Source organism: Platichthys flesus, chromosome 9 (assembly GCF_949316205.1).
Source record: "Platichthys flesus chromosome 9, fPlaFle2.1, whole genome shotgun sequence".
In the NCBI taxonomy this organism is placed as follows: Eukaryota; Metazoa; Chordata; class Actinopteri; order Pleuronectiformes; family Pleuronectidae; genus Platichthys; species Platichthys flesus.
Window position 1 is genome coordinate 11,090,313 of NC_084953.1, and position 266,349 is coordinate 11,356,661.

The 266,349-nt window shown below is 40.9% G+C and overlaps 3 protein-coding genes across 4 annotated transcripts; all 3 read right to left on the reverse strand.

Annotated features, from left to right (window-relative positions):
• Positions 1-24,314: 24,314 nt before the first annotated feature.
• Positions 24,315-28,227, reverse strand: ptger3 (prostaglandin E receptor 3 (subtype EP3)). The gene is made up of 2 exons (XM_062394771.1): positions 27,292-28,227; positions 24,315-26,144 (listed from the first exon to the last, which is right to left on the reverse strand). The coding sequence occupies exons 1-2, from the start codon at positions 28,180-28,182 to the stop codon at positions 25,818-25,820; spliced, it is 1,218 nt and encodes a 405-aa protein (XP_062250755.1). The 5' UTR covers positions 28,183-28,227; the 3' UTR covers positions 24,315-25,817.
• Positions 28,228-31,399: 3,172 nt separating this feature from the next.
• On the reverse strand, positions 31,400-36,391 carry zranb2 (zinc finger, RAN-binding domain containing 2). The gene is made up of 10 exons (XM_062395564.1): positions 36,237-36,391; positions 35,512-35,564; positions 35,309-35,417; positions 34,596-34,678; positions 34,432-34,508; positions 34,076-34,222; positions 33,836-33,990; positions 33,271-33,330; positions 32,601-32,750; positions 31,400-32,382 (listed from the first exon to the last, which is right to left on the reverse strand). The coding sequence occupies exons 1-10, from the start codon at positions 36,308-36,310 to the stop codon at positions 32,325-32,327; spliced, it is 966 nt and encodes a 321-aa protein (XP_062251548.1). The 5' UTR covers positions 36,311-36,391; the 3' UTR covers positions 31,400-32,324.
• Positions 36,392-101,282: 64,891 nt separating this feature from the next.
• Positions 101,283-225,813, reverse strand: negr1 (neuronal growth regulator 1). 2 transcript variants are annotated; one of them, XM_062395595.1, is made up of 8 exons: positions 225,476-225,813; positions 189,045-189,283; positions 168,111-168,236; positions 153,872-154,003; positions 140,917-141,037; positions 138,760-138,908; positions 129,455-129,496; positions 101,283-101,669 (listed from the first exon to the last, which is right to left on the reverse strand). In XM_062395595.1, exons 1-8 carry the CDS (start codon positions 225,643-225,645, stop codon positions 101,572-101,574), a joined length of 1,077 nt encoding a protein of 358 aa, XP_062251579.1. In that variant the 5' UTR covers positions 225,646-225,813; the 3' UTR covers positions 101,283-101,571. The 2 variants fall into 2 exon arrangements, with proteins under 2 accessions (XP_062251579.1, XP_062251580.1); XM_062395596.1 differs by lacking the exon at positions 129,455-129,496.
• Between the last annotated feature and the right edge of the window lie 40,536 nt (positions 225,814-266,349).

Sequence of the window (266,349 nt, forward strand, 5' to 3'; positions counted from 1 at the left end):
AATGTGCAACAAGAAAAGTACCAAAATGGAGCAGGATACATTAGGGCTTTGTATCCCACCGACAATGTGTCTGTAATAGCCATTATGTTGTAATCAGTGAGGACACTCAAGCTGTGTTTCTGCTCTTAGGAAATCACCTGCAGTTATTTTTCTTTATTTTATTATTATTATGGACCGTAACTGGTAAATGGACTGAATTTCGACAGCACTTCAGAGACTATTCAACCACTTAAAAGTGCTTCGAGCCACATTCACACATAAACATTTATTCATCGGTTCTATACGCAGCGCTCTTTCTGTCCCCGCCTTGACTGCTCTCCAAAAGTGAATCTAAAGCACCTAAATTGCACCCTTGTGGTTGGCCTCCTCCTAGTTAGTGGATGGGACATGCAAAAAAGTCAGTCATTTACACAATATTTTTTCCCAAAAATATTCTTATCTTATGTATTTCCTATGACAATGATGCTCAATTGCTTGTTTTTGGGGTGAAACATCACGATTGACTGACTCATGATGGGTCCATCATGTATATCCACTGGATCGTGCTTTCCAGTCCATGATTGCTGCTGCGTGGACTCTGGCTCCAAAAAGCTCAACATGGCAGTGTTTATATCTGCAAACATTTTGCCTTTGTTTCTGGATAGTGGGAGGAAGACGAGACGCATCGTCTATCTTCATTGACAGTCTTCGGTCTTGGCCAAAGCTGCAGACATTACTGCTTTATTCAGGTTAGGGTAAAGATAATGCCAACAAAGGATTATCTTTAATAACTCTAACATACCCATGAGAAGTATGCTTTAACTACAGCAACTACAATAACTTTGTGACAGATCAACAATTGATAACCTACAACTGAGTACAGTTGAAACAGTAAAATATACATGTGTGAGGGATTAAAATAAAAATGGTGTGAAGTTATTCTCTCCAGTCCTCCAAAGCACATCACCTCTGTCACATACTCTTTTAAAGGTTATATTTTTCTCATACTGACAAGTCTCTGACAGCATCATTACGTCCACGTGCCGCTTGATTTCACTTCTTTAGAAAAAAAACGAATCTTCTCACAGTGGAGCCATTCAGCCACAGTTTGGCATCTGGCTTGATTGCTGGCTGACAGTACAATTCGGATTCATGCATGAATGACACTTGGTAAATAACTTGGACTCACTCATCTGGACACAAACAAGTCATTAAAGCCCGATTGTGATGCACAGCTGAACGTAAACACGTGAAACCTCAGGAAACCAGAGAGGGGAAAGGTTTCAAATCCCAGTTAAAATGATCTCGAGGGATTGAATTCTATTAAAGTCAAAGATAGGCCAAGAATGGATATGTTGTTTTATTAGATTTGATATTTTGACATATTTTGTAAAATTGTTGACATTTTAATAACTGAATAGAGCAGTATAGATTCCTTTGTATGGAGTATAAAGGGAAGGGGAAATGCCTATGAATGAGTAACAACAATAAGGCCAAAGGTTGTTATTATTATTCATTATTATTTTATTTATTTTGTATATTATATATATAATAAAATAATAAACAGAGGTTCTGACATCATGACCATAACACTGTAACATAAACTTTGCTGGATGAGTGGTTCCTCAGTTTCAAAGCAGAGACCCCACTTTAGAAATGATGTTCTTCAGACCAAGAACCTCAGCACATTCTGAAATAATTTCCTGCTTTTGATCAATAAGTCTGTTAATGCTTGAGTTGTTTTTTCTTATTAAGCAATAAAAGTTGTTATCGTCTGCAGCATCAAAAAGCATCTTGCTTTATGCATTTCATCATTGTACTTCCCAAAACTGTCTTCTCTGACAGTACTTACACAGTACCAGTAAATGAGAAGTGAGTAATACTTGTTTTCTTGACTCACAAGTCATTAGGAATGATTTGACCAAATAATCCCCTGCGAGTGTTTCTGAACTGGCACCTGTTTTCAACTCAGTGAACTGAGCTCGCATTTAAAATTCATTCCAACAATCTGCACCGAAATGAATCAGCAGACTCTGTTCCTCTCGGTTTAATGACAGCAGAGGTAAATTCAGCAATAGAATCTCCCGGGAGCCATTATACCCTCCTGGCAGGGGTAAAAAGCGATGAGACTTGTGGGCCTCCAACTTTGCAGCAGGCTGCGAGGACATATAACCCTCAAGCTTGATATGTGATTGTTGCATCTTGTACCAAAAGGAGCAGAGATGCAGGCTTTCTGTGGTCAGCACATCTCAAGACAAAATTCTCCCATTTGCAGAAAAGCAAGATGCGCTACATCCTCACCCTTCCTGACTTCCTGTGATCATCAAGTTGGACGATTTGTTGCGTGTAATTTAATTTGGCCTTGTAAATGCGGGAATTGTCAATTCTGGGCTCCTGTAGAAACATGGAGGTGCAATATGGTGGACACCAGATGAGGAACCACTACCTGAGAATGGTATATAGTGCTTATTTCAAGGCTACCTGAGTTTAAAGTGATTATACACAGATATATAATTATTGATATTATATTCCAATTCTGTCAATATATCAATCTAAAACCAACATACTTGACCTTTAACTTGAAAAACAAACCCAAGGAAAATCTACAAAATGACTAAAGCTCAAGTGAAAATTAAAACTAATGAAGTCCACAATGTCAGGGCAATCATGCTCGTTACCCAAAATATAATATTCAGTTATTCCACTGCAAGATATAATATGGCTTTTATTGCATTTGGTTGGAGCAGTGACGACAATCTGTTATTGAGTTATTTCTTCCGTACGATAAACAGTTCATCAGCTGTAAATTCTCCACAACAGTACCGCTCTTTGTTTTGCTGCCACACACTTGAGCGTTTATATTCATAAAGACTGAGCCCTCTGTTTAATTGTGCCTGTCCCACATTGTGACCTCAGTGACCTCGTTTTCTTTTTTTGGGGGGACGGACGGGCACACGCAACCTTAACTTGACCTTACTTGTTCTGACCTCGGCTTGTGAGTCTTGGAACGTTTTTATCAATCCCTGCATTTTTCCACCTTGTGATAATGAAAGCATGTAAATAGTCTCGCTGTTAAACAAACTTAATTTTTTTTTTTTTAACCTTGAAATAAAGAGTTGTATTGTTTTTTATTGCACCAAACAAATACAGATGAGTGAGGAAAATGTAGCTTGAAATATAGTGTAAATATTCGCAGAGATGGACAACAAGTGACGAGAATGAGAGGAGCAGTTTGACGATGAGAATATTTTTTGTTTCATTCGTTTCCACTTGGAAGGTTAGTTCTGTTTTTAAACACAAACATATTGAGTGGAGAGTTTCTTTTGAATCATTAGAGTAACTTCAAAGACTGCATCATAATTTTGAGATATTCGGCCTCATGCAAGAACTTTTTTATACCTTTATCTTAAATCATTTTGAACTGTTTCAGGTCAGATATAACGTACTCTCTTGGCTCGCTTGTTTCAGCCTGATTCATACCATCTGTTCATAATGTGCACGTTCATTACCATAATCAATGCCCCTAAACTGCAGCGTAAGGTTGTTGTGGGAGTGGGGGATAAGTTCAATTTACATACAATTGTTATGATTCAGTACCTTTTCAATGTCTGTATGAAGTAAATAACTGACTGTCAAATCAAATAAAGTACAACAGTAGTTCAACAATGTTATTATTAATTTTCAAACTGAACAGAAGTTTACTCTAATAATAAAATAATAACAAGTGAAGAAGAGTACCAACTTACTGATACATGATGAACCAGACAATATTCATTTATATACACTTGTGAAAATGAGGTCGCAAGTTGTTTCCCTGTAATCTACATGTTTTTCTTCTTCACTTCATAGTGGTGGGCAAACAGCGCTGTGATGCATTATTGATACCAACTGGAACCGAGTGTGGATCAGGGGCAGACTGACGTGGAACAGTGTGTTGGAGTGGAGAAGGGTCCACAACTGATTGTTAGGTCTATGCTCTGTGACCGACTCACATTCATCCCTTGGGTTGATGACCCAACTGTGTCTTCTCAAGAAATCCTCCCCAAAACATGTGCTCCAGTCAGAGACGAGGGAATGTCAACACAGACATGTCAGCTGAGCATCACTACACCCAGAAATTGGACAGGATCTTGAGGAGAAACCTTGTAGGGTGTCGGGATTGGCCGCAGACATTAAACACTCAAAAACCCACATGCACTTGGAATTCACAAAATACAAAGACAAGCTCTGCCGCACTTTGTGCATCCTCAACACTCCACTCTGCTCCATGTCCATGCAAGGAAATGCTTGATATGTGTGTCTGTGTGTGTGTGCGTGTGTGTCAGTGATTGGTCACTGTCCTCGAGGTCAGAGCAAACACACACACAGCAGTAGGAGAGTTGTTACTTAACTGCAGAGAGGTCTTGTCTGAGTGTGTCCTTCCCACACGTGTTACTGTGACGGGGTGACAACATGACTGGACTGGTGAATCACCTGAAATCCTCTGTCTGACAGCAGGTAATCCAAGAATCCCCGCCACCTCTTCTGAAGTCAAACACAGACAACGCACAGAGACGTTTCAGTGGGTCGGCTGGATTAACGCCAGATATGGGATTAGCTGTGGCTGTTGCTTATATTTAGGCTGCTCGAACAAAAACAGACCAAAAATAGAACATTTCTCTCGAACTGACAAACGCAGCAGCCTATTGGCTTTTTGTGTCACACTTACATAACCACACAGAGAACGAGAAAGAAGTGTCACTAGTTAGATTAAATGTTGGGTTTGTATGTGAAGAATCCTAAAGTTTAACCCACAGTTGAGGGGGTTGCTCCTATTAGCTCCGAGTAGCTTGTTATTGTATTAATAAACTTCCTCCATACACCGCAAGAGATGTATGATAACACTTCTGCAGGCTGGACAGTTTACACTAATCTCAAATATTACACAACATTCAGGTACTTTAGTATTTCCACTTTATGCTACTATAAATTTTCACTCATGACACATTTCAGAGGGAACTGTTGTATTTTATATGAGGCAGGGGGACAAGATGTCCTCACAGGCTGGACAACAATAATTTGGCATGATCAAAAATTGTGAAATGCTATGTAGGAAAAATGCCAACTTTCTAAAACAACTCAGACTCACTGTCAAGCGCTACAGTGCATTTAGCAGCAGGCAAGACTCCCTGATGTGATGTAACGTGACACAATGTTAAATGAACTGTTTCTGCTGAAATTCAACACTTTCTGCTGGTTCTTTCTTCTGTTAACTCCTCAACTTTCCCTTCTCAAGAAGCTAAGTGTAGTTTCGGGAACAAATTTGACCTGCAAGTTGCCCTATAAGCACCAGCAGTATTTAACTTTAAAATTATTTTCAGTCTAAGATAGTGCACCTGCCCTTTTAGGGGTGAACCTGGTCTGAGTTGGTTCAGCTTACAAACCTGGCAGGAGGCAGGTCCACCAGAATTTATTGAAAGCGTAAGAATAAGGGGCAGGCCGACAGGAAACAGAGAGGCCAACTCAAAACTGTTCAGGAAAAAAACAGGCAGGATAAGGAACTTGACGCTGACACAGACTAAACAGATCACTCGACAAAGAACTGAAGACCTGACTTACGTACAAACTGAACTGAAGACAAACTAGAGACACAGGACAAACAGGTGAGACATATCAAGGCAACAAACACAACTGGAAGAAAACACACAAAATCAGGAAACACAGAACTAAAACAGAAAATCATGACAAAAACTTAGCTTTTCCAGTTTGAAGCAGACACATGAAAGTATAATATTTCTTTGCAGACTACACACAACGCCTTGTTCTTTAAATAGTTTATTTCACAATTAATTGATTGGTCTTTTTGATCCAGCTCGGGACATAAGTGGTCTTTTCTTATAAAGTCGAACCAGTTTTTCAGCCCGAGAGCAAACAAAAAAATATTGAGGGGAAATCCGGCACCAGCTCCAACCGGGCTTCGAAAGTGGTTTCAGAAAATCAAACTAACATCACGCCTGATTTGAGTTTTGGCAAAAATTTGGTTCCGAAGTTAAAAATGTTAACTGATTTTTTCTGGTGCATTCTTGCCCCGATACAGATTTTGATTAAAGTTGTCTAATAAGCGGCACTTTGTTGTTCAGCCACCGTGTCTTGTTAAAAAATCAAAGCTTGAAGACCGGAAGCTAAACAGCAGCACATTGTCAAAGCTGCTGTTGAGTGAGTAAATTCTTTGTAGTGCTCTGGGTAATTTCCTCTTTCTAGTAGTTACCGCATTTCACACTGAAGCATTTGGCCACACTTAACACTGTCACCGCCCAACAGAAACATATTGATAGTCATGTGATTCTTGGAATGAGCAGCATTGTTTCATCAGAACAAAGAGCGAGCATCCTGCTACTAAGTCACAGCAGGAACACTGGAAGCATTAGGCTCCCATCACAGTCACTGTGCTGAAGAGGGGAAATTAGTGATTGAGATGAATTCCTTCAGGCTGAAAGGATGATGAGGGACATTTATCATGAATCCTCTGACATGCAGCGCTGAGGCCTGCGAGATCCTCCAAAGACAAAATGAGTTATTTCCATCTTCTTCTTCAACATAATCATTTTAATAACATTAACAGCGTCAGTGTGATATTAATGTTGTCAGTGTTTTCATGTTGCGATGCTGTCAAAAAGGATTTGAGATCATGGGAGGAGAAAGCTATTTGAAGATGGATGTTTGCATCATGTAAACCCTCTCCCTTCCCAGAGTGATTTTTGGAATAATCTAATCAACATTACAGGTTGTTATAGTCACAGTTATTGATGGTGTCATAGTCTCGTCTTGAAAAAAAATGATTGTTGATGGTTGCTTATGGCTTTGTATGTTTGTGTGTGAATATCTGAATTCATGTTACCTCTGTAGGACGTGATGAGGACTGTAGTCTGGTCCAAATGAGGCTAAATAGAACTACTGTAGTCCTGGTCAAAGCAAGGTTGTGTGTGTGTGTGTGTGTGTGTGTGTGTGTGTGAGAGAGAGAGAGAGTCGACTTGGGCCACATTTTAGTCCCTAATTAATTTCCTCTTGTTCATTTTCTCCCTCATTGGTTCATGCTCACTGTGTCAGGATGTTGTTGTTGTTGTGGGTCAGCCGGAGCAATGAGCCCAGCAGGAACTGTTCCTGTTTGCACACTTTCACTAAAATCTCCCCTGAATCCCCCAGAGCTCTGGATTGTTGTGAACATTTCATTCCTTCTTTCTACCACTTCAATTTCATAATTTGTTCTTCATCATCTGTTTTTAGGGTTTTGTGATGGCAAGAGCTCAACCAATCGATAAGCAAACAATAAATCAATCTTACTTTAAAACGCCAAACATTCTTTAGTTCCAGCTTTTAAATTATCTGAGGATATGTAAGCTGAATATATTTAGCGTCATAGTTTTTTCGGAGCACTTAGATTTAATCACCTTGGGATTCAGGAAATTATTAATAAATGATTGACAGATTAATATTGCCCCTCGTCATGTCACAAGTTTTGCTCTCTACCAACGGTTGTTTATAGGAACTAGAAGCTGAGGCACTTCAGCCTCCTTTGTTTACAATTTCCATCACTTGGGTATTAAGATTCAAACCCTTTGTGTCACATCGCCCTCGAAGGCAACAAACTGAATTGAGTTGATTTGTTTACCTTCACAGATCTTTCCTTGAAAAATAGTCGTCACTGGTGAGAACTGATTAAAATGGAGGAAGACTGAGCCTGTGACAGATCTGTGGCATCCTATTCTTTCTGCTGATTACTGTTAATTATGTTAAATATTCATTATGTTCTATATTATCACCACCAACCTGCTGCAATCATTTTTAATGTTCTGATGTTCTGCAATTTTCAGTTTAGTATTTATTTAAAATATAATGAAATGCTTATTTATATTGTCTGCATTTATATTATAAATTATTGTTTTTTCTAAGGTGAAGATGGGTTTTACTACAGTAATAAAACAAGTTCCAGTGTTTCATTGAATCCAACCTTTGGCCAAGTTCTTAAACGTATTTCCGTTCTTGGTAATAGAAGATAAATTATTGAAGAAGCTTTTGATTAAATGGCTAATTAAAAAACACAGAGACAAGAGCCATTAATCCATAAACCACAAACCATCACAGCTGTAGTGAAATTAAAAGGCTCGTCCTATATTTCAGGACCTGACACAACCTGTGTTGCTGTGAGACGGCTCATCTGAAGCTGCCGTACTCTATACACACAGCTTCTCCGGAGAATAACATCATCAAGTGATTGATTTACAGCCGCTGCTTAATTAACAACGTCCTTAACAAGCTTCTCAGTGGTCGACAGTGTTAACTTAATAACACTTCTCACTTTGATACATAGAAAGTACAAAAAAACTGTGTAAGATTCCATCTTACTCAACTACAAAGGGTGAAACAAGTGATGAACACATCTGTCTTTGCATTTCATTTCTTTTACTGAACTGAGATTTGATAATGGCAATGTCTAATTTTGATTCCACTGATGTTCTTGGTAACATAATTTCCGTAGCTCTGACGACAGCTCGATTAAATGTCAGAATCGTTCCCTGTACATTCGGAACCAGCTGAGGTGACAATCAGTGAACACATATATATGTGTGTGTGTGTTTTTGTGTGTGTTAGTACATTGCGTGTGCAGCATCTGCTGTTTCCATGCAGTCATTGATCCATAGCGGATCTACATTTTTCTGTAAGGCCACTGTTCTGGTTTATAATGTCGATAGTCTTTTCTTTTTATTTATTCCTGTTGGCTTTTGTATGTTCAAATATTTATATAAAAAGTGTTTGATGAAGTAAGTGGGATTTATCGTATTGTTTTTTGCAGTGGTATCGAATAGGGTATAGAGAATCATGGAAATTTCATGGTGTCGGTGTTGACTATTACATTTTTGAACCCTCGGCACACCACCTGTTCAGCACCAAACAGACAAACACAGTTAGCGACTGTAACGGTGAACATAGTGGAGCATTTATCAGCCAAAGAGACACACAATTCCCAGGACTTTGCGGAGACCAGAGTGGAGACTAAAACCAACCAATACAAGGGTGAATAATGGACACATTCATCAGGTGGGAACAAATGATAACATCGCTCTGTATCTGGTGCATTCGTGATGAGCAACTGCTTGCTAACAAGTTTGTAAGACACTGCTGCTCACTGATGCCTTTTAAATTCTTTCAGAAAAATAAAATCGCGCTCGGTGGAAAAGAGGCAGCACGCCGAGGTTTTCCTTTTAACGGTCACCCTATGTGTCCATGAGAGCTGCAGAGGCAATGATCCTGCTCCCTGCCTCCCCCTCCTCAGATGGAGGATAACTGAATACAGGAACGATCGATAAGTTAATATCTTTGAGTTTGCTCTTAGGTTGTCCAAGAGAGCTGTATTATTGGGTCTGGTGGTTGGTGAATCCTTTCACTGAGTGTGAGTGAGTGTTTAGGGTCTTTATACAAATCTCCTCTTAAAGTGTGTCCTTTTACACCAGCAGCGTCAGCATACAATCTCAAACAAAACTTTAAATTGTTGCCGTTGCTATAACAAAAGACAGGATGATCCTTGTGGACAAACTCCAGCTTCTGTCTCAACCTGATCTAACTCCTCAAGTTCAGCTCATCCTTGTGCCGTCCACTTCGTTGCCAAAACTGAACAGATGCCTCAGGCGTGGTTTTCAACATTATTGCCTTTGTTTTTTTTCCACAGTTGATTGTTTTGTATCGTACGAACAATGAACCTCCTGCTGTCGCACTTCTAACTTCAAACACACATAGGACGAACAGAGGGCCATTCAGTGGTCGGAAAATGTAATTTACTGCTAAATTCATTAACTTCTAAATCCCAGGGGAGAACAAGGAGCAGTGTTGTTGTTATTCCGGCTCAACAAGGATGTTTTTCTTCTGCTGAGACTGTATTAGTAATATTGGAAAACCCATTACGTCTTGAGGAAAACTGAATTATAGATGCAGGGTGGTCGATATTTTATGTAAAACAAACTGTCATTACTTTGAAGAAAACACCGGTCAATAGGTTATTGCAAGAATGAACAAACCACAGAGCATAAATCAGCTGCTCTGCGATCTGACCACTTTATTTCGCTTCACTCCATGTATATATTCCTGGTGTATTAACATTTCATCACTGTCGTGTCCAACACAAGTAAGTAATGTATTGATTGGTGGTGATGTAATTCTGTCCGTTGTCTAATCTGCTGACCAATGCCTTGGTCAAGATCAACAGCTTCTGGCCATGTTAGCCACACTGACCACAATACAACAACTACAACAAAAGCCAAACGTTTCTCTAGCGCAAGCCTCAGTTTACAATGTCAACTAGTACAATGAAAGAAAACATTATATTGGTGTTATTGTGTGGGTGATTAACTGCTCTCGAAAAATCCCTCAATTTGATGGAGAGATTAGTGCAGTCCCATTATCAGGGAAATTAAAACACAATTTATTAAACATGTTTTTTGTACCTACGAGACTTTACATTTTACCTCCACTATTTGCTGATATACAGCCTGTATCTAGTACTGTTGTTGTTGTCCTATTATAATGCCATCTTACACAGTGGACATGTGAATTATCGCAAAGGTAAATGTGGTAAGCATGATGTAAAAACTGAGAGGGTGTCAGGAAGGACAAGTCATCTGTTAGGACAGGGACACATCTACACTTTTGGACTTCAAGTTTACATTACATTTATGTTAAAATAAATTAGGAAATAAAAGGTTTATCATTAAGATACATGTATGACACTTGTCTGTTTCGTTTTAACCATAAAAACGCCCCAGTATAACTTCAGCCTCAATAATAACTTTCTCAGTCAGGAGTGCAGATCGGTAGTGTTGTGTAACAAACCACACAACATTAATTTATTGACAGATAACATCTAAAAGTTTACATGACCATGATGTACACCCCCCTCTTTATCTGTAGGATATTACAATATCCTGCCCATTATGTATATCCATGTTCCCCCAAAAAAGTAAATAAAAATGTTACTTCATCAGTCATAATGAAAACAAGACCAACAAAACTCAAGCAACCCTGAGACCTTTGGACAGCACACACACACACACACACACACACACACACACACACACACACACACACACACACACACACACACACACACACACACACACACACACACACACACACACACACACACACACACACACACACACACACACACACACACACACACACACACACAGGATATGGTCGGATGACATGACGCATGATTTATATATATAAACTCACACAGCCAAGCAGGTAACCTAGCAACTAATTAGATGAAATTGGGGCAAATTCTGATTTGTCCAAAGCCAAAACACAAGCTGTTCATGCAGCGGAGTGTGTTTATGGACACCCTGCGACAGCAAACTTCAGCAGCCGCGACCATAATATAATAACAACAGCTACTTCCAGGCCAAAAGGGTCACTCTTCCACCCAGACAGTCCAGAAATCCTCCCTCGGTTGACAGCTAGGACCACCGAAGTGTTTCTGTTATCATCAATGTTTGTCTGTCATCGTGGAGCAGATCTTGGTTCATGGGCAGATCCAGAATTTGGTATTTGCTCTCTTCAACATGGCCAGATAGGGAATGAGCCTTGGTATGCACTGTCCGAGCTCTCTTCTAGTTGACTAAATGAACTGAATGACACACACAAGCAGCGGATCAAATCTTCTTCAAAATAATGGATATCTTGTTAATTAAATCTCTCATTTCATTTGAATAACGTTGCTATTAACAGTTTTCCCTGATGTTTAATCACGTTGCAGTGCCTTTCCTTCACAGATTTCACCAACCAACTGCATTCTAATTGGGTGTTTATCAGAATGGCTAAGTGTTTCATTTGTTGTTCTGTGATAAGAAACAAATCTGAGACTGCAGCGTAGCCATCAGCGAGGATGCAGAGCACGGTGCCATTACAAAGATGTCTGCGGATTGATTTCGCCTTTTACTGCTCAGGCGGCTGGAGGATGCAAAGCTCATCACATCCTTTCCAAAGCCATTTACAAGGCCCACATGACTTTGCAGCTTCATGAAAACCATCATATTCGTGTGACTATTGTTAAGACATCAGATTGAAGAGGAGGGACATGCTGAGGGGTTTTGTTGTGGGAGCAGAGCTGGAGGAACCAAGATGGCAAAACAAACCTTAGCCAAACTCAACAATTAAAGCTGTGATATTTGTCTCACAATGGTACCGTCTTTATAGCAGTGTGTTCCTGGAGAATATGGCTGCAGTCAAAATTCAGTCATGATTAGACTATAACTTCACTATCTTCTACTGTATCTGTGTATAACAGCCCACAGAGACCACTTACCCCCGACGTTTATACGTTTACACTCTTTTGTTACCTTCATGTGCAAACAGCACTGTCTACACCAGGCTCCACTTCTACAGGTCCTTGAACACGTTGCACTCTTTTATGTTTATATTCGCTTAAGAACTGCTCCATCATGAAAATGCTAATGTGGTTCAGCGAGGGCTATTGACTACCGAGGTAAATCCATGCATCAGTCAAAGAGAAGTCCCTCATTATTGAAGGTTTGGTCATTAACATACAGTCGCTGCCTCACTAAATGGTGAACCACACTTATGCTAGAGTAGTGTTCATGAATTTGCTTGTAATAGCTTGTACATTTGTTGTGGTTTTGGCCCATTCAGACTCTACTCAGCAAATACTGAATAGATTGAAATTCTAAATAGTTATTCATGGTGTCCAGAGTATCAACCCTACACGCTATGGTGATCCCCTGATTTGTCTGTAGCACCACCATTGTTTTAGAAACTTAAGAATATATATGTCTCCTCTAAGAATTATTCCTAAATCCCCTCATCACCACAATGTGTGTGGTTTGAAGTGGAAAAAAGTAAATCACGGAAGAGCTTCTGCAAGACTGGGCACAAGAAAAACCTCCTCTGTCTAATCCACCCAATCCCCTGCTGCTCTGTTATATAGTGGCTCGATTATCAGTCGTAAAGTATGCTTGGCAGTTTGCAGAGGGAAACTCATCCAGCTGTATAAGTGTGAAGCAGGGGACGCACATTCGCACAGACATCCCTTAGGTAATTAAAAGTTTAAAACAGTTTGTGCCAGATTTCATAAAAATGGGTTTCTTTAGCAGCTCTGTGATATTTTTTCCCCCCTGTCCATGGGTTTGCTAGTTGGTTTAGCCGTTTTCAGACATGAGCATCGGGTAAAATCGGGAAAATTGTCTATATGGAGTTTTTCCATAGGCTACATTCAGAACAGCAACAAATCCTCTGCATTACTCAGGCGAGGGTGGGAGCAGCCGGGTGCAGCAGCCACTGGCAGGAGGTGAAGTATTAACTCCACTGAGAGAAATAACACAAAGTTGGAACTTATTTTAAAAAGCACACAACTTTAGTGTGCCCTATTTGTATTGTTCACAATCTTGGCTTTAATATAGTGTTACATGCGGCAAGAAACATTATTGTTGTTATACCTGTAACCTGCGAGAGAAGTAATATTTCCCTGAGAATCTAGACCTCTGATACTGGGTGAATATCTTAAATATCAATCTCTCCATATCTGGAGGTTCTCTCAAATGTGTACATTTACTTAATACAAATTTCCTTTTAACAGTAAACCAATTCACAACATAAACATACCATACCACTAATTACAACCAAAACCACAAGTATTAACAATAATAATGGAAATGTTCATACAATGAAATTAAATGTATATACTCTGAAATGTGTCAGTGACTTGTTCTTGTTACTACTTTGAAATTGCAAGTCTATTTATTTGATTTCCCTTATCATGTATCATGAACGTATCGCTAAGCTTAGCTTAGCTTCAAGGCTGCCAATCACCATGACAGCCATGAGCAGCTAAACAGCTCATTAACTAGCATTACTGACATTCACATCACATCACAACACAACATCCTGACTAGTTTTTGCTCCATGAATTCCTGAAACCAAGAGAAAGCTAGGATTCATGCTAATCAGCTAAATTGAGCAGCTAACTCACCTGGGTCATCTTTATCAGTCAGAAGAACACAGAGTCTCATTTGATTTGATTGTCATTGGTTTATAATTTGTTCTTGTTGTTGTTCTTCTTGAATTTATTGTTGCTCTTCTTCTTCTTCTTCTTCTTCTTCTTCTTCTTCTTCTTCTTCTTCTTCGCACACTGTCAGCACCACTTGTTGTACAAACTGTTATTTTTCTTCTTTGCTTTTCTGTGTGGCGCTTATCTGTCACGTGATCTTATCTGTCACGTGATCTTATCTGTCACGTGATCTTATCTGTCACGTGATCTGCAGCAATTTTTGCAGAGTAGCACCTGTGAGAGTTTGCAGGTGATGCGTTTAAGGGACGTAGGGAAGCTATGTAACTACCAAGCGCATTTAGGTGATGCATTTATGGAACATCTGTAAATGGGTACACTACAGAAAATATCCTCTTAACACCATTATTGTTATTTTATTTTACAGTAAAAATAGATTCGGGGCTGTTGAGAAAACTTTTCTGCAGGCCTAGGAGCCCCCCCCCCCCCCCCCCCCAAAAGATAAACCTAATGTGGCTCTCGCTGCAACACTTGTTTGAATTGAAGGGGACTGTTGGGCCTTGGTGCAGGTAGTATGTGCTCAACTGAAAAAAGATTATCGATTTTGATATTTTAATTTAGGAGGAGACAAGCAGCTTCACTAGGTGACAAGGGCAATCAGGGCCTTTAGAGTCAGCAGAGTGACAGTGTTTACTTTACACTAATTATATTAGCCACCGAGCTGACGAGTGACACAGAGAGAGCAGATGAAACCCTTCTGAGACAGGTCGTCTTCTTTCAGCTGTGTTTGGTGTTGCTGTTATCTTGATGGCAAATGACAGAAGGTCATAAAAACGCTTTATAAACAAGCTAATGAAAAAGACAAACAGCCTTGAGAGCCTGACCTTGCAAGTTGCCCTCTCTCATGACTCTGAATCCACACGCACATGTACACACACACAAACACAAACACACACACACCGAGGAGGTGTGTGTTTACCTTCCTGAACAAAATGAAAGATGAAAAATGTATTATTACCACATTACGTGGAGATTCTTTCTAAACAGATTGCGATAATAAACAATAGCTTCCTTTGCATAATTGATTCTCTATTGATTTATTACCACTCGTAATTTTTATGGTGTCTATTTATAGGGTACAGGGATTTAATCGTCGGCATGAGAATAGACACGAACAAGGTTTACACTCCGCTGTTTAATCAGTCACAGCATTGACTTGCCAAGTTGCTAATGATGAAGGCTTGGATGAAATATATCCATTGCACCAGGCCGTCCAAGTAAGTGCCATAACATTTGCTTGTCCTCACAAACCTCAAAAACGTAATACATTGTCTTAGAACAATAATCTTTGTCTCTGCAACATATTGGATTTTTAAAACGTTTCTTTGCAAACTTCTCTAATTATTTGACCTTTTCTGTTTTGGAAGACATTCACACAAGGGTTCAACTCTTGGGTGCATCGTGTCAAAAAGCAGACTAATTGCCACTGCAGTGAAAGAGAAGTAGAACTGTGTAAAGATGCATCAGACTCCACAGGACCATGGAAAAGAGTCAGATGTAATGAGCCACTGTATAATCAATACCTGAGGTGAATGCCACAGGCAGCTACAATGGCCAAAATCAAAGTTGGCACTCAACACCGCTGTTTACTGCTTCATGCACAGATTGTGCAGCTTAAAGGCATATTGACATTTGTTCTCTTTTTCTAAGACTTCTTGTTTGTAAGTGCTACTGATTTAAAAAGGTTTTATAATGGACGCTAAATTGATTCCACGGACACTTATTCATCCTGGAAAGAAGTAAGTCTCCTTAAATGTATCAGTGGAAACTGAATAATCATATCCTTCAGCATCACTGGAGCTATAGAGCGGCTGATGAAAGGAGAAAGCTCAATCATAGATTAATGTTTTTGTTTGCAGGAACTGCAATCAGTGAGATTGATTTATGGCTTAATTTGTTTGTGCTTGGACAGCGGAGAGGAACAGTGGCAGACTGCAGCATAGAAACTAATAGGGGTCCATAGAAGACTGACCAAAATTCTCTGTGTTAATAAAAAAATATAAATCAGGCGACAGGTTGATAGAAAAACAGTGCAGAGATGAAGTGGTGAATATTAACGAAGGGATCTGTGCCTGACAGTGGTGAGTTGATTTAAATGAGGTGAAAGGATCTACAGCATTTGTGAATGGGTACCTTGGTGCAAATGCTCCCACTGGAAACCACATCTTATGATTGGTAAACATATCTTTCCATTTCACCATCATTGTCATTCAGCAGGAGCGTTCCAGCAGCCACAGCACATGCATGCACACGCATACACCAGCGTCATATACCAACCTGACTGGGACCCTAATGCATTTGTTGGCTGAGGTCATACAACCATACCTCGTCTGCAGCCATCGGATTGATTGCTTTTCAGGGATGTGCTCGCTGCCGGATGCTCTCTGCAGGCAGCAGGCGACCTTTTGACTCCTGCTGGTTGTTTACCTTACCTGAAGATAATGTGTCGACACACAAAGCAGCACAGCAATGTTTATGCCTTATTCCCTTTGCATGCAATCTGCCGACAAAGACCTTGTCCATACATTCAAAGCAAACATTAAAAGCGTCAGTGACGTAGAGTGGAGGCATCCATCATCAGCTCGATTAATTTGGTTAAAGACATGCCTCCGCTCTGCCGTGAGAGGCCCGGGAGGAGCAATTATGTCATTTAGAGTAAATGGGGATGTATCTCTCTTAGCTTAATGGGTCTATGGAAGGATGGCATTAAAAAAACAGTAAGGGAAGCGCCACACCAACCGATTTTTCAAGACCAGAAGTCCAAGTCCAAACTTTACAAAAAGTTAGTCAGGAATCTGAATAGAACAAACATGAATCGGTGCTACCTTGCCATCCAGATGTTTTGCTGCTGGATTTTTTGAGATTATCTTTTACCTAAGAACAGTTAGGTTGTCATGGATAAAAGTCGTCCCTGATGTGAGTTTAATAAAATGAGAATATTTGAGTGACTGTGTGAATGGGTGAATATGAACTGTGTCCTAAAATACGTTGACTGGCCATGAATACTAGAAAAGCACTTCAACGTCAATTTACTTTTTTATCATCTTTTTGGAAAATCTTAAATTAGTTTTTTTTGTCTTTCTTTCACATTGTGCGATTGGATATAGGTGAGATTTCGTGAATATTTCTAGGATCTTGACTTAAAAAAGAACCCAGATATGATTAGAGTGTTTAAAGTCGAGTTTTATGAATGTGTATTACTTGGTGCAGATCCAATTTAAAAATCCAGATCTATTGAATTTGAATGTGGTTTTATAAGGGGACTGTTGGACCATGACAGAGGTATTAACTCTGATTGCAACTCTGGTCTTGTTTTTATTGTTCGTATACATTTTACATTAACATCAATATGTTGCACTGTACATCATGACGCGGACTGTGCCCTCCTCATAAAACAACATATACCCTGGGCCTATTGGTCTTAACAGTGATGAATAATGGGACGATAAAGCTTTTAATGGGCCCACTAGAATTTATCAGATGCAGACGTTGGCCTTACTCAGCAATAAAACGGTGGGCAGAACCTGAAGCCTGCTGATTTGCTCTGTTCATGATTTATTGAATTATAGTCTAAAAATCAGTCACAGATGTCATCTTAAAAGCGGCGGACAGGTCCTTCGGCTGTTATTTATGGAGGGTATATTGAACAAGCAAGTGTGGTTGAAGCATCTTTAAATCTTCATTGTTTGGTCCGATCACACCTCGACGCTGAGACACCGTTTAGTACTGTTTGCTACTGAGCAGATGAAACATCATATTTATCAAGAGTTACCAGATTAAAGTCATACCATGCAGAGTATAATTTTCTCATATAACATGAAACGGACTTCTTTGACTCATCAACCTGGCATGAGAGTTACTGATAGTAATATGCAGTTAGAATGGGTGGCGTGATGGTGGTGCAGTGGTTTCACCTCACAGCAAGACGGTTCCCAGCTTGAGTACTGGATCGGCTGAGGTCTTCGTGTCAGCGTCCCCGGCTTCATCCCACGGTCCAGAAACATGCAGATTTGGGTTAGGTTCATATAAGTTGGCCCCGACTCTCTCAGGATAATTGGTATAGACATGGATGAATAGTGTTAGAGCCTTTTTTCCTCCTAATGAGAGATTTTGACATTTAAGCGAATGCTGCTGCACCTGAACACTGTCATATTCTTTACTGGTACCTTGTTAAACTGGAATTGGGGACTGGAGACTTTTTTATAGGACTATTAGTGTCACTCTGAACTTGATGAGTTCTGCTGACAAAATGCTGAAGTGTAGAAGGCCAACAACATCTAATAAATAAGGATGCAGTCTTTAAAAGTCTTTACTGATAGGTGCACATATCTGACCTTTACCAAAATCAAGAATAGAACCACTGAACCCCCTTTGAAGACATTGCACAAGATCAAGAAACAGTTGGTTCATACATGTGCAGCACTGACACCAACAGTATTTAAACCACTCACCAGTGAATCACATCATTACTCTTGGTTGAAGGCCTTTATCATGTCTTCAAAACTTTGAATATGAGTTACAACACCAACAGGATGTTAAATAATGTCTGAAATGCTGCACTGGACATTTAGATGTGTTTGCTTCTTCCACATTTTTGAGGATTTTTACACTATTGGATCATTTTGAAAATAAAAATGTAAATCAATTGTTAATGTGATTAATGTGAGTCTTTTTCCTTTTAACCTGTATTGCACAATTCAAAGTGTATAGACTTTGAAAATGTGGAGACACATTGGGAGTTTCAGGGCAATGACCACCCACAGATTCAATCATTAAAACACTGTATACCCACCATACTTGATTAGTATGATAGTGAAGATGCATTAATAATTAATAACAAAATGCTTTAGCAGCCACAAAGGCCCAACACACATTGAAAAAGTATCCACATATCCTTTAATAGCATACTGCTACATCACATAATCCCTAAATAATATAGTGAATCAAAAGTGTAATGCATATTGAGGTGATGCAAGTCATGTAGATGATAAAAACATATGACAAGGACACTTTAAAAGATAGGAAGAGTATATGTCTGTTTGCTCACCATGTCAATATGTTACGTAACCCTGTCTCTGATGGACATATATCAACATTTCTGAGCACAAAGACACCGAAGGTTGCATATTGGACATCATGCCTCGCCCTCAACACAAAGAACAGAAACTGTGTGAGAGAGCAAAATCAGCCCTCATCTGTGAATCATGTCTCAGAGTTTGGAGTTTTTGTTTAACATTCAAGAGCAGAGGCGTAATGTGAACAAAAGATAAGAAGAAAGTATTTATCTCTATTCATCAGTGATGCTTGGCTGGGGGACAAATCTGTTTTCATGCACATGTGCCACCATCAGATGCTCTTTGAGACACATGCTGCTGGTTCCACCTGATAGTTTGGTTCTTCTTCCCTATAACAGGTTGGAATTATTTAGAATATAGGACAAGATGGTGAATCTCCCTCGTATGTTGGAAGGTTTTCTGCACCTGTTAAGCTACAAACTACCAGTAGATGTTAGCAGGTGTAAGCGGCCATTAGCGGATGTCAGGGACGTAACTAAAATTATCCACAATAGCGTCATCAAGTGTTTTGGTCTTGTGATCAACGATACAGGCCGAACTTGAGTGTATGCTGAGGCTAAAGGTAAATCTGACTGGCTACTGGTTTGCATGGCAGTACTATGTACTACTTGTACGGTCATGTGGCCCACTCAGTAGATCAGACATCATTACCTTTATGTCTTTTAACACTATACACTCAGAACATAGGGCAAGATGGAGAATATTCCTTGTGTGTTCTACCGCACTAATTAATGGCTACCACCAGTTGATGTTAGCGGATGTTAATGACCAACAGGGGATGTTAGGGACAAGTCTTCAGTTTTGAACCTTAGCGTCATCAATTTAAACCTGATGTGTAACGTTTTTAATTGTATCTATTTTATGGCTTTTGAAACAAATCCTATGAGAACAGATTTTAAATACTGATCATCTCTATCTTGTTTGTGAACTTTACTTGATACGACTGAGAAACTAAAGAGATGTTAACCATTGTTTTCTGTTAATTGTTCAGTTACTTTTATAAATAGAATTTTATGTATATTCATACACAAAATGAGATCAAGCCCAACAATTGTTTTCTTCCATATTGTCCAATGATGTTTATAACATTTTGAATTGAATCGGACTAAATCCATCATCCTTGGAGCTGCTGCAGAAATGAGCATGGCTTCTATTGTTGATATAATTTATACGTTTATTCTATCACATAAAGTTAAAGATGACTGAAAAATGGCAACAATATAATCACAACATAAAAAAGAAAATGCCAATGAAGCCGCTACAGATGAGTATCCATTTTAATTGCTCTTTCAAAGATAATGAATGAATTGTATGGGAACAGATAAATGGATATGTTTCAAACAGTAATCTTTTAAATGGACATTTTTCAAAGAACCCATTTCACGGAAACATCCCTATTGAATCTAACAGGCTTTTTCAGAAGAGAAGTGGATGGAGGGAATTTTTTTGCAGCGGTCATACTGGATTTACAGAAACCATTTGACACAGTAGATCACAGCATTTTAGTAATCAAATTAGGAGCCATGGGTTTTAGTGAAATGACCCTGAATTCGGTTCATTCATACCAATCATATCCTACTCAACTGGTTAATGTTAATGACAAAGTCAAGAATCATGGGATGTGGGATGCCACAGGGTAGTATACTGGGCCCTTTATTTTGTTTTCTATTCTATAGGCCTATAAATGATTAAAAGCAACCTCCTCCTGCAACAAAAAGGATGGTAGCACGTAAAACTAGAGGTTACATATTTGGCTATTATTTATCTTAGTCTCAAAAAGTAGAATTAGATGATTATCAGATAATAAAGTATCCCAAAAATTGGGAAAGTCTGAAGCCATTTTTGAGGAGTGTGTGTGTGTTAATATATAATTTTTCATATATATGCTGAAGCTCTATTCAATAACAACACCTTAAAAAACACTTTCATCAAGATATCGCTCAATAACAAATTTCTCAAAAATATGGTACCAAATTCAAAATATTCTCATAGGTTAAGACACAATAATAGCTTTTTTGTGAGAGATAACTTGACACATTTCATTTATTGATTCGATAGCCTATTGGACAAAAATGCATGTTTGTGTGTGTGTGTGTGTGTTTGTGTGTGTGTGTGTGTTTGTGTGTGTGTGTGTGTGTGTGTGTGTGTGTGTGTGTGCGTTTGTGTGTGTGTGTGGGTTAGAGATACAGGCCGACTGATAAAACATTTGGTACTGTTGCAGAATGACGCTCAGGCAGAATGACTCCTCTGCTCCTGTTTCTGTAGAAGCAGATGAGTCAGGGCAGATGAAAGAACCACAGCCTCATCTTCAAACTCTGGCTAGTGAGGAAGAGGACTCTTTAGCCGACTAGCCAGCAGAGCTTTACATATAATTATCACATTTAAAACCCTAATAAATAAAGAGTGTGTGATGGGATAGACCAACAACGGGAGTTAAAAGTGCAACAAGAGCACAACATAGAGGGAAAGAGGTTAGATGATGTTATGGAAGATAAATGTTATCAGAGCATTAAATCCTATGATTACACTTTGGTAAGTAATAAATCACAATATCATTTTGATTGATGTTCAACTGTTTGCTGCATTGAACATAGGCCTGTAGGTGGCATCCAGCAATGGTTCAGTTATCCATCACAGTGAAACAGTATTAAAACAGTGAATAAGCTTATAAGTTTACGTCTCAAATAAAACAAAAAACAAGATTGTGACCTCATCACATGAGGGATGTAATAGATGTGCTTTGATTTTGGTTGAAATATGCTGATTGCGTCCCTTTTGCAGGGGAAAGAGGAAGTGAACAGGAGGAGAGAGCAGAGGAGGAGTGAGAGTGACGGATGAAATATCTGCTGGAGAGGTGAACAGGAGGAGAGAGACAGAACAGACACAGAGTTAATGCAGTTTGCCATCGTTAAAACCATGGACTGTAAGTATACAGATGTAAACACGACAGCTTCCCAAAAGTGGAGCCAACACGCATCTGGTGGCACACCGCCTCCCCCATGTTAGCAGATGGGACATGGACCAATCTAAAAATACTGATGAAATACATATTTAATAAATGTTTTTTTTGTCTTTTTAGGTAGTTCTTGTTTCAGTTCTGGATACTGGGAGGAAGGGGGGAAGCGTTGTTTATCTTTTTAGATATAGTCATCACATCATTTTCAAAACAAAACAAAGCATTAGCGATATACAAACAAACACATGCTGTTTTATTTATGTGAAGCATCTTCTTTTTTCTCAGGGTTTTACTGCGGCTGCTGAAAATAGATGTTCTAACACAGTCGTGCTCATTTTGGTCATTTTCATTTGTTCTATGTAGTTTGTTTAAATGTCATAGACGTCTCCACACCATACCAGAAGCTTTTTGATAGAGCAGAGTGTCTTATGATGTATCTTTATTTTACTCTGAAAGATTCCTAACACACCCCTGCACAGATCCAGATCAATTAAGCCTGTGAGAAAACCCAACCTGACGTGTTGTGTTTTTTCTTAAAGCGGCATGGACCGTAATAGTCATCATGTTTAAAGCAGATAGAAAATTATTTATGAAGCCAAACATGAATTATCATCACTTTTTTTAATCAGTAAACTGGAGTTTACAGATATTTGCATCTCATCACGGTGTAGCAGCCCTGCAGTTTAAATGAACATCTATATTTCATGAGTGTAAACTCTTCAGCATAATTAAAGAAAATCTTTTCCTGTAAACATTATGTACATGATTCTGCTGGGTCCATTCAAGTTAGATTGAAATGTTAAAATTATTATTCTTCAATTTTCCTTCCCACCATGTGGCTCGGGCTCGGGCTGGCTGTAACTCCCTGGAAAATTCACAAACACATATAGGGCCAAGTAGCCTTCAGGGGATATTCCTCTGTGTAATTATTTTTCCTCGACTGACGAGCAGGAAGCAGCGTCTCACAATCCTGGATGGAGGACGGAGATAATTACGCCACAGATTCAAGTGAGCAGAGTGAATCGTAAACACGACATATCCCACAGCAAATTACGAATAAATGCAGTCATTGTTTTGAACGCATGAATCAAACCCCTGATGTCACTGACTGAAGTGTACATTAACCGTAGCACCACAGGAACATGTGCTTCGGGTCAATACTCGTAATGCAGCACCACAGGCCCAATTAGTGGAACATTCATTACAGTGAACGCTGCCCATGTTATTCTGACGGCACTTACGACGTTAATGACAGTGATTAACTGGAGCGGAATACATTAGTGTTTTCACGTTTTAACAATCAAGGTACCATATGTAAATGTCTCTATACATTCACGGCTCCTATGAACTCCAAAATTAGGAATAATGGAAAATAATTTGTTTCTATGCAATGCAAATTTGGTTTGACCTCTGACAAGGTTGTGTTTTCACCATACATTTTTTGGTGAAGATCCATATAAGCAGGCTCAATGAGTGGATCCTTTTTTTCTTTTCGACATAAATAATTCATGGTTGTTGATGGGGAAACAAAAACAGGCATTTTCAGGATACTTATGTTTATGCACGTGTGTAATTTGTGAATTTAAATGTGATTTCATATGGGGCGGTGTGGCCTAGGAGTAGAGTGGAGAGTCGTCCTCCAACAAGAAAGTTGGCTGTTCAATCCTCACTCTTCCCCATCTGAATGCCGAAGTGTCCTTGGGCAAGATACTGAACCCCTAAATGGCCCCTCATAGATGTTGAATGCACTAATTGTAAGATGCTTTGGATATAAGCGTCTGCCAAATGACATGTCATTTCATAAAGAGTCTTTAGCGCTGCTGCAGAGTTACGCACTCTATTGAATACAATTGGTTCTTTGTGTTTGTGTGTTTACTCACCGACTAAGGTTACACCTTGAGACTTATACTAAGGCAGACCGGCTTCACAATCAATAGAACTCCACTCTCATGCTAGCAGATCAACAGCTACATAGAAATGGAAAATGTTCATCTTCCACAAGGCTACTGCAGATAACAACTTCCTAGGGTCATTATCACTGAGCATGTGTTTCTCACATTTGAAAGCAAAGGCAGGACCAAGGCGAGTGGACATTATCTAATAATGTTTACTGCTGAGCAGAGAAGGCCGAGTGCTTGTGATGAGAGAAATTGTCCAAAAGCCTGAAGGTTACAGTCCATACACCAACGAGATGGTGTTATACAAGACCCCATCGAAAATGTTTACACCACCGTAAAAAGAAATAGATTCCAGCGCTCTTTGTCAATTACATTTAGTCAGCTGGGAGACAAGCACCTCATTAGAACATGCCTTGATTTCATCTGAGACCTCTGAGACATTGCACTGAACACATGAAAGGAAATGATCATTCAGCATCAACGCAACAAGAACAGTTGGGGAGATGAGAGAGAAATAAAAGATGGAATATCAAAGGACACATTAAAAACGTCCAAATTAATCACCATCAGATTAAAAGCATGAGGCGAATTTATATAGCTGGTTTAAACTTTCTGTAGCTGCAGCTACAACCCTCTGCACAGGCAGAACTATTTTAATGTGACCACAATCCATTGTTAAGAGGTTTCTAAAACCACAAAAAACTGTGTTCAGCAGCTTCAAACATGCCAAAAAAGCTTTTTAATCTTTTTATAGTTTGTACTGTTTTGAGTTTTGGACAGTTTGGACATGACCTTTAGATTTCCATTATATTTTCTGCTGGTCATCATTTTATCCAAACAGCACCTATTCCTCCACTTATTTTGACATGACTGGTCATAAGACTCCAGCAATTATGTTTCTTTTTTCTTTCCAGGAAAGATTTGGCTGGTGAGATTTGACCCCTTGTCAGGACGTGTTACAGATCATGAACGCGTCTAAAACACATGGCGACAAATGAGAAGCTTCACATTTCAGAGTCCCAGCTGGTTGCCTAGGAACACCGTGTACAGTGTATTATAAAATTTACAACAGCCGACTCCCGACTGGAACCATCACCAGCATTTTGCTCAGAAACAACTTGACCTCACACGACAGCAACACTCTTAATAAATACTTAAAATAAACAGTTGGCTCCAGTTTTTTTTTCTTCTTCTGAATGTCCAGCGATAACATTTCATGTAAGATACAACAAAGCTATTTACAACTTCATGTGAGCAATTTACACAGTTTTTTTTCAATTTACAGACATTCACAACAGCCATTGATTTGTCCTTAAATTGGCTCATGGCTTCAAGTTGTTGAAAGCAGTGACTCAGATCACAGACTAAAAAAAAGGCAGGATGAGATGCACCGCTTCCATATAAGTCAGTTTAAAGTCACACATATTCAGCGGCTGCACGTGGGAGATGTTATCAAAACAGAAAAGTAGCAAAGAGAGAATTCCTGGCAGCCGCGCCGGAGCCGAATGCAAGAAGTGACACGGTCATGCGTCCACATGCTGGTTAGGTGACTTTGAATGGAATGTGTTGAAAGCAAAACAAATGCACCCAGAGCTGAGTAGAATGCTTCTCATTGACAATGCATTAGAGGGACTACTCTTGTCTCCCGTTGCACAATATCCTTCTGTGTCAAAATATTCCTTTTTTTTTTACTTTCTCACACCTCTTCCAAGACAGTCCTGCGTCCACATTCACATCCGTCTAATCTGTCCTGGCTTCACGGCCTCACCAGAGCATCTCTGACGTCAAAGGTCGTCTCAGCCACTTTGTGCTCTATGAAGGTTGCTGCTGTCCTGGCTCTGCTTGTTGAGCGCGTCCAGTGCATTCCGATTCTCCTTGCGATCCTCCAGGGAGCAGTTGGACACGGCGTTGGCCACGATGCAGAACTTGCGGAGGAGGATCTCCCTGAGGAGCAGATAGACCCACGGGTCAAGGATCTGGTTGAGGGAGGCCAGGCGGATCGCCGTCAGGAAGAAGTTGCAGTCCAAGCTGACGTCCCGGCTAGAGGAGTTGGTGGATATCCCCACTTTGGAGTTGCAATCGTGGGAGGAGACCTGGGTGGAGATCATCCTCAGCATCAGTACCTGAGGGGAGAAGGAGAGGCAGGCACGGGTTTGTACCAATCTGTAGGACTCGGACAAACGGCCTTAAATGGCTTAAACTGAGAGAGTTAGTAGAAATGGTGTTATTCAGGGACAATCTTATAGGAGAAAAACATGTCCTCACTGCGAGTACCGCCTCTGTGCTGTCACTGCAACCACAGAGCCGTATCTTCTATTAATATCATTCTTTGGAACTATTAAATGTGTGCCTGACAGGGCATGACCTCATAGCACACTGAGCAGACCCCCCAAACAGGACTCGGCTAAGTGGATTGCTCCGTAATGGCAGCAGCATTTCAAAGGAAGTACACGTGACAGCTAACTGTGGCTTTGTGTGTTCGGAGCAGAGAGAGGGAAAAGTAAATAATTTACAAGCATGAACGCTAAATTTATTTTGTATTAAATCAGTTCAGTTACATCAAGCCATGAATGTGTACAGCAGCTACGCGTTTACAGGGATGATACAGTTACACAGCATTTTGTGGTAATATTCCTGACGATTAGCTGCACCATTTTAATCTAATAGCCGTGATTAGCATGGTGATTTGTTTGGTACTCTAACAGCAAGAGCTGCTATAATGGTCTGGTCTTACTTAGCTCATAATGCTTTTTACTGCTTTTAGAAGCACTTTCAATTTGCTTATGTGAGGTTTTATTTAAACCTGCATTACAGGAAGTTTTTATTGTAAAAAAAAAAAATGTTGGAGCTACATTCATGTTTTTTATTGACAATAAATATCCTGCTCAAATCTACAACTTGGTGAAATAACAGTTTGTCTAACACTTCTTGATCATTGTCAGCACATTTTTCTAAACACCGTGATATGATTACAGTGATAGTTTTGTTGTTATGAAGTGGTACTGCTATCATTGTACCAACATTACATTTATAAATACTTATGGCCATTATAACAACCAGTCTGACTGAGCTTAAATATGACTAAACAGTTCCTGGTCCCTCTCTTCTCTCCTCACTTCTCTTCAACCCTTCAATTTTTCTTAGCTCTTCCCAAACCAGTTGAGTCAGATGTCTTCACACACTGGTTCAGTCTGGTTGGGTTTCTCTATAATATGTAGTGCCTTGCATGCTTTTGTATCGGCTGCAGTGCATTGCCTATTAATAACGTACCAGTAAAGGGGACCAGCACACGAGAAGGACGCACATAATCCCTAACAGCTGAATGACGGTCTCCGTGGTGAGTCGCTCCCACTGTTTGGAGGACTGGGACGTGCCGGACTTGGTTTTGCACCGGACAATCAAGCCCCGGATCGTCACCACGTTACAGGACAGGGTCACCAGCAGAGAGAAAATCCCCAGCACCGCGAAAGTGATGGCGAAGAACATGTTGCCTGGGACCTCTCTGTCTCCGATGCTGATAAAGCACCAGGTGCCCGGCCACTGACGCGTATACTCCCCGACCCCCACGATGGGCAGCAGCGCAAAGAGCAGCACCAGGAACCAGATGGCAGCCAGGGTCTGCTTAGTCACACTTGTCCTCATATGGCTGGAGTACCAGTGTGGGTTCGTTATCGCCATGGCCCTCTCAATCGCCATGGCACTGGCCAAGAAGAGCGCGCACAGGCCAAAAGTTGTCATGCACACGCCGAAAAAGGCGCAAAGTTTGCCCGATGAGTCGATGCGCTCCCAGCTCAGGTCAGCTCTGTAAACTGATATGACTATTGGGCTCGTCAGCAGCTGTCCAAACAGATCAGTGAGCGCCAGAGATCCAATGCAAAGCAGGAACGACCTTTTCCTTTTGTTCTCCTTCTTTATATAGGAGACGTAGACCAGGATGAGAGCCAGAGAGTTGCCCACCATGCCGGTGATCATCATGGTGATAGGGAAACCCACTGATACGGATCCACAGCTGGAGTTCTTGGTGACATTGTCTTCGCGCAATGTCTTGGAGATGTTGGCGCTCAGCATATCTGCAGCCGATGTTTGCAAGCCCTCCACAGAGTCACAACCGTCCGCAGTCATCCTTTGGGGAAGGATAAACCTACACATAGCAGTGAGCATCGCGTGTGTGTCTCCAGCATCCTCTCACGCTCCACACTGCTCCGGCTGAACGCACTGTTTGGAGGCGCGTCGGCTTCTTTACGCGCTGGAGGCGGGACTTTACGCAGAGAAGCACCCGGAGGCAGCACACAGCTGAGGGTGTGTGTGGTTTAAATAGATTTAACAAATCATTATCATGACTCCTGGAACCTTAAAGCGATGTTTGCCTTACGATGAACCCAGTATATTAACTATGGCTGCAGCACCTCAGTGGAACAAGGTGCCTGACACGCACCTGCTGCCCACACGATACCATCAACATATCAGAAGTGAACCACAGATGAGATAAGGAACAAGTAACATGCTGTGGTCCTGGAAACATAACCCTTAACCATCTGATCACAGATAAACTATTGTAGGCTCCAATAAAAGTGAGATATTGGCTATTAAATCAAATACATTCGGCTAATGGAGATTTTTAGAGCAACTTCACATTAAAGGAGATTGAATTGTGCATAATTTTATTTGAGGAATATGTTTGATAATGGTTTTGAAGTGTATCTCCTTTTATTAATATGTTCCGTGCCTGTGCATTTATTATTTTAAATGAATTAGGCTCAAATTTCAGAGAAATGAGAATGGCATTGAGACTTGCAGGGGTGGCAGGGATATAAAGCCCACAGTATCCAATTAGTCCATATTAACTTGGAAAAGCCCCCAATTGTCCTCAAAAACGACACATTATCGTGGAACATGAGTTAAGAATCAAATTTGAATTTCTAATGGTGGCATTAGAAATCCATGAGATGGTTTTATTTCTGCATATTTAGATATCGTTTTTTCAGCCAATCAGTCTGTAATGTGGCCATAGTAAGCCATTACAGATTATGTGGTACTTTACATTTTTAACTAAAACGTTCAGAAAGACTGCCTTTCTTTATTAATCAGTTTAAAGTATTACTATGCATGGCAACTTAACACTGAATGTTGTGGGAAGGTTCAGTTGTATTTATTTTTTACTAGTTTAACTCCCTGGGGCTGATTTCAGAAATAAGGAAGTGAACAGAAATTATATCAAGGTTATAGTTTTCTTAAAAATTTGGATTTCAGAAACATACACAGACAGATGCTTATCACCCTTTGTGCCACTTAGATCCAGGATATCCAGTGTTTATACAGTGATGCTGATTAAAATGCAAAAGTAAATTTCTCTGAGCTTCAAACTTCGGTCTCTCGGGTGCTGCTATTCACATGAACTGCCACTGTGCTGCTGACTGAAGTGGCTTTCTGATTGGGGCTCACAGCGCGTGAGGATAGGGCTTTTTAATCTGTTGCCTTATGTGCGGCCTTCATGTGACCGAGCAGAACCTTTGACAGTCTGCAAGATGAGCAAGCATGTTTGTAGTTGCAGGCAGTTATGGTTAACACAGCATGAGTTTGGATGCAGCCTGGGCTGAGGACTGGTTTCCTGCAGCAGAGAACAAAGTGGTCCATTACTAACCGTGTGTGCTCTCCCTGCTTCGCTGCAGAGTCTGTTACTGACACTGCACTGAACTAAGAGAGCAGGGCAGCTGCTGGTGGTGGAGAGGGACACCCTGCTGCGCTCACTTACACTCACACACTGAGGCGAGAGCTTGTTCTTAATAATACATTAATCCGTGTAGCACTTCTCAATACAAGTTACAGAATAAACAAATGTATAGCAAAGGTGCCGATAATAAAAGCAATAAACATCACATGATAAAAACGATTTGGTAAAGATGTGTCCCTGGAAGTGAGATACGACAGGTAATCAATTCTAATCCTCTCTGGTAGATTCTTCCTACTTCTGATTGGTTTCTTCTAGTCACAACTTTTCATTTATAAAGGTATGGAATTAGATTTTACAAAACTGATAGAGCAATGCATTTTTATGGGCTGAAGCTTCATTCGATTACACAGACATAATCATTTAACCTCCAATCCAGACTTGATATAATTGTACGGTTGTTCCTTTCTGAGTGATTTTTTACCATCTGCAGTGAACTTTGAAACGATGTTGAATTTGCATACCATCTCGTTTAAATGACCCCTGTAAACCAGCTACAGTGCATTTGCTTTATGAATAAACCAGTGCATTCAGCCCAGCGTACCCAGGGTAGCAAAGTGCCACCTGTTGACCAAACAGAGAATGACAACACTAAATGAGGAGAATTGCCCGGTTCATCTGTTCAGTTCATGGCCTACCTTTGTATTTTCTCTTTAGTTATTATTTTCAAGATTGACAGGATTATCCAAATTTTAGAATGTAAGTAGTTTTGTTTAGGAGAATTACAGAAATAACCCCCCTACCAACCACTTTAAGCTCTTTCAAAAAATATTTACGATTTGTGTTGTGAAACATTTGAGGGCATTTACTGCATCGAAACAATAAAACTGGTCTATTTGCACTTGTACAAACATGATGCTCAACTGTCTCTTTGTAGAACCTTCGCTTCATTGGAAAATTACAACAAATTGCTCCTGCACTTGAAATTTTTTCAACAAATCAGCAAATTCATGTTTGCACAAATGGTTCTCTAAAATATGAAACAGAATTTAGTCATTTCCCAATAGATTGGATCCCAGAGGTCTGGTATGGTTTAGGTGGACAAAACAAATACTTATACATATATATATATATATATATTCCTTTCCCAAAATAAAGGTTTTGCAGAACTTTAAGAGTTTTAGTCTTTCAGACATCAAATATTTATTCATTGTTCAAACCCAGAAGTAATAAATCTCCTTTGGGATCACAGGGATCCTTAGTCTCTGCCACAATTTCCGAGCGGCTTGGGGCCGATGACGTTGGGGCCTCCTGCCCAAAACAATGGGTGTGTGAAAAATAAGACTTTAAAAGATGTCAGTAAATTATATATCACTGTAATGTCCTAATATTATATATATACATATAGATAAACTCCATATTGACAGTTTCCTTGACTGATAAAAATGCATTAATGTAAACAAATGTACTAGCCTAATAGTTTTAATATATATAGATTCAACAACTGACCATTAAAAGAACAATCCGTTAGAGTGCACCTTCATAAACCTCTATTAGATTACTCTGTTAATATCTCGGTCAAACCAATGTCCTCATAACAATTGATGCAAATATTCGAGGATCAATTATAAAGTCATATTTAACAAACATCAACAGTGCTCAACATCAAATACTATCCTTACCTTTGTCAAATAAAAGACAAACATTAAACAATGGCGACAGGATTTTATTTACACGTGTACACTCTAGTTGATTCACCAGTAAAAAGACTGTAATGGCATTCTACTATTATGGGACAAAAGGGTTGTTACTGTTATAACTTTTTGCACTGAAGGACAAAAATCTGTCTTAATTTGAATTAGTTTCAAAGGTGAAAAAAGAAGAGGGATAACTGAGTTGTTAAGTAGGCCTCAACTGTGTTAAGCAAAATAAAATAAAAATGTCATTCATGCATCCGTACGTACACATGAAGCATTTTTTTCATGGACCGAAAATGTGGGACTTCCTCCATTTACACAAACCAAGAAATATCAAAAAGGAAAATACTTACCTTGAAAACACCAAAACAAAATTTGCATATATCAAGAAAATCAAACAAACGGGCCAAATGTCATTGCTACGTCTCATTTTCTAACTTGGTGCTAAAGGACTTTATACTTGATTCTTTAAAAAATAAAAATTTGACTGCATGTAATGACAAAACAAAGAAAGAACCGACTTTTAAAAAACACAATCTCAGAGGTTTCCCGCACCAAAAAATAATAATCATAATTTCATTTCCCCCCACAGTTGAGTAGAATAAAATGACCTGCCATTAGGATATTGCGCATTTAAATGGGATACAGCCTCTTCACAGTTTATCTAATTTTCTTATAGGACCAAACAGTTTGGTTTATTGGACACCTATAGTTACACTTGTCACAGGTTGGGGGTGTATATGGTTTTGAAAAGGAGCATGGTGGATAGCGGAGAGAATTCACGTGGCCGCCATTCTCTTTTAAGGGAAATAAGACTTTGGGAGGTTGTGTGAAAATGAACAGCATACTCAATGAATGTGGTTGTTTTCTTTTTCCTTACAACACAACATGCACTTGTACTAAGGTTCCTTTTGTCGTTTTGAAAGGCTGCAATAAAGTTATGCCTTTTTTGAACTGGAGCCAGAATGTGAGGATCCGGAGGACTGGCCACGGCACCTGCAATCACACAAACATCATGGGAAGAAGAACAAGGTCAGCGGGCGACTCAGTTATTGATGATTCAGTTGTGCAATCAAAAATTCAGATAAAAATTAAAAATAAATATATATTTAACAGGGCAAAATGTGAACATATTTCTGTGAAATGTAACTCTTATAAGCGAGCCGAGAGACAATAATAATCAGTGCCAGTGTGGTATTCCGCAGAACCCAAACCTTTCGGACGAACGTGATCTAGAGCGCCTGCGTTTCCTCCCTGCAGATGAGGACCTGGAGCGGCTGCGCTTCTGTGTCCTCTCGGGTGAGGAGGAGGGCGAGCGGGACCTCTTCCGCGGAGAAGAGCCCTTTCCAGACCTGGAGCTGGATCTTTTGGAGGAATAAACCAAGCACTGAGGTCAGTAAGGTCCAGACAAGAGCATCACCAGGATGGGCATTTATCAAGCTTCTCTGAACAAGATCACTGACGTATGCTTCGGGGAAAGAAATCGACCCTGAACGGTGTATTTCTCACTGATTCAAGTAAATATTTAGCTTTAAACATTGAAGAGATTTAGAACACCACTGCAGAGAGATGCTTGATGAAGACCCCAGAGTCTATTCAGCCTTCTGAGCCTTTTTAACTTTCAAAATGAAACAAAAGCTGCAGTACTTCAATTGTGGCCTAACTGACACCAGGAGCAGAACCACATCAAGTGATTGAAACCCATAAAAGTTTGACTCGTGACCAAAATAAAAATCAGCTGATTGAAGAAGAGTCCCACTGTGTGGAGTAATCACACTGCAGTCTGTGTTCAAACTTTAACTAGTGGATAGGAGTTTTCTGGAGCTTACAGCCCCACACATACATACACTCTCTAAGGGAGAGAGTGCATGCCACCTCATTCACCTGGAGTGGGACCTGGAGCGAGATCCAGATCTGGAGCTGGATGAGCTTCTAGAGCCAGATCTGAAACACAAAAAGACAAAATCTTTCCAATATTTTCAAAACAGAATCGCAGCTACATAAGTAGTTAATGTAGCAATTCACAGGCCAACTATTTAACTTTACTTAAGTTTTTTTGACAGTAACTAGTCTCACTCAAACATATTCCAATGACAAACCATATATATCTGTGGGTTGACTGCAGTAATAGAAAGATAACAAATATGACCAAATCTAACTGAAACAGGTGAACCAATAAATAAACAATGCAAAAGAAAAACATTGTGCTTCTTGGATCAACACTACAAATAAACAAGTCCTTCCATCTTAAAACCCAACACAATAAATATAATTAAAAACAATCACTCATCTAATAGCGGGGGGGGGGGGGGGGGGGGGGTTCAGAGGAAGGTACAACAACACGTCAGCAGAACAGGACATTCAATTGATGTTGATCAGTGAATCAGAGGGAAGATTGAACTGATACTGACATTTTGCCCGGAGTTACCCTTGACCTGTACCCTTTTACCTGGACCTCGACCGTGAACTGGAGCTGGAGGAGCGGGACGACGAGCCCGAGTGGGACGAGCCCGAGCGGCTGCTCTTTTTCTTGGCTGGCTTCTCTTCTTCATCGCTGGCGACCAGGTCGTACTTTGACAGGTCTCCGTCTTCATCATCATCATCCTGTTGACAGAAGGGGGTTTAATACAACATCCATATTTGTTATTGTTTTGATTTGTGCTCTCGAATATCCAGCCTTCATTCTTACATCCAGTTTGTACTTGGACAGGTCGCCCTCTTCCTCTTCGTCATCATCTTCTTCATCCTCGTCTTCTTCACGTTTTGCAACTACTACTTTCTTTTCAACTTCTTTAGAGGAAGATGTTCCGCGAAACTTTTTCTTTTTCCGACCAAACTGCAGAAGAAGGCCCAACAGATTCCACATCAGTAAATGCTACACCTGACACATAGGCAACGATGACTACTTGCTGGTTTTTGTAATGGAAACCAAGTGTCTCTTTTCAACATATGCTAACTCATCAGAACAAGATTACGTTATGGCTGAAGTGTCTCAATGATCAAACATTACATCTGATAAATGATTCAGCACAATCATAATCTCACCTCGTCATATTCACCATCAGATTCCTCACGTTCAATGTATTCTACATTCTCCCTTTCATTGAACCCTCCACCATAACCTGTGAGCAGATGAGAGAAAATAAGAAGTCAGGAACTGATATTCCAAAGGAGAAAGAAACGGGCGAACAGAAAACGTGTCACGTTACCTGTTCTCTCTTCGAGCTTGGCATATTTAGGTGTGTTACACATGTTGCACTCTGACCGTCTAGCCCAGTTCACGTTGCCACATCTTTATGAAACAAAGTGAGGGAAAAAAAACACAATTAATATTTGATGTCAAAGTAAAAATGCTTAACTTATGAAATATATGCTTACCAAACCTCCTTAAGATGTTATGTTGTTATTACTGTATGTGTTTGTTGTCAGTTTGAATCTTATCTTATTTGTTTGAGAGTAAAACTATACAAAAACAACACATCAACACATTTTAAACTAGTTGGAAGGAAGTGGTATGGGTCAGAGAGAACTCAATGTTGGGGGCGATTTTTCCAGCGATGGGGCATTTAACATTTTCACCCCTGTCCCATGAAATAATTCATAGAATAAATAAATCAGGAACATTTCGGGAAGGATATCTATGTGTGTGTGTACATTTTGGTGCAGCTTGAATTAAAGAGGATTGCTGGAAGTTGTGTGTGATTTCTGGGTGCCAGTCAAGTTATCATGAACCTTACCTGAGAACAAAAACGTCATGTACTACAAACCCAATGATCAACTACACGATTTAGCGGTTAGTTTCTAATTTGTGTTTAAATGCAATGAATGTCTGAGACTTTACATCCGATATGACACCGATGTGATGGGTGTTTGAATGTGACGCCTCATAGGGCCTTCACTGAATGTTACCATGAATACATACGTTTTGCATTGCCAGTCGTTTGCACTGAAGAGGCCTCTGCTCTTCTCGGCCAGGGTTTTCCCAATCTCCGTTCCACCAGCTTTCATCATCTTTGCCTCTGTGCTTTTCTCTGTTGTGACACAAAACAACGTGTGTTAGTAATGGCAGCTTTTCCTGGGAGAAGGTATTCTGAAAGACATATGGATAAAGCATAACGGACTCACCGACGCCACATCTGTTGCAGCTTGTTCTTCTGGCAAAATTCACATTACCACACCTGCACACACACAGACGATAGGGAGCATGTTACGAGATCATTCCAGCATAAAAATTGACATGTTACAATAAACGTACGCCAGTGGATCTGTGATGTTTTAACTATTGTATTGACGTGTCACAGCAGTAGTGAGTTGTGTGTTTTAGTATGTGAATTGGGGGGAGGGCTGATCTCTGGCCTCTGCAGCTGGCGTGTCCGTCAGTTGTGACGGTTTGAACGCAGATCACTCGCAACGTGATACGTCTCACTCCACGTTCAAGTTGCAGTCGTGACAACTCACCTCCTACTACAGTGAAACCAGCACCCACACCCGATCTGACCTCAGCCCACACAAGCTAACGACAGCTAGCATTGCTATACAGAAAGTACGCGCGTCTTCGCAACTTAAATTGACCCTCAAGTGGCATGAAAACATGACGCGTGTCCCCCACTCTCTGGTGCACAGTCGATACGTGGCGTGTATCCTGCTCGTGGTGTTGTTATCGAGCAGGGAACTAAGAGGTGAAGGCCACTGTTAGCCAGTGTGCTTAGCTAGCTAGCGTCAGACAAATGCTAAGAGGCCCGAGCTAGCCACCGTTAGCTTGCTAGCACGGTGGACAAATCAATTTCCACCTGAACTAAAGCACCTAGCCTGAAAATGTTTGTTTTTTCCCACGCGTGAGGGGCACGTACTTTTTGTCAGGACAGATCCAGTCTCCGTCGCTGACCCGAAAGCTCTTCCCCGACATGTTGCTGTCTGTTAACATTGGAGCGCTGGATGTGTCCGTGTGAGATCCGTGTGTTCAGTCCACCTCTCTGCGCTGCTGCGTTCACGTGCTCCCAAGTACCTCCGGCAACTCACCGTTCTGTGCACGGACATTTGGGAAAACATTGACTGTGGTGTTTACAGTGCAAATCGAATGTGGCCAAGAGTTGTGTTTTTGACGCTAATAACACAGTTATTACCTTGTACGTGACTTCAAACGACCAGGTTGTATAATACAAATATATTCCTGGAGGTGTTTGAATGCAACACTGACAAAGGACGTAGCTGTTTTGTTGAGAAAAGTTCAGAAGACACATTAAGTTTTTTAATCTAAATACTTAACTGATGGTGTTACACTCACGGGTAGTAGTTTATTCAGTCAATAAAAGATGAGAATTAGTCACAATAATGCAAGTATCCACTACAATGCACTATAATCTACAATAATATGTAAATAAACCTAGTCTTACACACCAGTGGTCCATGCATCAAGTATAATTCATCTGCATCTACACATGCGATATTGACAAATGTAACTTTAAAGGTCCAGTGTGTAAGATTTATGTGAAAGGGATCCATCGACAGACATTTAATTAAAAATAATCCTAGTGATGTTTTGACGACTGTGTTTCATCTAAATTATACAAATTGTTTTTGTATTTCCCCTAGAATGGGCCTTTATATTGAAATACTTTATATTCACATCAGGAGGGTCCTCTCTATGTGGGCTGCCATGTTTCTTGTGGTAGCCCAGACTGGACTAACTAATAACCCTTTGAGTTTTTATAAAAACTGAAGGTTACCACAGGTTCTATTTCATGTCTGGAAGAGGAAGGTGATGTGAGGGGTGTTCTGCTGCAACATGCAACTTCAACAATTATGTCACTATATTTACACACTGCAACTTGATAGGTTCAATGTGTTGAACCTTGAGTGACATCTAGTGGTGAAGTTACATGGGCCTTGTATTTCAAAACAAAATCAATATATCGTTTTGAGTTTGTATTTCACTCACTAAACTGAAGTACATGTTGATATGAGAAAATGTATAATTTGTTGAGTTAACATTTACATGTCTGAAGTGTGATGTTTGTATTGTGGTGGACTAAACAGAACAAGACATCGTGCTGAGTTTGCTGAATTCATATTTCCTTTTATCTTAGATTTGGATATTTTTAGTTTTTATTATATTCTATATATATATTTGATAAACACTCTAAGGAACACGATTTAATCATTTGTGAGTGAACCTTACAAATGTAAGGTGAGTGTAATGTAATTTATCGTTAGAAATGAGTTCCACTTGAAAGCAACAGTTTTTAAGCATTCGATAATGTTTGAAATTCATTCATTTCTATCATTCCTGTGGATTAAACTTTGTGTCTCCCTATATATTGAATAATAGGCTCAGCCGCTTGTACAAACAGGGAATGTGGCCTGAAGATGTATGGTTAACTTTGGGGTTTAAAAAGGAAAAGCTGCCTGAGTATTTGTTGATTTAAACAGTCAAAACTATAACGTTAAATACTATCATATGAAAGATATCGAGGCAGAGACAGTGGATGTCTGGGTAACATTTTAGCTCCAGATCCATTAACCCGCAAGGTCTCCTCTTAATAAATTACGACTCATAATTTAGTCATCTGAAATAAATCCTCAACTGATCCTGATTGTTCCATCTTCTCCAATGTCAACTGTGGCCACTAGATGGCAGATGGAGTTAACGTTTAACACTGCACATGTTCATAGACCCTCCTGTTTTATTTTGGTCCCTGTCCTCTGATCGCAGCCTCACAATCATTCTGCTTGTTCCTCCTGATCAGGGCTGTGCGAGGCTGAAGTGTAGGAAAACAGGCAGGGTGTGTGCTCACATGTGCTTCTCTGCATTTCACACTTAGGATGTGCTATATTGTTTATCAAAAGCAGACCGTCGAATAATAATCTATCAACTTAATGCAGTAGTAAACATGATTAAATACAGATTCACATTAATTAGTTTAGCAGATTCTGCTCTTCATTCTATGTCTCAAAGAAACATCTCAGACACTGCTACCGTGTATTTACAATGTGTATCAATATTTATGGATGAATTAAAATTCCCTCTGCATATACCACCAAGCATTGAGGACATTTGCTATAGGTGTTGTATATATAGGTAAAGGAAGGTTAGCTAGATTGTTACCTTGAACATGGATACAACAGTTTTTGGTTTTGCTTCATGGCGCAAAAATGAAACACAAAAAACAATTGAGAGTAAAAATGTTGATTCTTACAGGTCCAGCTAAATATCATTCATTTATTTGGTAGGTGGTAGTAAAATGACACTTGTTCAACTATAAAGATTTTGGCAATATTAATACACATATCTGGACGCCCTGTTATGGTTATAAAAATATAAAATACTCTTGTTGTGCTTAAATTGAAGTGTTGGTGAAATATCCACTGGTTGGACGTGTCTGCCTGTAGCATAAATATCAGTAATGCACCAATCTCTCAAGGAATAGCTTAAAATAAGCATGAAGTAGCTTTAATTCTAATAACTTTAAATGACAAATGTACAATAACCATAAATAATAAATAACAAATCCGCAGTAAACTAACTTACTAAAATGGACAAGAGGGAGGAAGTCCCCTCGTGATTCTCCAGAGGTCTGTGCTGAAATAATATGAGAAACATGATCGCAATTTACAAACCACTGTTAATAAGTTATGTGCAAAAAGCTTGACCTATTTGAAGTTCAGAGCCGGTTCATTATTTGGGTCCTTGACATCTCACACGATCCAAACAGTAAATATTATCAACAGTTTTTCCTGAAGAACTATCGATCAAATCTGACTCAGGTCAATAACAGAGTCAGTAGAGTGACACAAAACAACATTACAACATGAGAAAATGTCTCCACTCTAAGTATCTGGGCAGCAAACATGCAGGACGTTCACCCTGCAGTCTGTTTTAAGTAAACACCATTAATGAAGAAGAAGGAGCAAAGGTGCAGTTACTCCTCGTGCATTTAAACTTAATAACTGCTGCACTTAAGTAGACGCCGGAGCTTATGCTGCTCCAGAATTGCCCTTGTCCACCCAATCTGCTGTCAGGTCAAAGTCAGGGACCCTTGGAGGTCCCTGCCACAGCTGGTCCGTGACCCCAGGGCCACACCAGCAGCCATTTTAGTGTTTCAGCTGGACTCATTTACTTCTGTTTCCCTTGCTCTCTGTTCCTGTTTTGTGACGGCGCTGAAGTGACATTGCCGAGGCTTGTTCCTCACGTCTCGGACGAGATGGGTCCTATTTAATTGAGTAGACCGGAGATAGACTGAACAAGATCATTTTTAATCGTACATCGTTTTAATCACCGTGTATCTGTTCGAGAGGCATGGACTTGATTTATGAGCTGCACGCAAGGTTTATTAGGACGAAGGGCCGGCAAAGATATGGTATCAGAGGCGAGAGAGGAACATTTTTATGATCCAGACTCCTTCCGTTTAAAGGAAACGACTCTTGGACTCGTCAGTATAATATAGAGTGTTATTCTCAGAGGGCAGAAGTTTGACTCTGCATCAAAACAGCGGCCTCTACCCACAACGTTTGTAATTTGTGATGATAAGGAATCCTCTCTGTTCTGTTGGAGTTCTACTTCATCAAAGTCATATCACATGAAGGAAGCCTCTCTTCTCACAGACAGCGCGGGGACCCTCTCGACTCGTGGGTCTCAGCTGAGGGTGTATACCCTCCGCTCGCTTTCGGCGGCGCACATAGGAGAGAATGAGAGGAGATATGAAGTAAATAAAGCTATGAATAACTAATAGGGACACATTACCAGTGCCGTTGCATGTTTGTTTGCAGCACAGAGTTGCATGAAAGATTCAGAGAGGAGTCAAGGCAATTAAATAGCACTTAGGTAAACAACCTCCAATTACATTAAAGCGGCTTTACTGGCAGTAATGCTCTCTTAACTTTACTGTGTCCCTTTCTGGCCGATGTACAACCCGCCATCTGATTAGGTCCTGGGTCAATAAAACTACTCACAGAGATTTGTCATGGGTTCCAATGAGGCTTTGGCGAGGCCGACGCTGTTTTCTAGCCCAGTGGGTGGTCACGGATGAGGGCTCGTGCACAGCGGAGTCTCTGACAGGGACAGGCAGCCATGTATGTGGGTTTTGGAAAAACCTGCTGCAAGCCACCAGAGCCTTCCAATGCTGACAGATGGCAGGGAGCTGTTCCCTGTGAAAAGAGGAGCAGGGTGAGGGCGAAAGGGTCGGAGGCATGGTGGACGCTGGCACGCTCCACCCACTGCTCTTATCTCGGTGTCATGATTCAGCATTAATCGAGGGGGCAACGTGACTTTCCCCTTGCGCCAAACAAAAGTCAACTCCAGGGCTGTTAGATGGATGTGGCCGCACCTTCGTCAGAGGAGAGTGGAGCGGCGTCAGAGAGGTGGCCCTGTGTTCACACCTCAGAGGCAATAGGTGAAGTGTGAGGTGCCGGGCGAACCCCATCAAAAATATATAACGCAGTCTAGTGGACAGTGAAACAAACAGCTGGAGCAGGGAGACTGGGTGCCGCATTGTGCTGTATCCTCTGCCCCTTATCACTAAAGCACATTACATGTTTGAGGCTGCCCTTTGCTATCCACTCTCACTAAAAAGCAGGCTACAGTTTGCAATATTTGAAAGTGATAATTCTACTGTTTGGCAGTAATAAAATGCAAGATGGAGCAAGTTCTACTAGGTCATCAGTTCTGATTTTGTAAGTGTATTAAAGCATTTTTCAAACTTGAGCAATTTATATTAATGCACTAGGGCAGCATGGTGGTCTTTCTGTTTGCATGTTCTCCACTCGTCTGTATGAGGGGTCTCCCGCTACCAAGGCATCCTCCAATAGTCCAGAGACATTAGAGGTTCGAAAGTGAATTAGATGATGAATGTTAGTGTGAAGGGTTGTTTGTCTCTTTGTTTCCCTGGCGACCTTTTCAGGCTGTCCCCCGCCTCTTGCACCATGTCAGCTGGGACTGACTCCAGCTCCCCCTGCCACCATTAAGCAGTGTGGATAATGGATGGATATTAATACACTTTTATCTATTTTCCAGGAACTAAAGGGACGAATCATTTTGTTACATTTTTTTTTCTTATGTAGGTTAACATAAAAATTACTGGACAGACAACATAACGATTTGGTGGCAGGATGCAGTGTGTGTCAGGGAAGAACCCTTTAAGTTTTGCTGCAGATCCAGGGATTTTTATTCACTGTTATTATACTGTGAGATAGTGTGTTTGACATTTCCCAGGAATTAATTCATAGATCTTGGCACAATAAGGGGACTGATCTGTATGAGAGCGTACACCTTGATGCAGCTTTTTTGAATTTAAGGGGATTGATGCCTTGATGTAGGTATGCATTCAACTTGCTCCATTCTAGTTCTTTTTTAAGTCGGGTAAAAATCCTCTGGAGAAAATAGCTATTTCAAAACCGTGTTCTTGTAACAGAAGCCTGTTTTCGACAACCATCATACCTCGGGCTTGCAGGTGATCTCGAGCTGTCCTGCCTGACAATACCGATGTGTCAAGTTCGGCAGATCTTGACAGGCCAGAGAATTGGAGGAGTGATGTTAGCACTGGGTCTGAGACCGGACGATTGTTCCTAAAAATAGAATCAGGGAATTTCACAGATAAAGTGTTCACAGGGCGAGAGGTGATCTCGCTTGATGATGCCCACAGTGTGTCGGCGCAAAAATGCAATATCCAAACCCCTGCTTCCATTAAGGCGAGGCCAGGAGGACAATCTTCCAATGTCATTTCTCTGCTGGTTTTGTCAGCTCTGTTGAGGACACTCTTGTTTAATTGCTGTGCATCACTTTTGGGAACCACTCTGAAAAGGAGAGAAATCAATGTCCTTCATGCTCCAACTCCAGGCTGAAGAAAGCAAGTATCACTCTCTCCCTGCTCCACTTTGTGTCTCTGAGAAAAGTGTTGACAGAAACCAGACACCACTTGCAATATTTTAAACAGTGTACCAGAGAGTAATTAGTAATATTTAAGCCAAAGCTGTTTATTTGATAGAAATAGACGGACCAGCCTTTAATCAATTATGAAACATAATTCATTAAACACTCTTTACATTTTGATATTGCTTGATGTCTCTGATGACATTTCACACACCACATGGCGCTCTGTCTTTTGGAGGTTGTGTATTCTTGAGGCGGAGGAGAGAGATAGGTAGAGTGAGGGGGGAAAGTGACAGATGGACGGAGAAAGCGAAGAGGAGACGGGTTCACAGTAAACAATAGACTCTAATTAAGTGACCTGACTTCAATCTGAGGCATTTTGTCTGGAAAATTGTTTTTTGTGATTTGACGCAATTCAACCGTGTATTTGATCCCGCAATTCTCCTCCAGTTACCTCTAACCTCCCTCCACACAATGATCGGTGATTCACTCCAAGTTTCCCGTTGCCACCTCGCCGCTGGGCTGACAGCTACCGAGGAGGTAATCTGATTTCCATGTAACAATGGCTAATTCAGGAAAATAGGAAGCAGCTTCGGCGCAGCTTCAGCCGATGCGTCATCTGGCTCTGCTGCTGGCAGTGACACAGTCCTGGCAGTGGGGTGATTAATGTGATAGGTGGAATTTGTCTCGTTATGTTGACACCGGCTAATAAATGCCTTGTAAACAGCCAGTCGCAGCTGTTAATGCATCATCATAATCCAGGATTAGGAGGTGCCAGGCATGGCCAATAAAAGCAATTAGGCACTGACAAAATTAATTCGCCCATACTCTGACTTTCCTGCGCCCTGACCGTTCACAGGGAAACCGAAGCGTCTCGCGTGATTCCTCACAGGGTCGCCGGGGGATAAGCACGGCGAGAAACTCCTCATTAAATGAAAAATATCCGACTCAAATTGTGCTAACTACAATGCGTCACTTGTGGGAATATCAGCTGCAAGTTAGATTGAAAAGAGAACAGCTATCCTGCTTTCTGTCTCCGATCTGGAATCCTGACATTTTCAGCTTGGTGGGGAGAATATCAAAAGCAGTCTCAAAGGGTAAAGCTCCTTTTCCGCTGGTCAAAAAAAGCTATTAATATCTCTCTATGGTGTGCAATGGGAATGGATACAATTTGCATTCACTCTAGGGTCAAATAACACAGACATTGGTCTTTATCGGCTCTGGCTCGGATCTGCAGTGATGGAAACAAGACACACAGGGTGAATGTGCAGAAGGTGACTGAGGGCCTCTGTTCTCTGAGCGTTTGTGGCGTCAAACATGGCACCAGCAAAGAAAACAGGACAGCAAACCCCTCTACTGGCAACGTGAAATGTGTAAATTACCTGCAAATAAAATGAAAAACCTGCCAATTTTGGTGTGAAAGTGTGGAAATTGTCACATTCAGATGAAACCCATCATGCAAGGGTAGTACTTCATTTTTACATCCCGATCTCCCCCGGAGGAAAGACAAGACAGGTGACTTTTAAATGCAACTGGTCGTTAGGGAGGTCACCAGGACAGCCATTAACTTCCTGTCACTCATCTCTGTCACGCCTCATTGGGGAAAGTTGGGATGCATTTCTCTTCTTTTACTCAACCGGCTTATTTTTAGCAGCTGCGACTTTGCTGGGATGTTTTTCTAAAGATTTTTTAAAAGGCCCCACTCCCCCTGTGCCCACTCAGCCCGTCCTATTAGCAGAGTGATGGTCAATTGAGATGATCAATTTGCATAATGGAGCATTAAATTGTGCCCATCACAGGCTCCTCTCAGCAGCTTGCTCCCATGGAGGGCTCACTGAAAATGGCAATTGCTCTTGAAGGGGTGACATGTATCTTGCTTGCTGGAGTATCGTTTCACCAGGCTGGCTGAAGCATTTGCCCGGTTAATGCGGCGCCAGTCACTGAATAATGTAGGCTCTTATCCATGAGTAATCTGTCGCGCCATGGAGATGTGCGTGCTACAGGAGGAACAAGACGAATGAGAGAGAATGTAAAAAATTAAAGGAGAGTCAGAGATTTTTCATCCACTTCTTCTATTGCATTACCTCATTCCCTTCAGTTAAAAAACCCCAGTTTGATATCACTCTTGTACAAAAATAAATGAATAACGGCAGCATTTTCTTCAAAGTGACCAAAATACTTCCATCCCCCATCGTCATCCATTCCCATTATCTTCCCACTGTTGTTAATCGCAGCGCTCCTCCTCCTCGCAGGGACCAGTGGTCTTCACTTGGACACAGAGCACATCATTTTGATTAACACCCACCAAGGAAATCTAAGACCGTTATCTTACGCAGATTAGCCGAGCTTTTTAGAAGTATGTCAACGCCTGAGGAACTGTGACAAATTGCATCCAAGGAGCTGCTTGGATCTGAGGCCGGCGGGCAGTGATTGATGTGTGTGCCGTGTGAGTGGCAGGGAGGAATGAGATAAAGCCGTCGCACACTTCCTCTTCCACGAGCTGCCTTTGTCTGAGGGGTTTTCTCGAGGGAGGGCGCTGTCCACAGAACAATATGGAGGGAGCTCCTTTGATGTGCCGCTTTTGTTTTTCGGGCCACTTTTTAAGAGTCCGTTTGGCATGGTGAGATTTGGCGGCTGGCGGCTAGTGCAACCCTGACGTAATCAGATGTTTGTGCAGCCTCGAACACATTTCAGACAATGTTACAGTTATTCTAAATAAAATATATTTTTCCCAACACATTCTTTTTCATTACAACCTCTCTCTGTGGAAATAGCACTGGGCCTACTTGTGATTTGCAGATGTTATGAATAATGACAGAAAAACTTGAATTCCCATGAGTGAGCGCTACCTTGTCCTGCCACAAGCGGCCTGCTGGGCTGCTGGCAGCCTATCAGCTGCAGCCTGACAGGTAAGTGACATTAAAGAACTCAGGGATGCTGAGGTAGTTGTGAGGCGATGGTCTGATATGTTCCTATGAAGCTTTTGTCACATCGTTATTGGATGAAAAGGGTGTGTGAAGTGTAATTTGGCAGTTTGACTGCTGGAGGTTTGTGTTCTCACAGGAACCATCCAGGGGCAGTTTAATTAAAAAAAATTAACAAATAAATTGCTCTCCAGAGTGACACATTGAGACTTATTTCCACCTTTGACTGACACAGTGCGAGTGAGAGGGAAACAATGTGAACGGAATTATATTTTTGAAGGTAGAAGCAGATGACACGTTTGCTTGATTGGATGTGTCACCCTGTATTTTAAATTTTAAATGATGAAAAGAAATCCCATGAGGCAGAGTGAGATTCCAAATTTGGCTTTAGTTATAAACCGATCTTGTTCAGGAAACATGGATGTGTATGCCTGTACATGTGCATGCTCCGGCATGTGTTTGTTTGGACTGTAGGTGGCTCCCTTCGAATCTGCCCATATGCGTCTCTGTGGGGGAGCAGGCAGGCCTGTGAGGATCTGTCGTGTACGAGTCTGTGTTTAGAGCAGCCTGGTTGGTGGGGGGATTAATTGGTGAGACTCTGCATGCATGAGTACGATCTAATTTACCTCCATCAGCTGATACACAACAGTAAAGGTTCCTGATCGGGCAGTGATGAAACGCATCTGAAGGTCTCATTCCCATTGAGTGTCTGGTCTGGTTAGTACACGTGCAACCTGGCGCCTCTACTCAAGGCTGTCACTGAACCCAGAGCGAAAACATCCTGCTATCTGACTGGAATCTAACACTTTATTCATTCCATTTTAAATGTCACGGCCGAAAGACAACAAGGCTGAGTATTTGCTCCACGACGCTCCAGATCCATGCCATTAGCATAAATGGAGAATCAATTATTTCAGCCCTGATGGAGCTGATTATGCAGAGACAATAAAGGCAGGAGGAAGGAGTCATAATTACAAGATGACCTATGTCGCCTTTCCAGCATCACCAGTGTGCCAGCACCGGGCTGGTGTTTCATGGGTGAGCCGGTAATTACCTGCTAAGAACCGCTGGAAAGTGGGGAAGCACATTTTGCACTTCTCTTTGAATGCAGCCCACTTCCACTGAAACACGGATGAACTCTGTAATTGCCACAACCATGTGACTGCACCAACTCACATTCCCACTCTCAACACACATGGGAGAGCACGGAACTCATCAGATGCAGGCACAGCAAAAAATGTTGACTCTTCATTTTTGCATTAGACGTCAAGGTTTGAACGGTGTGTCGGAGTCGTCGTGCTGCGCTGCCCATCTGATGATAATATCCAGAGCGGCGCTCGGCGGGCTGAGGCATACAATTCAAATGACTCTATCTCCTGAGGCAGAGGTGCTGTGATGTGCCAGCCACTCAGCAGCACAGCCCACAACCAGCTACTGCACAGAAGTGGGGCTTACCACTTCCATGTCAAGGCTGTCGGAATGAAGGGGGGGGTAACAGCGAGGCAGATATAGAGTGAGTGAGGGCGATATGTGTGTGAAAGCGAAGGAGGAGGATGGGGAGGGTTAGTGGGGAAGCAGCTACAACAAGGTTTACCTCCAGTGTAGCTGCTGAATAAAAAAAAAAGCTGCTCATCAAATCTAATCTTTGCTGGATGCCAGCGGGAATGTCAGAGATAATATCAAGAGCCACAAATGACTCTATGCTAAATCTGAATCGTGCCCCCATCTTTTATACTGATCCGGTCCAGAAGCGCCCTCTGAGCAATTAACCCCTTTTTCAATAGTTAGCCTCCAGCCCCTACCTCCCCCCCACACACGTATGAATCTGTGATTTCTAACAGGATAGGACTTTCAAGCAGAATCAGACAGTTTGCATTGAGTTGCACGGCCTGCAGGAGTCACAGCCAGAACAACACGGGGTAGCCCACCGAGCTACGATTGAGGGATATTAGCAAATGCGTTGGAAGATGTTATGAATTATTTACATCGCAGGCAACACAGCATCCTCTGGTGAGGACAACTTTAAAGGCTCTCCTCTTCCTGCTCTCGTAATAGCGTTGGCTAGATTTGCGCGAGCGAGCAACGTGTGTATCAGTCAGAGCAGGAATCAGTGTGAGATCAGACACCACTTCATCATCTCTACTCTGCCGTCCCACAGCTTGCTTTGAAGTGCCTGGCTGCGGAGAATAATGAGGATGCAAGGTCATTTGGGATGACTTGGGCACCAGCCCACACACACACACAGACAGACACACACACGCACACACTTGCACACACAGAAAACACCTCTGATATCGCCACAGAAAATCCAGAGAAAAATAGCTTGAAGAGGAAGCAGCAGAAGTAAGCCCGGCGGAGAAGTGAGGGTCTTGTGGCGGAAGAGAAAAAGAGAGCAAGATATGATGTAGAGATAGTTTCAGAGAACAGGTAGAGTCAGATGAAATGTGCTCTACTGTAACTGGTATTTGTCAAAGACACGCTCGGAGAAACTAGAAATACATGGAAACATAGTGATCAAAGAGCTGAGCAACCGTTAGTGACTCTTAAAAGGCGGGTTGACGCTTTAAGAACAAATTGGGTTGCAGTGTAACCGCATCAATGTTGGTGGAGCGAATAAATAACATCCTTCAGGACGGAGACAGAGTGAATTCTTCTGTTTTTTCACCTTGTGTAATGCAACTGGTGTAGGTTGTGCGGAAATAAAGGTGGCATGCTTGTTTTCTTGATGGACACGGGGATAAATATGGCCTAATGGTGCATCGTCCAATTATTCGAAACTGAATTCTCTTGTCCAAGCCCCCGAAATTCTCAGCAAATCACGCTGCATTGCTGCCACCTTTAGAGACAGCTGGGCACAATTGTGTCTGGCAGATGTCAAGGCATCCTGGCAGAGCAACACAAATCGGGGACAGCGGGACTCGAGCAACAGACGGGACCCTTTAAGTCCGTGCCACCACAAGAGGACAGTGTTGATGTGTCAGCACAGAGAGCCACTTTGTTTATTAATACTGATGTCCCCACCTTTTGTGGAACTTCAGTCATACTTGACTTAAACATGACACGTTTTAGATGAAAAGGTAAGTGGGGATATGTTTTCGTCATGATTGGTAAATTGGGTTATTAAGTAGTTGAGAGGCCTCTTATTTCACAGTCTATCAGAGGGTGAGGGGTGTGTGTGTGGAATATAGTGAGGGGCTATATGGCCAGCTATTTCACTCTCTGATAACCTCTGTTGAAATGAGAGTTTTGGGGATTGAGATAACAGCCGATTATCGCTCTGTGTTATTGTGATAAGCGTGCGAAGAAAACTACACAGAGACACAGGCCATAGCCAATTATGAATATGAAAACCTATTCATTGAGTCGAGCCCTATTATTTTCAGACTTTAACAGGCTGACACGATAGATAGCCGATCCTCTGCTGTTTCCCAGATGACTCCCTGTCATGGTGATACAGAAACAGGTTCAGTCGACGTCCGCAGGTGTGGTGAATCATAAATATGGATGTCTAATCACTCAGGAAACTCTATTAGGCTCCCAATCCCTGAAAACATCCAGTCATATTCACACTCAATCATGCTCAGTGAATGTCCATGAGGGTATATATAAATAGAGATCTCTCTCTCTCTCTCTTTCTCTCTCTATTTTACAGTGCACATTTATGTTTCCGACACGCATTTATTTGATATTTGTGGATGAGGTTTATTATCAATAAGAACATTTAAATACAGTTATTTCTCCCTATATTTCTCAGTTACATTGCTACAGAAACAAGTTTGTGTTTTTGAGTGTGAATAATCACCAGTGTGGACGCCTGTGCCCCACTTACGTGCTACATATTCACTTTATGCAGAAGCGTGCACAAGTTCCAGGCTCACAAGACATATCCATCATGTAATACCATGAGGAAGGTGTCGGATCGGCCCGAAATTAACTCTACAGCACGGCAAAGAACGTGAACCCAAACAAACACTCCCTGTGTCGTAAACAACTAAACAAGAGGAGCAAGTATCTGTGAAGCAGATGGGGAGGTCCCCACAGAGCCCGGATCTCAACATCAGGGAGTCAGTCTGGGAAGAGACAGAAGAACCTGAGGAAGAACAACTGCAGCAGATTCTCCAACAACCTTAGTGGCTCCCTGACTCCATTCTTGCATTGTATTGTGGAAAGATAATGCATATTAACAGCTAAATCCCAAATAGAGCATTGTCGGTTTGCATGCAGATTTGTGCAAACATGTATAGAAACAGTGGTCTCATATTTTTCATAAAAAATTGGAATAAATGTAGAACATACAAATGAGAGCCAATTTCTACTTCCTTTCATTTCCATTATAAACAGATAGAGATTTGACTCTATCCGACCTCTACAGCTTTATTATGACTACACTTTGGTTTCCAACCAGCCTCAGTAAGACACTGTGCTCTCCCTAAATCAACATCCACTCACATGAATCATCTTGAGATGAAATGTAAGGACTGAAGAGATATCTGCTACCATCTCCACTGAGGTAGGACGTCTTCCAGTGCTGCTCTGTAACCTCTGCATAATGTCTCCAATCCACTTTCCACCGGAGCTTCCAGATACTTGTCTCTTCATCACAGAGCACGTTCCCAAGAATGCATGATGACCCCGAGTGGGTCCTCAGCATGGAGAATGTGTGTGTGTGTGTGTGTGTGTGTGTGTGTGTGAGAGAGCGAGAACTCTGTGATATTTCTAAGTTGAAGCTGCTGCTGGTATTTGCTCTTGTGTTATATTTGACATTTCAGTGTCTATTTTATTCCCCGAATTCATTTGCAGAATGAGATTTAATCAATTCAGTGTCAAATTAAATTAGTTACAAACAGACTCTTCCCTGGAGACTTTAAAAACAGTTATGTATATAGCAGATTTTCGTTTGTAGATAGATAGATAGATTACTTTATTCATCCCCGAAGGGAAATTAAGTCGTCATAGCAGTCAGAAATATTACATGTGAAATACTGACTTTAGGTAATTTAGGTTTTCAGTGACATTAAGGTAAATACAATGTACAATCTCAAATTGTAAGGAGGTGTGATTTCCTGGGGCTTTTATTTTGTTGTTGTAGGTTTGAAAGACTCTTGCTCCCCCTGAAACTCACAATAGTGTCTGTTGATGCTGTTTTGCTTTCACTTCTTGGTTCCCTGCTGTGTGCGCCCGCTCTCATTCAAACCCTGTTCCAGACTGTGAGCTGTAGACCGGCGTGGTTTCTAGATGTCTGATCTCCCACCATCCCACCTACTCACCTGAGTTTCACCATTTAATCTACACTCCAGGCTGTTGCCATACGCAAGGAACGGTTTCCCACCAACAAGCTCCCTGTGTTGTTTGAGGACTTGTTATCTCACCTAACTTAACTTGTGATTAATTTGTGCTCGGATCATCTAGTACCTGCCGCGCTCAGCCAGTCTCAGTGTCACATGCCCGGACTCCTGTCTGCCTCTTTAGTCCCCTTCCCACTGGTCAGAAAAACCCATTAACACCCGCTAACATCTGGCTATTGTCTGCAATGGGAATGGGTTCAATTCACTCCAAGGGGAAATGACTCTGTAGTAGACACAGGTTTTTATCACCATTCTTTTTAAACTTGACATCTAATTTCTTACTTTTCTTCTTTGCTATTTTGGCAGTATAGACGTTTAGAGCATCAAACTTCCATAAATGATCACAAACTTTTGCATACATATTGTTTTTAAGTGAGAACAATGTGCAACTGCAGATCATTGTTTTCTTTGCATGCTATAAGGTGCAACACTGTCAAGACAGTGCGGTGAGAGAGTTTCACGGTTTCTGGCATGTTTGGGACATCGAACATGACTCACTGGGGGGAAAAAACCTAATTGCAAACTCCTCCACTGGCCATCAATTCCCTTATTTTTAAACGTTAACCTGTTAATTTAGGTGTAAAATAGGTATTTGTCAGCACATTCTTTAATCTGGATTTGGACTCTGAATCCTGGACTTGGCCGAAACCCTCACATTCAAGAACTATGGACTCTGACATCATTCATTCACTTCATTCATTGTTTGTGCGTTACAACTTTTATATCAAAACATATCAACCTGCCTTGTCTCTGTTGTCTCCTGTCCATAGAGTCAAACCATTTCTTCAAGTCATGACCAATAGGTGTTTTCTGATTTCTTTGCTGGCCAGTCAGTTTGGGAAACATCATATTATATGCTCCTTTGTTTGTGTAAATGTAAGAGATGAGTATGTGATGTGTTTTTCTCTGGCTTATCATTGTGTGTGTGTGTGTGTGATTTTGAGTGTGTATGTGTGGTGGCGCAGAGCAACCCATGTGTCTGTCATCTTGGCCCGGGTCCAGGAAGCTACATCCAAACATTCGCAGCTGTTGCTTCTGTCCTCTGTGGCAATCCTGACACACTTTCATTCTGAAATACCGACTCACAATTAATTCAGATTCCATTATGTGCTAACTCCATATCATGTTGGTTATACAGGGGAAGAGCGGGAAGCGCTGAACGTCAGAGGAATGGTCTCCTCACATCTCCGCTTCATTACGATGCCTTTGATGAGTTCATCACGTCAGGGTTGGCTAATGAGTTTGTAAGGCGGGTGTCTGCTCCGCTCGGGGTTTGCTGACGGCAATAAAAAACCTGCGAGTCGTCTGCAGTGACGCCTCAGATGTGGATTGTCAGGGACTGACAGCACAGCACGAGAGAGAAGCCCTGCTCAATGCACTGTTTGTTATCAACGAATCAATCTGAGCCGGATCAATAATTTAGCATCAGCCTTTCAATTGGTCTGATGGCTGCTTGCATATGTGTCTGTCATGTACCATCTCTCAGTTTGTTATTGTTTACCGTGAGGGTTGATTTTTACATTTAAAAATGGCATGTTCAAGTTACCTGGTTATCAAATGTTCTGGTTTTATTCGCCTGTCTATATTCTCTATTGAATAGGGATGTTTCTGACTTTGTTCATCTGAAATATGTTGAGGGAGTCGCTGGGCTTGGTCACTTTGACACATTTCAATCTGGGACATTTGATTGCGGCGTACACCGAGCCTTTCCCAGTGAAATAATCCAGGATTATCCTGTGGCAATGCTTATCCCACCACATCTCTGGAATTGATTTCCCCAAGACATCAACAGACACATGGCCACAGACTGCACAGACCGCAGTGTCTCTCATCTGTGATGCCATTTTTGTCCATATGTGAAGGAGATCTCAGAGGGTTGGTTTGTGCCAGGACAGCCCCTGATGATTTTCCCTGTCTTTCATGACCAGAGGCAATGGGCAGTGGCGGCGCGCCAGTCGCCATGGCATATCATTACGTCCATGTGTGAGACCTCGGAGGGTTGTCTGCCAAAGGGCACTCGCTGTGGGTGGTGGGTATCTTAATCACAAAGCCTGACTGCTAATCCAACTTCTGCCAGCATCCCTCAAACACTGGACCGGCCATGACAGTGCCAGTCGGTACCCACGTCGCTAGGCAGAGCTCAGATGTGTTTTGTTGGCTTTGACTTTATTATTTCATTGATCGTGGGCTTCACAGACGCCGCTGGTTTAAGCCTGTAAAGCCTGTAAAAAAGATAACATTTGTAAATTCCACCAATTTATTACGTCTGCCAGGGAGGTTATGTTTTCACCCACGTTGGTTTGTTTGTCAGACAGAGTACTCAAAACAACTTAGTGGAGTTTTATGAAACTCAGTGGAAGGATACAGAATGGGTCAGAAAAAAGAACTCATTCAATTTTGGTGGGAATCCGGATAAGGAAAGAGATCTAGGATTGTTTTGTCTTTATCATTGTGACGTCTGGCGTTTTTCAACATGTTCACTGTTATCCCAGAGAATAATTCATGGATCTCAATGAAAAAAAATCTGGCACTTGTAGGGAACAGATTGATTTAATTTAATGGGACTGTTAGTTAGATCCTAGTTTCTGTGACATTCTGTCATATATTTTTTCCTCAAATGACATAAAAAAAACTCTTTATATGTATTGGAAACTATTAAGGTTAACATGGTACATCAACACTGAACTGGAAATATTTCATGTTTTCTAAGCCCCTACAATTACTTTTTTTAACTAGTTATGAAAAGATATATCTTATATAAATAAAGATAATCTGAAATGAAATACCAGAGAGCTGTCTGTTGGAAGTTTGGTAGCATTAGAAAAAATACTTGGAACATCAAGTGTAGTAGCATCATGGCAATAAAACAATGTCAAGTATGTGTTTTTTGATTTATTAAAGGGGTCAAGGTCTGCAGGACCTGAAACAGAACATCAGAGTTAATGGACTGAAACTCAAATATACAGAGCTACCTGATGGTAAATGTCTGTGTCACACAGTATGTGATTATGTGCACTCTATCTATCTATCTATCTATCTATCTATCTATCTATCTATCTATCTATCTATCTATCTATCTATCTATCTATCTATCTATCTATCTATCTATCTATCTATCTATCTGTCCGTCCGTCTATCTTTCCATCTACTGTATCTGTCTGTCTGAGTAGGAGAATGTGCTTTTAAATATCAAACAGAAAGCCTCAACCTTTCCATGTGGCCTGGTTAGGGCAAACAGACGGACCGACTGTTTGTACTGCCCACAGAATGACAAGTCAGAGTCAAGTGACCAGTGGGAACAGATGGATCGGGTTTAGAGGGGGGCCTGATGAACTCTTCGTCCCTCACAGTGTTACATCGCCCTGGCAGCCCTGTGGCATTGGATCAATGTGCGTCATCACCTCCATGTGGACATCAAGGGGGTTTCGATGTGGGCGTGAGTCCATCTGATTCCCTAGCGTACTAAATGCCTGACCTGTATTGGTTCTGTCTCTGTGATTGGTGTTGTCTGCTGCCTGTCGTGAACCCGTTTTGCGACGGGTCTCTTTACAATCACACTGAGAGTATCAGGCCTCGCCGCCTGACACAAATGAGCTCTGGAGCCCAGCCCAGTAGCGGATGATGCAGGCTATCCACAGGCCATCAATGAGCAGCTCTCGTTCCAGCATCTCCTCCTTCCGTGCTTTACATTTCCCCCCCTCCCTTCCTCTCTCCTGCAACCTCCTCCCTCCGAGTCTCCAAGGCGTGCTGCACCTGTACCGACACCAAAAATACCCAGGGATGCCAGGAACCCTGCAATCTGTCACCACCGGGGCCTCGCTGACATCTTTAATCAGAAAGTGATGGGATCACAGGTATAAACAATATTTACCCCCTCCACACTCAATTCTTACCCAGGAGTGTGATTTGTGGGGATCTTTGTTGTGAGCGTGGTGCAAACCGAGGGGTGACAAAAACAAGAGCTTTTTGTCTCTGCACGACAAGCAGTAGAAACGGCTTTGTGGGCACCGAGACAGAAACACATCAAAGGATACATGTGATGGAGTCCAATTATTGGAGTGTCGGGATTAGAGGCCAATATGTAAAACACACTTTGCACTTCTCCATCCTTTCAGGCTTCCCTAATCTCAACACAGAGGGGGATAATGATGTTCCTCCAGCGTAAGAAGAAAAGTTTTTAATAGGTAGTGTCGTGAAAGTAAAAGAACAAATACAGAATATTAGTAGATTTGAGGAAAAAAAGTAGGAGCTTTTACACTTCATCAGCCTCCAACATTGTTCGTACAAATATTAAAGATTGCATTGGAAAGCTGGTGAGGAATGTTTTCTTCACACCAAACATACCGTATCTGTTTCTGCCAAAAAGTTTGTTACAACCCTTTTGGCACTTTTTAAAAATGTGTGCTGAAGGCACATTTCCCTGGCCCTCGCTATAAAACAGTTATTTTGTATCATGGGATGCTGCAGCCTCGGGAAAAATAACAAAGAATCTCTAGAGCGGATGATTCTAAATAAATCCCAAATGGAAAATGCATATTTTTTATGCCTCGCCAATGCTAATGGTTAATTAATGCAAGAATGAACAGTATAAATGTCCTATGTGGTCGGTGTCAGGATCCAGCTGAGGAGGAGACCCACACAAAGGCAGATGTTGCCCTCGGGCAAATTATCTACAATAAGATTTCTCTCTCCAGCCCGCCTTATCACGGACAATAGGAAGTAAAATTATAAAGTCATCTCGAGATCTGTGAGAGGAACAGTGTGCACCTTCATTAGAGCGGCTGTGGGCTGTGGAAGCAGACAGGTGAACAGAGCAAGTAATCAAATGAGAAGTTCAAAAATCCACCAGCCCCACCAGAGAGATAAGCTGCGCTCCTCACTCGAACTTAGCTGCTGTATAATTAAGGGTTATGGAGTGTCTCTCATCTCCCTATTTTCTATTGCTCTTTGTCAGAGGCAGCCTATATAGTCGGCTGTGGCTGTGTCCCATTTCCCAGATAAAAAATGCCTGGCTAAGGGAATGGCTGCCATCCCCTCTATGGTTGAATAATGGTGTGATGCCCTTGCTGCGGCTGCTGGAGCCCCAGGGGGATTATGTTTCAGCAGTAACCTGCCAGAGTAAAGGTTGTGGCAGTAATTAAAACCAAATATTTAAGAGTTGGCCAGCAGTCCAGCACTGAATTTTCAGATCAATGTGGGCCAGGCCCAAGGACCTTGTTCCCTGCCCAGGGCTCTGTGTGCCCCACAGAGAAAGTCAAACAGATTGAGTCGGCTCAGTTGCTGGCTAACTCACTGCTCCTGTCCAGACCTGGGTTCTTCCTCTCACTGTTTAGTAAAGAGAGAGACATTATACACTGAGAGCACTGAGCACTGGGTTTGTTCGTGTGTTCATTTCTGAAAAAGAGCATTCTGCGTCAAATGGGCTCATCCAAGCGGCAGCAGCAGGATTTCTGCATGGGTCTCTTACTCCTGATGCACCTGGCCTGAGGACAAATGCTCGATGGAACCACTTTAACACTAACAACACCTGATTCATGCACCGTGCACACATGGAATTGGAAAGGTGCATGTGTGTTATGAGATGAGATAAGATAATCCTTTATTCACCTCACAGTAAGAAAATGTGCAATATTACAGCAGCAGGAGGACATGGAAAAATTGAAATGAATGCAGACACAATATAACTTTACTGAGGACTTGTCCACATCAGACAAAACTAGAACCCTGATCGTAGAAGGGTCAGCCCTGGTCCGGGTCTCAGTCAACACCCTTACTGAGCAATGACACTGACACTTTACATGATCTTAATGCTAGCTCGATGATCATAACATAACAATCACACTTTCCTGTTCAGGACACATAACATTGCCCGCTTTCAAGATATCAGGGAATATCCATGCAGCCAAACAGAAGTACATGTGAAATAAACCAGATGAACACATACCACGTGCTCTTATTGCATAAACCTGATTTGATTGGCTAAAAGCAGCAGTTGAGCATTTGTTTAAGCTGGATTTTAATCGCTGCTGTTGAAAAGTTGAGCTAATATGTATACATCATCTGAATACATATTTTTTATTCACTCACATTTTTGAAAGGCGTGAATAATCTCAGTACATCTGGTTGAAAAAGTCAACATATGAAACATGATGATTGTGCTCAGATTTTAAAGTTAGCTTTAAGCTTTTTCATAAAGTGTAATTCCAGAGTCGTTTCACAGAAGAAGCCTGGTGGAAAGGTCAGGGGCGGTCGTCATAGACGGGGCTCACATGGGTTAATAATTCAAATATGGAGGTAAAGCTGCTCATTATTGATAATGTTGCGCTTGTTTTTAAACAGAAATAAGAGAAATAGATAAGGAGCATTTTAAGTTCCAGTCCTGCTTATACCTCAGAAATAACAGAAATAAGAGAAATAGATAAGGAGCATTTTAAGTTCCAGTCCTGCTTATACCTCCAGTTGCTGTGGGACACTGGTGGAAGACGGTTGAAGAAATTGTGAGCTGCAGCCGCCTCCACAGATTCTGACAGGGGGGGGGGCTTTTAAAAAAGCCAGGATGAAACTTAGTAGGTGTATCCAACATCACTGCACGGCTCTGCAGGGGTGCTTTACTATAGAGCCTCGTATCGCTGCCTTCTTACATTGTTAACAGTTCTAGTTATTAATAGAATTACAGAGCATAGAAACGATTAAAGCCAACTTTAAAATGGGCTTAATTGTCCCATGTAATGATGATTATTGGGGGAAACATCCTGTGAAAGTTAAGGAGCTTTGGGGTCTCGCTAATCTAATTCTCTCTGGCCCCTTTGACTTGGGTTTGTCTTTTGATCCACTCACCTCACAGACAAACACAATTCAGAAACCAAAAATCACGGGACGACTGCCAACCGCGCTCGCTGGCAGCCGTCTCCTGGAGGCAGTTAGTGGGCTGGTGGATAACACTCTTTGGGGAGCATTACATACTCGCCGCAATTTCTCCAAGATGCTTCCCTCAGGCCAAAAACTTACTGAGAAATGTTTTTACACCCTCTGCATTCACATATCTCAACAGCAACAAGAGAAAAAAGGCATAAACACCTGAGCTCTGAAAGCATTAAAGGGCTCAGTTGTACATTTTCAGTAGGTTTGTCTTACTCATTTTTATTTTGTTTATCCCCTCGCTGGGTGCCGAGGTTTTGATGTCAGTGAAACAAACATGGCCGGTGTTCTCATTTTTACAGGCACGCCTGCAGATTGAGTTTGAGTGTGGAGTCCTGCGCTGTTGGAAGGAGAAATTCTGTTGTTGCAGCGGGGAGGATTGATGTTTGTGCGGACTTTGGAGAGAGAATGTAAACAATTAGACTTTCTTTGTTGTAAGGGAGCTTTTGAGTCCCGGCTTCAAAGACTTCCCACTAAAGGAAATGCACACGCAGGCAGAAAGTTGAAACATGACGTCTTAAATGCACATTCTAAGAGCGAGAAGTAGTCCATGTTTGAAATTTGCTTATCAGCATCACAACACAATGAGTTTTTTCTTCCTGCAAAGTCTTTTGATAGAAGTTCCAATAAATGTTAAATGTTTGAAAACATATTAATAGAAGCAAAATAGTAATAGAGTTGAATCTATTGTTTTGTACGCAGGGAGACTGGGTTGTATCTGTCCAGCCCAGTTTTAATCAGCCTGGAATCAGTGAGTTTACATTTCAGGAAATTTAAGCATGTAGAATTTGCATTTGACTTCTCATGGATTTTAGGTGTGTTAAAAGATAATTATTTGCAGTAAACCTTGGTGTTAATGAAAAAATGTTTGCCGATAATCACATTGATTGAGTTTTTGACTTAGTCACTAACAATTCTTGACACAGTTTGCAGCAACAGTGAAATAAGGGGTTTCAAGTTCGTCACCACCACAGCTGCAGCCTTTGATAGGGTTGATAGACAGGCCGACAGTAACTAAATTAAAGTTGATTCTAACACATATACTCTTTGTAGACACCTGACTCTCACACCATAGCTTCTGTCAGAAAACGTATCGCTTATTATAGGTGGTTGAGGAAAATCAATCTGGCAATAAATAAGTGAAACATTCAGAGATTAATGTTACACAAATACAATTATCTTTACAGTCTCATGATTTTGCCTTTACCCAGTGTATTGATTACACTTAAGAACTGTTTAATATTCTTTGGAGCATTTACTGTTAAGAAAGCTATTTTTTATTTTATTTTGTATACATGTTCAGCGTTTGCAGGCTGGACACTTCATCTCTGTCCATAAAACTCACCACCAGGGATTCGGGACAACGAGAGTAGCAACCAGTGTTCTAACCCCTCCACCGCCTTGCTGCCACACATCGAAGCCTATATTTAGGAGGAGAGAGGCTGGCAGGGAAAACTTCACATTGTTTTATATTTCCAGTCCAGGTCAGCAGTTCTCCACCTTTGCTGAATGCACTTTGGGCAAACCACGGCTTCCTCTGAGACGTATAAATGTTTGCCAAATCGGTTTTGAGGGCAACCGAAAAGGTCCTGTCTTCGGCTTCCTCCCACACCAGAGCTTCTGCTGGTTTGGCTGCAGAGACTGGACGGCAGCTTCTGGATCAGATTTACACAAGTAAAACGTGTTCATTCAATGCAAAGACAAAGACATGATACTACAGGCAAACAACTTGAATCCCTTCAACTTGCAGGACTTTAACCTCCTGTCTGTGGTTTCTGTGACAAGCTCCCATTGGCTAAGGTTTGGGAAAGATTGAACCATTTTGGTTAAATGTTGATTTACATTTTTGTGATTCTGGTCTTCTGGTTGTCATTTTTCTGTATTAAGCTAGACCCCAATCCTCTGCTAACATTAACCAGGTGTGATGAAACTACATCAGTCATAATGGCTGAACATTGCAAGCTCAGACATTTTGCTGGAAAATAAATGACGTACATTGTCTCTGAACATTTTACGAAGCTACAGCATCAACATTTGTTTACCTGCCAGATGAGTTAATTAGCCATGTTGACTCATTATGTTAATAGGACACATAACGCAGCCTGCATTACATTCTCTCCCTTCAAACTGTATCGGCTGTTCTATAGTTCTGTCACTGTACACGGAACACAAACTAATCAGCAACACATTCCCACGTTTTCTTTGACCTTTTTTTGTTCTTCCTTATACTGGCTATGCTGTACATATGGTATCATTTCTTACTGAAGTGTGACTCCACTTACTCAGAAACAGTCTGGGGTCAGTTTATCACATTATTTTAAATATAGACAACTATACGTTATAGTTGTCTCTTCGCTGTGATCAGTCATTTATATGTGGACACAGTAGACTTTCTTTTCGGGACAACCCAAATACATGATTGGGAGGAGTCCGAGTGACCTGATTTAATTTCGTCTAATGGGAACAGTGGTGTGAATAGGCTCTCTGAGGGGCAGTGAAAGAGGGCAGCTCTTCTATTGGTCTGACACAAAGGTTTGTTTTCGGGCCACGGTCACATGAGAGCAGCGACACAGTTGACCATGGAGATCGGGGGGGGAACTGGTCCAGCCAGAGGGGCACAAAGTGCAGGAGTGAGAGTTGTAGCGAGCGGCTACTGAGGTGACCTAGGGCAAAAAGAAGGAAAGGTGTTAAGTGTCCCAGTGAAGCACATATAACAGTGTATTCTGTTTAAATCTGTGTTGTCAACCTCACCAGTTACCACCTTGATCCCAGTGAATATGTTTCGCGGAATTTATGATTAAAACTGTGTTTCAGGCTCAAAACATTGTGTACTGTGTGAGGCCAATTTTTTTTACATGACATTATTAACAAAATCTGGGTCACTGTCATAGATATGGGACAATTAATTGGTTTGATTTCAGGTCTCCAACCCAGATCTGAAACATGCATTGCTATTCCTCTGGGCCGACACCTAATAGAAAATAAAATAACCACTGTGGGTTGAGATGCACTCCAGGCTTAGAGGGACAACACAGCAGTGAGTTCACACAACAAGCAACGTGATAGACTCTCACTGGAGGTTCATTACTTTGTTGTTTACTTGTGCAGAAACTTTATAGTGAAATGTTTTTGGCAACGTCCAATTAGCAACTGGAGTCCCTGCACATCCTGCCTGTTGCATGTCATTTAAAGCTTGTGATTAGCACTGGAGCCTGTAATTACAATATCGATTGTCAATTAGCCTGTCAATATTTCTGCTAATGATGTTTTTAAAAGTGCGGCTGATGGATGACCAAATATTGGAGGATTGAGGTTTGTGATTAGAATGAACCTGAGGGATCTTCATTTCCAGGATGAGTGGCTGCTGTGACAAATAATCCAAATCTTTTTTATCTCAAGAGGTGAATCGTGGTGACACATCTGTTAAATATAAAATCTTACCCTGAATATGAGTATAAAAGCAATAAACAATTTATGTTAGTGGCCAATTATAAACGTTTAGACGAGATAAAGTTAAATTCATATGCTAACTACAAAAGATTGATTCACTTAATAACACCACACATTAATAAGTAGGATCGGTCAGAGTAATAATATTCAGGCTGTATTTTTATATTTACATAATATTCTTATATAATCTGTGTACTGTACAACAATAGAACATAAAACATGTCTCTAGATATTCTATATTTGGCTTTGTGCAATTGTGTGGCCACAGTTCATCCTGTTTCCCAGCAGAATATATTACTGCGTGCAAATGAAGTGAAAGTTTTATTGCTAATTGCTAACTCTGTTTATGTTGATTGTGTCCTCGCTCCCTCAACTGATTGCCGCTATCTTCTATTAGAAAATAATAAGGGTTGTGAGTTGTGGGGTGGTGTGGGGGGGGCAAAGGGGGAGATAGAAGGCCAAGTGTCTTGTGAATGCAGAGGAAAGCAGCAACTCTAAACGATGCGCGGGTGTAAGTCTAGGAAAGAGTTTATCGGCAGCTTATGTTACGCATGGACAGTAATATGAAAAGAGCATAATTTGAAAAATGTCTGAGGCAGGAGCATGGAGTGAACACAACAGACTAATGGCACATGTTGAAATGAAATGGCTTTAGATTGCCCGCTGTCAGACTTAAAAGCTTTATATAATATCACAAGATTACAGCATTAATAAAAGACTTTGTTTTCCTTTAAGCAAATCGGTGAACTGCCAAATGTTTCTTTTACCTATGCATTGTTCTCATGTGATGCCCACTGTGTCTTTGTAGCCAAATACGCACTTTCCACTCATTTCATTACTGAACGGCAGCTGAAAAACTTTAAAGAAATTATTATAGAAACTCCTTGAATTACTCCGGTAGCAGCTTTGATGACTTTTCATATGTTGATCCGTAATCTCACTTTATTCAAAACTGTCAAAGATTCACAAAATATTTTCAAAAGATGTGCAGAAATCCTTCAAATAAAGCTGTCACATAGGTTGTCGGCATAGAAAATAACCTCCGTACAGGGACTTCCCGGGAAACAAGCAAATGTATTTCAGATCAGACATATTCACCATAAAAACGTATCTTTTTTTAGATGTTTTGATTTCTGTGCAGCCTGTTGATAACCTACAATAAACACAAAGCCCTGGTGTACGTGGTGTTATCCCCGCGTGGAGGTGAAGGCTGATGACTGACAGAGGAAAGGGACTCAAATACACGACTCAAGGCAAAAAAGTCAGCCTCAAATATCAAAGTCTTCACTGAGGCAAACACATTCAGTGCACAGGAGATCAGGCAACCAGGGAAACCATGTCAGGAAGGGCTCCAGAGAGAGAAGGGGTCCAAAAAAAAATTACGAAACAAAGTCAAAAGTACTGATGAGCTTTCACACAGGGCTCACAGCGGCTGGAACGCTGTCACAGGGAAGAAAGACGAACTGGCACAGAAGAGGAAGAGAGGAGCACACGGGGTAAACACACCAGGAGCGGGGAGGTAATGGCACAGGTGCAAGACATTAGGATGGCGGAGACGTTTCAGAGCGGTGGGAGTCACACGAGGTGTCTGAATCTAGAGGGGGACATGACACCAAAATGAAACTGGAAACTAGGAGTGAGAGAAATACAGAGAGCCGCTGGACAAGACAAATTCAATTACAAAAGGTCTTCAGTCAAACAAAATGAGGGGCAAGGATTGGACACATCAACCGTCATATTTCCTAACCCACATTACCCATTACCCCCAGAATTAATAGATTTTCATAGTCAAAAAAGAAAATTTCTGCGGTTGACCAATCAGGATGTGAAAATTGTCAGGCCAAGTATTGTCTCTTTATTGGAAACCCAAAACAGTATCTGTCAATGTAGAATCAGTTTTTCTACATCATTGAGCTACGTTACCAATGACAGCTTTTTATCAGAGGTCGAGGTCGTCCTGCTCGTCCACACAGTTTGCACTTTTGCGTGGTCGAAGACTTCAAACCTTTCTCTTTGATAGCTCTGCTGTTTGTTTGTTGAGTGCACCGAGCACTCCATTATGTTTTCTACTGTTGCCTGAATAGTTCATTCCTTCTCCAAGGCCAAACAGTCCTCTAATGAAAGAACATTTAAATTCCTTGGACCGTGGTTTTTCTTTAGATCTGCACCATATCTCATATAACACTTGAAAATATCAGCCCCCAACACATGCCAGATTTATTTTATTCATCTAGATAAATTAATTATTCCACTAAATCCACCCCCTGATCCAGAGCCACACCAGAATTGAATGGATTCTTTCTTCGTTCATACCCCACCCCTCCACAAAATGTCACGGAAATTGGTCTAGTAGTTTCTACCTTACCTTGCGAACAAACAAGCAAATAAATGCAGAGGAAAACATAACCTCCTTCATTTTATCAGCTACATCAGGCCCATTTAAATGGGTTCCCCAGATTTTTAAATTATCAAATATAAAAAAATATTGATAGTTCAGGTGAATACATGACTTATTACTTCCTTAGAGATGTAATCCAATCCATATTAATTAAACATTTAAGAAATACTCAATTCAAACTAACTGCTTTCCATCTTGCATTAGTCCAGAGTCGGAACTAACCTGAGAGACTAAAAAATCATGTTTTAAATAATGTGCTCTGGTCGCCACAAAGGTTTCTGTTGGAAAGCATGTTTCATTCATGAACTGCAATTCATAAACACTGTAGCCAATTGTCTTTTATCAAATCTAATCACCTACATTTTTGTAAGAAAGACACAAACAGCATTGAAATGGGCTGACAAGCAAACAAGGCGGACCAAGACACCCTAACCCTAACTCACCACATTTCACCACAATGTGTTTTCAGTAGGGCTAACCGGCTCTGAAAAGCATGCTGGCATCAGTTCATAAGTCCGGGGGCACATGACAGAGGTGGTTTGGACAATTTGGATCCAGTTCTCAAGTGGAACCAGTTCTTGAACCCCATCCCCAGCGTTTATGAGGCAACATTAAACGTGTCTTGAGGCCGTTGTGGAGTCACAGACCAGATCCAGGCACTCCAACCGCCCAGTAATCATCCTGCCCAAAGAAATAAACAGAAATGCTTCTTGCTACAGCACGTTTGATTGTCTTGGCAAGAACCACAATCACTATCAGCTGCCTCTGTCTCAGAAACCCCAGGGAGGCACTACAGTTGCTTTCTCACTGTTTGCTGCAGTCTGGTCACTACGTGCCCGGTCTGGAGGAGTCAGGAAACGAGGGCAAATGAGCCCCTCAGCTGATGACTCTCAATGGGAGAGGACATCATGGCCCGATGAGACCCTCTCACATTCATTTTCTGGGTCCTCACAGAGAATGTTACCCTCCAATGTAACTTGAACATTACCCCACATAGGCAGGAGCACAGCCGATTATTATCTCATCTTTTTTTTGTCAGCCTGATGGTTTGTATGTTTATGGGAGACTCGAAAGGATGGGGCCATGAGGATTTTGAGCACAGAGCATGCTCTAAGTGTGTTGGGAATCATCCTCGCAAATCATACCGGCTTTGTGCTGGATCTCGGCAGCCCGATAATATCCACGGGTACTGAGGCTCACGGTGGAGTGTAGGAATGGTGTGGAGGAAGGACTCACTTCATATGCGTAGAGGTCAAAAGGAACAACACAAAAGGTAGAGGGCTCAAACAGTGTGTTACTTTGTTATCTTCGTGACTCAGCAGCTCCCCACATCCAGTCCTGTCTCCAACTTGAAGCCATGCATTTACCATTTCCTGCAGAGTTCAATGACTGGAGCGAGGCACAAACACTGATACGGTGAGAAATAGGACTTCAACCAGAGCTACAAATATGATACCTTTTTTATGCCACTGGGAGTTCTTTATGCCATAATGGGCATCCGGTGACTTTGGGTGGTTTGCTACTGAAGGAAGCAGCGATACTGAGTTATGTAGTGGTTTCTCAGGTTAAGCAGATTTTTTGTAACATGGCCAACAGAGAGACAAGGAGTTACCTATTTACACTTACATACAAAATAACGTACAATTGTAATATAAAATAATATAGTGCATAATTTTTAATTTTTTTGGTCTGCACCAACTCTTGAGGTAAATATTTGTCTCATTAGCTTCTAAATTCTCCAGTGTGTTCATTACCTGGTGGCTAATGGTGTTGGTCTGCTGTTTAGTGTTGGGCAGGTGGTGTAAAGGTGAATAAGAGAGAATCCCCGCAGTAACACTGGGAGCCATCAAACAATAACCTTGAGTAAAAACATGCTCCAATGCTCTACAGAGCTGAACCTATTTCCAATCCCACTCAATACATAGACATTTGAGGCATTGCTATATGCATATAATGATTAGAGCAGCTTTAAAGGGTCAGTGTGTAGAATTTGATGACGTGTAGTTGTGAAGTTGTATGTTACAGCTCACCTCACCTCACCCTTCCCTTCACTTCCAATTGTTAAAAGAAAGAGGTGTTTAGTTTGTCCAGTTTGGACTAAAGTAAAAAAAACATGGCGGCCTCCGTAGAGAGGACCTGCTCCAGATACAAATATATACAATGAAATTGTTATCGATATAATGCATTTCAAGTGTAGGTTACTTATTCAACAGAATGGCCCCTCTGAGTGTTGTATTCTAAGAATCTGAATGTGATTCATCATAGCATGTGGTATGTATGGGCAAACAAAGAATTTGACTCCCTGTGGAGCACAGTGTGGTTCCAAAAACAAATGTACAGAGAGATATAAATACAGTAGATGCAAAGCTGAAACATTAGAAGACGTCTGCATTCGACTGAACAAATAAACACTGCACTGTGCAGAACTGAAGCAGCCATCTGTGCTACGATCTTAAATATTGGATCATTGTTGTTATTTGTTATTGCTAATGCAGAAATGTGTATGAGAAGCACAATATAATAATTAATATAATATGTAATTCTGTCAAAACTAATTTTAGCTTCTTCATATACTGTACAGTAAATTAATGCAAATCGTACAACCTGACCCAATGTACTTCAACATTCAATTCAGTGCAAAGTTTTGTCTTTTTTTTATGTCATCACTAATGTTAGCATTAACAGTGTGTCCTCATCAATACGATATAAACATTGCAAACTCATCATCAAAAATATCCAGGTCCTGTAGATTTAGCGCTTGATCATTCGTCAGTTTCAGCTGTCAATCATGATGTGTCATTTTCCAGCATCAGATAAGTAGTTAACCAAAACTCAATGGGAAAAGGAACACATTGATATGCATCAGGGTCACAAAAGAAACAACCCAAAGTGACAGATACCATCGTTGAGGAAAATGTATTTGATGTATACAAAGTAGTTTCGTTCATGTCCCAACCATTAACATGACTGGGTGTATGACCTGTCCTGTATCCAGCCATCAGGGGGGGGTGGGGGGTGGGGGGTTGTCATGTCGTCCATCTTTATATACAGTCTAAAATGTAAATGCTCTAGGAGAATGAAAACACAACAGTTCTTAGCTTAATGTGATTGCACATTAAAGAAAACACAATGATTATTATATTCAATTTCTGCCAAAAGGATCCTGTACAATGATCCTTTTCTATGTGCAAAATTAATCATTTTAATTTTATATGATTCATTATAAGAGATGCAACTGCTGTAAATTAAATAAAGAAGGTGATTCAGCTCACCTTCTACCGCAGCATGCAGTGGATCATATACTGTGTGGGTCAGTGCAGTTAGGATTCATGCATTAGGCCTTTTGACATGACATTAAGTTGACTACGTGAAACTCAGCCTGAACGTGTGAGCTGAATCTGACCAGTGTGCGGTGACAGTGGAGACAGTGCTGGTCCTGTGCTCTCGCCCTCACTCCCACCACAGACTGGGGGGGGGGGGGGGGGGTCCTGTTGCTAGGATACGGAGCATGGCTCTTTCAAGGGAGCAAGAAGAAAACAGTGAAGCGAATGATTCTCCCCACAAACAAACCTGGCTATTCGGGCATTGCCAATATGTCACTGATCAATAACAGCAGCCGCCTGAGAGCGTGTGTCATCAGTGCTGCTGCTGGCGACGGCTTGACATGGCTCATATCGGGCAAGAGGAGCAAATGGTCCATAGAAATCAAGGAATTAATTTATAATTCAAAAGGCATCAGTGATGTTGACACATCGGTCCTATCAGGGGCTCCATCATTATTTCTCCATTTTGCGTTCTTTCACTGAATGCATTAAAAAAGCATTAAAGCCTTGTCTCGGTGCATCAGGCGACACCTCTCCGTGCTGCAGCCAGGTGGTTGAAGTTCACAGCACTTTGTTAAAGTGACTTTTTCTCGCCATCAATCAACAGCACAACTGACCCTAGAAACCCCACGCCGTAATTGCCTTCAGGATTAAAATGGATTGGAGCCTCCGCTGAAATCCTGCATGCATTTTCCATTAGCAGAAAGCGGGAAGTTTGCAGATGCAGGCTGAAAAGCAGGGACGCAAGAAAAAAAAAACTGGGATTAGCTTTCCCTTCTTTTCATCTCTATGAATATTCAAAATACTTGTCAGGGAGTATAAATAAAGCAGTACATGCTCCTGTGAGCTGTTTACCGTGGAGAGGTTATACTCTAATATTATTGCTAAGGTAAAAGAAAAAGTCTGTCAAACCCCCTGTTGGATTTTCACACGAGTTCGATATTTTATTTTTGGCCTCTGCTAAGCGATATGATCACTATAGGCTTAGCGTTGGCTAGGGTAAGGAATGGATGTAATTATATCAAACATTAGATCACGTAGCCTAATATTCGATTACAGCTGGGTCCCCACCATGAATACAGAGAAGGTCAAATGACTCACTACACCGCCTGTAACATGATTATAGTTGAGTCAATGGAGGATAAGCGTCCATGAAAGAAAAATTATGTTATCAAATGGATGTCATGGAGGCTGCGAGTTGTTGTTCTCTGTGTGCGCAGCAAAAGCCAATTTAGAGGATGCACTGTAAAAACAAGCAGAATCAAAAGACAGCCGCTCATTTGCATATTTATGTTACAAAGAACCATACGAATATTGTTTCGCACATTAATTGGGGCTGAGCTTCCACGGCCATAAATAGAAACGCACAAATTACAAGCAGTAACTAAAAATGTTCCACCCTTATATTAATGAATGTTTACTCCCTCACACCGTCAAGTGCATTGTTTATTTACCCCCCCTCCTCTCTTTCTCTCTCTCTTTGTCTCTCTCTCTCTCTCTCACACACACACACACACACATACACACACACACACACACACACACACACTCACACACACACACAATGTACAGCAAACCCTCGTGCTGCACTAGGGAGGCGATGTAACATGCTCCCATTAGGAGACAATGATGTGCTGAGCTGTGTTCTCCTCCAGTAAATGCTGCTGTTATCCGTGTGTGTGAGGGTGTGTTTGTGTGTGTGTGTGTGTATGTGTGTTTGTGTGTGTGTATGTGTGTGTTCAGCTTTTGCCAGTTATCCTCCATCTATGGTTTACTGTGTGCACGGAGCTGCACTTGAAGACAGCAGGAACACCTCTCTCTCTCTCTCTCTCTCTCTCTCTCTCTCTCTCTCTCTCTCTCTCTCTCTCTCTCTCTCTTCACCCTCTGTCCATCCGTTCCTTTCACCCATCTTCTCACTTTGACTATCACCCTCTCTTTGACTTATCCATCCCCCGCTTTTCTCGACGTCTCCATCAGCCACACATGATCTGTAGATGTATAGGACCAGAAGGCGCTGCTTGTTTGACTGAGAAAACAGAAAAGTGCTCTCTATAGCTCCCTGTTCCCCTTCTCTGTCCTTCCAAGCTGATTCAGCCATGTTTTCATGCCCTTCTCTGTAATTCTATTAATTCTGCATTCATTTCAGGATCAGATTCATTGGTTTTGTTATGTTACACACACACACAAAGAATTTGGACGTACAGACATATCATTAACAGCTAATACACAAGATATAATGATACAGAACTCTATAAACGACAACAAACACATGTACACAAGGGATTAAATTGTGATGTATTTGTCGTTATAGATGTGAAGCAGGTCTGAAGAAGCTGTGTTTGTCTGATATCAGTCGGCTGTGAGGTCAGAACATGGGAACTGCTCCTGCTTCTGGTGGTTCTGTTCGACACAACTCAGAATCATCTCCTTGAGGGGGGGAATTGAAAAAGCTTGATTCCCTGGTTCTTGAAGAGTACATGTCCTGGAGGGGGGGCCCGGGACCAACAGGGATTTTTTTTTTGTCGTCTTTTCTGTTGGTCTGTTCCTTTCCTGTTTTGTTGCTGCTTCAAATGAGACCAAGATGGATGAGCAGATGACTGAGGTTTAAAACTGTCTCTCACTTCATGTCTCCCCTAAAACTTAAAGATTTAACTTATTGTGAGGGGTGGCAGTGCTCAGTGGTAAACCTTAGCTCTAAGTTGTTCTAACCCTAACCAGGGCAACATCAACATCCTGTTCATATGCTAGCTTGTCGCCATCTTGGATGATTCATGTCCATAGTTAAAAGGTCAGGAGTTTAGTAGCGGTGTCCTTCAAGGTGCATTCATTGGAATTCAGGGGAGAACAGCAACGGGGATTGGACGCAACCTTGGGGGAACCAGTGCTGTAAACTAGAGGTGGCCTCACTTACTGGATGTTGTGGTGACTCCAGATCGATTCCAGACTGATAAGATCCAATCAGGAAGCTAACGTGGGCGTCTGTGTCACTGTTCCAAACGAAAACATTGTCGGCAACATTTCCAAAAGTTTCTGTTCTAAAACTCATCAGGAATCCGAGGCACTTACAAACAACATTATGCTTTTTGGAACTTGATTGGCACTCGATAGAACACATTTACTCCACCTAGGCCTAACAGTTCCCTTATATCCAATCCAGCGGCACAGTCCCTTGAACATGGTGTATTTTCTTCCACAGTCCTTAAGTAATTGGTGAAAAAATCAAGAAAATCCTGGATCTGCCTCATTGTTCGGATCAACCTCCAATAGAGTGGGTTCTTTCTTTGCCAATGCACCGTCCTTCCAGCAAGTTTCACGGATTTCTATTTGGTAATTTTTGCATAATCCTGCCAACAAACAAACTAACAGGCTCACAGGGTGAAAACACAAGCTCCATGGTGGAGGTAACTAAAGGGAATTAGTGTGGTTGTCTCGCAGGCGTCTTCTCACTGACGCAGGCTGAAAACCTGTTTTCAGCTTTTCAGAGCAGCTTCTTTTAGCCATTGTGATCTCCTTCGTCAGTCACTTGCACAGAGCTCTACCTCCACTGCTGCAGGTCTCCTCCTCAGCCTGACACAGTAGTCTTAGTGTGGCAGTGAACCATGGCTTGTTATTGTTGTATGTGCAGAAGGTCTGCGTCGGCACACATGCTCAGTTCCTTCAGATTGTCAGTAAGCCAAACTGATGTCTCCTTATTTCACCCAGAGAGTGTATCAGACTATTTCACCTTCAACCATGGCTATCTGGATTTCAGTGCTATTTCAGTAGAGTTTTGAATAAATCCTTTTTCTATATTCTTCTTTATAAATAATGATTATTGTCATTTTTTGCTTCCCAGGAAAGTAAAGTAAAGTGAAGAGAATATGGTTCAAGTTGTTGTTATGTCCAGGCTTTCTCTCTGGGCCACTGAAGTCACATTTGTAAAAGCTGCTTGATAAATAATGTTGATTTAAAGTCTGTCTCCCAGGCTCCCGCCATCTTGGTTTAGTGACCCGAGCTTACATCATCCCCCCCTCGGATCCTCCCACAGTCTGACAGGAAACATCAAGATACATGTTCTGCTTGTTATCACGCAGCTCGTTCTCATTGCACAGTAGCATTGTAAAGCTGTTGTTCTTGCACGGTGGATGGGTGGATTAAGGTGAAAGGAGCAAACTGAGCGAAGCAATTTGACCCCTCCGTCAGTTAGCATTGTGCATATTGCTCCTATGGGAAACAACAGTTACAGTGACGTGGTAACGCCTCCATTTTTTCTGCTGGTTTGACGCTGAAGTGTGTGTTTGTGTGTGGCAGCTCGACAACAGCTGGCTGATGTAGGGGTTTCCAGTGGACTTAATGATTTTGTATGACGTGCGTAAGTCTTGTCCTGAACATCTACCTATACTTGACATTGACTGGTTTGTAGATGGTGTCTGATGTCAGCGTGTTGTCACTTTGACTTTTAATTCTCTAACTTTTTTGAATCAGTCCATGTTTTGTTTATTTTCTGGACCGAGACAAACTCTTTTTGTCGGCACCTTTCACTCCTCTTATTTTGGTTCGGACTAAACTGAAAAGTTTGTGTATATTGTTTATTCTGTTGCCCCTATATTTGAATCAATATATCACTACCAGCCAAATGAACGTCCTCATCGTTCAATATAGCAGGCGAAGAATATATATATATATATATAAATATATTAGTTGTTCAGGGATAACTCAACAACGACACAATAGATTTCAATGAAATATGTAAAAAAATATTGATGATTCCTAATAATTCTGGTGATTGTTTGACTCTCTACCCATCAAATGTTCCATCTGCCGAACGTATCGGTGTTGATATCCAAACAATTAACATCAACCTTATTGGAATCAGCTTTATTGTGTCACAAGATTATGTATTTGGTTGAACTGCACAAATTTGCGGTGACTGATTACAAAATGTGCCGCCAGTAACCGTTAGAGACACAAACCCACTGAGGCTGAAAGTGCATCATTCACCTTGAGACCAGTACTTGTCTGGTCACTTTTAATGGAACTGCAGATGCTCAGCTTTTAGTTGTTGAGAGCACTTTAAAGACCTCTTGTCCACGAAGGTTCAATTGACCTTTAAATTCAGTATTGCACTGAGAAACATAACATGTTCTGAGTTCCACAGAAGAAAAACATTATTCTTTTCTTTCTACCATGTAGCACTCAGTGAATGTAAGGGTTTGGAAGTGAAAGTTCTCGATCTGCACGTTCCTCCATGTTTGTGTGTCAGCGAAATTCCCTCTCAGGCTCCAGCCAAAAGCATTTTGCCAAAGTAAAGCAAAGGGGGTTTTCTGTCACACTCTGAACAAATGACAACTAAAACAATGGCTGTGCTCGCACCTCCACCAGTCAATATATCATACACTGACACACAGGCCTACTGTACAGGACAATGCTCCTATTAGCGTGTGCCTAATGTGTCTAATCTATCATGGGAGACATTCAATCATTTCTTCTGCTGCTGTAGATAAAACATCACCTCGGCCCATTGTTCTATTTTTCTTCCTCCAGCAGCGACGGTGCCTTTCTCCTGCAGTCGTCTTTGATGACATTGAAGTGATTGTGGCAGGAGCCTTTTCCGGATTTTCCTCGAAAGCAGATATGCAGGCAGCCGGGCCGGCCGCTGCAGTTTAATTGGAATAATGTATGGAATGAGTGCGAGTCGCAGGCAGAGAGTGTTCCCTCTCAGCTGTGCCAGTTTCGACAGAGATCAATGCATCTAACCTCAACTCAAGAAAACATTCTTTAATGGATTCCCCCGGGTTCTGAGCAGAGCCTCTTCCCTTCTCCTCACTTATTTATTTATCTTTATCTTTTTTTCATTCCCTTTCTGACTGTGGCAGACACTTTTAATTATCCACCTGAGGATAAGCAGACCGGTGGGAGAAGATGATTTGTTATCCTGTCACACCAAACAATGCTAGTTTTACCGCGTTTCTTCCACTCAGGACACTCTTCTGTTTTGTAACTATATTCACCTGATGACATGATACAGTCCCGCTTTGATCTTCTGCTGCCTTTACCTTCACATCAGGTTTGTGCCACTGAGCTCAGATTAGCTAAACGCCATTTTCCCCCAGAGGAAAGGGTCGAGTAATTCAGTGTGTGAAATAAAGTGTACGGGGATTCCCTGCTAAACTGAAACCAGATCTAATAACAAATTCACTGTACTGTATTTAGCGTTGGAGTGTGTCCATTAGCCTGGATGAAACACAGCAGCCCCATGGTATGGTTACAGGGTTTTGGCCTTGGTGTCTGTGTGTGTGTTGTTTAAATAAATGTCAAATCTCTCACAGAAAGGCTTCAGGGAGTCGGGTGAGGTTGTATAAAGAGCAACAAAGTCTAAATGGGAAAGAGGTGGTTTGAGTGTGTTGAGTGTTTGACCCAGGAGACTAAGCTTTTACTCCTGTGTGAAACAACAGGTTGAAATTGACCTGACTCAGGCTGCATCCGTATTACTACGTTTCTGTTTGAATACACATCGACTCTGCTACGGATACTTCTGGAGTCCACACGTCATCTTAGAGAAGCTAAAAGTGAGAAGTTTGTTGATGAGTGACCGAGGACATGTTTTCAGGCTTGTTAGTATGGCCAGGGATTCAAAGAAAGTTTTAGTTTGAAAACTCAATAGTATCAATGTCGCCCTAATTGATTTGTCCACTTTGAAGTCAAATTGCGGTTTGGGGACCAAAACCATCTGGATTAGAAGTTGGGAAAAAAAGATTAAACCCTTCACTGTGTTACTTCACACATTAGAAAGCCTGGATTCAAATTGCATCAGCAGACTTTTTTTTTCCACGGGGAAAATTTGCGTCAGCTCTCTTTAGAAAAGGAGAAAGCTGTTATCATAGGGCTGCTGTTGGTTTAGTTTTTTTTTTCTCAGACACTGAACTTGAAGATGTTTCGGTCTCTTGGTGTCTCCAACTTGTTGAATGCGTAAGAAAAAAGGAAGAACAGAAATCCACAAGAGTTGAGTGACAAAATATTTGCAGTTGTGACCCAGTGTGCTGTGCTTCTGGCTCACAGAGAAACAAACATGAGCCGGGAACTGTCTCATAGGTTACACATCTACTTTCTGTCCTCTCCCGGGTCTTTAATTATTCATGAGAGTGAATTACGTCCCAGTCGGGGGAGAAGATCTCAAACTCTGCCTGGATCTAACAGAGCTCCACTACGCTCACATTGCATCAGGGCTTTTTTATTTTTTTTCTGTGACCACCAACACATTTCCAGTGAAAAGCCACGAGAAGCTGCTGGATTTCAAATGTCTCCTTTGTGAGTGTTTCATTACCCAAAACTTCACATTGATTTTAAAAGGGGAAAGCAATTACAGCACTTTTGACATTTGCAACAATAAGGCGCCTGTAGCTGCCACGGAGCCAATGAAACTAATTAATAGTCTGACTATAAGTTCTTTCATAGAAAAGCTCACATTATGATGTTGAGTCTCATTCACCCCAGTTTAGAATATTAGATGGTAAAATATAAAATTATTTGATTTGAACTTAATATTTATGATATATCTTTTTATATGAAAGTATCATTGGTGCAACACAACTTGTGTGACTATTTCCTTTTAGGAAATTTACTAAATGGATTTCTTTGTTTCCTTTCATACAAATACAACACGACACGACACAAACACAAATAAAGAAACTCCTGCTCTTTTATTTTTCACTACAGCTGCTGCAGCAAATGTGTTTCAAAGCACATTCTCACACCTGTAAAAAAGAATATAAAGAAATTAACAAAATGTCCACATGTACGACTCAGTGTTTCAATGAGAGGTACTGGACCTTCAGAGTAACAGGTGAGTAAGGTTCCTCAGAACCCCGGTCCAGACCAACATCAGACGCCTTTGTATGTATGTGGTATAGTTAGATGAATCCCACGCAGGTGATGATGACAGGACGAACATATGAAAGTCTTTAACCCACTTCTTGAACTGCAACATGAAACCAAAACTAACCTCAACAAATGAAAAAATACAATTATCTTGGTCCGGACTTTCATTTGTGAAAATGCCCTTAGGGGTTGTTGGTGCAGGTGCTCACCTTTTGTATAATAAAACATATTTTCACTAGATGTTTATGGTTTTCTTTCATATATTCATATGTTGATGTTTTTTTCTGCTTCATAAAAGCTACTTTTTGGAGAAGTTCGAAAAACAGCCGATCACACACCACGAATATCAAATACTTCATGATCAGACCAACATTATATTCTACATCCTTATACCTGGCACCTTTACTGTGACATTGCTCTCATTAAATATGTATAACATCGTCATATTACTTCTGTGCCCACATTTAATGTCTCCACGTGGTAAATATGTTAATATTTAAATAAATCAGCACCTGGTGTATTCCTATGCATTCATGCACCAGTGTGCAGCCAGTGTGCGACCTCACAGGAGGGCTGTGAGTAACAGATGTGACAAAGCCTTTCCTCTCTGCCGCCATATGCACGGATGTCTCGCTGTCACTCCGGTCCCACATCATCCGCTGGTCACAACATGCCACGGTGAGATGCGCTGATCAAAAGCCAGAGCTGTCATCATAACCCGAGACTCTCACTCCTGCTCCCTCCTCTCATTACGCCTGCTGGAAAACAAGCCCACCCTCCGACCAGTCCCTCCTCCTGCTCCGTCTCTCTAATATTATCATATAATTCACACATTTGTTAAGTAGATTATCTTTAAACCCTCTGCCTTATACGATTAAGTCTGAATAAAACCAACCTGCAATATATGTGTTCCTGCATTAGCTCTAACGTAATATGAACTGCAATACCCATAATTCTATTCAGGTAGCATTTCTTCGCTACCGTACGAATAGGGTTTGTACGGTACCTCCTCTTTGGAACTAGACATAAATGACTGCTTTGTCCAAGAAAATTGAGGAGCTCAACTTTTTACATCTACTGTTCCACGCGGCTGCCTCTATTGTGGCTCCATTGTGGTTCTGTGAATACCCTGACTGCACCAGTCTTTCCAGCAGAGCTACAGTATCTGCCCTAATACGGGACTTTCATCACAGAGTGACAGCACCTCAACCTCACCTTCTCCTCTCCCTTCTCAAGCTTCACACTATGAGCATGGTCGGGGGGGGGGGGGGGGGAGAATGAACAATGTGACATCATCTTTTGCCAGCAGAGAATAATAATCCAATTTGAATCATTGATGGTAAAAGAATTGAATCTCTGCCGAAATACATACATACATCCCATCACAGAACAGGCCTATATCCCTACGAATTATGTGCATATTGGATGAATTCCCATTCTCTCAATTCCTGTCCAACGCCAACGTGCATGAAGTAATGTGCCCTTTATGTAGCGGGGGGGGGGGGGGGGGGGTGTTAGGGCCGATGAGCATGATGTTATGGTGGATAAAACCATTCATGTGTGTTAGCGGACCAACCTTAATCATATAAAGTTTATTATTAGTATTAATCACAGCACACTTACATATGCAGATATGGTTGAGAAAAAAGATATTAAAAAGAATAACGAAGATTGATTTGAGAATAGATTTTCTATAATTCATTTCAGCCACACATTACCACATGTTTCTATCTAGGTTGTTTGTTTTGAATTGGTTTGCTGTGTTTGATTATGTTTATAATGTGTGTTTCTTGTCTATGCATGCATTTGCATTAGAAACTACCTGGCAGGAGACTGGATCCCAATGGTGCCTTTCTAGATAAATAAAGATCAAGTCAAACTAAATAATATCAGATAACTTATGTTTCTGGTCAATATAATGTCGGGTATTGCAAAATCGGCTTTATACATTTTTTATTATTATTATTTTAATAGTAATTAGAACTTGGATATATGTTATTTTACCATAAATTATTAATTACGTGGTAAGAAATTTGTTTTTAACATCCATTCTGTGTCATAAAAGAATTAATTCTAGAAATATGCAAATATTGTTTATTTTAAATGTGTGAGGGTTGAACTCTGGCTTCACTGAAAAGTCTCGTGCTTCAGGAGTCTCCTCATCACACCTTCACACTGCATCATGACTGACCTCCAAGCTAACTGATGCAAGTCCTTTTTCAGTAGCTAAGATTAAGGGCGAATGAGTCGTGTTACATTTTCAAACCTGAACTCTTTGTCTCTTTGTCTTTGACACATGAACAAAGCTGCGGGGGGGGGGGGGGTGGGGGGGGGGGGGGGGGCGTCTGGGCCACACACGTTCACATCTCATTATAAATAATATCCCTGACATTCAGGTAAGGTGGCGCATATATCGTCTAGAAAAATTCTGGAACATTTCTGGACTTTGGCTGATGTCTGAAAGCAGCTAAACTCTCACCGTTCAGTCTCACCAGGAAAAACACAAGTACCGCAGAAGACATATCTTTTGTCTTTATTTTGAAGATCTTAAATTGGCCACAGCTCAATCTGTGAAAATGAAGCTACTCGAACTACTCGAGGCATATTGAAGTAAACAAAGGCTTCAAGTATAAGACTCAATATGTGACAACACCTCACCTCAGCTTCTCCGTCTTCCTCTCACATCTGAAACCACACAACTCTATTCTCAACTTGTGCACATTGATTTTCCTCTGTCGCTGTGTCAGTCCTCACATTCACAGCCGGAGCGACTCCTGAGGCTGCGGTCATTTCCTGGACGACTGCAGCTTGTGCTCATTTCACCAGAACGGCCACAATGCACTGACAGACAGACACGGAGCTCAGACCCTGTAATGGATGAATTCAAGCGATGCTGTCACAAATGGTTTAGCATAGCTGATTGTCTCTGCTCCCAGTTAGCCTTCTTCACTTCAACACGTATTCTGACACTTTACATCTGTTCCAGTTCTTTGTCCAGTGCGGCTGTATCTCACCTGCGACACCACAACACCTGCTCACAAGCATAGTGCCGCATGAACACGTCCTTTAAAACCGCTTTCCAGCAGATGCACTGTGTCGGCGTTGATATAATAAACTGTGAACAAACACACAATTTATCTTTTCAGCATTGTGTGCACTGATACACTTCTGTCAAACATCTATACACAACTCACTCATTAGGCTGCGTTGCCTTTGGTTTTCCCACTGATGTCTGCATCCACAGTACACACCCTTATGTCTAACTCATCCGGATTATTTACTGTTGGAGGCCACACACAGACGCAGGAAGCTGAAGAAGCGCCGCGGGCCAGCAGATCACTTGTAGCCGCTGCTTCCGCTCTAATTGAAAAGCAATGAGCAGCATGAGTGGTATTCACCCAGGACGCTCAGGTACCTGCTGGAATAAGCAACTCACTTTGTTTCATATTAACAAGTTTAAATACGGTTTTGCATTCTGCAAGCGAGCACGGGGAGGTGTTGTGAATATTTTCATAGCGGCGCAGGAGATAAGTGAGACGGACGATGCTACCGCAGGAGTCGGCCCTAAATTGAGATTGAGCGCGGCGCCGGCTCTGTTTGTTGTAGAGCGAGAGAGGTGAATTCATGTGGGAGGTCGCGTTTGGTGACGCGCCCCGACAAATGCCCTGGCATAGAAAAAATGTAAAAAGAAGTAAAAGCACAGATCTGCGAGAGCACGCCGACTGTTTTCAAGAAGCCTTGAGAGTGAAACATTCGTTCGTTAGCAGACGTGCACGCTTTGATCCCTCCCACGGAAACATCTGGGACACCTGTCTAGACGGTGGCACAGGACGATGAGGCCGGATACCAGACGGTGAGCTGTTATTGTTTTCAATCACACCTACAAACATTACCAGCCGTCCTCTGGGTTTTCACACCGGCCGGAGCTAAACCAATTATTAAGGCCCGGCTATGAATTATGCTGTGAGTCAGCAGCTCTCTGCCGGGTCAGCCGGTCCCGGGGTTAAAACACTGAAAAGGAGAGCGAATGAAAAGAGAGTGTCGGGCTGCGATTAACTGCTTATTATGTTAAGGCGCTGTGGAGGGGCCGAGGTGAGGCCAAGAGGTCATTGTTGATTTTACACACCGGCCCTGAAATCATTAACAAGCCACTGACTCCACAGACTGAAACATAACAAACAGAAAACTAACACGGAGCAAGAGACGAGGAGAGAAACAGCAGCGGGACGGATGGTAACTGTCCATTTAATTGTCCGGCTATCAGAGGATTCATTATGGCTCCATAAACCCAAAACACAGCTTCTAGTTCCACATGTAAATTCTCCCATTCACAGGAACCTTGTTATTCTCTAAAGTAGTTTCCTATGAATGTTCCTGTCAGAGTGAAATGACTTGTTAATATCTGGCAGCCGAGACACAAACCTCTCAGTGTGAAGGAAAATGTGATTCATCTCTTTCTTTCCTTTAGCTTCACACAGCAAGATCCGCCATGACAGAAACAGAAACGCTCATTCCCACAATTCACTGCTTCTCCTTCATCATCCAACTGTTGCTAGCCAGTAGATCATCGTTATCGTGCAGTAACGCAACATTAACAAAAATATGCTGCGCAGTTATCAACAAGTTGTTTGAGTTCTTATATAATAAAATGTATTTGTTTATTTATTTCTATTTATTACTTGGGTATTTGGTTTAGAAACAGAAGGACTGAATATTACAAATATTCAACATCAATGCTCGTTGAATAACAGCTGATCTCTGAGGGACAAAGACATTGTGGACAAATATTGTTCATGTCTTTGTCTTTGTGAGACATTGCTTCTGATTATCACATATCAGAATCCATGTCACAATATATATCTCTACCACCAACTGTGTAGATAATTTGAAATGTATTAATATTTCAAAAATGATAACAAAACAATATTGTGCAACCAAAGAAGAGAACTTTAACTGAACAGATGTGTCAACCCTCAGAATTTCATTGTCTCTACTTAAATGGTCTGTTGTCCAATCAGGTCAAATCCTCTAATCGGGACCTTTGATATCACACATCAGTGCAAATAAGGAACAGGCTTTGTGGGTCATGAAGCCATCTGCCATGCATTATAATTTACTCATATTATATATATATATATATATATATATGAGGAGTCTTTGGCAGAATCCAAGGAACAGATAAGTGAAGTTTTAAAGAGGTGCTGCCAGCAGCTGGAGAGTGGATATATAAACTATGTTAAAACTTTAGAATGTATTTTCTTTCCAAAAACTGTTGTTGTTTTTCTTGTTAAAATGTTTCTCATTTGAAAACTGAGCAGTCAGTTTGACAGCTGCTTAAACCAAGTGAACCATCCATCACTCATCTCTGCACCGTTTCACACTTTCATCCAGTAGCTCTGTGTAAAGTCTATACTCTTCTTATTTTATTATCCTGCTCCTTCTCTATTCTACATTTTCTCTTGCTAGTTTTTTCTTCTATGTTGTCTTACTGTTTTTTCTTCTTCTCTCTGTTATCATTAATAATAACTTTTGCCTGTGGTCCAACTATCATAGTCGCATCCTAATAATTTCCCAAATGACCAATTAAGTTGCGTTTGAACTTAGTCCCCAAAAACAAACCATTACTTTATTGTTGATATGTAACCGAGATACCAATATAAAAATGCATTGCTCCATGACAAATAATCAAACAAATGATTTCAAATGTTTGTAAGGTAAACAGTTACCAGTTTGGAAATACACCTGAAAAACACAACAAAAGTTATTTGCTGCATTTCTCTGACAGCAGATCAGTTTGAAGTACTGCCGGCAGTAATGGAACAAGAAGCAGCAGACACGGGAGCTGTGTTAGATGACGAGCTGCGGGCGACAGGCTGCACACGTCCGACAACTCAGTGAGGCTGGCTGTTTGGGGTGTGCAGCACGAAACAAGATCATGTTTCCTCCCAGAATGAAAAAGTTAAATAACAACCTCACTTTTTTTCTTTAAATGGCAACAGTATATTTGTCTAATTCTAGAATTCTAGGATCTATAGTGTGGAGCTTTGTCCACTTTCACCACCAGGACCGTCAGGTGTCACCAAATCAACCAGGACCTAGATCTTTAGAATTTTGATTGCCTGTGAACACAACACAAATCTTGTAAATATTTTTAAAAACCTCATTATGTGCTGATGGTGTGAAGTAATAATAATAACCTTGTCTTTAAATAATCATGAGTTGAAAACGGTGATTACCACCAGTCACAGCTCCGGAGGATCATTTCTCCCTCTCAAACGTTGCTCTGTGAATTAGTTTGAATTTATTTCCCTTTAAATTGTTGTTGAATGTAACCGGCTGAGAGTCATTCAACTTATAATTGAGCTTTTTCTTTATTATCTCCAATAAATGGTCATAAGCGGCATTTTCACTCATAATCATGAGTTGTTTAATCACTTTTCCTTTTTCATTATATAACATCACATGACATATCACCTGACGAAGCACCGTTGTGTCATTTTGCTCTCCTGACATTATACTGTACCTTGAATTCCACGCCGACCTAGACCTGTGTGTGCGTGTGTGTGTTTGTGCGTGTGTGCGTGTGTACACCAGGCATGACTAACAAAGTCGTTTTAATTTGATCACAGCGGCGGAACCACTCCTCACTCAGACACTTTGGCATTTTACACTTTGGCATTTTCCCCCGTGTGACTCCTCGGGGAGCATTTGTCAAGACAGCCAATTTATCAGATAATAAAATAATGATAATGGTAATTAGATTAATTCTCCTGATCATGACCCGTGCACTTTGAATGCCGATTATCGTGTAAACACAATCTCGGTGTGATTTTCCAGCCTGATAGCTGTGTGCCCCAAATCAGAGCGCCACACGTGGATCCCAAGGTCTGATGAAATAATAACTTCAGCTTCCTCGAGCATAGTCGAGTTTTACTTTTCCTTCTCGTGCTGCTGCACCGCTGACAACAACCCTCCTGCCTGCTCCGAAACATTAGCCATCAATTATGTTGTAATTAAGAAATATCTCAGCTTTGGCACCTACGACCACATTACAGATTCTCCACAGCTGACTGAGTCCGGAGTGTTGAAAAACACACGCAAATAGGATTTCAATTTGTTCAGGGGAAGTAGGCTAATTGAGTTGACCTTAAAATTGTCTTATGTTTAAAATGAAGGCCAGACTCTGAAGCAGTGACTGTTTCTGTTTTTTTTTTGGTAAAGACTTACATTGTTAAATATGTAGCTTTACTTCACTTCAGCACCGACTCAATACACTCACAACATTTGTTTTTCTCCTTTTCATGGCAAATAAACCACGAGTGGAACACAACTGACATAATATTTGTTCCTCTGTCAGTTTGTGTTTGTGCTTTCCTCTAATGGCTGGAAAATATCAACCTGAACCATTTCTGTATGCAAATGCACATTTGTGCAACACAGATTTCAAGCGGAGTACGTGTTATAAAAGTCGACAGCAGGTTCTTGAATGTGCAGCCTGCACTGGCTGCAGAGACATCACACCCTTATTGCCAGAGAGAGCTCTTCATCTGAGGCGAGCAGGTGCCTGCATGCATGGTCTCACACCGAGTTAAACCCTGGTTTGCATTAGCTCAGCTGTTTAGGCGTTTAATGCCACAGCCACACGTGCGGCACGCCATGAATCAACGGGAGGACGTTTCGGTCGGTGTAAATCATTTATATGTTGTCGGGCTTTCGACTGGACGCAGTCATTTATCCTCAGTTCAAGGAGACGTGGGCGGCTCAGGACACTTGTCTATGACGTGTTTGGAGAAGAACTCATAACAGGTTGTCAAGCAGAGAGGAGCTGAACCAAGACGGCGTTAAAACCGACATCCTCGTGCCGATCTGCTCCATAAAAGGAAAGACACACAGATTTAATAGGTGGAAATTGTGCCAGCACTCTGTCCTCCGCCCTGCAGCTGCCATTTTAAATTATCACCTGTCATATCTGTGACATTTTAGCAAAGAGCCTTGATATGCTGATTCTTGAGATATGAACTTTGGGTAAAGGGGGGGAGGGGGGAGGGGGTTCTGAGGGAGTTTTGCAGGCGCAGACCCGGCGCTCACATACGATAACAAGCGCCGTTATCGGTCCATCTTAAGACGATAGATCAAAACATGAGAACACTGGCAGTTTGTTGCCTCAGCGGAGATCCGACCGAGGATAGGTTCGTCCTTAATTCACCATCGCTAATCTCCACCAGGTGAGATGTGCTCGTTGAAAACAGCTCTCGGTGTTGTGAGAGCAAACACAACGGATACAGGGCCATATGTCCTGGTGGGAAGTTAATGCACAAACAAATCCACGCAGATTTCGCATGAATGTAATTAACTGATTCCGTGTCTTTCAACACATGCGAGTGTCAAGAGAGAGAAGTGCTTCGCTTCACGCGCCCAATAAGGAGAAACACCTGCTATCACTTGGAAATGTCAAGTTCTGAGACAAAGCCAGCGAGCATATGTGCCGGAGCACATCGAGTGTGGCGTCTGCACGGTGAGTCATTTCATATCGCGGGTTGCTTTCTCTAATCGCCTTGTTTTTCTGTCTCCTGAGGGAGAAGCGGACAACTTCTGAGAGGGAGACGACGGAGGGGGAGGACGCAGCGTCCCCGCTCCGGGTTGTTCTGCCTCCGTAACGGCAGCTTCAGCCCACCAGCTCCACACGTTTCCACAGGATCAAATGCTCTCTGCAAAGTACCAGAGGCAGTGATCTGAGGGACAGATTCTGCCGTTACAGAGAAAGACACAACAGACACAACAGACAGAAACAATACTGACCTCGATTGTTTCAGTGCCCTGAAACTTTGGTTTAACTTTACATCGTCTTTGGAGCAAGTCGCCATTAAAAGCAAAGTCGGTCTTTAAAGTGTCTTCAATCAACACGTCACCACTTCTTTCAGGTAAAGATGAAGCTACAGACAACAGACGTTAGCTCAGCTTCGTCTGTTGTCACGTGGACATTATGGACACGTTGATGGGGGATGGGAGGGAGGTGGTTTAGTAACAATCAACGCATTGATTGTTACTAAGGGTTTAAATCTGTTTGAGGCTGTTTTTCAACGATTCGTCCATTAGTCATTTGTTTCATTGGTGTCTTGACGTCCATCATCACAGGCAGCCTCGGCTTGGATGAACCAGTTTCACTGCCTGGTGTCCACTCTTCAGCAGAGCAGCAACATTATCACATTCACCTCCAGTGCCTTCACTCTCTGACCACTGAACCCTACCCTGGTTTGATGCCTTTGTCTGGTGGACGTCAGGTAACATGTGCCACATGCACACCAATTAAGTGGTGCAGAGGTTTTAATAAAAAATCAGTTTTATTGTTCGGTTGTTTTGTTGCAGAATAATAGCGTCTAAAAATATAAACCAAAATTGACTTACAAGCATTTAAAAAACAAATTTACCTCGAGCAGCGCTGAGAAGAAAAACAAATGTTTGTTTCTCAAACCTTTTACATCTCCATTTTTTTTCCTCTGCTTTGTTTTGATACTTTGAGCTATTATTTCCCCTTTAATAGCACACCATTCATTTAGGTGCCATTTTCTTGTATAAAGTGGTGCCGAGTAAACAAAGGGAGAAAAAAAAGCCATTAAAATGGATGGTTTTCTCATCAACAGGAAGATACAAAGGCACAAGTTGTTCCCTGAAACCCTCTTAATCATCCAGCAAACACAATTATCACTATTGTTTCCCTGAGAGGCGAGCTCGGGCCACGCTTTAAATCACTAGTCAGTGTTTGCTGCTAAATTTCATGAATTTGTTTAGAGCAGGACACTAAAAGATGAATCGAAACTAGAAAGTTTCATGATGTGAAACAGCTCAGCTTTCACCAGTGAAGAGATTGGCCTTTGTCCGCCTGAAATACAGTCCTCTGTTGTTTTTTTCTTTCCCACTTTGCATTTATGAAAGCAGGAAGAAATAATGACAGGGAAATTTGTGTTGTCTCAGCGGGGCATCGTGCAGCCAGTTCCCTCTTTGTCATGTTTGTTCCCAGACCAGTGTGCTCAGTGGTTTCCATTTAGTCCATCTTCATTTAGGAATCTGAACGCCTGCTGAGGACATAGTAGCTCCAAACTGGTGAGGGTGGTCTGTGTGGGTTTTCTCTGGGCACGTTGGCTCCATTCCACAATGCAAACACAAGTAGTTTATAACAGAGAGTCGGAGTCCGAATGGTTGTTTGTCTCAATATGTTGGCTTTACTCCATCGACTCCACCCAACGTGGGATGCTAATGGCTGACTGGATTTCTGCTGGGCCCTCATGAGAAGCATGACGAACAGAAACCTGCTGTGGAGTCAGTGGTGCAGGATTTCACTATTATTTTAAGAGTGCATTTTCATGATGGTGATATGTGCCAGTAGATACGTTGCCTTGGGAGAGAAGTGTTCGTTGAAGGCGGCTGTGGATGAGGGGTAGAGTGGTCGTCCTCCAACCTGAAGGTCGGCAGTTCGATCCCCAGTTTGACCCATCTGCATGCCGAAGTGTCCTTGGGCAAGATGCTGAATCCTGAATGGCCCCCCCATAGAATAACTAAGTGCTGCGAATAGATGCACTGTATGAATGGGTGTGTGAATGGGTGAATGTAGAACTGTACTGTAAGGCGCTTTGAGTGGTCATCAAGACTAGAAAAGCGCTATATAAGTACAAAGCCATTTAGCATTTACAAATCCTCCCACATATTATCAATCCACCAATGTGCAAGCACATCTGGCTTTGAAAGGGAACCAGTACAGTGTGTGTTCTAAACCTGCCTGTGTGCAATGGGCTGAACTGGAGACTCGCTACAAAGTCCTGCTCATCTGTTTATTCAAAGTTCATTGATATTGTTCTGCGTGTTATCATGACACTGCACTCCTCTGGGCCCTCAACAACACACAAGCCAAGTATGAGAGTGATAAGATGAACAGTTCTTGATGCATGTGAAACATGTGCTCCACACACACACACACACACATACAGAAAGACATTTCTATAATTGTTGAACAGATAGATGAGATCCAGTCTTATTGGTTTATTACATGTTTCACCCAAAACACACCTAGGCTTTGTACAATAGCTTTTGAACCGTCTGTATTTGGCTCAGCATCTTTTTTATTTTCCAGTGTTAAACCACCCGGTGCATTTGGAGACGCCCTTAATGCCACATGCGCTGTAGATCAAGCACTAAGACAGTTACAGTGGAGCCCTGCTTGTTTATGAGAGATTATACATCAGCATCAAACCAAACACCTGCAGCAGCATCGAACTGGAGCCTGGTGGGAATTCTTCCATCTTTCTCGACAAACTGTAGGTGGAGGAGAATATAGGTGCACAACAGACTTATAAGCTTATATATTCATCCCTTTTGAGATTAGACGAAGATCCTGCAGGCTCTTTGTTCTCCAAATGATATTACACACAGGATGGGAGCGGTGTGTGTGCATGTGGTGCCAGGATCCGTCCGCTGACATGCGACAGTGTGGACAGTGTGTGAGGCTGCTCAGTGAAGTCCTGCCAGGAGCTGCTCAGGACCAACACAGGACCTGATTAGTGATGCCGCTGCGGGGAGGCTGCAGCCGAGCCGAGCCGACGCACTGACAGCGAGGCGTTCACCACACTCAAGCAGCCGAGGCAAAAACAAGGAAGTTAAGAGGGAGACAGGTATAACAAGCAGAGCAGCCCGACCGCACTCGGGCGCAAGCAACAATCCTGCAGCTCCTGTGACAGCTGTATTAGTGTTAATGACAGGCTGGGCTTCAGTGTGGCACCTGGACTACGGGACAGAGTATCTGCTGGACAAATTTTAAAACATGTCGAGTCAATGAAGCCCTGTAGGTAGATTATATTTGAGACACTACTGTATTGTATTCCATTAAATTTGGTCGATTTCACACACTTCTTTACTTTAAGACTTTTACTGTAAATTGTCTGTATCTATATAAACCTTCTCTGTCTTGAGCTCCACTTCGAGCGCTTTGCAGGAAACTCTTTACTCATACACACACACATACACAGACAAAAACACGCACACACACACACATACACACACACACACACACACATACACACACACACACACACACACACACACACACACACACACACACACACACACACACACACACACACACACACACACACACACACACACACACACACACACACATTCATCCGGTGCGTCTATGTAGAACATACACACAATCCCAGTCACACAGCTGGCACAGCCTTCAGGGGCAATTTGGGGTTCAGTATCTTGCCCAAAGGCACTTACACATGCATCACCTTTTATTAAGTGGGAACAACAGACTATTAAATGGTATTTACAATTCCAGTAGTTCAAAAGCAGCTTTATTGTTCAATTGGATTAGTTTTACTGGTGATCTAAGAAATGTAAACACAATATCCAGTGTCTTTTAGCTCCGTGTTTGGTCTCTACCGTCTCTCGAGGAAATGTCTGTCACTGTGGGAACGACCTTTCAAACTGTAATATTATTTAACACTGATTATAACCATTTTCAATCATAATTTTCTGCTGCTTTTTCAAATTGCAGAGATTCAAACAGCAACATGTCTGTTTGTTGCAAAACAGTCACAGAAACATCAGGAACATAAAACAAGTTGGTTTTCTGAGAGTGAATCAGTCTCGACATGTTTGTTCGGTTGTGCCCGACAAACACACACTTGCACAGTTGATCTGGTATTTCGGACCAAACAGCTGCTCAGCGAATGTGTTCAGTGCACCTGCTGAAAACACCAATAAAGCTATTTTTTGCCAAATCCACCGGGGCGGAAGTTTTGAGGATTATAACTTTATAACAATCTCGCATATATTAATGAAAACAAAAATAAATAAAACTCCATCTGCTGATGAAGATCACAAATTATGAAAAGCTCCATAGCAGCTGCTTGACCTTGTGGTGAGAAAATGTAATAATCTGTTGTTTCTTGGGAATGATCTGATGATTCATTGTTCTGTCAAGGATTAAAATGTCCGAACCTTTTTTTGGTGTGTTATCTCTCCACTGTAGATGATGTCATTTCCAATTATTTCCAATGTTCATTCTGGCCGCTGCACTTGTGACAAACATTTGATGCTGAAATAAAATGTGACTTTAATACATTTTTAGAATCTTGATATCTCTTGGAAATAAATGTGATTAAACCTTAAATGTCACCAACCAAAGAAACTGACGAAAAGTAACTTGTGATGAATGAAACTCAGCCTCCAGTCCCCTGATGGATTCACAAAATACTTTTTCACTTTAATACGGAGTCTGCGTCATGTGTAGGCTGCATGTGGATGATTGAAGCTGTTAAATGGGTCACTACAATGTGTGCAATTATAAGAAATTACACTTTAGGGCCAGCTGAGTGAAAAGCATTGTGGTTGAAGGCGCAGGTCACAGAGCAGCTGTATCTTTACTGTTCACTCACAGTATGTTGTTAAGTCTGAAGAAAGAGCACAGAAGAAATGTTATGTCACTCGAAAAGATGTGGAATCACATGTTGCCGGTTCTGAAGCACTGCTGGTGTGCTATAATAACTGCAGCAATTTACATTGCTCTTTATTACTTTGGGTTTCAGCGGTGGTGCTCAGGCCCCACCGACAAGAGACATTGGCAAAAAATGAAAACATTTCAATGAATAAAACAATTTATTCCATAAACGATGAAATATGGTGCATACGACTCCGGAGCCATCAAGAGGAAGCTTCAGGGAGAAATTTTATGAGGAGGCATTATCAGGCTTGTCAGCGCGGCCTGTCTAAAATAAATACCATTTGCATCTTTCTTCTATTTATCATCTGTTGCATTATGCCTGCTGTCCTCTCTCGCTGCTGATTAAATTTCCATTAGCCATGCTTACTAGTCGTGCTGGGGAGGGCGCGCTCCTGAAAAATGCTCTTTGAATGTGACGGCTCTGAGAGTCAAGGCCGGGTAATGACACAGTGGCATGATTCCTTTTGGATGGGGGGGTGGGGGGGGGTTATAAACCGTGTGACAGCGTGTCTTTTTCCAGTGCATTTCTGGCTCCTGTCTCTGAATCTGGCAGCGGAAGAAAGGAAATGCGAAGAAGGAGACTCCGGGAGATTGAAGAGGTGGAATTGAGGGGAAGACGGACGTTTCAATCCAAATGAAGACATCTCATTCTGCGTGCATGTAATAAGATGAGAACCACAGCGGGGAGGGGGGGTGGGGGGGGTGCATGGTTAGGAAAAAATAACAACCTCTCAGGGAGTGGGTTACTGATAACGCTAAGCTCTGCCAACATGAACATTAAAATCACCTGAAATATAATAATTCACAATATTTGCATTTAAAAACCTGAATTTGATTTGGGCTTCTCTCAGCCCAAATCATATACTTGTCATAGTGCGCTTCATAATCTGCCGAGCACATGACATTCAGCTAATTCCCAGGAGGTCCAGGGGAGAACGGGGTTTTATGTCTTTGGCTCCATCAATTGTTTGTATCGGAATAAATAAATTGTACCTTCAAATGGAATAATTTCTGCCAGAAACTCTAATTATTATCAGCAGGAAATCTAAAGCTGGTCGGTCAGGCGGTCAGGTGGTCACTGAGATGTGCCGTAGAGAAAACATAAAACCAGGAACAATCTGGAGACATGGTTCATGGAGGCATGAAGCTGCAGCACTCTCTAACTAGCTGCAGTTCTCCTCGGTTTCCTTAATGGCGAGCTGGATTGATTAGAGCGAGGAGGATGGGCGGCCGCGCCGCCTGCTGCCTCATTACTCTCAGTTTGCAGGTGTTCTCGATGGTTCGGTGCCCCTGCTGCCTTGGCACGGAGAAGACGGAGGACAGAGACCAGACCCACCTCGTTCATCTTGCTCGCTGTGATGGAGGTCATGCAGGAAAGCTCTCTTGCTCAGAATAAGTCGCTGGGAGTGACAGATGGAGTCGCAGAACGGGAGGGGAATCGGCTCAGCCTCAAAGTGTTTCATTTGTTTTTCATCTCAGGAAGGTGGCTGCAGGCACACTTTTGATGACGGCTCTCGCCAGGCTTACTTTATGGTTATGTGAGGCGCCCCTGACTGTGTGTGTTTGAAAATTACTACATCTTGATGAAACTGGGAATGTGAGCACTGATTGCTTGGATCTCGGTGGGTCGGAGCAGCACAATATGTCTGCACCTCGCTGTGTTTACTTAGCTGGGGCGCCGCGACAGAGTAGCTGTGGTCCACACGTAATGAGCATGAAAATAATACACTCAAGTCATTTTATCAAGACATATTGCAACATAGAGGAATGTAACATATAGTCATGGACACACACCTGCTGGCGTGTTGCAATAAGAGATTCGAAATTGCAGGAGGATGAAGATTTGACTATTGAAGGCCAAAAAATGTGCCTTAACTCTCATAGGACAATTTGATGGGAAACTAAATGGCTGCCTCGTATATGTTCACTGCATTAACTTGACCTGCTCCACACAAAGCAGACACTTGAGACCAGTAACAAAGATTTGAGTCCTGTGTCAGTTCTAGGTTAGGGTCAGGGAAACTGAACTCATTAGTTCACTGTCCTTGGGTTGTGTGTTTCCACGCCACCTGGTGCAATGACCTTTGACCTTCGGCAACTGAATTCTATTCAGTTCATCTTTGAGTCCAATTGACAACTGGTCTGAATTTGAAGAAATTCCCTGAAGGCAGCTTGAGATATCATGATCTAGAGGCCAAAATCATGTTTGTAAGGCCAATGTGTCCTTGAACTTTGACCTTTTTCCACCTAAATCAAATCAGTTTATCAGTGAATATAGTTACATATTTTGTGGCAAATTAGAAAAAGATTTTCTCATGTTTTTCTTAAAATAGGTTAACAGGGTAAAGGAAAAAAAAGGGTAGGGAGGTTCACATGACCTCGACCTCTGACCATCAAAATCGAATCAGTTAATCTTCTGTTCCAAGTGAATAAATAGGATTTCTATCTTTATTTCTTCTTCTCGAGACTGAAAACATGTCTCGTGAGACCACAGTGACCTTTGACCCTTGAGCACCAAATTCTTATCACTTCACCCTTAGGTCCAAGTGAAAGTTTGTCCCAAATGTGAAAGGATTAGCTGGGGGAGTTTGAGATGCTGTGTTTGTAATAATGGGACAAACTTGCAGACGCAGTAATGTAAAATAAAACAAAACGCTGTCGGCGGCGTGGTGACATAACAACTCAATCGGAGTGTTCTCCACAGAAGAAGTACTAAAACATGCTAATATATACATTTTTCATAAAATGGATAAGATGATTTCTTGGGCTCTAGCAGGACAGATGTCCTTGTGTTTGAGATGACTGGAGACCATCTGCTCAAAAAACTGTCTGTTTTCATTTGTGAGCTTTCCTTCATGTTTTCTCTGAAACTGCACAGAGAAAACTTGTTTGTGTTTTCAAACCAGTAAAGACAACGAACTTTTCACAGTTTTTTTTTTAACACATTAATTACTTAGTTACCATGAGCCGAGGAGCATGAGGCTGGTTCTCCTGCTGGCATGATGCAGCACGTCTGTGTTTGAAATGGTTTTTAAATTGTTTCAGCATTTGCCTTCAGAGTCAAAGCCCCTGAAGAAGAGTTTTGCAGTGGCGGACACGTTCATTAGCGATGTCCTCTGATTGTGTGATGAGCCAAACTAATCAGGACAGCATTATGTTTTAATCACAACATATTTCTGTTGCTGATGTGTAATTTCTCAGAGAAAGGGGTTGTTGAAGTCCCTATTTGAATGTCATCAGCAGCCTATTGGAAATAGTTAAAAACAACACCGATTTGTTCTTTCTCGTCATGTGACAAACATCTGAGGCCAAGCGGTCGTTCAGCTTGTCTCCCTCGCCTCACTTGTCCTAATTGCCGTGTTAGAGTCGGAATCCCCGACTTCAACCGCTGTCCCTGACTGTTCCGTCTCTGAGCTGAGCAGTTCTGGATCATAACCTCTATCTCCTCACATTTGCATATTCTTTTATTCTGCCTCAGCTGTGTCGTCAGGTGAGAGGATGGACCGTCGGGAACAAAAGAGAACAGAGTGTTTGAGGCGATTGCAAGGACACCACAACTCACCGATGTGACCAGACCTGTTGTTTAGTTGAAGTCATGCAGCTTATTGGTGAGCGGTGCATTATCCTGAGAATCTTTGCAGGCTTTAATTACTGGAACCCTTAAAGTGTGTTGCAGAGTTCATCAGTGCTCTGTAACACTCGACACTGGGCTGCCAAGAGAAGGAGCAAGGAGGTGGGCGGGGGGGCAATTAGAGTGTGGAGCAGCTTCCACTCAACTCGGTCCCACTGGGATTCTGTCCTCACATTTTGGTTCCAGTCAATAATTCAGCCACTGGATTTAACCATTTTTCATCCTATCAAACTCCCCATTACCAGTGCGACTGGCTTTAAGAGAGGCTGGGGAAAAAGGGCTGTCAGTAAAGAGTGGTCCATAACTACAGCAAAAAAATATATTCACTTTTGTTTTTATGTCATGCATTAAACATTTTGATTATTGCATTTGCATGAAAGGGTATTCGATGCTCTTAAAAAGGTCTCGAGGCCACATTATGTACAGTAAGTATTTCACCACAAAATAGCAGCTTTAAACTCATTCTGGTGATTCACCAACTTGTATTAGAGAGAACGGTGCGGCTATCGTTTTGCTATGTAATTTAAGAGAGTGGGCACGACCTCCTCTGTGGACTGAACGATCGAAACCACCAGAAAAAGGCCCAGCAAGTTCAAGAGTAATGACAAAATGTACATCAGCTAAAAAAAGAAGCAGCGTTTAGCTAAGATATTCAGGGAAGACACTTGAACCGTTTGTTTCCAGCTCTGGCCCTTCTGGTTTCCAGGGATCATGAGGACTCTCCTCTGGTCAAGCAACTGATACTAACTGTGATTTCTGTGCGTGAGAACAGATCCACTCTCTGAGCTGGAGCCCAACAGAATGAATCACCACGTGTGGCTGCAGAGGCCAAAGCTGCTCGTTAAAACTTAAACTGAGTTGTTTTAAACAAACATTAAATATGATTTAAAAAAGTGTGAAGATACTCTGAATAACTTCTGGGCTAACTGCTAACATTCTTGTTGTCTTCCTGATGTTCAACTTTAAGTCGATCTGGAATCCGGTTCCCTTGTGACTCTGCTAATTTACATGTAGCGATGCTGACAAGCATCACTCAGGGGAAGGAAATGTCGGTCATCCATTTCCGTCCAGACTGAAATATTTCAACAACTATTGGATAGAGTGTTGTAAACTCCTTTTCAGACATTCATGGTTCCCAGAGGACGAATCCTATTAACTTTACTATTGATCCTCAGCCTTCTCCTGTTGTGAGACCAGGAGAAATATGTGGTTTTGAATAAAATGTTTCAACAACTACTTTTTTGAACTTTCCGACCCATGGTAATTTCTCATGAGGAGAGAAAGTTTATCCAATATTGACCCGGTCGCTCGAAAACTCTTCCCTTCCTCATTTGACCTATGGATTGTTTTGTTCAGCGTCTCTATTAAATGTGCTGTGCTCAAAGTGAGACTCGAATTATCACCAGAATGTGAAGAGATGTGCTGCCTCAGAAGACGTTTATGTTTTGTGTTGCAGAAATATGCCTATCTAATGAAGTTAGCATGCTAACCAACTAGCCCAGGGCCATCCCATCTTGTAATACCACTGTGGTACCTGAAGAGGTGACAGAGAGTCAGGTTTGTGAGCAGTCTGCACTGAGTCCAACCTGAGAGGATGAAAAAGCTCTCGGTGAGTAAAGGAATGAAGATTGATGCTGAACTCACATCAATTCCTCTGGACTCGGACGTTAACAGTTGATAATGTCAACACTCACTTTGAGGCAAGTGCAAATATTTACATTTAGCAACTTTAAAGTTCGCAAAAGTTAACGGTGAAGAAAACAATGTCGTCTGTTCTAAAAAACTGGAATAAAGTTGTCTCCTGATTGTGTGGAGAATAATGTTCTAATTCACTTCAGGTAAAGTTAAACAGAGGGGGTTTTAGATATCTGGACAAACAACAATTCCTTTTTTTATGTGTTGAGGACAGACGAACATAGAACAATAATATAAAATGTTACCTTACCCACATATCGTAAATGTAAGGGACTCGTGCAAAAAACAAAACTCCGCCCAAATAACACATTATAATTGAAAATCTGTTGACATAAAATCCTGTGTTAAAAAGTGGCAAGTGGAATGTGCTGTGTGTCTGTGTGTGCGTGTGTGTGATGTTATATTGCTGTGAATTTTGAGCCCCTCACAGAAAATCACAATGTGTCTGCTCATTAAATTGACGACTTGGATATTTTCAGTCTGTAACATGTGATGAATGAATTATTTATGGTCCAGTGCGGCTGCAGAGTGAAGTAAAGTGCGTTTCTCTGTTGAACAAGTGTCACATTGTTCAGAGCACAGAGCTGCTTTTGTTAGGACCGAATCTGAAGAACACAAACATTCTATAACTACGTCTTCAAACCACTGAAGACAAAATAACATATGACGCATTCTACTGGACGTATATACGTGCTATACACAGTGCTGACACTGTGCTATACACAGTGTCAGCAAATGACAACATGTCATTTTGTAGATATATCAATGACACTTTAAGCCATATACATCATTAAAGTGATCCATCTAGAGTTCTTATTATTCCTATAGAGTCTATAAATGTACAGCTATATTCCTGTGGGATCCGGACTTCTCAGCACATTATTTCTCAACATGAAGATTTGAATATCAAATTAAAACAAACCAGATAAAAAGGGAAATTAAATTTCACACGTAAAGCTTCAATATCGTCCTTTAAGTTTTTATGTCTATTCCATTTTTTTAAATTGTTTAAATGGAAAACAAAATGTCCAGAAAACAAAATGTCCAGAGCAAACATTTTCAATTTACAGAAACAAAACAGAAGAACTGCTGCCCCTCTGCTCCAGGTAAACACATACAGTACAATGCGATGAACTGATGCTGCAAGTGACTGATTCGTGTTTAGAGAACAATGTGGAATCTGCCTTTTGAGGCCTGACAACAGAGGAAATGGAAAAAGATTTACAGTCGGTGAAACGATGACATTTTTCTCGATGGCAACGTGTTCAATCTTTCATGAAAACTCACAATTGCCTGAGAGCGTCATGTGAAAACTCCTTTGCAGTTTGTGATTCAGTTTTTGGCGTCATGGAGAGAGCCGGCTCCGATAGCTTGCTTTAAAACCCAGGTATTATCTCAGGCGCTGCATCATTGACTGGCAACTTATTTTCCAGTTCAGTGGAAATAATGAGAGACAGGCTGACAAATACTTCATGCAACCTGTTCTTCTTTTTTAAATAGCATGTCCCCCTCTCTACATTGGCAGCTGCCACATTATCAGATTTCAGAAAAACTGGAGAGACACACACACCAGTCAGAGAGCACTCACTGTTTTGTACCAATTCAAATGTCTTAGAGAACAGAAAAAGGCTGTTTTAAAAAAGACTCTGCTTCTTTTTATTTTTTTCTTATTCCATTTCGAAGGGAATCAAACTCACCCAGAGACTGGTTCTACACAGAGAGGAGTGTTTTCTCTCTTTGACAGGAGGGATTGCTTTAGCCTGCTGTGCAACAAACATATCTGCAAGCCTGAACGCTAGCACTCAAGAAACAGAGTTTTTTTTGATAGTGACAACTCTCATCATGCTGCTCAGGGGAGAGGGCCGGCGACTCAGGAGCGAGGCAGCAGCGACAGAGAGAAGAACGACACCATCTCCCAGCTCAAAACTGTCAAAGGCCCGGGCAGGGTTTCATTTACTGCCAGGTCCGAGGGAATCCCCCTCTCACATGTCCTCCAGTCTCTTCTCTGTTCACTCTGGACCCAGACGCCTTCGTGAGGAGACACCACATGAGCCGTCTCCATAGCCCACAGTATACCATGACTTTTATTCAATGCAGGGTCACGTTGCTTTGCTGAAAGGAACTCTGCGATCATACGCTGATGACAATATATCTCCCAACTTCAAAATAATTAATTTCTGTGTCATGTTCACCTTTTATAATTTCCACTGTAAATGCCACTTGCATTATGTTTCCTCACCTCCCTACGCTGGCACCTCAGTCTGGGCTCTGCAGCCTCTGACGTCCAGAGTCACAAAACATTCACAGCAACGCAATTCCTGCAATTTGCTCAAAATCCAGTGTGTTTTCTTTTCTTACTTTTTACCACGGCAGGAAATTGTAACCGGTGCCAGGTACACTGTGTCAGCCACGGAATATGGATGAATGTTTATTCCATGAGCTTCTTGTGACACAATAGCTGTGAAGTTAAATTGATTCATGAACCTCACACATGTGTAATTATGTGATATCAATATGTTTGTTTGTTTCTGAGCTGAGTCATTAAATATTTTGCTGTTTTAAATATCCAATATAAGCTGCTTTCCCCAGCTTTAGTTTGAGTTGGCAAATATCCTCGAAATACCCGCTCTTATAAATGAAATACTTTTATCGTAGAAACACATCCAAACTTGTGATAAAAGCTTTCAACCAGAGCAGTGCACTCTGAGACTTTGGGCTGAGAGAGTGAGTGAGACAGGCCTTTGAAACGACCATTTCAAAAATCCAGGGTGGGGATTGTGAGGCTGCAGTAATTCACAGTAGAGCTACGCACCATGAATATTCAGAATCTTCTTATCTTAAATTTAAAAGTCGACAGGGATTTTTTTTTTTCTGCCTCGGTGTCAGCAGAAAGTGCGAGGTGAGGCAGTGATCTCTGCAGGAGCTGTGTGGCCTCTTTCCAGCTTGCACATCAACATTAGCTTTTATGAGGTTGGTCACACACAGACAAACACACACGCGGACACACGCACACAGCCGTCAATGTTTTAGACAAGATTGTATTGAGGCCAAAGGATACTCAAAAGCCCCATGCTGCTGGGGTAAAGTGTATAATCTAACCCAGATGCATCATGGGGCGGAAAGAGCAGTGGTTAGTAAGTATCTCCAGATCAAGTGAAGTGAGCGACACACTCCAGTCAATGATGACGATGCAGAGCAAACGGTGATTAATCCTATGTGCCGTGGCATCTGGCCATCTGTGCTGCGGAGAGATTTACAGTGTTTGAGGGCAGAGGGGAGGGGATCAAATATTTATGATACGGCACAATTAAGACGACTCAGTAACTCAAGCTAGACTGTACAAACACACCAGTATGTCGGCCACGTCCCACAACCTGCAGGATAATCCCAGCAGTGTTTAGACGGGAGGTGAACCAGCACGCTGGTTCTTCTCAGGGAGGCTGTGCAGCTGCTGACTCAGACATGAGAGAAATATATGGGAAGTGATACTGCAAATTATTTTAGACGTGAACGTTTTGATGATTACAGTTTAAATTTAGGTTTCAACTGAAACTTGATACATATTTTTATCAGGTCGATTTTAACTTCTAAGATGTTAATAATTAGTTTTTCTTAAAGAAATACAGATCAATTCACTAAAAGTAAATTGCATTTCTTCATTTTACTTTTCCTACTCCTGCACCACTTTCAATAATTTGGCTTCAGATCAAATGATCAGTTGAGAATTCAACCATTTTACAGGATGTTGCCTTTAAGATTTGAATATTAATACATGAAATAACTCTGGATTTCTACTTAGACTTGACGACTGCATGTGTTGTTAAACGCAGAATAATAATAACACAACTGGAATTAAAACCTTGCACAAACATTAACCAATCGAACAACTTCTGAAGTTTTGAAAAAAAAGACAGAAACCTTACTGAGCACAACAGACTTCCATATCCCTGTTGCTCTTATTATGGACGTCATTACTACAATATAATTCTGAGTATCACTATAATTAGTGTCATCATAATATCCGGTTTGACTGAGCTTAAATAGAATTTACACATCAGCTCTCTCTTCTCTCTCCTCTCTGAACGCCCACCCTGAGCTGTTGGGTTAATTCTCTACAATATTACAAGGTCACAGGCTTAATACTAATACTTCTAAATAAATAGGAACTTACCGTTAGCTTCTGTGACCTCGGCCATTTCTGATGACGTCGATCACGTCACACTTGGTGAAGTTTATATTCCTCTCATTTGAAAACAGTGACGACTCCATTTGAAGGCAGCAATTGTCCTTCAGTCCTTTCTCAACGTATCCGATTGTGACTTTTATAACGTTAGCTGAATTTAACATTTGTAATGCTAGCTTATGTTTCTATTAGCATGTTACTGTTGCTGTTTTAGCATCCGCTAATGTTACAATTACGCTAATACTGCGGTTATTACTACTATGGTAGCTGTTGAAATGTTGGCTAACAATAGCTATTGTAACCCTAGCTAACATTATGATTAACATAATCTTACTATTGTAACTGTTAGCTAATGTTCCAAAGATCTTTACATATGTGATTAAAACATGAACGTGTGATGTGCAGGACTTTCATATAACATATGCTGGATTTAGTTAATTGAAAACAGTATTAGTGTTTTAGCTGTTTGTAAATGTTAGAAATGCACAGATAAGCTGCGGCTCAGGCCGGATGGATCAAAGATCCCCCGCTCAAGGAGATTAAGATTGTTTTTAAAGCTACAACTGAAAGATTCAGAATATTATTTACCGTCCTTTAGCTTCAGCTGATTGTAAAAGTAAACAGATACAGACGATATTGTAAAAATTCGTGACTCAAGATAAATCAATTCATGTAACAAAGGGAATGCTACAGTTCAAACGATTCACAGAAATCACAGCTCTTAATTTTGAAAGATTGTGTTGTTTGGGATTACAATATTAATGCTTTATGTCCTTAATGGTGTCACAGAGGGATTCTGCATGGTGCTAAATCATGATGTGAGCAGCCAGATATCATAAGAATGTTTGTTGACCAACAGATAATCTAAATAGTAGAGATGATGTTACTTAGAGACACCAGCTCATATGATACTTATATTACACTCTAGTTAACAGCAAGAAGTCTAAATCTAAAAATGAGAAACCTGTTGGGGGCATTTTATGTCTTGATATGACTTTGATGTCTCTGGGCTCAAACCGTCCTGCAGTGATGATGACAAACTCCTTTGAAAGTTTATTAACTCGGATGTGAGTTTATATTGTAACATGAAGACTTTTATTACAAATAACAGTGATTCGATAAAAGGGACTCGTTAAAACCATTATTCAAAATAATCAACATCCAATACATTTCATATGGAATACTAGCATCGTCTTAACCGCTTAGACAAGCAACCAATATAACTCCAGACTGTCACCAATGTGCCACAATAATCATCATCGACTCTGAATAGTAGTTTTAGTTAATCACCAAAGTTGTTTCAAATAAATCACAAAGGAACATGGCCTGGTGATCTGTAAGAGGTATGTATTTTGAGACCAGAACCTCAAAGAAAAAAGCCTTTTGGAAAAAAAACTGGTTCCATTCAAAAGGAAATCTATGAATATCTGTAAAATGGCCACCTCAAAAAACACAGGTTAACTTTGACATGCAGCACAATCATACTCTCTGCACGTCGTCAAACACGCGAGTGTGTGAAAGCTATGACTACACACTGGCTCTAAAGATCAAAAGGTATCCTATTTTTCTCCAAATATACACACATTGATTCTGTTCTATAATACTGTTATATTGTTCACACCCTCTCTCTTTCAAAAAGTAGGTAATTTGATTGCAAACATTGTTCTTTTTAATGTACTCCGACAAAAAAATCAACAGCAGTTATGGCATCTAAATGAACCCGACGACATTATAAACTATGCCATACTGAGCTTCATTCAAATAAATGTCACATATTCAGTTTTACATGTTTCAAATGTGTCTTTTATACATTGATTTCATAAAGGAAGAGAATAAATATATTTCTGACCCATTTTCATTATACCTTAACATTTAAACAAGATCATATGGTGCAGTATTTTTTATAAGTTTTTAAAACAAGCGGATAACAATTTCAGTACAAACAGTGAAAGAAAACAAAAATGTTTAGCAGACCTCAAAACAAAGCACCACAAAACATAAAAGTAATAACAGTGTTTGTGCTTTAAGTCTTTTCACTGCGATGGCTATTTCTCTATAGGTTTGCAGTTACATACTGTTAGTCCCTTGATAGGGGGGGGGGGGCAAAATACAACACAATCCAAACAAGACTTGCCAGCGTGTTAACCTGTTGGACAAATAATGCATTTTTATTAGATGCAACTGGCTTATTAAAAATACCTGCGAGAGCCATAGGTTGAGAGATTAGTGTCAGTGGATATAATACCTAATTTGAATGGCAAATTAACATTCTATCATCAGGAGTGTATCAAACAAGCGAGTTGTATGTCATCGAGCGCATTGGGAGGTGTCTGTCTGAATGAGGTTCATTTCATGTCTATGGTTCTATTAAGGCATTACAGTACAGTGTCTCTTCACACCGTGGATTGAAGATACTTGAAGATGACCACTGACGGTGTCGTCAGAAAGTAAACCCTCGCAATAACACTATTTTTAAGATTAGATTTGACACGGGTGAACACATAGCCACAGCTTCTTCTATTAAACGACCTCATGGTTTAATTTATTCGGAGCTCCTGTGGACTCTCACTGGCTCCGGGACCACTTGTCTGTTGGCGTTGAAGTCATTTTGGAGCAGGTGTTAGCACCTTAGGCCCTGTTAGTAGTGATGAGCATGTTCATGATCTTCATTTATGTCCTGTTGCCCATAATTTACACGAGAAGGACTTGGAGAGGTGTCAGAGTGGGTTTCACTTTTGTGTAGATCACGTTTGTAATTACACATCTTCCTTTACTTGGAATGCGGGCTTTGGCTCTCTGGAGTACAGTTATTTGTTGAATGATAAAATGAAGGATATATATTCACCGTACCACAGATTGTAATATATTTAAGTAGTGAATTATCTGCAAAGTATGAGAGAGGAATAAAATACTGTGCGGCAGATTGCTACTTTCAGTTATCTAAGTGTCATGCCAAAAGTTGAAGCCAAAAACCTAAAGCGACGCACAATGTGTAACTGCGGGTTTTCAGCTGGAGGATGACCAGTAGGCACGCAGCGGGCCGATGCCTACCGGAGGTGGCTCGTTTCAGAGAACTACGTCTCTGAGAAAATAAAAAGGTTGAATTCGGTGAACTCAGGCTCTACTTTTTCTTCTCAACTGCAACGGTTAGTTCTGACAATCACGAATGTGGACTCACTGGAACATAATAATGGAGAATATACTGCAGTATTTATATTTTCAAGAATAAATGTAAACATAGGGCAGCGATGTTCCTCCCTTTACACTGTACAAAGTCGTGAAACCGTGTTTCCGTTCTTGGTCGAATGAGAAGAAGCTGGTCCCACTTTAAAACAAAAGCCTACACTATATTAAAATATAAAGATACAATACAGGATACTTTGCTACTTGAACAGCTGCCTGATCGATCGTTAGGCAGGCATAGTAACTGAAGGACCCATTTCAGAATACAACAAAGCACACCTTCAACACTGTTCATCCATCTATTGAGTAATCATGACAATACAGGTCCTGACAAAGCGCTGCCTTTTTTCGTTTTTTTTTTCTGTATTTTTAAGCACACTCCATAATCAGAATTTTTATTGTGAGGAATCTAAATGTCTCTCCTTCATTCAACAACCCATAATACATTCAATACAACATTGGTATGGTAATTCTGCGTACTGGCACAATTGCTTCTTTTTAGCCGTGAAAACACGGAAATGTCAATTTTTGCACCATCGCCTCCAAGAGAAAGAGGCATGAAAGTATCTCATTTGGGAGGTTTGGGGGATTTTTTGATATGATTGGAGGTGGAGGGGGGGGGGGGGGGGGGGGGGGGGGGCATGGAGGGCGGGGGTGAGCACAGATTCACAAGGTGGTCGATCAATCAGAAAAGAAAATAAGAAACAGGAGAGAAAATGATAATAATAATAATAAAAACATCAAAGTATTTACATAACAGAAATGTCACCCCCAAAAGTACCCCCACACAAAGAAATGCTGATTAATTCCCCCTCACTGCTTTTCAAGAAACGGTACCAGATTGAATTCCAGCCATCAGCAATGTCAGATAGGATTGATAAATGCTCTGGACAGTCATTGTGTCCGCGCTGGCCTAGTACACGCTGATGAAGGAGGAGAGCGCCAGGACCAGGTATCGGCAGGCCAGCAGGATGTGTGCACTTCCTGTCCCGTAGGGCGCGGTGTTGGGCGCTGTGGGCAGGAAACAAAAAGAAGCTCTGATTAGTTGTGATTGCATTTTCACTGCGACAAGTTTGCAGACCTGCATGGGGCTTCTGAGCGAGACGGTGAGAACTGCAATTACTGCACAACTGTGGCTGATTTGAGCCGCTCCCACAGCTGTAGCACTTTTGACACTTGATACTTCACAACACTGTACTGTATAATCTAAACTGAGGCGGAAAAAATACTCACTTAACATTACAATCAAGTTAGAGTCCTGCATTTAAAATCCTACATGTACATATATTAAACAAAATAAAAAGTTGCTGTATCAATATATATAAATGAAAGTACAGAATCTGAATAAAGTGACACTTATAAATTACCTTTTAAGACCTTTAATACTGTCGCATGAATGCAAAAGTAACCTAGAAATGTATTGTTGCAGCCAGTTGAGGTAGATCATATAACTACTCAATATACAGTGAGGTTCTTGAGGTCAGTGGCTCCCAACCTATGGTTCTGTCCCCCTGAAATGAGTGAGAAGATAAATCACGAAACCGAATTTTGGGAAATATTATAATTTGGATTTAGATGAAGAATAAATACAACAGCAGTGCATTTGATTGAGATTTACACATTAAAACAATGGAGAAACAATCTATTTGCTTTCTTTTAAAGGTGCTGGGAGATTTATTTTCAAATTATGATAAAAAAAGGCTTGTTAGTCAGTTAGCTGCTGGTGGTAGTTTGTAGCTTTATAGCGAGAAGGCAGACAAGTGGTGACAACTCCTCAACAAGACAACTATTAAGATACATTCATTTTTAAATAAACTTTTCCTCTAATAGGGCAGGTCTGCTCCATAAACCTGCATTCTAATTTTTCCCGAGATAATCTCTGTTCTTTGTGGTTTTAGTGATATATTCACCTCTTGGGGCTGAATGAAATTTTTTATGGCAACCATGAGCAAAGTTTAAAGAGGAATTGTTCGATGGTTAAAACTGCTGACAACTCAAAGTCAGGGCTTTATTGAAAAGGGTCATGAGTCAAGAAGGTCGTGAACCACCAGTTTAATCTTTATAATGAAGTGTCTTTTATGAGATTATCATAATATTCTTTTAATGTAGAATTTTAAAGACTACTGACACAGGTTTTGGCTTCTGTTGCTCCATCAGACCTTTTCTCAGAATTGATTTGAAAAGTGTAAAATCCAGACTTGAGTGACGGCACTCTCACTCTCCTGTTAGTGTTGGTGCACGTTCATGCAGAACCGTTTACCATTTAATTATTTTTCCATTATTATTCTTTTTGTTCCATAGATTTGCAACATTGTGTAATTTGAGCCGTATCTCCACTGGGACTCCGGGTCTAATCAGGTTGAGGACTTGGAAACACCTGAGTGGGTGTGCAGGACGTTTATTGTGAAAAATAACCATGGTAGGAAACTACAACTGTCGCAGGAAGCAGAATAAAAAGTAAAATGATCTATAATTTCATGAAATGGAAATACTTAAATAAAGTCTATGATATTGACTTTTACTACTTTTATCTTATCTTTTTCTACTTTAATATAAAAAAATAATCAAATACACAAGGGGCTTTAGTCACATGGTTTTATGGAGGGTGACTGTGTTCTGTGCTGCTGGTTCTCTGACCAGCAGTCAGCAACAGCAATTGAAGCATGGCTCTCTGGAGAGCTGCGTTCGGCGAGGGGGGGGGGGGAGGGGGAGAGGCCAGCCTTTCATTCGGCGGGGGGTCACTTTCACTCCTCAAAACGGACACTTTTTTTTAGCTTGTAGCTCAATAAAGCACAGCAAACATGCTCTCCATCAACACACACACACACACACACACACACACACACACACACACATACCTTTGTACAGGTCACATGCATGCCTACACACACACGCAGCACAGCAAGCAAACAAGCTCTGCTCCACCAGGGGAAATCATGTGGTGCACAGCCCATATCAGCAGGGTGCCTCTATTTACACGGCCATGTAATTAGTTCACAATGTAACTCCTCTGATGTGGACCTCACGTTGCAGAAACATGCCGAGCAAAGCAACAGCATAACTGCACAGCCATTCTGCACTCACACAAAAATTGTGAACATTCTTTGTGTATATTTCGGGTTGGTTACGATTTCGCAGATTTGTTAGAGGAGGATCCGATCTGTGCCATGGTTATTGTGGGCCCTGTATTTATCCAATAAGAGCCCTTTGCTGGTTATCATTAGCGGGGCACATGGCTGTCGCTGCGTTTAAAATAAATACAATGATGCACACACTGATCCTTTTTTCCTTTTTTTACCAACATGGTAGCTTGTTGGGGACAATTTTCACCGGAGATGCCCGAGAGAGAGTGGAAAAAACAGACACATCCCATTATCACCTGACACTCCACGGCTTTCACCTGATATTTCCGAGCATTATTGGTCAGGATTGAAGTTGTTTACCTATTAGAGTGAAAACTATAGCTCCGCCGACAGAATAAAAAGCAGCGGGGAAAAAAAAGAAAGGTAGTGAAGAGAGGAGCACAAATGGGTGCAAATTTTGATGATGTGAGTGTTAGATGCATGGTTGGCCTGTGTGAACTGCGGCCCCCTCCCCTTATTTCTCCTTGCCTTTCTATCTTTGTCTCCCCTCTCTGCCTCATTCTCTCTCTCTTTGTATCCCCCGCTCTCTCTCTTTCTCTCTCACTCTCTCTCTCTCTTCTCCAATCCAAAGTACAGGATAATGACACAGTTTTCCTGGGCTGTGAGAGCGAGCCGAGAATTGTAACCATGGAAACAGCTCCTGTCCTGCTCCGCCGGCCCCTCTGTTGCTGAAGCCTGAGTGAGCTGCATTGTGCTAGCCCCGCTAGCACAACCATTTGGGATTTATGTGCGTGTGTGTATGTGTGTGAGTGAGTGTATGTGTGTGTGTCTATGTGTGTGAGTTAGTGTATGGGTGTTTGTATGTGAGGTGGCGGCGGATGGGTAATAGGCAGATGTCACTATCTTCAGTTTCTCATCTGGTCATTGTTAGTGTAAATTCTGCCTCAGTAAGTGCTGTAATAATCATATCAATATCTTGCACATAACGGCTTTCCATTCAGCAGTTAAGTGAGATCCCAAGGTAATCTCTGGATCACTGATATGAATAACCTGAATACCTCAGTACTGCAGGAGAGGGCAGCAGGATTCTGGAAAAAATTATAATCTGGATTTTTTGCTTCAAAATTGGATCACGATTCTCTTTCATATTTAGTTTTTCAATATATATGTCTATTGCATTCAATTACTTGCAAAAGGAAACATGACAAAATTATGGTTGTGCCTGATCTGTTATTGAAAACAAGACCTTTTCTCAGCTTTTCTCTCACTCACTGTTTTCTGCTACTCTGCCTCACTTTGGGTATCGCTGGGTTGCCATTGGTTGAGGGAGAAAGTAGGAGGCCTTGTTTTGATGTAGCACAATCTTTTATCAATTAGAAATGAGATTTGCGAATTGGTGGGAGTCGAGATCATCATTTAAATACAACCAGTGCAGTGCCCAATCTAAACCTGCCTGTTTGGAATGGGCTGTTTGCTTGATCTGTGGTTTTTAATTTGTACTTGTTCCAACAGCACAACATTTGACACATGTACACAAGCTAAACCGATACGATCCACGATTCTCGAGATATGCATTCCACTTACAGGGAGGCCGACAGAGATTTCCAAAATTAGCACAGAGATTAATGGTGGAGCTAAACTTAAGGAAGGGAAGTGTGAAGACAAGTCTGGGAGCAGTCAGTGTTACTGGGTTCCTGCCTCCCAGAATCTGGACTCGTTTAATATCTCTCCTCGTAACTGCAGAAAACAGGGGTCTCCATTGTTTTGACTGCGTGGGTTGTAACTTTGCCATTTTAATTAACTCCCCAAACAGGAACAGCCCGCAACACCATTATCGTGCTTATTAACATGAAGGGAGTAGAATGGGGAAAGAGACAGAGACGGAGAGAACGCCAGCACAAAAAGAAAGATACAGGGGAGAAGAGGGGGTAATCAAAGGATAGGAGATGGGGGGGAAAAAAAGACAGTGATTGAAAGTGGAGCGAGTGTGAGGCTGCAGCAGCCATGGACAGGAGAGAGAGGAAGAGTAGGTGGTGGTGGTGGTGGGGGGGGGGTTAAGTGAGCTCTTCCTCTTTGGGGTTTGAATTTAATTGCGATGCACATCAGCGGCGAGCTACAATGAAGCAACGGAATCCCAGACAATATATCACAGACAAACCAACAGTGTCAAGATGCGGAAACGGTGGGAAGACAAGCAGCGCTCCAAAGGGAGACGAGCAGAGGAGATAAGTGGAGATGAAAGCGATACACTTCAATTACTGTTTTACAACAGGATTGAAATGAAAAGAAGTAAAAACCTCCCCAGAACTCGTCAGAGTTATATGAAAATAACAATCCCTGCTTCTCTCTCCTGATTCTGGATTGGAGCCATCAGCTTTAAATAGTGTGCTGGGAGTACGAGCCAATCTCTCCCTTTCTCTCGTGCTTCCTCCCTCCTCCTTTATCCCTCCCAAATCTCCATCCACAGCACTTTTGTCACCCACATATCATATGCACAACAAATGCTAAGGCCCTGAACCTCAGTCACTGTTGACACAGATAATGAATCATTCTGAAATATGCAGCAGAGACACTCGATGCAGGGTTTCTGTTGAGCAGACTCCAGAGTATTTTGCATTGCTCTGTAATTCAGTGGAAAATCATCATTCATCAAGGAATGGCATGAGTTTCTCTCCTCGTCGTCTTTCGTCGATTTAACCATCGCACACATTGAGGTTTGTGAAAACATCCATTCAGAAGTGCTACTCCCTTGCCTTCTGTTTCGTACATGTTCTGAAATACACATGTGAAAATGCTAGAGGCCAGATGAGTAGATAAATTAAAATATCTCCTATTCATTCATGTGTCGTTTATTGGATGATTCATTCCCCAAAATGGTTGTTTCCTCCGCGCACGTTGTCACAAGTGGAGCAGAGAGGGCAGCCAGCCAGGCAGCATCCAAATCCTCCTGAGGACACAGCTTCAGAGATGGGCTCCTCTGAGCACCAAGGTGGGGGGAGGGGTTCAGTGTCCTTGACCATCAATCAGTGGCCTCTGGTCCTCGCCCCACCAGCTCCCCCGAGAGAGTCCACATGAGACACTCCAGAGCCAAACTGATCCCGCACACACCACGCTGTAAGTCGAGCTAAATCCCTCTACATGCAAGGTTCACAGAAGCCACCGGGGGTGTCTTTAACACACTAAAGCGAAAACGAAATGCAGGGTTTGCTGTTGTTCGGTAAAGAGTATAAGTGGAATATCATTCGACGGTCATAACATCTGATGAGCGGTCGCTGAGCCTTCGCAGAATGAGCTGTGCTTCATCATCTTCTAAAGTGCTTACATACTGGGAGTGGGCAAGCACTTTGTGGAAGGTAATCGAGACATTTTCCATGCTTTACCTCTCTTCAGTCCACTGACAATGAAATACATCCGTCCCCTCCAACATTCATCTTGCACCCTCTTGCCTGTGGCGGCCACGCCATATTGAGTTGGTGCACAATTGACTCGTCTTCCCATCAGCTCATTCATCCATTTCTCTCTTCATCTCTCCTGCTCTTGTACAAGTGAAATGTTCATCACGACCAGATACGATGTTCAAAAGCTCATCACCTTTTGTTTCCCGCTGTGATCATCACACACTGCTGCTCCTCCGAGCCCACGTTCACGTGAACCTTCGAGCTCATTAGCTCCACCAATCATTTGCATTAGTGCTACTAATGAAAAGGCTCCATTAATAGGATGGCCTTCAGAGATCGTTTACCCTCCTCCGCATCCCAGTACTGCCGTATCCTTGCTGCTTTTCCACTTCACTCATTCCCTCCCTCTCTCCACATTCTGGTACCTGCCGGTTATCAACACCCAGCAGAATTCTCTTTAGGGCTGCAGCCCGGGCTCTAATAGTGCCTCTCAGCTTCAGTATCTGACTGGAGACTGAATGAGCGAGGGAGATGGGTTACCTGATAGCTTACTGAGTGAGCTGGGGGCTCTTGATTTCAGGCAGGCTTTTGCCTTCAGCTTGACTTAATCAACGCCTCTGTGGGGTTTCTGGCCACATAAGAGAGCCCTCAGCACAGTGTGAGAAAAAGGAATCCAGACGGACAAGACATTTCCGGCATTTTTCGTTGAGATACGTATCCTCTTCATTATGGAACGACTTCCCTCTCTGAGAGCCTCACTTTTTCTCTCACTCTTAAATAGAAAGTATATGTGTACGCCTTTTATTATAGACTTGAAAAGTCAAGTTATGGGTCTGGCATTTAAGGGAATCCAAAATTCAGAGTGACCTACAGGAATGTTTATTGAACCTCTCAATTCAGGGGCGTGCTTTAAACAGGAAGGCAGTGAGCATGGAAATGATGTAGTCTATATGCAAGCATGATGGATAAATCTCCATTCCCCCAAAATAGTTTATGAATTGTGCCTGTAGGTTTATTTCCCCCCAAAATTCTAGAGGATAAATACAGCATGCTCTGGGACCCCAAAAAATATTTGGATTGATAATTTAAGCCGGTATTTTTTATCACAGGCCTAATTACTCCATGACTTTGGCTGCTCCTGTTCAATCTGTTTAATGATAGAGGCTTAAATAAAATGCACAGGGACACAAACCAATGGCGTCAGCATGTTGCAAGTTCATGCAGCCTGCCTTTCTCTTTCTCTCCCTCTCGCTTCCTTTCATTGTGTCTATAATAATCTCCTTTTCATATTTGGGTCCCTCACACACACATATTTGGGTCTCTCGCTTTAATAATCAGCCGCCTCCCCCCTCGTCTCCCCCTCACTTTTTAATGCTTATCAGGGTGTTATTTCTGTGCAAGTCCTCCCCAAGGCCCAGAATTCACTGAGTCAGCCACTGCTTAGCTCCGCGCACGGTGATGACAGTGACAATTCGGCCAGTTATGAGGAATGCCTCTCGACAAAATGACGCCTCTTGCATCTGCTGGAGCTGCTCCATCAATACAACCAGATAACATCGGATCTTCTACCAAGAGGCAACGTTCTCCTACTGCCCTTTACATTCCTCCCTATTTCTTCGCCTGGAGCATCCTAAAATAGCAATATCCCACTGTTATGTATTGGGGATTATGATAAGACAGCTCTCGTTTTATCAATTTCCATTATAGTGCAGATAACACAGCAGGGCTGAATGTTGAGGGTTAAGTGCATTTTCTCCTTGATGGATATAAGATAACTTTATCACTGAAGACTGCCTGGTTATCACAGTTCACCTGGGGCTAGTCGAACCTGACTGGAATTTGCTTGCACCTCGCATCCCTGAACAGGCTCGCAGAGTGCAGTCAGAATTTGCTCAGATGGTCATACTGTATGCAGACCGATCCATATTTTTCGTTCATATTTACCTACCCTTAGCTGTTAATTGATTTCTCTCAGATCAATTCAGGGGTTTACAGAAATTGTTGGACCAAAAAGGGCCAAATCGATTGCCAAGTGATTAGCATGTGCAGTGGATTATTTCTAGCCGGTGTGCAGTAAAGACTCAAGGCTGCGTGGAGGAGAGGCACAATTCAATTGAGGCACACGCCATATGTTTACGTTAATTATTGCTAGCTTAAAGTCTGCTTAAGATAGTGTACGCCCATAGGCTGTGAGTGTCACACATGAAATATTCCTTTATTATGCCAAGACAGAACCCGAGGCAGTGAATGCTCTCTAGTCTCTACTCCCCACCTTGTTGCTGACTGCCTGCGGGAGGTTCAGATAAAAGCTATAGTCTCCTGAAGTCAGCACCATTGATTCAGAAGGGTATTTTATACAGCACTCTGAGGCAGTGCAGACCCACAATGCCAAACTCAGTCTGGTCTTTGTGCGAGTGTGTGTCTGTGTGTGTGGGAATGTGGGAATGTGCTAGTACCTACCTTTCTAACTCACACACTTGGGATTCTGTTAGGCGGCTTTAACAGTTCAAGGTCTCAGAGCTGGATATACACATGCACACCCTCCCAACATCTTTTTAGCTTTGAGTCGTTTCATTCTGGAAATGAAAGGATTCACTTTTGTAATACAATTGCCTTGCCTTGCCCTGCCTTTTGTACTGAGACTTGAAAACTAATTGTGTAATGAACTCTTCCTTAATCGTCTCTGTTGTCTTTGAGATTGGCAACACTAAAAGTCTAAAAATAAAATCAGTTGCAGATAATCTGGGGAGTGTCTTTAAGGCCGAAATATATTTGATGTGTGTCACATAAATACTTTTTGTATGATGTTTCTGTGGGTTGGCTGCAGATAGGAAGCTCAGAACATGAAGAATACAGCTAACTTCGTTCCGAGGTACAGAGGAGTAGGTCTTCTTTTTACAGTCTACATTCAACACAGATAGTACAAATTTATTTTGTGTATGATAAGGCAGTGATTCTGTATGTTAACATTCTCCGATTACATAAAAAGCAATAATTTCTTCTTTTTCTTGTTCTTCTTAATCTTAACTTCAATGAGATATCAGTTGCGATAGCATTATATAAAATACTGTCTTCATACAGAGCGGCTTGGGCTGCACTTTTCTGTCCATACCCATTCAAGCTTGGGAGAAAATGGATCAAGCCCGACAGCTTGACCGGTCTTTGTGTCCGAGCCCGACTTGTACCCACTGCTGTTAAACTAAGCTGCAATGGCTTTGTGTTACCTTGTCATTGACACACATGGTTATTGCTAATCTGTCCCATTTACAGAGACTTTTGACCAAACCCAAGTCACTCTTATATCTTGCGATATTTACACTCTATATTAGTAGTTAAAGTCCTGAATTCAAAATATTTCTAAATTAAAAGTAGGTAACTTCAGAAACAATATTTTAAAAGTATCAAATGAGTCTTATGCAGCTTTATATTATTGGATTTAATTGATTATCAATGAAATATGTTTTGGCATGGATCTGTTTCCACCAGGCTTCTTACTGTTGCAGTCATTTATTTTACAGCAATATATTTTGTAGAATAAACGATCATATGGTTTATATTTAAAACACTGTTCCATAATATCAATAATGGCTATATAAAACACAGCGCAGCTCTTTGGTTAACATCATTCTCAATGTGGCTAATTTTAGCTGAATGGGTCTGGCTGCAGTTTACAAGTAGAGGTGTCAAGTCAGTTTGATGCACTGAAAAAAAAAACTGAAAAAAAACAACCTGTCAAATAAAAACAGTGGGTGCATTTCAAAGTTAAGTGTGACGAACACCCAATTTGCTGCAAGCAACTTCCAGGCTTTATACGTCTGTTAAGAAGTGCTGAGCTGTGTGCTCTCTATGCAACGATAATAACACTCCTGGATGTGGAGGTTGTATGAATAAAAGACAAACAATAACACCTCACGCCGAAACGTGTCAGATCCTAAAAAAAGCCCTTAACTCAATGCTGCTCCTCCACATACACCCCCCTTTAGTCCAAATCCACGTCAGCCTTTCCTCCGCAGGTTTATCTTCTCTGCAACACTGACACTATCACTGTACAACTCATGGTTGTATAAATACCGGGACAGACACATGGTGACACATGCTTTCCCCTTTTGATGTGAGACTGTGCTCTGTGACTGCAGCTATACCAAGTCTGTGAGAACTGCTGTCTCTGCTTATGTGTCCTTATTTTTTTGACATGAGGTCAAACTTGATTGACTGGAATAGCTGAAGGGAATGAGTCTGCATTTACCGACAATTGGGCCAGAGGATTGACCCCTGACCGGCAAATATGGTAAAAATACACACAAACAGCACCTGCCTGTCTACATTTACATACTGTTCCATCGTGATGTCGACTCACTGCTCCTGTGACAGCCAATGTGGGTACGGAAAATGTCACCTTAATTATATTGCGTTGATACCATTAAAGACAATTATGGCGGAATGTAAAGGGTCACACAGCAGCTGTATAAAAGACAAACTGCCATCTGTCTAGAAAATAATGATAAGAAGTTGCTCTAGAAATTTCATAAAGGCTGTTTTATTGGTTAATAAGACCTAGACTCCGCAGACTGAGCTTCTCTATCAATATTTATTTGCTCTATATAATGTGTGAGGACAAGAATGAATCTAGACTAACGGAATATCTGCTTTCTTACGATTTCCAAGGAAGAATGTTATTCTATCCAGGCAACACACAAACAGAGAGCTACTAAAATATACCTTCTGAATGCAAAGCACACATGTGGTGTTGAAACAACAACACATCAACCTCAGTAAGAACTTTTAATTGCAGAACTGTTGAGCCCACAATGAGTTTCATTTGTGTCACGTAACAAATTACCATAAATTCTAAGCAGTCTCTCTGATTCATGACAACTGTCTCGCTTCAGTCCAACAGCGTTCGGCTACATGTACACAGTAATTGAATAATTTTTCACCCTGAAAACAGAATTAGACAATCTGGAGATGTGTGGAGCGCCACACAGAGCGTCATCAGCAGTTTGTGGATCTCAGTTCTCTGCTGATCTGAATAAATCATCCAGACATCAAAGACGCCAGTGATATTCTATATTATCGTTATTGTTAAAACCATGAAAAGACTAAAAGCAAATTTGTGTAAGTCTTTCCCAAAATACTTTCTAATTTCCACAGCCCCAAATCAAATCATTCTTACTGAGCAATTAAACAAATTAATACATGTCTACTTATTAAGCGATACTTTATTGTATTTTATTGTGTTTTAAAAAAAAAAATCACATATGTTATAAAATAAAAGTATTGCTAATATAAGAATTAAAGATTGTTTGGCAGAAGGTGACATATTTACTTCACTCCATTCAAAAACATGGGTTTAAAACAAAACTAGCGAGTATTATATCAGTAACTGTAATACCATGGCTTTCTAATAAGGCTTTATATTTCTTTCCTTTTTAATGTGGATGTGAAGTAACTTTTCTGACTGTTGTTCAGCTCTGACTGCTGCTGTACTAATGACATGTTTTCCAGATCACTGACGACCTGCCCTGCTGCAGCAGAGCCCAGCAGATGATTTCTTTATTCAAAGTCTGTGAAGACTAAATGTGTTCTGTGTCCATATTGCACCAAATTGTGAACCAACTGTCCTTCCCTTGGGTCCCCAGCAATCCACCCACCAAGTTTAAAGTTCATAGGATGAACAGTCACTCACATCGTTGCAGATTGATGAATTCACTTTTACACACAATGCTTTGCTGTAAAAAATTGCTGCCCAATGGCAAAACACAGTAGAAACCAATAAAGGAAGGATCAACGTTTGATAAACTTCAAAATATGCCAAGATCAACCCCAATACCAATGCTTAGGCTCCCCATCTCTCCACCATGTTTCAGACCACGTTCACGTTCAGTGTGATTTGGTGCAAAGAGGAGCCTGAGCAGTCATCTCAAAATCCAAATCAATCTGCCAAATACCAACAAACAAAGCAAAAGATACACTAGCGGCAGACATGCCATGAAAATGAACAGTTGCGGAAGAAGGGAATATCCCAGTGATTCTGATCTGAACTAGGACGGCTCGCTGTTCTTGTGAGAGACACACAGGGCTCTATCCACTCAGTTTTGCTGTTTAATGTTGAGATGCAGATCTGTGGCTGAGGGACCCACCGGGAGCCACCCACCCTCACTCGGAACTCCACATGCTACATGGCATTAGGAATAACAAATGTAGAGCAAAGGGGTCTAATCCGCTCTTTTCAAACGTGCTTAGACAAAAGCGCCTGGGATTCTTCGGTGCTAATTAACAGTGTCGATGGTGACAGAACTCTGGCTTGTGAGTAGCTCAGCACATTGATTGTTTCAAACACATTACAGTAATTCATCAGGAAGGGGGGGGGGGGGGGGGGTACAAAAAGGGCCATTTATCACCTCCGAGGCCAATGCAGCCTTGGTGTATTGAGTCCCGAGATTATTTTGCCAAAGGCGTCTCTCAGCGTGTTCACTGACCTTTCTCCATCATTAGAGAATGTAAATAGGGTGGATCCTTGTCAAAAACCTTGAACAACCCATCAGCTGCCTGGCCAGGGGAATAGTTAAGGGTTAATGGTTTCTGTTTGGGGCCTTCGAGGTTTTACCCTAAAGCGTTCAGATTTCAATTCATCCACTGCATGAGAGGAACTGAGGAGGGAGCAAAGAACTGAGATAGCAGAGAGCGGTGCAGGATGCATAAAAGTGTTTCTGTGTGTGCAGGGGGTTTGTTTCTCTCTCATTCTCTATGCAAGTGTATGTGTGTGTGTGTGTGTGTGTGTGTGTGTACATGACAAAGTGTATCATTAGCTGTCAGCAACAACCCCCCAGCCAAATACCACTAATGCACCCATCCATACACACACACCACCACCACCCCCAAATGGGAGCGTACTCAGCATGTAAGTGCTTATACAATATGCGGATTTGCATGTGTCTGTGTGCGAGTCTCTTTTGCACTCTTTATTAGCCTCTAGAGAAGTGTATCACACATGGTGACACCACTCCACCTTACACTGAGAGCCTGTTGTATTCAGAGAGCCGGCCACTCTTTAGCGCTCTTCAGGATACCAAACAGCTCGGAAATCGAGTCGATAGAACTAACCTTATTTAATCGCAAGACATCCAAGCAATTTCCCCAAAGAGAATGCCATTTCTGAATGTCATGACCTTTTCTAACTGCGTTTAAAAACCTCCAAGGTCTTCAAGGCGTGGTATGTCAATAAAAAGATTTTGAAGACTCTTAGTAAACAGAGAGAAAGGCGGTACATATGCTCAGCTTCCAGAGGGGGGTTTATTGCAGATACTCTCGTCTGTTTTTGGGCGGATTGTGAGTGTTTTCCTGAGGCTTGTGACAGTGATTGAATTTGTGTGTGTCTGAGTGTGTGTGTGCAGAGTTTTAGTAGCATGCATACGAGAGAAATTAAAAAAGGAGGAATGCCTAAAAGGTACCTACATATGAGTGTGTGTTTGTGTATAGACAAGAGTGTGAGCCATTTAGTGGGCGGTGGGCAGCACTGACTGACCTATGATAGGGTGGGGGTTGTTTTGAACAGCAGCTCCCTCTGTCCATGCCTCTCTGAGATAATTGTCTGCCAGAGTAAAACAACACTGTGCTGCAGCACTGCCCCAACAAGCAGAGTTCACCCTGAGAGGGCGAAGGGGCGAAACCGAAGACATCAAACTTGACAAAGGAAGCAAAGATGGAATTAAAGAAAAAGGTGAGGGGAAGGAGTCTAGGGTGTGATTTGAGGTGATGGTGGACCAAACTCTTTGCTGTGAAATAAGGACAACGCACAAGGATTCACATGATCGATAACACAATGTTTTTGAAGGTGAAATAAGTGGAGGAAGTCAACAGGATTTGTTTAGAAATCTCACTCAGTGGACAAAGATTGGAAACCCCGAAAAGCAGTAGTGAGCCCTCCCTATTGCATTTCCTCCAGTATGATCATGCATACAAAGTGGAGATCAAATGCAGTGAGACTGGTGTTGTTCCTCTCTAGGCTGCTGTGATTAGGAGGAGGTGGAAATCTGTTTCAGCCGAAGCAAAGGGCGAAATGCCATTCAGTGGGTGATACACACATCTTTGATGACTGACAGTTATTTTTAAAGCAGGTAGTGTATGTAGGAGTTAAAGTTTAATTGACGTAGCAAAGAAAAGATTAACTGAAGTCAGGTGAGCCTCAAACAAACCTGTGACACCAACAAGCAGTTTAGTAAAAGTAATGTAAAGTGAAATCTGATCCAATACATGTGAAGAGATCATCAAGCTGACTCTACTCTTTAAGATACAACCTAATATTGAATATATGAATATGTATAATAATAATAAATAATCCCAACTTCATTTGGTTTTATGATTACGATGATTGTGATCATTATGATTTTATGGTCCCTGTTTTTTTATTCATAAGCATTATACGACACTACTTCTAAAGCAGTTAAACGACATGTGTTTATTAATGTACAGTGTTTGACAACAATTACAGCATATCCCATAATGACATATTATATGTTATTACAAGTCGTTAACTATAATGTGATCCATTATAGGTTTATATAGCATCCAGTATGTGTCTGCTGCGAGCACAAACAACCTAAATACATTAATAAAACCTGACATCTTCTACAGCTACATTATAGTGAGCTGTACACTATTTATTAGATATCTATATATTGCTTTTCAGAGGGCATTAATGTAGAGTTGTCGCTATATGGTTTTAAAGGGTAAACAAATGTATAAATACCCGTGTCTGGCAAAAAATCCAGATATCACATAATGTCAAATGTTCAAATAACACATTTTGAATTCCAGACGTATCATAAGGAACGTGATCACAGTTTAAATAGTAGAACCAAAATGTCTATCCTATCCATTAAAATGTTCTCTCATCTAAATGTCATGTTACCCAAATTTCATTTATAGCCATTTAAGTAGTCAATTATATTCATAGAACACGTGGTTGAGTCTACTTTTGCTTTTCCCCTTCATTAAAACAAACAAGTATCATTTTAAAGATATTATTAATTTACTGTATATGTGAATACTATGGATCTTCACTGTACCACTGAAAAACAGCTCACACTAATTTCTAAAGTGTAACTAATGTGGTTGCAAAATTAAGAAGGGAGGAAAATTAGTCAGCAACAGACTAAGACAATAAAACAGCAGCTTGAATGAATCTCCATATCATTACGTCTGCAGGTTTGATTTATACAAGGGAAACCGATCCTAGAATAGATCCTGCAACGTGATGCACATTTGGGAGGGAAGGGTTTAGCTGCTTTTGGAGCCAGTGGGAACAGTATCTTTACTCCTCAGGCATCTTCCACTGCCAGTGTCAGTCAGGGTTTGTTGAGAATGGGCAACCTAATTACTGTGTAATTCCCAACACTTATCATGGAGGGACATATAGGCACCCCGTCCCTCTGAGATTCAAATTCATGGGGAGAAGACATGCCATGGGTGGGTAGAATTCCTGAGGTTTAGGCATTATCAGGATAGTTGGCAACATTGACTCAACCCCCACTGGCACTATCACATAAAAGACCAGTAATCTGCTGGCAGCCAGCCGTCATATATGAATTTATATGAAACCTCACAACAAACTTCCCGACGTTGGAACTCAGAGTCAAGTAACGAGCGCGGGATTGAGTGGAAAATGTGAGTTTGACTGAAATAGCATTGAAATAAATGTTGTGTCACAGTAAAATAATGTGGTGTAAATTTCATTGGTGAAAACCATGATGAAAAAATGTCAATGAAAAACAAAAAAACAAGACGAATGAAATGAAAAGCAGCAAACGTTTTAACTAACAAATAAAACTTCAAGATTAATTTGTACTAACTTCTGTTTTCAGGCAAAATTTTGTTCAATGACCTCAGTCCGTCTGCAGAATCCCACACTGATTGGTCAAACAATACAGGGATTTGCACAATGACATGAAGAAGCCAGCCAGCAAGCAAAACGTAGCCAGCTCGGAGGATCCAGGGACCAAATCCCAGAGAAAAATGTTGACCGATGAAAGCCTAAATTTGGCACCTCTGGCACAATCTAATGCCACGGTTTCATAATATATACTGATCTTAATTATTGTATTTTACAATGAGTCTCCCTACCTGATTGTGAAACAGCCTAGTTAAATATTATAAAGGAGAATGTTGCTCATCACAATTTAGCTCACACCGTTTGTAAATAGCTATTAATATTTAAAACCTGTTCCTGACTTATCACAGCTTTTTGTAATTAAGAACCATTAGACCTTATTAATTATGTTTTTTTTTTATCTAACTATTGACACCTTCGCGGTAACAAGAAAATACATATTGTTTTAACAGCCTGACATTTTTCATCTTTAAGAAACCTGTCAGAGTCTGTTGATTTCCACTACACTGGAGCCATCTTTCCTCTCACTTTTCTTCTGAAGCGATATTCTCAACACCTATTTACAGAAGGCAACTATCACTACACTTACCTTGGTCACACATAGAAGGAAAATCTAAACCATGGTTAAAATGATGTAAAAAAACGTAAACGTTAATGAAGTGAAGTTTCATTACATGCTATTTTAGATACTGTAAAATGAATGTAAGGCTGAGGTGTATCCTAATTTCCCTAATAAGACAGAGGCCTGATGACTTTTAGTGGTTTAGTGTGTTTGCAATGTGTATTGGGAGGAAGCCCTGCTGTTAACAGCACAATGTGGATAAAGTTAATTTGATCATTCATTAAGCTCATTAATGTTTGTGTGGTGTATATAAAGAATGCAGCACAGTCACTGGACTTTTTGATCATTAGTGTGTTGTCAAGTTGCTTCCACCAGTGTTTTCTGAAGGAGCCTTACTAATGAGAAAGAAAGATTTGTAAACACCGAAAGTGAGGGGGCCTGGCCATCAGCATTTAAACAATACGAGCTGCTGCACTGGATAAGGAGCAGTTCTTCCACCGAGACCCTGTTGGATCAGAGTTCACCTCGAGCTTCAACATCTCAGCCTGTGTTGTTTGAAGACTTCTTATCTCGTCTGTACACCTGAATATTAAACTGATATTTCCTCCCTCTTTATCAGCACCTTCCCCCGAAACTGAATCTGGTGACTCTGACACCCTGACTGATTTGAAACACTCACCTATTGAACTCTGAGATCATTTACCCTGCCGACTCCTTCAGTGTCACAACCTTCTCTTCCTGCTTTGCCTACACTCCTGTGTTCTGCCATCAGAGCCGAACTGCATGCTCAAATACTCACAGACTCTGTGCCCGCTCTGCTCACACCTTTATTCGTATAGACCGTGAGCAGACAGAATTGATCCTGACAGAGTGGCACATTGCACATCATCATGCTTGCATCGTTCTGGAGCAGAGGCATAACTATTCTATTCAAATCCTAAATGTATATAATCAAGTACCTGGCTGGACTTAACTGAGTAGTCAGCTCTTTGGCCGGCAGCTTGCACTTATTGAAAACTCTGTAGTAAAGCTTTCAAGTACTAAATTAATCTTAAGCAGTTGGGACAAACTTCAAAAACAGGCAGACCAGCATTCTGAGTATGAATCATTAGTCTGTCATTTATTTGTGTTATGCTTCTACGTTTTGAGGTGTGTGGGATTGTTGAGTTGCAGCCAATTTTCTTTGCAATCACAAAGCAGAGAACTGAAATATATCTTTGAGCTCAGCTCGGGCCAACTTGTGAACAGCTCCGGTAGAGGATCAACTATAAGAAAAAATGATCAACTGTATTTCCTAAGGAGAGAGAATATGTATGTCAACCATCTCAGTCTGGTTTAAACAAGTAATCAACACCTTTGCTGCAAAAGGAGCAGAACATGTAGCCATGACAACTGCACACAGTAAATATCACAATAGCTGTAACTGAACTAAAACAGCTTTTGTTGTTCTTTTATAAAAGAACAATAAACCATCAATTATTATTAATGACAGCTAAGTTTTGGTAAAAGAAACTCAAACTGCTAATTTGGACACAGCAGGACTACGCATCTTGAGTCTGCAGCTGTGTGGATATGCAGAGTCCACCTGATGTCTCAATTTAAGCTCAGCTCCTTGTCAGTCATGAGCTGCATACAAAAGCTGAGTGTGGTGCCGAGCAGAGGTCACTTGTATCTGAGCGAGGCCCAAAGAGGACATTCACTGTATTTCCAAGTGCAATGACATGGTCCAAAGCCCTCCCTCCATTACTACTACTAAGTGTTCTCTCTTTTACCTCAAAATTACACCCATTTAACTCTGCTGAAGAGTGCTCTCACCAGAGATGAGAGAGAGAGAGAGGGAGGACCTAAAGCACTGAACAGTGTGAACTCACTGCAATCTACAAATTGGCCAAAAAGCCATCTTTTCTGATTTACCGCAGCCTCTACTGTAAGTGTGTGGCTAACTTCAATCATCCTCCTTAATGCACTAACCATTAGAGTCTGTCCTGAAAGAAAATATACCCTGGTGTCTCAATTACAGACCAAGACTGAATCTCTACAGCAGCCTTTCCTGGCCATAAAAGGAAATGACTATCCATTTTCTGCTCCAGCTCTCACACAGCAGCCGCACCGTGCTGTCTGCTGTTGGGACCACCAAAACTCATCTTTCCAACTGAATTAGCTTATTAATCAACCTGACTGCTGTGGCAAGAGCGGCCAATTAAAGTTGGAATAAGATTTGTATTGACAAAAAAACATTTTCCCTATCCCTTTAACAAAGACTTCCCTTTCTTGGTTCTTTCTTCTTATTTGCAGAACTTCTGATTCAAGCAGAAGGGAACAGGTTTTGAAAAACAGTTGTAAGTACAACATCAAAAACGGAGAAGGATGTCGGAGACCTGAAGGAGCTACAATACATAATGTGCTTTGATCGTCTGGGTGCAGCGGCAGATGTGTGAGATTTGGTGATCTGCAGACTCTGAATATTTGGGCCTGAGAAAAAAGGCGCAAGTGACAGCGACAGGGATAAAAGCACTGCCTCCAACAAGAGCAAAAATAAGAGGTGGGAATAAACACAAGAAAGAAAGAAGATTCTTTGGCACAATTTTAAGAACTGGGAAAGCTTTGACAGGTCTCAGTTTTAATACCCACCGCCAATATTATCCTCCCAAATACAGAGAAACATCCATGAAAGAGGAAAAGAGAAAAAGAGTCATTGAAGTAGCTTTCTTGTTCTTCTGAGGGCAGTTATTACGGTTTTGTGGCACACTGCTGTGTTTCTTCTGTGCGCGCGTGGGACTGACGGCAAGGCCAGGTTTGAATTTAATGGCTCGCACTCCTGAGGCGATGCGAACAGAGCGAGAGATAATCAGAGGTAGAGAGGAGAACGGTGCATGTGGGAACGAGAGAGGCAGAGACAGAGAGACTCGGTTAGAAGATGTGGAGTCAGGAGAATAATCTGCTGATAGGTGGAAGGGGACTTTTATATCAAAGACTGACAAACAGGTGAAAGGCAGCCCCGAAAATGAGGAGAAAAAATGTGAAGGCACAGTGAATATGGACAATAATCTGTTTATGTAGCTGAGATTGGAGGGAGGAGAGGTGAGAAGCCCTTATTGAAAGTTCAAAATGTCTGAGAACATGAGGCAGAAACTAGAAAAATATCACAATATATTGAATTACTGCTGTACAACCCCAAGAGCATGATTCTAATGTTACTATGACATGACGTTTTTCAATAATCAGCACACACTTCAAAATCTTTGATTCCTGCAATTTCTTCTTTAGTTCATTAGGTTTAATGAGTAAGTCCGTTTGCGCCTTTGTTTACCACTAGTGATCACTTTAGGTACTGCACTAAACGCAGAGCTATAACAGGACGTAAGCTGGTTAATTGCCAACTATGCTATGCAGAGTAGCACACTCCAGAAGACATGATCTGCAAGTAGATTTAATGTTTTATAATGGAGTCTTCATTATTTATTATTCTAATAGTAATCTGTTACAGTTTCTTTATTATTTTAAAGTGCGACTAGGTCATACTGATCTTTTTTTAAAAGAAAATAGAAAAACATGGAGCTTGGGTGAGGCTTCGCACTTCAGCACTACCGTGACTCCAGTGTCTCCCTGAGTGGAAATAGATACAGGATGACTTTACATTGTGCATATAAAGATCATGGTTATGGTGGATATGTTCTAGGTATGTTTGACATTAGGCCAATACAACTCTTAGATAAGGTTAGGTAAAGATGGAAACTTGAATACAAAAGAAAAAGGTAATTGCCGGTCTCTGCATGAACTCTGATCTCCAGCATCCTATACAAATTTACCAACCTGACCTCCACATCCGTACAATCTGCCAAGCTAAATACAGGGCACACAATTTCCTGCACTGGCACTGAACATTGCCATTAGCTGTAAAGTGGGAGGTATAAATTACACCATCTAGTTCGTTATTTGCAGCAGCATCTGCACAATCAATCTTTCTATGTTTTCTTTTGCTTCTAAGAAGTTTTTTTTCTGAACAAAGAACATGTAAGTGTTTCATTATTAATTAACCAAGCAAATAAGGGAAAAAAGAGACATTACTTTGAGTCACTTTAAGAGCACTCTTCCCGACACAATAAAACACAAAATCAATTTCATTGTAGGTAACTCCCGCATTTAACTAATCAGTATTAGCGCTCGAAATGTGTTTTAGGGCACTGAAATAAAACCCCCGGTAGAAAGAGCACAAGAGAACCAAACACGTAATGACTAATATGACACAAACAACTGCGTACCAATCAGCCAAATAGCAAAAATAACACTTCCCTTGATTAATACTCATTAAAAGGAATTGCAGAGAGAAAAAACAGAAGATTGTACAGTAATCACATTGCGTGCTTTTATAATATCAAAGTAATGGCTTTCATTTCCTGAAAATATATGCAGTTACGCTATAGTAATGAAAGTGTTGTTAGAAGGCGTGGAAACTGTTGATCAATTAAATGAACTGTGGAAACACTGGCACACTTGGATATTTCAGACGACTGTGCCGTAATGCACAAGAGCACAATAAAATTAGAAAATTAGAGGCCCTACTGAATGCTGTATATAATGTGCATTTTATAATGTGGGCATTCATAAATTAAGCCGCTTGAGGCTTTTGTTCTTCATATGCATTTCAAGATATATGTTCATGTATTAAATATATATAAATATAGCAGTCAATCAAATGAGGGAATGCATGTTTGATTTCTTAAACACCATTTATTTGTCTTTAAACCTGTTTACTGTAACACAAGCCCCAAGTTCCACAAAACCCATCGTCTATTTATGTTGTCCAGGGATCTGGGGTCAAGTAAGATAGATGACAGGCCAACTGTTTATCAGGACCTTGCAGAGATGATTGGGTGAGTTTACACTCAGTAAAAATGAAGGTCAGCATATCACCTCAAAACAAGCCTTATGGGATGGGAGCCGCGGCGGCGGTAAGGGTGCAAAAGGGGTTCACGCGGCTCTTGATCTTGCCACCGGATAACTGATAAGGCTGGTTGGAAATGCACTGCCAAAAAGGATTATCTGTGGGTAGCTCAGTGTGTCTGACACCAAGCGTGGTGGGTAAAAGAAAGGCAGGGCTGTTTACTGTAGAGGCTCCTCGAGCACTTTAACACCCTAGTTTCAACGAGACCAGTCCTCGAGGACTTACAGCACACGACAACACGGACAAGAACCAGCAGGAGGAAGGTATTACAACCTACTGAATATTTCATAAGTGCAGTGTATTTATACTGCCATTACCTGTGGGTGACTCACAAACTGTATTCAGTAGTTAGACTGGTGGTGATATTGTAATTGCCACCTGATGCAGTTAAGCTTCAGCACTTCTGTCCCAGGTCTTTCAGCTACAGAGGTGTGGAAGAACAGTGTTTGTAAGCACTGTTAACTCTTGGTATTTTTTAACTGTGGTTTGGTGAACACAACTTCTCCCAGTTTTTATCCGTACCTTTTTACATCAGACCTACTGCAAAAAACACACACAGCTATTTGGTATGTTTTAGTTCATTGCAGGTTCAGGAACTGGTAGATTTTTAGGATCTTGAGCTTTGCAGGGTAAGAGAGATGTCAAAGTTTGCGCTCTGTGTGAACTTAGAGCCGGGGAGTGGAAATATCTCCTATTAAAATCTGGTACCTGGCTCTATTTTACTCGTCTGTGTCAGATTTTCTTGTCTGCTAAGAAAAAATGTCTGAAAAGACAACAGATCGTCTGTGAACGAAAAGACGGATCAATTTTTTTTTTCGAAATCAGTGATGTGCCGACTGATTGACGGAGATCAGGGTGATTGATTTTTCACCGGTTAAACAAAGGACAGGCAGATCTATCCAGCTCATTCAACAGCATCAGAAGAATCCAATATTTCAAGTATCAGTGTTCTCCTGTACATGTCAGACATAATCCTGGAATAAATTCAAGGACACATTGTTACAGCAATAATATGTTATTGTGTCCTAAAGCAGAGGGTACCCACAACATTATTGTAGGTCTGATAATTTAGCATGGCCCAGTATTTAAGTTGTCATTACAATCAGTAACGGCCCATAAGGACGCTGGCATACGTTGTTTAAAAAAATGTTGGAAGGACTTCCTATGCTACTATTACCTATGAAATATGTCAGTTTCGAGAGTCGAGAATTTATGACGACAACAAACATGGCCGTGTGGGCATTGAATACACTGGGACACAAATTTCCTCCTCATGCCATATTGCCCTACAGGACCTCAAGTGGTACTGCTCCATTCTGTCTGTTTTGTCCACAGCTGAGAGCTGTGAGAAACATGTACAAATACAGACAAAATGAACGCAGGGTATGGACAGAGGGCTCCGACTGTTTCCATATATCTAACACTGAGAATTAATGAGCCTTTAGTGCTGCAGGCCCACAGAGTAGGAACATTATCCACTGTTTGTATTTTCTGGACAAAAATGTCATACTTTCATGCTTAGCTGTACTTTGTTCAACATGTAAAATAACTGTCAGTGAGTTACTGAATATGAGAGGCAGTTTTTCCATTTCGCTAGCTCTGATGTTGTGGCATTCATGTTGAAACACAACTAGAAATAGAGGTTTTGGTTTGATGTGACACCACATTGACAACAGCCCTGCAGACAAAGTAAAGAAGCTGTTTCATAAAACAATTGGTGAATCTCATGGTCGCGCTGCCTTCATAACAAGCTACAAACTGATAAGCTGAAACTGAGAGGTCATTCCTCATATACAGTGGACTTTCACAGCTGAACAGGATGCATGTCTATTTCAAAATAAAAATCTAATTCAAAATAAATTACTCTTTTATCCCTATTTACTCCCACTGTGACCCAACTTAAGAAAAACATGGTAACAAATCCAAAAGATTTTAAACTTTAATGAATTCAGCTAAAATGCATTATACATAAGGGCTTAAGTTGGAAAATGTAGCAACATTATTTTGAAAAACAGCTGCAGATTTAATCACTAAAGTAACGCATTACATGGTTTCAAAGACAGGGTAAATGTGTGTATGAAACTTTTCCATTAGTGGTTAGTCTAATATTTACAAAGTGATGGCCAAGAGAGAATATTCATTTAGAACTTAAGATAAAAATGCCAACTGTTTATTTATTGAGAAGGTCCTGCACAGTGTAATAACAGCAGCATGTGCCTTAGGGTTCAACTGGTCCAAACATCAGATCACAAAATAGAGAATTGAAAGAGAAAAAACATAACCTTACCTTGTTTAAAGTCATGTTCCAAAAAATGATCCCAATTTGAGACTTAATTTGGCCAGCTCTGCTTTGATTAAGGCTTTATATGCTTACTAAAATTATTTGATTACCACTGCTTTGGCCTTGGGGAGCTCAGTGAATGACTTTTTAATTCTGGAGGACAACGAATTCTTAATAAGGTAGATCATCTCTTTAATGTTGTTATCTGAACCTCGAATAATGAAAGGTATCTGACCTTTACGAATGATTCATAAAATGGTCCTCATTTAGCTGGTGAGACTTTCAATTCTAAACATCTATATAAAATAATGATTTAACTGTTTTTGTAGAATGCATACAGAAAATGTGGAGCATTATTCTGGATTAAAAGTTAACAATTCTTAAAGGTCGCCCCTTTGTGAATCCCCTCAATACAGAGCAGGGCTGTGTTTTATGGCCTACTCCACGGTATTAACAAGAAACATAAAACTTCATGGTCTCATTAATCTCCCCTTCCTCTTTCCTACTGCTTCACACTGGGTCAAGGGGAGGGTCAAAAAAATGCTTCACATGACAAGCCTCCAAGATACATGACAGGTTTAAGAGTAATGTCCTCTGTAATTAGTTCAGATTATAAGAGATATCAGTGAAACTAATCATACAGTATGAAAAATGAGGGCTAAGAATTGGATTAACGGGGTGAGAGGGAAACAGCATGTGGATCTTCTTCACTTAGCTCCACTCAGGCTGACTGAATTGTGTTTGTTTGGGATTTAACATGGCACATGGGAATCAAGCACAGTCACACATTATGTTTAATGCATGCGATATTCCTTGAACCAGTAGCACTGTATTCTTTGACAAGAAATGTGAGTCTGTACGGTGTAAGGAACATTGTTTTTCTGTCAAGTGATTTGCAGAAATAAACAGAAGTGAAAGACGGTGGGAGCATATGCTTATCACAGATCTGCATTTCATCGGGATGACAGGGTGGCACTGTGGCACCTGCTTCAAAGTATTGGAGCAGAGCTTTATGTTTAGGTAAATACATACAAATCCATATGTCAAACATAAAAAAAAAAGCTGAAGAGCTTCCCTGTCAATAAAAGTAGAATTTTATAGTTTTCCACAGAGATGGAGAAGCTTTCACGTTTGGTTGGTCGCAGAGTCGGAGAGTTTATATCTGAGAGTTTATATCTACGACAAACATGACTATTTACTAGGAATAGATATTAATGATGCGTGTAATCTCAAGTGTCAAAGTAAAATAGTAATGGAATAATATAATGAATAAATAAAATCCTACTAGCATTATCATAAAATATTAGCTTTATATTTTTAGAAACATAAATACAATTTCCTGCTGACTCACAGCAGCTGAGAACATCAATAACGCACAACTCTCACAACTGCACGGTTGATGTCGAGCTACAGCCAGAATGAGATTAGCTTAGCTTAGCATGAAGGTTGGAAACAGGAGGCTTAAGCCTGGTATTTACTTATACATGGAATCAATGCAGAAAAGTCTTAACCTGAGAGCATTGATATTTTTGCACTGTTCTCTCTGTGCTGCTCTCTAATTACATAGCCAATGCTAGTGGGTGGTAGGGTCATGTTGGAGTTGGAACTAATACATGTTGAATAAGAAGTATCTTTACTCCACTGCAGGAAAGAGTGATGATGGGTACAGACATTGAACCGAATGATACATAGTCTATGTAGTTAAACTTCTCAGGAGCTGCATGACAAGCTAAGGCGTGGGGATCGTACCTATAATGTGACTAGGCCACACCTTTAGCGTCAATTCAATGCGGCAATATAAATTTGCCTGTAGACTTTGCTCACAGTTGTGTCGTAGAGAATCAGGCGCAAGCGATAGCCAGAAGAGTGCTGGCTTCCTGAATGCACTCTCCATCTGACACAGTTTGTCAAAGGACGAGTGGGAGGGGTTATCCAGGACGCTGTTCATCATCTCCGCCGCCTCCTCTTTGGTGCTTCCTCCAGTCTGTTCAGTTCCAGCCCAGCTACTGAGCTGGCCTCCGTCACTAGTTAAATAAATTGGATAGCATCATCAGGGTTGATGCCGCCACCCCAGCAAACGAGAGCCCAGAACAGTGCCCTGGCCACTGTTTCAGCAGCCTGTCGGACACACTCAAACAACTCTGATTCCTCAGAGAACTATCTGTAATCGCTCTTTCTCAAGAGAGTACTGTTGAGTTACCAGTCGGTATTATTATGTTTTAGTCGATTTGGAGCCTGTATGATTCCCCCCCCAAACAGAGTCTTAAGATCGTGGTAAGTGACCACTTTACAGAAATGACTTACTATAATACATTAGTTCTGCAGAGTACTCAGGATAACACTTAATTTGTATACGCTATGAATTCTAAGTTTAGTATTATCTAAAGAGCCTCATTGCAATTCAGATGCACAATTCGTGTTTTGATTGTAGAAATCCATACTGTACTGTATTAACTGTATACAATAAAGCCAGTTGTGGTCTGCTTTGATCCAGTTAGGTCCCAAATAGGTTAAGATACCTTCTGTTTAAAAAACATTAAGTATGTTTCCAAAATGTGAGAATAATTTGCATTATTGCACTTATCTTATTCAGTTTAATTAACATACACTTTTTGTTTAACTGCTGTTTTCAGGTGGTTTTTCTTACTGTTGTACCATCTGTTAGCAGCCACTGATTTCATTCTTTCAGGATGATTCCAGAGACCTCAAGCTTGCCCAGAATACCATTCTTGCTGGACTGTAATTCAGTTTCAAGTTGCAGTTGAAAACAACAGCAGAGTATAGAAGCTCTGAATAGAAACAATCTAATATCCAACATGCAAGTAGGATCCAATTAACCTGCACATTTACATCTTGGCCCATCTGACTTTTTATTAGAGTATTACTGGCACAGCAATTTTAGAAATAAAAGCACAATGACTGATGCTGGTTATTAACTTTGTTTTCTCTCTTTAATTTGATTTCTTTTGTCATTTTCTCTGGATCAATGGACTGAAACATGCACTGCAAGTGCTGTGGGTGAGCAATTTTTCTATTTCAGATCTCCTGAATTGCTTACCTAACAGACTAGAATTTCATTCCTTATTTTGGGAGTACATCTTCCCGAACTCACTCACGGGGGAAATAAGAGCAGATAATAACCTGTTCAAATTAATTATTAAACTTGATTAAACAATGGTTGGCACAAACAATCATTTCGCAGGGATCTAAAATAATTCCCTTCGCCAAGCCACTTAGGGGGAGCATCAAAAAATTAACTTCAAATACAACTTGGAACCGAACAAGAACAGTGGGTCTGTGAGTTGGTTTATCTACACGATTGAAACCACTGGTGTTCCTTTGGACCATGAAATTGTAATTTGTTCTGCAAGCATTACAACAAATCACAGTTCAGGGCCATGCCAGGACTGTTCATTGCTGCTTAGCTTATTTTAACTTGTTATCTGACAATATCTCTGTGGATAATTATATTTGGCTCAGATAGACAGGTAGAGAATACACATAGAAAAACCAGATCTAATCCAGGGCTGTGCCAGGTGGAAACCGATGGCCTCGAGCCACAGATAATGATGAAAAAATCACTCTCAGCAGATCCAACAAGCAATATGAATCCTTACATGCGATTATGATTTGTACTGTTAGTGCAGATGCATTTGAGCATGTTTGAATATTTCAACATGTTTTCATCCCGGTGTCTATTGTGTATGTCTGTGGCCATGAAAGCTTTTTAATGCCAGTGCTTGTCTGCATGTTTCTGTGCGCATGTACAGTATTAAGCAAAAATAATGTAACCAGCATAAGAGATTACATTCTTCGACTTGCTTAAAACCATTAGAGAGGAAGAAAAGACGACCAAGCGGAGGGGATTACTCTGGGCTGAAATGTGGAAGCGGCAGAATACAGCGAGGGGGGAAACAAGGGCGACATTGACAGTGTAGCACCGACAACAGCACTAGCGAGGGATCAGGTTAAAGAGGCTGGCAGAGCTCCAACTGATTGTTCTAGGAAGAGGAAAGAGCAGAGAGAGAAAGGAGAGAGAGGGATATAGGAAGATTAAGACACTGGAAGAGAGAAAGAGAGGGAGGCAGAAGGGAAATGATAAAACTACAAAGGCAGGAGAGATTCCATCTCACAAACAGCAAACCAAGGGCCTTTGCCACCAACAGCATCCTGCCTTTGATGTATACTGCATTTATCTCGCACTGAGGAGGAGGAAAGTGGTGCTGTTGGTGGTGAGGAAGGCAAGAAAAGAAGAAGAAGAAGAAAAGAAGAAGAAGCCATCAGCATTATGTGAAGCATCAGACCCAGAGGCATACTGTATGGAACAGCCACTTTTGATGACTACTATTCTTTGCTCCACGTTGAGGTTGCGGCGGCAGAAGTGGGGTTTAATGAAGGGGGGGGCAGGGTGTTGCGATGATACTTGTCTGCAATAACTATGTGTAGCCAGGCTATAGAAACCAAAAAAGGAATGCAAATAAAAGAGAAAAGGACATACAAATAAGCTGTACACCCAGAGGTCATTCCAGCCAGCCAATTGAAGTAAATCAAGATGGAGGAGAGGACTTCGGCTCAGGTTAGTATGAGGCAGCGGACCTCTTTGCTGATTTGGTGTACAGCATGGTGACATATACTGACCTGGGCTTGAGACAGCACTAGTGGTGGTGGGTTCAATAATTGCTACAGGGAGGAGAGGAGGGGGAAGAGGGAGGGGGAGGGAAAGAGGACATTCATGTATTATTAACAGAATGGAGACGTAAAAAATAAGAAATAAAAAATGCATGCAAGGACAAAAGGACAGGGAATGGAGACAGATCCTCTCCATGCATTAAGGGCTGGTGTTTTCTGTGGCAAGATGCAAGATCTGCATGCTCATAAACTACACGTCCCACTTGCCTCAGATTTGCATGGGTTACTTCTCAGACAAAAACGGAGGGGAATCTGGGAACTGGGGCTGGTCCAACGCCCTGAAGGGGCTTTGTGATCTGATAACAACTTTCATCATAGTTGTGGTATGCTAAACAACTTGCAGTGTCCCACTTTGATGGTGGAAGATCACATCATGCTCGTATAGCACCCATAATTTCATCTACACCTTCCGGGCAGTCCTTAAATCACATCAGTTTGATTTTATTTCCCCTCTCCACAGTCTTTTACACATTGCATCCTCCTTTTAGTTTTCATGAGCCATAGGCTGAATAAAGCTAAAACAGACCAGATACTGAAGCCACCATCTTGTGTGTGAGATGTAATTAAGAACCAGAGACTAGAACCTGCTACCCATGAGCCATAAAATATTATATCTATAACATCAAGAAACTGGTGAGATGACATATTTTTTTGTCCCATATTGTGGCAGAAGAAGTTCTTCTTTTGATGAGGTTGTTGATTCCAAGTACCAAACACTTCTGACTCACGGCTAAAACCATATACTGCATTGCGACATAAATTATTTAATGCTAGTTTGGAATGAAGTAATTCCTGTAATGTGATCATTCCTACCCATTTGACCTGATTTAAATAAATAAATAACAGAGCTTTTTCTGTTTGGTAAACAAGCACTAAGTTTTGGATAAGCTGTTAGCAGCCTATTGCAGTGACTCAGTGGAGCAGCGGAGTGTGTGTGCTGTTTCCTTTCCCTCAAGTTCCGGGAGTAACATATAGAAGCTATGCAATTCTTTTAATCATCCGCTTATAGTAATGAATTTGGTCCGGGACAACCAGGATCACAATAAGTGGTTTCCACTGTACTAGAATTCTGTTGCAAGGTGGAGGCGGCACGGAATTTGACAGAGGCGGCTGCTTCTCGATTCTCTTTACAGGAAGAACCCTGCACAAGAGCACAACTCAGAGAGATGCAGTGCTCCGGTTCATAGGGTTGTTTTAAGCTTTGTGATTTTGACATACAAATACAGGAACTTATACTTGCAGCTCAAAAAATCTATTTATGCTCCCAACAAAGGTATAAACCACCTTTCTCCAGAAGGCTTCATGGCGGTGTAGTAGCTTATCTCTCACAAGGGAAACCATGGCAGCCATGATTACACCTCGCACGTAACCACACACAAAAATAATACGACTTTATGTTGTTGCAGTGAGCTGCTGTATCTAGGCCACGCGGTAGCGCAGGGGCCTACTTTTCTCTTCGCTTTAATCCATTTACATGGGAACTCAATATGGCCGTTTGAATTGAGGGACAAATGGGGCTGTGCCATAGTCGACACCAGGCTCTCAGTCTGTGATCTCTGTGTCGCTTCTCTGAAGAGTGATCTGCGTAAATGACTTTGTTGCTGTTACGCCATCGACAACAAAACCTTTGCTTTCAATTGATTTCATCATTCAATTTGGAAGGGGGAATTGTGTGGGAATCAGTATTCATACATGGCATGATATGGCTTTTCCATTGGTATATTGGTGGTGAAATGGTCGAATTAATCTTTTCTTCCACGATGTTTCCACTCTAGGTACTCCTGAGGGAGCCGATATGTGAAGACGGTTTCTTTTTAGTTCTTTCTTCAAACAGGCAGCTTGGTGCTATCTGATTAATACTTGAGCATGAATTCACCAGTGAGTCATTTCATGAGCTCTCAGACACTCTTCCATTAATGTGGAACATTTCTTTTGACATGCAATCTCTCCCTCACAGCTCCAATCTGACTTGGACTCCTTCTCTCCTTCAGTAGAGCAATGCATCGTTTCACGTACTGTATGGCAGTCGACCTATAGCACAGTCCGCTCACTTGCGAGATAAAATGCATTAGTTTTCACAGCTATTTCATTTCATGGAATGCTATTCTCTTTGTTCTCTGTAGACAGGATATTGTAAGAGATTTATGAAACATGGAATCAATGTTCATGTTGGGCCGGGCTCAGGGTTTGCTCATCACAAGTTTAATATAATACACATCAATTACGGGTTATGGACTCTTGTCAGCCTTTACACAAAAATTAGGTGTGTTAAAAGCTAAATTTCACAATAACAAAGACAAGATAGTAAAGCAAAATAATAATCAAACTAATAAAGCATGTAGCCCAGTAAAAAACTTAGTAAGCATCCATTAAAGTAATAGTTTTAGAGGATAAATAGTCCACTGCTCCATTTGAGAAAAAGATCCAGTTATTATCATGCAGCAACACATTGTTTGTTTGAACTGTTCCATCTATTCTTAAACATTTATCCCTGCAGGATAATAAAATGGAGGATGTTAAAGGAATACGTAAAAGGATCTACTCTGTAATTTTGTTGCTGAGCTGGGCATGTATTCATGTTAGTCTTTTAGTGCATGCACGTCCCTCTCTGTGAATCCATTACCCCCTATCACATTTATAAGCCCTATGGCTCCACTTGTGATCTACAGATAAAAACATCATAACCCAGTGGACACGTGAATCTTTGCCCCCTTCACCTGCACACCACAGTTCTGCTGATCCAGAAACATAGTGGCTGCACCTTATCTTTACACAGTCTGTGGGCTGAACACCACACGGCATGGCTGCGCTAACAATGCTAGTCACGCTAACTAGTTGCATCCCTGCTGACTGGAGCGCCTCACACAGAGGCTCATACACTGACAGGAGCACCAACCTGCGGATAAGACATGATGGATCCATACCTATGCTCTGTGTGGCCCATAGCTAAACAGTTTTTTTTTGTTTCTCTTGTTTTGTACAAAGAGCAACTTAATTCAGTTGTGCTTCTGCTTGTGTGTTTAGGGGTCATTTTCACAGGACACAAGCAAAACCTTGCTGAGCAAATGTAGGGAGTGGGAGGCTTGGTTATCTGGTCTTAGTCCAAGATGCTGGTGCTAATGTGACATCGAGATGCAGTGAATATCATATATATATATATGTATAACCTTTAAAGACTGTGAGTCATCTAATTAGTTAGTCATCCAATGTCATTTTGAATGCTGCGCAGAGTGTATATCATCCTGTGGGCGTCCACTGGGCTCAGTCATCCAGGGACAAATGGCCCAAGCAGTGCATCTGGCCTCCTATCGGTGTCGATGAAGGTGGGTGGGGGGTGGGTGGGTAAAACTCCCATGGCCCGCTGGGCTACGGGATGAACAGTGCTACAGCACAAAACATTTCCTCATCGCAGTGTGACTGGAAAATGTTAATGTCTTTTCTGATTGTCTAAATATGGAAATGCAGGCTTTCAAATGATAGGTAAATGGGGCAACACTGTAAGGGTGCTTTTGGGGATAATAAAGGACACTGCAAACTCACTGTTCACTTTATCCAGCTTATTTTGACATGCAAGTATTTTAAGATTAAACCCCCTGAAACAATGTCAAACAGAATACTACTTTAAGATACTCCTATATACATGTTAGTGATATAACTAGTAGATGTTGCCAGCGCACCATTTGTCTTATGAGACACGCAGACAAATAAATATAAGTTGAATAGTTTTTTTTAACACAAAGATGAATACAATCCCTAGAATGTGATACACTGCCTCCCCATCCCCAAATGGCTTCAACACCATTCCCCTGCATTTTGAGCTGTTATCTTGCACCTACATTTCAGGTTGCACCTTTTATCTCCCATTTTCCTGCAACCCTGCTCCATGAGTCAGGTACAATCACACGGCGTGGAGACAAACAACATCATCAACAACAATGGCAGATGAGGAGACATGTCGAAATGACACCTACACATGAGGTGATTGATAAGCGTGACAAACAAACACGACGTTCATTAACCAACTAGCCAGCAGTGTCTCTCCTGCCTGGGGGAGGCTGAGCACTGACGGAAAGAGAGAAACTCTTTTTCTTCCCCATCAGTCTCTTCTGCTTACTGCTCAGAGGGGGGAGGAAGAGGGGGGGGGGGGGCACAAAATGAAGTCAGGGGTATAGCTGGAGAAAATCTCCTCCAGGGCTTAGCCGAGGTGGGCCGGGGGATAAGAGCTTGACCAATTAAGCTGGAGGACTCCTCAGAAAATAGGAGTGAGCAGCCTCAGTCTTTTCATTGCAGTTCACTTGCATCCAGCACATGAAATTGGAAGTTGAAATAGGGATTGCCCGTGATTGTTACTGCCTCGCTAAAATCATAAGTTGTGTGTGTGCGGGTCTGGTGTGCATAGGTGTATATGTGTACGTGCAAGAAGAAACTGTGGGAGATATATCCGGCAGTGAATGCTTTGGTACATTTAAAAATAATTCTTTTGTCAATTCTTCTTTTCCTCCTGTATTTTCCTGTTTATCAGTATCAGTATTTGGCTTATCCTGATGGTTTGAAGAATCAAATCAGAGGATTCTGAAAACGCCTTCAGAACCACAGTAGTACAACCTTGACGTGTGTTACACTCAGGTGGGAACTAATGGGTGAAACATTCTGCCATTGTCTCACGAGTAATACTCAATATGTGTCTGAAGGAGAGTTATAGTAGGTCGCTCCTTCCTGCAGCTATACATCCAGCTCTGCTCCCAGTAGACCACATGCACATTAGACTGTATGACTCACTCAGGGTTTCAACTAATTCAACTGTGCAATAATAACAGTTAAATCAATATGACATATGTGCAATACTTTGACAGTTTTCATTTATTATTGTTCATTGCGTTTATAAAATGAGTGTATTTCAATATCTTCTCTTCCCGTATCTTGTGTTTACATGGTGAAAATAGAAATATAAGACAAAATGTTAACATTATCATCAACTAAATATTATTGGCAAATGATCAGACAGTAACACTGATATCGGTGTTGTGTCTCTGCTTGGCAACAATAGGCAATATAGATTAATGACTAGATTGTCAAACATCATCACTACACTTAGTCACATTGTCTTAACTATAAATATGTTACTTCACCTGTCTCCAAGCGTTTGAGCTGTGAAACCAGCAGGTTTTCTTTTATTTCAATTTGACATTCAATTCCTTCTTCCTCCTCTTTTTGGTGTCAGATTTGCGAGTTGCTACATGTTATCACAGATACTCATTTTTAACTATAGTCATCTGTTTTCACAAGCAATTCCCGCTGATGTGCTCATGTTGAGTCGTCTACAGTAATTACCCTACAAACATTTGCTGAGCCAGCACTAATGGTTTATTAACTAAACTATATTATACAAGACAACAAACATGCTGACTGCATCATCTGTCCACAAAAGCTATTTGGATGGTTCTAATTTATGGTTATGAATATACATTGTCCAGGTCCAATAAAGTCCAGGTGAATCAACAAATACTCAGCACCTGCTGTAGTTGAAAACTTCTGTTTTTCTATGAATCTGGCATCTTTCTTAGTTTAAATACAAATGAGTGGATCTAGTCTCACACAGCAGGCTTTCTATTCCAGTGTGACAACTTTCATTTGGACAATTTCTAATACAAACTGACAATAACAACACAAAAAAATCAAACATTAACGCTATATTTGTCTCAGAAAGCCAATACATCATTAATGGCGACTGCTTTTCTATTATACACACTTTGTGGTTCGATTTGATCCTGAGAGTGGAGGAAAATACAATTGAAGGTACTGAGATGCAGAAATTAATCACAGCATGAACTGCACCTGTACAAGCGCTGTTCACTTGTATTCAATTAAAGACAAATTTTCCATCTGTAAACATAGAAACAAAACAAATCCTCCAAAGTTATTTCCAAGCTATCATCCAAGCCTGTTATCTTGTACAATTCATTACACCTTCGTAACTTAACAATTGCTCAGAAGCACAGACAATTATGCCAAGTGCTTTTCCATCGTATTATTCGTTCATTCACTGATGACACTGGGTATTGTGTTATTCAAACTGCGATGAGGTATAAAAAGCCCTATGCACACACAAGCACACACAGAGTACTCCAACAAGTGGTGACAAAGAGGTTGAACGCTTTCTCTCTGCTCTAAAGAACCCAGCTTGTGTTTTACCACAGCTTTTAACATGCTGCTTAAAGTGGTACTTAGCTGAACAAGATCACAATCCCTTACTGGTGGTTTACCAGCACAAAAACCCAAATGGTCTATCCTTACTGACAGTTATGAATTATAACCACCAAAGATAGTGAGGACATGGCCATTCAGCTCATCCCAGGTAGCCATGAAGTGGTGAGAATCTAACACATCAATGTACATGAAGCCATTATACATTTTGTTATTCTCCGCAATTGACTCTCTTGATAATTTCTTTTCTCTCCTCAGGACCAGAACGTTAGATCAACTTTATATTTTCATCAAAGTTGGAGCTACACTTTGACAACCACTTTAACACAAGTGAGGCGGGTTTAGGGTTAAGTCTTCGCCACCTCTGCAAAAAGTAATCGGATCATCCTAAATCACACGATTAACCTAGTTTGTGTACAAGTAAAAAAATAAAATGCATTATCCAAACTTGATAAAAAGCGAAGAAAACCAGAAGACGAGAAATGTCTGCACACCAGTTGATGTTCCCATGCAGAAACCTTTTGTCACATGCCCTTCTTTGGACCTAGATGATCTTTGACCCAAGCAAGGCATGTTAAGGGTTAAATACGATTACTTTTTCAAGATGTAAGGGAGCCACTTCAAAAAGTTTGTATTCCTTTGACTTTCCCTGAGAGAAAGCTGTCCCGAGCGTGATCATGGCCAACCTTTCACTGGACTAATTTAAAGTGACTCTCTTACGTTAAAGACAAAACAGATTTACCCAGCTCAAGAATGAGGACCTTTCAACTGCTGAATCATGACAACAGACTCATGAAGGTGAGCCCTGAATGCTTAGTTTTTTTGCTTTGTAGTTAATCTCCAGTGGCTGCATTCCACAGATTTTTCAATGGGAATGACCGTTACTTGACCTTATCAATTAATTTGCATCCACTGTAATGGAAACAATGGAGGAAACTACTGTATCTTCACATACATACTAAATTTCTTCACCGCAAACCACCCTCATTCTGTTGCCACTTATAATTCACCTCAATGAATGATGTTCTATCAAATATGCATGCCTCACTCCCCCCCCCCCCCCCCCCCCACCTTGCTCATCAATAGCTATCGACTGATTCCAAAATAGCAATCCAAAGTCACCCGTGGTGAAATCTAACCTCTGGGCTTTGTTATTTGCGTCAGCGCACTCGCGAGAGCGCGCGCTGCAGCGATTGCTTGCCATTTCTCATTAGGAGCGACAGCAGAATTGCCATTCTCTCCATTAGTGGAGATCATGAGAGAGAAACGGAAGGAAAGAGAAAGGCTGTGTCTGCAAGAGTAAGAGAGTGACAGAGAGAGAGAGAGAGAAAAAGAAGAGAGACAAGAGTGGGAGTCAGCAAGAGAGGACGAAAGAGCGAGGGAGCAAGAGAGTGAGATAAGAGAATCAGATAAACAAAGCCATGATAGCAAGAGAGACAAAGAGATAAAGAGAGGGAAGAGAGACGTTGGAGGTGGCAGCACAGGAAGCTGCCTCCTCTGTCTATTCTGAGGGTTTCTTTGCCGCTCTGCCTTTGAGGCCTCGCTGGTGTCACATTAAGATCATCCATTTGAGGATCTGAGACAAGGCTTTGATGTTCTTTGTGCATACACAAACAGGAGAGTGGAGGGCTCCTTTGACAATTGCCAACATTACAGAAATATCTTTTTGTATTCCGAGTCTCTGGCCTGCTAGGGACAGTGTTATCATCAGAGGGTGCAGCGCAAACCGGTGAATAATTTAATTCACCTGTTCATATTTCATCACTGAATACATTAAACTGTTTTTTTTTCCCACATATACTCACTCTAAAACATTGAGGGAAATCTGGTCCCAAGCCCCTCGCTGTCACTGCTGTTGTTGCTGCTTGGCAGGTACAGCGGGCAGACAAAATAACAGTGTAGAAACATGAAATAGCACCACAAAGTAAAGTACAAGGCTCTGAATAAGTGGAGAGCTCCTGAAGTTTGAGATTGTATGTAGACGTCTTTGAGTTTTAAAGAGGTCTGTATTCAGAGAGAAGAACGACTGTGGACTAGAACTTGTTTAAAAGGATTTTGCGCAGCATTTCCTTTTTTGAAATATAAGAAAATCAACCACTCAACCCTTTCTGTGCATCATGCGTCATTGATGCCGATGCGTTTTCTACAGAGCATATCAGGATCTTTACATGTTTTATATGGATATCATGCCAGTTCAATGGCAAAGACTGGAAAAATAATCCCTCTGCTACACATAATTTCTGAGCCCTTTTGTAAACTGTAAATATTTCCAAATGTCTGATTATGCTGTGGAGAATTCATTTAAAAATTACATTTAAGATTAATCTCCATGGCCCTCAGAGGATAAGCGCTCAAGCTAATGAATGACTGAATGATTTTAAAATTATTTGCTCTTTATTTGTGTACATTGCTTTGGGCTTTCAGTAATTTAAAAATCAGTGTTGATTATTATAATCACCCTCTTCTTTATCAACTTAATGTACGTAAGTTTGTTTCCAGAAATATATTCAATAACTCTGCAGTATTTCACTGATGCACCAGCAGCTTGGCCTCTAATTATTTGACTCCTCTCACATTCAGATAAACACCTTATGGCAATTTAGAATCCATGAAAGGGCTTGCTCTCAGACCTCTGTCAAATCTGAAACATACACCTACTTGATTTCCGACGTAACATTAATGACCTGTGTGGATGCCTTTGTAATTGCAAAGCCCTCACCTCAAAGAAACATTTATTTTTCAGCTGGTGTGTTTTCTTTTCCAGTACACATGCACTGGTGGATTCTGAAAGCAGACATACACCAACACACCCACACACTAAACATACATACAGACTTAGCAACTACTTTAGGCAGCCAACATTCACAACACTGATGACTAGGAAATGGGAAACAACCACTGCTGATGATATGTGGGCACTCAGCTGCAGCACTGGGTTTAACTTTAAAACTTCAGAGGGCATACACCCCCAGTGAGTTCTACAACACCCTATCAGCCCTCTGACTCTTCACAACTCCAGACAGTCACAAGCAGGTAGAAAGTCAACTTACGAATGAGAGGCACACTGGCGTTAGCCGTCCCGAGCTTGTTGGAGGCGACACATGTGTAGTTCCCGTAACGATCCTCTGTCATGTTGGTCACTGTGAGGACTGATCTGGAGCTGGGGCTCTTGATGTCGATGCCTTGACCTTTGATAATCCTGAAAAACAGAACCCAATCAATACAAATGAAGCTTGTGTTCCTCACACAAAGACACACACACAGTTTCAGGGGGAGCCAGCGTTGACAGCACAAATGTTAGTCATCTTTAAGTGGATCCTCAGAATGTACAGTGCTTCATCGCCCTCTTCAACAAATCTGTTTATCCTGTGGTCCTTCACTTGGTCCTTGGAGAGTTGCTCTGGGGGGAAACCGCTGGGTGCCTCTTGACATCTTGCTTATTATTTGGATGCAGGTGCATGAGGATTACTATGAATCCTATTCCAGTTGGGACTGGCATCTTAGCATCGTAGAATTAACAAATGTTAAATGTTCACTTTGATATCCTTGATGATCTTTAACAGCCTGTAGTGATTATATATCACTCTGTAACGGAAAATACCACAAATCCTGATTGTGGGATTATTGTGGATATAAATTTGATGTGTGTTGCTGCAACAGTTTCACATTATGAATAATAATAACCTCCAGATAGGGAAGCATGTTTCTATCCTAGCTCTACTTTGGCCCATGACCTCCAGCCTGGCTCAAGTTGCTGTGGCTCGAGTTGTGACCTTATGTCCAGCAAATATCTGCAAATCTGTTGCTCCCTCTGCGACACCAACTTCAAATGTTAGCTGAGCATTCTCTGATAATATTGGTGGATGTCTCACCTCGTCACCATGAAACTAGTCACTCTGTCAGAGTGAAAGAGGCATCCCAACACACACACAATCACCAACTTCCATTAAAGAATGGGAGCAGTGAAAAACCAAGGGAGAGATTTGCTTGTCAGCCATGATGGAATAACAGCATCAATACATCGCCAAAATGAAAGGTGGCCCTCACTTCACATGCACATCAAATTGGTAATAAAACGGTTACAGCCAGTGCTAATGTTTTACAGAAATTACACATGTTCTGTGCAAGTCTGTGAAAATTATAAAATTAAGAAATCACCGTTTAGCCATGTAAGAAGTCACAGAAAGAACAAGTCCTTGAATTAAGTAAAGAAGAAACATGCCAACTTGCCTTCTTAGCAATTTGAATAAATTGAATCCAGCCCATAATTACAATTAGCACAGTGTGAGTTGATGATTGAAATTGTGCTTACCAGGAGTGAGTAAATTATGGGTAATGGGGGTAATTTGGTTTTTAAATTCAAGAACTGACACTTGAATCGCAGCTGATTGATGTATGTGCCGTGAATGATTTGAGCCAGTTGCCAGCAAAAATTTTGATTAAGATGCAAGGTGAGGACAAGGGACAAATGACGTCTGTTGGAACATTTCTGTGAACTCTCCCCAAAGACTGGACGAGTAGAAGAACAAACAAAAGCCCTGCCTGACAGAAACAAATTAGACCAAAACACCTTTCCTAGCATGTCCTTGTTCACAATAAGGCCACCATCTTGGCTTAATGTCAGCATGAAAGATGGAAGTTTAGACTTCAACTTGAAACACACTGAGTCTCCAGACTTTCTGGTGGAGTTTGGTTGAAACTGTATTTAGTCATAATCCAACAATCTCTAACAAAATATTCATGCTTTCCACATCCGTAAATCCAGGCAATTGATAATCCGCCAAGGTCGAATAAGTTTCTTCACTTGCAGAATGTCGACAGTTCAGGATTTTACGTAGGGTGGTCTGAAGTCCATAATCTGAGATTGCGGTTCTTTAAAAAAACTACTACTGTGTTTTGTTTAGACTTCTTAGATGTTAAAATGTTTTCTACCTTTCACACTGGTTATTAAATAGGTGAAAAGAGCAACAAAGTACCTGTTTTCAATGTCATACATTAGCTGCAAACATGTTTACACTATGGCTGTGAAATACAGCAAAGTTTAAACAATACTTAATGTCTGGCACTTGTTTCAAGATGCCTGGAATAAAGCCAATGGCTGCTGGCAAGAAAAGAGATCTGTGACACAACAAAGAGGCATCCAGTGGATCTGGGTGATGCTACTGGTACTACTATCGAAATAGCTCATACAATAAAGCTGGGCTCACCTTTTCTCGCCCTTGTACCACTCAAATGTTGGAGAAGGCACAGCAGCCGCCTCGCACCTGAGCAGAGCTGTGCGCCCCAGACCAACTCCATGGCTTTTCATCTCATGGATAGATGGGGCAACTGGAGAAAAAAACAAAGAAACAGAATGTGTTAGCAGAGAAAAATACCAGTATAAAGATACATCTGTTATCACAGACATAAAGGATATCTTAAGGGAAAAGGTTTAAGTGCCAGCCAGACAAGGAGCAATGGGGGAAGGAGAGCTTTTGTACTTGAAAGTGACAGCCACAGACTTTGTGGTCAGTGCACACATTACATAGTGTAAACTCAAAACTCAGAATCTACAGAGGTGCAGTTGGGGAGGGGAGAGGGCAGCCATCCCCAGCATTAGGAAAAGGAAATGAATTGCACTGCATGGTGATAAATGGCTTAATGGAAGTTCAAAGACTCAATGGCGGAGGCAGGTTCCGTGAATGCGGAATGAGGATCCTTTCATGTGCTGAAATGTGCTGTAAATCTCTTTGCGTTTGTCATGAAGCCAGCTTTACATTCCGACAGACTCTTAAGCAGCCAAGTCCTTTTTACTTCAAATATTTACCCTGCTTATAGTTACACAGCCTTGAAAGAAAGAAAATTAATACATTGAAGTTGTATAGAATTGCAACAATTGATAGAACCAGCCAGACAAAAGGATTTTTAAACACTCGTACATTTCCCTTGGTCACAAAATGACAATACAAATGTTTCACTGGTTACATGGGTAATTACTGGCCATTATCAGAGAAATGCAGAATTCATAACGTGTGGAGGGTAAGTGATTGAGGACAAGGAGTGTTGGCTCGAAGCAGCACTGCTCCTCACAGAACTAGTGGATACTACCCACTGGTATTATCATGACTGTTTCCCCTGATTCTCCATAAATCAACGCTGGAGAACTAATCATTATAAGGTGCAGGGTTCAATCTGGCAGTGGGTATTGTGTAAACTCAGCTTGACTCCGAAGAGCTTGACAAATGATAAACAGCCAATCTGAGCAAACAATCACATTCACGGCCAGCTGACATACAATACAAGCAAAATTACTTTGTGTCGGTCGTAAAGATTCTGATTAAAAGCCCGGTACATTATAATACATGGGAAAAAAGCCTGCACTCTATAGGGTCAGTCCTAAATGAAACAGGAAATTGCCCAGGCATGTCTGAAAGTAAGATGCGGTGTGTGGACTATTTATATTACTGACAAAAAGCCTTCAAGTACGACTTGTCAGTCAGGACTCAGGTCTGTATCCAATGGAATGGCCTGCAAACCTTTACCTGCGGTTGCATTTTGAAATGTTGAAAAGATTGACCCTGGTGTGGACTGCTGCTAGCCTGGATGCCAGACGAACTTAGCCCCGCCCACAACATTTGAGGTCGGGAAGTTCGGTCTGGAGTCGCTCCGTTGGGGAGAAATTATGCCCGACCGGGCCAATCAGATTGTCAGGGCGGGCTTTATACTATGATGGACAGATGATCAACGGTAACGTAATCAACCACGTCATCAAAGTGCACTTGGGTTGAATTTGTTTTCTACACATCTCAGCTCTCCAGCCTGCCGCTGGAGAGCTGAGATGTGTAGATGCTGCCATTGAGTCTGTTTAAGAAGACATCGACAGCGCATTCATTTTGAAAGAGGAACAGAGAACGTGGAGGCGACGCCAAAGCACTGCGCTAATCCCTATCGCGCCGGCGCTTGGCTGTTCACACCGGACGCTGAAGTGACGCTGAACGGCGCGAGGCAGCCTTGGCGCAGCGCGGTGCTTCAGCCTCCGGTGTGACCAGCACAAAGTTTTAACATGGGAGTGGATGGGAGCCAGCTGTTATTTAAGGCTTGGCGCTTCGGCATCGCTGAAGCGTCCGGTGTGAACCTGGCGTTAGTAAATAACTCAAAATGCGTGGCTTAACATACGTCACATACTACGTTGCTCTGATTGGTTGTAGGTCTATCCAATTGAGCGAAGAGGAATTTTATTTCCTGGTTCGGTTGAAACACGCCCCATAATCACAACCTAATGGAGCGGTCTCAGACTCACATTCTGACTAGAATTGTGAGTCTGACAACGTCAGGCTAGACTGCTGCAGCTTCCCTGGGATGAACAACGCAGAGATACTACCTGGCGTCCATCTCCCAAAACTGCAAACAGTTTAATCCAGTATCTGAAGGTGCAGTTCCTACAAAACAGGCTAGTTCTGGTGTCATTCCATGTGTGTTACAGTAAGGACATGATTCATTATGAAACATATATGTGTTTCTGTGAGACAGGGATCTTGCCAACATCTGAGCCTTGGTTCAATGGAGAGAATTTAGAATAGATTAGTCTCTCATCCAACTTGTATGAATCTGTGTAGATTGATGAGGTGGGATGCAACAGATCTGTGTGAGGTGAAAAAAAAAAGCATGTGAGCATTACATGTGCTGTATGATCCTGTGTGAGAGGCACAGAGAGGTGACAGCGTGCTCTGTGATGATGGATGCCCTTTCCCCAACCTTCTTCTGCATCATAATGAGCCCATTCATATGAAGAGAGTATGTTGATTTCCAGTCCTTGCATATGTGTGCCAATTATGCAGTAAGTCCCTCTTCCTTGGCTGAGCTGAATAATCCGAAGGACTTGATGCCGTGAATCAAGTGCTGCGTTATGCTACAGCTTCTCCTGTTCATTTATCAGTGAATGAAAAGTTGAATGCCATGCTGCGAGGTATTGTTAGACCTTGACTGGGCGTACTGTACAACCTGTGTGTGTGACTAACCTTGGATCGATGCAATACCTAAAGAAAACTTTTCTGATTTCAGATCTCCCTATTTTTTAATCACCCACAAGCCTGACCGGTCGCAAAAAGCATCCTACGACCCAGCCGGAAAACCGGACCAGCATCTTACAGGAGAGCCATATCTTACAGGAAAGATCAGGAGGGCTTGTATAAATCTGAGTGTTAAGTATTCGACAATGTACAACATAAATACTTAACAATAAAGCAGGAACAAGTAGATAACACTGCACAGCACATAAATATAAATACACAAAAACAAGTATGATAAAATCAATGCATTACACTGCCTGACAGAGGCTCAGTGAATCCTCATAATCCTCCAGTGGTGTCATTGTGCAATGCCATTGATTATCTGAAGCCTCTAAAAGCGCCAGGGTGACCTGGCTGTCAAGCTGTACAGTTACTAGGACAGTGGACACGCTGGCCCAGGCAGGGGTGTCAATACTTGAAACCTCACACACAAAGTCAATGTTGTTTATGGTTCTATCAAGATCACAAATCCACCGGCACAATATCCGCCTATTCGCTTTAAGAGGGAGCCTTTCTGATGTGTCCCCTTTTGTTAAGAACTAAATGGATAAGCTATTTGCCTAATGGAACACTGTGTTTTCTTCATTAGACTCAAAGTCGGAACTTGGATTGCTGCCCTTTCAGATGGTTGGTTTATAACAACAACAACCAAGTAAAAACGGAAATCTTGCTGGTCAAAATATAGTATGAGCACCACAGGCTATCCCTCCTGGGGGTGTAAATATACAATACAAACTATGATCCAATGTCAATCCAGACATAGTGTATAGTCCATCACTGTCTATTCAATCAAGGGCACTGCTCTTAAAAGTTGACTTAAGTTTTTTTTCAAATTGTCAAATTGTCCTTTTGATCACTCAAGTCACACAACTGTTGCAACGTGCTGGGATAAAGAAAAATATCCTCCACAGATTCATTTGTGGTCCAAAATGGTCAATTGTTATATGCATTAGGGATGGGCTTTCGATTAAATAGTCTTCATCGATCGTCGGGAGAATTAATGACGAATTTTCGATTAATCAATCATATTTTCAAGTTCAAAAATTCACTATTTATAGGCTATATTAAAATGAAGTGAAAAAACAAAGCGTGTTTCCTCATTGAGATCTTTATTACAAGATGCACAAAATATGCGCTGCGTAATCTTAAGCAGCGGAGCCGACAGCTAGAAGCCGGAGCTACAAAACACAACTGAACCTTGTTTTTTTTTTCTCCAAAATAATATTATAATAATAATAATATAAAAAACCATCATGTTAAACAACAATTTAAACACATCTATATAATACTTAGGTCTGACAGGTTTTGCCAGATGTAACTCAAAACTATCAAACAAGGCACCGAGTCGAGAAACCTTCATAAAAATAACCAGTAGCTCACATACAACTTCAGTACCAGCCTATGGGTTTGTGTTGAGAAAGATGAGCATGTTAACAATCCCCAAGGTCAGACGCGAGCGCAGCCTGGTGACCGTCAGTCCAGCCGGCAGAAAAAATCGCTCTGAGGAGACTGACGTCCCCGTGATACACAGGTAGCTTCGTGCTAACTTGGCTAGCCTGGCCGCGGCTCCGTTCTCTGCGCTCCCCTCGTCTGTGTCAGACAACCAGGCTCCTCGTCTCCCCCAGAAATGGTCCCACTCTACACTTCGCCGTGACCTCTTAATGTTTACTTTGGAAATGGAAATACACGGTAACTCGCAGCCAGTCGCAGGTAACTGAGTAGGCCTGTGGCGTTTTTTTCAAACACTGCCCCCCGTGGTCAGATATGTAATTAGTGAATTACAGTCTTGATGAAAAAATTATTTCCTCGACTAAATTCCTAATGATCAATTAATCGATCGTCGATTAATTATGCCCATCCCTAATATGCATAACAATAATATGAAGTCTTTTCAATTTTGGAATTGGCTCTGTTAAGAGAGATCACAGTCATAAAATCCAGCCCAATCCAATAATTCCAATTCCAACTTGCTGGCATGTCCTAAATCATCATATATTGTGCAATGCACCATCAGGATTTGGAGAGTAATGCAAAGTACTGCACTAAAAATCATGAAGGCCCAATATTCCAGGTAATTTAGTGTCTGGAGACTGCTGTTGTGGTGCTGTAAATCATGCCTGGAGTCATGGTGACTCCACCAGATGGGGGTGAGGGGTTGGGTCCAGGAATAGCACAGGCAAGGTGGAGAAATGGGCGCTGTAAGGCCCTGCCGGGTTGACAAATGGCCTGTTGTTGGTCGATCACAAGCCGACTTCCTTTACATTTACATTCTGTAAAGGTTGTCGTCAAATTAAAGATGCTGTTTCCAAAGTGTCTCTACAAAGCACATGAATACAAGCATGTTTAGGATGAACGAAATGTTTTACCTCACTAATATGAATGGGAGGAGTTTGTTGGGATAACACCACACCTTAATGTATAGGGCTTCACCGAGTTGTCTCTCTTAAGTTGTCCTCATGTGACTATTAAGGATTAATTGGTGTGCTTCAAGATTGAATATGATTTATTTAGCTACAAACTATTGTTTGCCAAGAGAACCCACAGAACGCAAGGCTTTTTAATTAAAAGATCAATTAATAACCCTACCTCTTCAGCCAGATTTGAAAATGAGTTTTCATTGCAATTACGAAATGGACTCATCAGTGCATGACTTATCAGCTTACACACAGAGACATTGTTCCCCACCGCCATCTGTGGGCTTCGTTGTCCTGTTTTTTTGTCAGTCAGGAATGGTTCTGCTGCCAAGATTTATTAATTTATTAAGATTTCTATTCAGAACAGCTAGGGAACATTGTGTTCCTTCTTTTCACACAATGCAAAGCGTATAAATAACCAGCTTAGGGTACAACACTGTGTGGGTCGTCAGCGGTAGGGATTCAATCTCCTTGTCTAAATTAAACACTAAATGGGTGAAGGCACCCAAATTCCTACCTTTACACTGAATACAGAATGTTGGGGAGCTCTTATGAGGACCACTCTACAACCAACATATATATATAGAAAGACCCTAATGCATTAAGAAAGTTCAGTTGGATGGCTCCACTTTTGGCAACAATACAAACTGATTTTGATTAGTCATAAACAAACGGAAGATGTCGCAGTGTCAAACTTTCTTGAAGTGGCTCTATCAAGAACATTTATTCTGCAGAAGATCAAGAATCCACTCATTTATTCAAGCCCCACATGCAGCAAGGAATCCAAATAGCAATCAAGACGAGAGCTTTGGAGGGATGTAGAGAGATGGATTTACATCCAAACAGCTCGAGGGTACTGGCTTTAACTCTACTTAGGACTGGATCAGAATCCAATTCTAGGAAGCCTTCTCTTTTGAATTGTAAGCCACAGTATTTCAATGGACACAGCAAACTGTCTTCAAATGCTCATCTGAGACCTTGAGTCTGATCTTCAAAAGACAACAACAGTCGAATGATCATTCATTTTACCTATGATCCATCCGCCTTGTCAAACCACTGCAGAGAGGCAGAGCTGATCGCCAGAACATACACACACGCATACATTTATTTTCTGAAAACCTAGTCTAAGCTAAACTACTACTTGCTAAACCTTAACGTATATCTTAGAATGAAATCATTTGCATTATGTGGACATAAATTCTCACAACGAGACAGTGTAAAGACCAGAGAGACCACAGGAGACACACACACACACACACACACACACACACACACACACACACACATAGAGCATGTATTTTATAAAATGTAAATGCTGTGGACACCTCTGCAAATGTCACAGTGAATAATTGTTCTACATGAACACAAAATGACACCGTGCAAACATACCAACACTCCACTAACTTGTTTACTTTGGTGTCTTTACTTGACATTATAATTTTGGGTGGTCATGAAGATGTGTCTCCTGACCACAAGTAAACAACTTTTGCCTCTTATTTATCCAACATGGTCATGACTCCCCTGAACAACTCTGTCAGGAGTCAGAGGAGCATGTTGTGGGTGTATCTCCCAGGGCAGTGCCTGAATCCCAAACAGGCCCCGATGGCTGGGGCTTCACAGGGGAAGGCAGGGTCGGAGCAAACAGAAGACAAGGTGATGTAACGAATTCAAAGTATTCCAAGTACGTCACCGCATTTCAATTACGCTCAGGGAATCTAGAACTGGCTGTAATTGCTCCCAGCAGTTCTAAGGTGGGTGCTAATAATTAATTAAAGAATGATCACAGTTTTGCTGGCCAATTACTGTACGCAGCAAAGAAAAAGCGAGGTGCTCTTTTTTGGAAGAACACGGCCACGGTGAGTGTGTGAGCAGAATTCACAGCTGCAGGGCACTGGAGGAGGAAGGAGGCGTACAAATGGCTGGCAAACTCTGAGGCGCAGAGGGCACAGCTTCACTCTGCGAAACAAGTGAAACCTTGGCTTGAAAGAAAACAAGTGGTGTTGAAGAGAGAGCTAGTTCAAACCAGAGCCAAACATCTAGATAGGAGGGGACGGGATCACACAGAAGAAAAGAAGAATAGTAACATGGGCTGTGTCGGAGGAACCCAATTATACCTCCACATGTGTCCAGCTGGGGCGGAGCTTACACGAGGAGGCTCTAGGATTCTGCTCTATAGCTTTCTCAGCAACGTGACACTCACACATAACCAGTATCTTGCATCAACATAATTCAAAACTAGGAAAAATCTCCAAATAAAGACAGGGCCTTGCTACTCCACATCCATAATTCAGACAACTGTGGGGAGAGATTTCTTAACAGCGAGGGTAAGGTCAGAATACTTTAATTCCTCCGCTTGAATTTTTTTTTTTTCATGTGTATGTATTTAGTATTGAAGGCTTTTATTCTGAAAGGAGGTGGATTCGTGAAATAATCAATCACTGGCTTTTTATCTCAGGTGGAGGTTTTCAAAGGTGGTTCCCTTCTCATTCCTCCCTCCAGCTCAGCCACCTAGATGTGATATTCACGCCTTTGAGGAACACCGTGTGCGGTGAGAGATTCAGCCAATAGCTGCAGCCCCCTGCAGGGAAGATGAATATGTAAATTTTAAAAGTGGGTCAGAGATCAAATTTCATCAGGTAGAAGAAAGAAATCACAGAAATGTCCTTTCACCGAGTGGGGCTTTTGAGCCCCTCTGAGGCGAGCGTGACCTCCTGCGCGACTGCCATCATTCAGGTCCGGCTGATGAAAGCATCCAGTCACCATTCATTCATCAGCAGACGTGTGAAAACAAGAGGCACAGGCCAATCATTTAATTAGTGCTGTGTGATTAAGGTGGTCTTTTGAGCCTCAGAGGCATTCAAGCAGAGGTTAAATGTACCGGACTTAACACTTGGAAAGCGCTGCATGGCGACAATGCCTCCTCATATCATAGAAAGCCAAATGGCAGGCTTAGTGTTACGGACGGCCTTGTGTTATTAAAACTCCAAACATGCTAGAGCTTAATTTTGTTTTCATTACTCTGGTTTGCTTATTTTAATTAGTGCCCTTAATCTGCAATTAGCCCAGAGGTCAACTATACTCTCAGCTTATAAAGGAATTGTTATGAAAGCAGAGAGAAACTGTTTGGACATGTACTTAATTAGACTGTTAACCCATGAAACGTCAGTGTCACTCACTCAATGCCGCTTCATTAGAACGATAGGAGAGAAATAGTGCAGACATGACTGATTGGTGTTTGTGACTTAATTGAATTGAACTGCTATTAAAGAGAAGGATACTCAACGGACCAAGACAAAGCACGAGATGATGGCCTCTTAAATTATTGAACAAGGAAATTCATTGAATCCTGTTTGTTAAAAAAAAAGACTCACAGAATAGAAAGATAGTGTCACTATGTGGTATACAATAAAGAGGTTTATTTAAAGGTAGTTTAATTATGTGAGATCATAGAAATGGTTAAGTTACTTTAACATGTCAAAAAATAACTAGACCTATGTTACATATGTAGTTTACTTGTGAGCTTTTAACCTGGAACCTGTGTAGCGTCAATATAACTTTTTTTTTTAACCCCAGCTGTGAACATTATTTGCACCTGAGACAGATCCGGTAGATTTCATTATTTTAATTTTTCAATGTCAACAAACTTGATCTAATGTTGTTGTTTGGATCGATCTGATCTAATTATACATTTCAAAGTATCCGTGAGAAATCTTCTGTAAAACTGACCCCTGCAGAATTTGCATACAAGCCTTTGAAAAGTTGAGATGGTGATTTTATAAACCAAGATAAACAGCTGCACGAGCATTTTCCCGCACATTTTAATAAATTACTTTTATTTCTTCTCACTGTGCACGTATCCTTTCTTGTTTGAGTTTCAATGTCAGCTAACGTCTTTATCTTAATTCAGAATTTGGCACACCCAAAAAACTCATCAATACCCCCCACGCTCCGAGGCGTCTGGCAGATGAGGCCTGATGTGTGACAGTAGGGCATGAATGATGCAGGAGATTGGGATGTGTGGTGCAAATGCTTCTTCTTTCCCTTCACCGGGCAAGTGCCAGGGTGGTGAGGAGGCAGTGAAGAGTGGCCACCAGCTGGCTCAAGCTCTGCCTGCTGTGGCCATATCAGTCGCTCCAGTGGACAACTGTAACTCATTTATTCAACCCCCTTATCTTTGTAAATGAGCATGTGTCACCAGTCACCGTGGTGGGGAGTGAGAGGGCAACTTTCATGAAACAGATACATATATGGTTCTGGAGCTGATATACTGATTTAGGTTGCAATGGTTTAAAGATATCACGGTTTTACAGGATTTAACAGTGTTTATTATCAGTATTAATGACCCTTAAAGGAATGAAAACTAAAGGATTTTTCTTTTTTAGCGGAACATGTTAGTTTGAATGTTAGCAGCAGTGGTGGAAGAAGTACAGGCATACTTTAATTCAGTACAATTACTAACACCACACTGAAAAGTTACTCTGTTACAAGTAAAATCCTGTATTGAATATATTTAGAAAATGTAAGTAGGGGAAAAAAACAGGCGAGACCTTGACTCTCTAGAAGAGCAGTGCCGCTTAGGCAGTGTGGCCCGGGCGTTACACCGACTATATGTAAAGCTACATTTCTTGAAGTACTGACTCTTTTTAAGCAACCAGATTGCGGCTCTTTGAAAGTGTTGAAAACAAAAGATTAGGGATGCAACGAATATTCGGCCACCGACTATATTCGGCCGAATATTGCAAAAAAGGCCACATTCGGCCACATTCGGTATCCGGTAAAATGAGTGAAAAAAAAGGCAGAATATTAGTGGCGCGTTTTAATGACGCAAGCAAACAGCGTCTAGTGACGCGATAAACGTAAACAAAGATGTCCGCGGTGTGGTCATGTTTTAAAGTGTCGGAGAGCGACACAAGAATTGCAGTTTGCAAGCAGTGTTTAGCCGAAATATCTAGAGGGGGGTCGTCCGCAAAGACCTTTGGCACTACTGCCTTAATTAACCACCTTAAAGCCAAACACCCCGAGCAGCATGCTCAGTTTGAGCGAGCGACGGCTGCAGTAGCATCAAAGAGGAAAGCTCCGAGCAGCACCCACACTCCGTCCGTGGCCGCGGTCTTTGAAACGACAAAAAAGTTTGCAAAGGACAATGCCAAAGCTAACACAATCACGAAGAAGGTAATGGAGTTTATTGCTTTGGATGATCAACCGTTTAGTGTTGTGGAGGACATTGGCTTTCGGAGGAGTAGGCTAAGTAGACCTATGGCTTGATACAGGCACAGCTGTTTTGTTTTAATGTTTTTGTCTGTAAAGCAATTTGGGTTGTCTTGTCTCAGATGTCAGTTTCTTTCTGATGACAAATCTGTTCTGGTCAGGGATATGTTATGTACCTGTAAGTGTTTGATGTTACAAGCACACTTGCTATTTACCTCAGCCTTTACATTATTGTTTACATTGTAGCCTACTGTTACTTAGTAGACTTGTGCCAACTTTTGCACTTTTTTGCACAACATGTCAGAAATGTTAAATAAACATTTACTTTCTTTGAAAATCATGTCTATGTATTTTATTTTTGGAAATTAAAAAAAATAAATAATGAAAAACTTAACAACCACATTCGGTATTCGGTATTCGGTATTCGGCCAAGCGTTTGATTATTATTCGGCATCGGCTTCGGCCACAAATTCTCTATTCGGTGCATCCCTACAAAAGATGACTTAAAATTTGTAACATATGGTGTTTATCCAAGTCCCATGGTTGCGCAGGACTTTGACTACAAAACAGATGCAACAAAATACAGGGCCTTTTATATGTGAGGTGCTAGTGAGGCCGGAGAAGTCCGACTCTCTACGGAGTTCGCTCAAACAGGAAGTCAACAACTAAAGGAGGAGAGCTCCAAGTTGAGTGTTTCTGCAGACTGCCCCCATCAATTCGGCAAAACTAATGACTGGAGTCCTGTGAGTCACACATCCGCTGCAAGAGGTTTCCTGTCCCTATCAACACTGTCCATGTACAAACACACTTATTAAAAAAACAGATGCTACTTTAAGGATGAAAATATTTCTCCAAACTCCGAGGTGAATCATATTGAAAGACATTAATTAGTTAGAAATTGTGTCTTTTATCTTGCAGGTGGTGTTCCTGGAAATACATATTTCGGGGGCTCTTGGCATGAACATCGAGAAGTCTCTTTTTAAATTATACACTTGGCATCCTCCTGCTTCTTTTGATAATAGTGTCCAACACATTGTTTATGTTTTCTGTATTATAATAGGTAGCCTTTCCAAGAAAAGGCTTGTGATATGCAGCAATTAGGCTGGCTGCAAAGCAGAACTTAAGTTTTTCAGTCCAGAAAGCAGCGTTTAAAGTGCGTACAGTCTCTTCCTTTGTATTAAGAGATATTTTCATGGATCTGTAGTTAGAAAAAAGTCCTTGCTCTAACAGGAGGATTATGTAAAATACAGTGATAAACACTTTTCTGAAACCAATTTAAAACTCATAAATCATATATATATGGGTGATTCTCTTCATATAAGACACAGATACAAAATTAAGTGTAAGTAACTCTCCATGCTTCAGATAAGTGTGTGCAGCAGGCAAATACCAGCTCAACACTTGCCCAACTACGGCGTTCTCCCACTCGCTCCACATCGCTCCAGTGCTCAAGTTGCGGCTGTGACTTTGCCTGACACCACAGGAAAGACTCCCTGATCAATTAATTCACACTAAACCCACGTAGTCCTGCTGTCTGGCTTTAAAATGTGGGCATCTGCCTGTGACATGCCTTATCAATAATTGTGGGGATGTCCTTTTGTGCAAGACCCTGGCGTTGTCAAAGCACTTTCCATCCTTGGACCTGTGTCTCAGCGGAGCTATAAATAACTGGCCTCTAAAACTTCACTCAGGCCTGGCTCATTAGAGGCAGACATTACACTGAAATAATGGCCACTAGACTCGTGTATTATAATGAAGCCAGAACGAGAGCTGCCTTAACACAAAGAGGTAGAAGTAAGCACACACATTATTGGACACAAAGTTATTTCAAAAGAAGAACTAAATTGTCAAAACTGTGTATGAAATAAAATATTCCATTTCTTAAAAAGTTGAATTGGAAAACTTACATGATTAGCTTTCAGAATATGACTCAGTAACTGGGCCAGAAGGAGCAGCCCAGCGCCCCCCCGTCTCTGTAGCCGAGTGCCTGATGAGCTTTGCCAAAAGTGAGATTTAGCACAGGGCATCTATGCACATCTCCATGAATAACAGAAGGATTGCTTTTTAAAAAGAGAAGGGAACAGCAATCACTGTCCAGCGCCTGTTCCTGCTCACACATATGAGTGGTGATTTCCATGTGACCACGCCAGCTTAAGCCCAGTATCGCTCATTAATGCCCTGGCTCCTCATTACTGTCTCCTCACACTTTTGAAAGACTCATTACCTGCATAATGGAATAGTGCTTGGAACAGTCAGACCTTTCCTTGGTGTGAATTAATCACCTATACGCAGAGACAAAAAGGGAATTCTCACATTAAATATTAAGAAACTTCCACTTTTTCGAACTTCTAAGAGGAACACTTTCTTGAGGAGCACAGCCGAGGACACAGCAGTGGTATCATCGAAGGCTACCCTTTTGTCTTTCATGTGTCAGCGGGGCCACTGTGGGGAAAAAAAAGAAAGCAAGGAAGAAGACAGAGATATATACTTACAGTTGACTGTGACTTTTACTGTTTTGGTGTCAGGAGAGGCGATGTCATTTAGAGCGCTGCATTCGTAGTCTCCAGCCTGGTCCCTTGTGATGCTAGTGATGTTAAGATATTCGCCACTGTCATACTTCTTGGCTGGAAATAGAAAAATGGAGACAGAGTACTTACACAGTGTCGACAAAGAATACAAACACAGCATCACATTTACACACACTCAGTATATATATATATATATTATATATATAAATACTAATGTTTTATATGTTCCCTTAGTGGAGAGCCCTCACTTGTTGTAAATAGCTTTCAATTGCAAGTCTGATTAGAATATACAATGCGATTAGGTATTGAACTGAACTCCTGATTACCCTCCAAAACAATCCACTGAGACTGATATGATCAATCAATCAAACTTCAATCAAATTTTATTTGTATAGCCCATATTCACAAATTACAATTCGTCTCATGAGGGCAGTAAACACAATGGGGGTGTATTTCCAGTCATCTGCTCATCATTTGCTCAACTCCACACCTCGCTCTCAGAGCTGCTTCCTGGATGACAGACACATTGGAGGGCTCAATGCACATGTCAGTGCTTTACAGTTAGCTGGGGGTGCCAAATACGCAGGAGTAGCACAGCAACATGCCTGGCATATTGGTAGGGCGGAGAACCACCTCAAAAGTTGGAGGGAGCAGAAACTCACACAAATATGTCCGCTCAAATGGAGAAAAACAGTTAAAACACTCAGCTGGTGGTAAAAGATGAGCATTCAAGCTCAATTTATGCAATAGGTTTATTTTAGAAACTGAAAAAAATAAATGGGAAGAACCAATGGTGGAATATGATATAAGGTCCAGCATTATTCAGGCAGAATAATCAGGAATATGTATATTACAGAGGGAAACTGATTGCAAGTGGAATATATCGCCTTATTTCTGATTAATGTAAATGTGCTGGTTCCAGGTTGTGTCAGCCATTGCCCAAATCTTTTGTAGAAAAAAAAATGACACCATTTTTATTCAGTCATTTATTAAATACTCCCTGGTCCTACCATTTCAGTAAGGCACTGAATGGGCTCCCTTTTAACGATACAAGTGCTTGATCTAATGTGAACGGTGCAAGTGCATTTGTGGCAAGTCCAAATCCACTTTAGTTAGTTTAACAGTAGAAAAATGTTATTCTTGAGGGATGCTATTATAATGGAGCTGCCAGGTAGTAAGCGGGGACGCCTGGTTGCAGAGGAAACGTTCTACTTTGCACACAAGCGAACCATCTGTCTGTTTCTAACAAGGACTGTGCATCATCTATGAAGGTGCAAATCACCATCTTGATTAAGTCCCCTTGATAAAACACTGATTCTGTACCACAGTTTTGTTTGTCTTAAGAACAAATGGTTTCCACTGCCGCCTCACAGAAACACACCAATAATGCATCTAACTGCACATTATTTTAAGACCAACACGTTCAGATGAACAGCGTGGATGCTAGATGGGAAAATAACAACTACGTCAGTCTGACACGTCACCTGGCATCAATTCACATCAGGTGTCAGAATATGTAACAATAACAAGCATTTTTCATTTAGATTAAAGGAAACATGATTGATCAATGTTGAAAAAATATCAATTAAAGCACCTTTTTCACATATCTACACGGAATAACGCCCTGAGTTCCATTTGGTTATGTGCCTTAGTAAAGTAACAACCTACAAGGCATCTGTATTTATCATTGACAAGTTGATACGGTTTTGTAACAAATGATTATAGGATCTCAGCAGGCAGCAGCGTGTACGTAAACAACGACACACACTCCCCCTGCCAGACTCGAATTATTTCCAACCCAGCAGTGCTCAGCAGGGAATCTATTTATATACAACTTTTCAGGGTGGTAATGGTGGCTTGGGATAGAAGATATGTGGATAGATTTTGAAGGCACGGGGAACAAACAGAGTGAACAATCAAGCAAAGCTGAACGCAACATACTGTTCAGAAAACCATAGAGAGATCCGACACTGACGAAGCAATATATCACATCACAGGAGCTGGAATAAAAACAACCCATGCTTCAGGAGTGGAGATGCTGCCACTCTGCGCTGCCAGTTTCCTCTGAAAGTGAACTGGATTCTTATATAATGTCACTTTCTTATTCTGCCACACTGGCACCTTTTTATCTGCTAACTACGATGTCATAAAAACTTGAAACTCAAGGCTGTGTGGATAATGAGCTTTCCTTTCTCTTCTCACTCTGTTTTGGTGGCAACAATGGAGTCCAAGAGTCTTGGCAAAGATATTAGTGGCTTCACAAACAACAGCATAGGAAAAAAACATGTTTGAAAAAAATAAAAGACGGATCCTTAAACAAACACTGGATCTGTCTCAAAAACAGACAATTTAATATGCCAAGAGTGCACAGAGATGGAGACATGTGCAAGACACATGGCCGGGTATTGAACCAGTGAAAAAGCTGTTTTATTTGGAGCACAGTTTATTTTTAAACTTGATACCACTGGTGTTAAAGAGGATATGCGGTACTACGGAGTATATCGACCGTGATCACATGATGTAGTACAAGTTAGATGCTCAAAATAATAAGCTTTATTAGCAGGTATCATCAGAAAAATAAAAACAACACATTTAATTTGAATTCATCTAAAACAGTGTTGTTGATGGTGATATTAAGTGTTCATATAACGTTAATCAAAGAGGTGTAAGTTATGACAGATGCAGAGAGATCACATCAGTTTTTTCTGAATAAGTTTGTCTCCTGATGAACAAAGCTTCCAAACCAGTACCTCTACTTCTTTTAAAAGAAATCATATCTTCCTTAAAAATGTGTAAATGGAGTTGGCAGAAAGGAGTTTTTTGAAGGTGGCAGAGAAAAGTTTTTTTTGTACCAGCAAAATGTAATGTACTGAAATGGTTTCAATTCTACAGTTGTATAATACAATTTAAATTATTATAATATTGTATCATTTCTTTTCCTTAAAAAAGACTCACAAGATTATAATTTGTAAACGCAACAGAGGAAAACACACACAAAATATTTGGTCTGATACTATAAATGAGAACACTTTTATGAACAAGTTGAACAGGAGAATATTCAGTGACAAATATAGTCACCCATCTGTAGGTTTTACACACTGGTGTTTACATCTTAAATGTTTCACATGTTCCACTGTTTTACTTTTGCAGCTTATAGTTAAAACGTTACATCCACAGGTAGCCTATTAATTCTGAAAACCGAGTTTATTTCTGTTCTGAGACGAGAGATTGGCTGAGGAGATGCAGCTGCACCACAGCGGGACCTGAACCGGAATATTACTGACAACATTTTGTCTGAAGCAAGCCCAGCATGTCCGGTCCAGATAGGTCCTGTAAGGCTCAGGCCGAGTATCCGCAGATGCTGCTCAGCTGAGGATTAACCTGCAGTGCTGGGTTTCCAAGGATGCGCCCCTCCAGCTCAGATAACTCTGTGCACCTTCCCTTTCTTTTTCCTTCCCCCTCTCTCCAATGGGTCCCATGTATTATTTTTTGTGGTACTTGATATCCACTACTGACTACAAATTATAAAAACCCGGTTTGAATCCGGGGTGGCGGCGTCTTTAGATTTTTAATCAATCAATTCTGGCTTCTTAAATGCTATTTTCAGTTACTGTGAGTTCTTTGTGTGCACATTGCCAATCAGTCTCACGCCCTTATATGGTGAGCCATTTCCCTATGCATCAGGTGCTGCTATTTAAATTTCTTGTGAATGCTAGACAGAGAAGCAGTGATTTGCTCTTGACAGTAAGATTACTGATAATGACTAAATAAAGGATGTTTTGTTAGCAGTTGGTCTGGTCCCCCCTCATGACAGATTCAGTTTTGACACATTGGATGATAACTGTGTTATAACTGTGCTTTCCCCTTTTAAAGGGAATCCTAACTTCAAATAAGAACCTGTGCCATATACCTGACTGTGTGTTTCTTATTGCATAACTGCTTCAAAGAAAAGGACAGGATGTTTAAAAGTGTTTCCATCGTGTCCATTGCAGATGACAGAGCTAAAATGAGATATATTGATTTTAATGAATGTCGACAACACAGTTTTAACAGAGTTTTAAACCATTAGTGATTGAACTACTCTGCAGAGTGTCTGGCTTGTTTACGGCAGACGCTGATCAATGCTAGAAATCACCGCCCATAGACATCAAGGCTATGTCTGCTCTTTTTGCCTTCTCTTGTGAAGTACTTTTTATGTCTGTGCTAGAAAAGTGCTTTACAAACACATTTTATTAATTTATAGATTTTCTAAAGGGAGAGAAATCCCTGCAGACCATCACAGCACTCGTCGCGGTGCTCTTTGTTGACACGGTTGACCTTTGCACTGCCCTTAATGCACAGCATTGTAATTCATTGTAATAGGGAATAATGATACCTAGTATGCGGATATCCACTGTGTTCACTTAAGTCTTTTACTAGGGCAAGGATATCAAAAGCACTGAACCATGAGGCCAAGTATGCTTGATGATTCCAATTCCATTCACCAAATGGCAGGATCAAATGCTGTGGTTTCCACAGAAAGGCACAGCGACTTTTTCACCTCTTGAGAGATGACCGATCCCTTACTTGCCACTGGGGGAGTAAAAACAGCTGACAGAGGGAAAAAAACTCTGAGAGGTCGACATGGCAGGGATCCCTCTCCCAGGAAGGACAGAAGTGCAATATATGCCACGTGTAGCTGCATAAATAAGAATTATTTGTCTTATAGAAATGGAAAGAGCAGTAATGACAATTGAAATGAAAGGGTTATTGCCGGTAAAGGTAGAATATGTGAGCAGGCATATTGTATATCAAGCAGTCTTGTTGTAGTCATAGTCCATGATCAGCGATCACTATCCACCTCCACGATCCACTATTAGGGTCCACGATCAGCTGGCACCACGATCCACTATCACGATCTTTGATTCACAATGCATCGCCATGATCTAGGGTCCACCATCACAATCCGCTGTGTGGTTGTGTTAGAGTCACAGGATGAGAATAGAGGCTTTCCAACATTACTTCTCTTCCTCTATTTTTGTACTCAGTTGAACCTGGAATTGGGGTGATGTCTCCACCTGCTCAGATGACCCCTATTGGGAAATGTGAGAGCAAAGGTTAATTTTCTTGGCTTAAGTCTGCGGTGCGCACGCAGAACTCTTTTCAAGTGGAAAGTAGCTTATCAGATTTTGAGCTCTGTTTGATACAGTCCTATTTTCTAAATCAGTTAATGCATAATTAACTGGATAAAGCACTCTTTATTATTTTGTGTATTAAGATTGATAGAGCATTCATCTTTTATACGGCCTTAAAAACATACAATAAATGAGGTTTCTTACTTTCATCTTTACTTATTTTTAAGATGAATAACATCCTTTCCTTGTAGTTGAATGAACACTTGTTAGTATTAGATACTGGATGCAGATACTATTGATTTAATTTCTCACAGACACTGGGATCTTTGAGACTCACATCTGCACTAAATCTAAACCTTGTTTTATCAAGGCAGCTGGTCTGGTGCACACCACCAAGCCTTTTTTTATGATAAGATAGCAGGTACAAATCAGTCACCTCTGCTTGGTTGACCACATTGACACAAAATGCAACAGACTGATTTTTTGTTGCCTCTGGCTAAGTGGTTTGAAAATGAGAACCCTTCATTTGATTCGATAATGCCTCCAAACTGTCATTGTGATCTCTATATCACTGAACAATGAGGCCCAGATAAAACATGCAGCGAAGACCCGGGATAAGAGAACGAATGTGGATCATTCACAGCAGGAATGATGTCTCAAGTCAGTGAAGGGATATTCACCATTGTGTTCCATGAACTACAATTAAGTGTAATCTAGTTAAAACACCAAGACAATGAAGCTGTCTATGTCTTAAAAGTGGGAAACAGCAGCTAGTGAGACATACAACAAGTTAAGATACACCTTAATTTTTTCAACTTTCCCAAAACAGATGTAAGACAGCTTCTTTATTTAATGCCTCCAGGAAGTCCGGCCAATAAGCCTGCATGTACGTTACCATCAGAATAAAAACTGGCATTTCTAAAAAGATCACTGCCAACGTTATATAATCTTTGTTCCACTGCTATTACATGTCGAAAAAGCCCCGGTTTCTTGCACAATTCCAATCAATCTAAATGTACATTACAATTGTGACAAACCTGTGTGAGTATTAATGACTCCCACATTCAACAGTACCCTATAGTGATATCCACAGGTGGCATGGCTTCTAATTAAACTGATGGAGCTAAATGTTGTTTTCTGCAGGTGCACACAAATGTATACGTAAATTGGAGAGTACTGTGCCCATGATAAAAAACTGCTTTCCAATGGTATTTTTCAGATACGCAAAGAGCCAAGCCACATAGAGTTGTCAAAATGCAAAAGGTATGAGGTTAAAACGTCCTACAGAAGACAAGAAATGTCCGTACACCAACATTAGGTAACGCTGACAGCATACGCCCTTCATCAGACTGGGCTCGAAACACAACCTACCTGGGAGACCTTTCTCGTCTCATGGTTTCTGTCACTTCTATCCAGCACCTAGTGTTAATCAAGTTTGGATGTGTGTGTTTTTGTATACAGTGTTTTCCCCTGACTGCTAATGGCCTCATCAACAAGGCTTGGGACCCTACCACTGGACTGCACTGAGGTCCCTGACTGGGACTGTGACACTTTGACACCTCCTGTGGCAAATAACGGACAAACTGTACTTTGCACCATCCAGGCTCTAGTGTTTACTCACGAAGCATTGCACAAACCCTCCCCAGGTGCCTATACTATAATTTTGTTTCTCATTTTTAAATTGTACTTGCACAAATACACCATAGCAAATTAATTGTATGTGTAAACCTGCTTGGCAATCAAACCTGACTTTTAGAATTTCTAGATAAAACATTGAATATATCATATTTGCAAAGCCCTGGTGATGACACCAACACATTGTGCTCTTACGTTCCACATCCCTGTGTCTGACAATCGTCTATTGTTTGTTTTTGAAGCAGTGCAGAAGCATCTTCCTGCCCCCTGAAGGTTGTAGCTTTGCTAATAACCACAAAATCAACACATTTGTTAATGGAACATGACTGAATATGTTTAAACATTAATTGTCTGAACTGCTGCAAATAACTAATAATAACACAATTCTTCAAGGATGATGGAAAAGACAATCTGTGCAGTCAGTTTAAGGTGGTAAATTATTAACCATTGCAATGTGTGACTGTTTAGCAGAACATCATGAGCCAACATGTACTTCTGCAACAAACATGTCTTGCATCGATGTCAAGTTCAAGTCAGTGAAGCAGAGCGCATGATACAATGAGGGCCTGACATCCCGCTGAGCCATTTTGATTTTGAATGGATGGAAAATTGCTGAAACGCCATACTCTTAAATTTTTGTGTCTGTGCTGCCAAATACATTTTCACACCGACGCCAAATTTTGCTGCTAAGCCGAAACGGAGAAGCCAAAGATGATCCCAATTGGACAAAGCGATGATTAGATAAACTGTGTGGGGATGTGATGCAAAATTTTTAGCAAAACCAAGAACTGCAGCCAAATACATAGAAAATACCACAGCGTTAAGGCAGGGAACACAAAGTTTACTGGCCAGTGAAAAGTTAAGAGTTTGGGACTAAATGTCGGCTTAAATTTGGATCAATATGGTGGCAGAGGGAATATTGTTTTGACCCCAGAGTGTGTTTCTAGAAATGTGTATTTTATTGATTCCTTCCTGCCATTTTAGAGGAAGTTTAGTTGATGACTAGGACAGTACTGTAATACAAATACTGACTCACAACAGATTCATTTGTGATTTTATCTTATCAGCAGGGATGAAACAGCTTTTGCTCACATATTCTTTTAAAAGCACTAAATTTGGGAGGGGTTTCAAAGCAGTCTCAAAGTTGAACAAATATCAACAACCCCTCTGAGACTAATGGGGGAATTTCCATTAAAAAAATTAAATTAGTCTTCAGTCTTTCTTGATAAATGAAAGACAATATATTTTGTTCATGCAGGATCTAGTTGCATCATCCCGCCCAGACAGCAAATGGTATTCTTATCGATTGCAGCCGGAAGGGGGCTTTGCAAAGGTCAGAGAGGCCATTAAACAAGAATTGCATCCTTGATTTATATTTTGAAGAACATTATATATCGAGTGATAAACCTTGACATTACAGTCAACATAAACTGACATTGCACTCGGTATCCTGAATATGAAGAATAAAGGGATAGGTGTCTTTGGGGAGAGAATAACCTGAGCATTGTTGTAAGCGATGCGAAAACACTGGGGGACCTCACACAAGTGCGTGCTGAGATATATCTATGACACTGACGGGGGATCCTCTCACCTGAGGGAGATGTCACTCCGAGCAAATTAAAGAAATCATAGCAAGGTTAAATTCACATTCAGTGCCAACGCTGGCTAAGTGCTGTCACAGTAAGCAATTTCCCACATTGTGTAGGGGAGCCGTGAGTACACTTCCTTCAGGGCTGCAGCACACAGATAGGGCAGGCATCGCAGAAGAATCCATTTTAGCATAGAGAAGCATTTTCTACATCAATTTATCCTTTTAACTCTTGAAAATGGAGAACAACCCACGCGGCCACATTGTGCGCTGCGGCCTCCTGGCCCCAACTCAAGGTGTGGGCCAGAGCTACGGGTTGATTCACACTGTGTGCAGGGCCGATCTCAAAACTAGGGTGTTAGTCTGCCTTGATACATAACACCTGCTCTGCTCCCTCAATGTCAATCTGAGGCAGCGAAAAAATCCAGTGGGGGGGAACTGGGCCAAAGGAGCCTGAAGTCATTGCGTGATTGCATGTACTGCCACCTCTGTGACGCACGGTATTACCTCACGGTTACTTTCTGTTCTGAAAACGCAGGAGGCAGCAGGGTTAATAGATTTATGTGACTGTGATTCAAAAAAATTGCTGCAGGAGAGTAATTAGCTAAGCTTGGCTAAGGGAAATGTATGATCAGCACCTTTTGATTTGTTTTGTGAATCAGGATTGATGCATAAAGCCATTTGTTGCTCCAGCCAAAAAAACATAAGCCAATATTTGTGAGAGATGTATTTTGTTTACTTCAAATCTGGGTGATATATATTTCACAAACACATGGAAGATGAGGAAAACAAAGACCGTGGTTGAAGAGAACCACATTACGCAGGTAGTGGGAGATGAATTTCTCCATCTCAGAGGATTTAAGTTAAAATAGCATGAAATACTTCTTCACTTTTTACCATTAAATGAGAGCATACTGTGTTCACCAACTGAACAAAGAGTTGAGTCTATACCACAGCTCAGCTCAGTTGTGATAAATGTTTAATTAACTGACTTGGCCACCAGAGTGTGGGGAATTGAATCAATCTGTCGAGCTTGGCCAATGCATGAATGCTTGAATACATGAAAGACACTGCAGTTAGTATGCGAATATAAGAACAGACAAAAATAGAGTCTTTAACCATTTTTCATTTACTTTGTGTGTTCAGAATGATTGGCTTGACACGATTTGATGAAATGAAATGTGAATGGAACAAAACCACATATGGGTAAATCTCATAGCAACAAGGTGTGACAAAATAGGCAAGAACAAAAGTCTGACTTCAATGTTGTACTTTAAAAGCGTACAGGAGCAACTTCAGCCAGAATAGCACTGCATGAATAAAAAGCTAGTTGCAATCCTTGGATATTTTAGGTCCAAGTTCATTATTTGACTTTTGAAGAACCTCCTTGAGAACAAGGATGAGTGTTAAAGTGTTTTATAAAAGTCTCCGCCTGGACAGAAATCGTCTACGGCTGCCAATTGCCTTTAAATTTGTGTAATTCAATATCACATTTGAGTTAAAAAAGGTCCACTATTCATCATGTTACAGACACTCCTATAAAGCATTGAGCACCTCTCAAGTAAGCAATTCTCAACTAACTAGATGAATGGGGCCGTGTTCGACCCGACTCCTGTGGTTGATATCGAAAATTTGAAATCTGAAATGAGCCAAACTCCTTATCTTTCAGCTCCCATCTTGTTAAAAACCTATTCGTGTGTCGGGTTTACAGAAAACGGGGAGAAAAGGAAACCCGGCACCGAATGAGAGATCCCAGCTGAGGAGAACGACAAAAAACTTGCTTAGCATCTCTTAAAAAGCTTCCAAAATGCAGGGTCGACATGGCACAAACAACTCAAGGTTTGTAGCAGTGACATAGGTCAGGCTTGAATTATTCATTGCACTGCTCACATAGGAACTGACTGAGCTACTGTATTCATGCAGTAGCTGTTTTCACTTTAAGACCATGCAAGTTCTGCTGGATCCAGCTTTGAATAAGCTCCAGTACAATGTACATATTGTAGTGAGATGTGGGTGGAGAGGATGCTGCTGCCTGTTTTCCTCAGGGTGTGTTTTAGGGAAGATATGCACTCAAATGAAAAGGCAAAGGAAAACATACAGTGTGTCGTTGATAAATGTACAGTGGCTGCTTGTAAAGAGAGAGAAGAATGTGTCCCCGCCGAGTCCCATCACAGGAAACAATCAAATATCTGCTCTCGGATTCTAGTCAGCCTTTTTCAAAGGTCACACTTCTATCGCATGGATTCAAATCTCAACGGAAAAAAGCTTATCAAAGCAATTTTGCCCAGCCATTCAGCCATCTAGCCGTCCAGTCAACCAAACCAAACTGGAACACACTATGTTAAAGGATATTTCACCCCCCCCCCCCTCTCTCTATCTGTGACCTATGAAAAAGTGGTGAGGAAAGAGTCCTTCGTGGGCAGTAGCGTCAAAGGCAGATGTGTCACCAGAGCTATCTTAAGCTTTAGGAGTAAAGTAGCTAGGCATGTCAAGAGTTGAGTTAATAACAACAGAGTGGGTTCTGGGAGTGTAACCATCCCACCCCGTCTAATGGCGTTCCCCCTATAAATTCAGCTTTTATTTAAACTAGTTAATTCTGAATTTTTCTATTGACATCAAAAGCCTGGCTGAGAAGCTGCAGGGTCAGAATGATTGCACTACAATGTTCCCCAGTAGTTGTTTTTTCAACTGGTGACTTAGCTGCAGGACTGGAACAGTCGGGGGTAAAATCCTGGCTCAAGGGCACATCGACAGTGCTTGATAAGGGGAAGGAGAGCATGAAACGTTCACTTTGCATATCCAGATCTCACCAGCTGATAAGGGGACAATGGTTTTCTTGTCTTAAGAGCTGATATTGTGCAGCTATCACCCCAAAAACTTTTGAAAACTTTATGGCCAACCAGACTTTTTTTTAATAGAACTAAACAAAACAGCATATTCTTTAAACCCATTAAGCCACAGACATATGTTAGCCCTATTCCTTCTCTTAGTAGCCTGTCAACAAAGATGATCCGTCTCTTACAAGCATTTGCTTCACTTTACATATCTCTCTAATTGGAGAATATGCATTGACTTTATATGCTACACGCTGAGCCAAATTATCGCCTCGATAAACAGCTTATGGCCACACTTCACTGGGTGCACAAATTGTATTATTAGCTGGCAGTTTGCTGGTTGGCAGGATGGAGAGAGGAGGAAAAATGCAAACACAAAACATTCAGAGTGGGAATAGGAACTTGACAGTCATTCAGGGCAATTTATCATTCTGTCAAACTTCATTTGACTGCCGCAGCAGAACTATCTACAGTGTGAAAAATCCCCACCCCCATAATGGCTGAGTGTTGACAAGAGTAAGGCAAGTAAATGAAAGTTGCTATGTAGCCAGCTTTGTCACTTCACAGCCGTTTCACCTGCTTGGCCTCCTGTCAATGAAAATGATTACGCCAACCGAATAGAGAAAGACGAAATCCCACTGCTGGAAGAGTTAACGGATCATGATTTATTTTTGTTTAAGAACGGTGGTTCATGGTTTAATTCATTTAAGATTCTGTAAAAAATTGTAAATACATTATGATGCAAAATGAAAGTTGAAAAATGTATTATCCTATTCGTCTGACAAATTGCCTACAAATTCACAAGGTTTTTGAATAAATCCTTAACAAAGTCACTGATACTTGCATGTTGAGCAGTCACCAATGGCCAGGAGAGCTCACTATAGTGGAATTTATCAAAATACATGCAAATTAGGGGGGGAAATGGACAACATTCTCCACAGCACCGAGCAGCATGTCGTATTAAAATTGAGGGAGACAGATACACACCAGCACATTTTCCAATTTCACAAGTAGCAAAAAAAATAATGTTTGATAGTTTCCTTTGGAGATTTCATTTGTGTTCAACTTGCAAAATTGCATTTCTTAATGGCAGTTATGTATTTTCAAATTGCACAAATTGTCAGTTCCAGTTTATGTCTATTTCTAACAACATGTTTTGAAGAAACATTTACTGACTGAAGTAAAAAACAAACTAATGTTGGTTGAAATAACAATCTCCAGGCATTTTAGTTGACAGGAAACACAGGCAAAACAAATGACTAGACACAGATAATATATTTTTCCCATTTGTCTACAACAACAGTTCTTTTTAAAGTTACCCAAAAAGATCATAGTTATAATGATTTTTGAATGACCTGTTGGTGTTTTTAGACCCTGTCATTTTGCTATTGGTGTTAATGGAAATCCAGGTCTTTCACCTCATAAGATTTGCCATAATTTGGTGCATTTCTTAATAGAGCTCACTTTTTAGGTTTTTCTTTTCTCCTTTTTTTCTATTGGTCAAATCGGTCGGACCTGCTGTATTTCTACCTGAGATAAATATTTCCATGTGCTGTGATGCATGTTCACGTTGCCAGCCCACTGGTGGGAGCAGACTGTTCTGCATATCCAACACATTTAATGGAATTCCATCAATAGGTAATTAGCCTATTACAACCTTTAAGTTGTACCCCGTCCTTTGGACAAATCAACCCACACTACAAAAGCCAACTCAAAGATCCCAATTTCAAATGGCTTCTTTTCTGATGTACTGGGAGACAGTCTGTGATTACATTTAGTCCCGGGCCCTTTCATTTGACCAGCATATCATTTCTTCCCTGGCACACTTCAAAGTGTGGACACTTCAAAGTAGAATGAGTGACTGCCATTTGGACTCTGCGGATGGCCCTTTTGATCATCTTCTGAAAACTCCCCCAATGCAATCAGGGCAAGCTCGCCAGAGAGGAGGATTTGACAGCCATAAGATAAATGCAGTCACCCTCACAACTATCAGATAAGCACAGTAGGCTCCAATCCATTAATATGAAAATGAGGGAGGACTAGAAGTGGCTGGGTGGGTGTTGTGCAGCAACAGTCAAATGCTTTGGAATGAGTTTTCAAAGGAAGGAATCAGGAATTAAAGCACCTAATGGTGTATGTGTGCCCAAACTAACCAAACACCTAAATAAATCATAGTGATAACAGTCAAGGTGTTCTTCGATAATCCATCTTAAATAACTAGAAACTGCCAGAGCAAATTGAAGCGCTCCCTGTAGGATGATAGAAACACTTTTTATTCTATAACTGGTCAATACTCGTCAACTCATCTGATTTAGTGGCAGACAAAGGTTTTTTAATGTGGGATTGAGCAGTCTATGTATAAACCTGAACTGTGGGTTACGTATATATTAATGTGGTCAATAGATTTAGAAACATCAGTAGCTGTTTATTAAAGACTAACAATATGATGCAGCCACATTTCATGCAATTACTTCATTGTAAACGTTGCTCCAGGTATACCTTAAGGCTATGGCTAAGGTTGACTGGAAGCAAAATGTGATATACAGGTGAGTAAACAAGTATTTCCCTCATCTCACCACTGTATCACTGCAGCTATATTTGCAGGGGAGGAGAGACTGGTGGTCATATTCATAACTGATAACACACAGAAACAATAAATCAGCTTCTGCTACAGCCTTTAAATACATGGAGCTAAACGGCCATGCCACTGCAAGACCCCACTGACAATTTACTCAGGTCTTACCCCCTCCTTATTCCTCTATGTTCACTTGAATACATTATAACGCCAACCCCCCCACAACCCTGGATATATCCAACCACATCCATCTCTCGCTGCATCCCTTCCCCCCCTCCATCCCTTCATCTCCAACATAACTAACAGTACACTCTCCTTCTCATTCTAATACCTATTGATCCCCTCCGTGGCTCCTCATTTCCTCTCTCAATTCATCCATCCATCCATCAGTCCGTCATTATATTTATTCATCAACCCATTCATTAGCATAAGTATAAGGAAGGTGAAGTGAACTCACCTAATGGGGTGATATGTCTCCAGGAAAGGGTTGGTTCAGGTTTCCCACTGGCTGTGCAGATGAGCGACACGTTGCTGCCCTCGTTTACCGTGATGTCGGACGAAATGTCATATATCTTGGGGGGAACTAGAAGGGAAGAGAAAAAGAATACAGAAACAGGATTAACATTTTATATCTGCAACATCCTGCTCTTTCACCGGTATCATCCGTATGTAATATTACATAAGTGGGGAGGAAGGTAAAATGGATGTCTTAAAATGAGAAAACAAATCGAACCATAACATTAGTAAAAAATATTCCTACCCAGGTTGCAGTGTGTATATCCAAAACAGGGGTTCTTTTTAACAGTCTGACAGTAAAATACTGGTTAGGATAACAAACCAACTAGCGAGCAAACTTACCAGCACACCCTGCTCCAACCGGGTTGAATATGTTTTTTATTTATACCAATTCATCACATGGAAAATATATTGTCCATTAATATGAGGAAACACACAACCAATCGTGTCCGAGGCTCTACAAATAAAATCACCCATGCAGAAAATCTCATCAGAATTGAAGGACATCTCACTCAAAAGAGTCGCTCTTAAATCACCATTAACTGAGCAATAAAACATGAAATGAACTTCATCTTCTATCTCAACGAAATCGCTTTGCAAACCAAGCAAGTTCTCCTCAGGGAGACCTGCAGTAAAGTTGCCTGTCGCTACAACTTATCGTTATATACACAAACGTTATTGTGCACACGCAGATCTTTGTTATTTGGTTCAATTGAGCTTTACACTGCAGTGGTTTTTCATCGCCCAATATGCTTCTCATTTAGGTTTGTACCACATATCCACAAATCACCCTTCCTCGCACATAAAGAACAATTTGCACTGAGCTTAATGAATACTACACTGTAATCTGTTTTCGCTCAAGTAAAGATTTCACTTAACGAACAGAGGGGTGTCTTTGCAAAATGCCCCAATTAAAGATTGTTCAAGTGAGCGACTCTATAATGAAATGTGCAAAACATCACCTGATAATGAAAGCCCTGAATGCCAAAATCATAAAGTAAAACAGGATACACACAAGACCATAGAGTTCTTAATAAAACCCTTAATATTGAAGGTAAAATTTATCACGAGCACTGATCACGCTATTGACCCCAACTTTATTTAATACTTCCCGGCAGACCTTGGAACTGTGAGTCAGTCTCGCCCACAAACGACTCATTTGTCCCAGTTACTCAACAAAATGGCGATTTGTAAGAACAAAACCAGATCTTTACAAATCGCTCAACAATCGAGAGAGATGTGGGCTGTGATTTTTAGGGATGGAGCCCGGCAACACTTCACGTAGTTTGGAAGCTGGGTCTCGTAAATACAAAGTAATTCCTTGATTTTGGAAAAGAAAGGTAAAAGGTCTTTCTTCGATGAGGGCATTTCATCAACAGTCTCTGCAGGACATCACTTACAATCATAATTTGCAAGTTCCTGGCCACTTAAATCCTCTTAGAGCTTTGATGTTAAAAGCTGCGGTACTTATGCTGCTGAAAACCCACAGACACACAAGCAGCCGCCCACAAAGGCAACTAAATACATTTAAATAAGTGCATGTGCAGTTGTATGGGCGCACACGGAAAGACACAAATACAAACAAACATAAACACAGTATACACACACAGGCTTATGAGACACTATATTAATCGGTAAGATTTGAATCGCTGAGGGAGCTTTTCTGCAGTGGACTGTGCTCTACAGTAACGGCTTCTCAGTCGTCGGGGGCTTCCAACTATTCCCTCTTTGATCCCTCCTGATGCCGGGTGAAAAACGAACGAAAGAAAAGTTGATTCAACAATTTCCAGAGTTCCACTTTGGATACACCCAAACCCTTTCTGGAGTCACGTGGCCTCTATTGTCATTGAGCTCTGTCCAGTTCAGCTGCAGCCACTCTCACATGATTTGACCAACAACACAGATGATGTATGGTGAAGGGCACAGCATAAATAACGACAACATCTACCATATGTTTAGCACTGATTAATTACCTCCGGTTGGTTTTCTGCCACTTAACAGCAATTAATAAAAACTGCAGAAAGGATTACCACAGAACTTAGCGGATGGATGTAGGATCGGCAAGGGCCAGTTCACACTTAAAATGAACGAGTTCACGTTCATGGTTAATTTTTTATTGGGATGACTTAGGTGAGAAACTTACGATCATGTGTTCAGTTAATAATCGATGGTGTCGGATCATGTCTGCCTATCGTTCCGGTCATGTTGAACACTGAGTCCGGCTGTGAGCCTCATGTCTCGTGTTGTACTGAACACGTTGACAAGTTATGTTTCATTCTGTTTAAATGCAGCCTCATAAACTCTGGAGCGAATCAATCAAACACTAAGTCACCTCATGTACTGATGCTGTAGTTACAAATGGGGTTAGAAACCTGTAAATACCACCAATGTGAAGCCAAAATACTATTTGGCCTTGGTGGAGGTATGCACTTTCATATAGTATAACATATAATCATTGTTATGTATTACGTGAATTCTCTAGCTCTAATTTTATAATAACTGGAACCCTCAAACAATTCCAGTAAAAAATGTTATGATTCAGTTATGGTACCATTCCGGTATATAGTCACCCAGCATTACACTGGCCCAGTATGATGTAAGGGAGTGGCCCCGAAAAGCCTCTCAGCACTGGAACTTTGGGTTTTCCGGGGGCATAGCCATTCTTTCTGATAAACAGATCTGGATCTAAATGAGATGAAAGTGGTGGACCCTCACTAGGAGAGGACCGAAGGTGATGTTGAATCTAGGTTATTGCTTGTCAGACTCTGTGTTTACTTGCTGTAGGACCCCACTGTTGACACATCTCCTCGGTGTCTGATAGCACAAAATTGAAAATGTTGGGGTTGTCTGCTGATCCTATCTCTCCTTGGCAGGGACTGAGAGGTTTTCAAAGGTTCACATGAAGAATCTTCAGTTTTTTTCGGCACAAGGCTACCTTGACTCAGTTACTTCACTGCATAACACTGCTCCGTCTGAGAATAACTAGCAAATCCGGCAAACAGAATCAAGATCAACACGTCCAATACAGTCAAACTTTTATCATCAATGGAACTGGGATGTCTGCGAAAAACAGCAGTGTATTCACAAGACAATGACCCATGCTTTTGTTATATGACTTCAAAAATTATTTTCAACACGTGCATTAAAACACTTTGCTTTTATTAGAAACTAGTTTCACAAATATCCCCATATCTAGACATAGTGTCTGGCCCTTTGCCTGCACTGTTGAGCTGGGCGAAGTGCCATCTGCCTTGCTTTGCATTAACTTGGCTTTAATTAAATGCAGGTTGTCTCATATTCCAGGACCAGACCACGAGCTGTTAATTCATTACAACATATACTCTTTTGGAATTGAATTTGATTTAATTTAGGTTATTGTTTACCCTGTAGCCTGTTTTGCTCAGCTACTGAGAGTTGTTTTAGATCATCAGCAGGGTTTTGAAGGCTGGTGTAACATCCTCTGCTGCCACAGAGGACAACATTTCATGACAAGTGAGAATGAGATCTTAGCGTCTTGCATGGCAGCCCGCTTGCTGTGCACCCCCGAACTACAGGTGCACAGAAAGGGTCGGTGCAGAGACAGACAGGGCCAGCAAAAAAAATAAATTGTAATGGTTCACTGATCCCCAGATGCAAGGGAACCACCATGATTTGTCCTGATGGTGGTCCCACTGGTGAGTCTGACCGTGAACAAGGTACAAAATGTGTTTAACAGCAAAGCATTACAGAACATGATGAGCTCAATAATATAGTTGGAAAACCTTTCAGAGAAAATATATATGAGAGTGAACAAAGGTCCAAATCAGTAGAGTAACTGTTCGAATAAATACTGGCATGACAATGTTCCAGAATTGTTTGAAAATGCAGAGCTTGAAAAAATATAATTCTGCCATCTGTTGCTCCCAATTAAAAAAGTGAAATAAAATAAATAAAGCATCCTAAACAAGTTGAAGTGTTACTCAGGTTGCTAGGTTACAGTGCAGATACCTTGCAAGCTGCTGAGGGGCCAAAGGACGGACACTTGATATCAAGGCCGGAGGAGGATTCACATTTAACAAATTCAAACCCATGTGAAACTCTATATGTGCTCATGAGAACATTGCATTACAAAAGTTAAAAAAGTGTTATGTTTATATCTACTTATATATCTCTTGATGTTAAAACCTCTTACCATTAATTTCTCTGTGAATTATAATTGTTCACAGCATTTATGTTTATTTAATGTGTATGGTGTGAAGAGCATTGGGTTAATAAGTGAACCAAGACACAATCATCTGGCAAAACCGTCACTAAATGTATTTCAGTTTGATGCAAACACACAAATATGCAAGAAAACTTGCATACCTAATTACAGCATTCAACCTTTAGTCACACTGGCTCTGCTGATCATTTTTTTTTTTTTTTCTTGAATGTTATAATTAACTGAAATAGAAAAAAAAACACCAGGTTTTATTAGCACTTAAATTCTACTACGCATGTTTAAGGCAGTGTATTTGAATGTCAGTGGCAGAATAAGCCCGTTGTTAGTCCCACAACTGCCTCAAGTGCCATTTTTAATTCTTTTCTTTTTTTTACTTTACTGGAATTGTAATTTGACGACATGCTTTCCGACTGACGCACAGAAAAGCAATGTTTCACAGACCCAAATATAAAGAGGCTATTTGTTCCACAGCTTGATCAAATAATCTCATGGTGTCTGGGTATTGATGTGTCCAATGAGATTCTGAAGAATTCCTCTTACTTCTTTGCCGCTGTTTTCAGACATGCAAGGAAGTGCGGACATTTTTCAGAAATGTTCCTGAGGGGATGTCGGGAAAATGTGAGCCCATGTGAGAATGCAGCAGGAAAAGGTCTAGAAAATTCACAGGGCATGTTGATGACGTCTCTAACATCCGGCAGGCGTGAAAGGATATGCCACTCCGAACTTGGAAAGACAAGTGATAAGGGCAGAAGCTAGCATCAATGTGCTGTGAACAAAGACACACTGCTTTTCTTCGATGTGCCACGTCCTGCCTCCTACATAAACTACCTAGGCTTCACCTGTCACCTTCCCATTGTTGTGAATGTCTGACACAGAGAATCTCCTGCTGCGTTCCTTAAATGTGAAAAACTGAAAATATCGCCCCAATTTCCTGGCGCTCATGTATGAAAACAGCTTTGTAAGGTTGGGTATTATGTTAAACAGAACCACCCGTACACACACTGCTCGTTGTTTTCTTTACGTGGTAATTCATTAAGGATGCCGTGCTTGTCATGTTGGCCAATTCCTCTCTAATTTCCCATTCTCCAGCACCGCGGGCGGTGCTGAGAGTGAGCTGCCTCAGCGGATACGGGAGGCGTCATCTCCCTCCTGTCGGACACCTCCGGTGAATAACTAAGCCACTAATGACGCCACCTTGAATTACGGAAAAGCTTACAGCTGTGCTATGTAAATGAAAGGGAGGTTTCTACAGGAGCTGCGAGGAGGGAAGCACGCAATTCCATGAATTCTGACAGGCCTCTGCAGGATGACTTGTGCTACCAAATTGCAGAACCTTGTTACTGGAAAAACCTGCTTCTATCTAGTTTCCAATTAGAGTGCAGAGGGGTAGCCTGGGCCACTGGTAATGAACAGCAGCTTAGGGAGGTAGAGAAGTCAGGGAGAGCTGAGGGGCAAGGGAGGGAGGGAGAGAGAGAAAAAAAGAATCAGCCCATCTCATCTTTTGTAATTCCGATCCTTCATTTGTCCATCATCATAATCCTCCAGTCCAAACTCAACACACTGTTTTGGTCTTGTTAAATTCCAGATACTTACTGATCTGAGGATAGATTGTCTTTAATCAATGACGTGTAGCAGTTGGAAATTGGATCAGGGCAGATTTGATGGAAACGTTGGATAAATCCTGAGGACATCTTTGAATAACTACTTGCATTTCTAAAATAACTCCAAAGCGTTTCCAAACTGCAGGTTGTTAAGAGATGATATTGGTACAGATGGATTATAATATATCTGTGAAAAACTCCTGTGTGTGTACGGCCGAAAATAAACCTCAGTAATGATACAATGGCCACACAGCTATTCCAAAATGTTTTCTATCCCCTTTCCTCACTGCGGCAGCAAAGAAGAACCAACTTCCAGTCAGTTAATTAGGTGTCAGACACGGAAGCAAAACCTAAACAGTGACAGGTTAGGTTACTCAAAGGGATTACCTCCATTTGTGGTGTCATAAAGCACGCAGAGGTAATTTGTAGTGCTTAGGTGTGGAAAAAAAGTTCATCCAAGTAGAGAAATCTGACTTAATTAGAAAGTTCTTTTCTTGGTCGTAACAAAAACACATATATCTAACGGCTGGACAAATCTTGGCCGTCCAATTCGGCGATGTGAGTTTCCTTCAGTGAAGATGGGTGCCTTTCTCCGTCACACAACTGTTTCACGGCCCTCAGGCTAAACAGGTTGACTTAATAGAGTCCTGTACAAAAATCTTCAAAAACACATTGAATAAAAGGGAAAAAGGATGACCTTTTGGATATAAAATGTGTTCCAGCGACGCCGACGGCGCGGTGCCTGTTTGTGTCTACGCGTGGGCTCACGAGTTTCACCTCCAATATCCACCGTTGCTCTCTTATAACATTATTAAACATATCAATCCCAATCATTTCAAACAGAAGAACACACACAGCCATGCGCCAATAATAAAAAGCAATAAAACTGTTCAGAGAAAAAGATGTGTTTTCTTTTTCTTTCCATATATTTGAGCCCAGGAGCAATAGAGGAGCTGGACTAAGTGCTGGAATGACACGGCCAAGACATAAAACCTCATCAGCCCTTATTGCTTGTCTGTTTTTGGCATCTCTTCATATTCTTGAAATCTCCTTGTGGCTAATATGTTGGGTGGGTTTAAAAAATGAACTCAGATGTGAACAGTTGGAGCAGACGCCGACCTGCTAAAGACACAAATAGATTCCCAGCAAGTGCACATTAGCTGATGAACATTATTCCATAATGGTATCATTACATATGATGAATTTTGTGATTTAGCTTATTAATGCAGTGCAGGAACTCGCCTCGGGGTACAATGATTGTGTGGGCACAGTACAGTATAATGTTTTTGAGATTCAATGTGAAAGAAGTGCAAATTGTTGCCTTTAACATGGGATTCCTCTGGAGTAACTCTTTTCTGTAGGTGTGACCTAGTTGTTATTTTGGCTGCGCGTCTCAATGAGCACCTACACCTCACTGTATCACTGCAAATGCACCTGGCATACATTTTTACCGTACAATCTATTCCCATTACTTCAGCTGTAACCCTGCAGCGATGCTCTTCACTCAGTTCAGTTCAGTGGCCCAATTTTTTGCTTCAAGGCAGGATTCCTGTGTCTGATGGAAACAGAAATGACCCCAATACTGTGGTAACAATAATAATTTGCTGGTGAGGGGATGATGGCTTCGGACAAAAGAGAAAACATTGGACAATTTTGCCTTGAGCCTTTAAAATGTCCGGGCAATGTACAGTTTTTGCTGCAGTCACATTGGGAAACAGTTTTCATTGTGTCAAAGTTCTTGAGTATTTGCTGTAAGATCTTATATTGTGAAGAAAAACAGCACAAAAACTTGAAAGTGTGTATGTTTACCCTTATTCAGTGCAGTATGTCAACTGTATGAATCTGTAGAACTAATTTTCTATATATAATAACACTAGGTGAGTTCATTAGACTGATAAACAATACAAAATAATAAAGTATTTCACTGTTTGAAATGCTGGAAACAGCCTTTGCTTCTGGCAGAAATTAAATGGAAATGATGAGCACAGTTTTTGTTCAACTTGTAATTAGACGCTGGTTTATGATGATATTCCTGTCATGACCTAATGGTGCAAAAATAACATGCTTTAGCAAATGTCACAACTGATACATATGATGAGTAACTGCCAATGAGGGTAACGACGCAGAAAGCGCGATAATGGAGAGCTTGTTACCAATTTCATGCACTTGTGGGGAATTTGTGAATTAAGGGAAATCAATTGATTAAAATGAACTTTTCGAAATACCTTGTGAGAGGCAATTAATCTTCAGTGAGAGCACAGCACTGGGCATGCAATTCAAAGATAAGCTATCACCCACTTATTGAAATAGTTTCTAATTTATTCATGCTAATCAGTGTCATTCAGCCTCGGCATCTTGCTTGTGATACAACACAACTCCTCTGCACGGGCCACTCTGCTTTCAGTCTCAAGGAGGATCGCCGCTTTTTCAATTAGCTGCGTGGCTACAGAGTCTCTTTGATAAGAGAGGCCGAGCATGAAGCTTATTTCAAATAGTTTATTGTCAAAATGAAACACTGAAACTGTCAAAGGGCACGCTGCTTTCCAACAACGAAATATCAGCCGGTGACCAGAAGATGGTTGCTATGGGAGATCCTCAGTGCATCTCAGCTCATGTCAGGAAAGAGAGTGTCTGTCTCTCTCTCTTTCCCCACTCCCTGTGTGTGTGTGTGTGTGTGTGTGTGAAATGGATGATCTGATGTGAGGACACAAAGCTCTGTCTCCATCTGTCACTGGGCCTTGATGCAGTGTTAAAAGGTCAAAGTTCAAACTTTAGAGCCCAGATCGTGATTAATGGGGAGAGAGCATTTGGCAGCGAGCACACACTCACTACACACAGTCAAAGGACAGAAGCTCAGCGTGGATCTGCCTTATACTGAATAGTCAGGCCTTAGTTTGCAGTAATATTTATGCATGTGTGGGAGTTCAAACAGACTCAAGTCTTTTAATGTCAGGTTCACGTGTTATTCATCTAAATTCAAGGTTAAAACATAAAATCCCAAACTCCCTTGATGAATTTAATCATAGTCCAACTCAGTTGAATAAAAGGGCATTTTGTGTCTTTAGCAGAGACAATCTCAAACATTACATCTCTTAAATGATAATCCATATAAATATTAACTCGCCTCTGCATTTTCATAAATGTAATTTCATTGAAAATCCACAGTTGCTGCTGGGAAGTCAAAAGTGTGGAAATGTGGAAAGACTTTTCGGGAACAAAAACTGTCAATGATCATACTTGTCAAATTGCCCTTGATAGTTACGATGAGTTTCATTGAACATTTTCTGGAGGAAGTATTATCATCTGAGCAATGTGAAATCCCCCCTTTGTTCATCCACATGACTTTGGAATATTGACATTATCTCTGATCCAGTCATCTGGTAGAAAAGCAGATGGATTTTCAGGGAGTGGCGACGTGTCTGGAAACAAAGACGTGGAACGAGGGTCTAAACACACTCAGCATCTTTTCTGCCACACTCTCTCTTCCTCCATCTCTTTCAGTAAAGAATTTTTTTTTTCTCCCAGTGGTGAGTCATATAAGTCCATTTTAACTAGCTCTGGCTGACAAACAATTCAAGTTTCAAGTGCTGAAGAGGATTAATGATTATTCCCACAGTGTGTGTTTGCATGTGAAAGTGAATGTGTGTGGTATTTGCCTCTCTGTGCGCACACAAAAACCCTGGAGGTATGCGCAAGCAGCAGGGGCTGTTGTCCATGTGTGACAGCTGCCACATTCATTCTCTGACGGTGGCCACTATTGACTGGTTTGCTTCACGATCCGCCCGTGGGCTGCTGGGAGAGGTTTGGGACCAAACAACACGCTGGTGATGCGGGGCAACTCGTGGCCACAGAGGGCTTCGGAAAGGCCAGAGTCATGAATATTCAATAAATTGCTCATTATTGAAAACCCTGAGCTTGTACTTTGCAGAATACAGATGTCAATTGCTGCTGTTTTGTTTACACCAGAGTTGTTCAAATAACGGTGCTCGTAAAAACACCAGGAACTCTGATTCTAGTTAATAAGATAGTCTGCCTTCTCCAATTTGCCTTTTTAGGTTTTTGATAATACATCCCCTGTACACCGCTTTGAGTCTGTTAATAATGACGACCGCTGGTTTCCCTGGTACAGCTACGAGTCCAGGAAGCAGACTCTTTAATTGCACTTTGGGCACCAGATGAATTTTCCGGGATCAGACGGGCGGGCGGCACCCCACTGCTAGTGGTCAGTCTGCATTCAGGGTGATGTATGCAACAGTGCTGTAGGGCCGAAGAGCACAGCCTGTGATATTTATCTGCCCAATTAAGGCCAGTGTATCTCTGAGAAGTCTGGCAATGCCTCACCCCCCAGCAAATCTGTTTCACAGCCATCCCGCTGTTGACGAAGGTTGTATTGTATGATAAATATTGCCTAGAGAACCGGCCGTGCTTGGATCCACACAGAAGTGAGAGAGCCAATGTCTCTATTGTGATTTACACCTCTGACAACCAACTGTTTAACACCACCAAAAGCCATGGGCTAACACCAGTGGTTGATGAGTATTCAGAATTTAGATCGTTCACACACTCAGCTTGTCTGCCTCATCCATCAGGAGCTTGCCAGAGTCGCCTACGTGCTCAGAATTCAACTGAAATCATCTTACAGATTATTGCGTTTTCTCTTCACATCACCCTTTTAAGAGAAAGCTGGTGTTCAGCTGACCTGAACGTTACCAAAAGTAACACAAAGACACTTTTATTAATATACTTTAAAAACTGTGAGAGGGTGTAGATGATTGATACTAGCAGATATAACTTAAGGGTGAACCTCATTTTGAATCTGACATGACATTGAATATATCACTTTTACTTTTAATAATCTACAATTATTTTCATTATTCATTTATAATCTCCTTGATGATCTATGTCCGACACAGTTTCCTTTCGTGTCACAGACAGTCCTGGCAGTAATAACAAAGCAAAAATGTTGTGCACTATGTTCAGATTTCCTTTAAAAAGTTGTCTTTTCTTGATTCAAGTACTGGTTGTATTTGTGTTTTATTTTTATTTATAGATTTATAATAAAGGTTATGGTTTAATCAACCTATGTTTATGTATATAATAATATATTGTAATTGTAATCTAATATCTATATTGTAATCTAATATCTTATCCGCATCAGCCATCAATTATCATGTGTAACCAGAATGGAGGCTGGATCCAGTGAGGACTTCTGTCAATCAACAGTAAAGATCAACTGATTAAGTGTTTCAGCTTTGATTTGGATAACAACTGGTTCAGAATGCTCCAGTTTGTTTGTGGTTTTCCAGCATTGGAAAGTGTTGAATGGGAAATCTCCACAGGGAGGGTTGAGTTTGAATTGAAAAAAGAACGCTAGAACTTATTTGAAGTCACTGGTGATTGAGACTTGATATTGCGGTTGAAGAAGAAAGAGCAGGCGCAGTGAATATTCCATTAGTCTGGTTTCAAACCTCTGGATTGTTGGACTAACCAGCTTTGATTTAATCGGTTCAAATACACCCGCTGTTTGGCTCAATAACAGCAATTTTCCTGCTAGGAAAAACAGCATCCTGGTCATTTGAAGCTTCATAAGTAGAGACAAGAACATGCTAGCACCAGAGTAATGGTGATTTAAGACCCAGTTGTACAGCTGAAAAGAAAAGGAGAGAGATAACATGGCTTGAATTGGCACATTTCTGCAATCATCTGAAAACAGCTAACATGAGCAAAATGTGACATTATATATATTTATGTCAAAATTAATGTTTTACAGCATTACGATTTATTTATTTTTCCAAATTGCTAGAAGAAAACTGTGCATGCTGACACCTTACAGTCACATTAATATTAAAGACTGTTATTCACAGTCTTTAATATTTAATAATCACTATTATTTAGATTTAGATTTTCTGAGTGTGTCATTCTTGAACAACTTGCGATGTTTCACTAAATAATAAGGAAACATTGAGCAGCATTAAAGGTTAATCTGTTCAGTCCCTTAATCTAAAGCTTTCCACAAATACAGACCTGTAGAAAATATTTTGGAAAAGGATAATTAAAGTGGTTCAGCCTCCAACAAAAATCTCAGCGAGTAATCAACATTTTCTGCTTTGAAAGAAACACATTACCATAATCTGAGGATGGTTTTGATGTACAATTGTAAACATACATTTCAAAATACAAAGAATGGAAACATGACTTTGTTATTCACTGCGAGTAAAGTAGTTCCAGAATCATCATGCTGAGAGCAATCAAGCTTTCCATGAGATTAGGAGAAAAACTTTTGACAATTTGGGTATGCTGGTTAAAGCAAGTGAGGTGGAATAAATGTGGAAAGTAAGAATGTGAATTCAACCTTTATGTTGAGCTTTTCTTTCAACCAATGAAGAACATCTAGTGTCTAGATATAAAATGCCTAAGTTACTTACCACCTATGTTGTAGCTATTCCCTCTCCAGAGAAGATACGTGAGAGCTGATTGTCTGACCTTTGTCCTTACTCATTTTAATTAACTAAAGCTAATATCAGCTATTTCTGTGATGAGGAGTCACATTACTGCACACACAACCACCTTCGCACACCGGTGTGTGCGTGTGAGGACTCACATATATTAGGCTGGATGTGCATACATAATGGAGTACAGAAAAAATGTAAGATAGAGATTCACAAACTCACAGCCACGCACACACACACACACACACACACACACACTCACATATGGCAACGATTAGTTGCTAACTAAATGTCAGGGGCCATAATGGCAAATCTGTTCCTTTAGACACACTCATATTCTCTCATACCTTCTCCCTTCATTATCAATGGATAAATTGTGTGAATTCATTATTATTCCACAGTTATTTTCCTAAAGTAGCAGCTTCACTGGTGCAGTCACAGCTTCTTTACTTTAAACTATAAACTTCAGTTATATCACACAACAATTATAAAGCTTACTGAGCTATTTTATCTCCACTTATGAATATTCATTTTTAGGTGGAAAACGAATTAAACAATATTACAATAAAATTTGAGCAGAGATTGCTTTAACACAGGCTTGTATATGTATGTATATAATTCTATCACATACACTCATACTTGAAAATACAACGCAATATTAAGCGTAGTAAGAGCTATAACATTTTGTAAAATACAATCTCAATAACTTCAATCTCCCAGAAATTCCCTTCTTTCCCTATAAGCTTAACTCAACAAATTTATATGAAGGAAAATCCAACGTTTTTTCGGCAGAGTTGCAATTTTGATCAACGTCATGGGGACCTGTTGTTTCTGTACTTTACGTGCAACACACATCCATTGATGGTAAACAGCAAAATGTTCACCCTGCCCTCGGTGTGACATGCATGTGCTTTGTATGCCCACTGTGCACCCACACTACATCCTGATGCCTAACTGTGTTTTCTATTTATTAAAAAAAATCCAGACATAAATTATGTTTCCTACAAGACATATTCTTTCAGTTTAGTTGTGTATCAATCTAATTACTGGGAGAGAGACAATGATGAGATCCCTCCGTTGAGCATTTCAGTCTTTAGTAACACTTCTATTCAATCTTTTTTGAGTGAAAAGGCTGTATTTTCTAATTACTTTCAAAACAAATCATATAATCAGTTTACGCTCCCGGATGCAGAGCTTCTCATTAAGCATATGCAACAGTATATCGTTTTTAGAATAAGCTTCACTTCATCCAGCTGTAACATTAGAATACTGCTGTTTCTAATGTGTTTCTAGCAATATTACAAAAATACGAGATATGCAATCATTCAACAATCTGAAAGAAGTGCTTCTACATCTAGTACTTTAATTACACATGGCTGTGTAATGTGTGATCTTCTGAATGTGGTACTTTTGCTGAGTGCTATTGCTAATGGTGTTTGAGTGAAAGAGTTTATTGCTTCTTCCAACGCTCCTTACACGTGAATTGAAATCAACCAGGATGGTCGGCCAGTCACTGCAAGAGCACTTAAAATGCATGAACTGCAGATGTGTTACATAAGAACAGAAGAAAGTGCTGCGTAAAAACTCAGATAAAAAGCTACGTCTGTGTAAATAAATAAAGTCGGCTATGAGCGTGTGCCCTTATGTTACTTAAATGTCTGCGCAGCTAGAATGATTTCAATTGTTCATTTATATAACACTAATAGGCTATCATAGACAACTGCCAAGCTAATAACAGTACACATTTTCATCTCAAGGTCATTTACTACAGCTACTGACAAAATGTCCTCAATGTAATAAAGTGAACCGAACATTTAACTGTTCAATCCACTTGATACCGAGTTTACGCGGGAAATTGTTTGACCAATACGTCCACACGGTGAAATCTATTTTTAACTCAATAAAGAGCTAAGTAGAGCAAGACTGCAATTATGCATAAATGTTATGGTATTGAAACAGCGAATCCTCCTGTGGAATCCACACCAGTAAACAAGAGAGACAAGTCATACAGAAGGTGTTGATTGATTCGTTAAAGCGTATTTGATAGGTCTGTTTTTTCGCACTGAAATCTATTTTAAAGGCAACCGGCAATTAATGAGGGCGAGGGAATCACGGCAAATTAAGAATAAACTGCATTTTGCCGGGCTTTTTGTTCGGTACCCTGTAATTACACTCTATCTCTGTCCTGATATCAAAGAGACGAGCGACAACCTAGAGGTTTATAGCTTCATTTCACTTTCAACACTCTTCATCAGACTTACTCACTCACATGGGCGACGACTTCTCACTGTGAATCCGCTCAGATCCATATTAATGTCTGAAGCAGTTTCATCTCATGCGAATTATGCCACATATTTTTGAAAACGTTCCCCCTGTGAAGTAGTGCATCACTGTGGCATGTGGTGGAGCTTGTTTGATGGAAGAATGGAGGAAAACTGATTCATACTACAATATATCAATCAAATTCCTCTTAATTAATTTTTTAGCTCTACATCTCGATATGCAGTTTTTTGATTTTCAATGATTATGACTGGAAACACATTGGCAAAGCACATATCCCTTCACCCATCTGGTGAAGGGAAGTTTGCCTCTTCCCCTCCCTCCTCTCTCTGACAAGATATTCTTAGATGAGAGGTGCTGTGCATATTTAATACATTATCACATCTACCATCTTAATTAACAGAGAGGGAGGAAAAGAGTGGCGACTAAGGGGGAGGGTAGTCATGTGATGTGGTAAAAAGGGCAGTTTGGTCCTGATACCAATCTCTCATTCCTCTGAATGCTACATCAGATAACGGACAGGATAGACTGTAAATAGGTCAGCGCATGGACGTGGGGATGAGGATGTGCGGACGGGGTCCAGCCGTACTGTGTAGCCGCAGCAGCTAATGGTCAGGGTTCAGGTTGTCACTGATGTCACTGGTATTCTGCTTTACTCCATAATCAGTGTTCAGCCACAGGGCAGAGCCAGTTCAGTTTAATCTTGTTAAGTCGAGTGTTTAAAGGACGGGTTTACCTGCTCAGGAGATACCTGTGCCAAATGTACCTGCAGGAAAACATGCACCCTTTTAGTAATTCAGCAAATCCAGATGACCCTGACGATTAGTTCTTTTGGCAGAGATTATGTGAGAGACCCATTTGGGCACTGGTACATCTTTGTGCTTGTGTGTTGTGATAAACACTTGTACTGGTGTGATGCTGCAGCAACGCTAAGCAACAGCCATTTCTGTAATATAACTTGAATTCCATTTTGTCAACACTGCAGAGAACATACACAAGTTATTTTTCACCATCAGCATTTGGATCAAGAACAGAAAGCAAAAACAGAGGCTGTGCCCTTTACTTAAATTCCACAGTTTCTCGTACTTCTCATGGGCTCTGTTTAAAGGCAATGACGCAATGAGGATAGAGGCACATATGCAGAGGTCTAATTTGTTGAGGTGACACAAGGTCTCTGTGGGAGGATGAATGTCACACAGATGATTTTGAGAGATGAGGGAGCAGTAACAACCACATTTCACCCCCGTCACATGAATCACGGCATGTGATTCATGTGTGTGAAGTGGAGATCTCTGTTTCTATTAAAAACATTATAAAATGGATGGGTATCTCATAGGGCTGCTCGATTAATCGAAATTTAATCGTGATTATGATTATGGGGTCAAACGATCTCCATCTACTATAATCAAGTTGAAACGGTTTTGAATTTTTTTTTTGAAAGATACCCTAGTTTCACGGAGGAATAAGACATGCAGCCGTCCTCAGTGTTTACCGGAACCGGAAGTGATTAAAAAAATAAAAGCATAGACTTCAGAATAAGGGTACATATTAAAAATCGTTTGAATTATTGGGATTTTGATATTGTACATAATAATCGTTATTATGAATTTTTCCATAATCGAGCAGCCCTAGTATCTCAGATTGCAAGGTAAGAGTTTAACAAAAGAGAAGAAACTGGACAAAAAACGACTCTTCATTGACCATTAATTAATTCTAGGAATTTATGTACAAGAGTTAAAAAAATAATGGCATTACAAAAAATACAAGCCAACTGGATTTTTACAGGACAGTGACGATGCTAATATTGGGATGTAAAAATGTCCACTACCTAATAACTAAATTATTAATTAAATTATGAATAAAAAAACACAATCATATACATAGAAATAAAGACAAAATATATATAATTGTAATTTGAAGATAAATGCTTAAAAATAAAAGTTTTCATATCAGTGCATATCGGCAAACACCAAAGCTGGTACCACCATGTCTGTGAAAAGCTCATGTCGGCCAATGTTTAATGGATCTCTTATAAATTGTCATTCTTTTATTCTGCTCACACCCCAAAACTGTAATGACGTGACCAAATACAAGAAAGTCACCCAGCATTGCAGGCAGAGACATGCAGATAAATCTCAGATAAACATAATTGCTTGGTGGATAAGCCGGTCAAGGACCCTTCAATGCACCTGTAATGAGTTGAGACCATTGCATATTTTCATACATACACAGTAATACCCTCTTCCCCAGATTTCCCGTTACTCCTCATGGTGTACCCAGTCTAGCAAAGCAAAACTGCCAAAAAATCCAGTGCCATGAAATCCTTTTACTTCAACTGTAACATCCCTGTTGCAGCATTAATAAATGTTGTATGCTTGGACTGAAAAGCCCAGATTAAAGAGTTTCTTTCTGAGCAAGTCTTCCCTTCTCCTCTCCGCAGATGAAAAAACCGCATGCTCCCAGAAGCCTCAGCAACATGACAGAGCTGCTCCCCTGCTACATTTCATCTGTAAAGAAATCCCTGTTCTCCATGAGTGGGCTTAAGCATGTGTACACAACTACGGCACAGTGACAGGTAATGATTCATAACGCACAGAGTTTGAAAAAGCAAATCAACAAACGTACAAGATGGTGTAAATTTATATGGATTCGCCATAACAGCACACAAACGTTACAGTCCAACATTAAAATAAATGAAATGATAGCAAAATGTTGAACTACCTTGAATGCCCTGACAGGAACATGGCCGTGGGCATTTATCAGCCTGAGTGAGTCATCTGCTTTTCAACATGCTTCCTGCCTGCAGTTTACACTCGGATACACTGCTCTGGTTAAACGGCTGGAGACCCAATTGCCTGATGACTCAGCAATAGCGGATTTAGATAATATAACGAATCTTACCGAGCACCTGATCTAAAAGTAACAAGTACAATGCACATTTAAAAAAACGTTTTCTCAGCCAGACAGTTTTTCAGTTTCGTCCAGCGTCATCCCAACTGAAGAGATGCTGACCATGTATCTGTCTGTTGACACCTTGAGATATGTTTGTTTTCTTGTATCACTGTCCAGTTGTTCATTGGTTTCATTGGTTGTAAATGTGTTATGAAATTGAAGTTACTTAATGAACTGCTACTTCTATAACCTATATTTACCTTAATATTGTCGTATGACGTTTATGACAACAGTAATGCTACGCAGACATTCTTAAATTCAAATGAAGCTGCACCACACAGTCACACATGTCAGTCCCCGAAATATGACTGAACAACCAAATGTAAAGGACCCTTTCTTGGTCCATGTTTCATCCCTCCACCAAGTTTTATGGAAATCTGTTTAGGAGTGTTTGTGTTTCTCTGCTAACAAACAAAGCAACCAGCAAGAAACTAAATGGACAGGGGTTAAAACAGCATCTTCCATTTGATAACTGTAAAATAACAATTGGTAAGCAGGGGTTAAAATGTTGCCAGACCTCAGCCACTAGGTCACATCCATCAGGAATTCTGGGCAGTGCAAAGCGTATTATACGGCTGACAGCTGGCACATTAGCCTTGGTTTGATTGTGGCCATATGGCCAGTGGTGAGGAGCTGCCATGACCCGATAAACCCCTGGTAAGATTCCCATTACAGAATGTTCTTCAGAAAGCCAACATCTACTAAACATGATAGTCCTGCAATGACTATTAATGGCTGGCAAGCAGCTGACTAAGGTTGATCACAGGTATATTTTGAGGCATGGTGCACCTGTGATATGTCGCTGAGGTAGAGGAAAAGTGTCTGCCTGCTGTCAGTGTGACTGTCATGTGGAACTCAACCACTCCACAGTTCACTCACTTCCAGTATGCCAAGTAAAACAGGATAGAGTTCCAGTTTTTTAGTGGACATACAAGTGAACATTTTGACACTTGGACCAAAGTGGACATGGAAACGGCTTCATATGGCCGGTCCTGTTGAATAAGTCATACAAGGGGTTTCTTGGTATGTCACCTGGACTCACAGGTACATCTAAATTTCACCATTTAGGCTTTTCAGGATTTTATTTAACTCAATGGGATCGGTCTGACTTATTTCTCTCCTTATATCTAAACTCATGGTATCAACCAATACAACATATTGATCCGATACGAGTGATTTTTTTTCTCAAATCTAAAATCTGTCCTTGTTCTTAACCTCATACTTTTGCATGCAATGTTTGAAATTGACTTTGTGACCAAGAGGTAGGGAACTATTCTATATAGACAAGCCTCGACTTCGACTAAGTTTCTTTTGTCATGAGGATTTTTTTACCCCCAAATATCACTATTGGCAACCGACCCCAAAATCCACATTTGGTCAAGCTACTATAATTCAATGTCATAATCTGGCACACCTCCAAATACAGCACCTTATTATTCATTGACTCACTCATAATGAAACAGGTTTGTTACACGTTGGGGCCATTTTCAAAGAGACGGAAGTGAGTTACACTGTTATCAGCACAATAACACACAACCACGTAAACAGACAAAACCGTTTGAAAGGCACAGCAGCACCATACACCCACTCACTCGTATAACTACGGAGCAGGAAGATTGATGTTGACATGTGATAGCCAGCAGCTTTGAAAATGTCAAATAACAAAATGAGCTGAGGGCGCACTGCTTTCTGGGTTATTGCTCATGTTGTGCTATTTGATAGTGTTTTCTTAACAGGTACCAACACGCGAGACGGTTTGTTTTGACTATTGTGTTCATCCCAGATGAAATCTGCACCCTCAAAGGATGACAGTTTACAGAACACTGTCCACACTGTTTGTGAATTGTTGTGACTTTTTTGTTTTCTTTAAACAAGCCCTAGTGTAGTTGCACCAAAACAACTTATATGAGCACAAAAAACTGAAGGTATACTTACACCAGAAAAACAATAATTTTTTTCTAAGCTCTCTCCATATGTCATTGTAAGCAACGCCAGCTGGAGAGCTGTTTTTACTTGCACATTTCATATATCACAGCTAACACCTCTACAACTGAGTGCTTCTGACCCTTAGCTCTTCTATTAATACGACACTGTGTATATTCCAACATTATGTTCCAGTGAAAATTAATCATAACCTTGGTTTGGCTTGAAAACAATTCATCTGTTTCCTGCTTGAGGCAACATCAGTGAGATCAGTAGACAATTAATGAAGGCAATTGTGTAATAAATACTGACATTAAAAACAGAAGCTAAGTAACAGTCATTTCTATCGACAGTTTGTCTGATAACATTCACGTTAATAGTCCCACCTGAACATACTCAGAGTGGACCATACACTCAGCAGCCTATTGAAGAAATATAACATGGCATTTAGAAGATGGGTTTTGACTCGGAAGGATTTCCTGTTTGGCTGCTTACCTACAGTCTGAGACATCAGCATACAAACAGCCAACACCTCAATTATGCCCAACGTTAGATAAGGATATATATTGAGCCTTCTTGTCACTGTTTAAAAACAACCGATTTTGCCTGTTGGCTGTGTCAATTACATTGATTGAAATGGATGCATCTTTTTTCATATGTAAAAGCAGCATAAATGAGCCTTCAGGATACTCCTGTAAATTAGCTCTGTGTGACCTTGTCCGACACTCAAAACGTGTCCTTATCTGGACCACGCTTCGAGAACTGTACTTTCATTTTAGGTTATAGGCAGAAATTTAAAGTCTTAACAGCGGTTAACTAGAGTAGTAGTAGCACTGTGCATATATCATGTCAATGAAATGAGAAATACAGCTTACAGTTCTGAGCATCACATCTTATTTTGTAAACTGCTCTGACTAAACCCAGGCAGGCTTGATTAAAGCTATATAGTCTGCCTGCAGTCATTCAAACCAGCAGTCTGCTGCTTTGTGTTTCATAGCCTGTAGGCACAAAAAAAGTACCTTACAAAGTCCCTTTACCTCCACTGAAGGCATTTCTTTACTGAAGAGACTTTATCTTATTTTTTTTTCACAAGGTAAACAGTCTCGAGCTCTTGTTGTTATTCACAATAAAAGAGAGCGTAGACTTTTCTACAGCACAGATGGTGCCAGAAACACCTGTGACCATGAGGTACACGGGCCACACAAGAATACTGTCGCATTTGTTATGGACATTTGTTGCGCTAAATGATCCTTGTAATGACTAACAAACATGATGTTATGAATAAAAGCAGGGGAGGGCAAAAGATACGGAAAAATAAGCAGTAATTATTCTTTTAAAATTCAACCGATGAATCATATGCAGGCACAAGTGGAAGCCATAAAAAGCTAATGGAAAGGGAGTAAGTCCTGACAGTTAATTTAAGGACTTACACATGCATGTAGAAAAGAGCAAGGATTACCAACACTCACCTTTTACAATGAGGTTGAGGAGCTTTGGCCGTGGGTTGCGCTCACTCTGAATAGAGCATGTGTACTGGCCGTCGTCAGTTACATCCACTCTCTGTATTTGAAGGCTGTACTCATGTTTGTCGCCCACACTGGACACGATGGACACTCGTGGGTCCACAGACCACTTGTCATTCCCTGCAAATATGATGCTTGAGCGGTTCAGCCAGGCTCCTTTAGAGATTCCATCCAACAAGTAGCACCTAGAATGGCAGGAGAGACCTTGGTTAGATCTGGAGAAAAGGTTGTTGTCTGAATAAAAAAAAAAAATTAATATAATTCTTCATGTGGAGTCTAAACATTTTTGTATCTGCATCTAAGGCAGCTGTGATGTGGCTATCAGGTATATGTGTGTCTCCTTTGGGTTTTATTACAAAGTTTAAGAACGTACAGTGGAGTTAGTGGATTTTCAAGTTAAATATGCTCTGAAAAAACAATGGATCCATCAAACCAAAGTTGCAAATAGAAGAAACACAGCATAGGTTCCTCCAGGCTGAATGAAAAAATATGGTAAAAACTACTTTTTTGGTCGACTTTTTTTTTATTTCCTTTGTACCTCACATTTACCATTTGTATCTACAAATAGCTTTTCCATGTGATCATTAATGCCTTAATTCATGCATGAACTTTCAGTCAAGGCATCAATAATCACACAACCCAGTAGTGATGATTCACGTTTGGCCATTATTGGAGGGCAACACAATTTTCTTTTGTAAGATAACTTTATGTACGTTCAAATGGTCAATAAATTGTGTATGATGAGGCTATGGTCACCCGCTGTTCGGCTCATCATTCCAGCAGTGTTGGGATTAAAGAAATCATGTCATATTGTGTGACAAATACTGTAATAATGAGCAGGAAGAGAGGCAATCAAGTTGGCTCTGAAGCTGCGGTCGACACGCCATGCAGACAGCCAGCACCAGTAGAAGAGCCACCGAGGAAATCAGTTTGGCACTAACCACAAAGCTCTTTACCCTCAATGCCAAGAAAGTGTCTGTCAGGAAGGCTGGTTGAGGACAATGGCACAGCCCAGACCGGTCTCCCTAGGAGAAGGTACTGCCATTGAGGACTTATAACAAATAAGTGGCCAACAATGTGTTTAGTGGATAGTAATAAAACCACAAGTGAGAAGTCTTGGTACTTTGGAAGGTCCACATAGCGCTGTCAGTTATTTAGCCCATTGATGACCTGAGCCCCGGTGTTCCTGGCCCTAAGGCAAGATTTACTGAAGGAGCCTAAAGACAGGTTTCCCTCCTTTTCTGTTTTTGTCAACAAAATGTAAAAGTACTTAAATAAATAATATAAGGGCAAAGGTTACTTGTCTTTATTTCTAAACATTGGTGAATCTAGAGAATTAAAGGGCAGAGTGGGCCAGTTTGAGGCCTTAACATTAATGCAACCAAGTGCCACACACAACCACTGATGTGATCAACTTGTCCACAATTTGCTGTATATTTTTTCATTAAAGCTTTGCAAAGCAATTTAACCAAACAAACATGTTTACCATTGTAGTTGCTATTGATTTTTTTCTATTTTGTCACCAAAAATGGGCCTTTCAGGATCAAACATTCGATCCACGTAGGATTAAAAGGGTCTTTTAAGAAGTTTATCCTTCAGATTACATCGAGTCCGAATACATGGCACTTACAATGTACTTCAGTTGAGATGAGGTTCCAGGAATTCTCAAACAAACATGTAGCATCTCTGCGGTCTGTTGATTATTAGTTTATTCAAAACACTCATACTGCTGTTATCTGTGAAGAAGGAAGCTACAAACTTTTAGAAGCCACCTTCCAAGGGTAAATATTGGCTGAAGTTGCACTTTGGCAAAGCACCAGAAGTATGGCTGTAAGGATACTTTGGCCTGCCTGGATCTTTACTCAGACTCTTGACATTTTTCTTCATCTTGATCTTGAACCGGTGCATGATGTTCTTTCACTGTTTTTGCAGTTTGCTTATCACCGCTGAGTGTCTTTGCAATCTCGCTCCTGAAATGATTATTGTTATCTCACTGTCTTTGTAATCTCACACCATGGTGCCATACCGATGCCTGTATTTATAAACCTCCTCACAAAGCCATGTGTCACAACAGGCCGACTTCATATTGGCGAACTCTCTCAGGTGTTGTTTGCTTTCTTTGCTGCTGTCGAATAAGAAGTGCAAGGGTACTGATCATCACAAGTCTGGCGAGTATCTGACGTGGGTTTATGCAGCAGTGAGGCCAAGTCACTGAATGTAATATGATACAATTTAATTGAGAGCAGCAGACTCAGTATTGTATAGTAAACAGTATTGAGATGAAATTGCAGTGATCGTTAGTTGCCTAAATCTTCCTGAGGATACATCCCCAATAGATTTAACTAAACTTTTGATACACTTTGGTGTTGAGTCTGGTGTCGAGTTTCGAACTGATCCAAGCGCTCCATCTACGAGTCAGGTAAATCAAAATCTCTTTTGTAATAATTTCTTAAGCTGATTGTTTTTACCAGTCAAAGGTGTGTATTAAATGAGAACGACAGCAAAGTGGAGTTGTCTGCCAGATCATACTGTCTGCTGCCACATTGCTATTGTTTGTTCCCGCACTCATAATAGCACCTAACATCTAGAATGGCCTTTGCTTTAATCAGGTCCCTTCTCTCCAGTATCCCACCACGATACAAACTCTTCATACAAAGCTCAGGTAATTGCTCCACACACTTTGCAGCTTAGAGACCTAAAACAGGTTCTAATTGATACTTTTATTTATCCCTGCTTATGACAAGAGAGTGTGAGGTACCAGACTCATTACAAGCTTTTATTTGTTTTAAGATTTTCGCTCAGAAATAACAAGAGTTCATTCAAACCCCAGTGATTATGCACAATTTTCAAAAAAAGGAAGTGATAAGCTGGTGTTTCGAGCACCTCACATCATTGGAGAATGATGACAAACCACTAATTACAGTGTGGCAGCTGGTAAGAGAAGCAGATTGCAATCCATTCAAGCTCTTTGATCAGATGCCATAATTAACACTGGGCATCATTCTGACCCAGATTGGCTTTATCACTGCTTTCTGGGTTCCTCAACTGCAAATAATCTTCCTGGCACCAACTCAATTAATGTCCTCTTATAAAAGTATTTCAATCTCTCACAGTCTAGCAGTTGACAACATTCAGCCCTTCTTTCTTTACATTTGGCTGGAAAAAATGTATATAATTAGAGATATGTTGTTATGTACCAGTTATATAAGAACCGCACAGGATGTTTAAACCTTAAGCCATTCAGACCCCATGTCAGCTGACTTCTATCTGTTGTTTGTCCTAACTCTTTAAAAGAGAAACAGGTCGACGTCATGCATCACAACCTACATATTCTCTCCTAAGAAAACAGCAGATCAAATGTTCTCTTTTTGGTCCATTTTTATAAAAAGCCATTTGTTAAATAAGACCCTCCCTTTTACCGCTCTACATTTAAAACCAATTGTTTTTAATTACATATAACCTTGAGTGGTAAACAGCCGAAAACTGAATAACAGTTAAGTCTTTAAAATATCAATTAAAAAGTTCATCAAATTACCATTGACTATTAAGTGGCAGTACTGTAATCAATTGTGTTTTGTTCTGTACAAACTCTCAAATAATACATTAACTGTAGTAATAGATTTTAAATATTGATTAAAGAAATCATTGAAACATTTGCTAATTTGTTTTGTCTTGATCAAAGACTCAATTAATCTACTAATTCCAGTATCTTTCTTGAAATTGCTAACAAACAAATATATATTTACTAGTTCTAAGCAACTAGAATTGCAAAGGCGGGATCCTTCTCAGTTCAACGTATTCCAGGAATCATTCCGTGCAAGTGACAAAGCTAATGAGTTAGTTATGCGAGTTACTGGGCTGCAGTGAGTGTTCAAAGTAGCTAACGAAGATGGTAAGGGATGCCTTCCATTTCTACAGGGTCCTCTGAAGGATGAGGTATCGAAATTGCTACATAGCCAAAGACAAAGAATACCACAAGGTGCCTCTCATTGTTGTATAAGAAAGGTAAAAGAAAAATCTGATTTCAATCACATCTTGTCTTAAACATATGATCATTCAAAATGACAAACACTCAACAACACAAATCTATCAAAACTGTCAAGAGTGCATCACTACAGACACTTTGAATGACACTTAATCACTGAAGTGCAAATGAAACTTCGAACAATGAGGAGACCATCTGGCATATTTCGCTCATCAGTCCGTTTTAAACTGAAGCCAGTCACAATATCAGTGGTGCACTGCATCACTGTAGTGGAACATCTGCTTAAAGACAATGCTTTTGTGTTTCTGCTAATAGCGGCAGCCACTTAACCCGCATGAATAAAATAAGTGTTTTCAAGAGCATAATGTGAGCGTGTGATACAGCCATAAAAATGCATGAGCAGAACCCTTAAATTATGAAGTCAGGGACAGTTTAATTCCATTTTATCCGCTTCACACGTGAAAGAGAGAGATGCTGTGATGACTGTACCTGCACTGTTTGTATTACAACCTTACAACTCACAGCCTTCAACAGAGCTCAGCTGTGAATGAATCTTTAAATGAGAAAATGCATTTCACACTAACAGACTGGATGTTGATGCACAGACATGGTGTGAAAGACCTTTCTGCTGTGAAGTCAAATAGTTCACAATCAAAAACTGGTAAGGATCTTCTTAAGTTACTTCTTAATTGTGAGGAGTTGCTGCTTTAAGATGTTATTCATAACCAAACTGAATATCTTCTATATTTGGGATTCTTAACAAATGGTAAATTATGTACATTTTCTATAAATATAACAAAAACATGCACATCATGAATATTGATAATTTGAGCATACAGTTTTCCACACATGCCCAATCAATCCATCATATTTTCTCTTTGTAGTGGAGTTGGTCTCTTTTTCTGTGAGCGTATAGGTGTGGGTTTGTTGCTGCAGGTTGGGTATTTCAGGGGTGTGGTGCTGAGTTGTTGCAGCGATTGAGGGAGAATGAGGACACACTGTTGTGATGTGAAACCAAGGTACAGAGCACAAGGCTCTTAATCCCTAAAATAATCCTGTCAACTGTGGCCAGTGGGACACATCTGAAGCCTGCTAACTATAATCCACACAGACCCAATGCTGAAACCAACACCTAACAACACAGACACAGAACTGTATAAAAACCCTCTCAAAGCCATTAGAAAATTCTAAATCTCTCTTCAAGTGAGGAGACTTTGAGGTAATTTATCGGAATTGACAGTGAGATGGAGTCTTCGACTGAGGAAGCAGCAAAGATTGTCAGACCTCTGACTCCATATAAAAATCAATGCCAACCCTCTCTTGTTACCACAGTACTTACGACAACAAACCCCGTACAGCATCACCTTGTCCCCTCCAGCTCCGGGTCCCCTTAAGGTGCACTTTCCCTCCACCCTGCCTCTGCAAACAAATGTTACTGGGCACAGAAGGCTCTGGTTGAATGGTTTTGACTTGTTTCACATGCGGAAAGCAGCTGAGTCAAAGCAGTCCTACATATGTAACTAAGACCAAGTGATGGCTCATGTGTGAGCAGTGGACGCCGGGCTATGTTTGCTCTTTAGATTCTTTTTTCTGTCCCTCACATATGCAGTATTTCAAAAGCTGCTTAATTTACGTCATCACTAATCTTCTCACTGAGTGAATTCAACTTCAACCAAATAAAAATGAATGCAACTAAGAAGTTAGTGGTTGAATGAAGGTTAAGTGCCACAATTCTGAGTCAAGAGAGTAGCAATTACTGAAGTATAATGGGTCGATGTCTTACTACTTCCGACAATTCCTCCTGATAAACATTTGAATGTGCTGTTGGTGTAACTTTAACATCAAGACTCGACTACACATCCAGATACTGTTTAATGTCACATCCAGTAAAAGGTAGGAGAAGCATGATCAAACACATTTAAGCAGTCTACTGAGCCATTATCTATTAAACAAATAGGGTATCGACTGGGAAGCTTTTTCCTAAGGCAAACTCTACAGTTCTTCAATATGACTGTCAGATAGCACTTAACTGAACACAACAATTGAGCAGAAATTCAGCCCCATTGAGTCAAAATCACTATGTTAAGATAGCTTCAGACCTAGTAACTTAGAATTATTACACATGGTGGACTCTCATTCCTAAACGCCACACTTTCTTAAAGGAAGTAAAGCTAACCAATTCTTCTGTTGGAGGATTTGTTTATTTTGCTTCTTTTTTTCATGTTCCATTACAACTTAACTCAGTCTTTATACTCATTCTGATAACATTTATTAGATATATTTTACAGCTTCTATATTATGAAACATAAACTACTATAAGCACCAGCCAGGATGAGAGACTAAGCTTTTGAACAATCTAAGTGCATGGCCATTAGTTCATGAAGGAGACATATTTTAGGGATGTCCAAAGCCACTTTTGCAAGTTTTGTGCCTCAGGCACATGGTTCAAAGGGGTTGTACTTAATAATCTTAATTAATTATAAGTGTAGTTTGGCTGTAGCATGCAACTAGCCAATTAGAGTTCCATTGCCCATTAAACTGGGTGTGCTAACAAGAACCTTGGTGGATTTCTATGGAAATGGTGGATATTCCATGTAGTAAGAAAGGACGCCTCTCTCCATAAAAAAAACTGATCTCTCCATGCATGAAGTGAAGTGCACAAACAGACCATCTGTCTGTGTAACAAGCTGAGAGAACAGGCATTGTACACATGGCTCTGCAGGCACCTATAAGTAATCTTAATAAAACAGTGAAACATTGACTTTCTGACTTTCCACCAGGCTTTTTATGCAAGTTTTAGTGTTTCAGACATATTTTATATTATTACTTAGCTGGATCAACTTGTCAAGAGCGGCGGGTGATCTTGAGATGTTTCTTTCGAGCAGTAATTTGATTTATTAGCCAGAATGGCACGTACCCAACATACTAACTAAATGCCAGGGCATGCTGAATTTGCTGCTAATTACCCAAACAACTAGTGCATTACGTGGCATGGGATCAGACGCAAGAAAATAAATACAGCAAGATGGCACCTAGCTAGTTGCTACGACTCCTACTATGTAAGCTGCTGAAGTTAACTTACTCTGACCCAGTCCAACTGTCCGAAGGAAAATGCTTAACTCAAACTTACATAGTACAAAAGGTAAATGGGTAGGATCAAGGTGAAATCATGCTCCCAGCACAAACATACCTCTCTACAGTTAATTTGGGACTAGACTGATACCGAACCGTGTTTATTACTATTCGAAAAAATCAAACCAAGAAGGAAAAATAAATAGTCCAACTTCCCCACTTCTACATTAAGGTAGTTAAAAAAAAGTCAAAACTAAAGACTAGAGCACCACCCAAACAGATTTATTGGTCAAGGGTTCTCATTTCAACTTCCAGCAGCATTGATTCACAGTGATAAACACTCAGACGATGAATGGGTCAGTATTTCTTTCCTGAAACTGAAGCACCCTGCAGGCCAAAGACACATTTCAAGTCACGTCAGCTCTTTTAGTTTTCTCCTGGTGTCCCCCAGTGAAAAGCAGGCACAGTTTGCCTTTGTGAGCAGCACAATACACTTCAAACGGTTAAAAAGTAATCTGACCCACAGTAATTCTGCTTCCAGGTGAGAGTGAGCAAGGCGATGTGATCCATTATATGTACTCAATATCCAAGCAGATGAGCCAGGAATGAGTATTGATGGCCTTCAACAATGTTCTCTACTATCATCCATCTTTCAGTGATGTTAGCCTTCTCTTTTGCAGAGGAAGACACTCCTTGAATGGAAAGGAGAGCTGTTGAAATTTAAAGAAATACATTACATTACATGTCATTTAGCTGACGCTTTTATCCAAAGCGACTTACATTTTTAGAACACTCAACATTTTATGAGGGGCCATTTAGGGATTCAGTATCTTGCCAAGGACCCTTAGGCATGCAGATGGGAAAGAGTGGGATTCGAACTGGCAACCTTCTTGTTGCAGAACACCCGCTCTATCCCCTAGGCCACGCTCTCCCCTATATACCAATGCTATAACTGTACTTTAACCTTGTAATTTTTTCAAAGCTTTGCAATTATACTAGGCGGAATTCTCAAAAACCTTGTTATTACTTATACTAAAGTAATTCCTTTAAATGATCACTTATCGTCCGGCTCTGAATGTGTGTTACAAGGTCATGGGCAGGGAGGGACTGTTAGTGTTAAAGTAACTAAAGAAGTTCCTCATTAAAACCATAATTGATTGGTTAGAATCCCATTTGTCCCATTAGAGGTAGAGCATTTGGGCAGTGAGTATGTAGTCTGCAGCCATGAGAGGGTTGTGTGATACAAAAAGCCACTGAACAGCTTTAAAAGTATCAAATTACATCACTGTCTCCCTCTCCCTCTCCCTCTCCCTCTCCCTCTTGGAAGGCCAAACGCTAGCAAACGACAAATCCTGCATGGTTATGCCTTTAAAGACTCCAGGTGGAGAGCTCGAGAATTTGGTCAGTATATCGCTTATATGATCGAAGGCTACAGACAAACTAAATGAAAGGCACTGCTTTGCCCATTTAGGTACCTGCTAGGTGATTGTAATTGCTTGTGGATGCAGATATCACCGACAATGAATCTCTTGAATCAAATTACCCTGTCCTTCAAAACCGATAACTCAACACCGCACACTGCCACCTCCCTGTGGCTCCAGCACAAAGAGGGACTGACAATTTTGCAACTAATTTGCAAGTAAGTTGTTAAAAAAAAAAAAACGGGCACTTTGGCGTCATCCTTGAAACGTAGCTGCTGTTCACATAAACAATGAGAGGCATTTACAGCTGCACGTTTCTGCAATGTTTTATAAATGCACCAATTGTGAGCTTCTAATGAATGACTGGCATTTGACATTCAATGTGAATACATGTCTGTGTAATTCCTCTCCTATGGAAAGCAGAGAGCTGGGATTACATGAAAGATGGGAAGGAGAGCAGAATACCAATATGGGAAATAATGGCATTTCTGCTGTGTATTAAAGAACCAGACATCAAACTGATGCAAACACTGGGTGATGGGCAAACCCCCACAAGTACAGATTTCAGGGTGCTGTAACATTGTCTTCGGCTTGGGAACCTGTAAATAATGCTTCAGTTAATTTCATATGTGTTATAATGTGTGGAGAAAAACACGTATCACTCCATCATGGATGGGGCCATTCATCAAGGCTTCTTCTTACATCTGAAACTTTTTTTTTTGACAGTTACTTGTTAGTTGATTTTTGTGTAAAAAGGGTTAGGGTTAGGGTCATAAATCACAAATAGATACAATTTTGGTAACATTTTAATGATATATAATTTTTCTATTTTCTGCTTTTATGTATGGTCCTGTACGACATCATAATGCAAGAATGTCTATAGTGTAATCCTGACAAATATTAACATTTAGTCAAGTCTACTGCATCCGCCCTGTTTCTGTGATTGTTTGTTGCAGTTTTCATGCATTTCTTGCAGTTTTTCCGCACTGGTTCTGGTGACATTTGCTAGCATGAACGCAACTTTTAGCATCTGCTTTCTCGAATCTAGCCACCCGTTCTGCGGTAGCCTATTTGCTCTGCTTACTTGTGTTACAGTTTCTGAGCTGGCAGTGACTGTGCTGAACAGCCTAGCAGGGACATCTGCCTCCCACAGCCATCTGTGCCCAGGTCATCCTAATCCCCCGTTCTCTCCCTCAACCTTTCCCTTTCGCTCCTGTGTCTCAGTCGTCACTCTCTAGCTCGCACATTTATCACTTAGAAGACACACATTGGAACATATAGTAACGCTGTAAAGACCCATTATAGTCCTCAATTCATGATGACAGCTGAAGACATTTCCATCAATTACAAATGACAACTGTAGCTTTTGGCCTACAAAGTGGGTCAACATGCAGCTGCTTTTAGGGGTATTATGATTTATTGAGGTGACAACGAGATGACTACTAAGACAAGTAACAGTGGACACTTCAAAGAAAAAATAATAGAAAAAAAGAAAACGGAAATTTGATTCAATCTGAGATTTGATGGATGTTTTCGAAGATTCAGGAATTCGCCTATGAAGCAATAGCACAAAACATCAAATTAAATTCTTAATTTTGTTATGAAAAGTGTAAAAAGAAAAACTGTGGTGGGACAAATTAGACGATGGTGGGGTGCCACAATTTAGGTAATTAATGGGAAACACTGATCTCTGATCAATGTCTCACTGTTTTTTCTAGACGGGCTGATACTTATTCCGGTGCCCTCCTCTACCTTATTGTTTGGGCTTTGAAGTGTGTGTGTGAGGTGAATCCTTTTATCCTTGTGTGCGTATGTTTCGGCTATTCCGCTTCCGAACAGCTACCCATACCTCCGCCCAAGTGACAGGTCTGGCTTGGCAGTGCGCCTGGGAGACAAAGGGAAGTGGAGTCAGAGGAATAGGTCAAAACTGAATGTGGGGTAGAGTCCCTCACCGCCTGCCGGCCTGGGATCATGAGGGTTTACAGATGAGTGCACTGTGCTCGATATCAGAGCTTAAATGCCAAATTAAATCTGACCAACTTTAAACAAACATGTTCATACAATGTCTAGAGTCTGAGGACTCTTTTGTTTATTTCATATGTCAATGCAATTAATTATCTCCCCATTTTCACTCAAAAATGTTCAATTAGCATATTATTGAATTTCAATACAGTTAATAAGGGTATCTCTACACAAACAAACTCTATGTATGGATCATTTGTACAAGTGACGACTTCCTCACTTTTACTCTTTTCTCTTATCTGCTTCTCACTCTACATGAAAAAAGTAATCAAAAGTTTAATTTTTCAACCTTGTCCTGAAAGTATCTTTCTTACAGTCAAGGGAGGACAGCTGGAACAAATTACGGATTGATCTATTTTATCCCTTCATCCACAAGTGTCTGTAAGTAATTCCACTGACATGCTGTCTGGAAATCTTTACATTTTTTTGACTAAATCAAAAAGCTCAAATCAACACACAGTTTTTACCTGACCTCCAATTTGAGGATGTGCATAGACTGCAGAATAATTTTCGGATAGCAGTGAAGTCAAATATAGCCAGATGTATCTTTTAAATGCTGAACAAGATTCCTGCTAAATTTAAAAATAAGTGACAATGCCAATATGATGTACTGTCAGTGCTGCCTCCTTCTGTGGCTACACTTCACAGTTGGTGACAGTTGCTGGATGAATCTGACACTGAATTGAGGGAAGACTGATCAGGGTAAAGTTGATGTGACAACTGAATAGTGTGTCAATGTACCTCCTAGTGGATCATGGTGGGTGAGCAGTTTTCCAGAAATCACTACATCCACTGGTGAAGCCAACAAGCCAGCTCTGGCATCTTGACTAGTTGTTTTAACACACACGCAAACGCCAACATTTGTCATCATTTGAATGCCACATAAGAGAACACTGGCAAAAAAAAATATTTATACTGTTCAATGACTTCAGGAAGGAAAGAAATATTAAACAGTCTGAAAATTCCAGGTAATCCGAGTTGTTGGGAAAAAAATCTATGCTTAGATTTTATGCTCTGTCAGAACAATCTGCCTTAGCTTCTAAAATGCTTTTGATTACAACACTAATGTTTTATATTCATATATATGTATCAGTTATTTGCTACACAGCCTGTTGACATAACTCACAATAAATAAATGTTGATGATAAAACATGTGTGTGCCTATCAGTTCTTATGTTAGGTGGTGTCATGTTCATCTTCAATTAATGCACATGACACGGAAAATGCCATGCTTCCGAGTCTCTGTCATAAACAATGAGAGTAACAAGGGGGTGTTTGTTATTGCTTTCCTGCAGGGCTTTATCCACCCTTTTTTGATGTGTTCTGTCCATGGCACAAATGGACAATCCTTCATTGTCACAGGACATTGGAACCCCTGCACAGTCCGATAGGTGAAACCACATTCATCATTCTGACAAAGGGAAATAAGCAATTGCCACAGCACTTAACTGGTTTCAGACATCTGCAAATATTGGAATAAATACATCGAGTAGAAGAGAGGCCCCTTTGGGCATAGTCACATTCTGCATGGCCTATTTGTGCTTACGTGCATGCTTTAGGGACTGTCCCTTTTCTATCTGCCTTGCAGTGTTACACATGCAGTACACGCACCATTCCCCCCTCTGAGTTTAGAGATTGGGTGAAAGAACTGGGTTGTAGAATAGACAACAAACATCATATTTTTCCATTGTGTGTGCATATGCATGCATGGAAGCCTGTGCATGGGAGGAGGCGACAGAAGGCTGGATGAATGCGGAAATTCAATGAATGCTCCTCTGCTTAAAATGCAGAGTCTGTGTGTTGGCAGGGACCAAAAAGTCCTTAGTTAATCTAATCGCCAGTTCATTTGGCAAGGATTACACTCAGCTTAAGGTCCATCCTCCGAACAGGCCCTCTGATTCATAACAGTGATTTGAGTAAGTCATTTTATTATTAGAGCAAATACTCTCTGAGATTGCTTTAATCACTGTAAGGTGTCCATAAGAAGACATCAGTAATGGTAAAATATGATTATAGCAATTAAAGATATCAATATACCTCTAGAGTGTGTGTGTGTGTTTGGGGGGGGGGGGGGATTGATGTGACACGGTGAAAGGAGTAAGTGAGTCAAAAAAGAGTAAGGAAACTAAGGGTCTAAACATTACTTCCTGATGACAGCCAACAGGGGGCACAACATGGGTTGGAGAGGCACTTATTTACCGCTCTGTACCTCGACTCTGAGCCTGCTGCACTTAACTCAGAGGAGTAGTGGTCAACAGGGTGAAAAACAATCCAATTCCTCCAGGGGTGTCAACACTGGTATACAGTTTAAGAGAGGCAGTTAAACAATCCAAAGCTCTGGCCGGTACGTGCCAGGGAGCTGAACCAAACAATTTGAGGTAAATGATGAATAGAGTTACAGAATTACACTTTTTAAGTTCCTCTCTTTTTCTCCTGGTTTACTTTAAATTAACTTCGAAAAGCAGAGGTGGGTAACTGTGCACCACGTAGACCAAGAATCTGAAACTTTCCAACAAAATCCAACCATTTTTCAGATTTGTTCCTCCTCTTCATCAATTATACCAGTGGGGCCTCAAGGATTGACAAAGCATGGGTACCCTAAACTAACCTCATTTATGAAGTGAGTTACTCATGCATGTGATCACATTTGAGTGGTAATTTGCACATATATACACATACATTTAATTGATTAACGGAGCCTACAGGTGGATGCTGGGGTGGTGGAGGGGCTGAAGCAACTGGCAGAAATAGTTATGCTGCAGTTGGGCAAGCAGAGAGAATGATTGGAATTTCTCTCTGCTTAAATAGACCACCTAATAAGGTGGGTGTGTATCAAACATGATTGTGGCGAGTGAGGTACGTCACATGATGTATGTCACATGATTGGAACAGAGCAACTCGAGTTGAATGCCTGAACATGCTCGCAGGCATCGCTCTCCATTTATGTTCTGTTTCTTGATTTGACAAGACGACACAAGTACAATGTGAGGTGTGCCTTTTCTGTCTCACGGAGGCTATTCACCCTTATCTAACGTATAACAACCATGGTGGAAGAATGTTGACAGTATAGTGGTAGTGCTCTGACAGTATGAATTATTTTGTGACGCGGTGATAACGCACCATATTACCTCGGTTTGGTGTTTTCGCAATGGTGAATGTGATAATTAAAGGATTGTTAACATGAGTGATCATTAATTGATTGTTCCGTGGCTGCAGCTTATTACACTAGCACCAGCAACACAGCCCTCTATAGTAGTATAGCAGCATAATACATTACACCTCTTTCCATGCATACAATTGATCAATTAACCAAAATCTGACTTAACATCCTGCTTTGTTCTGAATCCTAACACACAAACCAGATGAAGTTGCAGGTTAATGCAATAACAGTGAAAAAGGATGTGTTGGTTTATGTTAATGGTCTCCCATTCGTTCCACTAAATATTTCTGCATCCATTGTAAAGAAAAGTTGACTTAAAAATAAGATAAGGGCTTTAAGAATGGTGTTAGAGACAGTGATGGTTGCAATTGCTTGACAGGAAGTTTCATCAGTCTTAATCACATAATTGCATTTTGCATAAGGGCATGTGCATTACCCAAAACCTCCATTGTCGTTTTTATTATAGTTGCCTGTTATGAAATGGCCTTGTTAAGCATAATTAGTTGGAGCTAAATGAGGGTACTGTTGTGCTGCACACGAAATTGTTCTTATTGTCTGGAAACGTTCTGAGAACCAGAACAACTGTCTGGACTTAGAAAAAAACATAATTGGCAATGAGTAAGAAACCAAATTAAAGAATAAGTTTTGCATTATTGACAATAATCTTCTAACTTCTAACACAAAAAGCAAAACAGCAGCACACATATCAAAATGTTGTTAATTCAATAACCTTCCAGAGTCCTAATCAGTTGTTATTCTTCCCCCTAATCCCCTTAATGACAAAACCAATCAAAAATTCTGGAGAAATGTCTCCTCTTGCTCTCCATATCCAATCAACTGCAATATGTAACTGAAATATGTTCAGGGGCAATGGACCAGCTCCAAAAGCAGAACCAGATTGGCAGAAAAACATATTAATCACCACAATGTTGTTATTTAAAGCCTATTAAATGACGGATTGGAGCCTGATTATTCTCGAAAGTTTGCCAGTAGTACTGCGAAATAGCAAGAGAATGCATGTCTAAGCGAACAGGTTCATTAATTCCATGTAAATTGCTGCAGCATCCGGGATTTTGGCATCTTGGAAACCGGAATAATAATGGTAGAAAGAGAAACACCCGGCATAGAATCCATCTCATCCCTTGCTTGGGTATTATTATGCCTCACCAGCTCTGGCTGCTCATTACTGACAAAGCACACATTCAAATGAGCCAATGGCAAATGAACATGCACACAAACACACAACACTTGCACTCTGCAGGGTTTGAAGGGATGGACTGATGATTGTGCACAAGACATAACAAACTCACCTCATCAAACACTGACAAGAGACAGTGTAACACTAAACTGATTTTGTGATTCAGGCTTATTGCTGTTCATCATGCATATGACTGGGATCACAGCACTGAAGTGGGTTTTATACACCAAATCTAGCCCTCCCAAGTTTACAGAGTAATTTCAGCTGAGGGTAAAATGGCTGATAAGAAGTAAAGTAAGCTAAGCTCCTAAATTGGATGGTTATAGAAGTGCGTGAATCTAAATAAGACGTATGGGCTACAGCCTGTGATCTGTGTGATTTTTCCTTATCAGTTTATGAAACATGCAATTAGTTGAAGATGGCCGCAAGGTTTACTGAATAACTCATTTAAAGGGAAGCGTGTTAAATTGGAAAGTGCCTGAGGGCAATTGTAATGGGTTTTTCCATTGACATGTTTTCTATTTTATGGGAGAGCATGCTTTGCTGTTCTTAATTTGGGCCTTGGACACCTTGAGATGGATGGGAGGCATTTATTCCATAATTTCTAAATATAATTCTCACAACATAAATGCTAAATCATGATCGAACTCCTGTGCATTATTCATTCTACTATAAACATCAGGGAGGGAGTGTGTCTTCATAGCCTGAAGGCCATCCAGCTAGTGTCCTTCATTGGAGAAAATATTTAGCAGTAGTTCTTGCAAGCACTTGCCCCATACATTTGGAGGCAAATCATATCAACAGCGTGAAAATCTGGGCTTAATGGAATCTATTTTTAAACACAGCTTAGCATAGCATGGCTGAGCAGAGCTCTCTTTCCTTTTTTGCTTCCATCATCCGGGGGTTTGATTACGTTGTGAATGAGCCAAGTACTTAACAGCACAGATGTCTTTCCGGTGACAGTGTCTAGAGGTGCAAGGACCATGGGCACTGTTGGTACGGAGCAGGACATATATGATAACAAATCTGTATGAGGTCTGGCCAACACACACGCTTTTAATTCTTCATTTCTCATTTTTACAAAGCAGCATATCCCACACCAATATGTGCTTTCCAAAAATAGCCTGCTCATCTTTAAAACATTCACGTATTGATTGCAGAATCCCAGGTATCTGACCCAGCTCACTAAGCACAGAGCTACAGCATATAATGTGCACTGTGAGGTTGAGTCATTTTCCACTTTTAAATTACATTTTTAAGAACAACCAGGCAACATTACTGGTAGCAATTAATTGTGTAGAATGTGCTTAATTGCAGTGCAGTGAGTTGTGGTAAACATTAACCAATCGGCTAGTGTTTCTTAATTACAGCTTTGTAGTTAACTAAACAATCACTGTGTTTTAATTCTCTCATAAGAGATGTCTGTTAAATCAAATCCAAATATGTTCAATCATCACTCCTTTTTGTATCCATCCATCCATCCATTATCCACAATGCTTATCCTTTAAGGGCTGTGAAGTGGGGGGCTGGAGCCAATCCCAGCTGACATTGGCTGGGAGGTGGGGTAGACCCCGGAAGCGTTTCCCAGACCGACATACACAAACAAACAAAAATACACACTGACATTCACATCTACAATCAATTGAGAGTCTCACAACTCAACCTGAATGTCTTCAGAAATGGAGGTACCTTGAGAAAACACACAGACATGCTTCTCCACACAGAAAGACCCCGAAAAGTCTCAAACTGTGAAGCTGTGGAGCATCAGTGCTGCCCCTGCTTGTTGTTCATCTTTAAAATATTATTATAAAACTTTGCGGGAGAGATGCCTCTTTTACACGTGTGATATTCCACAGTTAGTATCCCAGAGATGAGAAAGATAACCCTGAGGCAAACCGGTAAGCAATAAAACATTATAGGCTCATAATACTGCACCATGTGTATCACTACAGTGATGAGACAATGTATGCCTACAACAGTTTAAAGTTAGCATAGGTTATAGCCAGGGTGTCTGATGAGGTGAGAGCATGGCGGAGAAAATTATCTTAAGATCTATATTTCATATAAACCTTTATTTTTCTGTAAATTCAAGCCAGTGATGAAACACTCTTTAAGATTGCTATGGGCACATCTGCCCTGGTTGGGCCATCACTTGTAGGAGAGCCTGACAGTGAAAACAATAGAAAGTGCTGAATTATGGGCAGTAATCCTACTGGCCCATGAGATTGAAAGTAGCTGTAGCAGCTCCTCCAGAAAGCAATCAACCAAAATTGCAATCAGCAGGTTATCTGAGAAAATTCTAACTTAGCAGAAAAAAAAATACACATGAGCCTGGTCTGTGAGAAGCCCACAGCGGCATTAAAAAAGCAAAGTGAGGCAGAAAATAGATAGAAAATACTTTAATCCTCTCACACATGGTTGGTAACTGCTAATATGTTTCTGTTTGTGGGACCACAAATATATCACAGACAGATTTGATCACCAAAAATCTGTCCAAGTTTAGAGGAAAAAAAGCATAATTTTCTATTTTACCAACTTGATCCTATTTTGGTCTCACAACTAACTGATCTGTTCACAATGAAATAAGTGTATTTTTCACTTCAAGCTATGGTATATGCTAATTTCCGGTGAAGGCTATTTTAGTAATAGAGCCAATCTGTTATCAGCTCCCTGTGGACTAATAGCAGGGAATAAATTCTACTCACAATCAAGCTGTAACCAAGCCAATCGTTTGACTGGCACACGCCTCTCTTTTGAAACTGAACCTGCACACATAGGGATGCATTTATTCTGAATAAATAAACTAATTAATTCAATGTGATAACATTTGGGAAATACCACAGATACTTGTTCGGGATATTCATCACTAATCGTTTAAATGACAATATGAATTTTAACCGATTATTACTATTGGTTAATCGGTTACATTAATTCTGCACCATAAATTGAGGTATTCTCTGCCGTGGGTCTCACAGTTAAAAGACAGCGCACCAGACTGACCCCAGAGTGGGGATGTCACGTGGAACGATACTTCGATACCAAGTCCATGTCAAAATAAAAAAAAACAATACAGACCCAACAGCTTTACAGTTACAACAAAACATTCAAAATGTACACCATTAAATCCTATAAGGTATACATTTTAGTCATTTTCCCCCTGCTAAGGACAGATTTTCCTCATTCGGAGGCTTCTTCATGGGCGTAGTTCAAGTCTGTGCTCATTCTGTTTCTGACATTTGATATGATTGATGTTCCATAAAATATAGGGTGTGTTTCAGTAAGCTCACCATGTGGCCACTCTTTATAAGCCTAGTAACCATTGACCTTGACAGCAACATAGGACAGCCCCCATCCCGAAGACGGGATTCTGATAACCATGTCATCCATCAAAATGGCACTGAACCGAACACACAGGTCAGAAACCTTAAGTTGGTAGTGAATCTTCACCTATAGACAGTGTGTATAGTGGACTCAAAAACACACACACAAACACACACACACACACACACACAAGCAAACAAAGAGACATCGACACATATAAGCTTAAATTCCGGGTGAGCCGACAGTATGGTCTTTTAGCCCTTAAAGGATAAAGCAGAATGTTCATTTTTGTCAGCGATTAATGATGTATGGAGCTCCACAGTGTTGTTGGAGATAGGGCTGTCAGTCAACTCCTTCCCCCTTCCTCTCTTTCTTACAAACACACACATACACACACACACATACGGGTGCTGGTACACACATCCACACACACACTTGCCAACAAACACACTATCATCATACAGGTGCAGAGACCAACACGAGCTGAACACGGTTTTGGCCCCATCTCAGCTTGCTCTCTCTATCTTGCTCTCTTACTTTTTCCTTCTCCTTCTCCCTGGGCTTTGCTGAGATAGTCTACAGCGTCAACGTATTACCTCCTGACAGGAAAGACCTCAATCCCCCACCAGTACACACTAACAAGGGAGCGAGAATCCTCCTTACAGCGTGTAGGTCAGCCCTGCCTTTCATGACTGCCGCTTTAAAGAAGTGGTTATTACGAATAGATCCAAGCTCGGCTCCCCTACTGACGCTTCTTGTCTAAAACAGCACGAGTCTCCCACCACGAGTGTGGCAGTTTATCGAGAACATGTGCCGCTATGAAGTCATGCTCTCTGAACACAGTCATAGAAGCTGAACTCTGACCTCACAGGCATAAAAAAAACTGGCTCCGTCTCTGTGACATCATGCTGTCATAGAAATATATTTTCCAGACACAAACGACATCTCCACTGGTGCCATAACATTTTATACCCCTGCCAGTGAGAGTGGTAGAGTCATCACAGATGTCATGTGGACATTAACTTCAAGATAATGTTGTCGAGGGTCATTTGTGAGTGATGAAATATTGCTCCAGTGGAGGGACAAAAACTTAATTACACAATTCAGCTAATGTTGATGACTCGTTTATGAAGGGTGGATGTCAGACAGTTGGACACTAGGCCACAGGCCACATCATGTCTGCAAACCTGGACTTGATATATTCTAGTCCACAAGGACCCATTTGGGCATGCAGATATTTTGAAAGGTTGAATTAAACCATAACTGCAGACACATTATCATCCCACTTTATTCTCTCTATCACTGCTGCTGCCTCTCTGCTCTATGTGAGGGCAGTTTTTGTTATTTCCTGTTGTATATTACTGTGCACCTCCCTTGGGAGAAATTTCCTCAAAGCATTTTGCTCATGGACATATTCTGCTATAGCATGGAGGGCATAAAATGAACCTCATCATGCCAGGACTATAACCATTATCTTAATCTGAAAGTATGGGGCTTTTAGAAGTTGCACACATGATAAAAAGCCTCAAAGATAGTATTCAGAGGAAGATTTTCTACGCTTTCATCATCTGGTACTGACACTGTCAAGAAAGGGACAAAGCGGTGAGAAGACTCCCTAAATGAGAGGCATTTCATATGATGATGAAGTGTCATTATCATTATACCCTCCTTACAGAGCTAAGTACCCATTTTTGGAAACATTACAAGTCTCTGAGCGAGTGTCGCACAATGTGTCAGTGTTAAACCAGAGGAAGAATTGTTGGTTTATACCCAGATGACACAAGAGGGAAGGGATTCAGCGTAAACATTTGACAGGTTGAATGTAAAATAGATCCTGGCACAGGACGACAGTGTTTGGTGACGGCGGTGACCAGACATACAAAGCACAAGGTGTGACATTTCATCGTCTGTCGTAAAATTCCTTTTCAGATCAAGTTGCACAAGTGATTTTTTCGAAAAAAGTTTATTTTATTTTTCATGTTGAGTATGTTTATGTAGAGTTAATCTTGTTAAGAGCCCAAAACTGCCAATAATTTCTGATTTCCCCAACAGTGCAATTGTAAAAAAAAAGTAAATAGAAAAAAAGAACTGAACTTCAAAACTGTGGGTGTTGTAAACGTCAAGTCCTGAGAATAGACTGTGTATTTAGAAGACTGTGTATTTAGAAGAAGAAGAAGATTAGCATGTAACATGACAGCTCCCAAAAAGGCAGCCAAATGTCTTGATTGCCTGCTGGTGTCTAGAGGCAGTGTAGGTCATAAACCCAGATCCCTCCATGTTAGTGGTTTGGACACATTCCAACATATTGGTGGTGATGAAACATCATGACTGACACCTGAGACTAGTGAATCCACACCCGGCATATTTTAGCTGGTCCACCCATACAGTCAATGTTCCCAAGTCAAGTCCCAAGACCTAATGTTGAGTTCACACAAAATATAATTACCGTTTTGGGGCAACGGTACCAGTGGGTTACTGCTGGCCAACTATCAATAACAGATGACTAGCTAACATTAGACATTTCTGATTGTTTATTGATTTTATGAGAAAAGATTAGAACTACCAACTGCCTAACCAGCCATGGATCAATCACTGGCTGTGTCCCGGCCTCAGGCTCAGCCACAAAACACATCAACTTGATTGTGAAAATTATTCATTTTCTATGAAGGGAGAAACGTGAACGCTGCATTACACTGTTGTTGCTGTTAAAGCTTCAGCAGATTGCAGTGCGAGGCTATATCATTTATCAGCCACTTTTTCATCATGTTTCAGGTGAACATCAAAGCACGAGACAAACTACATTCATATTTAATGAAACGCTCTGTCTCTACCTCTGGGAAATATTACAATAAAATCTGATAAAAACGGATCAGAAGAGAAATAAATCAGCTTTTCTCGTCGCCCAGGCTTCAGCAGTCTGTTTCAGCGTGCTCTGTTGACATTCCTGGAAACGGCGAGCCACTGTCACTCTCTCTGCTCCCCTACTTTCCCCTGCTGCCAAATAGGGAAAAGGGTTGGAACAAGCCGGGAGCTGGAGTGATGATTGATGACACGCCTCCTCTGGTGCACACTTGCCTCCTGACACACTCTCACACTGCTACACTTTTTAGCACTAATTGGGCAACCCTGAAAACTCCCCCTTTCTGTGTATGTGGGGTCCCAGAGTTAGCAAACCACCCACTAAGAAAAGCTATGCTGTTCTGATTAAGCACTGCCCACAAGCCCCCAGCATTTCAGCAGTGCACCATTGTCCTGTTTACTGTGTAGTGCACATTGCACAATTTCCAGGCACCGAGGTGAACACCAATAGCCCTATTATTGACTTAAATGGAGAACCTTTGACCACCACTTTGGAACACTGGAATTATGTTTATCCAACTGTAAAATATGGCATCAATGCACAGAATGCATTATGACAGTGACTCCAAACAACGACATAGCAATGCAGTCCAGAAAACAGCCACTCGATATTCCCCGGGACTGTGTTGCAGGCCAAGGTGTGCTATGGGGGGGCTCACAGTGTTTGTTTCCCCTGACTCCATTGGGGGGGACTTACATAACGCATGCTATGTGTGTAATGCATTTATGAAGATGGATATTAACTGACACAATTTAGATTAAAAGCCTCGCTCAAGGACACATCAGCTGTATCCTCTTCGCCTGCATTTGAACTGACAACCTCGGGATCATTAATCCATTTAGGGCCCAGAGGGGTTAGAGCGGCATAAACAGAAGGCTGGTGTCCTTTAGAACAGTTTACTCAACAGAATGCCACGCTCAGATCATGAGTTTATCCGCAATGTTCAGGCAATTACTAAGCTGGCAAACCATATGGTTAGAAGGACACCTAATAACAGTCTGCTGTATGTTTGCGGGGTTTCAATGAAGGATAAAGGTTCAGCTTATGAGGGTGAGGAATTGTTGCTGTGCAGTGACGCATGACTGATCTATGCAGTTGGTGAGAGCAAGGAGTATTGTGTAAAAAAAAAAAAAAAACACTGTGTGCCTCTAAATTTGATTAGTATATCGAAACAAGTCGGTAGAACGTTTACTGCCATTTTCTCCCTCCGAGTACTATCTCTAACGTAAAATCCTACAAACGTTCTTTTCTTTCTAAAATCCTTTTTCTCTTTTCTTTTTTTCTCTTCTCATTATTACACTTATTTTCTCCTCTGCTTTTAACTCTTTACGTAATTGGTCATGTTTAAGTGTATCTCGGCACCCAAACAGTATAATTAGGGCCTGTCACTTCCTCAGTGGCAAATTAACCCATGAGAGGCTGCAGTGTGTCACGTCCAAGAGAAAATCATATTAAGTTAAATGATGAGGAGGTGGATATGATTTGGACAGCAGCCTTTGAATTTATTTCCTTGCCAGCTCTCATGCGAGGCTTAAGAAGCACCTTCTGAAGATGAACTCAGAACTTAAGGAAACCGCCGTGCCTTGGACTGGCCAGCTAGCTGATTAGCTGTTCCTGAAACTATTTATGTAAGCTTACACCATGAATTATTCTTATTCCATTTTTTTAATCTCTACAAAGGAATGCCTGCATGAATTATTCATGAAGCTGTATACAGTATTTCCCCTATTATAAACTGTGAGATAAAAATATATCTGTGGAATAATTTAGTCGGCCAAGCAGCCGCTGAGCTGACACACAAGAAGTGCACATTCGTGCTGATCGCAGAAAATAAAAATCACTTTGGAGAAAGAGGTAAATATGAAGTGCTCTGAAGATTTACTCACAGAAACGGTTTCCTCACTGTCAGATAAACGATGTAATGTCTCGTTCAACGACGTCAATCTTTACCAACACAGAGAAAAGTACTATAGCTTCATATTTAGATATAGTTATGTCAAAAGCACCCACCAGTATATACTGTAGGGACTGCCATTTCATTGCTGACACACATACCCCTGAAAGACTGATGCAGAATGTGTGAGTCACTCAAGTGTGTTTTAAAAAGGTGGCCCAATACTTGTGATATTTTTAGAAAAGCTTTCAATTTATTTGTCCATTTCCATGGTAGCTGGAAAACAGAAAGTGACACAGCATGTAAATAAATAGGTCTTGTAGCCAGAAAACCCAATTCTGTCAATGTCAAGTGTCAGGGCTTATAGGGAAATTCAACCTCTTGGATTGCAGGAGACTTGTTGAAAGTTACTTTGTTCCAAACTTGGTCTCTATATATATATACACATAAGCAGTTCTCCTCTTCTGGAGTCCTTTCTTCTAGTGATTTTCTTTGATAGTTATGGGTCTAACAACAATGCAGAGAATACTCCTGGGTGTGATATCATGACCACGTATCATTCTGTCATCGACCTCTCACATCTTAACTTTGTCCTTTTTAATTCTCAACTATTATACAAGTCATTTCTAAGACATGTTGTCGATAAAACTTCTTGTGTGCTAAAATGATCCATTAGGCAAAGTTTAGTGGAATTTGAATAAATCTGTCAACACAATATCTCTGAGTGGAAAAATCATCTTTTTCTCTTGTAGCACAAATTCATATTTCTAACTCTTTATAAATGTTTTATTTATTTTAGTCCACATCTGAGTTTTGAATAATGTATCTGGAAAAAATGTACTGCTGCGTGTTGCAGTTGTCTGCTGTTCACACAGGCAGTGGCCAAATGAAAACCAAGCCAATCCGTGGTGCAACCACAGCCAGTGTGGCCGAGGTCCACTGATCAAAGGGGACTCGCTGTGGAGCTAGCACACCTGCAGCTGGTGAGTTCAAGGACGTCAGGAGGACAGGAGGATGTGTATAAATAACACTGCAATCAAACACAACACTGATGACTATTTAATGATACACGAGTTATTAATTAAAAGTATGTTAAAAAAAACTGTTCAAACCCTGTTTTGCTTTAGTAAATGGGCAAACTGTAAACACAGGGAGACTTCAGCTTGGTTGTACTTTGTGTAATGTCATGTTTTTTCGACAGCACACGAAGGCAGCTCCAGAAGCGTTTGAAAAAGAGACTCAAAGAGAGACCCAACTCTTTGAAAAAGTTATTTATAGTCCATCTTTGAGTTTCTTTAAATTATATTAAAATCACACAGAAATGCTCTTCATCAGAAAAAATATTCCAGCTTTAACAGTTCAGCATATTTCCAATGCAGACCTTGTCAGAGAACTATGAGGGTAATGTTTAAAAAAAATGATGCAATAAAATAATAGTTCAGTAATTGCAATCAAGGTAATTATCGTGATATTGACTTGAATGTCAATGATGGAAGTGTTCCACAAAGTAAGATTTAGTAACATCCACCCCAAAGAGGCCCAATCAGGAAGCAGTCTCCGTTGTAGATTGGGCAAATGAAGTCGCCTGAGATGACCTCAAGACCCCCCCCTCGCTCTCTCTCTCTCTCTCTCTCTCTCTCTCTCTCTCTCTCTCTCTCTAACAGTAGAGTACCTGCATGCTTTAAATCCCAGCAGCAGCAGAGGGAGGACAACAGGAGTGACTGATACTGACTTATTTCTTTGTTCGTCATTCTTTCGAAACATCACTCAGGATTTTGAAATCAGCAATTATGATAATTGTATATTTATATTTATATTATAACCCAATCTTAGATGGCCATTATTTCAAGCTCCCAAACTACAACATTTCCCCTGGAACCAAAATAACTCACTGAACAAATAGGGAAATCTGTGTTCACTCTTCAAATATGTTACAATACCATTGCTGTAGTGGACTGTGGGAAGAACTCAGGTCACATAATTGATCAAATCTGAGTGGGGTTAGATGATAAGAAAATACTTTTTTGTGTGGAGTCCCTTAACATCACTTAGTCAGGGAGACAATCTCCCTGTACAGTTTTCTAATCAATAAACAAGTTCCACCTTCATTCATGTCTCATCCAATCACAACCTCACTGTCATTTCAGTAGCGCCCATCCCGTTGCCATGTGTCCTCAGATCACATGATTCCTCTTATAAAGACTTTGAGCTCTGCTCCTCCTCATCACCAGCAGTGTCGATGCCCCGGGGAGTTTTCTACGTAATAAATTAAAAAAACTCATAGTACTGCTTCCTGTTGTGATCTACTTTCAAGCAGCAAAGTCGATTTTTCCTGTTCACAACGAATTTAGAAATTAATATGACTTAAATTTCTATTTTGTTCCTCTTCAAGTCTCTCCTGATTAAAATAATAGTTTTGGGGAATTCCTGCAGTGCTCTGCAACATCATTATATCAATGTCCATAGTTGTTTTTCACTGCACATTCACTTTTCCTTATTATCTCATTAAGATAGATTAAGATACGTTTATTTATACCAAACACATGCACAACACACTCATGCAATGGTAGGTCAATTTAACCTCTGCATTTAACCCATCTGGTGCAGGACACACAGAGCAGTGAGCAGCCATGTACAGCGGGTTGGATTTTTGGACAGATCAATCCAGGTTCATCTTTTGTTGTCTCTCCGTGGAATCGAACCAGGGACGAACCAGAGACCTTCTCTGCCCATAGTCCAAGTTTCTGCCACTAGACCACGCCTTTCTTTTGATTCTAAAGTTCTTGCTCTTTTAGCTTGTGCGAGCACACATATTAAAATATGAATAACCGCATAAGTGTCACGATCACCTTGTGTCAGATGATTACATGTATGTGTAAGACACCACTCTTGTAATGTACAGAGAGAAAGAGAAACCTTGGTTGTGCTTCACTGTAAACACTTGTGATTATAGAGCTTCTGTCTCATAACGATATGCACTACACTACCTGAAAATATTTCCTCATCAGTGTTACTTTCTCTGAAATGCACATGATTTCCCTCTCCCGCAGTCTTACAATCAAATCAACCACTGCTGCTTCCTCAAGGTGAATCATATTGTTCCCAGGAAAGTAATACCCAGCCAATACTGTCGGGTGGAAACCAGAAAAACTATTGGCATCCACAGAGAATGTAAACATCATCATCTCTGAATGGCCACATTGGTCGGTCACAGAGGATATGGCTGTTTTGCAGGTGGTTGTTTTACATGTCAACGGATCTGATGAGAAAATCAGAAAACACGCCACAATTAATAGTGAAAGCAGTTATTTCCAGGAATGCCATGGTTTCAAGAACAACCCCCACCCCCACATTCTTTTATTGTGGAACACTAGCTTCAGCATAAACACAACAAAATAAAGCATCTGGCTCAGATATCCCCTTAAGTGAGCAGTACATGCCACTGAAGTCATTCAGCTCAGCACCTGCTCCCACATTTAGCTCTGCCTGTGATGGCAGATACGGAACAAAACATCAACGACTAACCTCACAAAAACTGCATTGCAGACTTTTTTCTCTTTTGAACTTGTTGAATGGCCTGTGGTGGCCGTGAAAACAAGGATGACAGGTTATCCTCTCCAGGCTTTGAAAAGACTACCCATTAGCAATGGCAGTGGCAAAATGAGGGTGAATATTCTGACATGAAAGCAACATCCAGAATGCACAGAGAGGATGGCAGCAGGGGCATTGTGTTGGAATCAAAGAAGGAGCCCGGATGGAGGTTTATGGCAGAAAGCAATGGCCCATGCACTTCCACTTAAGACAACTGAGGTTTTTAGAGATAGTAGAACGTACCGCAGGCGCTGGAAACTGATTGCATGTCTCAGGGATGTGCTAATGTGGCACCTTACTGTGTCACACAATACAGTACAGTCTGTCTGTTTATTAAATCCCACAATCAGCATGCACATTTGAACATGACAGAGGTAAGGTAGCTTCATACACTGTATTATCTAGACACATATTATTTGTAGTTCCCAGGGCTGGATGCTAATTAGCTTGGAGCTGTAATCCCCCCTTTCAAAATGCTCACTGTGTATTAGGAGGAGAACAGAACAAGACATGACTACAGAGAACCTATCCGAGGTGTATTTCATGCTGTACTGTAAAGTTGGCATTATGGATGCTCATAATCAAAGCTTTAACTATTGAGGACAATCTGAATTTTGACCGATTCATATTGTGAAACAGTTAATTAACTGTATTAAAGTATGGTAATGGTGTTGATATTTCAAAAGACATGGCTTGCCAATCCATTTTTATAGTGCCAGCCATCTTGTTTCCTCACAAACCCAGGGCATCCATTGTCAAGAAGTGGATATATTCTGTATGTGTATGTTGCAAAATAAAACTAAGATGTTAGCATGTCTACATAATGCGGTAAAGTTGGAAAAAACATTTCTCAATTTATTGCTAATTTTAAGTATGACCTTTTTCATATTAAGGTATTTAGAAAATGGAAAATACTATTTACATGCAGTGTTTTATTCAGATGATTATTATTATTGTGTCCATGTATTTAGTAAAATAAGAAGGATGAGGTCGAATGTGACCAAAAAAGCTGATTAAATGAGCACAAGTTGCAGAAAAAGTTGACAGCTGTATAAGACACAGACCAGAATATCTGATGGCTAAAATACGGACAAAGTACTACAGACAGAATGGCCACAACTACATTTGCTTTTGACTTCTTAACTTTAGATGCAATTAAAGGTGAAGTAAGCCATTCTGAAGAAAGATGGTTGATATTTTAACTCAATGAAAAAAACAAATACACCCCTACACTGCAGGTGGACATTCAGAAGCTTCACCTGCAAATTCCTGATGGATTCCTAACCCAATAAAATACAAAATACAATAACACAAATACAGTGGTTAAATTTAGAGCATCTTATCAAAGTGAAAGGATGTGCTGCTACCTGCTTCCCATGAAGCACTGCACAGTTTGAATGTTGTTAGATCTCAGTGCTGCCTCTGACACAACAGACCACCACATTGTTTCCGAGTGCCTAGAGCACTGGGTTGAATCTCAGGCCCGGCACTCAAATGGTTTGTGTCCTTTAAAGACATTTTATTTTCCTGTTTTTAAGACATGTTTCCCCAAATGTCACCACTGGTCTTGCCTGCAGTGAAATTAATGCCATTGAAATCCACACAGTCTGGTGGCAATGGAAGGGTAAACTACACTCTGATCTTCCCATTCAATCCTTAAATTAACACTTTCTATTAGTTTGTGCAAGATTGACCATCTCTCCCTCTGATTACTCTATTTTCCCTCATCTTCCATCTTCCCCTCTTCTTTCCTTAGACCTGTGCACACGCTTGAACGCTCTCTGTTGATTCAATAGTCTTGTGGTGCAGTCCAAGCCACTTTGTTTATTTCACATTCATAGAGCCTGGGCTCTGTAGGAACACATAAGGGACTGCTGGGGGACTCTGAGGAGACTCAATGAATTTCACAAAATCTGTCCTGGATTAGAATCGCTTACACAACCTTTAAGGAACAGAGAGTTGCCGGGAGAAAGAGCAAAAATAGGTGCCTACGAGATAAAACTGAAAGAGAGAGTCAGACAGAGGCGGAGATCAGTGGAGAAATCAAACTCCCATTATGAAAAGCAAGTCTCAGTCTAAAAAATAAGAATCCTATTGAATGGCAGTCGTACAGATCATTTGATGAATTTGCTGTTTAACATGAGCACAGATTGAGACACTGACCCTGCCCTGGTGTGGTCAGGACAAAGTGTGACAGCCTATTAATGTCAACATTTTTCTTAAACCATCAATCTTTTGCGTGTTCTGTTGTGGCAAAAATTACAATAATATCAACGGATAAACTAACGACAAAATCCTTTCATAGCGGCTAGTTAAACATGGTCCTGAATACACATTAGTGCTAAACATACTATACAACAATGGAGGTTGCAGGCATTTTCAATATCACTGTTCTAACCTTTGTGACTGATTATAGTGTTCTGTGTTCCCATAATAAGTCAAGTGCTTAGGGGACTGTTTTAAATTCCACTTGAGCAACAACAGATTTTGCTCCATTTAATTGGATTATTCTACAGTAACAAACCATTTGTGCCATCTGTGCCATAAAAGCAAAGAGTTAATACACTGTCATGAAACTACAGCTAATCAGTAGGTCTCAAATAGGGGCATTTTTCATGGCTGCTTTTCATCAACCACAAAATTGAATAAAAAGGCATTCAGTGAAATAGGCTCCGGTTTTTAATTCACACTCCAACCCATACACTATGGACATTTACAGTGCATAACTTTGAAAAAATATGAATTAATTAGTCTCATAAATGAGCTTTTATTCATCTCTGTGTAGCATGACACTTCTCTTACCTTAACTCCTGACCACACTGGGGAAAAAACGTGGCACTATTCTCAGTGATATTGATTTGCTTCACTGCTTCTTTCTCCATTGACTAATAATTACCATTGCAGACTCTCCAATTACTCGGCTCCAACTAACATTTACAGCAGTCGGAAATCCACACACTCATTATGCAGATGACAGAGAGAGTAACAGAGAAAAAAACAAAAAACCTGCTCAGAGCGACTCCAATTAAAATATTTTAGCTATGCCAACACAGAACCAAAAGACTTATGACAATGCCTACATCCTTTGGCCGATGGAGTTTCTAATCAATTGTGAGAGACCTGCCATCGTGAATACATGAGTGAGTCCCATAATAAAATAGATATTACAGTCAATCATTTGCACATTTGGAGAATTCCCCTGATTGATTTCTCAGACTATCTGGTACAGTGGGGAAATACAGTTAATGTCTAATACGATGCTGCAATCAGAGGACCTTTGCATCTGGTAAAGTAATGGACAGGATCTCAAATTTGAAGATGATGTGAGGTCATATATCACATTCAACATGCGGTGTACAGTAAGGTAAACTGGTTTTACTGTTTCTAACTCAGAAAACATGACTCCCTGGAAGGAAATCCGTCCACTAGAAAGCTCTCCATGTGTAAACCAAAGATAAGACACTTTGATTTCTATAGCCATCTAGTGAGCTGAAATCCTTATAGATGGTTTTAATTCACCAAAGGGCATCACTAAGATAACCATGTGTCAACACTTGTGATTTGTTATTCCCACAGGGTCAAGTAATGTTTACCTGTGGTCCCTCGAACCTCAGCTCATGCTCACACATAAAGATCTTTTATTGAAGATAATGTAATCAACCGCTCGACCCTGAGAGGCTATCTCACAGAAGATCATTCAATCCCCAACTTATGCAACTAAGCCCCACAGGGAAAATCTTAAAACATTCAAAAATGATTAATATTATATCAGTGTCAATTGATCAATCAATCAATCAAACCATCGGCAGCATGACAGCTCCAGCTTCTCACTTGGACTCAGCAGGGCTGAATTCAGAGATTTATGATTATACTTACCGGGTAGGGAGATATAAAGTACATGCAGGAAATTTCATGTTTCCCAGAAGCTTTCTAAAGGTTGGGGTGATTTCCATGCTCAGCATACCAAGCAAAGTGTACCACCCCTGTGACTGCACTCGTTCTTTCAAAGCTTTACCAACGCTCAGGCTCGAACATCTGATGTCAGCAAGTTTTGTCTATAACCTGCTGACATGAGAAGCATACCAAGACAGTTTTTTTTTACTTAGCTTAACTAAGGAGGCACGTATGAGAATACGACATGTTGTCAGAGAAGACTAATTATCATGAAACACAAGGAGATGCTAACTGATTGATTAAGAGGTTTAATTGAAGGGGCTCTGAGGATTCATTTCATCTCTCTGTGATGAAAGGCAGCAAATGTTGACGAATGATTTGGAACAGAAAAGGCTGTACACTGTTCAACAAAAGAGCCGGTAAAAACAAATTGCTCACAGGAATATTTGTCAGAGAGATGAGCTTCATCTTGTAATTCAAAAGACGATATATACTCTACAGATTATATACTATACGCTAACAAAGCAGACTATACTATATCATAGAAACAGGTTTATTTTTGATCCAGCTTGTTGAAAATGTATGTCAACGATCTGATTTATCAGTACTCTGTAAAAACATCCAATTCCCGTATTCACACCTGTGTAACAAATACACTTGTAACTAGGGGACAAATCAAAGCTTTTCATTCAATTTAAATCGTAAACTATTTCCAAGCCCAGCAGTCAGTGATGTGAAAAAGAGATAAGTCTCCCAGTAGACATGTAACTGAAAAATTCAGTTTCAAGTAACTTCACTTTAAAATTGCCTGAAAGATAACCTGTTATAGCCTCTCCAGTCACTGTCTGTCAAGTTTAATTTTGAAGCTTATAGCTTTCTCACAAAACAAAAACACTCCTCTGTGATTTTGCCGTGGAATTATTGCAATTACGTGGATGTTCACAACTCAGAATGGGAAAAAGCTCAATTTTCCACCCCAAATCATTTTCCATATCCCCTATAATTGTAGTTATTAGAGAGATGCTTTAAAAGCTAGAATAGCATCTGTTTCCCTCGAAAGGATTTCCCTTGAAAAAAAGCATTTTCATTTAGGGCTTTAATTTATCAGGACTCTAAATCACTTTAGTGGTAATTGAAATATATATTAGGAATAGAAATGCAGGGTTTTTAGAGAGTACAATGGATTGACTTGCCTGGCAAATGATGACCATGAAGGTAATCCATTTTGAAATGATTTACAGTGTGCAAATATGGCTTGCATGCAGGTTGTTATTTACAAGTATGGATCTCTGTAAACCTGCTATGAGTGCAGTTAAACACATGCATCTTACTTTTGAACCAAATATGAACTGTGACAATGCTACAATGACCCTTGGATTTGTCTTATGAGTGATATCATTCTGCATTTACTGGATATTTTTAAACTCGACACAACAAACCAAAACAGATATAAGACATTTCTCATTGCTGATGAGAAATCTGAAGTCTGACTTTCAAAAGATTGTTTATTAGAACAGGCCTTGAAATTAAAATTGCAGACACTGTTTTTTGGATGACACTTCCTTTCATAAATATCTTTGTAGCTTTGCATGTATTCATTTAAAGACATGAGGCTGCACAAACTGGACGACTACTTAAAACAAGCCATGATGGTCTTTGAGTTTCAATTGGATGCTGTGGAGGAGGATAACTAGAGGTGTAATGGCGGTGGCTACATAGAAAGGCTTTCTAGCCCTTGCTCTGGCATGTCAACTTGTCCAACGTCCATCTGTACTAAAGCTCATCTATTAAGAATGGATGCCAGAGTAATGAATCTGATGAATACTTTAGTATAGCTGGCTTCCCTTGGGCAAGAAGAGATAGGCCTTGATATTAGCAATATGCTTGCTTTCTACTGTTACAAAGGAAAGGTCGGATTATTTGGACCTAGAACCGTATAATTTTCTCAACACAAGTAATATCTCTATGTGCATATATCTAGCGGAGAGCCCCTCTCTCCGCAACAACAACCCCACTTCATCGAATGACAGCGTCTATTCACTAACCAAAAATTAGGTCAGTTGACATGCCCAACACCTGATCCTGCGATGTGGAGTGACTGTGGAAGACAACAATGTTGTGCTGACAGCAAAACGGATTACATTAAACATGTGATGCAACAAACAGGCAGGAGGATTTAGGCGTTTAATTAGCGGTGACAGACTCAGGTGTGCCCACATACATTTCAAAAGAAGTGTCAGGTTTTCCCATGAACACGTTTGTTAAAGTGCAGATAGAACGGATGTATTCAGAGCCCAGTTTATCTGCTGCATCACCAATCAAGCTGCTGGAGAGATGAAGCAAGCTTGCTTATACTTTTTAAACAGAAGTGGCTGTGGCCTAATTAAAAAAGTGCTGAAATGCAAAAAAGTGGAAAGGGTGCTTATCAGCTATGTTTATAGTCTGTGTTAAGGAGACAGTCAACAATTCCTCCTTTAACTTGTGTCCCGTGGAGTTTGAACAGCTACTTAATATTCCTCCATTCTGTCTTAGTAGCATCTGTGCTAGGGCGGGGGCACCAGGCCATTTAAACTAGATGTTGTCTCTGGCACAAGTGCTTATAGTAAATGTCAGGACCTTTCAGAGCCATAATAATGACACAGTTGAGGAAAATGATACATGGTGGCGTTTCTGTCCTGGGTGAGGCTGGAAAACTCTGCTCCAGTACAATCATGTACAGCCAGAAGAGATTTTCATCAACTGGTCCGTTGACGTGAGGCAATGATTTTATATTTATAAGAATACCAGACTTTCAAACCAGTGACAGGTCAATTTTGCACCATTACAGAGACTAAGGCCTGTGGGGCGGACCTTATTTTGTCGCTGAGGCCCAACTGTCAAACTGAATTACAAAAATAAGCTTGGATCGCTGCCTAGCCTTGCTGTGTATTGCCCATCTCCGTATTTATTTGCATTGTTTCTATTTTTTCCCGAGGTAGAATGTAAAATCTCAAGTGTACTTTTAGTCTAGTTTTCATCATATTGTACATTTTTCACCGGTATAATAGGAAAACAGCCTTTCATGTACTGAGCCCAGAGCATTTAGATAAAAAGGTAAAACAAACTTTAAAAATAGTACTGCAAATTGTAATCGTGGTTCAGATTTCAGTCTCTTCGGATTAAATTTACAGTGAAAAGCTCTTTGCTGTTTATTACAGCTGCTTAACCATGTGGAAGAGGCTGCCACTGTTACCATGTGTTTCCAGACAGCATGGGGAACTGTCTTTGCATCCTGCTGTTCCCTTTAAATTCAGAGCCAGATGAGTCATTTACAGGGTAGAGTCAAGGTGTATTCATCTGAATCAAACTGATATGAAACCTGTGTAACAGGGTGGGGAAGAAAAGAGATGTGCAACTCCTCTGAGCAATGTGCTCCCTATGGAGGCTTACAGATTTGCAGCTATGTAAAAAGAGGCAGCATATGTGCACAACTTGAATGTAACCGTGTAAGAGGCTTTGAAGAGGCAGGACGAATCATTTCAAATACAACGGGCATTTTGTTAAAGGCGGAATTGGCTTTGCTTTTAAGTAACCAAACGAGATTAAAAGGTTGATGATACACCTGCAGTGTGAGAAGCAGAAATCGTTTAATAGATGTGGACAAACTGCCTGACATGAATCAGAGCAGCAGTAATGCAGCACGAAGAAGTGAAGAGGGAAATGAACATATGACAGCGGACGTGCCTCTCGGGAGCTACTCCATAATCCTAAGGCAGTGACTAATTGCGTGCTTCTGGGTTTTGTCAGTATTTTACAATGGTCACATTTTTTAGGCAGCTATCAGCTCCGGGGCACGGCAAAATTGTCTTCTAATAGTCAGGGGTCACGACCAAAGAGAAGCTCAACAAACAGCCATTGTTTTCTGCACTGGGTCCCTCTGAGTTGGCTCTCAAGGCAGATGAAAAAAAACAAAGGAGGAAAAAAGAGAGAGCCACGCTTGATTGTGGTCTGAGAAAATGACTCTGCCAAGACAGGCAAAGCCTTTGTCATTACTTTGGGGCGATGACAGTGTTTTGCAATTAGATGCACACAGAGGAAGAAGTAGAGCTGTTTTACAGGCTTAAAATCTGTATCAGGTCAGCAGGTGCAAGCGAACTGAAAACATCACATTGGCAGCATTCACATGAGTGAAAACAAATCCAGTCAATGGTTACAGCGAGTTTTGAATAAACCATTAATTAGCTATGAGAGAGAGGCGATGAAAGCGTCTTCAGAGTGTTTACCCCAACCATTTCCTCGATTTTCTACACAGCATTTACTGAGGCAATGACCCGCCTGTGGAGTTTGTTGCCTTATTCAGGGGGCGGGAGGCATCGTGTTTATTGAGCTGATTCATAGTAGAGGGATAATCTCTGGCCCAATAAACCATCAGGATTCAGGCAAAGCTTCTGCCGCTGATCACAGCCAGCCCAGATTGACACCAGGGAATTAGACGCCCCCACTAAAGAGACAGTCGGAGGTGGAAGTCTATTTGATGGGACGGCCCTCGGGCACAAAGGGAACATGTTAAAAATAGTGAGTACCCCCTCAGCTGTTGCCAAGGTAATTCTGCCATGAGCACCAACGTATGGTCATAATGAGACGCCCATCACCGTGCCGCCAAAGACGATGACCTTACGTCACAGACACAACTCCCCTCTTTAACGATCAAGCAGGAGGCAACACCGACTAAAAGGCCACACTGAGTGGAACTTTAGACAGTTGGCTGCTCTGTATTCAGGTCCACGCCCAGAACCTCTCAGAGTCAACATCCACAGAATTCATATTGAAATTGGGTGAGCCTCCCCGCTCAGCCCTTTCCTCACAGCCGTCACAGCGGATATTTGATATGGGAGAGAACAAGATATTATCAGAGTCCTCCAAAGAGTTTGCTTCTTTTTGTGTGTACTTTGTGTACACACAAAAAGAGTTTGAGTGTTTTCACGAGACACTGGGATGGATCATGCCGATTAATGTCAATTAAAGTATGCAGTCGATCATATTTTCGAAAAGTACAATGTGGTCTCAGCGTCAGGGGAACGTTTTGATGATAAATGTTATTTTTGCATTTCTTAGCTCTGTAGTGTATGGGTCCAAACCACGCCCGTGACAGTTTATGTACCTGAGCAGCTGGCATCGTACCGTGCGTGATGGAGGGAGGAGGGGGTGAGGATGGAGGGAGGAGGAGGAGGAGGAGGAGGAGGAGGGAGACACTGCCATAACTCGGCTGCTGATGTACAGCGACCACACACACTCTCCAGCCTCGTTTTGAAACTGCGACATGACAGTGTGCATCCGAAAAAACTGAGCAACCGCACAAAAACAAAAACACACAAACACACACACAACATAAACCAGCGGGATGCCACACATCCACACGAACATACGTGATCCCTGTTTAGCACTTGTGTGACGGACATGTTGTGATGACATTACATAAGCGCTGGTGTTTGTGTGTGGGGGGTTAATGTGGCAACTGGAGCGACGCTGTCCCATTTAGAGCAGCTTCCAAAACCCAGCACACGCACTGGTGAATCCCTGCTGGCGCACGAGCACAATGGGGAAGCGTCTCACAAAACTTTGCCGCTAGCATCCGAGCTAAGGTGCACTTGTCGCCGGAGCAGCATCCCGCTTGGCGGCCGTTGCACCGATCGTCTCCTCTCCCAGCCCCCCTCCGCTAGCTCCCTCCCTCCCTACCTTCCTCCTGTCAGGCGAAAATAACAGGGACGGGGGGGATGGAGGGAAAATGACCCATTGTGTGTTCCCCGCGAGCTCCGAGTGAGAAACCCGCAAAGTACTTCACAGAAAACGGCGTTAGCCGGAGAGAGCGGTGCTTGGGTTCAGCTCCCGCCGAGGAGCGAGTGAGTGAGAGCGGGAGAAAGTTGTGTTGCGTGTTAGCTCGTCCGGTGTGTGTGTGTGTGTGTGTGTGTTGTTTGTGTACCTGAGCAGAGCCGTGTCGCCTTGTCTGCTGACCACATTCTCCACCGAGGAATAGTCCACAGTTTGTCCGGCGGGCAGACAGGACGGCAGGAAGCAGCACAGGCTGAGGATGATCGCAGTGAGCCACTGACCGGACACACACGCGTCCTGCACCGCAGTCATTATGTCCATCGCAGCCCAAGTAAGTCTGCTAAAAAAAAAACTAAACAAACCCGTGTGGAGCAGGTGGAAGGGGGGGAGGTGGTTCGCTTTAGAAAAGAAATGGGTAAAAACAAAAACCCTCGACGAGAACCCGGCGCGTTTTAATTCCCACACTTCTCCCTCCTCTGCAGCCCCGGTGGAAGAAAAACGCTCCGCCGCGCACTTTCCCTTCGCTTCAGTTCGGTCCGGATGCTGCGGAGCCCACACCGCCACTCTGCTGAAGTGAGCTCTCCAGTGGCTCGCACACCATCTAGTGAGGAGGAGACGCGCTGTGAAATGGGAGCAGACCTCGAAGCAGACAACCCCCAGGCTCGGATCCTGTTGCCATGCGGCCGTTTCCCGGGCAACCCCCTCTCCCAGTGGCTCGTGATGGAGCGGTAACACTGGGAGGTATCGACAGGACCCGGGAGCAATTAAAGATATCGACCCGGAGAACCACCCCCACTATTTGTTCGTTTCGCCTTAAGGAAATGAGCGTTTGGCGGAGAAAAAAAATGGAGCTCGGTGGGGACGGTGACGCAGGAGTCGAATGCTCAGGGAAACTCTGAGAAAGATTTCAATTCTCTTTTAACAACAACACAAAAAGGGAAAATCACCGGCAGCTCGTGTGCCAATGAGCAGCAGTTAACCATGTACATGTGTTGGTCTGCTCCACAAAATACAATCAAGATGTCGTTTTGGAGTTCCTTTTTATTATTCACTATTAAGGGAAACTGCAAAAAGCTTGTGGGACCTTTCCCTCCCTCCCTCCCTCCCTCCCACACGCACACACACACACACACAGACCCACACAGACACTGGGGAGTTTTAAAGTTTGTTCTAGAGCAGTAGCCCCCCCCCTGCATTATGCCGCTCTAAGCCTTTTGACTTAGCCCACATAAATCTCCACAGACTGTACAGCCATAGCCATGGAAAAGACACACATTTCACTGAGGTGACATGTTGGCATGGCGCCTTTGAATCATTGCAGTTGACACATGGCTTTTCCTGAATATAACAAAAAATATCCTTGTGGACTTTAAACCAACATTAGACCGAGCAGTCAGGGCTTTGTGAGTGTTGCAGAAAATGTGCTTTAAAGTGCACAAGATTTTGGAAAAGATTTCCAGTAGGATGACTGGGAGGATGTTCTAATTTGTTGACATCTTTCAAGTGACAGCTGTTAAGCCATGGTGTGAGTAATCCCTATTGTTATGATTCATCCATGCAGCCATTATTGTTCCATTGTTTTTATTGGTGTTATTGCCGTAGCCATGGAGGTTATGTTTTGCACGTGTCTAGTTGGTTGATTTGTTTGTCTGTCAGCAGAATTATGCAAAAACTTCTTAACAGATTTCCACAAACTAGGTAGAAGTCTGGGACATGGGCCAAGATTGAACCTATTAAATTGTCATAAACTGATCTGACTTCAGTTGCAAGTGGCTTTTCCGAGGTTAAATTAACAAATCAAATAGACTTGAGTGTTGCAACTCGTTTAATTACCTTTGCCAAAGAGGTTCTGTTTTAATAATAACTAATAACAATAACTTGATCTGGATAGCACTTATATAAACTGAGGTTACAAAGTGCTTCACACAAAGGTCCATGGCAAAAGAGCTCATTCATTTTTTTGGCATGGATCGGGTAAATAAAAGGGATCCAGGAATACCGAGAAATAATGCACGGATCTCGTTTGTAAATCCAAGCATCTTTAGGGTATTGATAATGTGCGATTTTGTGAGCTTCCAAATACAAATCTGGATTTAAAGGACCAGTGTGTAAGATTTAGGTGAAAGGGATCGATTGACAAAAATTTTATATAAAGTAACGTTATTGATGTTTTCACTAGTGTGTAATCACCTACATTTTTGTTTTCTTCAACCTAGAATGAAGCCCTTTTTATACAGGAGCCCAGACTGGACAAACTAAACACCATTTGAGGTTTTAAGACAACTGAAGGCCACCACAGGTTCTCTTTCAATTTTGGAAGGGGAGGGTGAGTTGAGGTGCAATCAGCTGCAACATGCAACTTCACCACTAGATGTCACTTAATCCTACACACTGAACCTTTAAATGTAGTCTTATTTGTGGGGTGCACTTTACAGTTAAAACTTTTTAAATCACGTTTTTTAACATTGGCCACCGCACCCTTTAAAGAGGTGTGTGCTCGACTGAGTACCATTCTACTTGCTGATGTTATTTTCCAGTTTGCGGTTTGTATCTTATATATAAACTTTCCTATTCTTTTCCTCCTAATAACCTTACTTTTGCTGTTATACTTTCCTTTATCAATTTCCCCAAGGGGAACAATACTGTTTGATGATATTTTATCTTAAAATCTTATCTCACAGACCACAGAGCCGAGATTGTAGGCAGTGATATTATCAAGATGCGCTGTATGGAGCTGCTCAAAATTAAATGGAGTGAGTGACTATGAACTTCTGAAGGGATTGTTTCGGTTTTCGCACTGCAACAGCCTTCATTCTCTTTCCTTGCCATTTGTTACAAACCAGGAGAGAAAGAACCTTGATCTTCCATAAAGTCATTCTGGGTTTTGCAAATGTGTCCCTTTTTTTCATCTATGGTTATTATCCTACCTGAGGAGATAAATTGTTTATCGGGGCACATTTCTGTTTGCAGGCCCTGGCTGTGACAGAGAGCCAGGAAACTGGTTTCCAGAGGTTACAAGGGACATTTCGCCGTGTTGGAAATGAGTCAACAGTCAATGTTCCATGACAAGCAGCATTAAAGAGAGGGAGTGAAAAGTTCATCTTGTCATAAACACAAGTCTAATTTGCATAACTGAAGCTCCCTCCACTGCTAATAGCTGTGTTAAGGCCATCAATACAAATTCTTACTCTATGGTTCTGTGTCGGACGTGTCTCGGACGTGGCTGAGACACTCACATATTTTGCTTCCAAATCGTTTCAGTCACAACGTCGATTTTTTATTTTCTATGAGCCCTTCAAATCACCTCAGAAAATGTACCTTCCCATGCATGAAAGCTATAATTACAATGACTCAATTTAGTGTTAGTGCACTGTGCAGAGGGGGGAAGAAGACTGGCAGCCTCTAATATTCAACTCATAATAACCTCAGGAATTAAGAACGCGCTGAAAGAAATCAGGCATCGGCCGATCACCATGTCTGAACTGTTTTGAGTAATGGATACCTTGGATGTTGCCTCGTAGCTTTCATAACCAGCTGTTGTTCTGAGATGGGGGCAAAATCAATGCAAGCAATTTATTTTATCGGAGAGAGAATGAAGTGACATGAGAAAATGGACAAGTTTTTCTCAGGACAAACGCGTTTCCCTTGTTAGTTTGAACACAGTATTATCAGGATCTTCACGAGTGAACCATAAACCCATGTAGAATGGATTAATTTGTGTCTGTGCGAGAGGTTATTGAGTCCATCAGCAGAGTTCAAATTATGGGTATGTCTTAATTGTATGCAACAATGTGGCAAAAGCACTGATGCATATGCTGCCTTATGAGCCTGAACCAAAAAGCTTCAACAAAGAACCTTTATTGCTGTTGTCTGTTGTATTTTTGCCTTTACGCTCAAATCCAGCCTTTGTTACGATCCCAATTTAACGTGAGTAATGCAGCAAGTTGAAGAGCAAGGCTTTCTCAAGTAGTAAAGTGCACCTTCATTTTTCTGTAATAGTGATTTGGTTGGCTATTATGATAATGGATGACATCCAGCAGGGAAGTCTGCCAATCGATCTCCTCCGACTTCGCAATATGAATGCTGAGCAATTCTGTTATATGCATCCCTGCAGCCTGGGTTTATGGGACATGAGAAAGATCCATGTAAAGATAACTCATCTCGCTTTCTAAGGATCCATGCTTGAATCCCCAAATTCCTCGACAGAGGCTGCATGTAAATCAGTTTAACAACTATGATTCTAGATGTGGAACAACCTCTCGCTCACCATTTTGTCTTATTTTCTTTTAACATAGCAAACTGACATAACTGGCTTGTGTAATTTTTAAACAAGATGATGTAATACCTTAATATACTACATGTAGTCTCAGTTAATTCACAAACCATATGAATTATTTATTCGCATTTAATTTGACATCCTCTGTTTTAAGACATAATCAGCATTTTTAGGAAGCAAGCTTCTCCATTTCTTGACCTCAACTAAACGTACACCATGTCTTCACGGATGTCAAACAGAAGGCATGGAACTCTTTCACAGCTTTTGATCAACAACTACTGATGGTCCTGATCATAGACTGTATATAAAGATTGAAGACATGTCTCCACCATCTCCATTAAGCTGAAATACCAGGATACAAATGCCGGCATCTTGTGTAGATTGAGCCAGAGTTTGCGTAGTTAGCGGTCAGAGGCTGGAGCTGCATTAGTGAGGTCCCATCCACAAAATACCCTTGACCAATCTGGATTCTGTCTTAGCTGTCAATCATGATGTATCACCCTGTTTTTATGGAATCAAATAACTAAAACCAAACTTACCGTAAAAATTAGCACTTCGACAAACATCATTGTGCTAAGATCTATCTAAAATGACAAACATTTTCATTGAGAAAAGTGGATTTGAAGTGCACATTGACCTTTTCTTTTTGTCCAAGTCCAACCCGCTAACTTGGAGAAGACAGGGATAATGACCAATATTGCAGCCAGCAGACAGGGGCAATCTGAACGCTTTCCTCTTGCTTTCGAGGAGACGTCATATTGTCTATCTTTATAAACAGTCTATGGTCTTGAAGTTGCACTGCAATGCGTCTCCTCCTGCTCCGATGTCTCTGAAAAAAAGACGCAGAAGGCTCCAGTGGGGCCACAATAATTAACACAGTATAACTGTGTCAAAGTGTCTATTCCCCTGCAACATGAAGATGGTTTGGAGAACAGAATTTCTCTCTGAACATCGTGTGATGTTAACAGAAGAGCAGAGATTCACAGTTCAAAGTAGACTGGATGTGTGGACCTGCAAAGTCAAAAACTGCACCATCGCAGCTTTGACATTCAGTCTTCTAAAAAAGTCTGACCCGACTTTCTAGGAAATACAAAACCAGGAAAACCAGCTGCTACTTTTGCCCTGAGTTTTCACTTAACAAATTCCATTATGGTCCAGTTCAACAGCTGCCACTTGAATGTGCAGAGAGTAATGCATTACATTTCTCAAACTGTTCCTTACTGTCAAAGTCCAAATGGACATTTATAACTCAGCTGTAGTGAACAAAACACACTTTGAGAAAACTATGGAATTTGATATATATAGCCCTGAAGCGGTGAATTATTTTGAGCAGCTCCTTTTCTTTGCCTTTGCTGCACTGCACATGTGGGATAAGAAACTACAGCACTCATGAGTCATAACTGATTTTTACTTTCCGTCAGCACCTACCACATATCATACATGGTGAATAGTTCAGAAAAATCTCCAGAGTCATTAAAATCTGGCGAGAAACAGATCTTGTAGCCCCATGAGTGGCATTTACACTGAACTTTCTGCAGGCTGTGCAGCACAGCCAGACAAGTTTAAAAGAGGGAAAAGTTCATCTTGTCACAGAATATGTTTAGAGTCGGCAACAATGAAACATGACTGACATCTTTGTAGGACATACTGTTGGTTTCTTGTTAATTCGCATCACTTAAATGTGGAGCAGCTGTCTAGAACAGTTGAGTGCCCGGTTGGCAGGGTGCAGACTGGTCTGTCGTGTACCAAGTACGCTTTAGGCTACACAATAATGAGACTCTGGGAACCAACAATGGATGAAGCCACTCATGAAACCTTCCGTACGCTAAACTGATAATTTACTGATCACAAGGAGTCAGATGTATAATTTCTAAGATTTACAATCCAGCAACTTGTAGTCCCTCATTTTAAATACAGAATAATTCCTTTGTGGCATACAACTGCTGCACTGTCAAACATGAATCTGAGTGTGAGTTTATTCGTGGTTTTCTGAAGAAGCGATTTGCTGCAGCTGGAAACAAGGTTGATGAAAGTGGACTCAGGGTTTAAAAAAAACCTGGGAAATCATCCACGATAGACGAATAGACCAAGCTCCTGCAGAGCTGAAGGACGCAGCACAATCAAGTAGTAATGCAATGAGGGTTCCTCACTGCGAGCGACCCTTTAACATTACTTATATTGATTAGATACATTGCTGTTATGAAAAATATTGACTGATGTAATGGAGCATATAACTTTACATGATGACTGGGAGGCCTTGATAATTCCTTTTTAAATTACTTTATTACGTTAATAAATGTATGTTTACAAGAATCAAATTTTCAATATAATTTTGTCAGATTTACTCTTTGATAGACATGTTTTTCTCTTGTATGTATTTGTCTAGCTGACTTCATCTACTCTAATGAATGAGTTCTTTATTTGTATCTCACTCTGTGGGAAATAAAGTAACGCTGTCTTCCGACTCCCTAGGTTTTCTGTTCTATGCCCCAACAGCAGCCACCGGCAAAGCAGCGGCTCCTGTTTGTTTTCTTTGATTGTGAGAGCTAGATTGTGAGAGGCAAATCCCTCCTCTCTGTATCTATCGAAAAGTTTGATGCACCATGTAAATGCTGCATGTCTGTGATAAAATAGTTTGAACTGCTGCTTCTTTGAAGAAACCTTTTTCAAGACATAATAAAATAATTTGCAGTGTTTCTTGAGTTAAGGACTTTATAACAGTGTGTACTTCTTTTAAACTGATCTGATCTGAAACCACTGGTTTTTCAACAACTCAAACGGCTTTAGAGAAAGATTTAGGAAAGCAACAGTGAAGGATATGTTTTCACCCCTTTCTGTTGGTTGCCTGGCTAGCAGGATTACACAAAAAATAAGACGATTTCAACAAAACATGGTGGAAGGATGGGACATTGGCAATGACATTAATTACATTAATCAGGGAACTGATATCCATGAGAGGTTGCAATCTCGTGTGGATAAAAATGAATGTCATTGCCAAAAATTAACATGAGACTATATGAACTATATCTCCTCTTTACTTTAGCCTGCTCTTAGATTCCTGCCCAAGCTATCTACATATCACTCGTACAGTATGCTTTCCACTTAGAGGCCACCAGAGACCCGTATGTGTTTCCACAAATCTTTGTTAGCTTAAGGAAGGTTGATTCCAAATCATAAATTACTTAAAGCGACTTTGAAGTGGCTACAGTGTTGTGAACCTGGCCTGCTGGTTGTGAAAAAAAACAACAACAAGGTATCTTCGACCAGAATAACAGGAGGGAAGAGATACCAGCACAGAAAGAAGCTTCAACTGAGCAATCACCTAGAAAGTGCTCTTCAGTGAGTGCTGCTGTGTTGGATGCCGAGCTACAATATCACTAGGCTGGATGTGGAGGAGAGCTCTTGCTGGGTGTCACCACCTGAAACCAGTCAGACCTTGAATATCAGAACCCAATGAAACAACGTACACGGGCCACAAAAGAGCAGGGACTCCAGCGAACATCTGCTTAAACCTAATTTAATTCCAGGCATTATCCTTGTAATGCCTTTTATGGATGTATTTTCCCTTAAAAGTGCAGCTGAGAAAGATTCAGCTTATGTGCAGTGGCGATCTGTGGCAGGGGCTGTATATTGAAGCTTTTTTTGAACCCTCAAAGATTTTAATCCCACTTTTTCATTATCACCTCTATTTTGAGTACATCCCTGACCTTGTCTGTGACCAAAACAGCAGCATAACATCGCAATCATTTCATTGTTGCTGTCGGCGGCTGCAGCGGAGCTCACTTTGACGAGAGCGTGTTGAGCCTGGAGGGAGTATTAATATTGCACCTCGCAGCTCCACCGGCAGTTGATTCTTTTTATGGGAAAAAGTTTGAATCAAAACAGTTTCCCTCTCTTCATTGCTACCTGGATCACTCTACTTTACTTCTTTTTTTTAAGCTTATCTCAAACTCCTCGGCGCACTTGGTGAAGAATATGATGAAGTCTATGAGATCACTTGAGGAACACACCACTATACTTTTACTGAGGCTGAAATTGCTGTCATTGTAACAAGTGGATGGGAGACTTCCTCCTGAGAGATTAAATCTATTTTGAAAGAAGTTTTGTAGCTGAAGAAAGAGAAACATTTTGAGGAGTTTTGTTCAGAGTTTTCTTTGGGTTTTTTATGCCCAAGTGCCGGCTGACAGCCAGTCGCATTATGTTTTCATGTTGTGCATCTGTCCTGTTCTTGTAGACACAATCTTTTAATAACCCCATCAAGGAATTTAATAAATGGTACAAGTTTACACTTGGACTCACAGATGAGCTGATTAGAACTTGGTGGTCAAAGTTCAGCTGTCATGGCCATGTTGACCTCATGTTCTTGTGGACACGATATCTCTAGAACACCTTGAGGGAAATTGTTCGAATTTGATACAAACGTTCACAGATGAACTGATCACATTTTAGAAGTCAAAGGTCAAACATTAACACAATGTATCAGGAACCCCCCACACAGGGAATTCCGTTACATTTGGCACAATCATTCATTTGGATTGCAGGATGATGTGATTTGAGTTTGGAGGTCAAGGCTTAAGGACATTATCTTGACAATGCCTTGAGAGAAAGCTGAAAAAAATCTTCACTTAGATTGACAGGAATACTGATTCGATTTGGATGGTGAAAGGTAAAAGGTCAAGGTCATGGTTGGCAGAGGCATATGGCGGCATTATGTGATATTTTCATAATAAGATACATGCATACTAAAATAAATGTCGGCATCATGAAATTATTAAAGAGGCTCACTAAAAGAAACTTGTGTGCAAATCAAAGCAGATAAGTAAATGCCATAAATCAAAAACAGTGCCATTCTTTTATCTTCTCTTCTTCAAATATAAAAAAAAACAGGTTGTAAATTTATGTATTTCTAATAACATCTTGAGCAATAAAATCGCTTTAAATGTCACCAACAAATTTAATTAGTTGGAAATCATTTTTAGCACCTGGATAGATGTGACCTTTTAAGGTATTCCGAACAACAACCAAGGTCATTAAAGATAATCACTTAATGCTGAGCCCCGTTTATTAAGGAGGTACTGGTTTAAGGTGGAGTCATCGTCAAAACATACTCTAAATATTATTATAACTTACGGTATTACAATGGAAGGAACCAAATCTATACTTTAAAAACCATCAGAACAAATTAATTGCAAAAATGTCAATGGTCATCTGTGATTGTTTCAGTGAAAAATGGCAATGATAAGAGGAGCTAAATTTAAGGACATCGTGTGCAGTGAGTGAAAAGAGGAAGAGTAAATGTTATTACCAAAGGGTAAATTATCTCATTCAATACCAGACCACAAAGGATAACTCCTGCATAATAGAGCTCCGGGTTAAACTAGTTATGTGGCATGGCAATCATATTTTTTAACACAGATGTCATTTCCTTTTAAATTGAAAATATGACCAAAACCATAAGTCAGCTTGAACTCCATCTAATTGTTAACATACAAATGTTCACTTATTCAAAAGAAAGTGCCTCTTGACTGGTTTCACTATTCATTCAGCATTTTGGCTTCAATCTCAAAAAAAAACAAACGCATTGGTTGGAAGGACAGAGCATTGACCGGCTGTTCTTTTTGGTACAAAAGCATGACTCCCCCACCACAGAAGACAGGAAGTCAAATTTACATCTCTTTGAGAGTTCAGTTTTAGAGCTGTGCAGCACCTCTGCAGACAGCTGTCATAGAAAAGTGGGATCTTTATAGCAGAGTTTAATCTGTCTGACCTTCTGGCACAGAGAAATAGATTACCTTCCACACCTCCAGAGCCTCCGCTCTAACTACCTGCGTCGCCTTATGCATACCAAAAAGGACATCTGACTGGCTCCTCATTAGTAGCTACATGTACATCATTAGAGGTATTTTGTATGTAATCAATATGAGAAGCAATACGGTCCATCTCTGTTCTTCAAAAAACAAGTCCACTTGATTATTGGATGAGCTTGTGTGTATCTCAACAATTGCCAATCATGTCTAAATAAGTACAGGCACTTCCCTGTGTTTATGTGGAAAGCAGCTGTGTCTACACATGGTGCAAAGTTGTTTAGTGCGTGGGTTCATCTGCTGTTTTTTTTGTTGCATATTTCATCAATGAAATAGACAGAGTTTTCCTCTCAAAAATTATGAGGACATTTAAAAATAAAATATACACTTACGGGCGCAAAATTATATTTAAGTGAAATATCACAAACAGCTTCTGCAAACAGATGTGAATAAACAAACAATTATGCCATTTTATGTGGGAGGTAAAAAAGCAGATATAATTGAAGGAAAATAAGCCATCACCTCATGCACCCAAAATGACAAAAGACAATGAGTTTCTTTTTTCATTAACAAATGAATGAATGTTTAGCAGAATAAAGAAATAATAAATGCTGTTGATGAATAGCTCAGCAAACAATACGTAATGCCTTAATGCTCTTTTTTTTTTCTTTCTTGCCAAGTCAACCTCACAAATTCAACCTCAGGAGAAAACAGGATGTGTCGTATTTTACCTTGAATCGACTAGATTGGAAGATTCAGCAAGAAATAATGAGAAGTAATATGCCAAAGCCTGGCCGGAGATGAAAAGCCTAAGGGTATCATGAATGCTCTAAAAAGTGCAGAGCAGCCTCCAGATTGGATGAGCCTTATATTCATGGCAAGCATATAAAATCCAATTTATCTGACTGCCGCCAGTCCCCATGTGTACTATATATGAAGGCTGACCCTGACTCGAACAAAGACAAAAAAAAGCTACAGTATATTGTTCACCTCTTGCATCTAAACACAAAGGGGAATAAAACAAGCCATTACAGCTTTATTCCTCCTATACAGCAAATCGTGTCTTTTTACCCCTGTGTTTACCCTTTAGTTGAGGGTGTTATTATTCCTCAAGCTATTTTGCTGTGAAACTGCTTGAGTCATAGAACAGAATTACCACAACCACGAGTAACTTTCGCAGACTGGAGAGATGGAAGCGATTTTGTTAGCAGCTCTGCTCCGTGGCCACAAATGCAGTTTTCACGTTGTTTGGGCGAAAGCTTGAGTTCCTCCTTCATTTCCCCACGGCTCACATTCCCCGTAACCCTCGGTCGGATGGTTGGGATAGAGGTGAACACGTCAGTGTGAAGTGTAATGCTTTCTATCTCCTCTGGGAGGTCCCTGCTCTATGTGGCCCACCACTCAAGGATAAATAATATTGCAATGTTCACGGATTTGTCAGGCTACTTAGGCAAAAACATGCACATTTGACTTTGAAGTAAAATCATATCCGTGCACTGAGAAAAGATGGGTAAAACCCAGTTCAAGAGTAGTCGGCTAATCGTTTCCATCTGCCTTTGTGTGTGATTGCACACCAGATTAGATTGCTAATCCCCGAACCACTGATCGTAGATGAGGCCCTAATCCTTGAAGAACTTGAGTGAGTGAGGCATCCTGTGTGAACATATTTGCCGGGTACAAGGCTTAGTGTGCTGCAAAAACTGAAAATCAAATGTCACCAGAGGAGACAGTGAGATTTAATAGAGTTGCGACAGAAATCATTGCTCCCGGTTAAAAAAACTCTAACAGCTTTATTTTTAATCAGATATACCAAAGGTTCGCCACCTTATTCTTGACATATTCAAGTTCCCAGCCTCAAGATATTTTGTACTCACTGCAACAAAGATGCTTCGAAAACGGGCCGGTTATGTGTAACAGGACACTTTTTAGCTGTATTAAGCTAGCTGTTTGGGCTAACGTTGGGTTCGCGAGTTTGTAGAAAGATTGTCTGGAGTGTAGATTGGCTCAAATCCAAGAAAGAGCAGCTAACGTTACTCAAAACACTCATCTGGTTGTGGCGTATATTTCCCACGTGCTTTCCTTTAGCACCTAAGCACTGGACGGACAGCTAGCATGGCATTGATACGGTTGTTACGCGTGTCTGTTGAAAACTATGGCCACCAGCTGACATAACAAAGGAATAGCTTGACCTGAGACGAGCAACTTGAGCAACACATCAAGACGGAGAGATGGATTACGTGCTAGGAAGCTGGTTTCTAGGTTTGTATCACGTTCTGTTCTGATTTCACACACGGTTTCTCGGGAATCTGTTGACGATTTCTCATGAAGTTTACACAGAGGCTGAATTGCAGTGCAAGAGTCTGTTTATTCCAACAGCTACTACAGCTTCTATACCCATTGGTGCTGGTGCTGTCGTTTGCACGTGCATGTTCCATTTCCAGTAACTTCTCACTAAAAGTGTGTGTGAGGGCCTTTCTTGTCGTCGAGCCAATTGTGTGTCTGTTTACACGTGTTTTGGCCAGATAAGCCTGGATGTTCCCGCACTGTAGCCAAGTTCTGCTCTGTTTGGTCTAAAAAGAGCACAGCATCTCAAAACAAGTCGGGTAGCATAGTGTGTTTAGAGGTCGCAGTAACTCCAATGAATTGAACTGATGGAGATTTGTCATAGTGCTGAGAAGATCTAATTCATGAGTTAACGGATTTGTGTCAATTGAAAACTGTTTGAAGTTGTGTTATCAAGAAGTCCTCAGGAGAAGATACCAAACATCTCGTTTTAGAACACACATTAACTCCACACTTCCAGTGTTGAAGGTTTCAAATTGAAGCTTCTCTGTAGCCTAGGAACAGTCAAGAGCTTCAATTTTCTTCCCGCACTGGAAAGTTAGTTTCGCAGTTTGACCACACACGTTATTGCTAAAATGAGGAGCCTCCTTATCTGAATGCACGCTGCTCCTTGATACCATTATTTTAAGTCTTCCTCTCCTTACTGTCGGCCTTTTTCGTTGCCTAAGGCAATTATATCTTTAATTGAACCTGTTCAGTGTTTAATTGAACACCGTTTCCTCATCATATAACATTATTCGCAATTTAATAGATATTTTTGAACTCTTTTGCAGGCACACAAAGGCACCCTCAAAACTACCTGTCCACCAGCCGGAAACGGTCGCAAGAACATAATCAAACTTTTCAGATGGACTTAATAATAAAAAAAGGCTGTTTTATGGAAGTATCTGTTGTGGCCAGTTTAATGAGGACAAATTGTAAGGTTGATACATTTCTTTCCGTTAAATGGAACCAGGACTGTCTGCAAGAAAAAGCACTTACAATAACGTTTAAAGGTAAGACAAGTTTTAGTCCTAATTAAAGTAGTAGAATCTAAAAATCCAGTCACTCTCGCCAAGCGACTCCATTCAGACATTTATTGTAAAGTTAATGCAGAAATATCACAATGAAAAATGGGGTCCGTCAATAGAGAAAAGGGGATTGTAACTATTGAATTTTCCAGTCGTTCCAGTTCACAGAGAGTTCAGAGGTCATCTGAGTTATAGAGCAGCACCTCTGGAGCTGGGAGAGATTCAGCAGCATTTACCTCACCAAACTACTGCTCCAAGGCTAGTGTCATTTACTACCAAAATCATGACTTTAAATATCACCCTGACCTTTGTCAAGTATCCCATCTCTTTTTTTTCCTCCTTCCTCTGCCTCTTTCCGCTGCATCCCTCCTATAAATGATGTAAACACCATCTTTCATTTCAAAATGTCCTCTGTAGCTGGAATGCAAGATGGATTAATGCGTTGGCTTTTATTACGATTAATGAAAAGAGAGCAAACAAGCGGGCCTTGTGATAGCACAGGTAAATCATTTTATTTTCATCCGCTACAGAAATGGTAAGGGTGTGAATCTTTAGAGAACTCTTTGTAAAATAATTATTGATTCTCAGAGCTACTATAATCAAATGATTTAGAGCTATGTTTTGTAAATGTGCTTGGTTTTTTTCAAAGCATCAAAATAAATTAGAATTGATGTATATTTTACATAAAACTAAGGCGGTGTTAACACAACATGAGTATAATTTCAAGAAACTCAACAAAGTCCAGTTGACCTGTATTTTACCACTTGAATGTACTATGAAAAAAAAAGTACCACTACATGCCGACTTTCCTACTGAAGAATGGGCTGCCAGAAGATTTAGTCCAAATATTAACTAAACCTGCATTTACAACACAGTAACAATTTAAGTGGTGCTTGTTTCTGGAGCAGCTGCAGTAAATTCTACTCCAGAAAAGTCACAACATACAATGAATATCTTACAGGAGACAGCTCAGATGTGCAGTTGTTTTTTTTACAAGCGGCTTGGTGGATGTATTTTATAGATGAGCAGTGGATCGGCGTCTCCATATTCTGAGCATGCAAATTCAAAACCGGGTGAGATCTGTACAAAAAAAAAAACAGAGCTTCTTTGTCTTCTCTTTTCTTTGTATTCTTTCAAGATGAATTGTAAATGTGAGGGAGGAGGAGTGGGGCAGACCTCCTCATACAGCCCCTTTTCAAATTCACCCTCTGATGACCAAATTTACATCACACTGTCCTCAGCAGACAAAACGTAACCTCCACCTGGTTCACCGGGGTCTCCACTGACGCCTCGGTGTGTTTACGTTCAAAGCTTAGCCCCACCCTCAGTCCGAAGGGGAGAGGGAGAAGCTGCCGTGATCGTGAATGGAACAAATCCTGGTAGAGAGCTCGTCTCTTTTCATTTGTTAGAGGCTCCATTAAAAAAACACAGTTAATGAATGAATGATTCAAGCGAAACAGGGAGTGGTGGCTTTATTTTACGAAAAATAAATTTTATGTGATGTTGGTAGAATAAATAATACATTCTGAAAAATTGTACAGCAGAAATGCTATCTACAGTTTCATAAACACTATCTGCTTCTGGTCAACCTATAAGATGTTGCTTTTTTTTCCAGCTGAAAATATATAAACTGCATATATATATCTATATATTTTTTTTTATATATACAAGTCAACTATGCAGGGGTGCCTTAATGAATTATTCAAAGCTGTCATCATCAAGATGGAGTTATGATTCAGTGCGATTGTTTCTAAAGGAAAATATTTCTCTGGGCCATGTCTGTCAGATTGAAGTGAGCACGTAGACCCAGAATGCAGAAGCAAAGTTCAGGTAATAAAAACAAAAAGTGTAATTAAAAAAACTAAGTCCAAGAAAAGTTCCACAAACCGAAAATTCCGGAAATTAGAAGCACTGCGAAACAAGATGACACTGAAGACATGACAGAGAACTGACGAAGGGAAGCACCAATGGAAGCACAGAGACTTCCATACACAAGGAGGCAGGGGTGACTGAATACACGGGAAACACATCAGGAACAGTTACAGGGGCGGGAAACAGGACAAAGACAGGCAGTCGAGCTGCAGACACACAAGGAGCATACTTTCAAAATAAAACGGGAAGCGGAGAACTCAGGGGGAAACCACTGAACTCAAACCTTTAACACAGGTCAAAGTCCATAAATCCTAGAGTCCATAACATTAAAACTAAAATCAAAATGATGTTTCTGTCTTCAGGGTCAGGGCAGAATCATGACGGCTTGGGCCTTGCAATTTTATGAATTCAATGTAAGTTGTCGTCCAATTTCTAATGTATAAAATTCTCTAAACTACACTTGAAATATACTGTATTTTGATCCCAACAGTGTGAAGCCAGAGGTTGACCTTGCAGCATGCCACTAAAATCAGCTTTAAGGATATTAAATATTAAATGATGAAGAACTATTTGCACCTTATCTTAAAATATTCATAACTTGAAAGTTCTCATTTGTCTTTTCTATTCAGCAGATAGCTAATAATAAACATAATATACCAGAGGATAAGATTCCACTGTATATGCTTGTACAAAAAGCCCATTTGTACATAAAGGCTGCAGCTCTGACATCGAATGATCTCTGCTCATCAGAGCTACTTATTGTTTAGTCTCTGCAGAAAGCAATTTGAAGCAAATGTGCATCTGATAAATAACTGCATAGTGGCCTGAGCTGATGCTTTATCCAGATAATATGAAGGCAATTTGTAGTAGGGCGATTCAAGACAACATGAGGCCACGGAAATCAATAAAAAGGCAGAGCACCATGATGGAGCTCCTCAAATCGCCCACATTACAGCACTGTCTCTCCTGACTCTGTGAGACCCTGACACATGATATGAAAAGCTCCATCTGTATCCTGCACGGATACACTGTAATACAGTGAGTGTCCTTTCACCTTTCCCATATAAGTGTGGCCCTTATAAGATGAATGTCGTATGCTTGTAATATACTTATTTTAGGTCCCCCTAAAAATGACAAATTGCAGGTTTTCTCTGTGTGAATGTGTGTGTGTGTGTATGTGTGTGTGTATGTCCATGGTTTCATCTGGGTTATGTATCCAGGGCAGCTCTGACCGATGTTCTTGTGTAAACCTGGAAGGAGGTGCAATATATCCCCCCTGTATGATCCACAGAATTGCTATTTTTCTTCTGGCAGTAGTGGGAACTTGCCATGTTGAGACAGATATGGAACCAGAACAGGTTTATTTGAGCCCATTGAAGTTCCTGTCCTAAACCTGGTACAAAGCAGTGGATGCAAATGTCCAGTTTCAGAGCAATGCAGTTGTCGTTTTCTGTTCCAACACCTGGGGGGCACCCAGGGTGAAGAAGTTAAATAGAAAATAGCACCCATGGGTGTGTTGACCTTAAATGAGGTGTGGTCGGGTGTATTGTTGGTGTTTTGCTATCTTGAGGCAGCAGAGATTGATTGACCAACAAAAACCTGCTCTGGAGTCATTGGTGCAGTATTTTAGGGTTATTTTAAGAGTGGAACATGAAGATATGATATTTATCTACACAGGCAGGTGCACAAAGCGTGTATACTCTGCTTGTCACACACACAGGTGCATCCTCCCATTCCAGTTTCACCCTCAGGGAGCTTCGGTGGAATCCATGCTATTGCTGTAGATGGTGTGCACCTTGTTCCCCTTGCAGATCCCCCTCCTCTGTAGAGACATATTTTCTTTCTCTTACTACCTGACATAATAACATTCTACCAAGGTTAAAGTTCACCTGCTTTTTAAAGGGAATTGTGAATAGTTAATTTCATTTTACGCCCAAAACATGATCTGATGATTGTCTCAAATATCTCTCCGTAGTGTACATTCCTCCGCCCAGGCCCAACAGTCTCCTTATGAAGCCACATTTACACATCAAACTTTATTGTCAATTCTGCCTTATGTACAGGACACAGATGGTACTGAAATTATGTTTCATTATGATCCTCTGATGTTGAGGAAGATGAAAAAAGTCCTGCATCTTTCTCTTATCCTGAGGTTTGGATGTAATTCCTGCTGTAGTCTTTGCAAAATCCTTCAAAATGACAAACAAACAAAAGAAAACATAACCTCCTTGCCGGAGGAACTAAGAAACAAAACTTTTCGATCAGGAGCCTGGTGATGCAACTTTTGTTCCTCTATATGAGCAAAAGTGGATTTGGACATGCTATTAATGTTTTAGCTGCATGTGATTAGGCCATGTAATTATATTGGCAAAAGTAATACTACATTTCTATTTATTTATAAACACTTGTTGTAATTTGACACATGTCGGCTCTATGTTTTCTAAATTATCACTAAAAAGTCTGACAGTTTTGAAGGAATCCTTCATAAGACTTTTTTATTGAATGAATGGACCGATTTAAAAATCTGTTATGTTTAAATGTCAATTCAAATCAAGATAATTTTATTTATGTCGTTGAAAAACACAAATGTACCTCAAAGGACCTGTTTTCAATAAACCGCACGGCAACCAACAAACTTCATGACCGGAATGAGACCATATTGTAACATATTTTAACTCATCATTCATACAATGATAGGCAAAACAATATTATATCAGAGCTGTGTGACATTACCAATTTTATTGATAATATAATAAAAAAACAATACAATAACAGGAAGTACATTTTCAGATTGTCTCTTCATTTTTCGCCACATCCTTAAATCTTCGGTAGTACAACTATGAACGTTGTGTGTCACCTGATGAGGTGTGCTCATATGGCAGCGTGCATCCCCCCCCCGAGCAATGTTAGCCACGCATGCAGCTACAGCCACGGGAGGAGAAGATGGAGTACTGCTCCTCCCTCTCTGTCTCAGGGTGACAAGGCTTCTCCTCCACACCTTCACATTCGTCTAATGAGGTGATAAAGTGAATGAATGAGGCATGAAAGGAGACATGCTGCTGGGGCCAGTGTGCTCCCAAGATGCCACTCCCCAACCAGCAACCTTTTGCTTCCCCGCATTTTGCTGTGGAGGACAGTGGGAGAAAAAGCTCACAGGAGAATGAGGCAATTTGTGCAATGTGTCTGCAATGCATTTATCAGTCCTGGGCGGCATGCATAGAGCCTAGATGTGATATGGGCTTGTTACAAGTGGGCTGCAGAACAGGAGTGAGGATCATTATGGAGTAAAGATCGGTGAAATCATTACAGCAGTCCAATGCTTCCCACATCGTGGTAGTTAAGCCAGTTTCGTTAAATCATTATAAAAGACCGTGCTTGTGCTTTACAGTCCTGAGAAAGAAAAAGCATATCGCACCCAACTCAACACTTGTTCATAAAATAAAAAAAATTAATTCTTCCTCTCTTTGATGCCATGAAACAAAAGCGTCTCTATCACATGGACTGTTCAGTCATGTCAATGTTTAAGAGTTGGCCACTTCTTTGTCATGCACAGGAACACACTCAAAGCCTTTATTTTCCAGAGGAGCGTGTGCAATCATTCTGAGAGATACCAGTGGAGTACATGCCAAGTCGATATATTAGATGGAATTTAATTCAGACCAGCTATTTAAGGAAGCACGCTGAGCCAAAATGACTTTTAACAAAAGCAAAAACACAAAGTAGAAGGAGACGGTGTGTTTCAAAAGTTTGGATATTTTTCTTTTCCTGGTTTGCGGCACAACACTGTAGGTAATTGTTAACATTAAACAGCGTATATTGCTGAGACAAAGGGAATTTCAAAGTGAGGGCATTTGTAATGTTTTCACATCCAGGACATATATATATATATTTATTTTTTTTTTTTAATTAGCAGCGTTGGATTCTAACAAGCTCAGCAAGTCTTTTGAAGAAGAGGAATTGTGATTTGGTCTGATGATGAGTTCTTAAAGCATAAAAAATCAAATGGAGCTGTCTCCAAAAACCAGGAGTTATTAATCACTAATAGAGTCACCTTCGTCATGCTGTCATATGGGATCCAAATATTTGCATAATTTCCAGCACATCTGTTGGTTCCATTGGGAATGTGAATGGTGGAACTGTATCTCGTGGCTGGAGGGTGAGCGCAGGTCTGCGTTTTTTTGGACAGCTCCTGCAGATTAGTGTGCTTTCTGGAAATAATGACTTCCTGCTAACAATCTAATCTGTCAGTCCAAACACGGGGGGGAAAGCTCCGTGTTTCACATCCCACTGAACAGATTGGTGGATTGTCTGTAGTCAAGACAGACAGTAGATCATATCCTTTTGTTGCCACCAGGGAGCTACAGTGGGGCTCAGGCGCATTAACCGAATCCTCATATTAACGCCAACTAACTGGGAATCGTCAGGCACAAGAAGATCTCAAACAGAAGAATCCAGTTTTTGGGATTGTTCCCCCTCCGAGTTGCAAATATAAGGCTCTGACAAAAGACGCCTACAGTGTGTGCACAGTGTCTGCTTAAGTGGCAGCCGCTGAACCTCGACTTGGAGATAACGCTCTACCCAGGGAGCAGAAGCGTAAGTCCTCACCCCAGGAGGCAGGCCTGGGAGTGCGGGGCGGCAGGAGCGCTCAATTGGTATTCCTGCTTGAGTTGCGTCCCAGAAGGCCGGCCCTCATAAATAATATGATAATACTGTGTTTCCAGTGCTGCTAAGATTAGCTGTACGGCAGAGGGGGTACAAAGCACAGCGCTGTGAGAGTGACCCGAGGTGAGTGGCAGGGATCGGCAGCCACAGGGGGCATCCCGGGGGCGATTAGGTCCACCGCCAGCCGGAAGCCGCTGAGATGTGGTGTGTTGACAAGTGCAATCAAACTGTGTCTGGCTTGACAAGTGCGAGATTGGGACTGTAAAAACATGTGACAGGATGCCCATGTTTATGCAGAGGGCACAGAGCTGCCGGCGGAGATCATTTACCCGGGGTCTGGGATCTGTCTGGAAAGCGCTTATAGGCGGCGTGTTTCAGCGAGAGGAGATCTTAAAGCTTATCCTGTCTTGACCCAATCTTTGGAAAGAAACCCAGCTCCTGCCAGACGAGGTTTCAAAGCGGAAACATTGAATTTAACACCGCCACGGGCTGCGGAGATGGGAAAATACAGGTTCAGTTGCTTTTTGCAGCTGCAGCATAAAGAGGTGACTGCACCCTGAAATTAACAGACACAGGCTTTTGAGGAGAGTGCAAGTGCTCAGCCCACTGCTTCTGCCGAGCGCGGTGCACAGCAGCACATTCTGACACCCGGATGTTTATGCAGGAGGGATTTCTCCTGCTTCTTGTCTCTCTGGGTTCACTGTGAGGATGACATGGATGTTAATAGTATTTGTGCAGGTATTATCCCAACAAACATTTTCTATCTCTCCTTCTTTCTGTCCTCTCCTCTTCCTCCTCTCCCCCTCACACCTTCCTATTGTCTCTTCACGTGTCACATTATGTGTTTGTGATATTTTTAGCTCGAGTGTTTGCGTTTGCTGTCACTGTAGAGGATTTTTTTTTTTTCTCACATCACATCACCCGAGCACACTATAGCGGAACCACTTAGATGAAAGCAATATTTGCCAAGAGAGAAGGAAAATGCAAACTGTAATTTAATACAGTGCAAAGTGTCCCTCAGTGTAATGGTTTTGTACTTCATTGCGGTGAATAAGCCATATGTGGGGACATCTCTTCACTTACACGAGGCTGCATAATATTTTACCTTATTCTGCTTGAGGGAGAGAGCTGTGATATGAATGCTTGCGGTGCACTCCAATGATTCATATATATCCCCCCCCCCCCCCCCCAAACAACAGGCCCAACACATTTTTATGATAGCAGAGACAGTATTATCTGTATCACTCCACCATCACTGGATCTATTTTCATCCCTTTAGAGGCCCATTCCCGACAACATTTCATAGCTGAGAGGAAACATCGCCACATTAATATTTCTATATCATTTTTATGTGTTTATCTTTACTGTACAAAAAGAGCCTTTACAAAATCCTTCCAGAAAGAACAAGCTGCCTCATGAGATGGTTTAGCACCTTTTGACTGCAGCGTTCAACAGACAGTCACCAATAAGACGTGCATGACATTTTAAACAATTCTGACATTTGTTTTCTATAAATAAACAATGTCTTTACATGTAGGATGATATTAATCATATAAATGCAGGTTATTGTCAACACATAATCAGACAGACTGTGGTTCAGGAGGGTCGTCCACTAACCAGAAGGTTGGGGGTTCAATCCCTGGCTCTTTTATCCTGCATTTCAAAGTGTCCTTGTGCAAAGGTGAACCCCAGATTGTCCCTGACAGCTGTGCCAACAGTGTGAGAATGATGTGTGATAGAGAAAGTGCTGCATGTAGAGATGCTGCATGAATGTGTGTGTGAATTGGTGAATGACACTTGTACTGCAGGGCGCTTGGAGGCGGATGAGACTAGAATACTACTACACAAATGCAGTGCACCATATGAGCTTTGCCAACTGAAACATCAGTTCCCTCTTGCGACGATTACATTTTCACTGGTAATCAGTCGTGAACAGTGAGTTGTAAATGAAGCTCAGTGAAAAAGTCTTCTCGCCTCCTAAGTCAAATGTACAGTTCCTGCTGGCTCCACTAGCTCGTTCTCTATCGTCCTATCACGACCTGACGCACCCTTATTGAGCCAATCCCTGTTAGGCTGTCAAAGTTTAAAATATTTTCTCTCCTTTCTGTAATTCAGTCATTCAGTTTAGTACCATGATCAATGAGTGACCCCCTCCACCCCTGCAAAAACCTCAAATCTGGTTACCAGGTCATCTCCCTTCAAATGTCCAACCAGAATCCCCCACTGTGTGCTCCATTTTCATGTCCACCACAAGTGACTAGTCTCCAGGGGGAAATTCTTCTTCATGTTTAAAGCTCATACTTCATATGACTGCTTCTGTGATGTTCGACTTCCTGCTGAGGTCTAAACACCAAAGTCTGTTCCTCTGTACACAGTAAATTTAATTTCATTCCAATTTACTCATTCTCATTTGCTTCACTATAAGACTCCCCTGATTGACATTATTATTTCAAAGGGAAGCGCGTTTTAACATTAACACAACAAAGCCCTGTTTACGCTGCCGAACCTTAAAACTTACAAGGCTACAAAATTTAATTTATAGTCTGACCCTCCATTGCCTGCATCCTAATGTCCCTCTTTCCCTCTACAATGTATTTAAATGGCTAACTGTGGCCCGGTTCCAAACTTGTCTCCTTCAAGTAATTGTTTTGTGGTGGGTAAATGTATTCCTCTCACTTTTCATTCACAGAGCTCGTATTTGCATTTTAAGACATTGTGCTCAATTTAGAAGAAAATTCAGGAGAGCAGCCTCATAATCCAGTTAGTCATCCATCTCTGTACCTACAGCCACACTTTCATACACTTTGTTGCAGCCTCTTTTAAATAATGGGAATGCATAAACAGAAAAAATCAGTGCATACTATTCATATCATTCATATGATTAATATATCTTAATAGGAAAGTTTGCATTCTAACCAGGCAGGTGCTTTTTTCAAGTCAAGATGGAGGACTTGAGAAAAAGTATGTGTAAACTAAATTGCAGAGGCCAGACATCTCCTAAATATGTCTGTTCTCTAATAAGGCCAATACATTATACCTGGAGACATTTATGATAATGTTAAGGTAAGCAATGGAAAATTCCTGGATTTGCCATTTAAACTGGAACCGCACCAACATTTTATGGATTCTTCTCTGGCCCCATCCGGGGTGAAAACATTACCTCCTTGGAACTAAACAATAATGTAGACAACTCTCAGTCCTGGGTGGCTTCACAACAAGAAGTTTCTTGGTTTGAATCCCTGGTCTTTTATCTTCCTGTGTGGAAGTTTGCAGGTCCAGCTTCCTCCCACAGTCCAAAGACATGCAGATTAGGTGAGGTTGATGGGAGAATCTAAATTGATTGTAGGTGTCAATGTGAGAGTGGATTGTTGTTTGTTTCGGCCCTGTGAAAAGCTGTGGACATGTCTAGGGTGTAGCCCGCTTCCTGCTCCAGTGTCAGCTGGGATTGGCTCCAGCCCCCCCAGTGACGCTTCCAGGATAATGTTTAAGACTGAGATCAAGCTGTTTGCTTTGCCTTTAAATCTCTGGAGATCCAGCTTTACAGAGGATATAAGCTTACAATAAAGCTTTTGCTTCCTTTGACATGAACATAATCATTCTCCCTTGGTTTTACTGGCAAACCCCGTTATATTAGCTGACTACTACATTGTGCTTTGAAATCCAGCATGTTAAAAGAGGCTCAATGTTGTAATTAGCTCCATATGCGACTTCTACATTATCTTTTCTGTTGATTTACTATGTAGACAAAACTATCAATGAAAACATTATTGTCATGTCAACAAATAAATATCAGCAAATCAGAAGTTTGTCCCTAGCGGTAGCATCAAATACTGAAAACAATCTGTTTCCTGAAAGACCAACGACCTCCGAGTCTTTTTCTGTGATACGATGCCCCGGTGATCTAAAAGCTCTTGTCGTCACAGGGAGCATAGCGGGCGCTGCAGCCACAGTGTGTCAGAGTTGATTTCTGCCTGAGGTGAGGGCAACACTCAAACTGCTCAATTGACAAAGTCTGCCCGGAGGCTCCATTTTGAGACTTCCCCAAAAAAGGGGGGGAATTTATCTCACAGTGAGGACGTGATGGAGAATATTTTACCTTTGCAGTTGGTGAAACAAAGTAAAATTCACACCAGAGTTAATATTGATCCGATATAAAAGTAATTGTTTTCGGACCCTTGGAGTCGGGACAAAGAAAACTGTTATCTCCGTTGTCTCACACACACAGGTTTGTTTTTATCACTGTGCATATGTAGCTGTTAAAAATACATTAAGTGGAGAGGTTTACCATCCGACAGCAGAAAAGGGACCATTAGAAGTAGTACATCTGCAGGGGTTTACTATTGCTGTGATTCAGCGCAGTCTGCCTTTCAAAAGTTACATCATAATAACAACAACCTGAAATTAAATCATCTTTGAGAAATATACATTTGACTGTTTCTTTGATTTTTGTTAACATGTCCCATCCAATAACAAGGAGGAGGTGGGATTTATCACCTGGACTGCAGCTCATATCTTCCATGGTACATAAAGAGTTAGATTAACCCTGTATCCTGGAAATTCTATTCATATACTAATATTTTCCCACAGCAAATAAGTTTTGTTAGTAAGTAAATGATAAGACACTACAAACATGGCTGTAGCAAGAAAGGATTTTAAGATGTGTAATACCACCTACCACGGCTTTTAATCAAGATAATGATTCAAGGTTTTTTTTCAAATATCTGTTTTTAGTATCTGAAACGGATACACAGGGTAATAATGTCTTATTCGTTTTTACAATTTGCATATTCCCACAATAATTTCTATTCAGTCAGATTTATACACAACGAAGCCTTGGGGCCACAGAAAGTGGGAGGACTGGCAGCCGGTTGAGTCACAGGTTACATAATGTCCCTTTGACTGTTGCACTGTAAAATGTAATCATTTACAAAGTAGTGATTGGGTCCCTTTGAGAATTTCATGTGGCTACAGAGCATGACGAGGCAGTGATGTGCTGAATCCTGACAGCATTGGTCACATTGCCAGGTGCTCTTCTCTCAATTCAGGTCAGTGCCAATGTGGGACGATGCAGGGGCATCGGTGCGGGAACGAGTGAATGTCCATCAGTGTGCTTCACTCACTGGAGAAACATGTTGAAAACCCCATAGAACCAGGGGGGAAAGAACGAGGTGTGTTATTGTATGGGAAACGCCTGCTGTGTGAATAACAAGCTTCAGTGAGGTAGGAGGACAATACATTGCCAAGCTGACATGCGCTATCTGCTCCAGAGCTTACTGCCAAAGATATGGCAAACCTGCTAACGCACACACATCAGTGGGCTTCAGAGCTCTTGTCAAGCCACTTTAACCCTCACCTTTGTTTTGTTCCCAGAGTTTCCTCGCATCCTGTGTCAAGCCAGGTATTTCTAATATGCCCCTGTGGGCTAGAGGAGCCGCAGTGTACTGGCCATGAACCGAAGGTGTGACATGGCAGATGGAAGGAGCAGTGGGAGTCTGGGTGAATCCTTCAGTCCAACGGTGCGTCCTCTGGGCTGCGAGCGGAAAGTGACCGTGGTAATTAATCCATTTTCGCCACTTTTTTATCCTCCAAACATTGAGCCTCATGGGAAGAGTGTTCAGTGAAGGACATAAGTACACCAGATTTCATTTTAGCCTAATTTCCCTGTTCACCTGTGGTGTTGAGGGAAGGTTGCTGTGTACAGGCTGGAAGGCAATGCATGAGAACTGCAGAGCTGTGATGAATTGAGGTCATGGTAGAAACAATCACGTGGAATAAAGTGTGATAGATTTTATTGAGATGTTCCTCATATATCAATCAGATAACGCTGCAGAACGATTCCAAGAGACAAGAAAAAATCATCTTAAACAGAAAGTTTAAGATGATTCATGGGCGAAGCGTCATGAATCAGACTTCGACAAGGCTTCAGCAAAGTCCTTGTATGCGGGTCTTGCCACTTGGCAGCCATTTTGGCAGAGCCTGCTGGCAGTTGTTTCAGGCTAACAAGACCAGACTCTCATTTGAACGAACAGGGAGAGAACCAGACGTTTAGTGACACTGCCTCAAAATAAGGTTTGGAATGATTTCTCCACACAGGCTGTACTTCTACTACAAATGTGCAAGGTTTCACATTTTACAGATTTTGGCCAAGTGGGGGCCAATCGATGCCATCATCTTTGACATTTAGAGACTTTTCAATACAGAAGTGGTTTGTTTCCCTCTTACAACAATCCTTGGCTTCAACCTTTTGTTACATCCGAGGTGTACTTGGACTAGAAGACTAGAAACATATGAACTCAACAATCAGGTACAGTCCTTCAGTGCCTCAGCAGGTGCTCTGCCCACCCTTAAATTGTTGAGGGAAAAATCAGCCGACAAACACAACAACAATACAAAGGAAGAAATCTAGAGTCTTATTGGACTTATCATGGACTCCAGTCTCACTTACTCCCATCGTTCAGTTTGACCGCCACTGCACCCACCCTCACCTCATCACCATCACTCACCCAGTACACACCTGCTCACACACAACCATCCAGCCACATTGTCTCTGTGATTCACGTCGAGCTGTTCACCATTCAGTCCTCGCGTCGTCCTCCTGTGTATGACTCATTGCCTGTTTGTGTTTCTGAGTCTGCCTCTGACCTGTAAGTTTTGCTGCCTTGTTCTTGTTCTTGTTTTTTTTTTTTTTTTACTTTTTGCTTGTTTGTTTGTTTGGGGATCTTGGCCTGTTGATTCCCTGTAACCTCTGCTTCCCTCACTGCCTTCCCCTCTATGACCTCGGCCTGCATTAAAACTGAGACTGTCGGACCTTACAGAGCTTTGAAGTGAATACAAACAAACCTTGTGGAGCATCATAAACCATCAGCATTAACACAAACACAGCATCCGTAGCACCATGGGGTAAAACCTAGCAAGTTAAAGTAGTTTACATTGGTATGACAAAACTGCTGTGACAGATGTGATTGTAGGTTTGCGGCTGAGCCAATAAGGAGGGTAACTTTGTCTGACATTTAAATAATGCAGCCATCCATAAGATCAACATTCCTCGCAAACTTGTGTTTTAGGTCTTTGTGGCTATAAAGCTCTTTGTACTTTGTACAAATAACAGGATGAATTCAAATTCCCCATGGTCTTGTGACGGAAGGGTTTGATCCTACACCTTCCCCTGGTAATCCTTAAATTAGCCCCATCTCTTAGCATTTTCCAGACTTTCTGTCTCTTTCCCCAATCTGCCCTCCTCTCTTCTTTTCTTTGTCTACCATGCGAGCGTTAACGTCCCCTGTTGCTGACTGCCTGTAATGTTGTGTAGCTCAGTTCAAGCCACCTTTCTTTACCAGTTGTTCCCACACAATTCAGGGACAGAATTGTGTGGGAACACTGGATGTCTTTCAACAGACACACACAGAGAACGGAAAGCTTGTGAGCGTAGGAAGATGTTCGCTGAATTTGATAAAAAATTGAATTTGATTAGTATCAACGCACTCCACCTTTAGTTATGATGCAATTGAAATGTGCAAATCATGTTTGCCCACAGTTAGACTACATCCTCCCCAATTTCTGTACCCACGAGCAAGTTCTGCATACCATCACAGAGACACCCAGAAATTGGTCGCAATAATCAAATTTTCTCCACCTCCTGGCAATTTTCCCTCATGATATCTGTTCACATCTTCGAGGTTGCACAGAAATTTCCATGTTGCATCATACTGAAAACATCAGATCAAAGGAAGGAACACTTTAAAATCTGTCTCTATAGATCAGCAGTGTAACCGCAACTTTTAATTCCCAGAGAACAAAAATGTGGTGTGCCGTACAAGCATGTACAAGACACAGAATTAGCTGATGGAGGGCCAGGTGCAGCAGCAGCACTTACAAAATAATGAAATGTGATTCAGCACTTGGCCTTGATCAGCGTTATCATCCCTTGGAGGGAAGTGACCTCTGGTTAACAGCAGCCAACAGTGCAAAGGTTAAGGCAATAAACATGAGAATGCCCAGGGGTTTGGCTTTGAATTTTTTTTCTCAGCGGACGACTTGATGGGTTTTTCTCTTTTGGCTCAAGATTAACATTTCAATTGCCTCATGAAGATGTTTGCCTGAATATGAAAATTCTTTTTTTTTTTCTATCAAGGATGCACCTTATCATCAGGAGGAAAGCTCTCGTGAAAAACACATTTTAAAATTGCATTTCGACTGAAGTACCTTTTAGACTGATGATTATATTGGACTAAACATTAAACCAGCAGTAGAAAGTATATGTTGAAATGTAGATAGACAAATAGTGAGATCAAGCCGTATTATACTGTATGAATTGCCATGAATATTAACTGACATATAAAGGTATGTAGATATTTATTAATTTTAACTTTTATCCAGAATTTTTTTGGTATATATATATATATATATATATATATATTTATATATTCTTTTTAATTCACCCCATTTAGTGTTAATGACATTTTTCCGTTAAGGTTTAAAATATTATTAAAAAGCACATTTCCGAGGGACACATCATGACAACAAACACACAGTTACAGAATGATAAATGCACAAGGTCAACAAGGTTAGCTTTGAGCATAACAGAAATATTCAGCACAATAAACTAATTGATTGAATCCATCTTCATAATTTGTTTCAAAAATCCTCCACCGTTCATTGAATACATTTTTCGATGTCTTTACTGTTTTTGGTCTTTTGTTTTTCAATATGGTTAAAAGTCATAAAACGCTACAGAGGTAATAAGCATTGAAGACAAAAACTCACAAGCTAAAAGAACAAATCTATTATAATCTAAAATGAAAATGTTTGAACATGAGCTGTGTAGGTGAGTATATTAAAGTAGCTTTAAAGGAAAATCATCATAATCTCTAAAAATTCCTGAAGATCTTTCAACGGTTAACTGCAAATCAAAGAGTTAAGATTCCTACTCCACGCAAACAAGTGTGAACTGAAACGAAGGATCTTATTGGGCAATAAAAGCTGCTTAGAACGTCTAAAAAGCATCAACATCATTAGCACAACTAAAGAAATTATCAGTTTATTGTCAGAAATTAACACTGACGCGTTGTAATATTGTATAACAATAAAAATGGTGAAAAGAATCATGCACAAAGCCTTTGAGCTCCTGTAATGACAGAAAGGAATCTATGAAGCAAAAACATCAAACTGAGTCTGTCATCGTTTACAAACCGTAGCTTCGGTGCCAAGTAATATCTGTTGGAGAACAGTGTGATGAACAGTGTTAAACGCCCTGGAAGGATCTATAAATAGAAAGTAATAATTACCTCTGGATTCAGTGAATGTCAGTCTGCTGGTCTCCTCACAGCCTTTGTATTTTCTGCAGTGATGATAAATGCGGTGTAATATATAACAGAGATGAAAAAGCATTAGTTACAGCAACATGTTTGGGTTGTACTGTAAATAGCAGTATTTTTGATATGATGTATAAAATAGTGGAAGGGAACTCAGACACCTCCACCAAGGCTAACACATAATCTCTTATGTTAAAGAAATCAAATAAAATCCTTAATCCGCCCGTTTTTCCAGATTATCGTGCCGCACTCCCCCTAAAGGATTTTGGGATTATTTTTTTTATTTTTTTAACTTGTAGTTTCAAATTTGTGTAGTGTAAAGAACTGGATAATAGAACTTCAGGCCAGATCATTCTCACAGGAATCGTCTGAGAGCAATTTATAATCTGTTATGAAGGACAAACCAGGAAACTACAATGGAACACCAAGGCCTCTAACAAGGAAAACTCTCAAAAATGGGTATAATACGGCTGAAATACTCCAAAAATGGTAATATTACTTGTATTATTATGACCTGGTATTTTAGGCTACGTGTCACAGTGGGAATTGCAGAAAATCCGCCTGTTGCCTGCGTTGAAATGTGAAATGTTCAGCATCTCATTATGTTAAACGTAAGTATAGGTGTCACAAATAATGGAATACTTGTTCTTTTGGCACAAAGCTGCTTGCATCTGATATTCAAATGACTTTGGCAGTTGATCGAGAGACAATGAGATTGGTTTCGGACTTTGGATCCAGAACACAGGTTTGTTTGCTGCTTATTTGCAAAATAATAAGATTTCCATATTCCTCTTATACTGTTGAATTATTATGACTTCCTTCTCAATACGGAATTTATCCCCTAATATTACAAAATAATACTCACAGTTTCAAAACTGTTTTTTTCATCAATATGGCCCTAATAGCTCTCTTTAGAATTTCATGTCAATTTTTGAGATATTTCAGTCCTGATAGAAAAGGTAAAGCGACCCACTGACTGAGAGAACGCCGTCCCATCGACCCACTGTGCCTGAACGGCTAAAACCTTTAAATGAGTGCATCTCGATGCGAAACACTAAAGCAAAGCGGGCGTTAGTGGGGTGCGGTGATTTGTTGGGCTCACCTCACAATACTGCATGTTTGTTTTCATCCTAATACGGCAAAACAATATCCTGAATATTCTGTAAACACCATAGATCAATCTGTATGGCACCTCAAGTGCCCTAAACCATAATTACAATAACACAAGTGGTAAAAGCTTGTTACTAAACACACAATAGATGCAGTTGATTGAAATGTTTGGATCTGAATAGTGGATTAGAAGGTAAACATTCAATTATTCAGTTAAGGCTTGCATACACACATTACTTGTAAGATCTTACTGGATTCATCGCATGCATATAATGTTTGCCTGGAGGCAATATCAATGAAGACAAGCAGAGACGGAACTCCAACAAGTGTATTAGAACGAAGCCCATTAATCCTGAACATGAACGCACAACATAATTGAAGCCAATTATTGTCTTTTATGTTTTAACTTTTTCTTGTGTGTTGTTTATGCAGAATGCTGAAGGTTTTTAACGAAATGCAGTCACTGAGCCTTTTCTTAAAAAGGTTCAGTGTGTTAGTCCTATTACTGAGGTTTGTTTTGGTGGAATAACACAACTCTGCTCTTGTTTACCAGGAAGTGACTCCGGTCTAATCCAACCAAATGTCTTTGTTTGTCTGTTTACATATTTGGCAAAGGGCTGAAATGCTCTTTGACACCAGAGACAGAGAAATGTTTCAGTGTAACTGTCGCCGGACTCTTTCTGTGCATCTGAAGAGACACTTGCAAAAAACGTGGTTTGGTTTAACTGACATGTACAAGACTGACATGCTAGCAGTTCTGTCAGGCCGTGTTTTCATCAAAATGCTAAAAATAACACATAGCAAATATGCTAATGTTGTGTCATTTACCACAACTGCTCCTAATTTAATTTTAGCATGTTAAAATGCTGAATTTAGCCTATTTGCGCAAAAATGTTGGTCAGCTGAAACTGATGGGACTGCTATACGTTTTGGAGGCATACACCAAAGTTCAGGTGAAAATGTCACCTGTTGGTGGCGCTCCATGTTGAAAGCTATTACAACAAGAATGTCACTCAGTAAAGCACAAACTTCCACAAAGGTTTCAACATTCCCCTTATCTCCAATCAAGCACATATAAGCTTTTCATAAAGACCCATGCATTATTCCTCTAGAGATTTGTGATAATGTCAACAAATGCCCATCTCAAGAGTCGCGAAGATATGCAAAGTGACAGAATTCCTGAAGCTGCCCAATGGTCCAGATCTGTGCCTAAATTGAATGGGTTCTTCCTCGCCCCGTCCTCCCAAGGCCATGTAAAACTAAATCCCGCTGACAAACCGACCAACCAACAAATGGACAAGGGTGAAAACATAACCTTCTTGGCAGAGGTAATTAATCCTGTGGCAACCCAAATGTCTGAAGCAAATTTAAAAGCAATCCAACCAAGCACATTTAAATCACAAATGTCAACCTCATTGCAGCCAGAGGAAAAGGTCAGGGGGTCACTGAAGTCATTAAGATGTATCCGCTGGTCACCATAAATGACCGCACAACATTTCATGGTAATACATGCAGTAGTTGCTTCATGCTGGATCAAACCGGTTTTCTGTAAAAGAAACATTGCGAAGAAGCATAACATGGACTCTGTAATCAGTCTGCTTCACTTAGAGCAGACATGACAGCCGACCTTAGTCTAATGCCAAGCAGGCTGCAGATTAACGTTCAGGGTTTATTTTTCAAAAGTGTTTTCGGTAGTTGCAAAACTAAAATTCTCCCAATCTACTTCAAAACGGTGACGCAATCATCTATTACGCTACTTCTCATTAAGAGTGTGTCAAATGAAGTTGAATGTTAAAGCACATTCGTAGCTTCATCATACACAAGATGGCGTCTGGCTTGTCACAGCTTGTAAATGGCCATCACAGTGCATCATGCCTGCTCTAGCGATTTGCATTCAAAACATATATCGAAACCATTAAGGTGATTAAGGTGATGCACGACCTGCAGCCAGTCAATATTAGCCACCAAAGGAGTAACAAAGTGCATGCACTCAGAGGGGGTGTTGTCTATCAATGTAGCTTACCTCTGACAAAGAACATAAATATAACAGTTGATTTCCTCCTTGGTTGTTTGCTTTCTGTCTGTTTGCAGGATTACAGCACGATAATCCCAAAAACCGGGCGGATTTACAGTTTGATTTGCTTTCTTCAACACAGCGTCATTGGGTGTTCGCCCGCCACCCCTTCTATTATTTGTAAAGTGACAGCAGCAATATGAGCTCTTAGCGTTTTTTAGATCCTCCAATGCAATTCCATGGATGAGATGAGAGCAGCGGAGTCCATCAACAATGACAACTTTCCATTTCCTTTTATATGCAATTGATTCAAGACTGAGTAAAAAGAAAAAGCAGTTTGGTGTCAAAACCTCTACACTCCTCCGAGACCGATCTGCAAAACACATCCCTGAGAGTGTTCTCTGTTTGCTTTCAAATCTAGAAACACCATCTTTCAGTGGGATGCCTCCACTAAACAGTCAGATTGCAGGAGATTTGGTGACATCACTCGTCATTTAGTGAGTTGTTGTGTTGAATAAAGACCAAAAAAGTGTTTTTGCGGAACATTATATCCCAGTGAATCTGAACTTTTAACTTTTTATATATAATGCCATAATTGAATGTGTTCATAGCTTTTTCTCTTTCAGGAGAATTAGGAGAAATCAAAATTCAAATCAGCTTAAAATATTAACCTCAAGCTCAGAGACGATTCATTTAAATAAGAATAATGATTGAAAACATGGGGAGATAACCTGGTTCAATCCAGAGCTCAAAAGCCTTTTGAATACAAACCTTTATGAAAGTCATTATTCATAATTTTTCTTTTCAGAAAATGTGTATTTTGTAGATTCAACATTTCATATATTTGTTAAATCTGGACACAAAAATGTTTTATTAAGAGCTCAATGTTCTAACATTTCCTGTCGAGTGCCTCAGTTGGTTCATTTCTTTATTGTGTGACTCCTCCTCACGACATAACTCTTTATGTAAAGATTAATAAACAACAGTGAGGTAATGGAAAAGCTTTGGAGACACATTCGGTGGCTATTTTTTTAACAGATTAGTCAGAGCTGTTTTTCCTCTGCACTCCATCTTTATGCAAAGCTCGAATAAATCCCTCCTGACTCGAGTTTTAGCTCTAAGCTGATCTATCTGTGATTTCTCCACAGAAGACACTTGCTTGCGACGGGCTCACCATTAGCGTTGTGAGAAAATTCTTAATTGCATCTTGTTATGTTCTGGCAGAATGAGCCGCGGCGTCGCTGTGTTACACTGTGTACATTTTGGTCTTTGCAGGGATCAGAGCTGTGAGCCTCCAGTCAGGCAGCTAATCTCTAACCACACTGTCGCCCTGCCACCTGCTCACCTCACTATATGTTTATGTTTGCAAACTATAATATAACCTGTCTGCTACAGTCATTACGGTCGCTCCAGCATATGGGCACAATTTTCACATGACACCTGATTCTGTCAACTGGACTCATCACGCCTGATAATGTGCTTATGTCTTCCTAACAATGTATCTGTGTGTGTGTGTGTGTGTGTGTGCACGTGTGTGTGTGTGTGTGATTGTAAACCACACAAGCACACAAGCACACGCTCACTCTCTCCATTGCCTTAAACCTTGATAAACCGTGAGGTTGCCATGGCGACAGCTCTTCACAGGCGGGAGGATCAGTGGCCTTCTTTTTCTGCCATAGACACAGATCCTATAAGACAGGCAGCACATGAAGAATTACTGGTTTCTCGGTGGCGGCTCCGACACGGTGCAATCTCTGGTCGCTGAATTATCGAGGATCTCCGGGGCAGTGTTGTTGTGTTCAGGAAGAGAAAGAGTTGCTCACTTTGTCTCTTCTCTCAAGAACCTGAGCATCTGGACCGTGGGCTCCTCTCTCTTTTCCCTTGAACCCCAGATGCTCTTCTCCTTTCTCTCAGGCTCTCTGTGGGCTCATTCCAGATGTGCTCGATCTGGATCTTTGTCACAATTTCCTCCTTACCTACCTCTCCCCTCTCCCCCCCCCCCCCCCCCCCCCCCCGCTTCTAAATGTGTGAGCGATGCGCTTGGTTCTGCCACTTTCATGTTATGTGTGGTTTCTCCTCTGTCTTCATTCTGGAGAGGAGGTCACGAGGGGGGGTCGTATCATTTGACGGCACCTGGAAGTTGATGGATGTTCTCCCAGATCACATTCCTGATTGTCCACACTGTTAATCTACTTCGTGGCTCAGTTCTCAAAGAACCACTGTGTCAGGGTAGCAAATGTTTCCACATTGCTTTTTCTATATTTTTATAAAGTTCAATGCCATCTAACATCTTAACATTTAAAAAATGTTTAACTGGAGTGTACAATAAACATTTCCCCCGAAAGTCTGCATTAACATTTGAAAAAGATGCTCTGTGTAAAAGGAACATAAAAACATGTCAGATTGGGAAATTGTATCCATGGTTGGTAAAGTGACATTAATATTTAAATCCCCTTGTTACAGGGGACTGGTTTTGTTGTGTGTATCAGGAAGTCTGGGTCAAACGGGTGGAACAGGAGAATAGCACTGATCTTTACAGGAAGACATAAAATGTTCACCAGTGGCAAAAATAGAAGAGAAGGCTCCACAAATAGAGACTCCTTACGTCACTGCTCAGACCAACAGTGCCCCCTTCTGGTCGTTTGAATCCCTGTGTCAACACCTTGCTGAGAACTATCTGAGTCTTTTATTGTTCCTGTGGAAATGTTATTACATGTAAAAATGTGCATTGTGTGAGTCTGTTAAAACTGTGACTACACCGTTAAAAGGTTCTAAACTATAATACTGATGCCAGCGAGAGTGATGGACATTAAGAGCTGTGATGTGTTTTGCCTGCTGGGCCGTCAGACAGAATTACAGTGATGGGGATCAACAGATTATGCATAGTCTACTGAGTTAATGTTTATCCAATCAGCTCTTAATGTGAAAAAAACACCTCCTGTTGCCCTGATGAGGACGTGTCACACAGCGTGGCACCATAAACAAGACAGGGAGCGTTTGTGGAAAGTCTTTAACTCACCGATACGACAGGAGCAATGACTCCAGTGTGTGATGAGCACAGGGAGGCGCCGGGGCCGTCGCTCAGTCTCCTCCGAGTCAGACCAAAGACAATGAAAACTAATAACTGCAAAAATAACTTATGGAAGTAAGTGTGTCTTTGTTTCCTCCATGACTCAATTACATTCCCCAATATGTCAATTTTCTTAAAGGCAAAAAGTCTTAGAGATGTTACTAACTGTCACATTTCCTTGTGTAATCTGGTTATTGCTGCTACATCCTGAGTCTGCAGTCAATATAGATCTGAGCTCGGAGGATTTTCTGAGACTGAAAAGACACTAGAATGTATTGAAAATACACTGTTATCGTTATTTGACCAGCTACATAATTCAACCAAACACTGTGCGTATTGACAGAAGGACAAGAGGAAAAGATGGAGACCTCACCTCGGGGGGAAATCTGACTGAACTATCTCATTATTGCAAGAAATTGTAGATGAACATGAACTAGAACATTATCAGGTCATCCGAGGTCTAGCAGAAGTTTTAATATGTTTAACATTTTCAAAACAAATACTCTGTTTAAAAAGATGTAATTGCTATTCGAGCTCATATCAATTATATGATGTAGGATAGGTAATTAAACCGAGAAGATGTAAAATGTGTGTCTTATCAAAAAGTCATGATTGATCAAAGGTCTGTAATTATGATTCTCGTAATAATGACATTTTTGTGTGAATGTAACATCCTTCCATAATACACATTCTGTTGTACTTGTATTTGTGGCACACTTTAAACACTTAATTAACATTTTATTGAATTGAGGTGCTGATGTTCATTATATTTCAGCTTATTTAGCCTTTTTGGGAATCAACAGATTTTGGTAGCTGATACATGTACACACATTATTCTGAGTTGATAACTCCCGAGCAAATATTTGTGTTTGTTTACACATCTGTCACAAAGCAACAGTCGTTTTCATTTGCTTGCTTTGACCAAGGGAACAGAAAATGTGAATCCACATTTCTGTTCCCTTGGTTTTAAGCAAGTCCAGTATTCAATCATCCTTCTGATCTCAGTGTCTGCGGAGAAACATGATCTCATTAGCTCTGTAGCTGCTAACTGCTTCACTGTGTTCACCATCCCGTTGGTAACATGGTGTTTGTGCTGAACCGGTCGGTACAGCAGGTTTTTAGAGCTTTTAAAAGTGGGAAACAGCTGCCTGCTGCAGGATGATGAAAGGGAACCAAGCTGTGAGGTGCAGGTTCAAATCCTTATGTTAAACCAGCAACTCCCAGCAGGAGGTGAAGGTGCAGTCAGGAGGTCAACATTTGAGCAGAGAGAGGTCATGCATGTGTGTGTGTTCATGTGAGAACGATTAATGCCACAGATTCAAATCTCTCCACACCTATGCATGATGATGGATCGGGTGCACAGTGAATTCAGGTCCTTCAAACACCAGAGCTCTGCTGTCAATCATCCTGGCACATCAGCTGCCCACCTCACCAGCGCCCCCTCAGGACGGACACCCCCTCACAGATCATTATTGTTTTGCTCACTGTTGGTTTATTCTGGCTGGTTGCGAGGAGCCTCTCTGCAGCTGTGGCCAGCGGCAGGGTTTATGGATTTGGGATTTGCTCGCTGGGCAGCTGAGAGTAATCCCACAAATATTACAGAAGCAAAAGCTGCCTCAGTAAAACTGCTTTTAAATGTGGCACTTTCAGATAGGATTCAGAGGACGTCCACACGCTGACAGTTTAACCCCTGGATCATGTTCACTTTGTGGATCGTCACTGTGGATTTATTCGGGTCCTTAACATATATTAAACGTATGTACATATTCTATTTTACAAAAAAATATGGAATATGTTTATTATGTTTGCAAATAATCGTTACTAGATCATTTTAACAATGGAAGTGTCAGATGTAGAATATGATCTGAAGTTGACAGACAGGAGTTACTTGTAAATACACTTGTTTATAATCCAGTTGAACTCGAGGAAAGAGATGATCCAGAAAGAAGTGAAAGTTCTGTCCTGTGGTCTTCATCAAACGTGTGGAGAAGACAATGAGCTGATCGACGATGATGAGTCTCTCATCTGCGAGTTGGTTAGAATGGGGAATTACTGAATGAATAATTATTGGTTATGGTTTCTGGCTGGTGATTAAATTTTGATTTATTAAAATTAAATAAAAGATCCACTTGTAATACAATGTTTTAAATGAAAACTGCAGATAGGGTTTTTTATGAAAAAATAGGACTTTCATATGTCGATATGAATTACTAACATTTCTATGAATGATATCAATTTCCTTATTCAGGTTTCTTCCCTTTTTGCATGTTGCTTTTAAAAAGTTGAAATATTGAGCTTTGCATGGATAAGGCAAGGTTATTTAATCTTTGTGTAAAACTTAATACAAGTATCCCAGATTACAAGGGGACCTGTCCCTGATGATCACATTCAGGCAGAACTTCCATTTTTGGCACAAAGATCCCACAGGGCTTTGTCATGTCTCCTCAGAGTGTGATATCTCCAGTTCTTTCTTCTAGTCGGGTTAGAAAACCTCCTCAGGATAACAGAAAGGTAGAATATGTTGATCGAACGTTTAAACAGATATTGGAAGAAGTCACAGAAGTCAGATTACTCGTCTGTGTTTGTTGTCGTCAGCTTGACGTTTCCAAGAAGCAAACTGAGGACGTTCTATGAGTCTTAACAGCCTCTCAGGGGGTTGAACTCTCTTTGAACCAGAGGAGGTGCAAAAGTTTTCCCCCAAAAACAGCAACTAGTCAGGCTGTGATATGGATGATTATAATTAATAGTAAACTTACTGAACTTGAAATAACCCTGTGACAGAGCGGCTCCATCAGTGACTGTAGGTCAGACACACACACACACACACACACACACACACACACACAAAAGTCGGTATCATCCCTCTTTCCGTCACCGTTTCAGTAGCCCAGGCTGAACACTTTCTATTTTTATCCTCACATACTTTTTAATCAACTCTACATTTTGTTGTTGTGGATTTTCGACCTCATCATTGGGTTGTATAGTAAGCACATAATAATTGTGTTCATCAAATAGTTGTTTTGTGCTTTTATGCTGATGTGAGCTGCATAATTATGTGTCTTGTTTTCTGGGATTTCTTTTTTGCCACAAATAAGCTGTTTTGACTGAAGGAAAATGTTTTTGAAAATATAACTAGTCCCACAGGCTGATTCGAGCTGGTGATGAAAACTAATTATATTTTTCTGTTATTATGCTATGATGCCGAGGGGGAGGAGCTCCTGGTTTAGAAGGGGCTACCTTAGCTCTGGAGGGGGGGGGGGGGGGGGGGGGGGGGGCTCAAATATCTTTTTTTCTAAGAAGATATTTGAGTTATTGTTGAATTCCCTTACATGGACCATTTTTTGTTATATTTTCTTGTTTAAAGGTTTTCTACTTTTTCACAACAGGAACTTGTATAATGACAATTCTCCTCAAATATGAAAGAAACACATGTCAGATTAATAAAGGAGAAGAACATGATCCAAAACCTTGTAGAAAAACACTTCTTATCTACATGTTGAATCACCACATTTGTGTAGACAATGTATTATCAGATGGTTCCATCAAATCCAATAGGAAGTGGACTGAAATAAATCAGTTTGGGTTGGTTTCACCCGTAATCAGCTTGTCAGTGCAAATATTACAAATAAACCAATCCACCAATGTTCTGCTCTGCTTGTCCTGCTCGTGGTTGTGGGAACTAAGGTTTATTTTTCCAGCATAGAATAAAAAATACAACCTTAGAAACGTTGCAGTTGCTTCAACCTGTTAGGGAACTGATGTGCTCTATCACAGTGTGGTCTCATTTCTTGTGTATTCACATATACTGCACTGCTCAGTGCATTTAATCTAATTTATATGTCATAGGGTCTTCATTAAACATGCATTTTATTTTCCACTGAAGTTTTTAATTTCTAGAGAATTTTGCCTCATACCTTTTTCTAACAGTAACACACAGGATCCTCAATGACATACTGTATCTCTATAAGCTTTGCACTTTGTCTGGAGGATTTTGCTTTATGTTTTTTAGGTTTTAATGCCAGCTATATTTTTCATCTTTTTACAAGTTAGATCCTTTTATTGTTTTATCATTTTAAGTTTTTTGTTAGTGCAGGTGCAATATTCAGCTCATTTTTATTCTGAATTATTATTCTGGACCTTGCACGATATATACACTTTTTGTCATTCTGCTGCTCGTTTAGCACTTTGGCCCAGGAAAAATGTCCCCATCGGGACAATGAAGTATATTTGATTTGATTTGATTTGAAATCTTGAGAGCTACAAACTCACAGGGTGCAGTGTTATGATTGAATATCCTACTTGAACTGGACCGGTTTATTCTTCCTGTGAGACTCAGATTCTGCTCAGACTCAATAGAAACTCAGCCCTTGTGCTTCGGACGAGGATGCAGCTCTTACAACCTGCAGCATGGATATCTCCCCTGCAGCAGCTGACCCCAGTTCAGATTGTACAAAAAACGCAGAGAGGCTTCAACCTCTTCAGATGCTCTAATTCCTAGCAGTAACAAAGTATGATGTCATTATATCCTGATAGAACCGACTGGTAGAAGATACAAGTAATGTTTTATAATGTGCGGGCTTGTCCACTCGGTAATGCCACTGATATAACCGCCCTCATCCACCCTCTTTTCTGCCTGCATATAAGATGTGTTCCTTAAATTAGGAGGATATATTTAACAGATTGTGAATTTTGGTGACATCACAATCTGATTAATGTCCTAGTTTAAGTACCAATATCCATGTATCCCATAAAAACTTTTGACTTTTTAGGAAATAAACCATTTTCTTTTATAGTTTTTAGGATTTTCTTGTTTTTTACCAAACATGCATGATCCACTTTTAGACAGTATTCCGAGATTTGTACAATTTCTGCAGTAAAATACAAGCAGTCAGTACGTGTTTATATATGCATTATTTAAAATGTGTATTAGGATATAGTGAAATGTGTCCATGTCTGTGTTCTGCAGGCCACAGAGTTGCAGGAGCACTAACCCTAACCCTGCCAAGCCATATATTGATTCATCCTCCCAATGTCAATAACCAGTGTGCAGCCATTTCTGTGAACTGAACAAACACTGGTGCCAGGCTTTTAGCACTGTGCCAGGCATATTTGAATGTCTGGTAAATACTGTCCTCTAGTGCTCACGCTCTAACGCACACACAAACACACACCCACCCAGACACACCCACACACACACACACACATACACACACACACGCACACACACACAGACACACACACACACTTGCATTCCAAAGGATCTTTCCCCCGGGTAGTAATGACACAAATGTTTTAAAGAGATTATATTTTATGGTATATTGTCTCATCTACTAAATCACTATAGGCTTTAGCAACATTTTGAAAATTAAACATATTCATCAGATGTGACGTTAATGGAGGTCTAAGAATACAAACCCTGCCCCTCAGTTATTCTCTGCACTTTTTAAATTGCTGGGTTTTATATGGCTGTGTAGACTCTTTGTCCAGTGACTGATTCCCTGTCCCTCAGCATGCAGTAATTGGACAGAAACGTCCCTAACCATGATTATATTA

Coding starts and splice junctions, on each gene's coding strand:
- negr1 (XM_062395595.1), bottom strand. CDS start 225,645: ATGGACATAATGACTGCGGTGCAGGACGCGTGTGTGTCCGGTCAGTGG. Junction 189,284..225,475: donor GGCGACACGGCTCTGCTCAG/GTACACAAACAA, acceptor CTGCCATTCTAG/GTGCTACTTGTTGGATGGAA. Junction 101,670..129,454: donor TAGTGCTGTCTCAAGCCCAG/GTCAGTATATGT, acceptor TCCTGCCCACAG/CGCCCAACACCGCGCCCTAC.
- zranb2 (XM_062395564.1), bottom strand. CDS start 36,310: ATGTTAACAGACAGCAACATGTCGGGGAAGAGCTTTCGGGTCAGCGAC. Junction 35,565..36,236: donor TGGATCTGTCCTGACAAAAA/GTACGTGCCCCT, acceptor GTGTGTGTGCAG/GTGTGGTAATGTGAATTTTG. Junction 35,418..35,511: donor CTGCAACAGATGTGGCGTCG/GTGAGTCCGTTA, acceptor GTGTCACAACAG/AGAAAAGCACAGAGGCAAAG.
- ptger3 (XM_062394771.1), bottom strand. CDS start 28,182: ATGCTCACTGCTATGTGTAGGTTTATCCTTCCCCAAAGGATGACTGCG. Junction 26,145..27,291: donor TGTGCTGGTCCCCTTTACTG/GTACGTTATTAA, acceptor TTCTCCCCTCAG/GTACTGATGCTGAGGATGAT.